This window comes from Salminus brasiliensis, chromosome 7, assembly GCF_030463535.1.
Source record: "Salminus brasiliensis chromosome 7, fSalBra1.hap2, whole genome shotgun sequence".
Lineage (NCBI taxonomy): Eukaryota > Metazoa > Chordata > Actinopteri > Characiformes > Bryconidae > Salminus > Salminus brasiliensis.
In genome coordinates, this window is record NC_132884.1 from 41,242,547 (window position 1) to 41,530,904 (window position 288,358).

General features: G+C 40.9%; 1 protein-coding gene across 2 annotated transcripts; it reads right to left on the minus strand.

The window, feature by feature from the left end:
• Positions 1–87,922: 87,922 nt before the first annotated feature.
• cntn3b (contactin 3b) lies at positions 87,923–211,962 on the minus strand. 2 transcript variants are annotated; one of them, XM_072684918.1, is made up of 23 exons: positions 211,476–211,962; positions 193,720–193,857; positions 183,072–183,207; positions 163,189–163,364; positions 156,631–156,726; positions 150,244–150,447; positions 149,679–149,781; positions 147,555–147,739; positions 143,218–143,354; positions 139,958–140,087; positions 138,470–138,620; positions 137,070–137,197; positions 133,241–133,416; positions 121,708–121,825; positions 115,315–115,473; positions 115,027–115,176; positions 113,861–113,931; positions 110,092–110,326; positions 109,466–109,575; positions 100,263–100,449; positions 98,452–98,558; positions 94,983–95,148; positions 87,923–94,297 (listed from the first exon to the last, which is right to left on the minus strand). In XM_072684918.1, the coding sequence occupies exons 1-23, from the start codon at positions 211,519–211,521 to the stop codon at positions 94,203–94,205; spliced, it is 3,204 nt and encodes a 1,067-aa protein (XP_072541019.1). In that variant the 5' UTR covers positions 211,522–211,962; the 3' UTR covers positions 87,923–94,202. The 2 variants fall into 2 exon arrangements, with proteins under 2 accessions (XP_072541019.1, XP_072541018.1); XM_072684917.1 differs by having other exon boundaries at positions 98,452–98,564.
• Positions 211,963–288,358: the final 76,396 nt, after the last annotated feature.

Genomic DNA, 288,358 nt, shown 5'->3' on the forward strand with positions numbered 1-288,358 from the left:
GTTAGAGCTGAGAAGTCAGTACCGTGCTCTGGTCTTCATTTCCCTACCCCTGGCTTAGTGGGTAATGTTTATACTGGAGGTACAAATTCAGGTCTCAGGTTTTGAGAAGCGATGTTGGTAATTGCTGCATATGCTTCATTTGCTTTCCTCTGAAACATGATTACACTCTTTCGTGATGAGAGTGATAATAATAAGCTGTCATTTTAATTTAACAAAGTTCATTCCCAGTCATATTCACTCTATAAGAAACTGAAATGCATCTAAATATACTACTTTACATCTAAAAAATACATATGCAATGGTAGTAACTTCAGGCTCCTGGATGATGGGGCTATAAATACCTGTGGGGTGTGTGACGGGACTCAGACTATGAGAATAGATGGTGCAGTGCAGTGAGTGTCTCGCTGGATGTGTGGTGAATGGGTCCCAATGCAGATACAGTTAATGATTGGCTAAAGGAGTGACTGCATTTGGGCGTGGCCAAAGAGCATGAAGGTAGAAAGCTGAATTAGCAGGTGTACTGAAGCGGATGGTCAAATGGGTCTACTGGTATAATGAATATGAAGGAATTAAAGCTCTTTAACAGTAACACAAACAATTAACAAGCCATCTATCAGAGAGTATACTAAGAGCTTCCTTTTTACCATGCCAGTTTCACTGCTGTGATGAAAAAGGTCCACCTCTCAAAAATGTCTGGGATTTGGGCAGTGGGATTTGTCTCAAGGTGTCTCGTTCCCCTTTATTATCTTTCCCAACTGTAGTCAGTTGAGTCAGCACATATGCACTTTAATTTGTAGCAAAATACATATTTTATGTTTACTTAAATGTTTATTTGTCATTTTCTCTGAAAGGTGTATTAGCATGCGAGGCTTAGCATTTCTTGATCCTGGATTCCCCCTACATTCCAAGTGTATTTTTTGCTTTCATCAGCCCTAAAGGACATGCTCTACACATGCATTCCTGGACAAGTTGAGAGATACTTTAGCAATGTTTGAAGGTAAAGAAGCATAGTGTATATAGTGAGTGTATTGTGAGTGTATAGTGTGTGTAGTGTGTGTATAGTGTATGTATAGTGTATGTATAGTGAGTATATAGTGTGTGTGTGGTGTGTATATTGAGTGTATAGTGTGTAGAGTATGTGTAAAGTGTGTATAGTGTGTGTTTGGTGTATGTATAGTGTGCATAGTGTGTGTATACTGCATGTATAGAGTGTGTATTGTGAGAGTATAATGTGTGTGTAGTATATGTATAGAGTGTGTATAGTGAGTGTATTGTGCATGTATAGAGTGTGTATAGTGTGTGTATAGAGAGTGTATAGTGCATGTATACTGAGTGTATAGTGTGTGTATAAAGAGTGTATAGAGTGTGTATAGTGCATGTATAGTGTGAGTATAGTGTATGTATATTGAGTGTATAGGGAGTGTATAGAGTGTGTATAGAGTATGTATAGTGCATGTATAAAGTGTGTAAATGGAGTGTATAGTGTGTGTATAGAGAGTGTATAGTGCATGTATACTGAGTGTATAGTGTGTGTATAAAGAGTGTATAGAGTGTGTATAGTGCATGTATAGTGTGAGTATAGTGTATGTATATTGAGTGTATAGGGAGTGTATAGAGTGTGTATAGAGTATGTATAGTGCATGTATAAAGTGTGTAAATGGAGTGTATAGTGTGTGTATAGAGTGTGTATAGTATATGTATAGTGAGTGTATAATGTGTATAGTGTATGTATATATTGAGTGTATAGTGCACATATAGAGTGTATGTAAAGTGAGTGTATAGTGTGTGTATAGAGTGTATAGCGCATGTATAGTGTGTATAGTGTATGCATAGTGAGTGTATAGTGTGTGTGTATAGAATGTGTATAGAGTGTATAGTGTATGTATTGTGTGTGCATAGAGTGTGTATAGAGTGTGTATAGAGTGAGTGTATAGAGTGTGTGTATAGAACGTGTATAGTTTATGTATTTAAAGGAGGGCCGATAACAGTCCAGTGGCAGAGAGGCTGCAGTCAGATACTGTAAACATAGGAGATGCTCTTTCTGCCCTGAACTGAATATTATGTAAAGATATGAGTATGTGTACATGTACAACACTAATACACACACATTTTTTGCTCTACTGGTTAAAAACACCAGTGATCGGAGAGTGTTTGACACTAGAGTGAACTCTGTCTGCACTGACCGCAGAGCGAGAGACCCATGGCCCTACCAGCTTCCCCTCTTCTCCGCTATAAACATCATAGCGTGATTTCCGACACTGACGGAGCTCGGCTCCGAATCAATTTGTATTTATCGGCTCCTGTCAAGCCGCTGGCAGAGCTCCGGAGACAGAGCTTGGATGTTGTAACTGGAATGTCGTTGCCAAAGACAGCTTCCTTCATGCTGCTCTCTCTCTCTCTCTCTCTCTCTCCCTCTCTCATATCATACTCGTAAGGTGTAGCTCTTACTAATGAATAGCTTATCTTAGCGTACCCCTAATTTAATTCATTTGATACTGTTAGATGTGTAGATTTAAGCAGGCGCTGCCTTGAGGTAATCAGAGATATACCAAAGAACATAATATTGACGGAGCACAAGAAGCTTAAGGGCGCACAGTCATTTCGGCACACTCATGCTATTATCTGGAGGAAGCTCATTGTAATACACAGCACACAGCACCAGACAGGAGCTGGGACTGAGCAGACAGCGCTTACTGCCTCAATCTTTGGCCTTATTTGAAGTTTTAAGTTTAAGACTTTTAATCAGTAACTAATGTAAATTGTTCAGTAATGACTATAAATGATTCAGTATCTGATGATTCAGTACCTTTTTTATAAACGATTCTTAATAAACTATAAATTATTCTGCATTTACTATAAGTGATTTAGTCACAGCTATATATGATTCAGAAGCTTCTATAAATTATTCATTAACTACTATAATGACTTAATATGATTCTGCATTTAAGTGAATTAGTATCGGATGATTTAATTCAGATCTGATCATCTGTTCAAAATGATTGTTCATTTACTGTAAGTCATTTAGTAACAGTTATATATGATTCAGCAACTTCTATAAATGATTCAGTAGCTACAATATATAATAAAGCTATATATAGCTATGCCTGCTATATATATATGATACCATAACACCCAACTGCTATAAGATTCTGTATATATTAGAAGTGTTTCAGTGACTACTAAAATTAATTGAGTAACATTGTAAATTACTCTGTATCTACTATAAATGATTCACTAACTACTATAAATGATTTAGTAATTAGTATAATTGATTCAGTATTTTAATATTTTAAATAATTCTGTATATGCTACAAATGATTCAGTAACAGCTATAAATGATTCTGCATCTACTATAAGTAATTTAGTAACAACTATATATGATTCAGTATATATTAGAAGTGGTTCAGTAACTACTATAATTGATTCAGTATCAATTGTAAATGATTCAGTAGCCATTATAGACAATTTACTACCAGTAACTACTATAGTATCTACTATAATTGCTTTAGTCTCAATTATAAATGATTTTAGGTGAGAAACTGACGTTTGGGTGACAGACAGGCCTTTAGGGTTTGAAGGCTTAAACGCTGCTAAGGGTCGAACAGAAGAGAAAAAATAAAAAGAGCACAGCAGCTTTCGTGAGCAGCGGAAAGCATCGACACTCCAGTCAACGTAGATATGGCCACGAGTGTGTGGCATGCTTTTGAAGAGGGGTGCACAGGGTTCAGTGTAATCTAGCCCATGTCACCACAGAGGCTATAAATTAGGAAGACGTGAGGGCTGCCTGGGGCAAGCAGCGAGCTCACATGTGAACAGCCTGAGTCTAAGTCCCAGCAGACCGGCCTGGAGCCCAGCACAAAGGACAGAGGACAAGAGAGTGAGAGGACAACATCCTATTCTAGGACACAGACTCTGTATCAGCTGACAGCGAGCTGAGGTCTGTGTATTAAGTCAGTATACACTGAAAGGAAGGAATGCTAGTGTTTTGCATCATCACAGAACCCAATTTCAGTGTTTCCAAAGCTTAAAGCTATTAACATGTTCTTGATATTAGTATATTATTATTATTATTATTATTATTACTATAGTATTATACTATTTCTTAAATAGTACCAGATTACTTTTGATTTAATTGTTTTCTATTGCTACAAGGCCATTTACACATATTGACCAACATAAAATATCAAATTTTGTTTAATTTGATTATTAAATTCAATTATTTTAATATATTTTTTAAAACAAACCTTTTTTATTGTCAGGATTTTGTGTCTTCCTGTTTACATAAGATATGTTTCACCAAAAAATGTTACATTTTGTAAAACTTTTACATTTATAATTGACTACAACCCCGTTACACTTGTTTGTTTTGTCTATAAATAATGCACTGTTGCATTAAATGACATTACAAAGAGAAAGTGGCATTTGAGCCATTAGATTCACCACTAACAAAAAGAAAAATTTCTGATGTTTTTCTTTTTTTACATTCTTTATTTGCTGATTTTCCCATATTGAGCAGATCCTTCAAGCTCAACCCAACCACCCCGTCACACAAAATGAAAGCTCCATTGAAAGTTCTACCTGGAGACTCTTTAGCCAATCAACAGTCTCCGCCTGTGTTACAACACCTCTACTTACATCCTTTTATTTTGCTGCTTTCAGAAGCGACGTCCCATCTCTCCCTCCTTCCTCCCCACCACCACCAGTTTGGTCCTGGTGGCTGCCTGGAGTATCCGCCGTCGCCCTACCTCTAAATTCAGCAGGATCTGCAGGAGTCCCAATGTTGCAAGACCTGGGCCTATGCCAAAGCCTTATGGTAGTAATATTTTCCATTAGTTATGCAAAAATCTTTACCACATGAAGAACTGTGGCCATTTTAGGATGTATTTCACCACCTTGTCCCATCTTACTGTGAATATTGCTCCCATATCTGAATAAAAAGAATAATATTAATAAGAATGTTTCTCCTGATGTGGGAAAAGGTCTAACTCTAATCCCTCTGGAGGTTTCCTCACTGTAAAACTGCTACATATCAACTCAAATATGTCAAATATCAGCCAAATCATTAAAACCACTGATGTGAATAGTGAATACCACTGATGAGCTGGTTACAACGGTACCTGTCAAGGGATGGGATATATCAGTTCTTGAAGGTGATGTGTTGAAAGCAATAAAAATGGATGAGCAAATTCAGATTCTGGTCCTAGACGACTGGGTCAGAACATCTCCAAAACACCAGGTATGTCTTGCGGGGTGTTCCTGATATGCAGTGGTCAGGACCAACTAAAAGTGCTCCAAGGGATGATAACCGGTGAGTCAGTCAGAGACAAGGTCATGGGCACCTTGAGGTTCATTGATGCAATCCATGGAGGCTCTTACAGGAGGAGCATCATGTGAGAATGGGGTATTTTTGCTCCTGGGCTCCCCATACAGGAAGGCTCGCAGCTCCATTAGGTCAGCCTACAGTCTATCGAGGTGATAAAACTGAAGGTATTGAAAAATAATAATAATAAAATAAAAAATAAACACCCATCTTAGCAACACCTGCCAACATGGTAGACCAACACCAGTCATTAGCCCCTTTTTTTGTTTTGTAAATCTGCCCTATATGTTAGCAGGTCTATGGACACCTCCTCTCCACCTCCTTATTTCTTCTGATATCAAGTAGCAATAGCAGAAGCAGTCGCTACTCTTCTGGGAAGGCTTAATACTAGAAGCTGGAACATTGCTGTAAGGAGGATTTGATTGCATTCAGCCCCATGGGATCATCAGTGAAGTCAGGAACTGATGTTGGATGATTAGTTCCAGTACTCCCAACTCATCCCAAAGGTACTGAGGGGAGCTCCATTACTGGATAGAAGGCAGTTCCACTGGTCCACAGCTCAATGCTGTGGCTAGATGAGCTTAATACTCATTTAGCCCACGCTTGGAGTTATGCACAGTGACCGTAAGTTAATGTGCTCAAGGCTGCTCCAGAGAGCCCGTTCTATTGGTCAGTGCTTTTCTATGGAGGCTACACAAGCTGGGTGCGCTACTGAAGGCCTGTGTCAGTGATGGGTGTGTATGTAATTCTGTGGTCGTTCTGGAAACAACCCGTATTGACCGCAAGTATCAAATGGAAGAAAATGTGCATGGTAACACTGTAAAGCATAGCAAGCGCTGGCTGTTCATTTCCAAGCCTAATGCAATCGATCAAGCCACTTCGCCCTGAGGCTTTCATTTGCTTCCCCTACATCTGCTTACAGCACGCCTGAAATTTATTTGTAATCTAGTAATGCACAGTGGAACATTAAGAAGCACCGCAGCTTCCTGAGCTGGTTTCTTCCTTATTAACTACAAGGCATTCGGATGCATTTAGAATGAAGCAATGCTGCTTAAAGGAATACTCCAGTCGTTTTTCACATGTGGAGTATTGGGGCGATTAGCAGAGATTTTTGGCATTTGCTTTTCTGAGGTTTAAAAAGAACAGAAAGCCTGTTTACGCCAAACACACTCACTTCAGGAACCGGCTCACTGGCATCTGTTATTACTGAATTACGAGCAGCAGACTTCTGTATTTTAGGAGTACTATATGAGGAGACGTGGAAATAATGGTGCATAGTAAATGACCATATGCTACACGTTTGGGTTGTAAAACTGTGGGAGTATTTCGTTAAAAGGTGCTGTCATTTTATTTTGATAACGCTTGGTGGACCAACCAGACGCTTGCGGATGTAAAACCAAAAAGTAGGTTTATTGTCATATATGATACCATAACACCCAACTGCTATATGATTCAGTATATATTAGAAGCGGTTCAGTGACTACTAAAATTAATTAAGTAAAATTGTAAATCATTCAGTATCTACTATAAATGATTCACTAACTACTATGAATGATTTAGTAATTAGTATAATTGATTCAGTATCAACTGTAAATCATTCAGTATCTACTATAAATGATTCAGTAACAGCTATAAATTATTCTGCATCTACTGTGAGTAATTTAGTAACACCTATATATAAATCAGTAACTTCTATAAATGATTCATTAACTACTATAAATAATTCAGTAATGACTTTAAATGATTCAGTAGCTGATGTGATTCTGCATTTAGGTGCTTGAGTATCTGATGATTCATTATCTGTTCAAAATGATTATTTATTTACTGTAAGTTATTTAGTAACAGTTATATATGATTCAGCAACTTCTATAAATGATTCAGTAGCTACAATTTATGATAAAGCTATATGTAGCTATACCTGATATATATGATTCAGTAGATATTAGAAGTGGTTCAGTACCTAGTATAATTGATTCAGTATTGTCTGATTCAATGTAAATGATTCAGTAGCCATCATAGACAATTTACTACCAGTAACTATCAAATCAAAATCAAATCTAATTTTATTTGTCACATACATAGTCATACACAGTATAACTTGCAGTGAAATGCTTTTTTGACAGTCTGCTCACATCAAGCTATACAATAAAAATCTACATTTAAACTTAACTAAACCTTAACTTAATGAAGTAAAGTGCAAAAGTGCAAAAGAAAAATAAAATAAAAATGAAGAAAATAAAAATAGAATAAGTTACATTTAAGTTAAAGAATAGAATATAAAAATGAAAATATAGAAATATAAGCAAAAAAAGTACAGAATACAAATATACAAATATATATACAGAGATGAAATAGTGCGTGTCTGTGTGTGTGTGTGTGTGTATATATACATACATATACATATGTACATATTTATCTGTATGTGAGTGTATGTGTGAGTTAAAAGAAATATTTCCATTGTTGTCCGTAGTGTGTTTTCCATGAGCCATGGTTGTGTATTGTAGTGAGTGAGGGTCCAGTTTGTGTATGTAGATACTTTGATTTAGTGTCCTAAGTCCCTGTCCCCATTCAAGGCACGGATGGCTTGTGGAAAGAAGCTCCTCCTCATTCTCTCTGTGTTAGCCTTCAGGGTTCTTAAGCGTTTCCCCGAGGGCAACAGAGAGAACAGTCCATTGTTGGGATGACTGGGGTCCTTCACAATCTTCTTGGCCTTGGTCCAACACCGCTTCTTGTAGATGGACTGCAGGTCAGGAAACTCCATCCTAGTGATTCGCTCTGCTGAACGTCTCACTCGTCGTAGCAACTACTATAACTACTATAGTAACTACTATAGTATCTTGTTTTTGTCTTGGTCTCAGTATTTCGTTGCCGTCATTTTATTTTGATAACACTTGGTGGACCAACCAGACGCTTGCGGATGTAAAACCAAAAAGTAGGTTTATTATGATATATGATACCATAACACCCAACTGCTATATGATTCAGTATATATTAGAAGTGGTTCAGTGGCTACGAAAATTCTGTAAAATTGTAAATAATTCAGTATCTAGTATAAATGATTCACTAACTACTACAAATGATGTAGTAACTAGTTTAATTGATTCAGTATCAATTGTAAATCATTCATTATCTACTATAAATGATTCAGTAACAGCTATAAATTATTCTGCATCTACTGTAAGTGATTTAGTAATGACTTTAAATGATTCAGTATGATTATTATGAATATTATGATTCTGCATTTAAGTGGTTGAGTATCCGATGATTCATTATCTGTTCAAAATGATTCTTCATTTACTGTAAGTGATTTAGTAACAGTTCTATATGATTCAGCAACTTCTATAAATGATTCAGTAGCTATGTATGATATATGATAAAGCTATATACTGTACAGCTATACCTGCTATATATGATATCATAACACCCAACTGCTATAAGATTCAGTATATATTAGAGGTGGTTCAGTAACTAGTATAATTGATTCAGTTTTGTCTGAATTATTGTAAATGATTCAGCAGCCATTATAGACAATTTACTACCACACTTTACTAAATCTTACATTACATGCTTACAATGCAGCCTGTGTGAATAGTTTATTTAGAAATGTATTGTATCCTATCTCTATATAATTTTTGTTTATCTTCTTACCTCTGTATATAACAAAATATTTGTCACCTTGCATGTGTAAGGTGGTAGTAACTTCAGGCTTCTGCAGATGGCGCTGCACGAGGATGACCTGTCTATAAATATCCAGATGGATGTGTGACTGTATTCATAGATTAAGAAGAGGTGGTACAGTGCAGTGAGGGTCTCGTTAGATGTGTGGGAAAAAGTGGTTGCAAAGCAGATATAGTAAACGATTGGATAAAAGGAGTGACTGCTTTTGGGCATGACCGAAGACCCCTGAAGAAAGTAGCAGGAGCCTAGGGATTTCTGCCACTGCTGGTAGACCCGTATGACTGTATGCTTCCATACACCTGCAGATTCAGCTACTTCTGAGCTTTTGATTGCTCAGCAGCTCTTACCACAGCCCTGCCCCTTACAGACCACAGCTCTGTCCCTTACACACCACAGCTCTGCCCCTTACACACCACAGCCCTGCCCCTTACACACCACAGCCCTGCCCCTTACACACCACAGCTCTGCCCCTTACACACCACAGCCCTGCCCCTTACACGCCACAGCTCTGTCCCTTACACACCACAGCCCTGCCCCTTACACACCACAACACTGCCCTTTACACACACATAGCCTTTTAAAAACACCCCTTAACCACAGTATAATGACTCAAACACATGCAACAAATTAAACACAGGTATCTGCAGGGCCTACTGCACAAAATATTGGTTCCACAATTTGTTGGAAACTGGGCTTTTGGGAGCAGTTTGTTAATAGAGCTGTTCCTTCTCGCTCTCTCTGCTGTAAAAGGATGTCTGCGCTGAAGGCAGAGCGTGCAGTAAATAAGCTAAGCTCTTTGGTCCAGTTTGTCGACTATACTTTAGCAAAAGCTAGCAGCGTTTACATGAGGGACCTGATTCTTACTTACTCTGGCCAGCAACACGTACCATTCTTCTCCTTAACCTGATTCTATGTCTATGTGCACAAACCTGGCTAATGTTAGTCCCTGATGCTGCTCGACTCCCACTGATCTAGCTCATATAGCTGAAATGTGGAGAATACTGTGGAGAAAGTGCAATACTTCTGTTAACTGGATTCAGCAAAAGCATCACTCCTAAAAGCTTGTCTACCTGATCCTTTGCCTGATCCCATTACTCGTGTTGTAAATAGTTCTCTTTCATCTGGTCTTGTTCCTGCTCACAATTGCCACCATTACTCTAGTCAAACATACCTTGACCCTACTGCCCTTAGTCGTTACAAGCCTATTTCTAATTTCCAACCTCTAGAGAAGCCCACATAGTAGTGCAGACACATACAGTATGCATAATAGTGAGTTGTATGAGCTCCTCATCCAGGTTTTCATTCCCACCATGGCACAGAAACTGCACTTCTTAGAGTTGTCAATGATCTTCATTCAGCAGATTCTGTTTTTTAATCAGTATCCTGCTCCTGTTGGATCTGACCACTGCTTCTGACACATTCCCTCTAATCTTTATTATTTAGTGGGAGTGTGTGACACTGCTTTAGCTTGCATTAGGTCCAATCTCATTTTAAGACAGCGGTGCGTTTCCATCGGCAAATATAAATCTCACAAGGAGTTCCACAGGGCTCAGTTGTAGGCCCTCTTCTATTTGTCATTTACATTCTCCCTTTGGGTACCATCATCCACCAGCATGGGCTACAGTTTAATTTCTATGCTGATGACGTGCAAATCCATCTCAACACCTAGCCTACAGCTCCTCTTCCACCTGCCTCTATAAAAAAAAGTGTGTCTACAGTATTAAACAGTGGATGGCGTTACATTTTCTCAGGGTAAATGTGGGGAAAACTGAGATCATGTTGGTAGGGTCTAAGACAGCCTTTTCTGATTTCTAGCTTTTTTTAATTTACTTTAGATGACAATGCAATTACCCTTTTAAATACAGTCGGTAATCTTTGATCCTACACTCTTTCAGGCGCAAATAATCTCTATAACTACAGTCACATTCTTCCACTTTCGCCAGAAATGCAAGCTTTTGTTCCTCTCTGGTGAAAACTCATTTAGATTATTGCACCTCTTTATTTACTGATCTGCCTGATAAATTCCTTAATAAACTACAAAGATCCAGAATTCCAGACTATTAAGTCACTGGCTTTGGCTGACTATGACTGTCTAAACTGTCTCCTTTGAGAACTCACTGGTCACTCCTTCTACAGAAGCTTGAAGCCTTGGTGTAGTGATGGATGATTAGTTATCGTTCTCAAGCCATGTTGCAACTGTAACTCGGTCCTGCAGATTTCTCCTGCACAACATTCTGAGAATTCGACCCTTCCTCTCTAGAGAGTCGCCCAGGTGTTTGTTCAGTCTCTCGTCACTTCCAGACTTGACTACTGCAGCTCTCTTCTGGCTGGTCTTCCTCTGCGCACCATCAGACCCCTGCAACTCCTCCAGAATGCAGCGACACGGGTTGTCTTCAACGTTCATAAATTCAGCCATGTTACTCCTCTGCTGCGTTCTCTCTTCACTGGCTTCCTGTAGCTGCTGCCCAGGTCATCAGATTCAAAACCCTGACGCTGGCCTACAAAGCCAAGAAAGGACCAGCCCCTCCGTACTTGATGGCAATGGTCAAAAGCCGATCTGCACTAAGAGCCCTTCCAGCTTCAAGTACGGCTCGGCTCGACCCGCCACCCCCTTAAAATCTGCGGAAGACGATCGATCAGGCTTTTTACTGTCCTGCACCAAAGTGGTGGAACGAACTACCCCTGGGTGTCCGAACAGCAGAGTCCGACGCTCGCTGTCCTCAAACCCAGACTGAAGACCCTCCTCTTCTGAGAGTACTTGGGTGAATAGCATCTATCTTTATGTCTCAAATAGCATCTAACAGTTCCTTTGAACTATTAGTCTATTCTAATTAGCTTGGGTAAATAGCAAAGCACTTTTGTAAGTCGCTCTGGATAATAGCGTCTGCTAAATGCTGTGAATGCAAATGTATACTCAGTTTGTCACTCATAACATTACGTACATCCTTACATTACAAAGTGCTGCACAGTCCCGATAAACCAAAAGAAGTGCAGCAACATCGACTTCCACTGAAAGAAGGTTTTCTCCTGTCCTGTAATTTCCATTTTCTGTAACACCTGATTGGAGAGACCAATCAATTACCAGAGCATTTTCACCTTAAAACCAGGCAAACATGATAAATATGCCTGGAATTTTTTGGATTTTGGGTCCTTTAATCATTATCAAGCCACATATCTGTAGGACAGCAGAGATTTTTAATATCTGCACTCGTCCCTGCAGATATGCTAGGCTCAGCAAACCGAGGCTGCTGCTTGGCTGCGTAAGTGGATGTTCCAGCCGAACTCTGTTTATGTGGAGTGGGCTGAGGTCAGGGCAATATTCATCTCCATCATGAAAATCATGCTTGACAAAGGGAGTTTGGAGAGGTGGTGCACTTTGCATGGCTTGCTTTTCTATGCCCACCTCCCACTCTGTGTTAGTGTGTGTGTGTGTGTGTGTGTGTGTGTTATGTGTGTGTGTGTATTTGAATGAGATGGAGGATGTGGGTTAGTTAGCGGAGCATACAAGCACAACACAGGCCACAACTGGAAACTATTACACTAATGCACTGATCTCTCCTTCACTTTCCACTTATCAGCTCAATTGAAAACCGTGGCTTGTGCAGCTGATTACTGATGCTTGTAATCTAGAGCGCACAGCAGACTGTACAGTCCTGCCTGATTATGGATTAGGGTCAATTACTGCACGTCAGCGAGCAACTATATGTCTCTGCCAGGCCGCTCGGGCTATGTGCACTGTTTTAAGATGAATTAGGCTAATTGGTGTGTCTGTCCGTCCTTGCACTGCCGAACTGCGATGGCCAGCGGATCTTTCCTGAGGATCACAATTGGCAATTGGGCAGCGCTGGTGGAGAAAGATGGGGAGGCAGATATAGACTGGTGTGGGAGAGTCTGCTGGTGTGTGTGTGGTGTCTCATTAGATGTGATGTGATTTGACGTGGCTTGTCAAAGCTCGGACCCTTAACACAAACAACATGTGAGTGTGTGTGTGTATGTGTGCTGACCAACTGCTCGAGCAAAACCACCACCACCACCAGCAGCAGCACCACCACCACCACCACTGCCAACAACCCTGCACAGATGCTGGGTTAATGGCATTACTGACCTGTGTACACTTTTGGTTATATAAGGAACAATGGGCCTCATTCAACACAGTTTTAACACCAAATTAAATTTTTTACATGAATTCAGGTCAGATTTATGGTGCGTCTTTAATTATAATGTATAATATATATTTTGTATACATATATAAATATATAAAGAATTTCATAATGATGGATCCCATTGTCCTAGTAAACTGAGCCCCTCCCATATAAGAAAACACTGGAGATTCAACCCCTTAATGCAGAATGGCTTATTATTACACACTACAGTGTATTATTCAGTAACTATAAGGACTTCTGTACAAGCTGGCGGGGCTATTCTTTGGTTATTTTATTTTATTTTATTTTATTTAACCTTTAATTAAACCAGTCATGTCATTAAGAACAAGCTCTTATTTACAATGGGAGTCTAGAATACACATACATGTGTATATATATATATATATATATATATATATATATATATATATATATATATATATATACACACACATATACACACACATACATACATATAGATAATATAAAATGACAATACAAGCTTTTAGTTAGTGTTAAAAACAGGTGCAAGAAAAAATAACAATGTCCTGAATGCAATTCTTAAAATTAGAAATTGAGATTCTGGTTTGTTCCAGTTCTGAGCTGCTGCAGACTGAAATGAAGAGGAGCTGTAGGAAGTGTGTGTTTTAAGGACTTATTTGATTTTCACAGTTGGTGATTAAGGCCCATTATTTATGCTAGAGAGTTATTTACACTCACACATCTTACTTACAAACATGGTTCCTCTATGGGAGGGTTCTCTGTAGCCCCTTTATTTTTTAGAGTGTAGTAATGTATGTAAACACATGGATGGAAATTAGAAATACTAATACCAGTAATCATTTACATTTATGGCATTTAGCTGATGCTCTTATCCAGAGTGACTTACAGGGTTACTGGTATTACAGAGGAGGGTCAATGTAGTGTTAGGAGTCTTGCCCAAGGACTCTTATTGGTGTAGCGCAGCATAGTGACCTAGACTGGGAACCCCAGTCTCCCACATGGTGTGGTAGTTTACTGACAGGTAGTAGAGTTATGTGTTGGGCCACACCAACCAACTAATCATACTTCATTACTGTACTAGGCATTAGTACTGCACTCAAGGATTGCTGAAATTGAACATCTGCAATCATACTCAGTGACACTGTTTATGTAGATGATCAAAGTACTCATTACTTTTCTCTTCTTTATTGCTGTTCATTTAATTCATTTATTGCTGTTCTGAAAATGTACAATCAAATTTATATACAGTACACAAGATTATATGATTACTAATGTAAGAATGGAGGGTCTTGTCATACTTTATTCATATTTTCATTAAATGGTGTTAAATGGTGTTAACCTCACTTTATCAATCAGTCAGTAATCAGTGTTAATCATTGGTTTGGTTGTTTTAACATTGATGCAATACAGTGTGTAACTGTTCAGTTCTCTGTGAATCTTCATGCTAAATCACATAGGTTGTTTAACTAAGGGTTGTCTGAACGTAGGTGATTAAAAGTGATGACTAATCGTCACCAAACTCCTCTATTAGTCGTAACTGATTTATAGCCATAACCTTATGTATACATGCATATGTTACTGTACATAAAAAGGTTAATGATCTCCTTGGAGGCCCAGAAGAACATGTCGGAGCAGCTTGGTACACTATGTAAATAATTCTGGATAAATAGACCAATAGAGATGCTCTACATTATTTGAAATAAACTCTTTAATTGACTGCCATTCAAAGTTAGGAGCATTTCTGCCTTCTCCTATGAAGTCACCATTTTGGATATACATGTTTGTCATTGGACAGCGTCAATCGGCACCTTCTTTCCAGGGAGAAATATGGGGAATGTCCTGATCTCTCTCTTCTTGGACATGCAACATGGGGCCTCAGGTTAGCATGATTCATTTCAGTCGTGTGTGACTTTGAGCAAAACCAACAACAACTGTTCATTGGTTAGTGAGAGGCGCTGGGATGCAGTCTCCAGAAGGCCAACGCATGGGTTAACCTGGGCCTCTAAACGTGGGAAGAGGTTAGGAGCTGCATGAGAAAAAGACAGAGACCAGTAAGTGCTCAGACTGGGAAGCTGAATGGTTCCATTTGAATTGATCTTGGACTTTGATTTATTGATCATCTATGATTTGAGCTTTATCCTTTTTCCCCCCTCGGGGCTGCATGCCGCAAGGCTGGAAAAAAAAATCACAGACGTTCTCAAGTTGGGAAGTCCTGGAATCGCTGGACAAACCATTCACTTTGCTCTAACAGGGAGGACTGACACTGAGCCCAAAAAAAGTTGCAGTTGCTGCAGCCGACAGCTGTCAGTTTTTATGCTGTGTCATCTCTGAAGGGAGGGTGCATGCCAGAGCCTTGTAAGGTGGATGCAGTAAGAAAGGTACCTTTCCTTATGTCTGTCCAAGCCCTGCGGTCATTGTAGGCCTAATTGGTATCTGAAACTTCATAGAGGGGTTTAGTGAACTGGCTAAGACAAGACAAGACAACCATATTTACCATTTGTGATGGACACTTTCATCCCATCCCATCCGTGCAGTGAACACACACAAACAGTGAGCACACATGCCCAGAGCGGTGGGCAGCCATTGCTGCAGTGCCCGGGGAGCAGAGAGGGCAAAGGGCCTTGCTCAAGGGCCCAACAGCGGCAGCCTGCCGAGCCCTGGTGGATATCGAACCCACAACCCTGTCATCAATATCCCGGAGCTCCCTGAGCCACCGCTGCCCCAAAGCGGCGGATGCAAGTGGCCAAAAAGGGGAAAGCTGTCGCTTCGCCATCGCACTCGGTGTTAAGCCTTAGAGTGCTCTGTTGCATTCTTGGAAGAATCTGACCAATCACAAGCCTCTGTACTCTCTGCTGAAGGGACATCCAGCCAACAAAGATAAGATCTATCAGATCTATCAAGTATCACTATCAGAGTTTGAGCGCCTCAAGGTCGTGCTCTGCCAGGCCCCTGCACTAAGAAACCGACAATGCACATACAAGGCACCTGCTCCCTGCACACTGGTTGTTGAAGATAACGTTCGCAGGCAAGCCTATTTGAGAGTGTTCTGCTGCGGCAGAGAAAGAAGCCTGCTGCTGTAGTGAAGGTCAAAGCGCATCAGAAGCCAGGTGTGTCAGAACCAGTGGATGGAAACCGAAGAGTGGATAAAAGGGCAAAGGCTGCTGCTGTGGAGGGTACTATATGGACACCCGAGTGGGAGAAGGCACATTCGCATGTGGTGCCGGACAAGGAAGGCTGCTTTGGTGGGGCAGGCCGCCCCGCAGCTGAGGCCAGCCATGGGTCTGACCTCACTTCCTCCTCCAGATGCAAAAGGAGCTTCAATGCTGCTACAACAACTCTACCTCAAACTCAGCAACGCTGCCTGTGACCTCAAGACTGCACAAGCCACTGATGTGGACCTGATGACCGTCATCAATGAGATCACCTCTGCTGCGGACCTACCCAAGAACCAGGCAAGTCATAAGGACAAGCTAATGCTTCATGATGGGGTACTGCTTAATGATGATCTTTTGTGGTACCCAAGTCATTGCTATATTTTACTCACAGCAAAGGCATACGGCTTTGAGACTAGAAGCTGGTGGGTACCAAATGACTCCAGTAGCAACAAAGTAGAAAGGCCGGTCAGGACCAGTACAGTTGACGGAGTGCCCTTGGACAAACCTCCAGATTGACTTTGTTGGACAACTTCTGGTCGCAAAGGGGCAATGCAGATATATTTTGGTGGTCATTGACACCATCGCCAAAATTCTGTGGGAGCAAGTTTCCTGCAGATGTCGGTTGCCATTATCCATTGAATCAGACAGCGGGACTCATTTTTACAGCACAAACAATGAAAGGCAAAGATGCTGATCATTAAGCAGAGATTGCATATTTCACTTCATTTTCTGTCGTTGTAGAGAGGCTGAACAGAACCATGAAGATCTGTCTGGAGAAGATGGTGCTGGGAAAGGGCTCAGATTGGGCCGAGCATCTTCCTGTGATTGGAAGGGCGCTGTGAGCTGTGGGATTCTCACCATACCAGCTTATGACGAGACGACCAATGAGACTGCCTGAGCATCTCCTGGCCCGGCTGGCTGTTTGCAACAATCTAACAAGATGTATTCTGACAGACAAGTCAGACCGGGGGGCTGGAATGCGAGCAACCAAGTGATGGTTAGGCGGACCATGGTCAGCAAATTGATCAGGACCTTTCCACATTATGGACTAATGTGGGGACAGCTTGTACAAAATTAAGCTTGAGAAGAACATAGGAAGGAGACCAAAGAGACGGTTTCATGTGGACCAACTTAAAGGTCACAGAGAGTTCCCCTCTCACTCCTCTGAGATGCAGAAAACTGAGTAAACAGTGAATAGATAAGACTGTGTGTGTGTTTATGTATCAGATTCTGAAAAATCTGCCAAGCACCTCAACTTCAGCAGACACTGCATGCTATTGACCCAATCCAAATAAAAGTGCCTGGGAGAGGAGCTTCTGTGCTTCTGAAACCTCCAGCAGGATGCCAGGGTAAATGCTGCAAGCTGACAGAGGAACCAATAGACTGGGCCTGTTACAGACCCAGGTTTGAAGACCCAGAGCTGAAGGCATTGATGCATCCCATAGCAAGAACAATAATAGTACATTACTTCTTACTGATCTCACTGATGCTGAAGGAGGGTAATGGGTTGGGAATTTATTGAATAAATAAATAAAATATAAAACAGAACATCCCTTTAGGTGCATCAGGCACAATGTCATGACTCCGCCGAAGACCTAGACTGTTCCGGACTCCATTTCCCAAAATCCTCTGGGAGATTCCATGAGTGATCATATGACTCCTACCAGCCACCTACGCTCTCAGTCACCTGAACACTAATCTGTGCCACCTGTTGTATCTCTGATTAGTTTAGTATTTAGGCCCGGGGCTTTAGATGTACACACTTGCGAAGTATTGTATCCATTTTTGGCGACTTACTGAGCATTATTCCTTGTTTATGTATTCTGTGTATGACCTCACCCTTTTGTATTAGAAGACCAAAGAGACGGTTACCTGTGGACCAACTTAAAGGTCAGTGTTTGTCCCATAATCACCATAGTCTAACTTAGTAGAGCACAGTCTACTGTCGTGTAAATTTAGCAATGAAATGATTCCAACTTGTAATTACTCATGGTGCCATGGAGTGCTAGGCCAGACCAAGATGGGAAGAACACTCGCAGAGATGGAGATCCAAGCAAGAGGGTTTATTAAAAATGAGACAAGGAGAGCTGGGGAACCAACAGCTAGACAAATCGGCAAGGCCGACCTAACCTGTTTGGTTAGATAACACCACCACCTGCCACTGAGTTACAACACCATGTAGGAAACTAGGGTTCGATTCCCGGTCTGGGTGACTATGCTGTGCTACACCAATAAGAGTCCTTGGGCAAGACTCCTAACACTACATTGGCCCACCTCTGCAATACGAGTAACCTTGTAAGTTGCTCTGGATAAGAGCATCAGCTAAATGCCATAAATGTAAATGAAATGGCAGCATGCTGTTGCGAGCGTGGGTCGCCTTGCTGGGACGTGGGTAGCCAGTGAATCCTGACAGTGAGCGAGCGAGCCTCACTGATAACGTGGTTAGCAGGGTGACCTGCTCCTGAACGTGGATACCAAGCTGAAGCTGACCTCAACACACCTCTAGTCATACGGGGACCCTCTCGAGCGATCTCAAGGTTCCAAAAGATATAATTCTCACCATTGAACCATGGAGTTGAGGCTCCTTAAGTACCCCCAGTCCCAGGTGAAACACATGAACCAAACGAACATGAATTGTTACACTGAACCAAACACATGAATGTAAACAAGGCGGAAGTCCTTTTTTGGGCCTGGGGTGGCATCTCGGAATCGCCCCAGGGGAGGGAGCGATACCAAGTGCCTGACAAATGGCTTTCAGATCAAACATTCACCACTTTACTAAGATTCAGAATAAAGACATAAAAATAAATTCCAGACATTGAAACTAAACTAAAAGTATTAATGTGCATTTAAGGCAGAAGCTTACCTAAAATTAAAATCCAGAATAAAACTAATGACGAGTTCAAAGCGAACATAACCCTGGTAGGATTTTGATTCAGTACTCATACTTTCACTTGGTGGTTTTTCCATTTATAAGTAAATATTCATGACTCTGACAAGTGTTTCTAATTTTTTCAAGTTAAAACTGCATTTATGGAAATGACCTAAACTGTTAGGACCTCCTGTCCACAGAAAGAGTATGCATTTATATCCCCCACCTACACACACAGTATGGTATTACTCTCTGTCTATTGACCTGTTTATCACAGCAGCCAAATATTCAATTTCCCAACACTGGTAATTCAAATGAACTCTTCAGCTTTTTTAGGTTTTTACATTAACACCACATTTTATGGAAATAGGCACAGGGTTAAATGTCATGAGGAGTTAAGCTAACACAACCACACAGTCATGTATTGGTATCTTTGTAGGGACTGCACACAGCCTTGTGTATTGAGGACATGAGTCAAATATCAGAACTCTTAATTTCAGATTAATTTTATGATAACTGGCTTTATGGTGAGGCAAAATGTCCCTGAACATCTGGTCATTCACATTTTTGGGCCCCACAATGTGAGTACACACTCAGTGTTGTTTTACAGTCTGTATGGGGGCTGTCAAATGGCCTGCATTGTAATGTAGTGAAATATTCAGCAAATGTTCTAAAAGTTAGTGCTGCATTTTATGCAAACAGACATGTTTCATGAGACTAAATGCCATACGGCCCATTTGGTTCCCACAAAGGTAGTAAACACACATACACACTATAAAAAAACTGTATTACTGATTTTATAGGGACTTTACAATTACTTTTGTCTAACTATATCATATTCTAATATTGAATTTTCTTGTGTTGTGCAGTGTTTTGTATGCGTGAGTTTAAGTTTTCACCGCTTACATTTGTAGGAGAATTGGTCCCCAAAAAGATAGTAAAACAAACACCCACTACGATGGACTGTTTCACTGTCTTTTATAGGGACATCATACTGCTGTCTTGGTTTAAATATGTAATTGTAGGATTAAAATCTCTCTCTTTTGGCTCAATATATAGAGAGTTAGTCCTCCCCCCCAAAAAAAAAAACAAGAAAACAAAAACACACACACACGCACACACAATGGACTATTTTACTGTTTTTATAGGGACATTTCACTACTATCTTTTCTTTAAATATGTAATTTCTTTAAATATGTAATCTCTCTCTTTTGGCTCAGTGTAAGAGAGCTGGTCCCCATAAAGACAATAAACACAAATACACACACTACAAACACTAGTATTACTGTTTAAAAGGTACTTCACACTTGCTGCTCTCTAACTATAGCTACATGTCATTCTTCATCACATCTCTAATGACACTTCACTCTTCTTGTGGCTCAGGTTTTCAACATTTCAATATATGCAGAGTTGGTCCCCACAAAGACAGTAAACATGCATATGCACACACACTCACACAGATGCAATCTCATCTCAAGAGGGCTTTAGCAGAGGGAGCAGATCCAGGATCCAGCAGTGTGTGTTAAAACACCGAGCACAGGGTTGTTATCACATAAAGATTTATTCACCCGCCTCTAACCAGAGACCCGAGGATTTATGCAGCCGTGTGTGTGTGCACTTGTGTGTGTGTGTGTGTGTGTGTGTGTGGAAGTGTGTGTATGGGAATAGCCAGGAGGACTCCCAGCCTTTCTGCAAAAATGTCAGGCTCACGCACACACACCTCTCAGTGAGTCACATCCAAATGCCAGCCAAAACGCGGCGAAATAAACACATATGCTTCACGGGAGCGTGGCGGAGAGGAAAAAAACAGAGGAGAAAAGATTAAAAGAGAGGCACGAAAAGTTCAGGTGGTGGCAAAGGTCAACCAGTGACATGTCTGCAGGCCAGCTGGATGTCAGCAGTAGCCGAGGGAGTGCTAATTACTCCTGCGACTGCTCGATCTCTGTCTGACCGACTCGTACCCGTGTGGTAGGGGTGCAACGGTTCACAAAGGCCTCGGTTCGGTTTGCACCATAGTTTGGACTTCACAGTTCGGTGCATGAACAGTACAATGAAAACACAGACAAATAAACAAACAAACAAACAAAGTAAAACCCCATAAGAATAACCCATTTGTTTTCATTTAATCTGAACAGAAATGTACAATCTGTTCCACCGAGTGCTGTACAGCGCCCCCTTGAGGTGAATAATACAGCCTAAAGTGTGTTAATTAAGCAGTACCATGTAAACATTAGCATGTTAGCTAGCACACCCACCCAAAAATGCAGACTCGTCATCCTTGTCCGATCCACGGTACATGATTTCCTGAGCTGTAATAAGGAGTTAAAGCTGGGGGGGGGGGGGGACTTGAGAGAGATAAAGAATAAAGAGATGAACACAAGAGAGGAGGAGAGAGAGACAAGAGAGAGAGAGGATGTGCAATTATTTCTGGAATGATGAGGAGCTGATCTTTAGATGTTCTTACTGAGAAAAGCAAACGGACAGAACCACCAATGAATCTGCTGCTATGCTCAGAGCAGTGGACTGAGCATCCTCGAGTCCAGACCTCAACATCCTTGAATGTGTTGGATGGTGATGCTTGGATGGTGAAAAGCAGAAAATGCTTCAACTTCTAAAAATGGAACTTTGGAGTTTAGCTTAAGAAGTCTGAACGTTTTCTGCATCTCACTATCGAAGTCTTTCCAAACACATTCAATGATGTTGAGGCCTGGACTCTGAGATAGTCAATCCACTGGTCTGAGAGCAGCAGCTCTGCATCCTTTTAGACCCACAGTGTTGGGCAAACTATCAGTAGAATGATGGGCGCAAACCCTTGTGGATTTAATGTGGGCAGTTTAGGTGGTCTACCAGGTCATGAAGGACTGTTTGGGGTCCCATTTCTTGTATCTCTGAATAATAATGGAAAGTTCTGTATTTTCTACTTTATATCTCAAACACATTTAATGGTGTTGAGGTCTGGACTCTGGGGTGGTCAATCCATTGTTCTGAGAGCAACAGCTCCAGATCCTTTCAGACCCACAGTGTTGAGTCATCTTCTCACAGTGGAAGAATGGACACCAACACTTGTGGATTTAATGAGGGGCAGTTTGGGTGGTCTGTCAGGTATTGCAGGGTTAATAGGGGTCCCATTTTTAGTATCTCTGAATAATAATCTTTTGAACTGGGCAACAAGACTGCAGTAGCCATAGCAATACTCCTAAACCACTACATTTCCCACAAAAGCCTTTCAAATTCCACAGCTCACAGCTTAAAGTTTCTGGGTGACACGAGTGCTTATGAAATTGTCGTATTTACCCTAATAGCGTGTACCGTGTATGTTTATACTCAGTGTGACCGTGCACCAAACCGTCGGCTAGTAATGCTTCTAACTCCAATTTATTCCCTCAGTTTTAGTAAATGAGCGCAAAGGCTGGCATGTGCTTCTTCCTAGGCACACGAATCGTCTGCATTTTCTCAAGCTGCCACTAACACAACATCTTTGGACAGCTGAACACGCTTGGAGTACATGAACTGCCAGTTCTGTTAGATCAGCTAACAGACGCTCACACTAGTTAAGATCATGCTGAGTGGGTGGGGGCAAGGCCAACTGTGCTCTCTGGGACCCCTGGTCATGTATGGTTGTGGCATTACCGGGGGTCAAACCAGCAATCTCCTGATGACCGGGACAATGCTTAGATGGCTGCCCCACTCGGGAGCCCCCAAGAGTTTAAAGCTGAAGTAAGTAAACGACCATTCATTCAATTTGGCCGTCCAGCGCATCAGCAGCAGCATCAGCAGCAGCATCAGCAGCAGCATCAGCATCCGCATCCTAATTGGAATACCTTTACGTCTACTCACCCACTCACTATGCTCATCACCTGCAATGACCCTGACACTAGAAAGGTGAGGACAAGCTCATGCCTCCTCTCATACATGTGAAGCCGGCCTCTGCCTCTGTTCAAACTACCACCAATCCAGCATCACTAGGCAGCCAACACTCTCAAAGGAAAGCGCCGGATCCTCAGCTCTGATACATCAGCACCACAATGGGAGTGATGAGTGCCATCTACCCACCCAGAGAGAGCATGGCCTATTGTGCAGTCCAGCTTGGACACCACCCACTGATGGCGAAGCAGCATGACCAGAGATTTGAACTCACAATCCATGGGCAATAGCATCAGCGTATCAGGCTGCTAAGTCACTTAGAGCCCAAATTTAATAATTTTTTTTAAATTGCATATGATCTCAGCATCTGAGCGATTATGAAAACAGCCGTCTCTTCTTTAAAAAAAATCATGAGCTCTGCTCTGATTGGTGGGTTACCAACAAGGCACTTCAATGTCTCACACAGAAGCCATGAGTGAAGCCCCAATGGTAGCATAGGTATAGCATTGTTTTTAGCACTGTAACAAAAACATTCTGATTAATTTTCTATTTAATTTTGATATTATTGGATATATATCCCAGGCTGGTGGTGATGTGCAGCTCACCAGTGTTAATGATGAACAGTTGTGTCTCATAAAACTGACCAGAAATATCAGAAACACCACATTACTGTATCCTTAGCTTTGACTAGGGACTAAACATAAGGAGGCAAGACTGTGATGTAACAGTTTGAAGGTTTTGGAATCGGCCTGTTTTACAGCTTTGTTTTGGTTCTGCTGGATGTTTGAGGTCCATGGTTTGGCTCAGCCTTATACCGTACTATCGTTATTCAACTATTTCTATTAAACTATTTCTAAATTTAAAAAAAACATTTTTATTCATTTCTAGGTTTAAAAATCCCAGACTCCTTTTTTCATATATCAAAATTTGATTCCCCAACTGAGATTTGTAATCTTTTAATTCCTCACTGAGATGCAACAGGAGACTTTTATTAAAAACAACTGCTCCAAGAAAAGGAGCATCACATGATTGAAGGAGCTGAATAGCACGTACACAAACACACATTATTATTTCTTATTGCACCAAGAGTGCCGTCATGCTGACCTCACAGAATTGCACCCACCTCAGAGTGGGAATTAGGGTCTGAATGGTCATGAAAGTGGACTTTTTCCTGCTCAGACTTTCTGAGTGAGTCATGAAGGCAGCATAAGACCGTGGCAATGAAGCCCTCAAACAAACAGGCATGGGTTAGATAAACAGTCTGCTGCACCCAATATAAGGAGGAGTGTGGAAGAGGTGGGACATGTGGAGTTAATGTTGTGTGAGCGAGAGCAGGTCTAACTCTATGTCTGTGTGTTTACGCTCTGGGCCTGCTGTCTTCTGAACGCGCCGCCCGTAAATGAGTCGGCTTGGCCCAAGCAACAGGCCTGAGGAGGAGGCGTAGGAGTACGATGGAGCACATTCATCTCCAGAGCTCTGAGAAATCTCTCCCTTCTTCTTTCTGCCTTTTAGGTTTAGTCTCATTAGTCTCTTGGAGCCACTTCTGAACAACTGCAAATTCAACAAATGATCAAAGATCATCAGTTTAAACAACTGGAGGAGGTGTAGGTCTGGAAGAAGACTCAAACTGTCACCCTCAGCTGAGAAGAAGCTGGTTTGGATGGTCAGGAACAACCCGAGAACCCACCTTCAACCTTGACTAAAGTTTGCAGCTGACCACACTCACAGCCAACATGCTTGTGTGGGGCTCACATGGGTGGAACGTAGGCTAGGTCGGTTCCAGGTGGGCATGAGCTCTGAGTGGGTTTGTACATACAGTTTTTCTGGGACCCAGTTGGGCTTCTCAAATGGGCCTTATCATTACAGCCCATCTTAAACTCACATGGGTCCCATCTAGGCCCATGTTTAACCTCTCCTGGTCCCATCACTGACCCAGGTGGTCATCTATATGTGGGGTCAACATGAAACCTGAGGACTTTCTGGTTCCCAGTTGGACTACCCATACAGGCCCCACATGGGCATGTTGGCTGGGTCTGGTGAAGTTTTATGGTCAGAGGGCCACAATGACCAGTGGTATATTTGGAGGAGTGAAGGTGAGGCATTCAACAACAAGAAAACAGCACTAGCTGTTAAACATGATGGTGGTAGCAACATGCTCTGTGGCTCCATCAGCCAACTATACAACATTCTGCTAACCATCCAGCAGTCGGGTGACCATCCAGCAGTCGAGTGGCCATCCAGGAGTCAGCTACTCATTCAGCAGTGCTAGCTTGTCTACATGTAAAACTGTAAAACTCCCGCCGGGGAGGTGTGGTCAGGGGCACACCGTTATGCTCAACTAGCTCAGCATGTTTGTCATTAAAAAGAGAAAGAAAAAGTCACAACGCATATCAACATCAGTAGCATCTCACAAACACTTGCTCTTTCACTTAATGCTTTAAAAACGAGGAAAGATGAATGATCCTGTTTAAGCGGTAATGTAATCCTAGCTGGTAATCACTCTATTTAAAACTGATTTTACCGTAAAATTAAGTTACGGTTACTCTTTTTTTTTTTTGGTGTAACACCTTTACACGTATCCAGTTACTTCCCAACCCTGACGATAGAGCATGAGCTCTGAGAAATCTCTCTCTTTTATTCCTTCTCTCCATCTCTCTTTCTCTGCCACTGTAGTCTGGTATCACGTCTCTCGGCCGTTACTTTGGGGGGACTAAAAATAGCAGGCCGTGAGTCTCACTGACCGTGAGACCACAGTTCAGGCCATTGTTCTCACCTTCCTTTATTTAATCCACTCTTTTCGTCTCACTCTCCCTCTGTGAGTCTCTCTGTTTTTTGCACCAGACATCTGTTCACTAATTTTTCATGAGAATTGAAGAAGAAAAAAAAAGAGTGCAGGACGAATGTCTGCAGGGGAGAAAGGGCAGAAACATGAGCGCTATTGTGAACACTTGGCACCAACTGTCTGATTGTACAGGCGGTATGCGAGGCTGTTTTCTGGACCCATGCTGACATAAAACACACGTCTGATTCTGAGCGGTCTCCACCGACACTGATCCACACTTTTAACAGAACATTGTATCCACCATAGCTGAAGTAAGAGTGTGAGGAAGTACGTAAACAGTCTTAAAGTTTCAAAAGACACCACTTACCCCGAGCAGAGAGCTTCACAACTCACAAAATACGAGTCCAAGTCAAGTCATGAGTTTTTAGGCTGGTGTCCAAGTCAGGGCTCAAGTCAATATAGCAAACACTATATATATATATATATATATATACACACACACACAACGTATATAATATTTAATATATACATACAGAGAACTTTAATGCTTTTACCATTTTAATGCAAATTCATCATCTTAACAAGTTTGGCCCCAACTTCCTCCCTCTTTTTACAGAGCCTAGTGATGTATTAGCGGTTATATTTAGTGATGTAAACACAGCATCACTACTGTGGTGCTCAGAGGGTAGATTACACTTTATTTATGCTGAATTATGGATTAAATCTCATAACTAACTCTCATTCTCTCTCTCTCTCACACACACACACACACACACACACACACACACAGCTGCTCCTCTCTTAGCTCTTAACCTAATCCAGCCCAATGACTGATGATGTGAAGCTGTTGAAGCATTTTCTCTATTAAAGCTTCTGTGTTGGAGCTCCGTCATGTTCGAGGCTAAAGAGATTAGAAGAAAAAAAACTGGATTCCTTGAGCCAGTTTATTAGGCACACCACACATTTACTTGTTCTCCCACCCAAAATTATTTTGTGATTAATTGGAATTAATCATAGAATAATGTTGTGATTAAGACATATATAGATTGACATATATACTATATAACTAATAACTATTTATAAATTATTGATAAAAATGACCAAACCAGATACAACAGATAGTTAATAGTGGTGATATTAATAGTGGCAGATAGTTACGAGTCCATTTAGGTTTTAACATGGTAATAAAAAACAGGTATCAGCGGTAGGAGGATGTGCCGCTGGTCTGGTATGGGTGATGGTGGGTGGGGGGGCCTGATGGTCGGACTGGTAGGTGGTAGGTGGCAAATACCTTACGTTCCACCCATGTGGGCCCCAGATTAACATATTGGCTGGGCTGGTGATTATAGTCAGAAACTTATGTATGGAGCCACACAGAGACCCTTGCAGTTAAAGGGATTAACACTCCCTTTCTGCACTTTCACATCTCCTTTGCACACACACACACACACACACACTATCGTAATACACTCTTTTTTAAATTTTGTCCAGGTGCTGGCAGTTAGTAAAGGATATTATATTTTCCTGATAAGGAGAAAAAAGGCTTTGTGGCTTCAGACGAGCTCCAGTTCCTTCTTCTGCTTGTTGCCTTTTAATGAGTATGAATGGAGGCAGTCAGGCTGAAAATACGCACCAACACTAATATTTAGAAAATGCCTTCTATTGTAATGCAGGAGCAGCAAGCAGAGATGAAATGCCGGAGATGTGTGGGGACTTAATGACTGCTCCCTTTTTTCTCAGTGTTTGTGCATATGAGACCTATCAGCGAATGCCATGCTGTACAAAACTAATAGCACACACAAAAAAAACAGCCATTAAGTGTAATTCAACTAAATAACTGACTGAATAACAAATAATAGGTGTGTCTACAACCCACCCCTGTACAAATATACCCGATATACTGTGTAAGGCTGTAGCGGTAGAGCGATTTTGGCTGTCGCACGGGAATTGATGGATACTGTGCGAGTTTGAATGTTAAAAAGAGTGCAAATAAGATCCAAAAATCAATTTGATAAAAAAAGGAACGCAACCCAAAAATTGGCAGGGGACAAGCAGAAAACGCCAGCGTTAACAGCCAGCACTGTCTCTTGGCAGGCATCCTCCTCAAAGATCCACCGCGGTGCCCATAAACATTCTCCAATTGTTGCTCGAGTCGACAACAATGTCATTGATTTTATCTGCATGTGAGGGAGCCCGGCTCAATTAATTAGCCGGCCCTGTCTCTCATTTCACTTCTTTAATTAGGCGTGAATTAACGAGCGCCACCGCTAACTAATCAAACCCAATGGCCTCCCGCAATTAAGGCCTCCTCCAATCACCAGGTCTGCAGCTTCAATCAGCTATAAATCCAAGTATTGATTTGAGGAGAAGATGGTGATGATTCAGCAGACGTTTATGTGCAGAGAGCTTCATTAGTGTGGTCTTAAGAAAGATGTCCATCACACAATATACAGTATAATAGAAGACATGGTGGTCAGTGTCCAGCATAGCCAGCATGTCCAGAGGCTAAAGCCCAACACAGTTAGTGTTACCCAACCTGTAGCCCTTCATCAATTTTCAGGTTCTAACCACGGAGCTGCTCTTGGCTAGATATTGTTGGATGGTGGATGGTTGGATGGTCAACCTAGCAGTGACAAAGATATAAAAACTGACTGATATGACTGTACCACTCGTACCCAAGATCAGCTTGCATCCAGACAAATAGAAATGATGACTGGTTAGAACTACACTAGCCTGCAGGTTTGTGACGAGACTCAGACGTTGAGAATAGATCACAAAGCAGGTACAGTATATGATTGGTTAAAATGAGTGATCGTATTCGGACGTGGCCAAAGACCATAGTGTGAAGGAAGTAGCTGGATCTACAGGATGTATGGAAGCATACGGTCATACTGGTCTACCAACAGTGGCAGAAATCCTGTAGACTACACTAGGTGCTACAAATGCCATAGAAGGACCACTTCTTGAAGAGGGTGTAAAGAACCCATTAAAGGGTTACAGAACCTTTTTTGGTGTTAAGGTTCTTCATGGGACCAAAGGTCTTCCTCTATGACATTTCTCAACAAACTTTTTGTAGGGCATTTATTTTTAAGAGCGCTGTCAAAGTCAATAACACTTCAGTGCCACTGTTGGCTTTTAAAGCGATACCATCAGCAGACTATTCTGGACAGTGCTTACTGGGAGACCTGTGGATAAATCAACCAACAAAGTGCAAAGTGGAGCCCCGGTTCCCCTCGAGAGCCTGTAAATGTCAATGTTTTCCTCCCTTCTCCCCTGAGAAAATTACAGATCATTGCCTTCTGTTTTTCACTGAGCTCACCGCTGCTCTGATCTTTTCAGTCTCGCCTGGTACACATCTGTCATTTCCCAGCCAGATGTTGCCTTTTTATTGGAAAATAAGCTTTTTGACCACTGCAGCTTGTTGGGTTTAGTCTACTAGAGTTGCATATCTATATTAAACACTATCCCAATCAAGGGAATGATGGATGCTTTGGGAATGTATCTTGTTTTCAGTCGACACACTGGTTAAAAATAAAGAAGCTACAACTGATACCATTAAAGAACCATCAAGCTGAAACTTGAACTAGAAACTAGAAATGCCTTCATTAAATGGTCATTTTATTGTTAACTGGATGTGAGAATTTTTCACTGAGGAGACGTGTAAGCATTTCATTACAGACGCCCTCCTGAGAAACTAATCCCATCCCAATAGGGTTCTCCACAAAGCCGTGAAAGACTTCTCTTTTGCCAAGTCTGTTTTGCCAAAGTGCTCATTATTTGTTTCTTCATTACTTGCTATACTTCTGCTGATTCCTAATTGCATGGTTGAATTTGTGTTTGAATGCTTGTAGCCTGTCCTTAGAGTAAAATGTAAGTTGGATGAATAAAGGCTTTGTTACTGACCTTCCCGGGCACAATGTTAGTCACCTTGCATGTTTAAGGTGAGAGTAACTTCAGGCTCCTGCAGATGGAGCTGCACAAGAATGATCAGGCTATGATGATCAGGCAGGTGTGTGACGAGACTTAGACTTTGAGAATAGGTGGTACAGTGCAGTAAAGCAGATACAGTTAATGATTGGCTAAAAGGAGTGACTGCATTTGGGCGTGGCCAAAGACCATAGTATAAAGGAAGTAGCTGAATCTGCAGGTGTTTGGAAGCATACAGTCATACTGGTTTACCAGCAGTGGCAGAAATCCCAGCCTACAGAAACTCTCCTCGGAATTCTGGTCGAAAGAGAAAACTGACAAACAAGGACTGCTGGTGTGTTTCAGTGTTAGTTAATAAAAACTGCTTCCAGGCAAGAATAGCTTCTAAAAGTCAAGGTAAAAGAAAAGGTTCTTCACCACCAATTTCTGAATGAACACTCCACAGGGAGCTGCAGACCATCAACATGGAGCAGAGTGGTATGCAAGAGGCCTTTGCTCATGTTTGCTCAAGAATGAAGAGAATTTCCTGTAGGCTGTAGTGGATTTCTGCCACTGCTGGTAGACCCGTATGACCGTACGCCTCCGTACACCTGCAGATTCAGCTACTTCCTTCATGCTATTGCATTTGTGTGTGCCAAAGGCCATCACTCTTTTTTGCCCATGCCGCCACACACCCCACAGGTATTCATAGTCCCATCATCCTTGTGCAGCGCCATCTGCAGGAGCCTGAAGTTACTACTGCCTTAACCAAGCAAGGACTAATTTACTAACTCACTTTGAGTCACTTTGAGAAGAACCAAACTGTGATGGCAAGACGATGACTTTGCGACACTGGTCTTGATGGGGTGTTTCCAGGATGCAGTGGTCAGTACCTACCACTAGTGCCACAAGATAAACCACTAGTGACACGGTCATGGGCGTCTAAGCCTCACTGATGCTCATGGAGGCCCGCCTTTCAACTTACAGGACTTAAAGGATCTGCAGCTAACATTCTAATGCCAGACATCACAGGACGGACACCTTCAGAAGTCCACGGCTCGAAGTTTTAGAGCAGTTTTGATGGCACAAGTGGGACATACTCAATATTAGGCAGGTGGTTTTAAAGATGGCTGATCTAGGCATGTTTGTGTCACTTCAGATTGCAAATACCAAGTAGATGATTGAGACTGCAGGGGGCTTTTAAATGATTCTTCGGAAAATGTTACAAGACAACAAATTAACAGTCCATCTTGTTTATCTGCTATTATTATGCTGGCAAAGGGTGACATATCTTCCTGATTGACGTTTTCTAATGGAGACTTTTCCACCCTGACAAATGCATGTTTTTTTTCTCCTCGCCAGGCTCGGACTCCTTGTCCATTCAGTGCATAATTTTCTGTCTAATTTGACTACCTGAGCGCCGGTGTGTCAGCCCCAGGGCAGACGGAGCAGGAATGAAGGCATTGCGTGCGTTTTTTTGTGCTTTTTTTTTTTGTATGTGCGTTTCTTGCTGATGGAGCGGAGCCCTAATTCAAAGCGCTGTTCTGAAAGCTGACGGAGCTCACCGCTTCCACAAGCATTATGCGTGCTCCGTCTGAGGAAAATCACTGCCGTCCCTGTGATTCCTTCCCTCCGCTTTGAAACTCGGGCAGCCGAGGCCACGTCGGCTTCCCTGCCACATACACACACACACACACACACCAAAAAAAGAAGTCTCTTTGCTGATGCGAGATGAATTAAATGATGACAATCCTGCTGTGAAAGCAGCCAGTGGTTAAAATAATGGTTGAAAAATGTAATGTACACAATTTGTCCCTCGCTAAATTGTAGTCGATCAGCTCCATTTGGGGAAGAGACAAAGGAACAGCCACTGCCGTGCTGTGAATGTGTTTAGGCTGGAAGCACCACAATTTTAAACAACATCAGTAATAACAGTACGGCTGATGCTGGAAAACTAACTAACTAACTCTATGCTAACTAATCTGGACTGTACATGTGGGATAACCAGCTTAACCAGCTTGCTGACCAGTGTAGAGTATGTTTTAGCCTGGATGACCAGTTTTCCAACCACTTTGGACATCAAGAACCAGCTTGGATAATCACGTAAAGTGCATCCATTGTATTATCTCCATTTAAAAGCATTGGCCAATTGAACAGGCTGCCGTGGAGAAGCCACACATGTGCCTGAGGCCACCATGCCCAATGCCAACTATGGGATAGAGGGGTATAAAGCCCCCCAGCATTGGGCTATGGAGCAGGGGTGCTGCGTTCTCTGAGGTGATGGAGCTTCAGCCAATTCCTTTGGAATTCTTACTGGATTTTTTAAAGATCTAATGGTTCATTAAGGCCATTCAGAATGCTGTATAGTCCTGGACTAGGCTTAATCTTTGCCCAGGAAAGCAACCCATAGTGTTTTACAGGTGAAAACACACCCAGACATATTGTTTTCAACAGTTTTCATAATGGCCCCAGATTTCAAGATCAAGCAATCTAACTTCTAGCAGTGGAGCCCTTTTTTTAAAAGAACTTCCAGATAAAGTGAGATGAGGACCAGGTCTCCTACACCATCAGAAGATTCCTGGAGACTGGAGGAAACTGATGAGATCTGGTACAGGAAGAGGCCTGACCCACTCAGCCAATCCACAACAGCATCAGAAGACCAGTTTCTTAGAGTCAACAGCTGCTTGTGTGATCGGCAGCTCACATAATACAACACCTTGTAGCTCAGCAGCTTAACACTGGGCCTGAGGTTGTGACTACTGAAATGGATCCCTACGTCTTCATTAGTATTGCACTATATAGGGAGGGACTATTTAGTTTACTAAGTAGTGGCATACTATTGAATTCGGACACTCCCTCGTCAACATGCGCAGTTCATGAAAAAAAGATTTGACCGAAACATCAGCCCCCCATTAACAAACTTCAGGGTGGTGAAATTCCCAGCAATCACAGCTCATCACTGGCAAATATATATGAGCAAAAGTCTTACAAGTAACAAGAGACGTGCAATGCATTATGGTCCGAATTCAGGTGATGTAGTGGGTTGCAATGTTTATTATAAATAATGGGGCCCATCAGGCCCCTGCAACTTACCCAAAAGTCCAACCATGTTCAGCTCCTCCTCTGTTGTGTTCTCTCTTCACTGGCTTCCTGTGCCCTCCAGAGCCCTGACCCTGGTCTACAAAGCCAAGACAGGACCAGCCAGCCCCGCCTTACTTGATTGCAATGGTCAAAAGCTGATCTGCACTAAGAGCCCTTCCAGCTTCAAGTACGGCTCGGCTCGACCCGCCATCCTTTAAGATCCACGGAAGACAAGCGTCCAGACTTTTTACTGTTCTGCACTGAAGTGGTGGAACGATCTTCCCCTGGGTGTCCGAACAGCAGAGTCCAACACTCGCTGTTCTCAAACCCAGTCTTATGGTCTCCATATTGACTTGTGTTTAGTAGATTCTTAAATTAGAGGAGCTTTGAATTTTTAGTCTTTTCAAACTAGTTGAGGTTTTTCTTGAGTAAATAGAAATGAGTGCATTGTGGGAGATTGAGTGCCCTCAAAATCATGTTGAATTCCACTTTACGATTTGGACACTCAATGGTCGACATACTCATTAATGCCCTAAAACAAAAATAGGGAGTCATACCGTTCACAGTCTCAGTGTCAGCTGAGGAGAGAAGACCTGGAGGTTTGACTGCAGGTGGGGTGGCAGTAGGAAAGCCATTGTTTAGAGGGTAAAATAAGAAAAGCAGGCTTGGCCAGACCATACGACACTGCCAGTGGGCTACTGACTACTACTGAACTACTACTGAACGTTAAGACGTTTGACCAGTCGTGTACATTTTGGCTGGTCAGATACATTTAAGGTGAGGTAGGACAGCTGGGTATAGAGCATTGAAATTTCCCTTTAAAGGATGTTCTGCCTCATGGTGATAAATTCAGATGGTTTGGGTGAAAATGGGTTTTCTGTTTATTTTTAACAGCATGTGTTCAGATCTATTAGAAGAATCCATGGCAGTTGGTCTTGTGAAGCTGTGCAAAATCATTCCCCCATCATTATCTGAGATACCATCCTAAAAAAAAGCCCATCCACGAGAGAACATTCAGCCTAAACTTTGTTTATTTTGCCTTCGAGCAGTGGGTCAATAGACTCTGATAGTCAGCACAACTTCAAACTGCTTTTTCAAGTCAGAAGGAATGCAGAAAGCGTGTGTGTACTCATGCATGTGTGTGTGTGTGTGTGTGTGTGTGTGTGTGTACAGCATACAGCTGCAGGAGTAACGCTGACCCACTCAGTGTGCTGGACAGGCCTCATCTTTGGCCAGGCCTCGGGGGAGTTTCGGGGGGACTTTGTATGAGAGTGCCTCTGCTTGCCAGGGGCGAAAGCAAACAGCCCCCGACACTACCGGCAACACACGAGAGCGGAAAAGCACGGAGCAGCGGCTGCTCCTAAATCAAAGCCACGACTGGATCTGGGACAAGGACAACAAACAAGAGAGGAAATTCGGCCTGTTAGATAAGGTCACTTGAGCAAATGCCCTCGCAGACTGGGCTATTTTTCTTAGCCGCTCCCACCCCCCTCTTTCAGTCACACTGCCTGTCCAGGGATAATCTAATTTAATAAGTCTTAGAGGCAAAAGGACATCAGATTTGAGCCATAATGTCTGGAAAAAAGGCAAAGGCTGAATCCTCATACGTCTCAAACATAGGTCAAGTTGCTCACAAAGCCGAGCTGTGTTTGACCTTGGGTAAAAAATGGTAGTTGGTAAATGTGACAAATGGCCACAAGACAGAAGTGACCTACTCTCCCTTTCTGTCCAACTGGACCCAAACGTCCGGAGATTAGCTGTAGTGGACTGGCCCTTCTTCCGTGTCTTTATAATGTGTAAATGGAGGTCCCTGTGAGAGTGAAAATGCATTAAAATTCCATTCACCGGCCTCCAAGCGCATTTGCACCTGATTAATTAACACGAGGCAATGGAGCAGGAACTTTCCTGACAAACAGTATTGGGTTTATATCCTGACTAGCCACTTTATTACCAGGACTTACCTTGCTGGTGTGCAGTTCGAGACTCAAGCCCATCTGTTAATGACCAGTTTGTGTTAGATATTCATCAGTGGCTGCATCAGTTTATGACCACAGAGATAGTCTCAATGGGATGCTTATGAGCAGTGCATACCTTGTGCATTACCTTGTGGCTGCAAAGGGTAGGGGTTTCTAATAAAGTGGCCAATGAATGGAATAACAAGATAGGTGTTTCTAATAAAGTGACCAGTGAGCAAATTGGGTCTTTCTAATAAAGTGGCCAGTGAGTGGAAGCATAAGATGGGTGTTTCTACCTAAATGGTCAGAGCCTGGATTCACAAAGTAGGTCTTTCTAAGAAAGTGACCAGTGGCTGCAATTCCAAGGTGTTTCTAATAAAGCGGCCAGTAAGTGTTTCTAATAAAGAAACACTTACTAGGTAGGTGTACTAGGTAGGTGTTTCTAATAAAGTGACCAGTGAATGGGTCTCTTTAATAAAGTGGCTAGTAATTGAAAGCACAAGGTAGGGGTTTCTAATAAAGTGGCCAGTGAGTGGCTGCACAAGGTAAGGGTTTCTAATAAAGCGGCTGCACGAGGTAGGGGCTTCTTATCAAGTGGCCAATAAGTGGAATGACAAGGTGGGTGTTTCTAATAAAGTGGCCAGTGAGCAGCTGCACAAGTTAGGGGTTTCTAATAAAGTGGCCAGTGAGTGGAAGCACAAGGCGAGTGTTTCTACTTAAATGGCCAGAGCCTGGAATCACAAAGTAGGTGGAAAAAGGAGGAAAATTGATGACAAATCAAATGGAGATGGATAATACGAATGGTAACTAAAGGGCCCAGAAAAACTTCTAAAGAGATTAAAGGTGAACTTCAAGCTCAAGGAACATCAGTGTGAGATCGCACCATCCGTCGTTGTTTGAGCCAAAGTGAACTTCATGGGAGACGACCAAGGAGGACACCATTGTAGAAAAATAATAAAAAAGCCAGACTGAAATTTGCCAAACTACATGTTGATAAGCCCAAAAGCTTCTGGGAGAATATTCTATGGACCTGACCTGAATCCTATTGAGCATCTTTGGAAGGAGCTGAATCATGCAGTCTGGAAAAGGCACCCTTCATACCTGAGACAACTGGAGCAGTTTGCTCATGAGGAGTGGAACAAAATACCTGCTGAGAGGTGCAGAAGTCTCATTGACAGTTACAGGAATTGTTTGATTGCGGTGATTGTCTCAAAAGGTTGTGCAACAAAATATTAAGTTAAGGGTACCATCATTTCTGTCCAGGCCTGTTTCATGAGTTTATTTTTTTTAATATTTCTGTTGAAGCATGGTTGAAAAGCAATGTTTGACTTTCATTGGTTAATTTTCATAGCATTTTTATTTATTATTACTTTTGTCAGATTCAAGTTATTTCTGTGACCATTGTGGGTTTTTCCTTCATTAACCGAGGGATACCAACAGTTTTGTCTACATGTATATGGGTAAGAAATTCATTTTCTCTGCAGGCTTGTGGGTCTTACTGTCCATGATAGAGTAAAGAGCTCACCAATCCGGGACAGTCCTGAAGCAGAGCTGTTGGTCCTCTGAATTGAGAGGAGCCAGTCGAGGTGGTTCTGGCACCTTACAAAGATGCCGCCTGGTCGGCTACAGCTGGCACTATTCCAGGCATGTCCCACTGGACAGAGACCCAGAGGCAGACCTAGGACCCGCTGGAGGGATTATATATCACACAGCCGACTTGGGAACGATTCACGATCACCTATGGGGAGCTTGGAGCTGTTGCCAGGAATAGAGTGGCTTGGACTGCTGCTTTTGCCTTCTGTCACCACGGCCCTCACCAGGAGGAGCGGGTGGAAGATGGTGATAAAGTCATTCAGAGTGGCTTTGGAGTGAAACACTCTATTCTAGAGAAACTCTCAGAGTCAGAATTGGTCACAGTAGTGGAGAATGGAACGAGACGTCTGAAGAGGAGTTTCATGTCACTAAAAGTTACAGTATATTACAGTTATTACAGTAAATGGTTATGAATACTCTGCCTAATGCCTGAGATACCGTTTTACCATAGTTTTGAGAAGATTTAGCCCTTAAAGGAGGGATACATGCAGTGAGATCAGGCATTTTGTCAGATTTTCCTTTGTTTAACCATCTTTAACATTACATATAAAAATCAGAAGCCACATGTAGGCTCACTGGTGGGTTTAATATTGTGTAAAATGTAATGTAATCAAATTTCTGTTAAATTCATGGCAACCCTTAGTTCCACTATTAAAAAAAATATATATATATATGAGTTTATAATGAACCATTTCACCATTTTCTGAATATTTACACCTTAACCACTGAACTATGCAGAAATTCTGAAAAGAAATGGTGCAATTGCCCTTTATTGCTATAACCTCATCAAACACCACCAAGTCCAAAAAACAGGTTTCCACAACTTCTAAGAAGCACATCTAAATCAGGGAACCAAACTGTGCCAACTCTTGCTTACGGATCTTTCTTCTCAGGGAACAATTCGGTTCTCTCATGTTCAAGTGAAGGAAGAAAAAAAAAATAGAGAGAGAGAGAGAGAGAGAGAGAAAGTGAGAGAGGCTCTGCCAGTGCTTCTGTATTAATTAAAGATGTGTGAGCAGAATGACAGTACTGTAGCCTCATTGTGTCAGATCTAGCTACACAGCTCTCTGAGGCAGCGGATACGAGCAGACAGACATTCCTCAGCCCCATTCAGAACTAAAATGTGTACATTGATACCTCCGTGCATGCAGGTGCCCTCCACACTATTGTGCTTCAGTCAGACTAGGGAAGAACTGACCCCCTTTTATGAAGGCAAAAGAGGATATGCCGGACTCTCTGTACTCGTTCCACACTTACTAATTTATTGCATTCATTGTCTCTTTTGTTACACATTTCATAAAGTCACTGGTTAAGTAATAAAAAGGGAAGCACAATGATACATTTATACACTGAGGAACGTTTTTCTGTCTGAACTTCCATTTCAGTACCAAATCAAACATACTGAGCAGCCTTAAAGACGCCCCAGAATGTCAAACTGTGTTGGAATAGTTGAATAATGAAAGTTCAGTAGATGGAAGTGACAAACCGTGAAGCTCAAACACTGCTGTTCCTCCTTCAAAAGAACATCCAGCAGAACCGAAACTGAGCTGGAAAACAGGCCGATTCCAAACCCCCCAAAACTGCTACATCATATGTTTCATATGCTGCAAAAAAGTATATAAACCCTACCAAACTAACCCCTACTAAAACGCAATGGCAACTTCAGGAGAATATGGTGGTGTTGTTGATGCTAGAGAGCTGCTCATCACCTCCAGGCCTCAACACACTATGAAGCAAAAGCCAGGCTTAAAAAGCTAATACTCTCCATATTTCTCTCCAAACTGGGCGACCTCAGCAGAACCAAACTGGAGCTAAACGCACATCAGGGGGGACCCGGGGAAGCGAGTGGGGGCAAGGCTAAAAGCTAACTAGCCATCCCCAATCGCATGTAAGGCTTCCGATACTGGGAGGGTGAGGCCTGACACATGCCTCCTGGCAGCCACCACCTCTTTTTCAGAGAAAGACATCTTCCCACCTGAAAAGAGCAAGGCCAGTTGTGCTCTCTCAGGCTCCGGCTGCTGATTAAACACATTTCTTAACAACCACTTTGGCGCGTCAATTAATCCACAGTAGTGCAGACTGAAGCCCAGCTGTTCAGGCACTGAATGCTACTCCAGTTCAAACACAGCTTTCAAACAACTTTCAAAGCGACACCTCCAGCACCTTCAGCAGACTCACAGGAGACCTGTGGATAAATCAACCAGCAGCAAATGAACAAACACTGCACCAGCAGAGTGGAGCTCCCATTCCCCTTCAGAGCCTCTACTTTAACAACAATCCACCTCTGAGCAGCTGAAACACTGACTGTATATATGATATCCACTCTCCAAGCACTTTGGAATCATTAGGAACACCTGTACACCTGCTCATTCATGTAAATAATCGCATGTAAGGCTCCCGATACTACCTCTTTTTCAAACTGCTGCCCATGCATCAGCTAGCAGACAGCTGTGTCAGCCAGAATCACGCTAAAGTGAGGTGGGGGGAGAGAGAGCACCCCACCATCTACCTGGACAGAGCAAGGCCAATTGTGCTCTCTCAGGCTCCGGTTGCTGATGGCAGGCAGCATGATCGCTAGTCGCAAAGGCAGCGCCCTAGTCCACTGGAACAGTGTTAAAACGATGTACATACCAATCCTTTTATACAGACTTTATAAGAACTTTGGCCTCTGCGTTTGGGATCCATGCAGCGAACACACACATACACACCAGTGAAACACACACAGCGGACAGTAAGCACACATGCCCAAAGCGGTGAGGGTGAAGTGCTTTGCTCAAGGGCCCAGCAATGGCAGCTTGCTGAGCCTAGGTATCAAACACACAACCCTGTCATCAATAGCATGGCGCTCTAACCGCTGCCCCAAGAAAAACTGGCCTCGTTGAGCTCTATTATATATATATAATAATATATAATATTATATAATATATATATATCTCACATAAGCCCACAATGCTGTTTGTTGTCTGTATCTCTTCCAAGCCTTCGGCGGGAGGCAGAGTTTGTAGCATGCATAATTTAAGATCGGGTCACGCCTCAACAAGCATTCCCCAGAAATCTGCTGCTTCCCCTTGCCCGTGTACAGTATCGCAGGATTTCTAAAGTTTTAGGGAATTCCTCTGAGCTGAACGCACATCTGCCGTGGCGTTTTGTTCAAAAGGATGCAAATCATCAGCTCACCCCTTTCTCCAGAAAACAACGTGCAATATTGATACCAGCAGCTCGTCTGAAGTCCAGAGCTTGGGTTGTCGGCTGTGGCGCATGGCTGGAACCTACATCCATGACCCACGGCTCGGCGGCCTATTGCTGCTAATAGCGAGGACACGTGTTAGCCACAGCTGCTGGCCGTGTGTGAAAGGCCAAGCCGGGCTGAGGGCGAGGCAGATGCATGGCTGCAGGTCCACTGAACTCACTGCGCACATGACTCAACTCTGGCTCCTGACCACATCACCCATGTGTCTGCGGGGCCTGAGCGACGAGATCAAGGGAGCAGTGTGTGTGGTGGACGTGGATGGTGGAACGTCCAGGGAATTTTAAAGTGAAGATGCCGTTTGTGGTGGAGATTTGACGGCCTTGGACTTTCAGGGAGAAGCTGAATGCAGTCTGAGTGGAGTCAAAACCAACCCTAACTAAATAAATCACTGCATTCTTAATGACAGGGCATGTTAAATGACCTCTCGGCACCAGAGACCCTCATTATAAACAGGCCATTAATAAATAACATTATTAATTAAAATTAATAATGTTGATAAATTGATAATTATCTGAAGCCCAAATTATATCTGCTGAAATCAGTGCTATTAAACAAAATGCTAAAATGTTTATACTAGGATTGTCACATTTGATGTCATAATGGGACAAATTTGATGAATTTGATTTTAATAACATGTTTAAAAACTGCTTTTAAAAATACATTCAAACCCACTTAGGCCCGTCAATCAATCCACAATAGTGCAGACTGACAGCTGTTCAGGCACTGAATGCTGCTCCAGTTCAAACACAGCTTTCAAACAACCTTCAAAGCGACACCTCCAGCACCTTCAGCAGACCTGTGGATAAATCAACCAGCAGCAAATGAACAAACGCTGCAGCAGAGTGGAGCTCCAGTTCCCCTTCAGAGCCTCCACTGTAACAAGAATCCACCACCTGTATGAATGGGACTGTATAGATGATGTCCACTGTGGGGCATTCAGGACCATTAGGACCATGAGGAACACCTGTACAACAACCCATTCATGCAATTATCTACTGCATCGGCAGTGCAACATCTAAAACCATGCAGATACAGATACAGATGATTTTTAGTGTGGCATGACTGCTGGTGCCAGAGAACCTAGTTTGGTTCTGCAGACGGACACACCTTGTTGATGAGATAGGTCAGCAGAGAATGACTGGTCAGACTGGAGCTGAAAGAAAGAGAACCCCTCTGTATGATAGCGGAGGGCAGAAAAGCATCTCAGAATGCACAACACCACCTCCAACCTTTAGGAGGACGGGCTCCAACAGCAGAAGACCACATGTGGTTCCACAGGGCAGTGGTGGCTCAGTGGTTAGAGCTGAGCCCTTAAACAAGGCCCTGGGCCCTTAAGCAAGGCCCTTCACCCTCTCTGCTCCCTGGGTGCTGGAGTTGGCTGCCCACTGCTCTGGGGGTGTGTGTGCTCACTGCCCCTAGTTCACTTGTGTGTGTGTTCACTACCACAGATGGGTCAAATGCAGAGGACACATTTTGCTGTACAAAGCACAGGGACAAACACATGCACCTTCCTACCTTATACTTCTGTCAGCCAAAAACAGACAGCTGAGGCTGTAGCGGGCATAGGCTTACCAAATCTGGACTGACCCGGTCTGACGAATCTCAATGTGGCACCAACAGCTTGAATCCATGGACCCAACATGCCTTGTGTGAACAGTCCAGGCTGATGGAAGACAATGAGTTCAGTGTTTTTCAGTGATCTTCACTGTCACTAGATCTGAATCCAATAGAACATTGTGGGGAAGTGGAGACGGGAGATTTCCAGCATGAAAGTTCTTCTGAAAAATCTGCAGGAATGGTGTGATGCAATCTTGTCAACATGGACCAAAATCTCAAAGAAATACTTCCAACATCTTGTGAAATCCATGCCACAAAGAATCACAGCTGTTTTGAGAGCAAAGGAAGGCCCTACCCAGTATTAGTATAGGTACTATGCTTTATATACTTATAGAAACATTCATGTAGCCCATACACACTATATAGACAAAAGTATTGGGACACCCGCTGATTTATTGTTTCTTCTGAAATCAAGGGCATTAAAAAAGAGTTTATCCTGCTTTTGTTGGAGTAACTATCTCTACAGTCCAGTAAAGAGGTCTTTTTACTAAATTTTCTGTGAGGATTTGATTGCATTCAGCAACAAGAGCGTTAGTAGGGTCAGGATTTTGGATGATTACCACCCCACCTCATTTTAAATGTGATGGATGGAGCGCCATCCATCATTCCAGAAAACAGTTCTTCCACTGCTCCACAGCTCAATGCTGGGGGGCTTTATACCCGTGTAGGCCAGACCTCGCATTAGGCAGCATGGTGCCAGTAGTTCATTTATCTGCTCCAGAGAGTCCTATTCTATTGGCTATATTTCTCAGTAGGGAGTAGACGGGCTGTGTGTGTGCATGCATTTGCAACACAAGTAGCTGTTGTGTAGTGTTAATCCTCAAGACTAAAATTATAAACTCAATAATAAATACTGGAACATTTATAAATGCTTTCATGTTTGACCAGTTTCAGAAAATTTAATATTGTGTATCCAAAATAGTCAATTAAAAGTTATTTTCAAGACTAGAAATACTGTGTCCTGAACTCTCCGTGTTTATTTAGACTCAACAAGCGTCTATGATGCAGAGCATGCCATTGCGAATCTCGACAGGGACCAAATTACTGCCTACTTTGTCAACACAGAAATTCATAAATATTTAATATGCTCACTCATAATCGCATAAAATCATCATTAATAAAGCGGACAAGTTAACTGACTGATCCAGTCGATACATTTCAAGAAAAAGACAAAGTAAAACATTTGCTCTGACCCACTGAGGAAGAAGCATGTTGACTACTTGGATGATACTAATCCACTGATGGTTTGGCACTGCTGTGAAGAGTAACCAGTCAGAGGGTGACTCTACTACGAGTAAATCTTGTAAAACTAAAATGTTAAAAATGTTAAATATGTTTTCTGTTTAAATGAACAAAAATGTGCCTTTATGAAAAGACAAATGGAAGCAACCAAAAACAACATATATATTTAAGTGAATCACTAATTATTAATATTATAATTACTGCTCAGGGCAAGAAAAATTAAATTTTGTACCGTTGCTGTCCAATAAATCTCCCAAATGGTGATTTTACAGAAGAAGGCAAAAATGCTCTTAATTGTGAATGGAAGTCAATGAAAAATAATATTAATCCACTAACTTTATAGCATTTCCATTGGCCCGTTCATCTACAACTATTTACACAGTGTACAGAAGCAACTACTGAGTTTAGAACATGGAGAAAACTAAAAATCAACAAAAATGGAGATACGTGGTTTGCATTGGACAGCAGTGATATGTAGTTGGGAAACTAACATTATTTTACTTGTATTTGACTCAAATGATTATAGTGGTATGTAGGTAAGGTAGGTAGCCAAGTGTGTCAAATTTGATGCAAATACATTACGATAACAGCTAACGATCAAATTGTGCTATTTAGTTCTAGCTGTCAAGTTTTTAACCAGGGGTCTGTCTCACAAAGCAGGATTTCTAGTTTAGCTAAAGCATATAGGCTAAATTCAGAATAATCCTGGATTCTATGTTACAAAGAACAGATAAGGAGGCCGTGCAAGGCTTTTTCCTGTATTATGATCTGCAAGAAAGCAAGGAGTGATCACAAGGGAAGCAAACAAAATACTAAACTAAAAGAAATAAACTAAGAATAGAGAACAAGGAACAGGAGATCCTACAGCGATACTAAAGAGTTAAACAGAACAAACCCAAAGAATCACTGCAAAATGTAACCACAACACAAAGCCAAGCAAGAACAACCCCAAACAAAGGGGTGTTTATACACTGAACACAGACAAAACACACCTGGGACCAATGATGAGAGGACGGGGCTTTAAATAACGCACTGGTAAAGGGAATGACAAGGATATGAAAAGGATCACATGGTAGACATGAGCGAGAAGATAAACCAGGGAACACAGACAAAGACAGGAAGCAGCCAGGGCTAGAGGCAGGGCTAGAGGCATGAGAGATTCTCTGTCTCATGATGGTGGATCTTTTTTTATTTATTTTTTACATTTCCAAATGTTAAGTTTGGGATTTCAGGTCTTAAACAGCTATTAGACACATCAGGGACAGCTTTCTGGCTGAGGTGGATAACTCTCTGGTGCTTTAGAGCTTAAAGCAATAGCACTAACCTGGGGACTAGTGGTGGGGACAACATTGCTTTATACTCCTTTACTTTATCATTTTATTCATTGATTTAAATTATTTTATTCATTGATTTAAATTATTTTTCCCCTTTATTTGAAGTTTCACAAAGCTGTTCATCATAATTGTGAACCATGCCTGTCATGTGCATGAGAGCTAATCACAGCCCCAGTATCTAAAGCAGTGGTCCTCAACCCTGAACCTGGAGGCCCACTGCACCTTATGCTAACCATATACTAGAAGACTTTTTTTTTTAAATAAATACTTTTAAAGGACTGAAGTTTGACTCTCCCACATCTGAAGACAGCTATCAAATCACAAAGCAGCTTTACACAATCAGTAATTAGTAAAAAGACATGAAAAATCGAAGACCCCCAGTGAGCAGCCAACAGCCACAGTGTCAAGGAAAACCTCCCTCAGAGCTGGAGGAAGAAACCTTAGGAGGAACCAAGACTCACAAGAGGGACCCAAGCCATCCTCCTCTGATCAGAAAACTATTGATAAATTATTAATAAAAGTCACCAAACCATCTAAACTGTTGTACTGCTTAGGTGTGCAACATAATTCATTATCATAATATAATAATCATGGTGTAGTAAAACTAAATATAGTCATGGCAGTGATGGTCAGAGTAATGAGAGTAATTATGGTTAATAGTGATGATATTAATAGGGGCAAATAGTTAAGAGTTTTAGCCTTTTAGGATTTCACATGTTAACATGGTCCTTAGGCAGTCATTACTCACAGATGATTTTGCTAAGACTAATTGATAGACTGCAACTAGATTCCTTAGTGAAAATCTACAAGAAGAGAAACTGTTGAGCAATGGAGGAGAAACAGAAGCAGCTTTTGGCCACAGCCGTCCTTGTGTATGCAATAGTTTGGTAAAAAAACAAAAAACAGCACCAGCCATCATTTTCCATTTCACAATTTGGATGAACCAAGACTGAGAACTTATAACTGAACTGATAATATTAAACACCTACTACTGATTTCATCGGAACGTCAAGACAAGAAAAAGACCACCTGATAATTGAGATGACGGGAACTTGATGCAACTCTAGCAAGACTCTTGCATGGCATTGGAAATTTGTCTGCGGCTGTGAAATCCCTTGAAAAGTCGTTTGCTGCCAGGCAGGCATTAGGTATATCAGGTGTGCTGGGAGCAAGGAAAACACTGCAAGGTTCAGGCAGTGGGCCTCCAGAGCCAGCCAGGGATGTGGACCTCAGATCTAAAGTAAGGAACCCATCTAACCACTTAAAAACTATACAAGGTGGAGCTATATATGCTATATATGTCTGACTGGCTTAGTAACTAATCAGTGATATGTAAAGTAAATCATATAATGTAAAATGCAACTTTACTGGAGAGGGAAAAATAATATTTTATATTTGTTTTGCATTGAGTCATTTGAAGTATTTCAATTGGTCCATTAATTAACATCATGTAAAAAAATTGGAAGAACGGCAAAAATGGAGCAGTAAATAGGAAGTTGATCGAACATAAGTTCAAGGTACTCATAATTTTATTGCAGCAAACACTACAAAAATGTAAGACAGTTATTAACAGTGTGTACAGATAAGCATGTGTATAATTATACTTGCATAACCCAGTTAGCCGGGTATTAGCTCAGTGTTGCTTGGCCTAGAGGATGCTAAGAGCTGCTTCAAACGTTTTACTTCTACTTGGCTGCTGAGTACGTACAAACACAGCACACGCAACTGACATTCTGCCAGTTCTTTTGCTTCACTGGCTTTCAACAACATGAAAGTGCCAACCGCATCATATCAATGTCTTCACATCTCGGTGATGTCGGAGCAATCAAAGCTAAAACAGCCCCTGCAGTTCCTGTGAACACACAAGCTGATGTGATACAGTCTACCACCCAAGCTTGCTAGCCTGAGATAAGTTTTGGCTATCTATTACTGGCTAGTCAATACAGCATTAGCTCTGCCTCATTAAGCTAGCCTACTGGCTATAGGGGCTGCAGCCACTGATAATGGACCAATATGTTCGAGAAATGGGAGGGTAGTGGAGTTACTGTGAAGGCTAGCAACACTATGATCATTGGAACTGATCACTGGATGGCCGGGGTGATAGGAATATTGCTTTTGGAAATATCAAGAAACCCAAATCCGTTTAAAAATCTACGCTTTTTACGTTTTTCAGGATCTGCATTCATGGAATGCATTTATTGAGTATTTATGTTGTTGTTGTTTGATGTAAAGTAAATAAAAAGTGTGTGACACTGGGTTGGGATAAACAAATGCTCAGATTTGGTTTTACAAGCCTATTTACCACCCTTTTATTTAACCTCAGAATGAAACACACTGATTTTCCTTTTATGGAAGACTTTTTTTATGGAAGACAAAAATAAAACAAAAAAACAATAAGCTCTAACCTGATTGGCTGATTTATGGCACAGCGGCTGCTCACAAAATCCTCATATTATAGGATAGTTTTAACACTGTCTGACCATATACTGCTGCTGTCCTCTAGTTGTGTCCTCTGAAGCTGAAGAGATTGTAGCTGGTTAGCTTTTAGCCTTGTTCACACTTGCTTCCCTTGGTTTGATTTTCTTAAGTCTTACCAGTAATAAATAAATAAATAAATAAGCCAGTGATGTCCCTTCTGATGTGAGTTTAGCTCCAGTTTGGTTCATCTGGGGTAGTCCAGGATGTTTTCGATATAGTGGACGATAGAGCTTATCTGTTTGCTTCCCTGGTGTTTGATTCTGCCTGTGCCGACACTGGCACAGGAAAAGCTGAGGTCAAAGGCCTGGTTCCTGTATCAACCTGTATTCCCATAACTAGAAGAGTCTGGAGATGATGAGCTGCCCTCCAGTATCAACAACACCACCTTATTCTCCTATGGTCGCTGTTGTTTTTTACCACATCTCCAGCTTCGACCTGAGCTTTCTCTAGTGAGTTTATTGACGGGACGTAAATATCGAGTCAAGACTGTTGGATAACAGTTTTGAGGTTTCTGAATCGGCCTGGTTCACAGCTCTGTTTTAGTTCTGCTGGATTTGACATTCTAGGGCCCCTTGAAAATACAGATCTTTAATACGTAAGTGCTGATGTTATTGAAACTGACAGTCTCTAATCTTGTCTATGCCCAAGAGAAGAAAAGACTAAAGAATAGAATAGTCCCAAGGCCCGAGATTGTTTCACAGTATGTTCCCACGGCCTGACAAGGCAATATCAAAAGTGCGCGTTAATCAAATGTCATGTAATCTGACACGACTAGCGGGTGCTCATGCTACGTGTTGCGTCGGCAAAGCGGTTCCATTCAGTTTCGTTGTTTTGCTGTGTAATGGGTTTAAATGGTTCATTGGCTAAATGACTCATGTTAATTATGAATTTTTAATAGCACTGAGGCAGGTTAAGCAACTACAAATGGCTCTGAATGAGAAACGGATGAGGAAATGATGAACTTGTTGCTGACATTAATTAACAGTTTGCAGTCTGACGAAGGCATGAGCGACCTCCTTTCTTTATCGCCACTGCAGTGGGTTAGGCCTGACAACATGCCAATAATGGAGGCTTTGTTTTTTTTTAGGTAATGAGATTAAGACATTGCAGACTGTAGCTGCTCAGATAGCTCTCATTCTCTATCTCTCGGCTTTATGTTCTGAAGAGCCAAAGGTCATTTCTGAGGTGGCTTCCCTGAATAACCACTGTGCATTAAGTGACTTTATAATTGACTTTTTTTTTCATTTAATACTCAGTTTGCTTTGATTTCATATTTAATTTTATTTAATATTTATCTGATAAAGAAATATTAAATATCTATCTATCTATCTATCTATCTATCTATCTATCTGTATATCTGTCTATCTATCTATCTATCTATCTATCAGGCTAGTTTATGTGCTTATATATATATATATATATATATATATATATATATATATATATATATATATATATATATATATATAAATATTTAATATAAAGCAGATATTTCCTTCATCCGTCCTCAGCACTTGTTTCCAGAACTCATTCAGCTTCTCTAGATGTTCTACACCATATTTCAAAGTTGAGTTTTGTTTGGCTGTTGGAAAATTGTTTCAGCTACCTACCTGTCTATCTATCTATCTATCTATCTATCTATCTATCTATCTATCTATCTATCAGGTTAGTTGTATGTGCTCAAAAAGATTTTTGGAAAATCATATATATATATATATATATATATATATATATATATATATATATATATATATATAAAAGCACTTGTTTTCAGAACTCATTCAGCTTCTCTAGATGTCACCAGCTGAGTTTGGCTTTTGGAAATCTGATTCAGCTGACAGTCCCTAATTACAGTCAGTGACCCCCCACCCCCCACCCCACCCCACACACACACACCTTAGGCCTGATTTGCTAATCGACGTCTGAGACCTTGTCAAAACAAATGATTTTTCATTATAATATTTTCTTTGAAACACAGAGTAAGGGTGACCCAGCAGATAGTGAGTGTGCCATGGAGGTTTTAAATTATGCCTGCATGGATATCCCAAGGATTGATCAACAGCTTAGCGGTTTGTTGCTATTAGTTTAGGGTGTAGAAAATGACTTAAGGCCATGTTGTCCTAAGATTTATCAACTCCTTGAGGTTTAAGAATTATGCTAGCATGGGTATCCCAAGGATTGATTAACAGCTTAGAGCCTCTAAGCTTTTAATCAATTCTAGGCATTCCCATGCTGGTACTTTTGATGTTTGAGGTCGTACTCTTGCTCATACTTTTGAAGTTAATTTTTGTTCAGTTATGGCTGCTATCCAGTAGAAAAGCAGTAACTACTTTATTTTATTGTATTTTATTACATTTCTCTGTTTATGTACTTGCCACTATGGTCATATGGTCACTTGGTCATACTTTTGAAGTTAATTTTTGTTTAGTTATGGCTGCTATTCAGTGGAAAAGCAGTAATTACTTAATTGTATTGTATTGTATTACATTTTTCTTTTTATGTACAGTACTTTGCCACTATGTATGAAAGGTGCTACAGAAATGAACTTGCCTTGCCTTATACAGCTCTGGAGGCCTGGGCCTGTGGGTTCAATTCTCTCTCAGGTCTGTAAGGGGCAATTTAGCATTCCCAATTCACTTTCCAACTCCCAGAAACACACGTATTAAGAGAATTGGGAATTCTAAATTGCATCTAGGTTTGAGTAAATAGGTGTGTGTTTTACCCTGCACCCTGTCCAAGGGGTATTTCTACCTTATGCCCAATGATTCTGGGGAGGCTCTGGACCCATTGCGAACTGGACCAGGAAGAAGCAAATATGCTTTAGAATTGGCTGAAAATACTGTGTTTTATGTTCGAATAGCTAGTGCTGACACGTCGATGTGGGCCACATATTGATTTTAGATGTAGTTGCCCTGTAGTTGCCCATTCATTTTAGGCTTGACCCACCATTCCTCAAGATGCATGGAAGACGAGCATCTAGACTCTTCTCTGTTGTAGAGCTGAGGTACTGGAACAAGCTTTCCCTGGGTGTTGATTACTGTCTCCAAACACTGACTGATGACCTTCCCTCTTAATTCAGCACTAATCCTGCAGTTCTTGTGGGCTTGTGGTTGCACTTAAATGTCTTGCTGTGATGTTTCTAGGTATCAGTACAGGCTTTTCTAGTGGGCAGTGTCTAGGATTGAGGTATCTCTGGATTCTAGGTTATTCACACTAGCTGGGAATATTTCTGAAGTCGTTAAATTGTTCTGGGTAAGATGGACCACCAATTAGGTCTCCTGTGGGTAGGCCAGTTGGGGCCCACAAAGATTTGTCCGATGTCCAAGGCGGCAAGAGGGCATTTCTACATTTACATTTACATTTAAGGCATTTAGCAGACGCTTATCTCCAGAGCAACTTACAAAAGTGCTTTGCTATTTACCCAAGAAAAACCTCAGCTAGTTTGAAAAGACTAAAAATTCAAAGCTCCTCTAATCTTAGACTCTACTAAACACAAGTCAATATGGAGACCATAATACTCTACTGTTCACCCAAGTATTCTCAGTAGAGGAGGGTCTTCAGTCTGGGTTTGAAGATAGTGAGCGTTGGACTCTGCTGTTCGGACTCCCAGGGGAAGTTCGTTCCACCACTTCAGTGCAGGACAGTAAAAAGTCTGGACGCTTGTCTTCCGTGAATCTTAAAGGATGGCAGGTCGAGCTGAGCCGTACTTGAAGCTCAAAATTTGTACCTAATGGGCAATGAATCTGGGGAGGCTATGGACCCACTGTGACCCGGACCGGGAAGAAGCAAATATACTTAAGAAAATTCAGTGTTATGTTTGGGTAGTTACAGAAGCCAGAGGCTGGGTTTTACTACTACTACTACTCTCTCTCTCTCTCTCTCTCTCTCTATATATATATATATATATATATATATATATTACACACACTGTATCTTTCCTTCTTTCCTCTTTCTGAAGAATCCCTCTTTTGCTGTTGTAAAATGCCTTACATTCTCTTTCTGTGTTGAATTTTTCTCGCGCAGGCCTCCAGCTTTTGGAACAGTTCAGGGATGTCATCCGCTCTTGTTTTTCCCCCTTTATCTCGGACAGCCAGAGTTGTCTCCTCCATGCTTGATGCAACTGCGGCCTTTCAGGTTGAGGAGGTTTATCAAGCCCCATAGCACTACAGTAAACAGCCTGTATATTGTGTCTGCTGGGTATGGATTTTTGCTTTTCTTGCCTCGTGTGGTCCTAAGTTGAAAGCTGCCTCCGGGCCTGCTTGTCAGGGGCGATTTCGGGCCTCCGCTGACACCGGGGTGTGTGTTGTTGTGTATGTTTGTGTTGGCATGCAAGGCTGGCAACACGGTAAGTGCGGGGATGCTTGTGCCGATATCATTCATCCGTGTTGTCTTTTTAGCCGAGGGAGCAGTGTGTGTGTGTGTGTGTGTGTGAAAGAGAAAGAAAGAGAGAGAGAGAGAGAGAGAGAGAGAGAGAGAGAGAGAGAGAGAGAGAGATAGCGTGAGGAAAAGAATGAAACTCAGCCTGGGTGGTAGACATTTCTAAGCTTTTCTAACAGCACGTCACACAAAAAGCTGGATTATATGGAAACCAGCAGGAGCATTCTTCCTGAAAGCGGCGCTCGCTTCGATCTGTTATAAGGGCTAATCAATCAAGTCTCATGCTGTAACGCTGGGTGATGGCTGCTGTTTGTTCGCAGCAAGATTTGCCTGTTTTGCCTTTAGGGCTGCTATCTCCTGCTACAGATAATAAAACAGCTGCAACAAATATACAGGTATTTTTGGGGGATTGCTCATAAAGGATAGATGTGAGTTTCTAATCAAACATTGCCTCATTTTTCCTTGTCACCTCTCTTATTACTCCCATACAATACAGGGTGAAAGATTTGGAATCAATGTGCTCAATAATGTAGAGCTAGAAATGCTGCAGAAAACAACATGTATACAGTGATTCTAATGTATGCTATAATTACTGTACCAAGAAATACACTGTATGGATATGTAGTCTCCCAGGGTTCACACTTCAGGGGATTGTGTATAATAATGGATGTGTTCAATATGTTGAGGCAACTAGGTCTGGTGGGCAAATTATATTAAGGATGTGTACAAGAATGATGCTCCACTATACTGTGAGACCCAGCTACCATGTCCATGTGGACCCCATATTGGTTAAAGATGTAGTTGCCCTGTAGTTGCCTACATTTAAAACCTTGATGATAGCCTACAAAGATGAAACTGGACCAGTCAAGTATGTTTGATCCACCATTTTTGAAGATTGGGCAGTGTCTAGGCTTGATGTATCTTTTTGACGTTTTTAATTATCCAGTTGGGGCCCACAAGAATTTGTCCTAAAGTGCGTCTGACCACATGGGTCACTAATGTGGCCTATCTATGTTGCAAGTGGGGACAATTTGGGCGAATACAAACTGGCCATACAATGGAAACATATAATGTCCCCTAGATATGTGCTACGAAGATGTATGACGACTGTGTCCATGGCAGAGACTCAAGAGAGCTGGAGTAAAACGTCCCGACTGAGCCCCACATTTACATTCCAATACAGCTTATTGATCACACGCCTCTGAAGTTTGACTTTCTGCAGCTTTACAAAACTTCTAGACAACGACTCCTCATATTTTCCTCCATGAAGCTCATGTTAATGCTCAGTAGAGCACAGAGACGCTCCTTTAATAGAGCTGATATTACTGAAATGCTTAATTTTCAGTGGGCAGATCTGCAGCTGAAACAGGAGCCTAGTGCAGCCCAACATTTTAACATCAACATTTTAATAGATCATTCTCCTCATTATGAGGGGGGTGGGGGGACTATAGACCCCTGTGGCACGGCCTAAGCTTTCAGTCTTTGTTTTCCTTCCATTACTTTTACTTTTCTACTTGAAGTCATTCTGAAACCAGTACTTTTACACTTTTACTGGAGTAAAAAGCTTCAGTTGATACTTCAGCTTCTATAGAAGTCTTTTAAACCCTTGTATCTCCACTCACTTCTACCTGAATAATGAATGTGAAGACTTTTTAAGATGTGTAATTATATGATAAGTGATTATAAACCTTTGAATTGTACAGTAAGAGTACAGAAGTGAATCAGAATGAATACAATTGGAACGGTGACCCCCAAAAAAAAATATCAAGGAAAGCAGCCAAAACTCAAACTGATATTAACTGAGTGTGACTGCCTTTAGGCTTAACATTGGGAAATATTGTTAGAACTAATTGTTCATTAATAGCAGAGTGATCAGAGCCACTCAAGTGACATTACTCTTATAATTAATGGCACACTTCTCCCAACCTCTCACATCAATGGAACAATTAACTTCTACGGCTCACCGAATAATGGAGCTCAGTGCTCTGCTGAAAGCTTTGGCAGCAGTGCTGTGAAGCTGTCAGGCTGTATTTGAAGTATAAGACACTGTTGCATGTATGAAGCAATAAAAAAGACATCAGGGAAAACATTAATTCATTCAAAATTAAGTACTTCTAAGGGGGTCTACCTGATATGTATATTTTATCTGACAGCACGTTCTGTAGTTTGACATTTAGTAATTCACTGTACTGTATGAAAATATATATATTTAATGCCAACTTTTAAAAATATGAAATATGAAGGTAACTTTTAGAATAATATTTTGACACCATAAATGAAATCTCGTTCACTGTCAAAAAAAAAACCCATCTCTTGAATTACTCACCCCAAAAGCCTCTCTCTGCCTAGAAAGCACTGTCTTGGGGCTTCACTGACTAAGAGGTTCGGTCAGCTAGTTTTTTTCCTGCAGCTTCATTTCACAAACACCAGCCCTTTAGTCAAAAGCAAAAAAGGTCACTCAAGAAAAAGGCCAGTGGAAGCTGATACAACTTACACAGGCTGCGTGTAACAGAACATAGACTTTCGGAGACATTCTAAGACACACTGTAAGCTGTTTAAAAGTGAAATAGTGGGCAAGAAGTTCTCATTTTAATGACTACAGGTGCCTAAGTCATTAGAAAGGAGGTCATAGTATAGCCTTCTACACTAGGGGAGGAGATATAGGAGCATACATGCCAGAACCAGCCGGCTCAGGAACAGCTTCTTCCCTACATCCATTACACTACTGAATTTCTCATTGCACTGACAGGTACAAACTATTACAATGCACTGAATCCCACACTAAATTATACTTATGATGCACTACTCTTATGCCAAAATGTGAATTGTTCCTTATTTATTATCATTTACTCTAGCGCTCTGTTCTACAAATACACAATACTGCCACTTTAGCTCTATTTGCACTATGCTACTATTTGCACATTTGCACATTACAATATATCACTGCAGTCCTGCAAAAATATTGCATCTCAAATGTTGCTGTTTAATTTTTTTTGACAGAATGTAAATCTGGTGTTTGTTATTTTTCATTTTGCCACAATTTCATGCTAAATGTACCAATAAATAAAACATACAAAATAAATAAATAAATAAAAAAGCTAAAGAAGCTCCATATTTAATCAGAACAGATGCAGGTGAACATAAATTTAACAAAAAAAAATTTGAAAAACCTGAAAGTACTGAAAAAGATAATGATAAAGGAAAGGTTTTTTAATTATAAAATATTTTTTGTTAAATAAAATACATAAAAATAAATAAATATAGTTGTTTTGAATTAGTTCCACAATTTGTTGTGTTCTGACTGTTAAAACTGTCTAGAATTAAACTTAAATGAAATAGAATTTCAGCCAGCCTAGGACTGAGAGTAAATGTGCAGTGAACTCTGCTAATGCATCTAAAACACTCCAGATTGGCGCTCGACACACCTTGGTAGCATATCAAGAGCACGCTGAGTGTAGCTGACGTTTCCATTCAAGCATCCAGGATGATGTTCAATTTTTGATAGAACAATGTCTCCCACTGGAGCACCGGCAGACGAGTTCAGAGGAAAGGGGGGAGGTGATGCAACGCTGTCTGGCGAAGGCAAAGTGCTGTCTACCTGAGACTGAATCACAAATAATGAAAAAAGGGAATGTCAAAACTCATCAGCGTGCTCCGGAAACAAATCGAGGACGCCTCGAGAGCTCTTGTGGAGGCCGACGCTGCATGTTTCTCTTTAACTTTGTCGTTTGTTGTGATGTTTTTTTAATAAATGCTGAACATTTTAACATTAATGTTAAAGCTGAGTTGTGCAGTGAACAGATTAGCATTTGAGAGTTAGCACTGTGGCTTTTGTAGTGAGATAAAGATGGCCTCATGAGCAATTTCACATATCACTGACATACAGTACCAGCCAGGAGTTTAGACAAAGAGGGGGTTTATTTATCTATTTATTTATTTATTTATTTTGACTATTTTCCAGGTTTATAATGACGGATAAATATTCCATGACTAAAGAAATAATTCATACCTAAACATCAACTTCACCTTCAACCACATTTATATTTTATTTAGAAGCACTTTTAAGCAGAAAAACATCAGTTCGAATGTCTTTAAAGGAACAGTTCAGCAAAACAAAATAATAATAATAATAATAATAATAATAATAATAAAAAAACTGATTTACACAATTTACATCAAAAATAGTCAACCAGCCAAAACCTGAATATTAGACATGTAATCGTGATCATCTGTCTTGGGATTTTAAATTGTATTCAGTTCAATTCAGATTCATTTCTATCGGCTTTTCACAACAAATGTTGTTACAAAGCAGCTTTACAGAGATTGGGGTCTGAGGAAGCTAAAGGCAACAGTGGCAAGGAAAACCTCCCTCAGAAACCTTGAGAGGAACCAAGAATCAAAGCTGAATTAAGAGAAAATGGAAGACGAGCGTCCAGACTTTTTTCTGTCCTGCACCGAAGTGGTGGAACGAACTTCCACTGGGTGTCCGAACAGCAGAGTCCAACGCTCGCTGTCCTCAGGACTTGGGTGAAGAGTAGAGTATTATGGTCTCCATACTGACTTGTGTTTAAACTTAGAGGGATCTTTTAGAATTTAGTCTGTTTAAACTAGCTGAGGTTATTCTTGAGTAAATAGCGAAGCACTTTTCTAGGTCGCTCTGGATAAGAAAGTCTGCTAAATGCCTTAAATGTAAATGTATAAGCGCAGCAACATTTTTGGGGTGGGGTTTACAGAGGAATCCAATTGTTATGCACAAGCAGCCAACCACAAATCAACTTGCGTTGACCCCAGTCTGATCTGTGGAGCCAGAAATCATAGCTGACTTCAAGGGTTAAAGGGAAGGTGACGGGGTGGTTGAGGGTTGTTCAGACTTGTCATAGACATGTAGACAAGGTTGAGATGGAACTTAATGGACATTCGATCAGGGAGGAGTGGCTATTGATAAGTTTCTCCTTCCAAAATTCAGTTATTTCATAACTCCACTTATAAACGTTCTGGGGTATTTAGAACAGGGGACTATGAGGGCTATCCCATGAACTGCTTTAGATCATTATCCTGTTGTAAAAGCCATTCTATTCTATTCAGCTTCAGCCTTGACAGGTGGTTTGACATTTACATCCAGGATTTGTTGGTAATTTGTGGAATCCATTCTTACCTCCACCAATACAATATTGCCAATGCCACAATATTTGCCAGCAGCAAAACCCCTAATCATGATAGATCCACCTCCATGCATCACAGTTGTCAAGGTGACCTTTTCATGACATGCATTTCCTTTTTTTTCAAAACTACCATGATTGCCTTCATTAGTCCAGAGCACTTCTTTCTAAACCCGTCTGCCTTGTCTAGATGTTCTGCAGCATACTTCGAACACTGGGTTTTGTAACAAGGTTGGAGGTAAGGTTTCCCTCTTCTTTAACTCTTCAATGAATTTTGCTTTTGGAGAGGAACATTGCACCATGCTCTTGATTGAGGCAGCATTATGTGAAAGTTGCCATTTCTTGCTCTTGGGTTTCACCCCTCAAGAACATGCATTTCTGGACAAACTGAGACAGAATCATCACTAAAAGGTAATGAAGTCTGTGGACTGAGGCGGTAGAGTCAAATTACAGAATTTTACAGTAATATGACTCATTACATACTGCAGTTAGCTGTAGGCTGAACCCAGAGTAGCAACGACAGAGACATGTTAAAGTTAATAGTAATAGTGAGCAATAGTTTGCATGATTTTGAAGCTGCCATATAATTTTGCTTAAAGCTAGGCAGTCAGGAGGGGGGTTATTTGCAGTCCAGCAGTTGCTTGGTGTTCCACACCTCATCTTGTCCTCCACAGTTCCCCTGAACTGCCATTTTATAATAACAGCAAAAATACATCTTCTTATAGCCGTCCTCTGACATGTGGACATTAACCCCTTTTTCCAGATCTGAGATTTGAGAGCTCATATTTGATGAATGTCGCTACAAGGTTTGAAAAGTCAGAGAGTTTAAAAAGGTGTACATTTGATCAGCTGACAGATCCTAATTAAAAAAGGTGACCTGCCTCTGACCTAATTACTTTTTCCAAAAGAAATCCGAGCTCCTGAATTGCTTAGGATGCTTTTACTTGGTTTTGAGGTTTTGTTTTTTTCTTTTATGATGGTCAGAGAAACTTTACAGTAGGAAATTCTGGAACAAAATGTATTTTAAGTAGCAAGCTGATGTAGATACCGCAACGTGCCAAATGAAATCAGACGCTCGCAGTGATAAAATATCAAAGAGGCTTTACTAAGTGAGACATAATTGTAAAGTACGTAGTCAAAACACAGACCACGGTCAGTTCCAAAGTGTAGATGAATGCAAACAACAAAAACATAACACTGGCAAACAGTCCGAGCGGGAAATGGCAAAAGTGTAGTCCAAAATACAGACAAAAGGGTCAAAGTCCAGATTCCAAAACACAGGCAGATAATCCAAAGGGTACGACAGAAGGCATAGGGAATATTAGTACAGACAGAATGCTCATTAGTTTCACCAAAATGAAAGACATTACCTCACGACAACCTAACCGAAAGCCCGGGCTTAAATACTAAAGTAGTGTGGAGAATGCGAAGGCGGATGCATACGTGAAGTCATGTGACTCGCCAGGTGATCTTCTAGAGAATTCTGGGAGATCGAGTCCAGAACCTGTGGACCACTCTGGGAATGCATGACAGAAACATGATTGATTTGTGACCAGAATCATCACAAGGTTGAAATTTTGATATCAGTAATATGTTGAATCAACAGTAAACAGATTCTTTAACAGTAAAGAATCTTACAGGTGAATGTTTTACTGTATAGACTAATCACAGCCTATTTATTTTCTACACTAAATCCATCCCAAACTTTCCATAAAATGCTAAGGAGTTATAATGCTGTGAGGATGCAATAAAACGAGGCTTAAGAAACTATGAAAGTTATCTCACTCTTCCATTACTGCAGCGCATGAGACAGTGGCAGCCTCGCCAAGCGATAAGGTCCCTGGCCCTCGTGTTGCATCAGCGTGTCTGGCGGCTGGTTGTGACGGGAGTTTGAGAGCTCAGGAAGTGACTCCAAAGTGTGTGTATATGTATGTGTATGTGTGTGTGTATGTACGTGCACGGCCCGGCACTCGCTCAGGGCTCGGAGGCACCGGACTCGCCTAATTCAGATTGTCAGCTCGGGGAGCGGTGCCACTGTCAAGCCAGAGCCGTCTCTCATCATAGCCCACAATCAAACACCTGTCAGCAGGGATGAATCCACCAGCGCAGGCCTGTCGAGGAACATCCAGGCCCAGACGTCGCTTCACCGAAACGACATGAAAGTCAAAGAACCGCAGCAGAATCCCTGAGCAGAGTAGCGCTCGCACAAAGTTCACGCCGAGATAACAAATATGTGATTAGGGCTCTGAAATGAAAAGGCCACGTTAAACTATCAGGACAATGTGAGACAAAAGACGATATGAGAAAATCTAAATTGTACCGTTTCCCCCAATTGGCTCCAAATGTAGTCAGTCAGCCAAGACAGACACTTTCTGGACAAAAGTATCGGGACACCTGCTCATACATTGTGTCTTCTAAAATCAAGAATATTTTAAAAAGTTTAACCGGCTTATGTTGGAGTGACTGTCTCTACTGTCCGGGGAAAAAGGCTGTCTACCAGATTCTGGAGGAGCATTGCTGTGGGGATTTGATTGCATATAGTGACAAGAGTGTTAGTGAAGTCAGGATGTTGGATGATCACCACCCCTACCTCATTCCCAGCAACCTGGAGCACCATCCATCATTCCAGAGAACACAGTGCCACTGCTCCACAGCTCAATGCTGGGGGCTTTATACCACGCTCAGCCCACGCCTGGCATTAGGCATGTTGCCAATTGGTTCATCACATTGATCTGCTCCAGAGAGACCTATTCTAGTGGCACTGCTCCTCTTCAGGGACTAGACAAGCTCTGCGTTGTGTATTTGTATCTCTGTGTAATTAGCTAAACACATTTATTAGTTATGCACTAGTAATTGACAGTAATGGCTAACATATGAGGACCAAGCATAGCCTACCTGCTTCAGCCTGTGTTGAGTTGTTGAGTAATCTCTAATAGACTTGCTACTGTTAAATATGCCCTAGCATGTAGGGCAACTGGTTACTGCTACTTAACAGTCTCCACTCACTAAGGTTGCACCCCTAAAACTGACATAAACCCCACCCAAATGAGGAGGCCTTTTCGAGGCTAGATGCAATGGCTACAACAGGAGAATATGGAAGCATGTCTTAAAAAATAAAAGGCTAAAAGACAATACTAGCCATTCATTTTAAGCACTCCTTGAGGAAGGGCTGACTGGAGGCAAGCACAATAAGGGTTTTCTGATTGAAACATATGAGGATGGGCAGAGCTACACATCATACTGCCTCCAGCCAGCAGAGGCCTTCCACAGAGGTTTTCTATGGCCATTGTATCATACAAGCATGTCATTCTACCAAGTACCTGTCAGCACCTCGGTATCGCGCCCTCCTCCAGGGCAATTCCGAGCCACCACCTGCAGGCTCAAATAAGGACTTCCCCCTTGTTTGTGTTCATGTGTTTGGTTCAGTTCATTTATGTTCGCATTCATTGTTTATGAGTTACACCTGGGACTGGGGGATATTTAAGGAGCCTCGACACCATCATTTGGTGCCGAGAATTGTACGCACTGGAGCCTCCAGGACGCCCTGAGGTTTCAGGTGTGCTTAAGACGGCTCAGGATTCACCCACGTTCAGGAGTTGGTCTTTAGTCGGCCTTGCCGTTTGGTCTAGTGGATGGTTGCCCAGCCCCCCCCCTCATTTTATTATCAAATGTAGCTGAAGGTTTTGTTTACATTTACCACCCCCACCCCCCCACCACCCCACCATCGCCTAGGGTTTAGTTCTAGCTCCCTTTTGGTTCCTGTCCTGTCATTCTCCCCTTTTAGTTCCTGCTTAGCTCCCAACTTCTCCCAGTCCCAGGTTCTGTTCTTTTCGCCATCTCGTTTGTCAAGTTTGAGTTTTGTTTATCACTGTTAGTCACTGTTTGCTGCATTTTGCTTGCCCCCATCATGTCATTTGTTTTTGTTAATAAATATGCTTGCTTTGAAGCCCAGCACGCCATGACAATTCCAGAGAACTTCTCAGAAACTTGATCCAAAAGGAAATCAAATTATGGTGATTGGAAAAAAACAGTGTATAAAAATCTATCAATGAAATACAAATAAATAAACTGTTAGAATGATTATTCTAATGGTTAAATGGGCATACTACAAATGCAGCAAATGAGATACATTGATGACAGATAAGTGGAGGAGAACATTGTGTTTCTCTGGAAGCATGAAAATTGCACTGCCCTGTTCATTGTTCAAAGCCTACAAAGTTATTCCGCTGGGTGATTTACTGGATAATCACACTGAACAAAACAATGGTTCACTAGATGCATTGATTTGAGTAGAAGAAACCGAGCTGGATCACTTCTTACCACATAAAGTCATTTGGATACTTTAAGACTGAACGGATGAATGTTTACAGTGTTAGTTAATTGTTCAGTGATTTGTGCTCCCAAACATACCATACTTTGCTGGAAACGTATATCTCACATCATTTTGTTATTAAATTGTACTTCTAACAGAATTGACCCTGCTTTTGTTGGAGTAACTGTCTCTACTGTCCAGGGAAAAAGGCTTTCTACTAGATTTTGGAGGAGCATTGCTGTGAGGATTTGATTGCATTCAGTGACAACAGCGTTAGCGAGTTCAGGATGTTGGAAAAGCCCCAACTCCTCAACTCATCCCAAACTATATTGGATGGAGCACCACCATCATTCCAGAGAACACGGTATACTTCTACTGCTCCACAGATCAGTGCTGACACCACTCAAGGCTTTACACAGAGTCCAAAGTTCGCTGTCTTCAAACCCAGACTGAAGACCCTCCTCTTCTGAGAGTACTCAGGCGAAGAGAAGAGTATTATGGTCTCCATATTGACTTGTGTTTAGTAGAGTCTAAGATTAGAGGATCTTAGAATTTTTAGTCTAGTTAACCAAGCTGAGGTTCTTCTTGAGTGGAACAGTGAAGCACTTTTGTAAGTCGCTCTGGAATAAAGTGTCTTTTAAATGCCGTACCTGTAATGTAATCGTGTCAGCAGCAATGGCTGCAACTGAAAGTAGCTGAATGCATTAATTAAAAGGGGTGTTTACATACATTTGGACATGTAGTGGATTAAGACAACTTCTGCTTCTACTTTTACTGGTTTAGCTGGTTTTGTAAAGAACACTTTAACCAAGCAAAGAGCAAGAAATGGAACCGTTGCCTTTTTTAAGAGCGTATGTTTCCAATTAAACTAGCCTAAATGAGTTCAGAACAGTTCGTTCAACCCAGCAACTTCATTGGCAGCATATGCATGCCCAACACTACTGTTTTAATAATTTTGCATTTTGATTTCGGCCGAGATGAGAGGTCCGAGCCCCCCAGCTCGCACTGCCTGGATGCTTTGCATGGTCATAAGTGGGAGCTGGCCTGCTCCGAGCTGCAATAATGAGGAGCGCTAGATTCCAAGCATGACTTAGCGCTCTCCATATAGATGGATCTGGCACTGAGGCCTGGTGCTGTAATTAACGCCGTTCAATATTTTAGTCACACCAATCACACGTCCAGATTAGACCTCAAGATATCGCGGCTCGCCGGCTTGTGTGCATATCTCACATCCAGGTCATTATGACCTTGGCTCGTGTGGCTGTGTAGATTGACTGTAATGATGCTTCGCCGGCTGCTGGAGTAATACGGCGGTGTGTTACCTCAAGCCATGCAGAACATAAGAGAGAGAGAGAGGAGTAAAAGCGTGTGAACGGCCGTGCATGATTCCTCGTTATCAGCATCCGCATACGCAGCAGCCTGGGGTGGATTAATTAGGCTGTAATGAACGGACTCCAGCTTAGGGCGCTCTCTCCGTTCTGACTCACTGTAAGGCAGTAGATCATGACAGCCACCTCTGCTCCCAGAACGCCTTCTGTGTTACACACGAGGCTGATAGCACTTAAGGCGGTGTGCTCGGGCGCATTCGTTTCGAGAAATATCTTTACACTGATGAAGTCACTGGACGTTATTCACTAACTGCTCTTAAGAGGAAAAAAGAGAAGATTAGTTTTCATTTTTATTTAGTTTTTAGAGTATTTCCATACATAATTTGTGTATCAATACATTCTTCAGCTATTTTTTTTATCTTTCCCACCCTCAATTTACATTAACAAATGGCAAAATGTGTTAATTATTGGCTTGCTTATCTCGCTGCTTACATGTGATCACTCAGGTTTGTTGACGGTGGAGCAGATAGATGCTGGCGTTTTCAGGGTGCTCCCGTGTCTGTGTTACCTTCTGGCTCTTTCCTTTTAATTAGGCTGTTAAAGTCAGACCTGCCGGAGTCGTCAGACACATTCTGATACTGCCCAACTAAACTCTCTCTTTTTACATTCTCTGAGTAAATGGCCACCCAGCCCGACCTGCTGGAAGATGCCTGCTGAGGTCCCCTCTACCTCCGTCAAACCAGCTACCACCTACCCACCACCACCCATAGCAGACCAGCGGCACACCCTCCTACCACTGCTACCTGTTTAATGACCATGTTAAAACCTAAATGGACTCGTAACTATCTGCCACTATTAATATCACCACTATTAACAATCTGTTGTATCTGGTTTGGTAATTTTTATCAATAATTTATAAATAGTTCTGATCAGAGGAGGACGGGTCGGGTACCCCTTATGAGTCTTGGTTCCTCCCAAGGGTTCTTCCTCCAGTTCTGAGGGAGGTTCTCCTTGCCACTGTTGCCGTTGGCTTGCTCACTGGGGGGTCTTTGATCCTTCATGTCTTACATTATTTCTTCTTTCTTCTTTGTCTCTATCTTTTACTAATTACTTTTTATGTGAAGCTGCTTTGTGATGACAACAGTTGTAAAAAGCTATACAAATAAATCTGACTTGACTTGACTTGACTAATAATAATAATAAAATAGAATAGTATATAATAATTTTTATATAATAATAATAATACATAATAGCCACATAAATAAAGGGTTTATTATGTGTATCAAAATAAGTATTATATAATAAAAACAACCAAACAAACAAACAAACAGAAATACACAAATGTATTAACAAAATAATGACTGGGCTCCAATGCTTAATAAATATTTATTGTTATATGTGTGTGGAGGGGGGGCACTTACGTGGTTTTTATGAAGATTCAGACATTCCCCAGTGTTTTTCTATTTGGGACTGGTTTAGTTTGTTAGGACAATGGGATCAAACATCAGCTGTGAAGAATTCCATCATGAAGATACTGGAAAATGATGCGCATTTCCTTTCTAAAAGTATCCAGACACCTCTTCTAATTAATGATCCTCAGCTATTTTTAAAGTGCACCCATTGCTGACACAGCACACAGTCAGAAAATCGCATTGCAATGGAATGGGAAGCTCTGCCACGGTCACAAGGTCACCATGCTCAATGCAAAGGCCATGGACCAATGGAGCTCCACCCAACAATTATTAACAGTTTCTTCTTGCACAACTCCCATTAAAATCAGACATGTTTAGTCTCTTTCTGATGGTAGATGCTGTACTTTGACATCAACTGTGGAGAGAAGTACCTGTAGGTGCCGTGGTGATGAGGTATTCTTGAAAGGACTTCTCTTGAAAGGAGACTCGTGACCACTGTCTTTTAATTGCAATCATTGAACATTTTATTCCAATCAAAAGTCTCCAACCACTGCTCTCTCTCCCTAAACAAAAAAGGAACAACTCACGTTTTATACCCAACTACACGTTATATGCTGTTGTACTGTTCCTATATGTAGACTGTCAATATCTAACCCATAAGGTGTGGAAAATCAGCCCCCACCGTTACTTAACGTACATAGTACACATAAAGACACAGCTGGATCGACTCAACATCTTTGTTACTTGTTACACTGTATGTCCAATCTGAACAATCTCCTATATCTGTAGAGCTCATATGCAGTTTTACCAAGTGAGGCCTGGGAATGGATCTCACTCTCCTTTCCCAAGTCTAGCCCATGGGCCTCACCAAGTCTATGAAGATCTGCATAGCTAATTAATATACTACAATGACATTTTAGGATTGTTGGACTTCTGCTCTTGTGCAGAACTTGCTAGGGCATCCTGACCCGGCCATGTTGGTCAGCTGTTCCTCTTGTTGATGATTTAGTGGACAGTGAAACAGTGGCTTGTGATTTCTAACTGTTCTGAAATCTGTTTAAACCCCTTGCCAGACTCCTTTGCATCTCCACCCTTCTTTCTGAAGGCCACAGAGAGCTCTCTGGATGTGGCCATGATGGTGATCTTCTTCACTCCTCACTTCAACCATCAATCAAGAGACCAGACTAAACGTCTGAGGTTTAAATAAGACTCCAGACTCCTCCAGAATAATCCTCTCCAACCATGTTCTGATCATCTGCAGCTGATGTTCTGCAGCTGACTCCAATTGAAAGAGTAATAAATGTGGGGGGTTAAACTTTTTCCTCACAAGAAAATGACAGTTCTATTAATTCCTAATTTATAACATATTAAAGACCTTTCTTTAGTTGTGTGTGTTTAGTTATATTGAATATCTGCGCATACTAAAGCATAGTTATTGTCAGAATTGTGTCCGAAGGCCGAAACTGAAGGAAAGGGTCCAGCTTGTGGATGAAAATTGCTTCATTTTCAGTGAAGAACTGCTTTGGTAGACCCTTATGACCATACACTTCCATACACCTTCAGATTCAGCCACCTCCTTCACACTATGGTCTTTGGCCACGCCCCAAATGATCACAATCACTCCTTTTAGCCAATCATCAGCTGTATCTGCTTTGCGGTCCATTTTCCACACATCCAACCAGACACTCACTGCACTGCACCACCTCTTCTCAATAACTTTACAAACTCAACATCCTCATCATATCAACAGAACACAATTCTGTTGACAATTATGGTTACTTTTTTTACTATAAACAATTTCTTAACAGAAAGTTACTAAAGTGTGAGCCGCTGTACAGACCCTTAGGGCTTAAGGCATTAATAATCTACACAGTATAATGTTTTTGTAAAGCGCAGTCATCTGTAGGCATACTGTTTAAGCCTGGAACCCCAGCCTATCATCATCTCACACTCAGAAAATGTCCTGCATTTGACCGTGACGAAATATATGCCGTTATGGTGGCGATGGTAATTCGTAATGGACTCGTATGACCTTTACAGATCACTCCGATAAAACTCGGACATTATTTCCGTGCTTTAAAAGCACTGGATGATTTCGCTGCAGTTCTGCGGCCACCTCTCGAATGCTAAGAACTTCACGATTCATTGCTTTATTTTGTTGCTAATGCACATGTATAATTAACGTACGAGTCTCAGCCACCCCGGGCGTGTGTGCGCGGACAGGAAAATTAGAGTGTAGCCAAAGAACATATTAACATATGTCAACCCCCTTGGCTCTGGGCTTGTACCATTCTTTTTTTTCCAGCCTGAGCTCTTTTTTTTCCAGTCCCTCTCCTGCACATTAAATGGCTTTTCAATTCACAGCTCCAGCAGTTTAATTCCAAAGGCCTGGGAACATAACCGCAGCAATGTGAGGCCGTGTTGAGGCCCTGTGTAATTCATATAATTGGAGTTTAGATATGCTCATTTATCAGTGTGTTTACGGACATGCCTGCTTGCGATTCATGTGACGTAAAAGGCTTATAAACAAACTCGACCACAAGGCAAAGAGGTTCCACAAAACCAGTGCAAATACTGTACGCTTCCACTGGCCACTTACTTCCATGCTGAAATATGTCACCAATCCCAGCTAAATATACCATAGATTCAGTAGGCATGGCAGGCATATGGAGCAGTGGGTAGAATGCTTGAAAGGTTCCAAGATTCTCATTTCGTAGGTCATAAAGATTTTATGGAGAAAATTAGCTTTTGTAGGGCACTGCCCCCTGTTAACTACTCTACACTATCAAAAATAAACACATGCTCAACAGAGCTCTTTGGAGCAATGCCATAGATGCCATGGTTGCCTAAGGATTAGATGGAACCAACACAAGCTGTACTAGCATAATTGAAGATATTTCTTAGTATCATGCACTACCGTTCAAAAGTTTGGAATTACTTACAATGTTAATGTCAAGTTTGTTTCTTTTATATGTAATTATTTATGTATTTAATATACTTTAAATACAAGGTATTTCAGACATCACATTCAGTGTTTCAAGAATTTCAAGAAAGGATTTTAATACTACACATACAGTATATGACCTTTATTTTTTATTGTATTTAATATAATAAGAATGCATTGCTCATAGCAGATTACAAGCAAAAACAAAATGTGATTTAACCCCTTACCTGCCTTTAAAGGGTTACTTAGATAACTTTTGAAATCTACATGTATTTTTCTGGTGCATGCAGTGCAGAAATAATCCACCAGGGAGTTACAACCCTGTATCTGATTTATGTAATGTATTATTGTTTCCATTAATATATATATATATATATATATATATATATATATATATATATATATATATATATATATAAATTTATATATATATATATATATATATATATATATATATATATATATAAAGATTAAACATTTGTAGTTTCAAAGGTTAGACAAGCAGTCCTTAAGAATTTTTCATTTAAATTAAAAGCAATATTATTGCTAAGAGGGGAGCAGCAAAAATATTGTAATACATGGTACTGGTGTGCTGTGCGACCGTCCCTGCCCAAGTCCAAATTATTCTAAAAACAGACAGTGGTCTGGTAGGTTGTTGGGGGAGTTTTTGCACACTGGAGATCCAACACTCTTTGCTGGCTACCCCAGCACTGCTAATATCGCTGATACAAACAGAACATCTACAGCGAGAGCTTTAGCAAACATGGGGATAACAAAACGCCAAAGTCAGTCTTCAACTGCTCATTCACCCACTGTCCAACCAAAGAACCTGAATAAATGTAGACTTGCAATGTTTAGACTCATAAATTCTGAAAGGAGACCACAATCTACATGTTCGATGCAGTTACACATTCTCACCAGAGAGGTCTCTAAATCTAAATCTAAATCCCCCAAACTTACTGACTATCGCTTTAATAAATGCAAGATTAGTGCTGAATTAAAAGTGATGTTCTTTAGTCATTTCTGTCTTCTTAAAGACAGAAATTGACTCAAGTTCGGGGTCAAGCTGAGCTGTACTTGAAGCTGGAAGGACTCTTCTCACAAATCAGGTTTTGACCATTGCCATCAGCTAAGGAACGGCTGGTCCTGGCTTTGTTGAGTAGCTACAGGAAGACAGTCAAGAGAATGTGGTAGAGGAGTCACAAGGCTGAACTTGGAAGATTGGAAATAACGGTGATCAGCTGTTGAGGATAGTGATAGTCTGAGGGTAAAAACTGTTCCTGTGTCTGACAGTGTTAGTGGACATAGTTCTGTAGCGTCTGCCAGATGGGAGCAGCTGAAAGAGGTTGTGACCAGGGTGCAAGGAGTCCATACTAAATTTCTCTGCCCATTTTCTGGTTCTTGAGCAGTACAAGTCCTGAATGGAGGACAGATAGTTATAGTCTGTGTAAATTTTAACACAGTTGTATTATAAAGTTTTTTAATATTATAAAGATATTTGGTTTCCTGTAGAGGATTTATTCATGTTTCTTCACTTAGAAAATATTACTGTAACTTTTGGTAGTTTTGAGCTGTATCTCCTGTACTGGATGCTAATCTCCAGCTTGTCTCAGTGTCATAATCTCACAAATAACAATGTCACAAATGAATTAGAACCTTAAACTAAGTTCTCACTAAAAGAACTCACTAAATCCATACACATTTTGCTCTTTATCATCAGATATTGAGGTTCAGCTCATCCGAAACTAATGATTAGTTTAAAACCCTGGCCTCCAATCAAGGACTTGGACACTTGTGTGATTCTCCATCTCTCTAATTAGCTTCTGTCAACGCCACAAGGGCTAACACAATAAAGGAGGGTGTGAAAATATTAATCAAAGAGATTTGCCGAAATGCCATCCAGTATTAAAATACATCCCTTGTTGCTCATTCTGAAAATAGTTTCTGTAGAAGGGCAGCTTCTTTTCCGAGCTTTCTGTCTCTATTAGTGGGATCACAGCTGCTGTTCGCTTGCACTTTGAAATCAGAACTGCTGAGACAGTCCCACTGGAACCGTGCCAATGGATGGATCCAATTAACTAAGGTGAAATAAGTTTGTTCTGATCTGGCTGGGCTTTTGGGAAGTAAGACACTTTCTAAAAAGTATTAGATTTGTGATAGTAAAGAAAGTAAAGCCACTTTCTTAATTGCATCATTCCACCACCATCATCTGCCTCATCATCATCCTCATCAGCAGCAGCAGCTGCATCAACATAGGCCTGTAAACTGGTTTATGCTGATTTAGGTTGGTCTGGTGAGGAAAAAATAAATAAAAAAGCACTTTAGGGCCTCCTGGAAGTTCTAGATACATCCCTTGCTGTGGATGTGAGTGGTAGTGTGAGCTTTTTTTAGTCAGTTGCTAGAAATAGAGAACCGTTGTACTGAAGGAGCCACTGTAAAACTGCTATCCCATTGCCCAGGGAGCATTTGGGGGTTAGGTTCCTTGTTTAAGGGCACATCAGCTGTAAATGTTGAGGGAGCAGAAAACACTGTTACCTCTCTACCCCCACCTGAACTCCGTGCTGATTGAACTGCCGACCTTCTGTACCTGAAGCCCAGAGTACGGAATGACAGAGAATCAACACGGTTCTGAAGATGATATTTTAGGGTAGAATTGCTACCGATGATGTTTATGTTGCTTGTGTCAGCCATAAAGGCCTAAAGCTTAGAAAAGCAGGCTTGGGACCAGGTCGCTAGTTTGCTTCCCAGGATGGGAATCCACCGCTGAGGTGTCCTTGAGCAAGACACCTAGACCCCAATTGCTCCCTGGGTGCTGAGGAGCCTGCCCACCTATCCTGTAATGGGGAGGCCGCTTCCCCAGTTGCAACTTGGGCTTTAGCTTGTCAGGTTTATGACTTGAGGAGAGGGTGGAGCCATGTTAGCCTTGTGATTGGTCAAGCGTATGCTGACATTAACCTGACCCACTTTTAGGACAGGAAAAGAGAGATGAAAGAGATACTGGTGAAATTCAGCAGACATTTATTAGACTTTGGGAAGATCCTCATAAGATATGCTTTGACATATCTTATGATATGCTACCAATTAACTTCATTAGAAAGAAAAGTCAGATTAATTAATGAGGCTTTAATCGTTAACTTTATCTTTTCAACCTCCATCATTGACATAACATGATTCTGGCAGTTGTTCTTTATATTGTATCCTTACATTCATGATAAATAGACCAATAGAAATGCTCCAAAAAGACTTGGAATAAACTCTTTTTACATCCCATCGAAAGTTAAGAGGAATATCAGATATTGTTCAAGCAACATTATGCAGCAACTTTTACCCTAAAATAGCAGCTTCAAAATCTCCACTGCAGATTCTCCACTGACTGTAATAAGGAGAATAGCATCCCTGACATGCTACTTCAGTCTCAACGAGATGCGAACTGCACTATGAAACTTCACTTTGGTGAATCGAGCAGAAAAACAGCAGCCCAGAACTGCATGACTAGAGTCATATTAGTGTAAAATCCTGTAGCATAGACAGCTAGCTAACTTTATTAATCCCAGAGGGAAAGTCAAGTCATTACAGCAGCCCAGAACTGCATGACTAGAGTCATATTAGTGTAAAATCCTGTAGCATAGACAGCTAGCTAAAGTCAGGTCATTACAGCAGCACAGAAGTACAAGTAGCCTCCCAAATATGTACAGATACATAAACAGAAGACGATTAATAAGAACATAACAAAGCAGTTAAAGTGAAACGTGCAGCAAGTACATGCATAAATAGTATGCATATGTGCAGTATGTATTGTCATACCAATAATCTGAATATCCGGTATACATTTGAATATTTAAAGTATAATATTTAAACTAACAACTGAGTGACTGTGTTCTGTAAACAGTTATTCAGTAATACAGTAATTGGTCTACCGCCTCAACCCACATGCTTCTCCACCTTCAGATGCTGCTTCTGGATCCCTAAGCCTTTCAACAAATACACATATCCAAATTCTGTGGTATTTCTTCTTGCTACAGTCATACAGTAAATCTTTAATCTGTTGGAAAAGCAGCACCTGCCTTCTCTGTGTGTTGGTTTAGTTGAGCAGAACATTGTGCTTTGATGTTAAAGTTACAACCCCCACCAGTTACATTTTGCATTTACATGTCGACGTAGCTTAGTAGATGTTGTCATTACTTTTGAATGAGTTCAGACATAACTAACCCCCGAGTGAAACTTCAGAAGTGCAGAGATGCACCGCCAACTGTGCGAAAGGTGGCACGGCGGCGTCTCTCCACTCAAAAACAACTAAATAATTGAGGTTATGTAAAGGAGGCAGAGAATGATGCGCGGAAACAAATGCATAAGCACCCTGCATTCCGTCCATTTGATAATGGCATAACTCTCATATTTATTGCAAGCGTAATGCAGAAAGCTATGGGCAATGATTTGCATAATCACATTTAAGCCCATTTCTGTTATGTACTGCTCCTTAAAGAGCTAACCGCCCTCACAACTCAATTTAAAATTCTCTACTTAAACCTCTCGTCTGCGTGGGTCAGTAGGAGAAGCTATCAGTCAGATTAAAAAGTTATTTTTGTAAATTGCTAAGTCACACTGCAAACACATTCGCTCTACATTGTAAACCTTTATGAGGGAGTCTGAATGGACGAGGCACCGCTCTACTACATGCAACCACAAGTACTACACTGTGTCACTGCTACACTGAGCCAGCAGTGGTTGTATCCTTTTGAGGGATCTCATGGGCTTTATGCTTATTGATCTCCCTAATGTCTCATGATTAACAGTGTACAGGCCCTGCAGATGGAGCAATCGCACTGGGGCCTTGGCGATGGGCGTCCGTAGAGACAAGGCCACCTACGGTCTTTATTAGACCACTTTATATCCCTGTTAACACAATTGGTACAAACATGACTCATGGACTCATTTAGCTATGCTAAATGAATAATCTACAATACTGCAACCATTAGCCTACATTTGCAGCAGCAGTAAGGTTATTATAATTCATTGAATATTATTTTTGAATATACGTACAGTTACAGTTGGGTGTTTATGCTTATAATGATTGTTTTGAGCTGTTCTTTGTGTGTGTGTGTGTGGGGGGGTTAATTAAGAGAGTTTTTGAAATCAACACAGGGTCACATATTATACATACAAGGTCATACAGGATCATAACTATCAATAGACCCCTTAGGCCCTGAAATAGACCCTGAAAGTTTCAAAATGTGTTTTAACTTACCAAAGCTCTCTTACCTTATTAATCATCATTATTTACTACAGTTGGTAGCGTCTCTGTGCAGCAAGAAAAGCCTTGTTCGGCAGCACTCATTAGATTGACATTTACTTTGATAGCATTTAGCTGACGCTCTTATCCAGAGCGACTTACAAGGTTACTCGTATTACAGAGGAGGGCCAATGTAGTGTTAGGAGTCTTGCCCAAGGACTCTAATTGGTGTAGTACAGCATAGTCACCGAACCCCAGTCTTCCAAGTGGTGTGGTAGCTCACTGGCAGGTAGTGGTGTTATCTGTTGCACCACACCAGCCACACAGATTGACCAACACACAACACATGGGGAAGTCTAAGGAGCTCACTGCAGATCTGAGAGAGATTATAAAGGATTTACAAAAGTCAGTAACGTCTAATGGAGCACTTTCTAAACATCTGCAGATTGCAAGATTATATGGTTTCTCAAAGACACTGTAAGTGCAATTAATTGGGAGGTGTAACCAAATTTTCACCCTCAGCTAAGAAAATAAATTGGTTCAGATGGTCCAGAACTAACCAAGACCCACCAGGGCACAGGCCTCCCATAAACTGGAAGATGCTGGAACACCAATGTTGCTGTCTATAGCCAGTTTACCATATACTGAAGACTACCATAGACTGAAGTTTGTTGTGACTATTTTTCAGACTCCATTTCCCAGAATCCTCTGGGAGACTCTGTGAGTGAGCATATGACTTCTACCAGCCACCCACGCTCTCAGTCACCTGAATACTAATCTGTACCACCTGTTGTACCTCTGATTAGTTTAGCATTTAAGCCCGGGGCTTTAGACGTAGACACTTCAGAAGTATTGTATCCCTTTTTGGCGACTTACTGAGCATTATTCCTTGTTTACACACATGGACAAAATTGTTGGTACCCCTTGGTTAATGAAAGAAAAACCCACAATGGTCACATAAATAACTTGAATCTGACAAAAGTAATAATAAATAAAAATTCTATCAAAATGAACAAATAAAAAAATCCAACATTGATTTTGAACCATGATTCAACAGAATTATTTTAAAAAGTAAACTCATTAAACAGACCTGGACAAAAATGATGGTACCCCTGAAAATAATGTGACCAAAGGGACATGTTACATCAAGGTGTGTCCACTTATTAGCATTACAGGTGTCTACAATCTTATAATCAGTCAGTGGGCCTATATGTAGGGCTACAGGTAGTCATTGTGCTGTTTGGTGACATGGTGTGTACCACACTCAACATGGACCAGAGGAAGCGAAGGGAAGAGTTGTCTCAGGAGATTAGAAAGAAAATTATAGACAAGCATGTTAAAGGTAAAGGTTATAAGACCATCTCCAAGCAGCTTGATGTTCCTGTGACTACAGTTGCACATATTATTCAGAAATTTAAGATCCATTGGACTGTAGCCAACCTCCCTGAATGTGGCCGCAGGAGGAAAATTGATGATAAATCAAAAAGATGGATAATACAAATGGTAACAAAAGAGCCCAGAAAAACTTCAAAAAAGATTAAAGGTGAAATTAAAGGGGAACATCAGTATCAGATCGCACCATCCTTCATTGCTTGAGCCAAAGTGGACTTCATGGGAGACAACCAAGGAGGACGCCATTGTTAAAAACAAATAAATAAAATGCCAGACTGAAATTTGCCAAACACATGTTGACAAGCCCCAAAGCTTCTGGGAGAATGTCTAATGGACAGATGAGACAAAAATGGAACTTTTTGCCAAGGCACACTGTCCCTACTGTGAAACATGGGGGAGGTTCTGTTATGTTCTGGGGCTGCTTTGCTGCATCTGGCATGGGGTATCTTGAATCTGTGCAGGGTACAATGAAATCTCAAGACCATCAAGAGATTCTAGAGAGAAATGTGCTGCCCAGTGTCAGAAAACTTGGTCTCAGTCACAGGTCATGGGTCTTGCAACAGGATAATGATCCAAAGCACAGCTAAAAACACCCAAGAATGGCTAAGAGAAAAACATTGGACTATTCTGTAGTGGCCTTCTACAAGCCCTGATCTAAATCCTATTGAGCATCTTTGGAAGGAGCTGAAACATGCTGTCTGGAAAAGGCACCCTTCAAACCTGAGACAACTGGAGCAGTTTGCTCATGAGGAGTGGGCCAAAATACCTGCTGAGAGGTGCAGAAGTCTCATTGACAGTTACAGGAATCGTTTGATTGCAGTGATTGCCTCAAAAGGTTGTGCAACAAAATATTAAGTTAAGTGTACCATCATTTCTGTCCAGGCCTGTTTCATGAGTTTATTTTTTTTTTATAATTCTGTTGAAGCATGGTTGAAAAGCAATGTTTGACTTTCATTGGTTAATTTTCATAGCATTTTTATTTATTATTACTTTTGTCAGATTCAAGTTATTTCTGTGACTATTGTGTTTTTTTCTTTCATTAACCGAGGGGTACCAACAATTTTGTCCACATGTGTATGTATTCCGTGTATGACCTTCCCCTTTTGTATTTTCAACCTTGCCTTTTGCCTAGCCCTTTGGACTTTCTGGCTGTGTTGTGATTCCCTGGATTTATACCTATTGCCTGTCCTTTGACTTTGTTTTTGCCTTCGCTTTTGGATTACGACCCTTATTTATTAGGGTCATAGGGTCTTATTCACCCTCATTCATTTCAACTCTGCAAGTGTCTTATTCACCCTCATTCATTTCAACTCTGCAAGTGCCTGACCTCGTGTGGTCAGGCACTTGCTACACTATTGATAGATTTAAGCTTCACTAAAGTTTGCAGCGGACCATATGGGCAAAGAATATCCCTTCTAGAGGAAAGTCAAATGTGACAAAAATGCCAGGTGTTTGAGGCACTCAACCCCAAGAACACTGTACCAACTGTTAAGCATGGTGGTGGTAGCATCATGCTCTTGGGCTGTTTTGAAACTGATACACTGCACAAGGTGGATGGAATAATATAGAAGGAAGAAAACCTCAGAATAATTTAGTGTGACCTTAAGCTATCATCTAGATGGTTGAAACCTATAATACATAATTGGATATTCCAACAGTACAATGACTGCTAACACACACCACAGGTGGTTGAAGAAGGAATAAAGCAGGATACTGTTCTGCTTTTGGAATGTCGTAACCTCAACCCTATCAGACATAAGTGGAATGTGGTCCATAGTCATGTCCATACCAGCTACACCAACATATTTAATTGAGCTCTACCAATTTTGTCAAAGCATGCACAAATATCTAACCAGAATTTTGCCAGAAGCTGGTTGATGGCTACCAAAAGCATGTAGTCAAGGTACAACTTGCTAAATAGCATTTAATTAATATTTTGTGTACTGTGTATATCATTTTGACTCAGAAGTGACTTTGGTAGAGTCAGGGCAGTACCAAATGACCATGGGAGTGGAGCCTGTACACATATAATTGACTAGTGTAACATAAAATACTAATGTTTCTCACAGTGAATACAAGCTAGTGGAGGATGGTTAGTATTTTGAAATTTAGGCCATGGTACCTTTGCAAAGGTAAGCCTTTCAGATCAATAGCAACTCTCCAGCAAGGTAGCCTTCACATCAGCATCATTAGTGGCACCACAGTGGAGGAGGAAAATATGCATTTGTCTCCCTGCAAATGAATAAATAAGAGGCGAGTATGAGATCGGTGCACTGGGAGCCTGAATTTATGAGGCAGATTCAATTTGTCTCTTATTGACACTTCCGTCCATCGCCAGCAGAAAGCCTTCCCTTGTATCGATCCAATATCTGAGGCATTTCCTCTGAGGTCACTGCCTCATAAAATATTGGTACGCCCTGACCCTTCACCAAAAATCCAATGTCTTTGGTCGTCTTATATCTTGTTTAACAGAAATGACCCAAGACAACAGTCGTCTGGGGAGCCCTGGTCTCGCAAATGATGAAAAATTCTGCGGCGCCAGAAACAGCGCACATCGCTTTTACCAGGATGGACGATGGACTTATTTCACCCCTGACTCTCAGCACACATTATTGTATTAAAGATGTCCCTGATGGCTCCTGGATCTGATAGTACAATATTATTAAAGCAGTAATATTTATATTTTAATTTACACTGTTGTTTAAAAGGTAGAATCATTATTTTCAATCATATTTAACCTGGTTTTATTTAAATGCATAAACATAGCATTACATGTCCAAATGTTTCTGGACACCCCTTCTAATGAATGCATGCAGCTACTTTAAGTTGCACCCATTGCTGACACAGATTTGCAAATGCTTGTGTAGTCCCTGTAGAGAACTACTGTCAAAAAAATAGGACTCTCTGGAGCAGATAAACATGAACCTATGCCAGGCGTGGGCTAGAGGGGTATTAAGACCCCCAGCGTTGAGCTGTGGAGCAGTGAAAGAACTGTGTTCTCTGGAATGATGGCGGTGCTCCATCCAGTACTTTTGGGATGAGTGGGGTGGTGATCATCCATCCATCTAATTGGATCATCATCTTATTGTTGAATACAATCAAATCCTCACACCACTGCTTCAAGCATCAGCCGTCTTCCCTGGACAGCAGAGATGGTTACTTTTTAAAAATAAACTCAATTCTGGAAGAAACAATGAATAAGCAGGCGTCTGAATACTTTTGTCTGTGTAGTGTATATATATAACCTGGTCCCTGATTAAGGCCGATTTACCTACTCTGAAGGAAGAAGAAAAAAATGACAGTGCCCGGAATGATCAGTAGAGCTCTAGAAGATTTAACATTGACCACCAAAATTACCCAAGAGCATTAGCGCTCCTTTCTTTGACAAACTACAGATGGTCCAGAACTCTGCTGCTTGTCTTCTCACATCACCACATTGCACCTGTTCTCCAACATCTCCTCTGCATTCTACTGACTTCCAAAATCTTCTACTTTCAAAGCTCTTCATAATCTTTGTCCTTCTTGCCCATCTGAAATTCTCCTGTCCACAAAGCCACATGTAGTGGCACCATTTCTCCTTTCAGCCTTCATGGCTTGTTTGATCAAGCATCTCTAGATTTGCTTCTCAACTCTGGCACTCTCGTCTCCTGTCTCAATATTCAAATCTTACCTTAAAATATATAAAAGCTCAAATTAGAACCGTGTGTTATTTATTTATTTATACATTTAATTAATTAATTGTATTATTAAAAACTCCAAGTGCTCCAAGAAAGGACAACCCATGAAGTGGCACCTAAGGCTCACTGATACTCATAAAGGCCCCACCTCACAACTCCCAGGACTTAAAGGATCTGCCGCTATAGTTAGTCTTGGTGCCAGATGCCACAGCAGGACACCTTCTTGGAGGTCTTGTGGAGTCCATGCCTCGAAATGATCTTCTCAGATCTGTTGTGGTGGGACAAGGGGGACCTACTTACTGTACCTACTGCTATGGCTGTTTGACAAATCATCAGTAGTTAGATTGTTATTACACAAATAATTTAATCTTAAGTTGGATCATTTTTGGAAAGTAAGAACATTTTTGTTGGTTTATTTAAATTTTCACACAGTGCTTTTTTTGGAAATGTTTATGTTCACGGCATTTAGCAGACGCTCTTCTCCAGAGCAACTTATGAAAGTGCTTCACTGTTTCACTCAAGAAGAACCTCAGCTAGTTTAAATAGACTAATAATTCAAAGCTCCTCTAATCTTAGACTCTACTAAACACAAGTCAATATGGAGACCATAATACTCTACTCTTCACCCAAGTCCTCTCAGAAGAGGAGGGTCTTCAGTCTGGGTTTGAAGACAGCGAGTGTTGGACTCTGCTGTTCGGACACCCAGGGGAAGTTCGTTCCACCACTTCGGTGCAGGACAAAAAAAAGTCTGGACGCTCGTCTTCCGTGGATCTTAAAGGAGCCGAGCCGTACTTGAAGCTGGAAGGGCTCTTGGTGCAGATCGGCTTTTGACCAATAAATACGCACCACGTCTTCATCTGACAGCTACGGTATGTTCAAACTACATCCCAGAGCTGCTCCTCGAACATGCACACAGACCTTCATCCTCTCAAAGTCAAAGGTGCCATGGAACTTTGTGAGACTTTGAATGCATTTTGGCGAGTCTTGCAGGCCTTGCTTTGAATACTAAAACCTGAAGTTAGCAGACAGGCTTGATCAGAGCGCCGCCTTAACTCAACCTTTCCACCAAGGACAAACACCTATAAAAAAGCCTGCTCTTTGCCAGCAGATTAACCGAGGCATTAAAATCCTGACACCTCACTTTGCCTTGCATACTGTTTCGCGTGGCACTCACGCAGCTAACTCGGCAAAACAAGGTGATCTGACCAAGAGCGGGATAAAGATATTCCAAATCATGTCCGGACGACAGTGTGAGATGCTGTGCAATACCTTGGGTTGGGCCACTTATTCAGCCTCGAAACGTCCTTGGACCGTTTTATTGAGTTACGGATTAGCACGTCATTGGTAAGGACGTGAAATTCAAGGCAATCCACTTTTTTCAGCCTCCAAACAGCTTCAGTTTTTGGCTTCTTCTTTTCTGTTTGGAAGGAAGTTGAACTGCTCTCTTGTCTGGGTTGATGCTGGTGTAAGATCAGGGATGACTAGGTGTCCCTAGTGCTGCCTGCGTTTGCTTGGGTAGAATTCATCAAATAAATTTTAGCTAAAATTGAGCAGCTAGTTGAATATTTCTCGATACATTGCACAACTAAATTACTTTAAAAGTAGGTCAAATATTATTATCATGATTGGCAGCAGGCAATTCCTCATCTGATTCCTGTTTATTATTATCATTATTAATGATTAATTTGACTAATTGACCATTACTTATACAGAGAACCTTAGCTTTACTTTAAAAATATTGTCAAACACAGAGTTTGCTTTTTTACTAAGAACATCAGTGGAACTCACCTCAAAACCAGTATTTGGAACTTACTATAGAACACAATGGCCCTGCTTTCCTTCTGCCAGCTAACTGCATTACATGGCCAATTATTCCTGCATAAAGTTATTCCGTTATTGTACAGCAGTACCCAGTCAGCATAGCGTCAGACTTAGCAGCAAAGAAAGCGGTAACTTGCTCTTACAGCCTACAACACTGAGACCAGGCAGTCAACCATCATAACCATCGTATCAAATGTAACTGAATATCTAAAAGGAAGTAGCCTGGACAGCAACAACACACTGATGGTGACTGAGGGGTGAGGACATGCCCAATATGCAAATAAATGATGATGTCAAGTCAGTCAAGTCAAGTAAAATTTATTGTATAAAAAATAAGATTTATTGTATTGCTTATTACAACTGTTGTTGTTGTTTAAGCAACTTTAAATGATTAGTAATTAGTAAAAGACATAAGAAGACATGAAGGATCCAATAACCCCAATGAGCCCCAACGGTGACAGTGGCAAGGAAAGAACTGGAGAACTGGAGGAAGAAACCTTGGGAGGAACCAAGACTCACAAGGAGGACCCGACCCATTCTCCTCTGATCAGAACTATTTATAAGTTATTGATTAAAGTCACCAAACCATCTATACTGTTAAACTGCTCTGATCATAATCATAATATATTAATCATGGTGTAGTAGAACTTAATATAGTCATGGCAGTGATGGTCAGAGTAATGATGGGTAATAGTGGTGGTATTAATAGTGGCAGATAGTTACGAGTCCATTTAGGTTTTAACATGGTCATTAAACAGGTAGCAGGGTAGGAGGGTGTGCAGCTGGTCTGGCATGGGTGGTGGTGGGCAAGGGGCCTGCTGTTTGTACTGGTAGGTGGCAGCTGGTCTGACGCAGGTAGAGGGGGACCTCAGCGGGCAATCTTTCAGCAGGTCGGGCTGGGTGACCATTTACTCGGAGAAGGTAACGAGGCAGAGTTAGTTCTGTCAGGAGCCAATTTTTTTTTTTTTCTCAAAGAGATAAAAATCGCTGTATTATTGAAAGGGCACTGCTGACCGCCAAAGCAGCAGTATGAGATAAATGATTAAATCCAACATCAGTTCAGTTTTTTATATGTGTTTTTCTAAGCTTAAATGGGTTAGAAAGCTTGAATCCTTCTCCTGTATGCTGCTGTGTTGGAGATATGAATCAGAACCAGAATCAGAATCAGATTTATTGGCCAAGTATGTTCACACACACAAGGAATTTGTTAGGAATTTTAGGAACACAAGGAATTTTAGCGTCTCTCTAGTATTAACAATATACAGCTACTCTACATATAATTTACAGACACTACACAATATATAGAGAACAATAGGATACACGGTATAGATAGACATCACAAGGACGGGAAAAAGATACCATTCTCCAACCTTTATCTCTTACAACTGAACATGAGAAAGGCTGAGAAAGGCCCGTCAAGCTGAGAAAGGCCCGTCTCCCTCCACCCATCCTCACCCTCTTCTATAGGGGAACCATAGAGAGCATCCTAAGCAGCTGCATCACTGCCTGGTTTGGGACCTGCACAGCCTCTGACCGCAAGTCCCTCCAACGCATTGTGAGGACAGCTGAGAGGATCATCGGAGTCTCTCTCCCCTCCGTCATGGACATTTACACCACCCGCTGCATCCGCAAAGCAACCAGCATTGTGGATGACTCCACCCACCCTTCACACAGACTGTTCTCCCTCCTGCCATCAGGAAGAAGGTACCGCAGCATCCGGTCCAACACGACCAGACTCTGCAACAGCTTCTTCCCCCAAGCCATCAGACTCCTCAACACAACTCAACTTCTGAACTGATATCTTTCTGGTACATGTACACTCTCCCTCTCTCTCTCTCTCTCTCTCTCTCTCTCTCTCTCCAACCATTTACCCCAGGAAAAAAGGGGAAGCATTTTTGCACAAAGCATTGCACTAATAACTTTACTTTACTGCCTCACTGGACTCTATTTATTACACATTGCACAATTTGCACACTACCGGCAATTATTTATTATTCTCTGGTCTGTACTGTGTTGTGTTGTCTGTCCGCACTTGTTTGTTTGTGTTGCACTTGTGTCTTGTATGCACTGTCTATGTTGCACCATGGTCCTGGAGGAACGTTGTTTCGTTTAACTGTGTACTCTGTATGTAGTTGAAATGACAATAAAACCCACTTGACTTGACTTGACTTGACATACTCTTAGAACCATGTTCCGTGCCACTTTTCGAGTTCTCCTGATAATTTCAGTTTAAATGGGTGGGGTTAAACTGCTGTAGACTGAATAAGCAACTGTTCATATGGTCTTTTTCTGACCTTTCTTCATCTCCTACAGTCAAGCGGTTTTGACTGATATAGTGGACTGCTGTAATACTCCCTATAACTTCATTGTGAATGGGTGGAGCTAAACCGCTGTAGGCAGCTGTGAGCAGCTGGGTTTTGTGAAATCACAAAAACAATTAATTCAAATGTCATTGTTTAAAAGGATGATATACTGTATGTGTGGGTTTATGCTAAACAAACCAAAAGCATAATTAAATCATTATGAAATATATGATAAGTGACAACCTCAGTCCCTTATAATCAAACAGGCTGTTTTTATTACTGTGCCTTTCAGACTGATATAAGTAAATACATAGACGTTTATGTATGAGGGAATTTATATACAGAGTGCTTTACATTGTTATTTACAAAATAGCAGCATGCAATACTATACTATGTCTTTGGTTTTACTATTTATAGGTAATATGTTTAAGGGAAATTAACATTAGTGTTGTATTTCATAAACCATGGACAACATTTCCACTAAATTCTAACAAAAAATATTTACTATTTAGAGTGTTTATTTATTTGCAGAAATGACAACTGCTCAAAAACAACTTCTCAAATAATGCCAAGAAATTATTATAATAATTATAATGTAAAGAAGTTATTAATCACTATGGTGAAATAACCTCGACTGCCAATCACAGCTCTCATGTCTCGGCCGGCTCTCCACTAGTCTTTCACATTGCTATTGGGACTGCCATTCATAGTCTGCAAATTCAGGTAACTCAGCTTTGATTGATGAAAGGCCTGGAATTAAACGGCTGCCGGACACGTAGAGTTGCAAATTTAATGGTTAATGGTTAAAGCTACCTTGTGCCAATGTCTGTAGGTTAAATATGCTATATAGATAAACCTAATCTTCATATCCTGTGGCACAACTCTGGCCTCTTGCTACATGAGAAAACGCAATGCCAGACCTTTCTCCCTGATCTTCCTCGAAGTGCATCCCGTGAATGCCCCAGCCAAAATGCCCCCATCTCAGCGAGGATTTGTGAGCTCTGCATTAACAGAGGAATATCGTTTATGTCTGCCGAGGATATTTGTCAGCTGTGTCAGTGGGAGTGTGGCGTGAGTGAACATTGCGCCGCATTGATTTAATGATGCCAGCCTGCTGACAGGGGAGGCGGTGAGGATGTGTTGTGGGAGGTAATCTCCAACATAATTACCTTGGTAGGGAGTCCCATCGCACTCAATATGGTACGTCGCCTCAGCGCATGTCCAGAAGAATCGCTATTATGCATATTGAGGGTTTACCAAATGCAAAATGCAGGAGGATATTACAAGACACGAGCCCAAAGCGAAGATTAACACCCGACCCGTCGGCATCGCGGCAGATTAGCTGCCAAGAAGCCAGAATCTAGGTTGGTCGGAATACAACGCAGACGAGAAGTCAATAACGCACAGTTGTGGGCTGTTCATAAGCCGCCTTGTGGGTCAAGTCACAATGCACAGTGCCCAAAGTGCAAGATTACAAGCCAAGGTTATGTCTTACAGGGCATCTCTAAAATAACCTAAGAGAGAAATGTAAATATGAGTTCATGTTCCTGACTTCCTTCACCTTTCGCTTTGCTTAAACCTTGAACTAAACAACATGGTATATTGTACATTCTTCGTCAGCTTCCAGCTTGGCTATAATAGAGACTTTTGAAAAAAAATAATATGCCTATGTGCCTAATATTCTTCATATATGTCTTGAAATCTGCCTATTCGCCTATTAATGGGTCCAGTTATTTTATATATCCAAAAACATACAAACAAAAAGATACTATTCTCCAACCTCTATCTCTTACAACTGTACATACTGTTAGAACCATGTTCCGTGCCACTTTTCGGGTTCTCTTAATAATTTCACCTTGAAAGGGTGGGGCTAAACTGCTGTAGACTGAATAAGCAACTGTTCATATGGCCTTTTTCTGACCTTTCTTCATCTCCTACAGTCAAGCGGTTTTGACTGATATAGTGGACTGCTGTAATACTCCCTATAACGTCATTGTGAATGGATGGAGCTAAACCGCTGTAGGCAGCTGTGAGCAGCTGGGTTTTGTGAAATCACAAAAACAATTAATTAATCGAGCAAAAGCATAAATAAATCATTATTAAATAAGTGAAAAGTGAAAATTTTCCAACCTCAGTCCCTTATAATCAAACAGGCTGTTTTTGTTACTGTGCCTTTCAGACTGATATAAATAAATTAGCTCTATTTTAAATTTGATTGTCATGTGTTGTGATGTGTCTCATTTTTTGCCAAAATACTCCTTACATCAGACCTTGTGTCAGCTGCCACCTACCAGTCTGACAAGCAGGCCCGGTCCCCCACCACCACCCATGCCAGACCAGCTGCACACCCTCCTACCACTGCTACCTCCCTAATGACCATGTTCAAACCTAAATGGACTCTTAACTATCTGCCACTATTAATATCACCACTATTACCCATCATTACTCTCAGTACTCTGACCATCACTGCCATGACTATATTAAGTTATACTACACCATGATTATTATATTATGATCATGAATATGTTGCACACCTGAGCAGTACAACAGTTTAGATGGTTTGGTCATTTTTATCAATAATTGATAAATAGTTCTGATCAGAGGAGGACGGGTCGGGTCCCCCTTGTGAGTCTTGGTTCCTCCCAAGGTTTCTTCCTCCAGCTCTGAGGGAGTTCTTTCTTGACACTGTTGCCGTTGGGGCTCACTGGGGGTCTTTGATTTTTCATGTCTTTTTGTGTTATTTTAACTGGCAGTCCTTTATTGTGCTTCTTTTAAAAAGCAGGCTGGGCTGAAACACTGCTTATAACATTGAAGTGAATGGGCGGGGCTAAACTCCTTTAGCCTGAATAAGCAGCTGGTTTAAAATACACCATTTTGAATTATGATGTTTGTGTGGATTTATGCACTGATGAATCATTTTTTTAAAAGGATCTTTATCCCTTACAATAATACAGGCTGTTCTGTTACTGTGCCTTTAAGACCTGTGTATGTAAATGAGCTCTGTGAGCTCTGTTTTAATTGGCTGCCTTTTATTGTGAAAGTATTCTTTTACAGCAGTATTTATCTTCTGAATCTTATTTATCCTACATAATATTTTATAAACACTCGTCTGGTATTACATGGGACTGGCCCTTTAAAACGAATAGCTGTATGTAATCCCTGAACAACAATATAACAGCATGTACAACAGTGTTCATATGATTTATTGGCCCCAGCTTTGTCTCAGTTGTCTGTACAGCGTGAAGTGAGTGTGTGTGCATGAGTGTGTGCTACAGTGTGTTACAGTGATTAGTAAGGAGAGAATGACTTCCTGGCACGTTGTTTACTAATAAAATCTCCGGATGGCATTCAGATGGAGCCCGGGCCTCTTCCTGACAAGTCTGGCATTTATTCTTAATTAGGAAAACACTTGGCTCTGCTGAACTTCTAATTACTCACTATTGGGCTTGCCAAAAAACTGTGACCCAGGCCTACCCTTTAACACTGATCTGATATCATTACTGTTGAAGGTGCAGTGTTTTAGAAAGAGTCACAAGTGGCTCTTCAGGAGTACAGTACCACTCTACTACACCACCTAGATCAGCTACGCTGCCCGGCAAAAGTTTAGGGACACATCTTTCCAAATGGTTTGAATATTGAGTTTGATTAGTTTATATATTTCCAACACAAATACACTGAACAATAATTAGCTCTTACTATTGCATTTCACTATAACCGTAAAAGTCAAACCTTTCAAGTGTTGTCAGGCTCAGTTTTTGTTTTATTCTGCCAGTTTAACAAATAATTTCTTATTATCCAGGCCAAACCAGGGCTGTTTTATGGAGTGACTGGCCACTTCTTATTTCTCCTGTTTTATTGACAAATGGCAGAGGAAGCCCACAAGCACAATCTCAATCAATAAAGGTCAATCAAATCAAATCAAATTTATTTGTATAGAACTTTTTACATTTGCCATTGTCACAAAACAGTACAAGGACAAGAGATCAACAAAACGTAAAACATAAAGACCCCCGGTGAGCAAAGCAAAGGTGACAGGGGCAAGGAGAAACTCCCTCAGAGCTGGAGGAAGAAACCTTGAGAGGAACCAAGACTCACAAGGGGGACCCGACCCATCCTCCTCTGATCAGAACTATTTATTAATTATTGATAAAAGTCACCAAACCATCTAAACTGTTGTACTGCTCAGGTGTGCTTAGCTTTCTTTACTGTTTTTCATTTACTAAGCTTTACTGTAGTGTACTTAGTACAATTATACTTAGTATAATTATATATATATATATATATATATATATATATATATATATATATATATATATATATATACATACATACACACTAGTATATATAAATATTGATATTTATACGATTATGTCGGTAAATGGTGTAACTGCATCATAGTAGAGATGGTCGGAATAATCAGAGTAATTAAGGTTAATGGTGGTAATTATAATAATAATATTAATAATAATGATATAATTTGCAAATAGTTCCATATTCAGTTCCAATAGAGTCCATCTAAACTTTAACATAGACAGTAGGCAAATGGCAGTAGCAGGAGGGGTGGGCAGCTGGTCTGATGCAGGTAGCAGAGGAGCTTAGCAGTCAGTCTTCTAGCAGTGTATTTAGCATTGCTATATAAGTGGGCGAGCAGGCAGTCATTAACTCAGAGACAGATGTTAGAGATAGGCAGAATCAGTTCTAACTGCATCCATAGAGTGCAGAGTATGTGAACATTGTCAGAGTGTGACGAATCAGGTGAATGGAGCTGCATATTTCCATTTTTCTACAGCAAACAGGTTTTAGGCAATTACTGCTACCGAGTTCTGACTGATGGCGAGCTGACACTGGAGTCATGGCAATGTCACAGTATGTGGGGCTTGGAGGCGGAGGTGGATGTAAATGCAGGTACTTTAATTAACACAAAACCAAACCAAGCAAAACAGATACAAAATAATCACAAACTGGAGAACAAAACAAACACTGGAAAACTAATTAAAGCTACAAAACAGACAAGGCCCGAAAAGGCCAAGCTAACGTGGCATGACCGGCATGACCTGGAACATGAGCAAGTACAAGACCAGGCAAAGAAACACTGGAACAAAGGGACTACTTATACACAGACCAACAAGGAACACCTGAGACTAACAAGAGGGCAGGACTACAAAAGAGGCACAGGTGGGAACACTAAGGACAAGGCGTGGCTAGGGCGGAGACAAGAAACAAACATAAACAGAGCCATGTGCAACAGAGACACAGACCAGGACAAGACAAGACAAAGCCTCCTGTTACAGGCCAGTAATGACACAACAGCTTTGCTTGGTGGTAACTATGGCCGGCAGTTAACGTCCTGGCCAGATAATGCTATAATAATGTTTAATGTGGCTACCTTAATGTCAGTGTTAAACCTTTTTGGTCTGAAAATATTTATATTCATATATATAGTATATAAATCATGTATGATGATGGGGTAGAATGAGTGACAACATACATCTTTAATAGAAAACAATCTAAAATCTTCTGAAATGAACACATAAAGTATACATACAGGGTCAAAAGTTAAACCTTCCTTAGTGTGTTCCACCATCTCTAGATGCTTTTGATAGCCATCATCAAGCTTCTGGCAGAATTCTGGTTGGATATTTGACCCATTCTTTTTGGCAGAATTGGTTGACTTCATTTAAGTTTGGTGTTTTTCTGGCACAGACCTGACTTTTAAACACATTTGTCACATTTTGGATAGTTTTGAGGTCAGGACTCTGGGAAGGCCTTTCTATAAGCTTAATGTTTTCAATGTTTTTCATTCCACACCTACCTTTGATGTGTGTTTGGGGTCATTGTCCAACATCCAATTGTGTCCAGGCTTCAGCCATCTAGCTGATGGTTTGAGGTAATGCTGAGGAAATTCTGAGCTAGTCTTCCTTCTACATTATTCCATCCACTTTGTGCTGTGTACTAATGTTCCAAACAGTCCCATGTTTGCTACCACCACAAATATCATCTTTAGAATTATCACAATAACCAATAATACTGTGATACCAGATTTAGTTACAAAGAACATGTGAGCGTTACAGAGCCTTTCTCAATAGCTCACATTTCCCCTGGGGTAATATAATTTAATATAATATCTGAACAAATAATGAACATATTTTCATTAAAAAAGGCTTTTCCACAAAATATTATATTATTAAATATTTTACAATGATAACTATATTCTACATAGATGGAATGATGGTTGTTCATTTGATTTTAATCCAAAACATTACCAAACTGGTGCATTTATTACTCCTTCAAATGTGTAGAATCAGACACAGGAGCAGAAGATCAGTTGCAGATGATCAGAACATGGTTGGAGAGGATTATTCTGGAGGAGTCTGGAGTCTTATTTAAACCTCAGACGTTTAGTCTGGTCTGATCTTGATGGTTGAAGTGAGGGGTGAAGAAGATCACCATCATGGCCAGATCCAGAGAGCTCTCTGAGGCCTTCAGAAAGAAGGTTGTAGATGCAGAGGAGTCTGGGAAGAGATTTAGGAAGATCTCAGAACAATTCAAATATCAAGTCAATTATTATTCTTATTTTTATATGACTGTGCGTTTTATATCTGTGAGCAGATTTACTGTATTATATATATATTTGAAAGTCGTTTTTGCTCCTGTTTCCTTTAAGCGCTGGTCTAAACCAGTGTCTCAGGGACACTAAAAGCCAGCGATCCTCTGTTGGATGTCTTTGGGAACACGCTCCACTGCCAACGTAATGTGGCCTTCCAGCACTTCCTTGAGCTCTGCTTTTGCATCACTAAGTACTCGTGCTGAGCTTCAGAACTGCATATTCATATTTCCTCGAAAACACCATCACAGTATGTGAGCTTTACAGGCACAAACGGCAGAACATGAAAGAAGAAAAATAGAACTGCTATTCTATGACGAGCTGTCTAATTTTAAGCATGAAATCGGAGGCCATGTGCCTGTGGTAATTTGCGAGCTGCATGGAGCCCTGAAGATTTTCAACATTCTAGATGTCTAATTAACATTTTTCAGATTTACCAAACTGAACGCCACAACATAGCTAAATGTATACATGTGCGGAGGTGTGTCAAACCCCTGACAGAAGCGTCTACCAGAGCTTTAAAGTGGAATATATTTCAAACTTCAGCTCGTGCCTCAAAATAAGGGCAAAGTATGAGCTTTATGAGCACATTGACTAAAAATATTAAGCGCCCCACTAATTAAATAACCACCACGGCTATTATCATGCTAATATCACTTCAGATAGTAAGTATTAGAGTGTCTTAATGCTCTCAACATCCTCAGGAGAAAAAAGAAAGACTATATCCGGCTGCAGCACTTTGTTCTACAAGCGGCCATGGCAAACTGTAATCCTCTTAGATCTCTTGGACTAAAAAGGCTGTGCGTATCGTTCATGTGTGAATCCCTGGAGCTGGGCCTTCTAAAGTCTTATTGAACTTCACAAGCTCACATTAGATTACAGCTAGGAAACTGGCCTAGCCCCAATTAGCCATTTCAGCAGCCTATCTCTTCTACTGATGCCCAGAACATGCTACTGATTCTCGGAGGGTCAAAGGGTCAAGCTGTGAACTAAAACCAATTTCCACTGATGAATACAGCCTCGCAAGCCTTCTCTCCCTCCCCCCCAAAGACCAAAGCATAATGAGATACGACTCGGACAAATCAGCCTTTTAATATTTTTATTAAGTTACAAGTTTATAAAATTCAACACATATGCACCAAACAGTTTGTATTTTTCCACATGCACAGTTTGAAGTATACAAGACGGAACAGCTGCTTTTCAATATGAAAATGGCAATGCTATAGGCAAGTCATCTCACAGAGATTGTGCATCAATACATCAGTATTAAAACCCATGGCCGAGCATTGTAGAAAACATTATTAGGTTATCTATACTGGCCAAATTTAAAAATATATACTCACTATTTACATTTGAAAAAGCAAAAAAAAAAAATTATCATAATAATATCACTGGTCAAGATTACTCATAAACATACTGCAGCTGTGTTGAAAAAAACACTGGTTAACTGGTTGTTAAAGGTTGAAACTTTAAAACAGAACATCCATTTTTGCCAAGAAACTCAGAAGGGACAGAAGTAAGATTATCATATACCATTTACACTAAAATAATAAGTGTTTTCAATAGATCGCACAGTTCTAAAAGAAAACAGCAACCATTTTCTGAATTGACGTATTCAGACGCAGACTCTGTCTAAAGGATGTTAGTTTACAGTGACTGTGCCGAGAAAACCAGGGAAAGTGTCTTCAATGCAAGGGCACAAATTCTCAGCAAAGAACAAAAACACAAGGGAGTTATTTATCAAATAACTGTGCTTACGGCTTGAGAGATTTAAGTGAAAGACGACTGGGGGAAAAAAGGGCAAGTAAATAAATAGCAACAAAGCAGGTGTAATGATTGAGGCGACGGTTTTCTGATGGTTTCAGAACAGCAGATCGATAACTTCGTCCTGGAATTATAAATAAACCTCAAATGTAAACCCAAACACAAGGAAAGAAAGTTATGTCTACCTCTATTACTACTGTTGAGAAACATAAATCATATAATACTCATATTCATACTTCACTGTCACACTCATAATGTGTCCAGACAGCCTTTTATACTGCAAATGGGGGCCATCATTCACTTAAATGAACGCATTAGCATTGAGGCCAGTGCTGCAGAGGAATAAACCCTTGCTCTTTTTTTTTCTTCAAGAGCCTTCGTTTTTCTTTTCTTTCCACCACCTGAAATTTGTTTACTTGCTAAGCACTCGCAGGGCAGGATGGGCGCAAGGACATCTCCAAGTCTCCAACTGTCTTAGTATTAGAGCTGAAGCAAGATGTGGCAGCAGGAGCGCTGGCATCAGTCAATCACAAGTCTGCATTGTGACAGCCTCAATAATAGAGCGCAGAAATCAATATCTCATTGACTGGGCCGGTGCAGCCTAATCAAGGAGCCCCAGACGTTCATGAAAGCATGCGAGAGAACAGATAGGCTGGCCAGATTGGAGCTCTTTTTTTTGACAGGCCACTCCGGGACACTCCGCAACTGCTCTCGTTGAGTAAGCTGAGGTCTGGGTGACCTTGGTTCATTTCTTTGTGCTTGCTCGGGACTTTTAAAAAAGAATGTGGGCGAACACTGAGGGGCCAAGCAGATGAGAGCCAGCAGAGCACAACCAGACGCAGACCTTGTCCAGTGAAAGCATGGTTCCTTCACCTTGTCCTTCACATATATAAACTCACTGAGCAATCTATTAGGAAGACCTGTACACCTACGTTTTGTCTGGAATTCAATCATGTGGCAGCAGTGCAATGCAATAAATCATGCAGATTGTTCACATCAACCATCAGAATTTGATTTTGAGCTTGGGCATGATTGTTGGGGTCAGAAGTGCTGGTTTGAGCTTTTCTAGATATCTAGAGTTACTAGTTTGAATGGTGGAATAACAAAAACACACCCAGTGAGCGGCAGTTCTGCAGGTCTGCAGACTGACCCACCTTGTTGATGAGAGAGGTCAGCAGAGAAGGGCTGCTCAGACTGGTTGGAGCTAACAGAAAGGCTACGGTAGCTCAGATAATCAGAGCTACTATCTGAGCTACTGTAGAAGCTACTGATTCTGATTCAGAAAGGATACCGTAGCTCAGATAACCACTCTGTACAGCACTGGTGAGCAGAAAAGCATCCCCGAATGCAGAACAACACCTGCAAACTTTAGGAGGATGAGCTACAACAGCAGAAGACCGAGTCGGGTTCAACTTGTGTCAGCCAAGAACAGAAAGCTGAGGCTGCAGTGGGAGAATTTGAGAATTTGAGGAATTGTGTGATGCTGTCATGTCCACAGCAATGTTGACAGCAAAGGGAGACCCTCCACAGTAGTAGTACAGCGTTCCTAACAAAGTGCTCTGTGAGTGAATATCTCTGCTGTTCAATGAAAATCATGAATCTCCATTTTTGTCCATTGTAGGTTTTCTTTATCAGCTAATGCAAAAGGATAACAAAAATCACACCTACATTATGCAGATATGATTTCTTTATCACGGGGGTGGGTTTTTGGGGGGTTACCAGTGGTTGTATGACCCTGGGTATTATGGCGAGAGAATTTGATAGATGAAAACACGAAAAGGATTCTGTCAAATAAATGAAGCTGGGGGATACATAAGCTTACACAGGAAATGCTAGTTTCAACCGTGGATGCTCCATAACTAAAGGGCACTGATCTCCAGGAATATGCCTGCCCTACCTACATCTAACCAATTTCATAGCATGTTGATATATTAGAATATGAATTTTTCATTTAACATTCCAAACAAGCATCTTCTTAAAATTACGAATGGAATCTGCTTATGGTTTCCTATTATGGCCCAGGCTATACACTTCTATACACGTACCACATCCTGAATTGCAATGACCTCTGGAGCCCAGGCCTGTTCTTGAACCCCCAGGCAACCTCCTAATGTGCCGTAACTCAAGGTGTAAGCTTTTTGCTCCATCTCAGCCTTTTGTGAGGCTTTCTGCTCCCTGGCGTTTGTCAAAAATGGCTCAAAAAGTGCTATACATTTTTTAACATGAAGCCAGTTGACTTGGTAAGTGCTCCACATCTTACGCCACTTCAGTCAGTTCCAATCTTTGCACGCTCATTGACCAGTTTACCAAATCTGCTGAGGCTTTCCCTCCTGCAAACAATTCAGTATGCAGGTAGTTGGCTCTCATCAAGGCACTAGTTTTATTCAAAGCTTTCGTACAGAATGGAGTCTAACAGGTGCATGCTTGCCAACTTAACCCATATCTGGATTAGCGGTTCTAAGGGCCTGCCAGCATAAGTGGAACTCTGCTGGGGAAATTGTATGCGTAGCCTGTTCTGCCATTTAACAAGTATAGCACATATTCTTTTGAAATGCTGGCCTTAATTGTGCAGAATGCCTAATGCACAAGTCATCCATTATTTAACAGGTGTGAGGAAATAACAAAACGCTGTATCCCATCAAAGGGACAGAGAAGTGGTTTCTCCTGCCCAAGAACTGACAGTTCTGTTAGAGACCTAATAGCGATCCACTCTGGAGTAATGGGAATGTGGGGGAAGGCAGATAAAAAAAAAGAGAGACAGAGCAACATTAATAGGCCTGGTTTCTGAGCTACTGGTAGGGGCTGCCTGCCCACTTACCAATATCTAGAACCTTCCACTCAAATCCTAACCTCAAAGAAAGAGAATTGGAAACTGCTTTAAGGGGAAAATGTCTATCAGCACTGCTTCCGAAGGGTTGCTTTTGAGTACATCACTTAACTTTAACAGGCATGCCTTATAGTGCAGACAGGCTCTTGCAAGCTCAAGATAAGAGCTTACCTGGAGTTTCCACATAGAGCTCAGTGTCACTTAAATGTAGATCTTTGTTGTTTTGCTCTTTGATTTCCATTTTTACACAGAAAAGCCCAAGAAATGTCACCTTTCAAGATAAACGGAAACCTTTCTGAACAAAACCACCAACATGAACATCTCATATGTATTCAAGCTTCACATTTTAGAAGAAATCATTGAGGAGAGCGGAAAACTGACTGGAAATCTGAAGCAAACTGATAACTACAGGCGACCCCAAGGTCTTGAAATGAACTGTATTGGATTAGACATTAAAGCGAATATGCTTTTATCATTTTTCAATTATGCTGTCCACTTTGGTATGTAAATGGATTTAAGGCATTGATTGTTTCGGAGAACCAGATGCAAACCATGAATATAAGCTGATTTATAAGAATGTGTACTTCACAAGAAGCAAAAAAAAAAATAAGAGAAAAAAGAGAGAAATTCCGCCATACTTGGTAGTGCATGGTAGTGGCACACTCAAACCTCAAGGCCTTGATGACTAGGAATGAGATCGGAGCGTGGATTGTGTGTTTTAACACTGCCTGTCAAAAGTTTGGGGACACACAGCTTTTTGAATTTTTTATTTTTTTTACTTCTCGGTTTGAAGCAATTTACCATATTAAAGACTAAGCAGGTTTATTGAGAGAAGCCACTATAAATATTTGTACCAAGATTAGTGCTACTAAGTCAAAGGATTTGCAGTGTATCCACATGCTGTGGTGTTCAGTTTTCTAGTCTTTTTTTATTCTTTATCTCTCTGTTCTGTATTCTGCAAAACATTTGAAAATAATCAAGTGTTTCCAATATTCTGGCCTTTTCTCAACTTATTTCAGCTCATAAATTATGGTAGATTGGACTAGGCTGACGTGTCGGTGTTGCTGGACAGTTGTAGGGTGAATTCTCATTGAACATGCTAACATTAAACACTCTACAGGCTGCACTGACTACCTCAGGGTGGCGCTGTATGACACTAGATAAACAAACTGCAATTTGCATGACTGTCTGTTCAGCTCACCCTGGACCATGAGGTCCAAACCAATGTCCGGGGGGCGTTACACACCTAATTATCACTTTGTGTGTGTGATGCTTTTCTACATATGTGGTTGTAGAGTTTTTGAGTCCACCAGAATTTCCCTATAGGGAAGGGAGCTGGCTACAGGTTAAGGAGGCCAGCTAGGAAGCATTGAGTTTCAGAGACATCACTATAGCAAGGTTGACAGCTAGCCTACTTCACTGCAGCTTCTACATCCAGAGAGCAGTTGTAAACAAACCACTGACCTCACATTTAACCGCCAGGGCTGCACCACAGTTACAAAAGGCTAATTAGTACAGCGCTAGGAGTTGACGGAAAGGGCAAATGGATGAAGATTGACAGTTTCTTTTACCTTTTTACAGAATTAGAGCCTGTTCACACCAAGTACAAAGTTCTCCTCATGGAGTCTAGTATTATTTAGAGTTCTCCTCAGATCCACACCTGGTTTGATGGTAAATCAGGGCACTGCTGCTGCTGTTGATGATGATGATGATGGAGTTCAACGCATCCTCCACGCTGTGCTGGCTGGACTGGGGGGCGTCCAGGAGAACCGTGGAGGAACCGAGCTCTGTTCTTCAGACTAGCTCACCGACAAGATCTCACTACTTTCTTTCTTCAGAATGAGAAGCTCTTGATTCTCCTTTTTACTGGATTTAAAAATGAAAATAAAAGCACAAGCTTGAAAGATCTCAAAGCACTGTTGGGGTTGGATTTATCCAGTATTATAAGAGGACAAGTCTGAATTTCGAACATTTGCAGCGGCACTGGAGGAATTTAATCTGTTGAGGAGTCAGATATTCAGCATCTATGCTCCTAGTCTGAGCAGGATCGCCTCATTTTAGATGCTGATCTTAAGTGACTTTGGGAAAAAGGGCTGTGAAAGCAATATTTAGGCAAATCTATATATATAGGTTTAGCACTCAGCTGTTTTATATAAACCAGAGGTTTGTTCTTACTTAAAGCAGCATTATGTGAGAATTGTTATTCCCTGCTCATGTGCTCCCCTACAGTTGAAAAGTGTAATTTGCACTTAAGAAGGAAACTCTTACATGCAAGTTTTTCGACTTTTGCAGACTTTTACAGAACCGGCATCTGAATGTAAAGAAGCATGTGGGCTGAGGTGGTAGACTTAAAAACTACAGGATTTTACCCTAACATGACCGAGGTTGCCCAGTGTTACACAGTTCTTGCAACCATCATCCTTCCTGCTTTTCTAAACCTACATTGCGCAGTTAGCAGTTCCCAGCGTTCCCAGCAACGGAATAGCAACAACAGAGATGCTATTCAACCTTTAACGGTCAGTGGAGCATCCCCAGGATTTTAAAGCCACTATTTTAAGGGGGAAATGCTACATAATGTTGCTTTAACTGAAAAAGGAGCAATGAAATTGAAGTGTAAAAAAAAAAATAGTAGAAAAAAAAAGTAGGCAAAGTGTCCCCAGGCTTTTGACTGGCAGCGTGTAGAATTCCGAGTGCTTACATTAAGTGTGTGTATAAAAGAAAGAGATGGGAGGGAAGAGGCCGGTGGTGTGGAGGCAGCCAGCACTCACAGGAGAAAGCCCTCAGGAGGCACTGAGAGCCACCAATGCAGTAAAGAGGACAGGAGAGAGAGCGAGACAGCCTGGCCTAGCTACTCCAGAGCCTCGTGCACCCATGCCTGGAAAAAATAAAAAAACCACAAACAGACAAAAACAAACATGTTTCAGAACAAAGCCTGGAGGAAGGAAAAATAAAAACACCACAGCAAATACGGACCGTTTACGAGCTTCGCTTTCTGACAACTCATTAAGAAAAAGCACCCTGACGAACGTGCTCCCCAGATCTGCATCATTAATAGCTTTCAACAGGAACGAGCATTTGAAGAAGAAGCCAGTCATGATAAGAGTGGGAGTAGGGTGGAGTGGGGGGGGGGGGGTGCACGTCAGCAAGCCAATCGCTTCGAGGAGAGGAGAAAGAGCGTTTCAATTTCTGCCTGGTTGGGAGGAAGGGGAGGGTGGTGGTTGTGGTGGAGGTGGAGTGAGTGCCGGTTCCGCTGTTTTATATGCCGCTTTGCTCGGCAGTCAACAAGGAATAATAAGCGGCTGACAGAGATGGATAGAGGCGAAAACGTGAATTTCTAAAAAGGTCGGATGCTCCGGCGCGGCTCGAGAAAGGGGAAAAAAAAGAAGTCTATTATACACGGATGGAGGGGAACGTGGCCAGGCCAAAATAAACGCGCTTGCCGGATGATTGAATCGCCATCAGAAGCCTGTGAATGGTGGCAGAAGGGAGGGGGGAATAAAAAGGAGGGGATGTGTGGGGGTGTAAGCTGGGGGGGAGGGGGATATTAAGGAAGAGCTCACTGAGTTGGTGGATGTGGATGGGTTCGCTTCCTTCTCCCAGTCCCCCTTCACTCAGGCTCTTGATCTGAATGACGTAGTTGTCGTTAGGAGAAAGAGTCAGCTCCACTGTGGTTTTGTTGGTGGTGATGGTGTACATGTCATTGTTCCGGTGCCGCCTGTATAGAACCTGTAGTGTAAAAACACGGCTACTTTTGGTGCATTGTACCTCGCCGTAGTTAATACACAATACACACAATAAAAGTACAGAATAATCAAATGACATCATTACAAACTGACCATTCTTCTAGAGAAACTTGCCTAGCCTTGCCTTGCTAATTGTCCACGGTGGTGGTGAATGAATAGCTCTGGCTATTGATGACAGGGTTGTGGGTTCGATACCCGAGCTCGGCAAACTGCCACTGTTGGGCCCTTGAGACAAGGCCCTTCACCCTCTCTGCTCCCGGGTGCTGGAGTAGGCTGCCCACCACTCTAGGTGTGTGTGCTTACAGTGCTGGACAGTCTGGGACTAATCAAGCATTTGTGATTATGTCTTTTACACCACTTTTAGCCCACTTTTCTTTGATGAATTGTTGGGATTTAGTTACATTGGAGGGTTTTTAAGCATGAACTGCCTGTTTAAGGTCTTGCTACTGCATCTCAATAGGCCTTTGTGCTACAAAAAACAAATCCTTGCTTTTTCAGGACCTGGATGACTCAATTAGAAAATTTAAGGAGAATTCTTGACCATCACTTTTTTGTGACCAAAAGCTCAGGTGCAGTTGGGTTATGCAGCATGACAATGAAGGATTTGATTTGATTTGGTTTTTGTAGCATGAAGGCCTGACTTTTTTATTGAGTTGCAGTAGTAAGGACTGAATTTTATTGAGTTGCAGTAGTAAGACCTTCAACAGGCAGTTCATGCTTGAACATGTTTGAGCTATATTACAACAATCCATCAAAGAAAAGTGGGCTAAAAGTGGTGTAAAAGTGCTTGATTGCAGTTCTTTCTGCCAAGAGTTGCACAACAAGTTTCAGGAGCTTTTTCCCATAAGTTATATAGGTTTTGAATATTTGTTTATCTTCAATAAATGGAATGATCATTTAAAAGTTGTATTGTGTGTTTACTTGTGTTTTTTTTATATTTCAATTTTATATTAATATTTTAACATTTGGTCTGAAACATTTAAATAGGACAGATATAAAAAATAGAAGAAAGTATTAAATTAGAAAGGGGCAAATACTTTTTCACAGCACTGTGTCTATAAATAAAGTGGCTACATTTGTGTTGTAGTCATGGTGGGCCCTGGTTCCTATCACCACCCTTGTACAAAATTTAAATTGGTATGTTTTTTACAATAAACCACAATTACACCAATAACCTCTGAAAAAAATGAGTTTGCTTATTTCTGAATTAGCTGAAGTATTTAGAAATGTGTACAAATTGTTGACTATCCCTTAAATACCAAATAGGCTGCCCTTTAAAAATTATGCAGACACTGCATGCCTAATTCAGCGAATGGCATCTAATGCTAGTCCTGTACTGAGGTCTATGTGTTTAATTGGCCTGTTGATTGCATTAGCTGTAAGACAGCTGCTAACTGCAGGGCTACATATGTCACTGAGGGATGAGTGCAGACAAATGTAATTAATGTAGCTGATCAGCCAAGACATGTTTGCTTCTTGAGTTTGGAGGCTATGAGGTTAATGTAGCTTATAAGTAATGGAAGTTTAATACCCCACCAATTAGCATTGTGAAATGCTACTGTGTAGTGTTTTATCTATACTGGTATCTGTGGAAATGGAGCTGATTAGTGGAGCTTCTGTGAATTCTTTGGTACATTAGCCACATTGCAAACGTCTTTTACACATGCCCTTTTACGTTTGCTGAATTTAAACCCCTCGTGAACAAAAAAAGAAAGTTCTACCTGCTTGCAGCTTGTTGTCCAGCTTAGTTTTTGACCAGTATAGGGTGTTTTTGTTTGGGTAGTGGGTCTACAAGCATGATTAACCTGACCAAGCTAGACAACCAGTATGGCCAAGCTTGACAGTGCTGGTAGACCAGCTTTACCACTGTGGTTGACCAGCATGACCAGCAAGACCAATCTTTTCAGCCTGCATAGTCAGCATTATCCAACTGGTTGATGTCAACCTGACCAAACTGACCAAGCTGGTTGACCAACACAACCAGCATTACCAAGAAGGTCGACCAGCATAACCAAAATCATATGCTACATAGACTAAGCTGGTTAACCATCTAGCTTATCAACATAGGCTATGTTTTCACCAGTATGATCAGTTTAGTTATTGTCCAGAATGGGATATGTCTTTCTTTGTGTTTGATGGTTTAGCTGGTCTACAAGCATGATCAACCTGACCAGGCTAGGCAACCAGTATGGCCAAGCTTGACAGTGCTGGTTGACCAGCATTACCACTGTGGTTGACCAGCATGACCAGCAAGAACAAGCTTTTTTAGCCAGCATAATCAGCATTACCAAACTGATTGACCAGCATGACCAGCACGATCAATCTGAAAACTAGTATAATCTAGACAACCATGTTCACAAAAAAGCTAGACAGCCAGTATAATCAAGCTTGACCATGCTGGTTGACCAGCAAGACCAATCTGATCAACCAGCTGGTCAACCAACACAACCAGCATTACCAAGCAGGTTGACCAGCATGACCATAATCAAATACTACATACTGTACACTATGCTGGTTAGCCATCTAGCTTATCAGCATAGGCTGTGTGTTTGATGGTTTAGCTGGTCTACAAGCATGATCGACCTGACCAAGCTAGACAACCAGCATGACCAACATTACCAAGCAGGTCGACCAGCATGACTGGTATGACCAAGCAGGTTGACCAGCACGACCAAGCAGATTGACCGGCATGACCAAAATCAAATACTAGATACACTATGCTGGTCAAGAGCTGGTCAAGACCATCTAACTTATCAGCATAGGGTATGTTTTCACCAGTATGAGCAGCTTTTCATCCACCTTGACAGATAAAGCATATTGTGTTACTTTCTCATGATATGATAAAAATTATCATATTGCCCATCTCCATACTACACACACACACACACACACACACACACACCATTACATGACCACAGGCACCAACAATCCTTGGATGAAAACCCTATATTGTACTATTGCATATTTATTTAAGGGGGCAGATTGTTTGGAAGTTGAAGGTTATAAGAATTAAAAACATGTGGATTAATTTGAGCAAACTAAGATTAAAAACTAAAATGTAAGTATGTTAGTGAAGTTTTCTTTACATATCACATTTCTAAGCAAAGTTATGATATGGTATTTATATATATATATATATATATATATATATATATATAGCATATCGTAACTTTGCTTAGAGATGTGATATATAAGCCACACAAAGACCCATTAGCTTAAACAACATGTATAATGTAAAGTGTATTGTACTTAAACCAAGCTTAATGTGAAACCTAATGCCACTTACTACATATCCAGTGACCTCAGACTCAGTATCTAGAGCTATGACTGGATCCCACTGCAGTGTGAGCTGGGAGCCAATCAGGCTCCACTCCACATTCTGAGGAGGCTGCCCTGGAGCTGAATGAAGGCATAAGGGAAGGAAAGCAGGAAGGAAAAAAAGGAAGAAAGGGAGAGAGAAAGGAAAAAAGGAAGAAGTGAACAAATTTATGAATAAATGGAAGAAAGGTGAGCAGAAAAGCACACAGTACGGTTATGGCCTCATCTTTCTTTCTTCTGCCTTAAAAATGACAATTTTACAGTAGAAGACAAAGAGGTTCTTAACCTTTACTGTAAATTCATGCAAAAAAAAGATTTTATGTACAAAATATATCAAAATAATATCACAATATGAAGAGCAACAGCTTTGATTAGGTACTAAACATCACAAAACACCAAGATGCAAGTTTTTCCTGGACAGAGCTGATAATAGTTTAATAGTAGTTGCCAAAGCATTTCTAGTAGTCATTCAATACTAAACCCAGGGTTCAATTTTAATCATCTGGAAATTAGATTTATAATAGCTTATAGTCTTATGTCAATAATTAAGTCTGTCTGCTGTTAAACTGAACTCTTGAGAAAGAGAGTAAAACAGCTTGGCTTGCTAGCCCAAGCCAGTGAGTTTCTTGCTAGGCCAATCCAGTGCTTTTCTTGCTAGGCCAATCCAGTGCTTTTCTTGCTAGGCCAATCCAGTGCTTTTCTTGCTAGGCCAATCCAGTGAGTTTCTTGCTAGGCCAATCCAGTGATTTTTTTTCACTAGGCCAAGCCAGTGAGTTTCTTGCTAGCCCAATCCAGTGATGTTTTAGCTAGCCCAAGCCAGTGCTTTTCTTGCTAGCTCAAGCCAGTGCTTTTCTTGCTAGCTCAAGCCAGTGCTTTTCTTGCTAGCTCAAGCCAGTGCTTTTCTTGCTAGGCCAAGCCAGTGCTTTTCTTGCTACCCCAATCCAGTGATTTTTTTTCGCTAGGCCAAGCCAGTGAGTTTCTTGCTAGCCAAATCCAGTGATGTTTTAGCTAGCCCAAGCCAGTGGACTTCTTGCTAGGCCAAGCCAGTGAGTTTCTTAATAGCCCAAGCCAATAGGTTTCTTGCTAGCCCAAGCCAGTAAGTTCCTTGTTAGGCCAAGCCAGTAAGTTCCTTGTTAGGCCAAGCCAGTGAGTTTCTTGTTAGGCCAGACCAGTGATGCTCAATTTCAGAAGGAAAACACAAGCTAGCAAAAAGCAGCCACTACTGAGCCAATACTAAGTCCAACAGCTTTCTAAACGTACTGCTTTATTATATGAAATCTGCATAAAACAAACTGCAAAAGAACAAAAATGTTTTTTTTTTCTAATTTAATGGGGTGTAGGAATATAATATTGAGATCATGAAATTATGATACATTGTAAAAAACAACTGCCATTTTTACATTATATTAAAATTTCAAAAACAATAAAATGGATGATAAATGTATTAATATTATTATTATTTTAAAATAGGTCACACAATTACTCTAATTAGATTTTAATGTACATGCTTGCTTTACTACCTACAAAATATTTCTACTTGTGTCCATGAGCTGCTGTTAGCTGCATGAATTTTTGTAAATACATTTTGAAGCACTAACATTATCTCCTGTGCTTTTATGCATGATATTATCAATGATTAGTCAACATTACCTCAATGTTCAGCACATACTGTAACTCGTGCAAACCTTATACATTTCAGAGCCCTGCTTTTAACTATAAATCACTTCTTGGAAACATCCAGAACTAACCCTAACCAACCCTACAACCCAAGACACTCACGTGGTTTCTTAGTGGTCGCATTAACAGGAGGAGATTGAGGTCCCGTCCCAGCCGTGTTGAAGGCACACACGGCCAGGAAGTACAGAGTGTTTCCCTCTAGACCACTGACATTGGCAGCTGTGGAGTTCCCACTGATTCTCACTCTTCCTACAGTATCCGGCTTGGTGTCGTCTTCCCAATACACCACCTGGACACAGACAAGGACAGAGAAATGGACGAAAGCATGTGTTTGTAATTGGCCGCAACTTAGAGACAAGTGGTTCTCCGTCAATATTAAACATGTTAATGCCTTCGGAGACAAAGCGCTGGCGAGTGGTCCATTGAGCCTGAGAGCACTCTCCAGCACTTTGCGAATCCAGCTTTGGGAAGGTTTGCAGTGAGTTACAAGAAATGTCAAAGGAAAGGTCACAAGTAAACCTGTGTAATTAATACGCTGTCGGCGACAGTATTGATGGAGGACTTCCTTCTGTCTTGTTTTACGCCGCACTGTTGAGATCCATCATTGGTTTCTGGCAGTAATGGATGTTAAAGGGTTTCTGCTTATTGTTTCGCACCGCAGTGAATCAATAGTGGATTGCTCAGTTCACATGGCACCATTCTAATCACATTAAATCACCTCACCACAATCGATAATCAATTGAATTATCATTGACATCGTTTCCTACAGCACGCGGCTGGGAGAACACATTACAGTATATCAATAGCTGCAGGGGACGTGGGTTCCTGGTGAAATGCTGTCTAATTGATTTTCTGGAGGATATGAAACTTCGCTTAACACTTAGCTGTGCTCAGGTGAGAAATCTTTTTTCAGGAGGAAATGAAATAATCAATTATTAACCTCAGGTCATACATAATATCAGTGTTTGGATATTAAGTGTCACAAGAGTTAAGTCAATGAATAATTAGATAATAATGAGGTTTGCCCAGGAGACTGCACTCAGCTTCTCTCCTCACTGAGGACGATAAATGCTACACTCCTGTGACGCTTGTATATATGATTCTATTTAATCATGGTCAAATGTTTTTTCTACTTTCTCCCTGGACAGCTATGATCAATATGTTGCAGATCCAAGTGTTCCTTAGCGGTACATTAGGTGTTTGCTGCTGCAGGAAAACATGAAGAATGAAAGAAAGCTGTGAGTCAGAATCATTACTCAAGACAGAGGGCCCCATTTTAGCGATCTTTTGGCGAGCCGTCAGCCGCGTACCGTGCAGCTTGATTTAGGGGGTGTGTCGGTGTGTCTTTGCTATGGTAATGACAGGAAAAGTTTGCCTTGCTCAGCTCGAAACGCTCAAAAGTCATGCACTAACGCACTTAATTAATCATGGGTGTGTTTGTTTTGGCCCTAACGAGCAGTAAGAAAGCAATCAGCGTGTCGCTCACCATCCCTTTAAGAGCCAGGTGCAGTCTGTCTGACCTTGGCGGGTTGCTATTTCAGTGATGTAAAGCGTCTGGGGGGGTACGAGCATTGAGCTGCATGCGCCTGTGTTGACAATTTACTGCCAAGATAGCAACGACGTCTGACTGTTGACGAACGTCTGTCTAGGCTGTTGTCAGTCAGTGGAGCTCCTGCTGTGTTTCCTGCTGCCGAGATACACAGAAATACTCCAGAAACTGACCTGAACACCCCTCATTTCGAGACCACCGTGCCCATCGGGCTAGATATATTCACAAGACGCTCCCTGAACAGAAAATAAGTCACCATGCATGTTTAAGGTGGTAGTAACTTCAGGCTCCTGCACATGGCGCTGCATGAGGATGATTAGGCTATAAATACCTGTTGGGTGTGTGATGGAATTTATTGATTGAGAAGAGGTGGTACAGTGCAGTGAGCTTCTCATTGGATGTGTGGGAAATGGGTTGCAAAAGCAGATTTATGATAATGGTTGGCAAAAAGTAAGGACATATTAAAAAAGGCTCATCAATGTTTGAGGGCAACGATGGATATCCCATCTGAGCAGAAACTACTAAATATCTACTGAGGCACAAGGCATACGTTACAGCACATAGTGCATCATACACATGACCGTCTGCATATTAGTAAAGTGGTCCTCGTGGCATAGTTCAGTAGTGTATACTGCTTGACTTGAGCTCACTTTACACTTTATAAGAAACTAAAATAAATGTTTAGTTTTTTAGTTTTTTCACTTTCTGTTCTCAGCTCAGGGAAAGGCCTGGATCAGATAAGGACACCACTGAAAAAATGGGATATACTGGGTGTGTACAATCTGCAATCTGTGAGAAATACTTTTGTACCCAAGAAACCATTGTTCTAGAAGTATAAGATATGACATATGCTAATATAAAAGCTTTTTGTAAGCATACATCATTATCATGTTTATGGAGGTCATCCAGAGCACATATAGGGTTTAGCCTTGTCATATGATGGGGTGACCTTCTCAGAGCAAATAACATAACCTCTGCCCTGTAGAAGGCTGATGTCCTAATAAAAGATGCTTTGTTTATTAGTAGGGGACTCATTTTAGTCACTTCCCAAACCCTAAAGTTTTCAAAGACCCCTCTAATGGAATATACGAAAAATCCTGAAGATCACTTTTCTGATTTTAGATAATAGGTCATCTCCCTTCATCTAGTCAGCATTTCCAGTCTAGTTAGCTGGCTTGCTAACTTCTGCTTTATATATTCTAAGATAAGATAGTCCTTAAGATAAGATAGTCCTTTATTAGTCCCGCAGTGGGGAAATTCCCAACTATGAGAAAGTTCCTGCATAAAATTTCTGCAAATTGCAGTATAAAGTATAAATTGCAGTATAAAAAAGTAAATCTGAGTGGTTTGGTGTGAAACAAACTGTTCACAGTGGTGGTGAATGGAACTGTCAGAAGAGTTAAATGCCTCACATTAAATGAAACTGTGATGAATACGCAGCTTAATTAGTCTTTTTTTAATCAATTTTATTTTTAAAATCAATTCATGATGGAGGCGGCATGTAGTCAAAATAGTCAAAGAAACCATGTTTTTTTTTTTTTTTTTTTTTTACCAACATAGACATTCTTTATAAATTTCACATGCACATATTTGTATTTATAATTATTTTGTATTTATAGTACTTATTGTCTATGCGGCCTGACTGGTGTTTTGGCTACTGTCCTTGCACTATTGTATGTCCTACCTGTTCTGCACTGGAGACTTAGCCTAACAATGATTGGTTGTACTGTAGAAGCCTGTATTAGTATAATAGCAATAAAGATGAATTGAAATGAATAAATCTTGCAGGTTCACTGGTGGGTTTGGATAGTGAAAATAATTGCTATATTGGTGTTGGAGTCATGGCAACATCTGGTTTCATTCACCACCACTGAAAATGAATCAGCCAGTAACTTTCTTTACAATGAACTATACTTTCACGCACATTATTTAGATCAGAATGACTGAAATATGTACAAAGTTAGTCAAATATTGTAGAGTTTCCCTGTAAGAAGGCCTGTCCCTGTCTGTTCTAGTGGTAGTATATTGAGATATATAAGGTGCGAGAACTTTTGGGACATTCCGTACAAAAATCTGCAGGTTATCTACCTTTAGTCTCGATGTTTCGTGAAAGCATGCCATTTGTGTTGAAGGTCTACCAAGCTGATTCTTTTTGCTCAGCTCATTAAAATTCTTATTGATTTCACTGTGCAGAAATTTACATCACCTGCTTTAGTATTTCTGCATCACCCCTCATCATTCATTCTTCTGTGGCTGCACGGAATGTTGTGAATCCATACTGAAAAGTTGCGGCATTGGAGAAAAGCTCTGGAAACATGTAACTTTTGCTTCTGCCAGAGAGTTGCTGCCTTTGATGCCGGGAGAGATGTCTTTCATGGCTTAGCACTTTGGTCTTTACAAGCTCTTCATATAAAAACACACTTCTTCAGGCTCAGATAGGACCAGCTTTAGCCTGACTTGGTTCTTCACTCTCTTCAGCCTGAACTCTTTCATAGAGCTTTGTCTCAAGACAGTTCTATCCTGGGCTACACTGTTTGAAAATGTCTGGTACATTTTGAAGGAGTGTGACAAATCAGGAGTGACCGGACAGGAGTGACTGGACAGTTCTGCAGTGGCAAAACTGACCACCATCTTGAAATTCAAAGTGAAGTGGGGAAATTTAGAAATCAAATTGTTGAAAAGGGAATAAAAAAAAAAAAAAACAGAGACAGATATTTTTATTTAATCATAAATCTATAAATATGAGAGATGTCCCCAGGTACCGCTTGTTCTTCCAGTATTCAAACATTAAAATCAATATTTGCATTTCACTGGAAGCCTGGCCGACAGTCCAGTAAAACTCCTGTATTATGTTCTTAACCGGACTGTAAAATATGGCTGCTGTCCTTGTATTTGTCAGTTAATATTTGTATTATATTGTATTTTACATAATTGCATTGCCAAGGAGATGCTGTTATCCCCTTTCTACAGGCCTACAAGGAGCTACGAGTGGCCACCATTTCTAAACATAAGAGAATGCCTCACTGATGTGGCTGCATTTACTTTATCTGTTATGAAGATGATTTATTAGTCCAACATTCATATATGTTTATTCTGTTAATATCAGAAACTTTTTTAGATTTTAAGATTAAAGTTTATAATTAATCTTTAAATCTAAGATTAGATTTAAGAGTCTCTTTTTGATAGTATATGCTGTCTGGACTTTGACATCAGTGGTGGTGAGAGCTACCTGCTACCGTAACAATATTTTAGGATTGTTGGAGACTTCTGCTATTGGGCTGAACTTGCTTGGATGGTCTGATCCGGTCATGTTGGTCAATTATTTAGAGGACAGTGGAAGGACAGTAGTCTAATTTCTAACTATTCTGAGATCTTTTTAAACTTCTTCCCAGACTCTTCTGCATCTACAACCTTCTTACTGACCTCAGAGAGCTCTCTGGATCAGGCCATGATGGTGATCTTCTTCACCCCTCACTTCAACCATCAAGATCAGACCAGACTAAACGTCTGAGGCTTAAATAAGACTCCAGACTCCTCCAGAATAATCCTCTCCAACCATGTTCTGATTATCTGATGCTGATGTTCTGCAGCTGATTCTAATTCCTCACATTTGAAGGAGTAGTAAAGTCAAAAATCATCTTGTATGACTTGACGCCACATTTACCATCTTAATTCAGTTTTGTTTTATTGTTGTTTTTATTCCTGTTTTGCTTTTTATTAAGATCTGGTGTCGACCTGAGGAGGACGGGTTCCCCCTTTGAGTCTTGGTTCCTTTAAGGATTTCTTCCTTTCGACCCGTGGGAGTTTTTTCTGGCTTCCTCCGACCCGGATCTCTGTAAAGCTGCTTTGTGACAACATTCATTGTGAAAAGCCTATAGAAATGAATTTGAATTTAACTGAATTGCATTGAAAAAATTAACAAATCCAAGACAGATGATCAGGATTACATGTCTAATATTCAGATTTTGGCTGGTTGACTATTTTTTATGTAAATTGTATAAATCAGGTTTTATCATTTTTTGCTTAAATGTTCCCTTAAAGATATTCGCTAGCTTGCTCAAAAGAGGCTCAGACCCGGATAACGGTGACGCTGCTTTGTGACAACATTCAGTGAAAAATAAATTAAAAAAACAACATTCGCTATATAAATAAAAATGAATTGATTTAGAGTAAAAAGTGGGGGGTTTAAACGTTTTCTTCACAGAAAAAAAAAAAATTAGACATGATAATTAAAGGTTTAGTTAGATTACCTCCATCTCTCAGTGTTGACCACATGAAGATCAAACATCCAGATGTTTAAATATATTCAGAAAGACAGTTTTCATGGGTGTCCATTGTTTTACACCACTGGATCGTCTGAATTGAAAGTTTAGAAACTGCACTTTTCACTGTATACTATATCTCCACTTGTTTCAATATACTCCACACCTCTAAAATATGCTTTGTGAATAGAAGGGTATTTACTTCATGAAGGGTTATGTGCACAGTTTCGTTAATGATAAAGCGTGTCCCGTGTTTGACCTAGCAACATTCACCAAATAACAGCACATCCATAAAGTTCTACATTCAACTTATCACCTCAAAGCACCTTCCATGGTAGTTGTATTCTCCGCAGTCAAATGGCTGTTGCCATGGCAATGTGGACAATTTTTTTTGTGTTTTTGCCATGGGGCAGGGGTGACAGAGAAGAAAAGAGCGACCGGGCAAGAAAACACTCTCTTTTGCCTTCTTAAAAGCCTAGCCTACAGCGCTTTCATCTCTCTCCTAAAAGCCCTGGACGTTTAAAAACCAGTGCAAGAAGACAAGCGTCTGCTTTTCGCCGAATTCTTCAAGGTCATGCGAGAGAGCTCGGGCCACATGAATAAAAAGAACTGGTTAAAACTGGAAAGACAGAGCAGGAGAAGAAGCTGGTTCAGATCTGGATGGTACCACAGCCATCAATGGTCAGGATACCAAGAGCATAACATAATGGTTCTGCTCCCCATCTCCTTTATCCTTCAGCGTGCTTCTTGTTTGGATGGCCTAGTCAGCCGTGGGTCTCTGTTAGCTCAAGTCTTGCTTGTATAGCCCTCTTCAGGTCATTCCACATCATCTTGATATGGTTAGGGTCAGGCCTTTGACTTGGCCATTCCAAAACACAAGTCGTGTAATTGCATCCATTCTTTAGCTGGTTTGCTTGAGTGCCTTGGGTCATTCTGTGTGATTTGTTGTTGTATCATTCAACAGCTCTTCAGTTCGAGATAAACGGCCGCTGCCCTTATATTCTCAAAAAATCCAGGCCTCTGCTTTGCAGGTCTTGGCGTTGATATGCAGTGTTTTCATAGCATGGTGCATTTGTGCTAATAGGTTCCATGTTTGTCTCACTGGTCCATAGAACATTTTCCCAGAAGCACTGTGGAATATCCAGGAGGTATTGAGCACAAAAGAGATGGGCCACAATTATTATTGTTATTTTTTATGGACAGCAGCAAATTCATTTGTGGTGTCCTTCAATTAAATCTTTTTTGTTCAGTATTTTTCAATAGTGGACACATGAACACCATTTTCTTTGCAGTATTTTTCAATAGTGGACACATGAACACTATTTTTGTTCAGTATTTTTCAATAGTGGACACATTAACATTTTTTGCAGTGTTTTTCAATAGTGGACAGATGAACACCATTTTTTTGCAGTATTTTTCAGTAGTGGACACATGAACACCATTTTGTGCAGTATTTTTCAATAGTGGACACATGAACACCAATTGCAGTCTGTAAAAACTTCTATAGGTTTTTTCGCAGTTACTCTATTCTCACCTCTCCCAGGATTGCCCATTATGCTCTTGGACTGATTTTGCCAGGATACTCACTTCTAGTGTGAGTAGCAACAGGCCTGAATCTTGTCCATTTGTCTTAATGTGGACTGATGTATGGTCTTTTAGTAATGTTTTTGCAGCCTTTCAACACATCTTCTGAGATCTTCCAAATGTAGTTTGCATAGAGGCAATGTTCACACTAACCAAACATCCTAGATCCAAGAACAGATTTGACAGTACCCAGGCTTTGTATGCCTTTATTTAATGAACAAAGCATTTGTGAAACCAACACTTTCAATCCTGTGTGCTTATTAAACACCTTTTGACAATTAGTTATCCAGGTTTAAAATCACCCTATTTTAAACCCTTCTTGTAGCTGGGTAATTCATTTCAGATTAAACTTTAAAATGTATCTTTTACAAGTGAATTCTGGCCAGGAAACAAAAGAGGCTTGAATCGGAGTGGAATCTAGCTCAAATGAAAAATGCAGAAAAATCTGATTGAGCTGCTGAACAAAGCCCCATTGTATCCTATGACATTGCATGAGTGGAAGCTTGAAAAAGATGACTGACTTTATGTGTGTCAGATAAAGGACAATAATTTTATAGTCAAAAATGATGCCGACTCCAATAGTTTGAGCTAAACTTTCCACTTCTGACTGATAGGATTGTCAGTTGTTAGCTTAAATTCAGCTTGCACTGTACAAACACAAATGCTTAGCTAAAAGTACAGAGCGTCTCAGAATTCTTTAATGTTAAAAAGCTGTCATTTTTGTTTTTTTTGTTGATTTGCATCAGTTCTCACAGATGGACATGCACCATATGTCCAAATGATTGGGGATATCTCTTCTAATGAATTATTTACCTGCACCCATTGCTTACACAGCTTCTCTAGTCCCTGCTCTGTTGCCAATAGAACAGATAAACATGAACCTACTGGCACCATGCTGCCTAATGCCAGGTATGGGTTAGAGGGGTATCAAGCCCCCCTGAGCACTGAGCAGTGGAGCAGTGGAAGAGCTGTGTTCTCTGAAATGATGGTGGGGCTCCATCAAATATTTTGGGATGGGTTGTGGAGTTGGGGATGATGAGGTCGGGTGGTGATCATCCAAAATCCTTCTACAGTCTAGTAGAAAGCCCTCTCTCTGGACTTATTAAACTTTTTAATATCCTTGATTTTGGACCAAACAATGAACGAGTAAGTGTACCAACATTTTTGTCTACATAGTGTATAACTCAGGAACGTCACAAACCCAGAGCAAACATGTTGCTGGTGCTTGCCTACCCACTGGTTCAGGCTCTCCTGCTGTGTGAACTCACAACTTTTTTGCCATAATCCTCCTAACCCCTTTGTTTTTCCCATGTCTTGCCCATGTATCAAGATGCCTTGTTCCTACTGTTCTTCCTGGGTCTCTGCTTCCCAGCTGCCCACTGTCCTGCTCTGGATCTTTGCATTGTCCATCATTCATGCCTCACTGCATAGCTGTGCATATGACTGTCAAACCTGCATGGACTTTCATAGCAACACTGAGCATGTGTCCTTCACTCACTCACATTATTAGTGACACTCTCTGACTATTTTCGTCCTGTAATTCTTGTTGTTCTGTTATTTGATCTGCTGTCTGGTGCCAACCAGAGGAGGATGGGTTCTTGGTGAGTATTAGCTTCAGTTTGTAGCAGAGCGGAAAAAAAGTGATTCCCTTCAAAAATAGGCAATGCTTCTTATAAACAGCAGTGCGTTATCAGCAGGATTTTTGCTAATGCCAATTAATCTTCAGAACCTTAATATCCCCTAGCTGGTAGTTATCATTTGATAGGTGGGGACCTTGCTAGCAGGTGGTAGGCCTAATAGACGCTGATTAAACTGAGAGAAAAATGAGTAAGAACTGGGTATGGGGAAAAACACAGGCAGAAAAGCAAGACTTTAATCACTCTAAGCAGCTGAGGACAGGAACATCATACCTCATAGCCGAGCACTCTCTCAGGACTCGACTGCACGGCTTCCCAGTTCACTTCGATGTCAGAGGCCGACAGGCTCCTAGCCACGACTCTCTCGGGCGCTACGCTCGGCACTGCAGATGAAGGAGAAGAAGCGGTGAGGCTTTCGCTCTTTTCATTCAGAAACTTCACATGCATGAATTGGATTAAGGCCTGAGAATAAGACCCCTATCCTCACCTGAGAGAACCCCCCCACTTCATTTTAATAGGATCTGTGACTGACAGGGAGGAGGACAATCTGCTGGGCAAATTCAATTAACACTGTAGCTCTCAGATAGGCCTGTAAGTGTCTAGCAGGATTTGCAGTAATCTAGTGCCGTAATAACTAATATCAGGTTGACATTCGCAGTTCAGGAGAGTGTGTGTGAGTGTGTGAGTGTGTGTGGGTTGTGAGTGTGTGTGTTAGAAAGGTTGGGGGGGGGGCTGTGGCTGTCCGAATCAACTTAGTTCATCATTATTATTCAAGGTCATGTCTGAGTGTGAGTGAAAAGAGAGGGCATGCGTGTGTAGGGGTGTGTGTGTGTGGGTGTGTGTGTGTGTGTGTGTGTGTGTGTGTGTTTGTGTGTGCACACAAACAGGCTGATGCTAACCTTCTTCTGCTGAGAACACAGTGGCGATAGAGCTGAAGGGTCCTTCTCCACGCTTGTTAAAAGCGCCCACTTTGACGTCAAAAGGAGAGAAGGGCGGCAGGGTGTCGTTGCGGAACACGTATCTGGCCACGCTGGGGGCAGAAATCACCGCCCGAGTCCAAGTGACCGTGCCCATGGGTCGGAAAGCGATGATGTAACCGAAGCCCTCTCCGTTCTGCAGCTCCTCTGGAACGGGCTGAGAGTGGAACACAAAACTATAGTGATATTAAAACACATCAAGACCAGTGTGTCAAGCGCCCCACACTGAACACCGCTACTCTACACTCTTAGACATGAAGGTGCTGCAAAGGGTTCTTAAGGCAATCAGATGGGGCTCCTCTGTGGCAATGCTTAAGGTGGTGGTCCAGCAGACTAAGAAATGGAACCTGAGGATTGCTGGGTTGAATCCCAGGTCATTCTGCTTGTCATCAGCAGCCAGAGCCTGAGAGAGCACAATTTGCCTTGCTCTTTCTGGGAGGGTAGATGGCGCTCTCTTGCCTAACATCACTCCAGTGTGATGCTGGCCAGCACTTGTCCTCCAAACAAGCTGGTTGCCTGGTTATGTTGCATCAATGACAGTTCGAAAAGAGGCGATGGCTGGTTGCCCATATGTGAGACGAGGCACATGTTAGTCCTCACCCTCGCAGTGTCGGGTGCATTCATGTGATAGGAGGACAGTATTGGCGAGTGGGTTGGGTTATTCGCTAATAAGTAAAATAAAAAAAAGTAAATAAATAACTAAACAAAGAGAGGTGCTACAAAGGGTTCTTTGAGTGACTCACATGCTGTCTCTCTTACAAAAATGGTTCTTCTATGGCAAGGCTAAACTTAGATTTTTTAGAGTGTAGTTAATCTGGGACATTGTGCAATGCTCCAAGTTGTACACTGTTCAAAATAAAGATACTGAACTAAGGCATTGCCACTATGACCCGAGGATTGCTGGCCTGAATCCCAGGTCATTCCGCCTGCCATCAGCAATTGGAGCCTGAGAGAGCACAATTTGCCTTGCTCTTTCTGGGTGGGTAGGTGGTGCTGTCTCTTTTCTAACATCACTCCAGTGTGATGTTGGCCGGCACGTGAATCTGATAGCCGATACATGCATTACATGTGATAGGAGGAGAGTACTAAGGAGTGGGTTGAGTGATTGGGTATCTAAAATTTATGCAATGTCATACAGAGAACTATTAAAAAAAAGAAATCTATGTGTGAAGAACTGTTTAAAGGTTTATAAATTAAAAGGTTCTTCACAGTTTCTTTACAAAAAATTCTTTTATGGAACCAAAAGTGACTTCTATCACTTAAAGAACCCTTTATAGCACATTTATTATTTAATCTAGAACATTGTACAATGCGCCGAGTTGTACCCTGTTAAAAATAAAGGACTAAGAATTTGGACCTGAGGATTGCTGCCTTGAATTCCAGGTCATTCAGCCTGACCTCAGTAGCCGGAGCCTGAGAGAGCACAATTTGCCTTGCTCTCTCTGGGTGTGGGTTGAAAAAAATTGGGGAGAACAATTGGGTAAAAAGTAAATAAATAAATAAACAAATGAAGGTGCTAAAGCGTGCTTTATGCGATGTCATACAATGACATTTGGTTCCAACTTTTGGTTCCATAGAAAATCATTTTTTAAAAAGAGAGTATGTGTGAAGAAACATTTAGAGTTTTAAATGTTTAAAGAAGTCAGCGTAAAGGTCTTTCATAAATTAAAAGGCTCTTCACACTCACAGTTCCTTTCCAAAAATGGTCCTTTCTCCTAAAGAACCCTTTGAACCCTACGAGTGTACACCCTGAAACATTGCAATGTACTCAAGGTGCTTATCTACACTTTATTAAACATAAAGATGCTACAAATGGTTCTTTAAGTGATGCCATTTTTGATTCTTAACCGTTGTATCATATTCAATATCAATTGTCAATTGATGTAGAGGTACTTTACCAATTTAACCCCTTAAACAGCCTACGTCCCTGTGTGTGTGTAATAAGCCTTTCTGTGTTATGGGGGTTAAAGAACCCTTTGTAGCACATTTATTTTTAAGAGTGTACAGCACAGAACATCACACTGCAGCCAATGTGCTTATCTACACCTTGTTAAAAATAAAAGGTGCTACAAATGGTTCTGTAATCTGTAAGAGATGTAGATGAGTGTGCAGAAGAAAGGCTTATTATACACTAAGATGAATTACTTAATAACTACAGGGACTTCTGTACTAGGGACGTAGGCTGTTTAAGGAGTTACGCTGGTTTTACTGGTGCGATGTTGTAAATAGAGAGTGTGTATGGTGTGTGTGTGTATGTACAGTATAAGTTAATGTGTAAATATTCAGTTTTTCTATTTGTAAATTTGTGTTCTGTTGTACTACTGTGATTTCTGGTCAAGTACCTCCACAGGTACCTCTACAAGATATGGTCCTGTCATGGCTGGTTAGGCCAGACACCGAGGGATGAACACTCACAGAGATGGATCCAATGCAAGTATTTATAATAACAAAAAGGGTACAATACAAAGAGTAAACGAAAACAAGTAATGCAGCAATAAAAGGGCTTAAAGCAACGTAAACCTGACGACCAAACGGGCGAACACACAAGCACACCTGAGACCGGGGGCTCTGGGAGCTGAGCTAGGTGAGCGGGGTAGGGGAAACAGGGAAAACACAAAACAACCTACCAGGCCGGCCTGGAGAGACTAAGGACACGTGTAAGCCAGAACTGGTGGGGGGGGCAAACTGACCTAAACAAACCGTGATCCGTGTATAGAACCTCTCGGGCTACCTCAAGGCTCTGAACTTACAATCCAATTCTCGGCGAGGAGCTCAGTATCCGAGCTCCTTAAGTATCCCCAGTCTCAGGTGCAACACATTAACTAAACCAGACATGATGAACCTGAATCAAACACATATGAACGTAACTGAACTAGAACCGAATCATTGAATCAAAACAAGAAGGGAAACACAACAAAAGTCCTTATGTAAGCCTGTGGGCGGTGGCTCGGAATCGCCCCAGGGGAGGGCGCGATACCGTGGGGCTGACAGGTTCATCAAACCTGTAAATAAAGGGCTATGCATTTTTGGCAAGAACCTGGTGATACAATACTTATCATGATAAAAGTTGTTCACTCAAAGACCTTTATTTTTTAAATTCTATTTTTCTGGTTGTTTAGATTGGTAGTAAACAGAATATCGAGATCTCACAGAAAGGCCTGAACTGATTATCCACTGGTGCCTATAGCTTTACTTCACTGAATTACAGTAAACGAGCCAGCAGCCCATGTCAGTCCGCACTTTCTATGTCAGCATGATTTTAATCGTGCTTTAATTGTGTTATCCATAAAAGTTTAATATTTTCAATTAAGCCAAGGATTCTTTAGGAGCTGCCCTTAGGCACAAGCATTATTGCAGCCCCCCTACCCCACCCCACCCCACCTCCCAGCGCCCTGCGGTAATGAAATAGAGGACTCCCGAAACCCCTTCCTGTTCCCACTGCAGTGGTGTGTACTGGCAACCATTTACGGGTAAACCAGACTTCAAAGGAACCTTCTGGTTCCCGAGCTGAATCACATTTCAAGTGGAAGAAATGGAGCTGAAAGTGCTGCCCGGAAAAGGCGGATCCAGTGAGCAGCAGAGCTCGTAAAAACGGCTTCATGTAATTCCGCACAATTAAGCATGGAGTGTGTGTGAGTGTGTGTGCGGAGAGGAGGGTGGAGAGGACAGTAAAATCTGACAAATGACTTACCTCCCATGTTATCACTAATTCCGACTTGGTGCCGCCCCCTCCTCCCACGTCGGTGGGGGCCGTATCGGGAACTGCGGTGGAGAGAGATCAGTGAGTGCTTTAAGGAAGTCCAACCTGCCTCCGCCTGCCTCAGTCTGACGACACTCAGAACAATGGTAGCGTGATTGAATTGTCAAACGCTCCCGGTGTGAGAATAAAGGTGTGTCTGGGGAAATGTGTGAGTGTAAAGTGGAACAGTGTTATCCGTCGGCGGATGCAGGCAGAGCTGTGGATCCAACAGCATTATATGTTTGCAACTCTGGGGGAAATGATCCGTCATGTTTAATCTGTTACATCAGCTTCTGTTTGTGTGTTTTGTGTGTGTGTGTGTGTGTGTGTGTGTATGTGTGGGTGTGTGTGTAAGCGTGTGTGGTGAGATTAGTGGGAGAGTGGTTGAGTACTGTACACTGTATAAAAAAACAGCTGTAGTCTACAAATAAAATTGGTTTCTAAATTGTGAAAAATCTTTACAACAAAAGTATTGGGACAGGTGTTAATTCATTGTTTCTTTTAAAACCAAGGGTATATAAAATAATTTGTCCTGCTTTTGCTGTCACTACTGTGCAGGAAAGTAGGCTCTCTACTAATGTTTTGAGGAGCACTGCTGTGAGGATTTGATTGCATTCAGCAACAAGAGTGAGGTCAGGATGTCCACAACTCCACAACTCATCCCAAACGTATTGGATGGAGCCCAATAGAATAGTCTGGACTGTCTGGAGCAGATACACATGAACCTGTTGGCACCATGCTGCCTAATTCCAGGTGTGGGCTAGAAGCCCCCCCCCCCCCCACCCCCAGCATTGAGCTGTGGAGGAGTGGAAGTACTGTGTTCTCTGGAATGATGGATGATGCTCTATTCAAAACTTTTGGGATGAATGCAATCAAATCCCCACAGCAATGCTCCTCTAAAATCTAGTACAAAGCCTTGTTCCCTGGACATTAGAGACAGTTACTCCAACAAAAGCAGGATCAGCTCTTTTAATACCCTTGATTTCAGAAGAAACAATTAAAGAACAGGTGTCCCAAAACTTTTGTCCATTTAGTGTAGCTTTATTATCTTTATCTAAAGCCGCCTAATACGGTCATTCGTTCAATAGTGTGTGTGTGTGTGTGTGTGTAATACTCACTAGCATCCTCTGTCCGGGTCTTTGTGGATGGTGGGCTTGGTTCCCCCATGCCCACGCTGTTGCTGGCCACCACTCTGAATTCGTACTCCACCCAGGCATTCAGATCCACCACTGTAGCAGTGAGAGTGTTGCCATTGATCACCTCTGGAACTACACACACAGAGCGACGCAGCACATTATAGAAGGTTTAGTGTGATTACAGCGACTCCTACATCGCATAAAACATCCCCCTCTGCTGTCTGCTGACAACACAGCGTCATTGGCTCTCATTGAGGCTTCATAAATTACCCGTGTCGACAGCCTGCCAGCCCACAGTGAAGGGCGTCCTGGCTTGAATGATGTAGCCGGTGATGGGGCTACCATTGTCCCTGCCGGGGCTCCAGGACAGCTGGGCCGTGCTGTCTGTGATTTCCTCCACCAGCACTGTGTCTGGGGGGCCAGGAGGACCTGAAGTACACACACACACACACACACACACACCAGTGAAAATAAATGCAATGCAAAACGGTGGCTTTAAATGTTGTTAACTTTAATGCATGTATTTCTATTCATCCATTCCTCCTGAATGGGTCTCCTAAGACAGTGATACTCTGTTATTACCTGCAGGACTGTGCACACACCTTAGAAAGCCACGGAACGGGGTTAAAGCTATGTAACCCAGACTAAATTAGTTTCTACCTGTGAAATAACATTAGAATAAACCCAATGTAAAATGAAACTAGGGGTCAGTGAGAATGTCTACCTGTAATTAACTCTATATAACATTAGAATAAACCCAAATATCCATAAAGTCAGTTTTCAGTGAGAGTGTCTACCTGTAAAACTCTATATAACATTACAATAAACCCAAATAAATATAAAGTCAGTGGTCAGTCAGAGTGTCTACCTGTAATTAACTCTATGTAACATTAGAATAAACCCAAATAAACATAAAGTCAGTGGTCAGTGAGTGTATTTACTTGTAAATAACTCTATATAACATTACAATAAACGCAAATAAATATAAAGTCAGTGGTTAATGAGAGTGTCTACCTGTAATTAACTCTATATAACATTAAAATCTATCCAAATAAACATAAAGCCAGTGGTCAGTGGGTCGGACTGTGCTGTTGGTCAGTAAAGTTATTGATATGCTGGTCAGAAGAGCACAGGTTTGGGTGCTGATCATCTCTGTGAACTCCAGACACTGTATGGATGTGTTCAGGTTGTAAGAACTCTTTGTGCTAGGATGATTTTGGGAAACCCAGACCAGATTAAATTATAGTACAGTTTTTATATAATGTAATCATTTAATTACATATAATTTATCAAGGTATTACGATCCTGCAGATTTCTCCTGTACAACATTCTGAGAATTCGACCCTTCCTCTCTAGAGAGTCGCCCAGGTGCTTGTTCAGTTTCTCGTCATTTCAAGACTTGATTACTGCAACTCTCTTCTGGCTGGTCTCCCTCTGCACACCATCAGGCCCCTGCAACTCCTCCATGTTACTCCACTGCTGCATTCTCTCTTCACTGGCTTCCTGTAGCTGCTGCCCAGGTCATCAGATTCAAAACCCTGACTCTGGTCTACAAAGCCAAGACTGGACTAGCCCCTCCATACTTGATGGCAATGGTCAAAAGCCGATCTGCACCAAGAGCCCTTCCAGCTTCAAGTACGGCTCGGCTCGACCCGCCTTCCCTCAAAATCCACGGAAGACAAGCATCCAGGCTTTTTTCTGTCCTGGCACCAAAGTGGTGGAACGAGCTGCCCCTGGGTGTCCGAGTCGCTCGCTGTCTTCAAACCCAGACTGAAGACCCTCCTCTTCCGAGAATACTTGGACGAATAGAGTACTATGGTCATCTCATTGTCTTGTGTTTAGTAATGTCTAAAGCTTAGAGGTATCCTTTGAATTATTGGTCTATTCTAACTAGCTAAAATATTTCTTGGGTAAATAGCAAAGCACTTTGTAAGTCGCTCTGGATAAGAGCGTCTGCTAAATGCCTTAAATGTAAATGTAAATGTATTTGGATGGCACAGTGTAGGTTCATCATAGATACTCACCTGACATTCAACTAACTTTTGAACTGAATATGTATTAATTGCAACTGAACTCTAAGTTAAATGTAAATCACTGCCTATTAAATGTGACCCTAACCTTAACCTTATCCCTAACTTTAACCTTAACCATAACCCTAAACCTAACCTTAAACCTAACCCTAACTCTAAACATAACCTTAACCCTAACCCTAACCCTAAACCTAACCTTAACCCTAACCCTAACCCTAACCCTAACCCTAACTCTAACTCTAACCCTAACCCTAACCTTAACCCTAACCCTAACCCTAACCCTAAATCTAACCTTAACCCTAAACCTAACCCTAACCATAACCATAAACCTAACCCCTAACCCAAACTTTAAACCTAACCTTAACCATAACCCTAAACCTAACCTTACCCCTAACCCTAACTCTAAACATAACCTTAACCCTAACCCTAACCCTAACCCTAAACCTAACCTTAACCCTAACCCTAACCCTAACCCTAACCATAACCATAAACCTAACCCCTAACCCAAACTTTAAACCTAACCTTAACCATAACCCTAAACCTAACCTTAAACCTAACCCTAACTCTAAACATAACCTTAACCCTAACCCTAACCCTAAACCTAACCTTAACCCTAACCCTAACCCTAACCCTAACTCTAACTCTAACCCTAACCTTAACCCTAACCCTAACCCTAACCCTAACCCTAAATCTAACCTTAACCCTAAACCTAACCCTAACCATAACCATAAACCTAATCCCTAACCCAAACTTTAAACCTAACCTTAACCATAACCCTAAACCTAACCTTACCCCAACCCTAATCCTAACCCTAACCCTAACCCTAAACCTAACCTTAACCTTACCCTTACCCCTAACCCTAACTTTAATCCTAACCTTAACCATACATCCATAAATCTTATTATTAAATCTAACCCTAAAAGGGTAAAGGGAAGGTTAAGGCTAGGGTTAGGGTTAAGGTCAGGATTAGGGTTAAGGTTAAGGTTAGAGTTAGGGTTAGGGTTAAGGTCAGGATTAGGGTTAAGGTTAAGGTTAGGGTTAGGGTTAAGTTTTTTATAGTTAGGGTTAGGGTTAGAGTTAAGATTAAGGTTAGGGTTAAGGTTAAGGTTAAGGTTAGTATTAGGGTTAGGGTTAAGGTTAAGGTTAGTATTAGGTTTAAGTTTAGGGTTACGGTTAAGGTTAGTATTAGGGTTAAGTTTAGGGTTAAGGTTAGGGTTAAGGTTAGGGTTAGGGTTAAGGTTATGGTTAAGTTTTTTATAGTTAGGGTTAGGGTTAGAGTTATGGTTAAGGTTAAGTTTTTTATAGTTAGGGTTAGGGTTAGAGTTATGGTTAAGGTTAAGGTTAAGTTTAGGGTTAAGTTTAGGGTTAAGGTTAGGGTTAGGGTTAAGGTTTGGGTTAAGTTTAGGGTTAAGGTTAAGGTTAGTATTAGGGTTAAGTTTAGGGTTACGGTTAAGGTTAGTATTAGGGTTAAGTTTAGGGTTAAGGTTAGTGTTAGTGTTAGGGTTAAGGTTAGTGTTAGTGTTAGTGTTAGGGTTAGGGTTAAGGTTATGGTTACAGTTACGGTTAGTGTTAAGGTTAAAGTGCAGGGTTACATTTAACAGCCAGTCATTTACATTCAGCTTCAGTTGCGTTTACTCGGCTTTCATTGGAGTGTTATTTGAATGTCAGGTGAGTATCTAAATGAACCATCCAAGTAAAGTAATGCACTGTTAACACTATAATACTCAGTACTCACAGTATAACACTACTCTCATTTACTGTCATTTTACACGTCATTTTCTAATCCTAACCTGGTACTTAATGTAGTTTTTGACCAGATCACTTTACAAAGTCATGTGCTGGTCGGTTAGGGCTTTTTATCCGTGTTTCTTTTGCAAAGTCAGGACACAAACAAACAGAACACCAGCTCAGTGTGAGGGTGACGCCTGATCAGAGTCTATAAATATTCCAATCAATCAGATATTGTCTCAGCGTGGCCAAACCCAGCCTGAAGCCTATCCTCATGATTGGGGCAAGAATGAGAATCGCTCTCCCTGTGAATGTAAATGTGCTCCTCTACACACGCTATTAAACGAGGGGCATTTCTGCTCCAGACAGCCTAGCTCTGTGCCAGTTAAATAGTTTTTCCCTCCCCATTTTGCACAGCATTCTGGGACTGCCAAGCTGCTCAGCTGATGTGCAAATGAGCCAATTAAAGACATTCTCCATGACAAACAGCTCCACTCTTAAACACCTGGGACAACTATCATAATGCGTAATGGGCATGAATACCAATGTGAGCCGCTCGGAAAAAACCTGCACTGGTAATGTGCACTATAAACCCGTTCCACTGACACAGTTATTCCAGTCTACATGACAGAATAGGCCTTTATTAAACCATTCAGATCCACTGACACTTCCTTCGGTGTCCAATATCTTACACACGTACAAGCCGCAAATGTTCAGACGGTGACTTTGACCTTGTCTAGGAGTTATACGGCATTGTCGCATTCACTTAACATGAGAAACAGCAGATACACACAGTTCGGCATTTCTCAGCCTACATCATACACCCTGCTGCTTCATTCTTAACAGGGAATTCCCCCCATTTATTTCATTGCTTCATAATTAAATGAATTATTATGCAAACAAAGTCATTAGAAGTGGGTTTGGTGTGAAATACTCCATTCTAGAGAATTCAGGAATTCAGAACAATTTAAAAGCTTCCACACAGAAGTTTATTACACCAAATATTTATGAATGCACTGCCTGAAAGACTATTTGACAATAGTTTAGAGACGGGTTAGCCCTAAAACAGATCATTTGTGGTTTAGAAAGTGCATGCAAGGTGTTGTATGCCAAATTAATACCTGAAATAAAGGCAGAAAGATGTTACATATTGAACTCTTTGACTAAGAGATATTAAAACAAATGGCTGTGAATGTATTGCCTAAAACATGTTTTTTAGCCCCGTAAAACAGAAAGGCTTACTTAGTAACTACAGGGACTTCTGTACAAACTGTTGGGGCTATTCACTGGTAATAGAGGTTTGTAATAACACTTTTGGAACACCAGTAGACCATAGGCTGTTTAAGAGTTAAAAGGCTTCCTTACAGAAGTTTATTACACCAAATATTTATGAATGCACTGCCTGGAAAAGGTTATTTGACAATAATTTAGAGAAGGTTTGGTCATAAAATAGACTTTTTTAAACCATTTGTGGTTTAGAAAGTGCATGCAAGGTGTTGTATGCCAAATTAATACCCGAAATAAAAGCAGATTGTAGATTTCCTACTCTTTTACCATTCAAAATGTTACATATTGAACTCAGAAGAGTTAAAAAGCTTCCTTACAAATGTTTATTACACCAAATATCTGTAATTGCACTGCCTGAAAGACTATTTGAGACTATTTAATAGTTTAGAGAAGGGTTAGTCCTAAAACAGATCATGTGTGGTTTAGAAAGTGCATGCAAGGTGTTATATAGAAAATCAGTCTCTGAAATAAAAGCAGATTTTAGATTTTCCATTTTTTTATCATCAAAAATGTTACATATCAAACTCAGAAGACTCACTAAGAGATATCAAAACCAATAGCTGTGAATGCATTACCTAAAACATGTTTTTAGCCCTGTAATGTAGAAAGTCTTATCCCAAACTAAACTGTATTACTCAGTAACTACAGGGACTTCTGTACAAACTGGTGGGACTGTTCTCTGTTGATCGAGATTTGTAATAACACTTTCGGCCCACCAGCAGACCATAAGCTGTTTAAGGGGTTAAAGTCAATCAATGGCACAGCAAGGCATGTCAGGCTTTGTGCAGAAAAACTACTAGAATAAAATATAGACTAATATGGTCAGAGAATTAATACATTTTCTGACCATCACTGCTATGACTGCTATGACTATATTAAGTTATGCTACACCATAATTATGAAATTATGATTATGAATATGTTGCACACCTGAGCAGTACAACAGTTTAGGTGGTTTAGTGACTTTTATCAATAATTTCTGATCAGAGGAGGATGGGTCGGGTCCCCCCAGTCTTGGTTTCTCCCAAAGTTTCTTCCTCCCTTCCTTCCTTAAAAATGGCCGGTATTCTCATGCCAATTTTCTAAAATGAATATGATGAACATGAGGCTGGAAGAATGCTTTTAGCTTATGTAGATTCCCAGTTAACTTTAACTTTACAGCCTTATTCACCCACCATTCTTAAGAAGGAATTTCTACTTGTACCTCATAAGTTCACAAAGAGATATTATAAGAAAAGCAGCTAAAATACCAAAAAACATGCATTCAAAGCCATTTCTTTTAATATCTCGTAGTGAACTATGCGAGGTTTAAGCAGAAATTTCTTCTTTAGAACGGTGGGTGAATGTCAGCCTGACATTGCCATTCTGACATTCCCCAGTGTTTTCTTATTTAGGATGTGTTCAGTTTAGGAGGACAATGTGATCCATCATTAGAAGAGCAGAGCTGTGAGCAATCCTGCACTTTACAAGCAGATCACCAGTTTCTGATCAGGACTTTACTTAAAAAAAACAAATGGACGAATATTATTAGGAGGATATTGATGAATGAGGCCCAATGTCTTTTGTTATTATTCAGAGATGAAACAAAAGGATAAAAGACAAACAGCTGATTTCCGTACCTTTCACAACCAGCACTGCATCCACAGACAGGCCCTCCACATCTGTGTCAATAATGCACACGTACTTCCCACCATGGTGAAGCTGGATGTTTCTGATCATCAGGTCCCCAGCATTCCTCTGTTGGAAAAACAGCATAAAATCATAAGCCAGTTTATAAAACTCAGCCACTAAAATCAAAACATATTAATCGCTACTGTTCCTTATAAGGTGCACTTGTAATGATTCCTTCTCTATTTGAGAACAAGTCAGAGGTCTGCATGGCGTTTAGCATTTGGCATCTTAACCATTTAATTCTGCAGAAACTTTTACTCTGTAATGGATTTAATTATGTGGTTTCTGAAACTTTAGAACATGCTGTTATCTATTAATATGGACTAGAGTACATTACATACAGCAGCTACAGGTATAGATAACAGTGTGGCTTCACCTCACAGCACCAGTGCAAAAATAATGAAGCAAGCATGTCTAGGCTGTAGGTTATTTTATTTTATTGTATTTATTATATATATATATATATCCCTTTATTAATTGCCATTTAATGTAACTTATAAATTTTAATTTACCCTCTTGCACAAGCCAGTTTACCTCTTTACTGAGAGCAGGAGATGTCTCTTGACAGGAGATCTCTCCACTGAATGCCTACCTTTGTATTGCAAATAATAAAATACATTTATAATTAATAAATACATTTTCTGCCCCTCCTCCTAGATCAGGGCTGCTCAATCCTGGTCCTGAAGATCTACCACCCTGAAAAGTTCAGATCCAGATCTGGACCAGGTGTGCTAGATTCGGGGTGGAGGTAAACTCTGCAGAGAGGTAGATCTCCAGGACCAGGATTGAGCAGCCCTGTCCTAGATGTTAACAAAAGCATGTGTAAATAGCCTTCAATCTAAAGCACTTACAAAATCGCTTAGTCATTCCCTTAAAATATCCAAAGCAAAGGTCGCTTCACCCCAAATTCAAGGTATGGTGGTGCAGCTCAACCAAAGCTCCACAGTGCAGAAGCAGTGCTCCAGCCCCATTCTCCCCATAACAGTCAGTAGAACATCAACATGATTTCGAATCTCAGAATATTGCTTTAAGTGCGCTCGGAAGAGGTCACTTAAAGGACTTAAAGGATCTTTAGCTGAGTAAGTGATTCTGCTGGTCAGTTTTGGTGCCAGGATGCAGAAAGGTCTGGATGCTTTTCTTCCAAACATCCTGAGAGAGAGTGAGCCAAGCCAAGCCGTGCTCTGCGACAGCACTACATTTAGGGTAAGGTATAAATTGTCTGTATTTTTGAAAGTTTTCCTTCTTTTGGTCCAACTATTCCCTTAATTATTGTTGCTTTAAGTGCTGAAACAGCTCACAATAACAAAGGTTGAACATCCAGAGTGTCGGGAGTTGTGCGTTTGACCCTGTAAACAGTGCTTCAACACTGAGGAACGAGGAATCGTGACATGTGGCTGCGGCCAAAGCCAAAACTGTCTGCATCTCTCATGGAAGCCCTAAGGTCTCTGCGTCCTCTGGGACACCCACCCTCCCCATTTAAAATGTCTGCTGTCCCTGGTGAGACAGAACAGGCCGCGCCAGCGACTAGCCTCCAGGCTGTGCTCCTATCCAGCTCTCCCAGACGCACACAAGAGCTCGCTAAAACAAACACGCTCCAGCTAATTGGCAAGATACTAATTATTCCGTAATTACATAAGCAGGGGGGAGGGGAGGAAAGCAGCAAGACACGCATAACGAGAGCTAATATTGTTCTAGATAAAATATAATGCACGTCAACACCATGGGGGACAAATAACTGTTGGTACTGGGGAGGCTGACGTTATTGGATGTCGGTGTCTGAAAGCATCTTTCATCAAAAGTCTTCATGAAATGTAAAACCAGGGCTGTGGAATTCACGGGAATGTAGAGCAAATCCACTCGGCTGAGCTTCCACACTGACTAACTGACATTGACTGCATTGAGTGGCTGCGGCCGATTGTGTTTCACGCCCACGTCTGCGGCGATGCGGCACCTCAGAGGCAGACAACTGTGAATAAACATATCAATTAATGAGGAGCATCAAACAGGGACAGCACGGGCTGAAATGACCGAAACGATTCATATGCAACTAATTCTATTTGACGGAAGGACCGGTGTCTTTACTCTTATGTTTCTGGCAACTGAAGAATGGTATAAAGCGTACTGATTAGGTTCTATCAGATAAAGCTCAAAATAATTTACTCAAGTCAAGTGGGTTTTTATTGTCATTTCAACTACATACAGAGTACACAGTGAAACGAAACAATGTTCCTCCAGGACTATGGTGCAACATAGACACAGTGCATACAGACCACAAGTGCAACACAGAGTGTGTGCATGGAACAGAAAAAAACATTAGTTCAGTCTCTGGAGTTGAGAAGTCTGATGGCTTGGGGGAAGAAGCTATTGCAGAGTCTGGTTGTGTTGGACCGGATGCTGCGGTAACTTCTTCCTGATGGCAGGAGGGAGAACAGTCTGTGTGAAGGGTAAGGGGTTCAAATCTGTTTGTTAGATGCTTTAAGTTATTTCAAATTAGAGCATTTTCTCCTCTTCTAAAAGAAAAGAGGTTCTCCAAGGGTTCCCACTGGCAATAATTTTATACAAAACCACGAAATCTCAAACTATCTGAAGGCTCAAATTGAAATTTAAGGCCATATCCAGAGTTACTTACAAAAGTGCTTCACTGTCACTCAGAAAATACACTTATCTAGTTTGTAGAGACTAGAATCCAGAAGATCCTCTAATCTACGACTCTACTAAATACAGAAGTCAGTCTGGAGACACAATCTTCTACATACTCTACTCTCTGCACACTAAGTACTCTCAGAAGAGGAGGGTCTTCAGTCTGGGTTTGAGGACAGCGAGTGTTGGACTCTGTTGTTCGGACACCCAGAGGAAGTTCGTTCCACCACTTCGGTGCAGGACAGAAAAAAGTCTGGACGCTCGTCTTCCGTGGATCTTAAAGGATGGCAGGTCGAGCCGAGCCGTACTTGAAGCTGGAAGGGCTCTTGGTGCAGATCGGGTTTTGAACCCCAGTCTTGGCTTTGTAGGCCAGCGTCAGGGGTACAGGGGTACAGCTACAGGAAGCCAGTGATGATGAGAACACAGCAGATGAGTTAATGGCTCTGGTCCCATTTTATATTAAGTGTTTCTAAGAACTGTGTAATTAAAAATCTATGTAATTACACTGTAACTACATGTTATGGTCATGCGCTCGCTGTAAAATATGGATTACAGTAGTGTAGCTTGTGTAATTACTCATGTGTATCGACTTCAGCTTTAACTCTTTAACCTTTAAGTGCTCTATCTAAATAGTTATAAGTAGAAGGAAAAGAAGAAATTTCTATAAATATAATTACCCCACCCCCACACATACTCTATTAGGCATTATAACTGCTATGCACATTCTATTGCTATTAAGATACACTTGTGTAAATATGCATTTTGTATTATACTGTAATCCATCTGTAACAGTTAATACATAACCAGTAGTTACATTGTTATTACAATTAATATTAATGTGTAACTATTATTATTATTAATGTGTAACAGTTATTAGAGACACAGTTATTATATACATGGTTCTTTACCTGGTAAAATAGCTCAGCTTCTTCTAGATGTCTTTTTTTATAGAATATTTTAAAATAGTCTACTTAGAACCAGGGGTTCCATTCTATTGTTATGAGGAACAAGGAACCCTTGTACAGGGAACCCCTTTACAGTACTAACCAGTACAATTTCACTTATACCGGCCTTACAATAAATGACTTTTTAAGAAATTTCACACATTTCCAATGTTGAAATTAAATTGATTCAGCGCTCGCGTCATCTCCATCGTGTGGTCTTGAAAGCTGTCCTAATTCAGTGTTTTCTTGTCTTGACATTCCAATACAATCAACCGTGTTTTAATATTATCAGAACGTTTTTAGTCTTGCTTTTCGCAAATTGTGACATTGTGAATAACCAATAGCTGAGCTCTCTCCAGTACCATGCAGGAAGCAGCAAAGAGGCTACAGGAACATCTCTGGTGGTTAGGAGAGACATGAAGGAGACCCTCCATGCAGGAGAGGCATTGTAAAATAAATGATTAAAATAATAGGGAGGTAATAAAAAATACTAATAATAAATAAAACAATAAATAGAATAAAATAGAAAAACCTAGAAAGCCTTCTGCCCCAGTAACTGTCTCTACTGTCAAACTCTTTTTAATACCCTTGATTCCAGAAGAAACAATGAATATGATGTCCCAATACTTTTGTCCATATAGTGTATAATGAGACGAATAATATGAACTAATGTAAAACCATAAGCCTGACTTTCCACTCCTCTTGCAGAATGCTTCTATAGGGCTTGCAGAAAGAGGCTACTGTGATGTGCTCACTGACAGCATTATTTAGTGCTTTTGCGACCAAAGGCGACCTACATCAAAGTTCTGACCATGAAGTGTTCCCGCTGTTACAACACATGGTCCACACAAGCCCACTAACAGATTTATGGCATGGGATGATGCACAATTCCAGGCAATCAGAAGTGCATAATGCTGAAGGATGTCCCAAGCAAGGCATGGCATCACTTTCCTGCATCGTCAGAGAGCGTTCAGTGTATATTCTGGCATGCACAGCATGTGAGCATTACCGCTATTGCACAGTTTGCCAAGTTTTCACTGGCATCATCTCATATAGGGCTGCCAATCAGGATGACTTTAAGAATCATTACAACTATCAGCTATTTTTTTTAATTAATCAAATATCCTATTACATTTTGGTTTCAGTTAAAAATAGATTTTAATAATTTCACAAGAAGTCAAAATGAGAAAACTGATTATGCAAAACATTGATTTTGTACTGCCTTACATGTAACTGCATTAAATTCATTTCTCAGAATAAAACTTTTTTAAAAACTTAATTTAAAAAATAAAAATACGACTAAATTTACAATTGTCTCTTGATATTACTTGAATACTTGATTTTTAGCTTCTCATCGTTCTTATGTTTATGATTCTAACATTAATTGTTTGATGTAATTTACATATTTCGATTTAAATTAACCTTCTGTGAAGCTTTTTAAAGGATCTACAACAATTTCCAATTCATCCAAGCCTGGAATCATTTAGGAACCTTTAGAATCTAAGTGTGTATGACCGCTGTTAGTTTGCAGAAGGCTTTAAAAAAAAGAAAGAGCAAAGAAGAATGTAGGAGAACACCACAGACAATCTATTACCTTCCCCTAAAGTCCCTGTCAACACACAGCTTTGCGCTTTCAGCTTCTAAGATGAAGTGTGTGGAGAGATGATTCACTCAAGGGTAATCTAGGTTACCAACACACAAGTCACAGAACATTTCCTAGAGTTTCTTCCGGAGAGCCCCTCTGTCCCAGCCCACGCATCAACTCAGTGCTAGCGGTGGCTCACAGGTCGCAAAGTGGGCTGGAACCACTGCTTGCATAGGGAATCTTTACTGTCTCCGACAAGTCACTGTCCCAGACGAAAGGCCTCCGTCTCAGAGGATGTCAACCAGCTGGCAGCGAGAAACGACAGTGGTAGAAACTCCAGCTCTGACAGTCGGGTAGGGAGGCCGGGGAAGGTTGGGTGCTGTTTAATTATGCTAATATATTCATCCCATGCTGCCGAGATGGGTAGTGGTAATTTCCACAAATGGGAGGCCGCCGAAGCCGCAAGAAACTGGCATCTAATTACATCCCTTGTCAGCATATGTCGATGTCTTCTGTAAGCACCACTGAGAGGAGAGCCCAAGGTGTGAACTTCGTTGTGACCACTTCCATGTGACCAAAAAAAAACCCCCAAAGAAAACCTCAGACGTACTGCCTCAAATGTAATGCATTCTGTTAGCACTCTGGGAAATCTGTAACTTTGCACAGACCTTGGATAAATAACCACGTTCTTTGTTCCCTCTTTCAAATGACTTGCCAGAGACAAGCTGAGAACAAATGGCTGAGTCCTGCATTTAAAAAAGGAACACAGTCAACAAAAGCCCAGTGTCTTATCTGGCAATTCAAGGCAGGGTTTCAAATCATCATCATTTGACTTGTGCCAGCCTTGCCCTTGGTTCATGCCAGCAAACTCATTATGAAATTATTTCAAGGCTCTAGCTACATAAATAGGTATGCAAATTCAATTACAGCAAAGACTGGCGATAAGGAATGTTCTCCCTCGAGGTGCAAAAATTTGATGTTGAGGGGAGGAAAAATAGGGGTGAAAAAACATGGTTTTAATTGATGTGGCCCATTTCTCTTTTGCAAACTGTAACACAGACTGTTCTCCAATCATGGAAAGTCATTGACTGTCAATGTAGGTCAGCAACTGAGTGACCCAGAACAAGGTAATGGAATTTGTCCGGAACATTCTCTTTCAAATATGGGGAGCGATGAGGACCAGAAGCAGAGATTCAGTATGACACACTGTTATTCGTGTAATTTTGCCATGCCAAAATCAGTGGCTGTTTAGGTTTTAACCTTTTTAGGCTTAATCTAGAAGCGCTTGTCTGGACATTTAGTCCTAAGGAAAAGTTCCATTGTCTGAAATTTCAAGTGACATAGCTGAGGGGGAGCTCCCTAGGGCAGCAGTGGGTCCCAAAACGCAGTCAGGTCCATGACTTACAGGTATTCTACCTTGCCCGAGGCTCCACCCAGTGCTATTGGGAGTGCTGGTGTACCGAGAAATGCCTTTAAGGTTGTGCCACTTACTCCAGAGTCTCTCGTCACTTCAAGACTTGACTACTGCAACTATCTTCTGGCTACCATCAGGCCCCTGCAACTTATCCAGAGTGCAGCGGCACGGGTCGGGTCGTCTTCAACGTTCCTAAATTCAGCCATGTTACTCCACTGCTGCGTTCTTTCTTCACTGGCTTCCTGTAGCTGCTGCCCGCATCAGAATCAAAATCAAAATCTTGACGCTGGCCTACAAATCCAAGAACGGACCAGCCAGCCCCTCCGTACTTGATGGCGATGGTCAAAAGCCGATCTGCACCAAGAGCCCTTCCAGCTTCAAGTACGGCTCGGCTCGATCCGCCATCCTTTAAGATTCACGGAAGACGAGCGTCCAGACTTTTTACTGTCCTGCACCGAAGTGGTGGAACGAACTTCCCCTGGGTGTCCGAACAGCAGAGTCCAACGCTCGCTGTCCTCAAACCCAGACTGAAGACCCTCCTCTTCTGAGAGTACTTGGGTGAAGAGTGGAGTGGTCACCTTATTGACTTGTGTTTAGTAGAGTCTAAGAGTCTAAACTTAGAGGATCTTTGAATTTCTTGGGTAAATAGCAAAGCACTTTTGTAAGTTGCTCTGGGAAAGAGCATCTGCTAAATGCCTTAAATGTAAATGTAATGTAAATGGTGCTTTGATGCCCACACTCATCAGAATCACCACCCCTGGTGTACCTACTACAACTGGTGCTGACCCTCTTATCCGTCTTTTCAAGCCATTTGCAATTCAATAGACTACTGCAGTTCCAGCTCTCTGGTCGCTCTGGTTCCTGTACCTCCAGTTTCAGCTCCCCGGACCACTCTTCTTCCAGTTCCTGCTCTCAAGACGACTACCAGTTCCTGCTACCTAGTTCATCACAGCTCCTCAGATCAGGCTCAGGCCAGTTTCCCAGGTCACTTGAGTTCTGGCTCCATTGGTCATTCCATTTCAGACTCCCTGGGTCTCCTTAGTACTTAGAAACACTCTGGTCTCAGCATCCAGGGTCCCTCCAGTCCCTGCTTCCCAAACCACTCCAAAAAGGCTCCAGCTCCTGATTAGGGGGCTGTTTTTAGTTCCTAATCCTTGTCCTGATTAGGACTCCACCCTTGTTCACTGGGCATTATAGGGACTGCTCTCCTACATGGACCTTCTGCCTTTTCTAGCTCTGCACCTCAAATGTCATTCCTCTGGGGATACTCAGGTTGGACCCAGTTCTGGCTCCTCCTTGGCTCCACACACTCACACCACTCTTACACAACCTGCAGTTTTTCATGGACTTTTCATTTCCTCTGCCATGTGCACCTCTTTGTTTGACTAAGCTGAGTTCTGAGTCATAGTCCTGTTTAGTTGGAATTTCTGTGGTTTACCCTTTGGATTTGTTCATTTGGTTTGAGAAATGAAATTGCTTATGGTGTACCTGCTTGCCTGTGTTTCGGCCCTGCCTGCTTTACAGATGGTGTTTATTGGTTTGGCCAGAATAAGGTCTTTCAGCAGATACAGCCTGCCTCAACACCCATTATTATACAGTAGTTTATATCATTAACTCAGATTCAGTACACCAGTAATACCAGTTATTAAACATTAATTTTTAAATGTTAAAGATGAACATAAAACCAAAAAGGAAAACAAAACATAGGTAAGAAAACAGGGTAGCTGAATGCTGATCTATTTACACTATAAGCTATGGGTTTGGTAATACAGATTACTACAGATGTACTAAAGACAGCACTGGGATTTTATAATACTGTGTTCTGTATGTGGCTATACAGAAGAAAATATAGGGATTTCACAAGGACAGTACTGCATATGGCATATTTTGTATAGGTTCATTTTTTAGCTAAACACGGAATTGGAATGTTTGGATAAGTTTAATATCTACTATTATTGTGCTATGAACATTTGTACAATTGTGGAAAGATGCACTTATGGTGCAGAGGCATAGAGTGGGATTCCAGGCCGAAGTCAGGGAGGGGGGTGGAAAGTTATGTGAAAAAGTAAGAAAGATTTGTAATGTTCTAGGCCACAGTAAAGAGGTGTGTAAAGTTCTAGGACACAGTAAGAGGGTTTGTAATGTTCAGGGTCACAGTAAGGGGGTTTGTAAAGTTTGGTGCACAGTAAGAGGGTTTTTAAAGTTCTGGACTACAGTAAGGGTTGGTTTGTAAAGTTCTGGATCATAGTGTGTGTGTGGGGGGTATAAAGTTGTGGGTCATAGTAAGGGGGTTTGTAAATCTCTGAGTCACAATAGGAGGGTTTGTAAAGTTCTGGACCACAGTAGGATGGCATGTAAAGTTTTGTGGCCGACCACTTGGTGGCTGAGTTGCTGTTGCTCCCAATCACTTCCACTTTGTTATAATACCACTGACAGTAAACTGTGGAACATTTAGTAGTGAGACGACTGGACTACTTGCACAGGTGTTCTGGGTTACAGTAAGGGGGTTTGTAAAGTTATGGATCACAGTAGGAGGGTTTGTGCAGTTCTGGACAACAGTAAGGGGCTTTGTGAAGTTTTACGCCACAGTAATGGGTGATTGAAAAGTTCTAGGTCATAGAAGGAGGTTTTATAAAATTGTCACAATAAGGGGGGGGGTGTTAAAATTCTGTAAAGTTCTGGGCCACAGTAGGGGGAATTTGTTGCAGCCGGTCGTAAAACTGACTACTTGAGGACCAGACCACGAGGGGAACTGCAAAAAGCCTGGAACACGATGTTTGTTTTGATCTCCAATTTGCAGTTTTTAAGCAATTACAGTCCTAATAACCTAATATTGACAGAATAAATAGGTTGAGAAACCAACCGTAAAAAAAATAAACTGGGAGATAAGCAAGTCACATTAAGACACAAATGGTTCACTCTTAAATGTGGCTAATCACGGATGCAGGAGGCATAACTCAATCAGGCTTTCTTCCAGGAAAACAAAATCAGTGAAAGAAAGTAAAGGAAAGAAATGAGAATAAGGGCAATCAACAAGTCAACACCACTTCACAACAAAGTTTCTGCCAACAGAACCTAACCACAACCACACAGTACTGATGATTACCATGATAATCACTACAGATTTACACCTACTGTACCTTCTGGAGGTGTGATGAATCATAATTTGTAAGTGTAACTTGACAAAGTTGTACAGTGGAAATGCCTCAGTTTGATACATTTTCAGTACATCAAAAACAAATATCTGCAATTCTATACTATTTCTATAATAATAAAATAATAATAGTACTTTCAAATATATATATATAAATATATATATATATATATATATATATATATATATATATATATATATATATATATATACTTACTGAAGTAAGTAGTCATACACACACACACATATATATATGTGTATGACTACTTACTTCAGTTTATACTTACATTTGTTGCTGAAGTCTTTACTAAGGCCTATATTTCAAACCATAGCTTTACTAAATTCAGTTGCACCACCGATCCTTAAGGTAGTAACAACTAATTAATGTGTACTCTCACTTTAACTTTACAATAACAAGTTTCATAGCCATTTCAAACATATATAAATAAATTATGAATTGATAAACATATTGCTATGGAAAACTGTACTTTTTAAATTCACTGGAAATACCATGTCATCACTGTCACACAAAAAAACATTTACTTCTATTTTTGCCATTTTCACTTTTTGCCATAATATGACTCTAATAGTTGATTGTTTCCTTGTTACCTGTTTATTTATGTACATATGTAACATATACACTATATTGCCAAAAGTATTCACTCAGCCATTCAAATTGAATGAATTGAATTCGGGTGTTTCAATCACTTCCATGCCCACAGGTGTATAAAACCAAGTACCTAGGCTTGCAGACTACTTCTACAGACATTTGTGAAAGAATGGGTCACTCTCAGGAGCTCGGTGAATTCTAGCGTGGTACCGTGATAGAATGCCACCTGTGCAACAAGTCTAGTCATGAAATTTCCTCACTACTAAATATTCCACAGTTGACTGTCAGTGGTATTATAACAAAGTGGAAGCGATCGGGAGCGACAGCAAATCAGCCACGTAAAATGACAGAGGGTGGTCAGAGGTCGGCCACTTTCTGAAGAGTCAATCGCTACAGACCTCCAAACTTCATGTGGTCTTCAGATTAGCTCAAGAACAGGGAGTGTAGAGAGCTTGGTGGAATGGGTTTCCATGGCCAAGCAGCAACATCGAAGCTTTACATCACTAAGCGCAATGCAAAGCGTCGGATGCAGTGGTGTAAAGCACTTCACCAGTGGACTCTAGAGCAGAGGAGACGTGTTCTCTGGAGTGACAAATCACGCTTCTCCGTCTGACAAGCCGATAGACGAGTCTGGGTTTGGCAGTTGCCAGGAGGACGATACTTGTCTAACTGCATTGTTCCAAGTGTAAAGTTCTTAAAAACCAGTACTAAAACCAGCCCTTCTGACACCAACAATCATACTGTACTCATACTGCACTGAGATCACACTTGTTTCTCAATTCTGATGGTTGATGTGAACATTTTCTGAAGCTGCTTGGCTGGCATTTATATGCCTTTATGCACTGCACTGCTGCCACGCGATTGGCCAATTAGATACTTGCATGAAGGAGGAGATGTACAGGTCTTCTAAATAAAGTGCTCAGTGAGTGTAGCTATATCTTGAGCCATGCTAAAAGATCCCCACCTTTGTTCATTGTAAGACATGCTACAATAACAGGGTGGTTTAGCGGTAAAAGTAAAAGTTGAGTCCGTGCTCCGTTGACATTTCAAACAAGGCATCGCTTTTGGCTCCCATAACACAGGGCAAAAGTGCACGGCACATTCTGGCAGGCAGCAGCCTTGCGTTTTACTCACCCCGCCGACTCTCTCAAAGTGGTCCGAGTCCTGGTGGAAGTCAATGAGCTGGCCGTTGAAGGCCCAGGAGAAGGTCACATCTAGGGCTGGATCCAAGGCCACCTGGCAGGGCAGCACGATGCTCTCGCCCACTATGATCTCCAGACTGCTGGGGCCCTGCGTGATCCTGGTTGGCTCTGAACACAGTGCCAGCACAGATCCGTCAGCTTAATTCCGCTCGGAACAGCACACTTTAACAAATCTACTGGAGCACTGTGAGGCACACTTTTGAAATGTAAATGAGCTGTTCATCAGAAGTTTACTTGGTCATTCTGAAGACGCCATTGTACCGCTGAGTTACAGCTTCATGGGTGGCTTGTAAATGTTTTAATCATTTCATTATTGGAAGTATTTTCAAGTGTGACACCAAAAGAGGCTCACACACTCCAACAAGGTCAATCGAGAAGAACAACAACCAATAAAGTGAAGCAATCATTTGCAATGGGACGGAGCAGCAAACACTACTAGCAGTATTAGGGATCATTATTTAAAGAACCCATAGAATGGAACATGGGAATTTAATGGGAATTACAAATAAAAAATTAAAAATCACACTGCCTCAGCAGACAGTCCACATGATATGCAAATGAATTTGCAAAAACAACCCAATTTCAATCTATTATTCTTTTGAAGTGATCTTGAACCTGAGTCTTTACCCTCAACCACTCCTGAAAAAGGTATAAGGTGTTTTAGCCTGAAATTCTTTTATAATAACACATAAAACAGGCCAGCAAATCAGAACAGAGACCGTTTACATGCAGTATATCAGTCTTAAAGGCACAGGCACTGAAAAAACAAACAAACAAACTATTAATTCTAAGAAATAAAAATAAACGAGGACTTCTTTGTAAACAATCTTAACCTGATAACTAATAATGTGCTAATACAGTGTATACAACATACTGTATACCGACCAACTGACTAGGTTCCCATGGCCCCATCACTGGTTCACTGGTTTCTTGGAGCACTTTTGGTAGGTACTAACCACTGCATCCTAGGAACACCCCACAAGACGAGATGTTCTGACCGAGTCGTCTAGAACATCCCGGTTCTTGTCAAAGTGTCTCAGATTCCCATGCTTGCCCATTTTTCCTGCTTCAACTTCTTCTTCATCACCTTCAAGAACTGACTGTTTACTCACTGCCTAATATATCCAAACCCTGACAGGAGCCACTGTAGATGAGGATAATCAACGTTTTTCACTTTACCTGTCTTTACCGTGGTACTAATGTTATGGCTGATCGGTGTTTATCTTGTCATATTTACCATATTTATCATAAATATTCAAGTTCCTTCTCTTATTTATTGCACATACATTTTTGTTTTTGCACAATGTAACTATTTAAACTTCTGGTAGATGCTAACTGCATTTCATTGCCTTGTACCTGTGCTGAGCAATACCAATACTCAGTAATGAGCTCTCTACACTTGAGCTCATTTAAATAAATGTATGTAAAGTTTTACAAATTAGAGTACTGAATTGTTTGCAGTAGTGAAAGAGTAGAGCTCTAATCAGTATTCAGTGTTAAGAGAAACAGTGGAAAATGCATATATTACATCAGTAGCAATACTAAAGACCGCTGGGAGCAGGGTGGTGTACACAGTGGCATTAGAATATTATGAAAATGAAGGAAACTGTAAAACCCAATGAAGTGTTTTATCCTTGGTGCTAATGCACTACAACAAGGCAAATTTTTGCTTCAACAGAAGCATGAAGATAACGCTCGCTGCCAGGTAGATAAACCTACTGAGATCACCGCCAGCAGCAATCTACTTCATATGCATCTAATCTCCTAGTGTATCAGTGGCGGGTGCTTTTAATTTTTTTTTTCATAAATCGGTGTGTACTTGTGAAAAGGTTAAGAGGCAGTGTTCTGCACTATGGTGACTGTCAGTATGAGGGAAAGTTAAGTGGGATTTAATAGGGGGGAATGCATTGAGAGGGGTGTCTAGATTGAACGGGGTGCACTGGTGTGTGGACGTCTTCTGAGGGAAAGGTCGAGCTAATTAAATTACACTAGATTAAAGGGGTCAGCCTCTGGCGCATAACAACGAAGCCGATGACAAAAAGAACTGCTGACAGTATGCTCATATGAGGGCTGTTATTACAAACTCATAAGAGAGCAGCAAAAACGGGCAAGCGTAAGAATCTGAGACACTTGATGATGGCTAAATGACTGGGTCAGAACATCTCCAAACATCAGACAGGTCTTGTGAGGTGTTGCTAGATTTCTTAAAGAAGTCCATAAAACTACTGTCAAAAGTATAAGATGATGTTTTTCAGGACTAATCATACTTGTAAAACTCTATATAACATTAGAATAAACCCAAACAAACATATATTCAGTGATCAGTGAGAGTGTCTACCTGTAATTAACTCTATATAACATTAGAATAAACCCCAATAAACATAAAGTCAGTGGTCAGTGAGTGTGTCTACCTGTAATTAACTCTATATAACATTAGAATAAACCCAAATACACATAAAGTCAGTAGTCAGTGAGAGTGTCTACCTGTAATTAACTCTATATAACATTAGAATAAACCCCAATAAACATAAAGTCAGTGGTCAGTGAGTGTGTCTACCTGTAATTAACTCTATATAACATTAGAATAAACCCAAATAAACATAAAGTCAGTGGTCAGTGAGAGTGTCTACCTTTAAATAACTCTATATAACATTAGAATAAACCCAAATAAACATAAAGTCAGTGGTCAGTGAGAGTGTCTACCTGTAATTAACTCTATATAACATCAGAATAAACCCAAACAAACATGAAGTCAGTGGTCAGTGAGAGTGTCTACCTTTAAATAACTTTATATAACATTAGAATAAACCCAAACAAACATGAAGTCAGTGGTCAGTGAGAGTGTCTACCTTTAAATAACTCTATATAACATCAGAATAAACCCAAATAAACAAAGTCAGTGTTCAGTGGGAGTATCTACCTGTAATTAACTCTATATAACATTACAATAAACCCAAACAAACATAAAGTCAGTAGTCAGGGAGGGTCTCTACCTGTAATTAACTCTATATAACAAAAAAAATCCTAACACACACACAAACAATCATATACTGTATAGTATTTATTGTTATGAAAGTGTTTTGACACCCCAGTAAAATTGAACACAGTGTGACTGAGCACATCATTTAAGTGCACTATTACTGTTTGCTTGTATAATTTCACATATTGAAAAAGTACACTGTCAGAAACATAGACAAACAAGAGCTTGCCTGACATCACTGTCCCAACTGGTTTTTGTTGCCCCAGGAAACCTTTAATTTTGAGTCCTGAAAATCTTCTATATGCAGATTTTTAGTTTTATTGTTTTGAAAACACCAGCTGTCTTTTACATGCTGTGAACTTTTAATGACAAATGAACCGAAATGATTCAGAAATGGTTCTTTAACTTGCAACAATTTAACTGAAGCAATGCAGGGAGTGCAAATTTAGAAGTGCATATGTGGATGAAAGCTCCTGCATTCAAAGCATCTGTAATATAGGCCATCCCTTATCATGAACGCTCCTGCTTTCTACCAAGCACACATTCTCTGTAAGTGTATTATAATGCAAAATAAATAGACAGTCTCAGACCACTTCAAAAGCGAGAGCCGGCACTGTCCATGCATGCATTAAAATGGATAATGGAGCTGTTTGGCGCCCTGAGATTAACAAAACAACAACAACAACAGCAGCAGCAGCAGCAGCAACAATATATAACTTTAAAACTCCACGCTCAAACTTTGGCGGCATAATAAAAAGTGTGACAATTGTGAGCGACTAACCTGTGATCAACAGCCGGCCTGTCGTGCTCGCACTGCCAAACTGGTTTTTGGCAATGCACGTGTAAATGCCTCCATCTCGCTTAGTCACATTGGCAATCTTCAGCGTTCCATTGGGGAAAAAAGAGAACCTGGAGGAGAAACCAGTAAAACATACTTCTAAGCACCCCATCAATGTTCTGCTTTTAATAAATAATAAAAGTCATATTAATTAATGGTTTAGACCTGCATTTTGTAAATAACATACCTGTAATTAACTCTATATAACATTAGAATAAACCCAAATAAACATAAAGCCAGTGGTCAGTAAGAGTGTCTACCTGTAATTAATTCTATATAACAATGGTATAAACCCAAATACAAAAAGTCAGTGGTTAGAGTGTCTACCTGTAATTAACTCTATATAACATTAGAATAAACCCAAATAAACATAAAGTCAGTGGTCAGTGAGAGAGTCTACCTGTAATTAACTATATGACATTAGAATAAACTTAAATAAACAAAGTCAGTGGTCAGTGAGAGTGTCTACCTGTAATTAACTCTATATAACTTTAGAATCTACCCTAATAAATATAAAGTCAGTGGTCAGTGTCTACCTGTAATTGGAAAAAAAGCTCAAAGGTAAAATGTGGCATCTGTCAAAGTTGTGTCACGCGTCTGTCCTGTCCGTGTCCCTCTGCTCTGTGTCTTTGGGTTTTCCGTCTGTCAGTTTGAGTTGGTTGCTCTGTAGCACATGGCTCTGTTTGTGTCTCCTCTCTTGTCTCCGCCCTAGCCCCGCCTTTTCATTAATGTTCCCCTCTGTGCCTCCTTTGTAGCCTTGCCTCCTGCAGTAGCTCCTTAGTTCTGGTGTTTGTTTGCCTGGTCTTGTGTGTGTTTCATGGCAGTTCATGGTGTGTAAGCGTAGCCTGTGTGGTTCCTATCTGTTTCTTTTTTTATCAGTTTCGTGATTTTCACCCATCTCCACCTCCAAGACACACAACTGTGACATTATTGCACATTTGATATGTTAGGTTTATAGTTTTATTCAGCAAATAAACAAATATTGTGCACTTAATGTAAATACATGTTTCCCAAAACATGAAAAATATTAATAATGAACAAGAACGTCAATTTTTTACTGATATCTTAAATGCTTTGACACATATTGTCACAGTCATGCAAAAACATTGTATCTCTATGGAGCCGTTTTTGGATGTTTTGACATGATGGGAATCTTGGATGATAAATGGACCAATAGAAATGTTCCAAAATGACTTGAAATTAAGTATTCCATTGAAGAGGATTAATAAGATTGTTTTTGTTTTGGAGATACCAGGTCTTAACCGGACACTGCAACGTATGTCTAACAGCATATATGTATACATCAGACAGTCTTGTTTCACCTCTCATCCTTCTGGATTTACCTTTCATTCTTCTGGAGCATCTCACTGCCTCGCTTCCACAGGCTCATGGCTCTGGGCGAGGCTTGTGGCCTGCATTCCAGCGTCACCTCGCTGCCGGCGCGGGCTTTCAGTACGCTCCTCAAAGGGCTCTGAGAGAAACTGGGTGGTGAAGCTGTGAAAGACAGAGAGATTTTAATGGCGCCTCGACAGAAATACCACAATCGACTTCCTAACAGCCTCCGGCAAAAAAAAGACATGTCCTGCCTTTAAGGGAAATCTCCCCGATTTAAGGCTTTAACAAGTGGACCTGCGGACCGCGCCGGCTGGCGCCGAGGTGGATCTTTTAGGTCTCGGGCTGTGACCTCACTGTCTGGTATCAGTCAGCTTCTCAGCATGGCACATGTAGGAGGAATTCAGTTACACGGGCAGCCCCAAGGGAGAGCGCCTTGATCGATATGCTGGGATTTACATGCATGAACTCCAGAAGGACCACAGTTATAGTGTCTTCTATCTCCGGCAGAAAATGCTGCTTATTTACATAATTTCATCTGTTCATGTTGAAGTTAATGCTGGACGTTCGGTCCAGAGTAAAAGTGTATTCAGGAGTTTCGGGCTAGGTTTCAGCACAAAGAAGTCTAATGATGTATTCAAACTTATTGTTGCTGTCATACAAAAACCTTATATCTCCAAAATAGCAGCTTTACTGGAGAAGGAAAAAGCCTTCTTAACTTTTGAAGGAAGTCAATGTACACAAATATGTTTTTCAGGTCATTTTGGAGTATTTCTATTGATTCTATTGGTCTATTGACATGATATAAAGAACAACTGCCAGATTCACATTGTGTGTCAAAAGTGGTGAAAAATGAGAAGGTTTAAATAGAAGAGACAGAAGTTTGTTGTGTGATAGGGTTGTAATCTAATGTAATAATATGTAATATCCCATTATAATATCCAATTATATTTTTCAGACAATTATAGTGATATCAGCATTTAAGTACATCTGCAATCAAGAGTGAAATCTGACTCTGATTGGTTGCCACACAATTTATTGAAATAGTTGTTCCAGAAGGAGAGAGAGAGATGAGTGAGCAGGGTGTGTATGTATATTTATATATATATAAATATATGTATCTATGTATATATATATTATCACTGTCCAATGAAAAACATGTAATTTAGGGCAATTCTATTGGCCCATTCCTCCAAAATTATTTACACAGTGTATAGAACATCTACAGGGGTCTAACATATTGGGGAAACTAAAAACGGACAAAAATGGAGATCACCAGTATCACCAACATCTGTAACCGTGGATACATCACCAGTAGTTACATTGTTTTAATTAATGTTTAATTACACAGTTATTAGCAATAATAAAAATAAAAATAAAAAGTGGGACTGCTCGCTCTCCAGCCAATGTGAGACTGAATCCTCAAAGACAAAGGAGGAAATTTGTGAGCTTCAGGATGGCAGAGAGCAGCCAGACATCGCGAAGGAAAGGACTCTTACCCAGAACCATCAGTTCAGCGCTGGCATAAACGATGCCGTGCTTGTTCTCGGCCACACACTGATACATCCCTCCATCAGATAGGATCAGTGAGGAGATGGTGAGGGCGCCATTCTCTATCAGCACTCGGCCCTGTGAGGAACACACAGGCTCGCATTAAGAGTGAGGTTGGTAATCTGATGATATGTTAACGTTATCACAAATAACTGATGTGCTTTTCTCAGAATCAGACTGCAGACTGATATCTTACTGGGTGTAATCCTCTTAAATGTGGAGTAAAAATCTATTATATCTACATGTAAGAATATTATAGAAATATTATAAGATCAATTAACTTATTTCTGAATATTTTTACTTGATTTTGGGTCTTATTTCTTTGGCAGAGCATGTTTCTTAAAGACATAATAGACAATTCAGCATTTGCAAAGAAATACAACTAGAAACCAGCAAAATTACCTGTAAGAATAATCAAATAAATAAAAATGATAGTAAAAATAAGTAAGGGGTCATATTGTAAATTGTGAGCATGAGAGACTCTTTAGCTTGCTGACTTTTGCTGTCTGGAAGAACATGCTACACATTTGGATCAAGGATGCTGTTTGATCTTATAAATCATGGCATAATCTTATTATGGAATTTATCCACAATGAAGACCTTTCATGTATGCTCCACTCTTCCGTAGACAGCTTTCATAAAGTCTGGGACCCTTACTTACACCAAATAGGCTCTACACTGTCCTCCTCCCTAATACAGCAGACTCCCAAACTGGTCTAGCTAGTCTTTGCTCTCTTGTTTTCTGTAATATTTTATGTATAAATGTGTTTGTTTCTTTGCTTTATTCTTACTGCTTTTGTGTCATCACATAATTATCTTATCATGCCATGTCCTAAGATGTTTTGTTTTGTTTTCATTAAAACAAACATATAAAAATATATAAAATTATATAAAAATAAAAAATAAAAAAAATAATAGAATATTTTTTCAACAATTTAAAGACAGATTTAAAGACAGATTAAAGGGGATTTTACTAGCTAAGATATATATTTTTTGCATTGTAGAACAGGGTTCTTCAGTTCTGGTATTGGAGGGCTAGCGGTCTACTAGATATACTGGATACAGCACTCCAGGGCTGGAGAAAAAGAACCCTGCCATATAAGAACCACTGCTGGCTCCCTAAAGAACCTTTTAGTGTATGGTTCTTTAGAGAACCAAATTTGTAGATGAGATGCTTAAGTGTGGAGAAGATAAAAATCTCATCTACAAATTTGGTTCTCTAAAGAACCATACACTAAAAGTCTAAATAACTATTTAAAGAACCGTCATGTTCTGTAAAGGATATGTGCCAGTTAAACAGGTCTTCCTAAAATCTTTATATCATGAGATTTAGGAATATTCCTCACAAAATGTTCCTAAAACTGGTTCTGTAAAGAACCATCCACTGACATGGATCCATTGAAACATGGATGCTGTTATTTACAGGCTTCTATAATTGATTTAAATCTAATTTGAGAACAAAAAATCTTTATATGATACATATTTGTTCAGTGTTCTAGATACCCACTTCTTTCATCTTTTTACGACAATACCTGTCACCTGTGTAGAAAACCCCTTTGTGGTACCTCTTTCTTAGAGTGTGGCCCTGGTGGGTAGTACACACAAAGTCTACATACATGTTAAGAAGATTAGACTATAACCTTTATATTCATGTTCACAGATGCAGTCATTGGGACGAGCCCCAATAGGAGAACAGCAATAGAGAAGCCTTTCAATTACGACTGCACTGTAACGTATCTTCAGACAATAGCCTGAGGGGGGAGACTGGGGGGAGGGGGCCACTCTGGATTTAAGGGGTGGATGGAAGGGGCAGGAGGACAGAAAATGCTGACCCCTCAGCTTCGGTGGACAGAAAAGCAGTGTTGACAATAGATGCGGAGCACTGGTACACAATTCATTTGCCGCGAGCGACCGCTTGGAAAAGCGAGAGAGACAGGTCGAAAAGTGTCGAGCTGAAGGCTGGGCTAATGGCACGGCTGAGCTTTAAGCCCATCAGCTGTTCTTAAAGCCAAAGCTCAGCACAATGCACTCGATGCAGGAGGATGCTGAAGTGTGTGAGAGAAGAACACAGAGAGGGAGAAAAAAGAGAGCGAGAGGTCATTCGCTTCCGATTGGTCAGAATCCCGGCGTCCAGTGCTCTGTTGATTCGGCGAGGCTCACTGAATCAGCTTTTTGACCAGTGTGGAAACGTTTGCATTGCTCTGTAGTACAGCAGGGCTATAACAGTACTCAATAAGGCATCACAATAAGACATAGACAGCTGGAAGTCACTGCTGTTAATAATAATAATAATAATAATAATAATAATACTTTGTATAACAATGCTTTTGTTGGAGTAACTGTCTCTACTGTCCAGGGAGGATTTGATTGCATTCTGCAACAACAGCGTTAGTAAAGTCAGGATGTTGGATTATGATCGCCACCCCACCTCATCACCCCCAACTCCCCGACTCCTCATCCCAAAAGTACTGGATGGAGCTCCACCACCATCATTCTAGAGAACACAGTTCTTCCACTGCTCTACAACTCAATGCTGGGGGGCTTTTAACCCCTCTACTAGCCCACGCCTGGCATTATTAGGCAGCATGGAGCCACTAGGTTCATGTTTATCTGCTCTGGAGAGTCCTATTTGATTGACATTCTAATTTTGAGATTGATATAAGAATATTATAAGATTATTTCCCATATTTCTGGATTTTGGATCCAGTGTAACACACATTTTAACCCTGTTACTTTTTCCAAAATTAAAAAAATAGCACATCATGTGTATGTATTACAATATCCCTCATGTGAGTTTTTCATAATTGACTGTAGGGAGGGCTTCTCATTCCAGTCTGAAACAATATCACTATCTATCATTAAAAAAAATTCTATCATTACCATTTGTGTTGCACTGGATCTAAGAGATGTACAAATGTCCAAAAATTTTTTAGCATGGCAATATAATATTTTTGTCTGATGGGTAAGCATGCAAAATTATGACAGCATTAAATGAGCCTAAAAGCCAGATTGCTCTTTAAACACATGTTTCTGACTGTATTTCCCACCGTCTTACTGTTAGTACAGCTCATTTCGGTTCATTGCTTTCTCTAAACAATTGCTATTGATCTTTTTTAGTCATGAGAACTCCTCTATTCTCCAGCCAGCTGCTCCCACTGACCTTGAATTTGTGTTTAAAAAATAGCCCCTGTTTTTTGTTCTACTGTACCTCAGACAAGAGCAGTTCTCCATTCTTCAGCCAACTGTACGAGGGCTTGGGTTTCCCACTGGCTTTGCACTCCCAATACAGGTTCTCCTCAATGGACAAAGCTGTGTCTGCCGTTGTCTGCAGCCAATGAGGTTTTGCTAGAAGAAGAGAGAAAACCGCCGGTCAGTGAAGAGTCCTGAGAGAACTTCATGAAAAAGAAGACTGTATGTGGAGGGTTAAAAAAAAATGATGTCCAAAATAATGAACAGAGCTGTTTGCATTTATAAAATATGGTTCATTACAGGTTAATAGGTTATATTGTGTCTTATAGAATTTTTATGCTTAAATGGTAAATTGCTTGATTATTCTCTTAAAATTCAGTTTTAAAACTCAGGATAGAAACCCACAGCCATAGAGCATCAGAAATAAACTTATAATTAAAAAGTCAAATGCCTCATGTTTCAAAAGTGGTGCTCAAATTTCAAGTAAGAAAAGTAGACAGGAAATTATTACAAACATATAATAACTTCAATTAAATTATTTTTTCTATTTTTTTCGAAAATACTTAAAAAATAAAACATCTCTCTCTCTCTCTCTCTCTCTCTCTATATATATATATATATATATGCAGTATACAATATCTACATTTCTAAAGTTATTATTAAATATAAAATAGCAACATTGACTTAATATAATCAGTTATTCCAAACTTTACAGCAGCAGAGCAGCTGCTTATTTCCATGAGCCACTAGTGAGAAACCGTATCTGAGTATGGAATGCTTTTGTTAGAACTCTGAATAACACCAGGCTTGTGCAGCAGGTCTTTGCACCAGAGACTGCAAATTAATTTTGACCCTGCAATGAAATGCATGAATTCATTTTCATATTCTGACCCCCAATCATAAGCCTTTTCCACTCTTCATGTCATTAATTTCAATGAAATCCTGAAAACTATTAATAACTAGCAATTGAGTGTCTTGCTCTTGCTGTGAGAAACACATCATCTACATAAAAGCCTCTTCACAAGTAACAAGGACTTCACCCAGGTGGTTTCTTTCTTCCCCCCGCAAAGCTTTGCCGTTCTCTCTTCCGTGTGGATAATACGCAGTAGGGTGGGATTGGAATAAAAAAAACAACAAAGAATGTTCCTTTCACAGAAGCACATACAGGCATGAATCGGACTACTGAAAAGAGACCCCCCCCCAGAGAAACTGACAATTCTATCACACTGAAGGCATGCTCTCTCCGCTGAGCACAAATAAATCCTCTGACCTCGTTCCACAGCCTTATTATCCGGTTGCCTGGCAGACACCCCCTGATGCCTGTGTACCAAGTGTGAGTTCAATTAATGCTGTGGTATAATTGCATTTCAAAAATAATCTCCTATTATGAAGAACCCAAATAAGACAAGAGAGATTCCCTTATGAAACCAAGCTGCTATTTGAACATCCCGAGTTTGGGAGGAAAGTGAACTAGTTGAGAAAAGACAAATCGGGATGCTGGAGTATCTGCAAGCATACAGTTACAGCAAGGTTGAGGCTACTGAGCCAGTGGCACAGTACTGTTCCCATACAGACATCTGATATTTGTCCATTTATGCACACATAATATATAAGAATTCATATATGTACATATACCCTCACATATATCATCGCTAGTCAATGAAAAAAAAATCTCCAAAATAGTGACTTTACAGGAGAATGCTACACTGTTCTCAACTTTGAATGGAAGTCAATTCAAATAATAGTTTATACCAAGTCAATTAGAGCATTTCTATTGGACACCCCTTCTAATGAATGCATTCAGCTATTTTAAGTTGTACCTATTGCTGACACTGATTTGCACGGATGTGCAAATGCACACAGACAGCTTGTCTAGTCCCTGTAAAGAAGTACTGCCAAAAGAATTGGACTAAACAAATAAACTCTTTTTAAAATACCATTAATTGAGGAAGAAACTAAATAAGCAGGTGTCCCAATACTTTTGTCCATACAGTATTTGTATTGTACATATCATCACTGTATCTCTATTGTTGCCATGTTTCACTTTTTGTCATAATGTGAATCCAGAATGAGTTGAATTTCATGATGAATGGACCAATAGAAATGTGCCACAATTACATGGAATCAAATATTTAAACATTAATTTCTATTAAAAGTTAAGAAGGTTGTTTCTTTCTCATGTAAAGTTGCTATTTTGGAGACATAAGGTGACTGTTTTCTATCATATATTGTTCAATATATATTATGTGTTACACATATATGTCTGTTTGCGTTGATATATGGCTGAAATGTATGATCCATTTCTAATAAATTGGCATATAGTTCACATTTATGTCAATATCTGATAAATACATGTTGGCTATTTCATGAATTTCATATATTTAAGTAATATAAATTATATTGCTAAAGATTTCAGATTTCTAAATGAGGTATACTTCAAATACGAGGAGAATCATGGATCATGGCTAATGCTATGTCTGAATCAGCAGAAGTGATGTGGGCGTGACGTTGCCTGTGTCAGGTGATATTGCAGGACCTTTTGACCACAAAGCCAGCCACTGACACACTTGTTATGACGTGAGCTCACTTTGAGTTAACTCAAACGACACAGCCAGGTTAACACTCATGGCATTCAGGTCTGTGCATCACAATGAAAACGGAAGTGTGTCATAACAAGCATGGCACAGTATGAGTGAAACGCTTTCTAACAGGCGGGTGAAAGTTTTGGCCTTCTAGTCTTCAGTTATACATGAAACCTCAACAAACATGTAGAAAGAAAAAAGTGAAGTCTCAGAACAATGAGGTTATTAGAACCAAATTGCAGTAAGGAGGAGGTCTTACCAATGAACACAATAGCTAGAACCAATCATACCCAGTGGTGGGTCTCAGAACATACAACCACAGTAATTAGGACATAAGGGAAAGTTTCAGAACAAGCAGTGCAAGGATTAGGACCAGTTGCAATAAATGGAAGGTGTCATAACAAACAACACAGTGATTAGGACCGATCCCAGTCCAGTGAGAGGTCTCAGAACAAACAATGCAAGTGATTTGGACCAATCCCAGTCCAGTGGGAGGTCTCAAAACAAACTATGCAAGTGATTAGGACCAATTACAGTTAGGGGGAGGTCTCAGAACTAACAATTCCAGTGATTAGGACCAATTACAGTTAGGGGGAGGTCTCAGAACAAACGATGCCAGTGATTAGGACTAATTACAGTTAGGGGGAGGTCTCAGAACAAACAATGCCAGTGATTAGGACCAATTACAGTTAGGGGGAGGTCTCAGAACAAACTACACAGTGATTAGGACCAATTACAGCCAGGGGGAGGTCTCAGAACAAACTATGCAGTGACTAGGACCAATCCCAGTACAATGGGATGTCTCAAAACATTTGGACTAATTGCAGTCAGGGGGAAGTCTCAAAAAGGTCTCAGAACAAACAATGCAAGTGATTTGGACCAATCCCAGTCCAGTGGGAGGTCTCAAAACAAACTATGCCAGTGATTAGGACCAACTACAGTTAGGGGGAGGTCTCAGAACAAACAATGCCAGTGATTAGGACCAATTACAGAACAAACGACGCAGTGATTAAGACCAGTCACAGTCAGAGGGGGGTCTCAAAACAAACTATGCAGTGACTAGGACCAATCCCAGTCCAATATGATGTCTCAGAACAAACAATGGCAGTGATTTGGACTAATTGCAGTCAGAGGGAGGTCTCCGAACAAACAATCACAGTCAGGGTGAGGTCTCAAAAAAACAACACAGTGATAAGAACCAATCCCAGTCCAGTGGGAGGTCTCAAAACAAACAAGACAGTAATTTGGACCAATTACAGTCAGTAGAATGTCTCAGAACAAATGATGCAGTGATTAGGACCAATCACAGTCAAGGTGAGGTCCCAGAACAAACAATCCCAGTGATTTGGACCAATCACAGTCAGGTGAAGGTCTCAGAACAAATTATGCAATGATTAGGACAAATCATTGGGGGAGGTCTCAGAACAAATGATATGATTATAATTAGAAGTTCTGACTAGGAACCTCAAAGTACCTCCACATTTTGGCCAGTAATTAACCTAGTTGAAAGGATACAGCCAGCTTAAATACCACTAATCTCACTAAATTCTTCTAATGTAGAGGAATTCTCGCTCCATGTCTTCAAGCTCTGGATCTGACAGGTGCTTCAGACCAGCTATGAATTCACCAGCAGAGAACAAGAGACAAATATTTTCTACATACCTACATTTTGAATCATTCATGATATTAGACTCTGAATTAATATTGACAGGGCTATAAAAAAGCTTGCATTCCAGACACAGAGACGCCCTCGCCATTTAGTAGAATACTTTACCATGGAATGAAAGACGGCCTCGCGCTGCATTTTTCCCTCGACTGTTCTCCGCCACACACTCATACGTCCCTGTGTCCTCCTGCTGGAAGCGGGGGATCTCCAGGATGGCATTGGAGTTTCTCAGCTTGACCTTACTGGGAAATGGCACATCGCTGGTTCTCCTCCAGCTGATCTTGGGAACTGGACTGTAGGGGGTAAGGAAGAGCATGACGAGTGATTAACAACCTGCTTCCTGAAATGCCTGTGCTTCCTACAGTACAGGATGCACTTTTAGAACACACAAGCTTCCTAGAACCAACGTGCTTCCTGAAATGCCTGTGCTTCCTACTGTACAGGATGCACTTTTAGAACCCACATGCTTCCTAGAACCAATATGCTTCCTGAAATGATTGTGGTTACTACAGTACAGGATGCACTTTTAAAACCCACATGCTTCCTAGAACCAATGTGCTTCCTGAAATGATTGTGGTTACTACAGTCCATGTGCTTCTAGAACCCTCATGCTTTATAGAGATTGTCTAATTCCTGGAACCCTGGTGCTTCTTGAACCAATGTGCCTTCTGAAATTCTTGCACTTCCAACAGTGCTTCTAAACCCCACATGCTTCATTGACCATGTAATGATTGAAATCGTGTCCTTCTAGAACCCATACACTTATACAACTCATACAGCATTGTAAGTAATTCCTAGAACTCATGCATTTCCTAGAGCACACATGCTTTCTAAAGCCCATGTGGTTTTAGATCTCTTGTGTTTTCTGAAATCCATTTGTCCTGCAGTCCATGTCCTGTTCGTTTATAGAGCATGTGCTTCTAGACCCCACATGCTTCCTAGAACTGCACGGTAAAATCCCATGTGCTTCCAGAATCCAAATTCTTCCTAAAAATCCATGCTTTTAAGAACCCATGTGCTACAGGAACCTGTGCATCCTGGAATGTGTATGTTTCTATAATTCATGCATTGTCTTGATTCCATGGAACATGTGCTTCTAGACCCCACATGCTTCTCAGAAGAACCCACATATTTTAAACAACATATGTTCTTCAAGAACCCATGCACTTATAGATCCCTCATATTTAAAACAACCTCTGTGCTTCTAGAACCCACATTCTTCAAACAATGTAAGTGCTTCTAGAACCCATGCACTTTCGAAGCCAATTTACTTCCAGAATCCACATTTGTACTAAAAGCCTTGCTTTAGAACCCATGTGCTTCCCAGAACCTGTATGTTTCTAGAACTCATGCACTGTCCAAATCCTACTTATGGAACACAGGCTCCTAGACCCCAAATGTGTCTCAGAAGAACCCACATTCGTTAAACAATCCAAGTGCTTCTAGAACCCATGCATTTTCAAAGCCAATTTACTTCCAGGATCCACCTTCTTACTAAAATCCATGTTTTAGAACCTATGTGCTTCCTGGAACCTGTATGTTTTTCTAGAACTCATGCACTGTCTAGATCCCATGGGTCTAGTCAGAAGCCCAAAAACATCCTAAAACCCACACATGAACATACGAGCTTCTGTGCACCTCCTTGTGGTTCATTTCAGAGAAAGGTCTGCAGATATCTCGGAGAAAGGGTGAAATTCTCACAATATGGCACAGGGAGCCGTGCAGCAGTCACAGATCTATTACCTCGCCGATTCCTTTGATGGATGTGCCTGCATTAGGAGGTTCTAGTGTGAACGTATCTGATTCACACTTGAGTCTGGTGTGATATTGCTACTTGGTGTCTGGAAGACGGTAATCTCCGCTTCTTTGAAAACGGGCCTTTTACCGTATTAAATGAGGCCTTTCCTTCTTAGAAGATGCATTCACTGCATTTTCCACACTGTTTAAGAGGTAAATCTTTTTGGGTTATTGCCCGGTGAAAAAAGCAGACCATTACGGTAAAGAGCCTGCAAAAAAAAAATAAAAAAATCACCATTGCAGATGGCTAATCGCATTTAAGAGGGTACCTTAAGGAATCATCTCCACTTTCATGTCTCCCACAACAGTGTATCAAAAAGGAATAAAACTGCATGATGTCTAGGCCAGTGTGTGAACTCCAGATCAGCGTTACTGGAAGATGATACACCACTCAAACACACACATTATATATATTCAAGCACATGCACGACTCACTTCCCCAAGGCGAAGCATTCCAGTTTCACAGAGGATCCTTTAGCAGCAGGCACAGTGTCTGGGAAATGAACTTCTATTTTGGGCTCGTACTCTCCCATCGCCCCTGTGATGGACAGACAATGCAGCACACATTCACACGTACTCACACTATGTCCCTCATCAATGATTTACACCTTACGCACTTTATACTCCTGTACACAGGCAAAACAACAACAAGAGGACAATCACAAAGAAGCGCCCGAGTGTGGAACGCTGAGGGGGTCGCTATGAAAAATACAGAAAAGTTCCATGAAATATTTAAAGCCTTCGCTCGGTAAAACCAGGATCCATCTCAAATGGAAATGTGGCCTCTTTGTGGCATTGTCGGGGCTACAGGTTAGCTTTCTTAAAAGGCAACAGTTCAGCCGTCAAAGGACTGGCATTTAGCGAAAGCATCTCTCAAACAGCCTTTGAAAAAACGGGACCTTTCTTAAAAAGGCATCTGCCTTCGAATCTCAGATGCTATCCCATTTAGAGTAGGTCACCGTGGATAAAGGACTGCGTGGTTTAAAGACAGGCTCCTTACCATCGTTCCTCAGCACTAGAGGGGTGGGGGAACTGAGCACTTTGTCCTTGGTGATGCTGTTGTTCACGACACACGTGTAATTGCCCACGTCTGACGGCTCCACTTTAGCGATGTACAGGTTCCCCGTCTCCTGGGAGACGAAGCGTCTGCTGTCCTGCTGGACGAAGTAAGGGTACTCGTTGAAGACCCAGGCGAACGTGAGCTCTGGAATAAGAGACAGACGAGAACAAGTAGTTCCTAACTTTCGGACAGTGGTTCATACGCTATATGGGCAAAAGTATTGGGACACCTGCTTATATATTGTTTCTTCTGAAATCAAGGTTATTAAAATGAGCTGATCCTGCTTTTGTTGGGTCTCTACTGTCCAGGAAAGATGGCGGAGGAGCATTGCTGTGAGGATTTGACTGCATTCAGCATTAGACAAGAGCATTAGTGAGGTCAGGATGTTGGATAATAAACACCGCCCCACCTCTTCATCCCCAATTCATCCTAAAAGTACTAGATGGAGCTCCACCACCATCATTCCAGAGAACACAGTTCTTCCACTGCTCCACAGCTCAATGCTGGGGGGCTTTGTACCCCTCTAGGCATTAGGCATCATGGTGCCAACATATTCATCTCTGCTCCAGAGAGTCCTATTCTATTGGAAATACTTCTCTGTGTATGTCCATGTGTGTCCAACTGCACATCTGTGTCAGCAATAGGTGCAACGTAAAGTAGCTGAGTGCTGTCCACAAAGATTTGGACATGTAGGGTACCTATTACCGATGTGCAAACCCATGAGGACACCAACACACACACACACACACACACACACACACACACACACACAAACACAGTGGCCATATCATTCCACTCTCACTTTCGCCGTGGGCTCCTGTCCCCCTCAAAGGTGGGCAAGGGGGGGCTGGTAAACAGAGCAGCTCGTGCTTCACAAGGCACCGGGAAAGGGAGCGAAACAAACTAGATTAAAAGCGCCTCACTGCCACTCTCATGACACATGCCCTGTCCGGCTCTGCACTGGGGACGAGGGCTCCTCGGCTGGCCTTGTTCATGCCTGGCTAAACCCCCCTCACCCTGCCTCCCCCCTGGAAAAGGCAGAGGCGGGAAGAACGGAGAGGCCTGCCATGCTGCATTAGCGTGTCATCCACAGGAGAAGTGTGGATGGAGGGGGTGAGGAGAAAAAAAAACAGAGAGCAGGAGAGCGAGGTCTTTCAGAGTTGAACGCGAGTGTTAGGAGCGACAGCACTGTGAAGACATCTTAGGTCTGGCTAGAACATTGTTTAGAACTCAGCTCAGTGGAGGTACGCTCCAGGGATGGGTTCTTTAGGGACTGTTTAAGAACTGCTTTGGGTTCCTCAAGTGGAAAAAGTCTGAAATACTCTTACTGTAAAGGTTCTATGACAATTACAGGTTTCTCCTAGAACTGCACATCTAAGGAGTGTAAGTGTGTTTAATACATTTATAACATTAAAAATACTAATTAAGCAAAAAGCAACAGGTCTTCGATTATGTGTTGTGTTTTGATTGGTAGAAGATTGGTGGAAGAAACCATGGAAGGCTGGAAGGCTCCTCTGCTTCTCAGCGATTGCAGCGAACCTAGTAGTCCACCGCCAACTAACCTAGTGGTCTCCAACCCTGCTCCTGGGAAGCTACCTTCAGACTGACAGACTTTGGAGCCAACTCTATCCACCACACCTGATCCATCTAATAACTGCCCTCAAAAGTCCTTGATTGGTTGAATGGGGTGTAATAGATTTGGCTCCAAAGTCTGTCAGTCTGAAGGTAGCTCCCCAGCAGCAGGGTTGGAGACCACTATGTTAGCTGATGGTAGACTGGTAGATTTACTAATTTGCAACACAGTCTACACAGTGCTACACAGCACACACAGTCTACAGTATACAGTCTACGCAGCCTATTCAGTCTACACATCTACACAGTCTATACGGCCCATACAGTCTACACATTTCACACAGTCTACACAACTCACACAGCCCATACAGTCTACACAGCCCATACAGTCTACACAGCTCACACAGTCTACACAGCCCATACCGTCTACACATTTCACACAGTCTACACAGCCCATACAGTCTACACAGCTCACACAGTCTACACAGTCTACACAGCCCATACAGTCTACACAGCTCAGACAGTCTACACAGTCTACACAGCCCATACAGTCTACACAGCTCAGACAGTCTACACAGTCAATACAGTCTACACAGCCCATACAGTCTACACAGAAAATTTTGTCTGCAGTTTTGACATAGTGTGAATCTGGCAGTTGTTCTTTACATTGTGTCCAGATTTGGACCAATAGCTCTCTTTACATCAATTTCCATTAAAAGTTCAGAAGGTTTTCCTTTTTCTGTAAAGCTGCTGATTTAGAGATACAAGATTTGTGATTAACAGTGATGATATACTAATAGCAAAAAGGCACATCAACATCACAATATGATGTTTGGTCGCAGTATTCTAGTCATGACCATTAAATCCGCTGTCAGACCGAAAGTGTTATTACAAACTTCTATTACCAGAAAATAGCCTCACCAGTTTGTACAGAAGTCCCTGTGTGTGTTCGTCCCTCAGTGTGTAATAAGCTTTTCCGTGGGGGTTAAGGGGTTAAAAACTCTCTTAAATAATAAGATAAATATCTGTATAAGAAACCAGCAGTTTAAACAGGTCAAACATCATTTTCTCAAGTGGTCTGAGACTGTTGCTCAATGCTGTAGAGGTGTGTGGCAGTCCTGTCACTCATCCCACATCCTCGGGGAACCTGAGCTTCGGATGCGCTGCAGCCAAAAGCGATTCATTCTGATTTAGCCAGCCGCCAAAACCGACCGGCCATCTCTGAGTCAGAGCTAAGCTAGCCTAATGAACGGCAACAGCATTCATCAACTGCATAAAAAAGCAGAGACCGAGAGAACGAAGGTGGGAGAAAAAAAACAGAAAATGCCCCTGCTGAGACCACCTTCACTGATAAAGACTTCTGGAACCAGCTCTCATAAAGTCTTCTCTCAGCACTTGAAATGACGACTGTGTTGCAAGCCTCTGTTTTAAGGAAGTGAGGCGCCGGTGGAGGCTGAGCATGGCTTGAAGACTGTGCCAAGGTCATGGTTATTCATGGCCTTCTTGTTTCAGACGCTGCACAGAATGTAGATGCATGCTGTCTAATGAATGCATTCAGCTAGTTTATGTTGCAGCACCCACTGCCATTGACACAGATGTGCAAATGCACACACACTTACACACACACACACACACACACACACACAGCTTGTTTGCACAGTCCAGAGAAGTCTTATGTCTGCCTGAGAAGTCTTAAGTCTGCCTGGCATTAGTCATGGTGTCAATAGGTTCATGCCATGGACACCATGACTAATGCCAGGCATGGGCTAGAGGTGTATGAAGCCCTCCGGCATTGAGCCATGGAGTCTGTTCACACTAGCTGGTGCGCAGTGAAGCAGTTCTGTAAGTCACTCTGGATTGGTAGTATGAAAGGATTCTTAGTAAATAATAATAATAACAATAATTATAGTATATATGATATGAAATATTCTCATGGACTTGCTTGTCAAAGTGTTGTAAGTTCCAGCTAACCATACAGCTTTCAAGGTCTGTAAAGTCCTTCAAGCACTCCACACCACTCATTTCTCTCATTTCCAGACTTCACAGCAATGTGCTGTAAACTGGAAAGTTTTCTTCTGGCAAAGTAAGAATGCAAAGTAGCTGATGACAATGCATCCAACTAAGCGTCCTCCATTGCATTTTAAACATGATAAACGTACTATTGATTGCTTGCTCGGAGCAGGGAATGCATTCTGCTGAGAAATATATTGCTTTCCAATTGGGTTGAGCCTTCAATTCGGGGAGTACATTTCCATTTGCCAGCAGATTTGAGTCTAATTGAAAACAAAATGATTCAAATGAAACAATAAATGGAGGCCAGGCAGGTGAGAAGGGGGCAAGGGGGCTTGGTTTGCAAAAATCCATTCCAATGAGTTTCTTTTAGAGCTCCACAGTTTGCCAGCGCAATCGCTCCACGAATGTAATTAGACTGGCTCTCCAATACTTACAGAAACGTCTAAGAACCGACAGCCCATGCAGTACAGTATAGTTTCCGTCCTGACGCTGCGATGAGTTCACCGCAAGCTCTCCAACGAGTGAAAATGTGAAACCCTTTCTCCAGTACAGACTGGGATTCATGTCTTCTAACTAGACAAATGATTAATCACAGATTAATTATCTCCACAAATCCTGATTGCCGGCCTATGAAATAAATCCCACGTCTTCTAATTTCTGGCGTCTCATCTGTTGGGGTAATTGCCGCGATCTCAAAATGAAATGAATGTCTCACACTGTCGGTCCTTCATTTCCATTCGGCCTACTGTGACTCCTCTCTAATTACCTATGCCTGAATAACAGTGCCAGTTTTTGAGTTGTGTCAGCTGGCCAGGGAGACACTGAACATGCCTGAGTAGAACAGATGTGTTACGAAGTGGGTAACGCACCAAGATGTACAGTTTTTAATTCCTTAAACGTCTTCGGCATTCGCCGTATCTAGGCATCTCTAGAAGTCATAAAAGAGGTTGCAGCTTTTTCAGATGAGAACAAAACCATGGTTTGATTTGCTATTAATTATATTTCACCTGTCACTCCCTGAAACATGAGGACTGTGTGAAAACAGCAGCATTTGAGCCTGTGAGTAGAGGAGGAGAAATTTGATTAGGGTTTTCAGTCTGATTCGTTTTGTGGAAAGAAAAAGTATCTTTCATATTATTGCAATGTTTTTGGACGTGTCAACAAACAGTGGGGGAAAAAATTAATGCAAATCTAATGTAAATGTAATTCACTAAGCAGCTTACAGTGTAATTATGTTTCAACAGTAAGGCTAAACTAAAAAAAATTACTCGTAACTTCCAAAGCAGCTTTAATGCCGATTGTGCTATGTGCAATGCTTGCAAGGTGGGGGGGGGGGGGGGGGGCGGAGCTCTCTGTGAAATGACAGATAGATGGAAATACCAAAAATCACACTGATATTTGCCTGGAGGGCATCAAGTTGAAAACATCCGAACTTTAGATGACCCCAGGTGTGGACCTTGATTAAAGGTCACTCAGAGCTCAGAGTCGTGAAATATCACATCTGTGCTGCTCGGCTCATTGAAATCAATGTGATTGAAGGTGTAGCAAATTAACGAGGCTAATACAACAGACACTCATTACAGGTATTGTCAATAAAACAAAACAAAAAAAAAATCCCTGGATTGAAGGGAATGGAGTTCTTCCACCCTATGAATTTATAGAAGATCTACTCTTCAATCAATACTAATTATTCAAGAACATGAATATGTTCAAATATTTGTGGATGATGAATGAATTCATTCAGCTACTTTAAGTAGCACCCATTGCTGACACTGATGTGCAAATGCCCTATAGAGGTCCTGCCAATAGACTAGAACTCTCTGCCAGGCATGGGCTAGTAGAGGGGTATAAAGACCCCCAGCATTGAGTTCTGGAAGAACTGTGTTCTCTAGAATGATGGTGGTGCTCTGTCCAATACTCTTGGAATGATTGAGGGAAAATGTGAGGTAGTGATCATCCAACACCCTGACCTTGCTAACACTCTTTTCACTGAATGCAATCAAATCCTCACAGCAATGCTCCTCCAAAATCTAGTAGAGAGTCTTCTTCGCTGTAGAGACAGTTACTCCAACAAAAGCAGGATAAACTCTTTTTATTATCCTTGATTTTAGAAAAAAAATATGAATTTGCAGGTGTCCCAATACTTTTCGCCAGATACGGTATGTAAGGTGTTAAGGACCAGTTGACCAGTAAGCTCAACTCAATATGAATTGTTGACCAAACTGAGATTCAGAAGTAAAACATTTGGGGACTAAATGAACTCACCTCAAGGTTGAGTTAACTCAAAAACACTTTTTACAATGTAGAAATCTGATGTTGTTTTGTATCCTAGAAGAAATTACAATTCTGAAAAGATTCACATCTATTTCCCTGAGACAGTCCCCATCTGTACTGATCTTCAGTAATAAATACATCTATTATTATTTATTCCTGTGCAGTTCAATGAAATTCTTCTATTTGCATATTCCAGAAAACTGAGAGTGCCAGAGCGCAGCTATGCTATGGCACGCCTGGAGCAGAAAGGGGTTAAGGGCCTTGCTCTAGAACTCAACAGTGGCAGTTTAGTGAACCCATGCCTCAAACCCACAACCCCATGACCAATAACCCAGTACTCCAACCATCAAGCCACCAGTGCCTCATTACCATTGTACCACCACTTGCCCAATGCAGGAGTCTAAGCATAATGTAAGAGCTCGACAGCAGTGGTTTCTAACACTAGATCTGCAACTAACCCCATCTTACCTCCAGAATGCATAGGAGTCCCACACAACAGCACGACACCTTGGCCTTCCCTCACATTCACGGCACTTCTGGGCTGAGTTTTGAAGTTTTCCAGATCTGCAAAACAGTAAGCACACACCTAGACATCAGATACTGCAATGCTAGTCTGATTCTAACACTCAGATGTGATGCAGGTAACGGCTGGAAGGCAGCGTCTGTGACAGCAATAATATCAGACTGCGGGAGCCAGGTTGTGTTCCAGTGAGTCAGCCACTATCTGACGGCTGATTGCTGCTTTTGTAATGTGAAATGGACTTCGGCATATGGTGGGTGTGTCAGAATGCAGCCCGCCGTGCCGACTGCGGGATTAGCTCTGGAGGGAAAGAGCGAGCGAGGGAAGGATAAAGCAGAGGGCGGGATGGAGGGAGCAGATGCAAAGAACACCGACCGCTTTCCCTCGACGCCAGAGTGATACACCAGCGTTATTACCAAATAATCCCTAATCTTTACACTCTGGCATTATCCTCCTTGTCAAAGAGGCTCTGCACTGTTCACTACCTTCAAATTAACAAGAGGGAAGAGAGAGAGAGAGCTGGCAGCGGGGATGAGTGATATGATTAAAATCCCACTGCAATATATTTTCATTGGTTTGCAAAACAATCTGGATCAAGACAGCTAACAGGACGTTTCTGGAAGTTTAGACTGAGTGGGCCTCATTTACCTTCATCTTAAATGTGTTATTGAGAAAAGTCCTAACAGGAAGTCTAGGTTGGGAATGCTCAGAATTGTTATAATGCTATACTGACGGATGCCATTGTCCTACCTAAATTGAACACATCCCGAATAAGAAAACCCTGGGCAATGCCAGAATCTTGAAAACTGCATTATTGACATTTAAGAAGAAAAGTGTTTTTAAGAACAGTTGGTGAATGAGACCCAGTGTCCACATTTCAGGTTGTAGCTACATTTAGTTACATGCAGCTGCTCATGTATCCATATTGATGTTCCTTTAGTACAGTGCAGATGTTTTAGCCACTACAATGTGAATAGGACATTAGGTTGACCTGGCTAACAGGCTCTTCCAGTGATATTCCAAGATCAGATCGGTCACTCCAAACTACAACACACACAGTCAACATACAGCATCACCACTATCACACACAAACCTTGTACCTCTCAAACAGCAACTATACAGGACTATACAACCTGATCCCTAAGCTTCGGGTCCACATCTTGTAAGTTTAGTTGCACCTGATGAGCGCTGTTTTTGTTACTACCTTGCTTTATTACTGGCACTGCCAGCATTCTTAGTTTCTAGTGTTATCTCCCTGTTTAGTTATCTCGTCCACGCCTAGCTCCCTGGCTATCCACCAGCCTCAGGTGGCTTTCATGTTTTGCCCCGTTTACTTTGTCACGTTTGTTTTCTGTTCCTAGTTTACCCTGTACTTTGCTGCCACTTCATGTTTCTGTTTATTCCCCTGTTTTGTTTATTAAAGTCTTGCATTGCACCGTCCCTGCGAGTGTTCACCAGTCATTGTCAGACCTTACCAGTCATGACAATATGTAACTTATGTAAACATATAACTATTAAACAATTCTAGTATGGGCCCGCATTCAGTCCAGGTTTAAAAGGGTAACAAAATTGCTAAAGAATTTACCAATAATCTGCAAAGAAACTAACAACAACTAGTTACAACCAGTGTAAAATTAGATGGCATATTGGGCTAACCATAAGTAAGATGCAGTTACTATAAACTGGGTGTTGTTCACAGGTTCTCTATAATTTCTCTAAATCTATTTCTATGATCCATGCATGATCCATATCAAAATAATACCAATGATACCTACAATATGCTTAGAAAAGCATACTGAGGCATAATTTATCACAATAACGATAAGATATTGTCACATGGCCCACCCCCTCCTAGCAGGCCTGATTAAAGCATGCTCTCTGTTTCATGGTTGTGAGGCTGGTAGAGCCGGCTTCCCGCACTTGCCAGCTCTTGAATCCTTGAGCAAACAGCTGGGGCTGGAGCTCCCGAAGCCAAACAAGAGAAAGTCAATGTGACCGATAAGACAAATTGGACGGGAGGTGGGGTGATGAAGGAGTAAAAAAAACAAGGAAAAAAAACAAAGAAAACAGCAGGATTAGGTCGGTGGTGGTGGAGGGACTCAGCCTGGCTCGGGCTAATGAGAGATTCCCCGCTGAAGGAAAGAGACGTCCTGGACCGTAACAGAGGAGGAAGAGGGAGCGGAGTCAGAGAGGCTGAGGCTCTGAGGCTGATTAATGAGCTCTCGGCCTGGAATCTATACGGCTCGGACTGTGCTGCTGAAAGTTTGCGGAGAGGCCAGGCACCTCTACAGTGGCGGCACACGTCTGCGTGCTTTGTAATGAAGAACATTAATATCAGTCCAGATTCCGGGGTCAAGCAGGTAAGGCCAGGAGCTGGAAGCTGGTGCTGAGGGAGTCTGTCTCTGTTGCTATTGATTTCGTATGAAGTAGGCCCTGAAACTAGCACATTCAGCTTTTCTATTCAGGTTTACAACTTACTGGCCATCTGCAGACCATAATGATGTATGATACAGCTTATAAGCTTAAAATAAGACATCCGGTATATCTATTCAGTGAATGCCTCATTAACAAAGCACAATCCAAACTGCTAACTAAGCAATATGGCTGCAGAGCTTTGGCAAAACAACTAAAATAGATCAGACGCTTTGACGAGACTGCCGATTAACTCAAAGTCGTCCAAACTAACAAGGTCTCACCTTAATGGCAGGCAATGAAAGCTGGCAGCGGCGGCGCCCTATTAAAGCCGCCACTCCCCTTCAACAACCCAGTGATCAATAAGGGAAATAAATGTCAAGCAGCTCCTTTTAACCAATCCCCTGAAGTGAGATTCATTATCCTACCCATGAGGATAGTGGCAGCCTGTCTCCTGAGGGGAAAGTGGGATCCTCTCTTTGGCCAGAGAGCTGATCAATAGCGAGGCGGCATGACGTGGAAGTAGGGATAGGGCGGAGAAACCTACAGGGCCCGTGCTCCCAGACAAGAAACAGCCCTCAAAAAGGATGGTGCTTATCTGTTCTAGTCTCTAGAGCTGAGGCGTTAGCCATAGTGCCGGCTTATGAAGTGAGATCTGAGCTAAGCTACGAGTGAAACCTGCTCCGACGAGTCAAGCAGGAAAATTGTTGCGACTCATTGGATTTGTCACTGAGCGTTTGAGGTAAGGAGTTCTGCTCCCGGAGAGCTTCCATGTCTGGAAACTGGCTTTCTGAGAAAAAACAGAGCTAGCTTTGACAGCCCTATTAAGAAAATATATATATATAAATTTCCTTTGAATACCGCTGAGCTTCACTGGCTTCCTGTGGCAGTCCCGTGGGTGGTTGGCCCCGCAGTTTGGGAAACACCGTCTTAGGAGCATGGAGGCATGAGTCAATTGATTGTTCAAAGATTCTGTTGAAGCTGGCAATGCAGTGACTAATGGGAATCGATGATGGAGTCTGAGGCCAATCAAAAGCTGCTCCGCCCTTCTGAGCTTGTTGCATCTGACATCCGACTCGATTTCACTTTCTTTTGCTGAGAATTCTCATTTGCTGCCTTATAATCCCAACAGTCATGAGAGACGTGAAAGGCAAGAGTACAAAAGCTCCTCGTACACACACACTTACACACACCCCCACACACACACTGTATATCTAGCATGCATTATACTACACAAACACATCCTCTGTAGAGCATAGTTTAGTAGTTTCCCAGCCCTGGTTCTGAAGCCCTGCTCTTGCAAATCAGATCCAACTATATATACACCAATCTGCCACAACATTAACATCACCTTATTGTCTCTAAACTTACTGTCCACACTCGGTAGTTCTATTATTCCAGACTGTATCCATCTGCTTCTCTGCATTCTTTGTTATTAGCAGGACAGTCCTGACCACAGGACTGACCACCACAGAGCAGACTGTAGTATTCTTTGGGTGGTGGGTCATTCTCAACACTGCAGTAACACTGACTGACATGGTTGTGGTGGTGTGTTAGAAGAGTGTGTTGTGCTGATGGTACGAGTGGATCAGAAGCAGCAGTGCTGCTGGAGTGCTTAAACCCTTCTGGTTTAAGCACTCTGAGAATGGGGTGAGATCAGCCTGACCTAAAAGAGTTCAGCCACCTGCAAGACATCTCATGCTGAGATTGACCTTATTTCTATTAGACAAAGAACACCATGCAATCAGTATATGCTAATATGGAAGGAGAGTACAGTCCACCAATCAGAAATAGATGAGCTTCAGTCAAAAAAAAAATTCTATCTGGATTCAGACCTCATCATAGCACAGAGACAGCTCTAGTGAAGATAAGAAATGATCTTCTTCTTGCCCCTGATTAAGAATGTGTATCCCTATTAGTACTTCTCAACCTCAGTGCAGTTTTTGCTATAACAGACCACACCATCATCCTAGAAAGATTAGAAAACATTGGAATAGCAGGAACTGTTCTATCATGGTTCAAATCTTAACTTAAAGGTTATCAGTTCGTAAAGGAAATCTTCAGATTATCCTAAAGTGACATATGGAATTCCACAAGGCTCTATTTTAGGACCATTGTTATTAACATTATACATGTTGTTGTTTACATATACAAGTAGTTATGACCAAAGGAGGATGGGAGGTGAGTCTTGGTTCCTCTTAAGGTTTCTTCCTCCAGCTCTGAGGGAGTTTGTCCTTGCCACTGTCGCACCCAATACTTATTATACCCGATACCAAAACATTTTAGGAACTGATATGCAATAATAAAAAAAAAGTGTTTATAGTTATACCATAATAACACTGGGGCAAAGATACTCATAATTCATGCTTTTGGGTTTTGTTAATTAAGTCTAATCACTGGCAATCACTGTGTTGCATAATTCCATTTTTCATTTTTATATATATTTTTTATTGTTTTCTGTCTTTTACTAATTACTGATTGTGTTTTTATACAAATACATTTAATTTGATTTGCTAATCTCATTCTCATATAAGACTTATTTCTAGGGGACTCCGAATGCTTCAGTGGTCTAACGTGCTACCACTATGGCCCAGGTGTCACGAGTTCGAAACCTGAGCCATGCCGTTTGCCATCAGTAACCGGTGTCTGAGAGAGCCCAATTGGCCATGCTCTCTCTGGTTGGGTGGGTAGATGGCACTCTCTCCCCTTATCACTGTTAATGTGGTGTTGGTCTGACATAGGCATTAGCTTTCCTCTGTGTCACCAGCCTGGCGATTTCACACTGGCGGTAGTTGGAAAAGAGGCAGGGACTGGCTAGCATTACTAGTGCAAGGGGGAGCTACAAATGGGTGGATTCATTGGCAAAACCAAACTGGGACAAATAAGGAAAAAAATCTGATTTAAATAATTGAAAAGGGGCATTTTTATCATAGAAATTCTTTTTTCTGTTCAAATTTCCTGATATTGACAAAACTATTGGTCATAAATATTGCCCCACAGCTGATCACAGAAGAAAGACATATATTAATTAATTAATTAAAAAAAGATTTGAATTAGAATCTCCTCTTAATCACAGTTCTTCTTAACACAGTAAAGTTTAGTTTGAAATCAGAGTGAAGCTTAAGCAATGTTCTCCTGTTTCAGGATTTCATCTCCTGACAAACAACCACCTGATCTTCTCACATTGATTAAACTAATGTCTCGCAGGTGGCTGAACTCTTTTAGGTCAGGCTGATCTCACCCCAGTCTCAGCTCAATAATATTCCCATCAGAAAAAGTGGAAGAACTCATTATTTCTTTTATAGCTCTCTTCTATGGCTTAGAAATCACCCTACCTCATGCTTTTCTCATTTGTCACCAGAACTTCTGGCAGTTAAGTGCTGATGTTGATCTTCTCTTTTCTTCTAAAGAAAGTTTAGGAGCACATATTTAGAGATCTGTGATTTTTCATTAATCTCATGCTGAGATTGACCTTATTTCTATTAGACAAAGAACACCATGCAATCAGTATATGCTAATATGGAAGGAGACTGTAAGAGAGGGGAGTGTGGGACTCAAGAGAACTTTGGGCTGGTGGGCTGGTGTTCGGTTGGCTTCTGCTTTGTAGTAGAAAGCCGACCCCCCTCCATTAAGTTAAATTAAAAGTGAGAAGTGGCAGAATTAAAGGTAGTTGATGGGGTCGTAGTGAGTTGGGATAATTCATAATGAGCATGTGATGGTAGGTAGAGATGGAATTTACAGGGGATTACATTGGGAGGAGGAGGAGCTTCAGGCATGTATCTCCTCCCAAAATGTTGCTAATTTCATAACTCTACTTTTCCTTTGGGATGGGCTTCAAGCTTCAGATCCAAACATGTAGGCAGAACTCCAGACACCAAGCAGGTCAACCAACTTGGCTGGTCAACTACATTTAAGGTGAGAAGAAAACTATGACCTTTTTTTTGTTGTTTGATAAACCATCACTTTAGCAAGACCGTCCTCGGTTGAAGGTGGCGTGTGGTGCATGGTTACCCCATAGCCTGAGTTTGGAACCACTGTGCTCCACTATCTAGAGCTTGATATAAAGATATAAACAATAGACCCGTTCAACTCACATGCAAACTGCAGACTGGCTCTCTGGCTCAGGATGGTTCCACGGGTGTTGAAAGCAGAGCACTGGTACACCCCGGTGTCTTGGTCCCGGTCCAGCCCTTTAATGATCAGGTTCCCTCCAGACACGCGACGCCTCTCGTCACCTCGGAGATCAATGAGCGTCCCGTTTAGAGACCATCTGCAGAGACGCAAACACAATCAGTTCCACCGTCTCACTCGCTGGCATTCATCACCTGCATCGATCCCATCAAACCACCTTCGTTATGCTGGCAGAACAAAGAAGGAATCTAAGCTCACGCATTACATCTGAGTCTGTTCTTTAACGTTCCATGACAGGATTTACATAAAAGAAGGACCTGATGAGGGAAGCATACGAATTACCATCTTTAATGAAGGGTAATGAATTTAGTAACACAACTGTAAAGACGAGCTCAGTGGTTCATGTAGATTTTTTTCTATTTCAATGGGATTCCAATATTCATATTCATACATAGCCTGAGGGGGGTTTCAAAGGCAACCCAGTCTCGTCCAGGCACTCCAGCATCACAATGGGCCTCATTCACTAATATCTTCTGTTAAACAGTCCTAACAAAAAGCCTACACCATATTCACTATGTGTTTTTTAAAGTGCAGGACTGTCCACATATTTGTGGACATGCCTTCTAATGAATGCATTTAGCAACATTAAGTTGCACCCATTGCTGAGACAGATGTGCAATTACAATCGCACACACACATACAGCTTGTCTAGTCCCTGTAGAGAAGCACTGCCAAAATAGAATAGGACTCTCTGGAGCAGATAAACATGAACAGGATGGCACTATGACTAATGCCAGGCCAGGCGTGGGCGAGAGGGGTATAAAGCCCCCCATCATTGAGCTGTGGAGTAGTGGAACTGCATCCAATACTTCTGGGATTTGAGTTGGAGAGCTGGGGATAAGGTGGGGTGATGCAATCAAATTGTTATTATTACTATTTTAAAGTAAATTCCCTTTTCTCCTCTCTGGAATGATGGCTGGTGCATCATCCAATACTTTTCTGATGAGCTAGGGAGTTGAGGATGAGGTGGGGTGATGCAACCAAATCCTCACAGCAGTGCTCCTCCAAAATCTAGTGGAAAGCCTTCTTCCCTGGACAGTAGAGACCAGGGAAGAGACATTCTCTCTGGAATGATGGCTGGTGCATCATCCAATATTTTTCTGATGAGCTAGGGAGTTGAGTATGAGGTGGGGTGATGCAACCAAATCCTCACAGCAGTGCTCCTCCAAAATCTAGTAGAAAGCCTTCTTCCCTGGACAGTAGAGACAGTTACTCCAACAAAAGCAGGGCAAGCTCTCTGAATGAGCAGATGTCCCAATACTTTTGTCCAAACAGTGTATGCTCTTATAATACTGGATCTCGTCGTCTTCATACACTGAACAACTCCCAAATAAGAAAAGCTGGGAAACCACTGCAACTACCTTTAATAGCAGTAAATGTATTCACAGAACCGACTCCACAGCTGCTTGTTATTAGCAGAGTGTACTCACTCGTGGGTGCTCACCACTGTTTGTGCTGCAAAACAATGCGTTAGGTTTTTAATTGTAGCATCTGGTTAACATCTGGGACTTTATTTTTTACATCTCTTTTACAGCTTTCTTCTTTGACAGCATCAGGGCAAAAGAAGTGTGAATTCGAGTAAATCAGATGAGAGACTGAGATTAAGGCAGATCAGAGAAATCAGTCAAAACATTGATGCCAGATGAACTAACTTATCCATAGTTAATAACATGTACTCGATTTTTGGCAAACCAGCACAAGATCGTCTCCAACCGTTATAACCTAAAATGAAACAATTCCAATATTCATCATTATGATTTTTCAACTGTTGGTATTTGGTTCAATTAAACTACCAATTATCTATTTTCCCATTAAAAATACAGATTTCATAGTTCTGCACAAAGATAATCAGTGGGAATGTTGGGGAATTTTAACATCAGAGAATAGGCTTAAATCTATCATGGTCCAATTTATTAAAATATGCTAATTTGGGCATAATGATATGGTAAACTGGACACTTTTGGCTACAGAATACAGTCATGTGAAAGTACACCATTTTTCAAATTCTGTTTTTTATATATCAGGGCATAAACATCTGGTCCTAGGCCTTAAAAGTAGGTGAATATAACCTCCAATAAGCAGCAACACACAACAGATCTCACCGTGTCATTATTTATTCAATGCAAATGAAGCCAAAATGGAAAAGCCATGTGTGAAATACTAAGACCACCCCATGAATCAATAGCTTTGTAGAATCACCTTTAGAAGCAATTACGTAAAGCAATGGTTTTCTGCATGACTATTAGTCTCTCGCATCTTTCTGGAGGAATTCTGGCCCAAAAATCTTTACAGCATTACTCCAAATCATAGAGGAATGTGGACACTCTCTTTTATGGTCCCACCACAGTATTTCAGTTGGGTTGAGGTCTGGACTTTGACTGGGCCATTGCAAGACCTTGATTTCTTTTTTCAGCCATTCTGATGTAGATTTGCTGTTGTGCTTGGGATCATTGTCATGTTGCATAACCTAACTTTGGCCAAGCTTTTAGAAAGCTGGACTAACATTTGACTCTAGATATGTAACACTTTGGTATACAGAGGAGTTCATGGTCGACTTAATGACTGCCAGTTGCCCAGGTCCAGTGGCTGCAAAATAAGCCCAAAATTAATTTTCACCAATCGTGGCACTGTGCACTATGGTTAAACATCTATGGTCTTGTCTCTCTAAAGGACATTGTTCCAAATAAGAAGCTTTCCAAACAAACCATACTTGTTCAGTCTTTTTCTAATTGTACTGTCAGGAACCAGAACTTTTAACATGTTAACTGAGGCCTGTAGAGTCCGAGAAGTATCTTCTGAGGTTTTTTGCAATTACTCAGAGCCTTGCACGGTCTGACTTTGGGCAAATTTGCTGGGATGTCTACTCCTGGGAAGACTGGCAAGTGTCTTGAATGTTTTCCACTTGTGAATAATCTTACTCACTGTAGCATGATGGGCAGCAACAATTGCTTCTTTACGATTACTGCTGATGTTTATTCTCCTTGGCATGGTGTTAACACACAACTGAACTCTTAAGTCCAGCTAACTGCCATCTGCTTTTATAGAGGTGGTCACACTTGCTCATTGTCAATTAATTAAGGGAATTTGATTAGCAGCACCTGTCTGCTACTTAATTCTAATGGAAGCTGTAAGGGTGTGTTTAATTTTTTATACACTGCATCTGCATTTTGCCCTAGTTTTTGTTAACTAAATAATTTAACAAAAATCTGTTAGAATCTGTTGTGTGTTTTTGTTCATCTGATGTTGTATTTGCCTATTTTTTTAAAGTCCTGATGTGTAGAAATCAAAGTGTTAACTTAGCTAATGCTAAGTTATTTTTATTTGTATAGCAATTTCTATCTGATGCTGTCACAAAGTAGCTTTACAGAAATCCGGAAATATGACAAAAAGAAATGAAAATTAATTAACATTTTTTTATTATAAAAATGTATTTTAGCAACCAAATACTAAAATAGCAAAGAAAACTTCTTCAAAGCTGAAGGTTCATACAGGGGGTCCTTTCCTCCTCTGATCAAAAACACTTGGTATAAATGGTATTAATTCACCTTAACACCACATAAGTCCATTGTTTTGTATGATTATGTTAATATAATCACTGATCTGCTGAGCGGTAGTGCTGATAGCAATTCTGAAGGGACTGTAAAATGTTTGGAAAAACAATGTTTGGATGGTGGTGCAATTAACAGTTATCTGAATATGGCTAAATGCCAAATGCAATCGATGCAGAAAACTCAAATCCCACTTGTGACAAATGTAAGCTAGTTTACTAGCAGTTAGTTAATTCTATGTTAACCTCAAGCACAGCCAAACTACAAGCAGAGTCACTAGTTTTGTAGGTTACAAGGTCTACAAGTAGAGCTTGAAATTTGTCCGGTTAACATTTCTGAAATATTTATTGCTCAGGTCACATTCATGCTGGGTTTCCCATTGACTGTTGACAACACTTTGTTTTATAGTCCCTTGCATTCTTGATATAATCTGGGTAATTATGAGATACACACTCTGAGTTATCCACTGTGCAATTATTTTGGGTAAAATTGACCAAAGCCCAAGAGGCTCCAGCTATTACACTGATAAAGGACTTACTAAAACAGCTCATAAATAGATAATTATTCAGAGTAACAAGGTGTTCCGTACAAACTTCACACTAATTTTGACTGTAATTTCATAGCAGGAAAATAAATTAGAGACACCTCTAAAAAAACAAATAGTTCTACAGAATACAAAGATGTTAATTAATAATAGCTTTTATTGCTTAGAAACAATCTATCTATCTGGTGTTAAAAAAACATGTTATATTCACTTTTCGGCTTCAATGTGTGATATTACAGTGTAATATGGCATATCATTGCTGTCACACAAAAACCTTAAGTCCATTTAAATTTCATTCATATTTCATTTTCATTTTGCAGCATTTCTATTCAATTCTAAACATAATATAAAGATTCACATTATGCCAAAAACTAAAAAATGCACATACAAGTTTTTTTGATAGTCATGAGTCACTGCCCATGTATGAGACATTTTACTAGGTTCTTCATCTGCTTAATATTTAAATATGATGGTAATATCATTATCATTTTGTTTAGGTATTTACTATCATGATACTAAACTATTAAAGTTTGGTCCTCACACTTACTCACACATTGGTCCTAACTAACTAATTAACACCTAGAACCTAAAGAACTACAGCAGAAAGCGTTGACTTCCGGTTTTAAATAGGTGTTGTCCTGCTCTGCTCTGAGCCCTGCTTCAGTGTTTGTCTGTATTCTTGGTCCCCGGTTCTGTTATTTGGCATGCTGGATTCACTTGTGTTGTTGGTAATGAGGCCTTGAGACCCTCACAATCGTTCAAAGGAACAAAAACTGTGAGCATCCTTTCAGTCGATTCCCAGCACCTTTTCTAATTAACCCGTGAGTGTGTTGGAGAATGAAATCGGGTGAAATAGTCAGTTCCGTTCAGGCTTGGACATAATTTGTGAGAGCGTTCTCAAGCTATATTTGGATTTGGAACAAAATGTTAGGTTTGATTAAAGCAGTAGGCAGGAGCAGCCTTTATGTCAACATCCGTGACACCTTTCTCCTACGTGTTATCATGCCAGAGATAATAGCACAGTGTTACCACGTTAGTGGGGGGAAAAGGGTCTGTGATGGCAGGAGGACACTTTTTTTTCTCCTTTTTATTAGCATATTCATGCATATTCATGGACCTCTGCAACCTTTATGAGGGTAAAGGTGCAGAAATGCTCTAAAGCCATTTTTGTGGTTTCTTCAGCATAAAAATAATATGTGAAAATGTTTAACAATTTATTAGTCAATGTTAATTTTGAATTATTTAAATGTACACCTTTAGGGGTGAAGGTTGGGTTATCATGCTGAAAATTTTAAATGGTACTTTAAATAAGTTAAGTTTTTTGTTTTAAAGTTTCACTGTCTGTAATGTCAAAATCGAAACTTGCAGCCTGAGAGAAAAACCTTTAAAACTGATCCACCAGATAAGGAATACTCTCTTGAGTACAGGCTGAGTAAAAGACACTAACCTTAAATTGCTGCAATTAGCAAAAAACCCATTCAGCGATTTCTGAACTACTGCTCTTCAATTACAGAATCTAAAAGGGTACACTAGAGGAAGATAAAGAGCACTGGAAGGCCTCGAGAACAGAACAGTCTGGTTTGCTGTTCTAAAGAAAGAACCACACGACCCTGCTCAGTTCCTTATGTCTTGTCAGTGGATGAAACCAAGGCTGAATTGTAGAAGTGCGATGGATAATGCAGTAATGCAGTGCTGAGGGAAAAAGATCACTAAGTAATGTCTAATAGTGTTGGGTTAGTGCTGGGCAGTATGCCAGTTCATTCAGCCAACTGTTTAAACATTTGTCCTGCGGAAATTCGGTGCTGCGTAATTTAGACACATCACAAACAACACAAATGCTTATCACATTGTATTTGCCTCAGTAAACTCAAGATTACGGTCATTAGATGCAAGCTCTAATCTTGTAGCTCTGGGAGACATTTCAACCACAGCCTCATTGAACATCGCTATTAGTGGATGGGCAAAAAAACCAAATACGTTGTATTTCTGGACAGAAACAATCAGCCTTATTAGTGACTGACCAAATTTGCATCCCTGTGATCAAGCAGGAAGTACCGTAAGGACATATTCCAGAGTAAAATAGTAAAATAGTACCACCTCAGTAGCATTGACAGAGGTCACTTTTCATTTATTATGGACTACTTTTTTAAATAGCTACCCCAACACTGCTAGCTAAGCACATGGATCATAAGCAACCACTTCATCCGACAAATATAAAGATAGCATAATGGTTATCCATCAGGCTGAGTCTCTGCTTTATTTCAGAAAACCTTAACAATTCAAATATGTCCACAAAGCCATCAAGAGGACTGACAAAAAGACTGAAAGACATCCAGTGTCTTGAGAAAGATAATTTGTTATAAAGTGACATTGATTGATTTTGACAGGCGTCAGGCTGCGTTTATAACAAAACAGGATTTCTGATTGAAGGTGTGAATGTATTTTCTCTGTACAGCGCACCGGGCTGTCACAGAGGCTCTAATGGCTGATGAGGAGGATACCAATCCATCATTTGTCTTGCTGTCTGGCAATTCTGACCATTTCAATCACTGCCATCAGAAGCTTCACCAGTAAACATCCACTTTCATTTGACTTTTCAGTGACACTTTATTATACTGTAGTAATGCCTCTAATAACTATGTAGTTACTATTAATAATCCAGACTAAAACAGTGCCACTACAGGTGATGTATTCACTGTTACAGATGGATTACTGTAGTACATCTTATGTACGAACACATGTATCAGCTTCTGACTCACATAAGTGCATTTAAATATAGTCCTCGTCCATAACTTAATAGTATATACCAGCATATATGTGGTTATATATGTAATCAGATGAGGGTAATTTTATTTTTATTTACTCTGCAAAGGTTCCAGGCACCAAATCACATTATTGTAAACCATCTCTCTCAGCAGTAAGAGGGATTTTACTGTAGAAGCTCCAGATCTCATCAGAACAGTTGCAGGTAAATATAAATCCAGTAAAAAGAAGAAACAAGAGCTTCTCATTCTGAAGAAAGAAAGTAGTGAGATCTTGTCGGTGAGCTAGTCTGAAGAACAGAGCTCGGTTCCTCCAGGTTTCTCCTGGACGCCCCACAGTCCAGCCAGCACAGCATGGAGGATGTGTTCAACTCCATCATCATCAGCAGCAGCAGCAGCTCACCTGATTTACCATCATTAAGCCCTGATTTACCACCAAACCAGGTGTTGATCTGAGGAGAACTCTAAATAATACTAGACTCCATAAAGAGAACTTTGGAGATGTTCTAATGATGAACACAGTGATGGAGAACCACCACCACGTTCTGCAAGAATGTTATTATTAGTGTTTAATCTAATATTAGTGTTTTACAGTGCAAATAAACATTTACTGCCCAGATAAGCAGCTTTAATTATAGTTTTTACAGAAGACTAAAACTGTACAGTGGTGTATATGAACCACTGGTGCTGTAACGATTCTTCACCAGTAGTTGCATATTGCTTTACACGGACAGTTCATGTGTAATTATACATTCATTAGGAATACTATATAAAGTGGCACTGACTTTTTAGATTAGGCACTGATTTAAAGAAAAATGTAAACCAACGATGCAAACATGTAAGTTGGATAACTCTGCTGGACATTAACTCTGCAGCTCTAGAGGGCCTCATATTGAATCTCCAGAAAAGTACTTTCATAAACAATCCTTCAGAAGAGAGGTGGATGCTAATAATTCCTCTCTTTATGATTCAAGAAAAGACAAGATTGGTCATTAGTATGAGGCTGCTAGTGTTACAGCTCGGAAATGTGTGAAATGCTGATTTTAGCAGAGAAAAAAAAAGAAAAAGAAAAAAAATCAATATTATTCCTCTGCTATGAAACTAATGAGTGGGGAAGACAGTGCTTGCTTCTTTCTTATAAAAAGCAGCCCTGACTGTCCCCAAACTCAGAGCCGACAGACTACAAAAGCCACGCTGGAGCTGTCTCTCATGCTGATTCTCACCCCTCATTATTATTTTATAATGCTTTGAGCTAATCTGACTTCTTTAATCAGCGTTTGAGACACAAATGTTACATTCGCTTTAATCGACACTGAGAAATGTGCCCTAAAACGTACCTCTGAACACACAAGTGTGTTCAGGCCATCTGTCTTTCACCCCTCTTTTATACAGACTGCAGACTGCACTGGCTTTGGCTTCATTTGTCAAGTCTTTGATTCTAATTGTACGTAATTATGCATATAAAGTTTGAAATATCAAAGAGTCTATCAGACTTAAAGTGAAAGTTGTGCAAAGAGTCAAACTTCCACACTTACCACAAATGCAGTCAATCAGCCAAGACATGCTTGGTGTCTGAAGTTTAGTGTACTGGAGATACGAGGCTAGAGTAGCTAACAAGTAAAGGAAGGTTATGTACACCAATTAACATTTACAACCAATTAACTGTGAACCAACATTAAAAATACCAGATGGAATTAAGCAGATAATCTTACTGTGTTGAGCTATTTGTAGAATATAGTATTAACATACACTCCTTGATTAAACTTGAAAGGTTTATAATAAAACAACTGACTTAAATGTACAAATTGTAACTTAAATGTAACCTAATAAAAAACTTTACAGGAGAAGGAGAAAACTACCTTTAATGTAAGTAAATGTACACTTTTTTATGGCATTTCTATTGGTCCATTCATCATGTTCATCACATTATACATTCTTTACATTAAATCAAAGAATGTAAAGAAAAATGCCAAGAATTATACAAAGTTCTTGTATAATTGAACTATGATCGTATTTTTTTTTTTTTTTTTTTTTTTTGCCACAAATGGCTTCCAGTTAGGTGTTTTGTAATTTTTTAAAAAGTATGTAGGGCTTATTACTGTTCACAGATATTCATTTTTCCGTATTAAAAAAAGGTTAAATTTTTTATCCCATCAATCATTATTAGATCAATTGCATTTTTAATAAACTGAACTTATCATGTCTTAAACTAATCTAACCTCAATTTAATGACTTTAATGAAGCCCAAGCCCAAACTCCCTTCTCCCACCACAACATCACATGAAAAACTACAATATTAAACTGTATTCATTTGTAATGACAACAGCAAACTTTTCTAAGATCTCGCTGGGTGTTTAGTTCTGAGGCTGAGCTTTGTTCACTTTCTAGAAAACCTACAATTATACATTTTTAATGTTTGTTCCTAATTTAAGAATTCTGAAGAATATTACAGGATTTACAGGAAGAGCAAAATGTATTGTTTATATCTTTTGTTTTCTTTGTTCTTTTTTTTACAAATGTTAAAGATGAAAAATATTAAGATGATCAGGAATCAAATGGCAATGGTTCACTGTGATATCTACAAAAAAAAAAAAAAAAAAATATATATATATATATATATATATATATATATATATATACTCATCTGTACTGTCACCATGAAAATTCCTACATTATACAAGCTTAATTATCAAATAAAAAAAAAACAATTATTAAATATTTAATTTATCATTTAGTATTGTTATATAGCGCAGAACTAAAGACACCACATTCCAGTCGCGTCTTGCCTAACCGACTGCACTGAAAGGAAGGTAAATGGACCTCTGGTTTCAGAAAAAAAGTGTGTATTTTCCATTTCTATGCGGCAGCTATTTTCTACCCCCTAGCTCTTCCTCCGGCCTAACTGTGGCCATGCTTAACTGTGTGACCGCTGTAATACATTCACACATATTGCTGTCTGTCGTGCCTGTTAGTTTGGAAATAGAGGAGCCTATTTCTTGTAGGATCTGTATGGATGCGAGTGGAGAGAAGAGGACCACTGGAGCTTTACTGAAAGTAATGGACGAGGACAGAAAGCAGACTGAGCTGATAGGGTGGCTGAGTCCTCTCTGCAGGCTGAGAAAAGCTTTACCAACCGTTCAGCAGGAGGAATGTGCTCACACACACATACACACACACTGAGACCCAGTGCCATAGCTGCACCACTCAGTAGCTAAATGAGTAAACAACAAACAATGGCTGTTCATTCATTCCTCCATTCGTTTCAACAGTGAGGCTGAAAGAGCTTCACTCTACCGAGGTGACGTAGAGCTGGTGAAGGAGCTTCTACTTAATGAAGCTGTTTTGAATGAAGTCTGTAATGAGCAGTGTGCCAAGAGCTGCTCGATGTAGCCTGCATGCGTATGCAGATTTCATGGCATTGAGCTTCAGATCATCAGTGGTGCATCATCAGTACTGTCGTTTATATTCTGTGAAAATAGTGGTCCAGCAGACTGAGGCGCTGTCACTATGATCAGAGGATCGCCGAGGTTCGAATCCCGGTCATGCTGCTAGCCATCGGCAACCGAGGCCCAGAGAGAGTCCAATTGGCCTTGCTCTCTTTAGAGTGGGTAGATGGCGCTCTCTCTCGACATCGCTGGTGTCTGCGGGCTGGTGTGTCACAGCCGGGTATGATTGCCTAATGATGTTCCATCGGCGGCAGTTAAAAAAATGAGAGGCTTGACTTTGCACGTGTCGGGTGGGGCGTGTGTTGTTCCGCCTTCACTAGTGTCAAAGGCATTGTGGGCAATCGGGGAGGGGGTATGATGTACAGGTTGGGTAATTGATGGTCCAAATTGGGGAGAAAATGGGTGAAAAATCGGATAAAAAAAAGAAGTGCTCTAAATTACTTGGAATAAATGATTACGTATTGATTCTTATTCTTCTATACTTTCATTCAAAGTAAAGAACATTGTTGCCTTCTCCTGTAAAAGAACCATTTGTGAGATACATGTTTTTCATTGGCCAAGGACAATAAAAAAACAAAACAGCGGGGTGAAAAAGTCTGAATGCCTGGCTTCACCACTAATCACCACAAAAAAGCATAATTTCTACATGAAAACACTTCATTTTGACACACATGGACAAAATTGTTGGTACCCCAGGCCTGTTTAATGAGTTTATTTTAAAATAATTCAGTTGAATCATGGTTCAAAATCAATGTTGGATTTTCATTTGTTCATTTTCATAGCATTTTTATTTATTATTGCTTTTGTCAGATTCAAGTTATTTCTGTGACCATTGTGTGTTTTTCTTTCATTAACCGAGGGGTACCAACAATTTTGTCCATGTGTGTACATGTGGAAATGAAGTCAATTCAGTGCAGCACTGTTTCTAGAGTCTCATCAGCATCAGCAGCATCAGCATCATCATGGTCACTGTATGCATTTGTGTATTTCCATCCTGTTCCCCAGTATAACCCTAAGCAGCAAAAAAGATATGGACACACTCAAAACATGTAACTTTTGGCCACAAACAAAAAAATAATGTGTTGTACAAAGCAGCTCCAATTATCTCTCAAAAAAGCCTGGTTTAGGGCTCAGCGAGGAGGGCAACCTCTGCTCACAAAGATCAGAGCAGAGCAGGGCTAATGAGGAGCAGCGCAAACACACCTCCGACTCTGTGTGTGTATGTGTGTGTGTGTGTGAGTGTGTGTGTGAGTGTGTGTGTGTCATCTCTGCATTTTAAACAGCCCTGCTCTCAGTCCTCTCTCTGATGATTTACTGTTCTGCAGACCTGCGCTCCACTCCAACTCCGCTCAAACAGTCCAGACACTGCTCCTCCGGTTCTGAGGTTAAAAGCGGGAGCCTGATTTGCATTAAAGACACAGTACAAAGAAATATCAACCTTACTATGTTTTGCTTTCTGTAATAAATGCTAGTCAGGCAGTCAAGACACTGTAGTCTGGAGTTTGCTTTTTTTAGCTTATGCAATGTGGAGCTATGAGGCTAATGTTAGCTAACCAGAAATGGAAGCCTAAACTTGGGCGCACATCTCTGTTTTTCCCCAGATATTTGTTTCTATGAAATCGCAACTTAGTAAAGTGTATTTTAGAAACGAACACATTATTATATGTCACTAAAAATAGAGGCTTTTGAAACTGTTCTCCAGCAGTCATATCTATATGCATTCGATTATAAATATGCTATATCATCGCATCCGATAAATCCCATCACTTGAATTCTACTAAAAAACGCTGGACACTCTCAAACACACACAGAATACTTACAAGATAAACACAGCCAGCTAGCATGCATCTGCAGCATGCATCTGCAGTTGAGCTAACATTAGTGTTGGTCTAATACATAATGTAGCATAATATATAGCATAAATAGAGGCTTTTGAAATGTTCAAGATAAAGGTTTTTAAGAATTTGGAATCATAATTTGCAGTGTCACCATCAGTAACTTTACATTTTAATTTCATGCTTTTTCTCCTGGTGTAAAACAGGTTGTAGGTCTATGTGTGAGAACCTGAGGAGTTTTAGAGACCTGCTGTTGAAACACAGTGAGAAAGTGCCTGCGCTGTATTTAGGTCTATTTTGGCTGTTACTCTGCTTCTTTTATTCATGACATCCAACTTTGTAATGTTTTATTGCTTCTGCTGGGTTGGCATGCTTACTCCTGTGTTATAGGGCTGCATTAGATAAGCCTGCATCAGATAAAACCTTTTCAGTGGGATGACCTTTCTTTACAAATCGTTAGGTTTGATGTCCAACTTGTCCATCTAAACACTAAACGAATCAGAACCAAAATGCAGCAGTGTTTTAAAAGCTGCTTTGGTACCAAATGACAAATGACAAATGATGTCTAAATGCACTCTTAAACTAGAGGAGGAAACACCACCGCACCGCTTCCAGTGCACACCTGTGCCAATCCATATGCCGCTTTATACCATATAATACCCAGCTCCTCATGCCCTTGCCTTAATAATAGCATCAGTTTTGTCAGGTAAGGATTACACTGTCCATGTTAGTCAACTCTTCCTCTGTCTCGCAACTCTTCCTCTGTTTCAGCTAGAGTTCATGCAGGATTTTGCTGTCTTGGTGTTCCATTATATCTGGAGAACCAGTGTGGACCTGCACACCTAACAGTGCTCATACTGGAAAGTGGAAGGGGCGATGATGTGCTCTGCATAGACATGAAGAACAAAGTCAATTTAAAAGAATAAACCAAACTGGACATAAAGTCCAGTCCATAAAGGCAAAGGGTTGCAGATCCTAATATTAGACAAGAAGCTATGAAGCAATTCTTTTCACCAAAACATTTATATTAGAATACAGTTATATGCAAAATGTAAAAAAAAAAACTACAATTAAAATAAGTAAAAAAAAATCCTCTGCTGAAAATAAATTGTAGCGGTCCAACGTAAAAAACATGTATGTCCAGAATGGTGACTTTACAGGAGAAGGCAAAACTGTTTTTTACTCTGAATGGAAGTCAATGTAAAATTCCAAGCCCTTTGAGCATTTCTATTCATCCAGAATTATTAACACAGAAGTACAGAATCAGCTACAGGGTTCAAACCATGGAGAAAACTAAAAACGGACACAAATGGAGATGCATGGTTTTCATTGGACAGCAGCGAAATGTATATGACTTTTTTTTTTTACACAATTCATATTTATTTACTGAAACATGATATAAAATGTGCCATGATCATATTATTATTATTATTATTATTATTATTATTTTAATTATTAATAATAATAATAATAATAATATTTTTTATTATCACTGTCACACAAAAACCTTGTATCTCCAAAACCACCTTTTTTACAAGAGAAGGCAAAAAACATCATACCTTTCAATAAAGGTGAATGTAAAAATAGAAATAGAATAACCCCATATTATATAATATATTCCCAGTCATGTTGGAGAAATTTTATTGGTCCATATTTGTCCATATTTGGACACAATAAAAACAACAACTGCCACACTATGTGTTTCATTAAGTGAAAATGGTAAAAATTAAGATGAATGATAAAACACTATGTTTTATTTTTTTTATTAAAATGTGCATCCATAAACATAGACTACATTTGTGTTAGCAACATTAACCTCCTACTGTAGCTCCAGTGCAAAACAAAGGATCTCAGACAAACCTCAGACACCCATCATGTCTTGCTGGGATAATGGTGAAAAATTGTGCAAATGAGATTTTTCACCAGACTGTGGCTTTACCGGGAGGACATAATGTGTTTTAACTGACGCTGGGGATCATTTGTGGATGAAACTCCTGCATCAGAGCACAGAAGGTAAAGCACATAATGACAGTTCTGGGTCTGAAGTTCTGCTGCCTGGTATTGCTTCTCAATTTTCCCCGATACTTCACTCATATTATGTCCATGCCTTTATTGCCATGAAGCCACACAAAGGCCACAGCACTTTTGGGCCAGGGATGATGGCTGTGGTGCTTTAAACTGCTAAGCCCCGGGCGGACTGTGTGGCTAGGAATGCTGTGGATCCTGGCCTAGTCTGTATGAACTCTGGCTGACCTTCAGGGCTGCATCAATTTTGCAAGAGACTCGTCCTCAACCTTCCCCTCTGCTTCCCAGACACTCCTGGAGTGACCTCTGCCAAACTGCAGACCTGTTTCTCCCTGAGGATTCAGTCTGTGGCTCATTAATTAGTGCTGACTGAAGTATTGTCTATGTTGGTTCACTGGTACCAAGCGTTACACAGCGGCATTCATGTTAGGTTTCAGCGATACCGATGGATTATGAAAACTGCAGTGTGTGTTATCTGCTGGGTGTTTCAGATTGATTTTAAAGGACAGTCTAAACCCCAGACTTCCAGACTAAACCCAATTGAAGCTGGAGTCCAGGACGTTCAATCCAAATGTAATTTGTAAGGCTTCAGGATAATGTATCGTTATCATTTTCCCACATTATCCCACACTGTAAAAAATGGTTTGTCCGTATAACATAAAACAGTATATATACTTTGTTATAAAAGCACCTCAGGGTCAAAGAACAAAGGCCACACCCTTTCTAATCAATACTTTCAGCTACTTTAAGTTGTAGCACCCATTGCTGACTAAGTACTGCTGATAGAATAGGACTCTCTGGAGCAGATAGTAAACATGAACCTATTGGCACCATGCTGCCTAATGCCAGGCGTGGGGCTAGAGGGGTATAAAGCCCCCCAGCATTGAGCTGTATAGCAGTGGAAGAACTGTGTTCTCTGGAATGATGGCTGGTGGAGCTCCATCCAGTACTTTTGGGATGATGAGTTGACTTGGGGATGATGTGGGGTGAGGTGTTGATCATCCAACATCCTGAGCTCACTAATTTAGTCGATTGGATGCCCTGGATTTTTTTTCTAAGTAAGTAAAGTGTGGCTAATTCAGAGCACAGTTCGGATCGGTAAAAGCTTTGTTTGTCATCTGTATGCGACTTATCTTCCTATGCATGTGTTTGTTGAGCAGAAGACTCAGTCTCAGTTTCTGAGACTGAACAAGCGTCTATGAATGTCAGCTTTGTTAGATCACATGTGGATCATGTTTTTGACAGAGAAAAGGAGATTAAACAGAATAAATAGAGACATTTAGGATTCCATAGACAAAGAGGTAACATTGCCCTACCCCCTTAAAAAGCCTACTGACCACCGGCGGGCCGAAAGCGATATTACAAACCTTAATTGCCAGAGAATAGCCCCACCACTGGGGCTCGGAAAGCTGCCACTGTTGGGACCTTAAGCAAGGCCCTTCACCCTCCCTGCTCCCCGGGCACTGCAGCAATGGCTGCCCAAGGCTTCGGGCATGTGTGATTACTAGTGTGTGTTTGATTACTAGTGTGTGTGTTCTTTACACGGATGGGTTAAACGCAGAGACCAACACTAATGGTGATTATGGTTGTCTTGTTCTGTGTAGAAGTCCCTGTAATTACTGAGTAATACGCCTTAGTGTGTAATAGGTCTTCTGTGTTAAGGCTCCAATAGATTTAAATAAATAAAAGAATAAATGAATAAATGAAAGTTTATTCTTATCTGGTTAACTTTTATAATGCTGGTTCTTTCTTGTATTTGGTGATTTTAAGGAAAGAAAACAAGAACTGAGATTGAGGTCAATAACTGCACTGTTGCTCAGTAAGACACAGTTATCTAAATCCACTATCATTTATAAGCATTGCTGCTTATACTGATCATTTTTAATGACAATCCCATGCAACAGTGTTACGTCACCTAAAACAACAACATGAACATCTTTTTGGCTGACAGGAGCTGCACTAATCAGTCACAAAGGCCCATTTTATCCTATTAAAAGCAGCTCTGTCGCTACAAAAGAGCACAAATATTCCAAGTTTCTTGAAGCAGCCTTTGTGGGAAAGATGTGAAGCACGCCAAAAACACTCCTCTTTGACTCAACGTTGCGCTCGCAGCTCAGTGGGAATCTGAGACGGAGAGACAAAAAAACTCCTGGTGCTGGGTAATTCTTCAAGCTTCACGCCGGCCTCGCTGGAATAGGACCAGACTCCGAAAAACAACTCTGAAGCGAGAAAGTAACAGAATCTTCTTCGGGGACTGGGCTGCTTTTTCGCTAGCTGCAGTTGGACCGGAGACGGTGTCCTTGAGTCAACATTTAGCTGCCTCCCCTGCTCCGTGGGAAGCGCTGTGTGCATTAGGGAGCCGGATGTAGGAGGCTTCACCTGTCGGGGCGTGTGCTGCTCTGGTTTGCCAGAGACGGACGCCGCGTGGAGATTTCGCTGCCATGCGCGAATTTCTCAAATGGCAGATCGGGTAGAACATTATCAGATGATCCTTTTCTCCTGACACCGTTGAAATCATTGTTTGAGAAGCGCAGATTTTATATTGGAGCTTCCGGCAACTCCCTGAACGCCATGTCAATGTTACGGCGGAGACGGTGCTGTAGGTGTAAGGCTTTTCATTCAAATCAAAAAGATTAAGAATCTTCAAAAACGGATCTTTTCAAATATTTGCTGACTTCAAAGTAAGCCATGCCATGACATATTTCCCCTGATTTCCTCCTCTTTTTTATCTGTCTTTTAACCTTCAAGTCAATCTTAACTGTAGCGGCAAACAGCGATCAGTGTTGACACTGCAGTTCCTAATTTCTCAACAGAGAAAAGTTAACATATTAAAAGTGTTCTATGGACCAGACTAGTGAAGACGGATGGGGTAGATACTGCGAGTGTACTGCAAGTCATCACTTTCCTATCAAAACCTTCGAAATGACAGCTAGCCTCCTACATTTATTCCTGAATTCGCACATCATGGAAAACTGAGTATTTCTTTGCATTAAAATAAATAAAAAAAAATAAGTAGTTTTTAAATAATTCCTGACTCACACTCAATAATTCTGCAACTGCATGGATGGATGGATGGATGAATGGATGGATAGAGGGATGGGTGGAGGGATGGATGGATGGATGGATGAATAAATGGAGGGATGCATAGATGGGTGGATAGAGGGATGGATGGAGGGATGGATGGATAAATGGAGGGATGGATAGATGGATAAATGGAGGGATGGATGGATGGATGAATGGATAGATGGTAGTATGTAAACACTAGTAAAGTTCCCAAACATACCATTGGCACCCTGTCCAGACAGGTTTGGTCAGTATATTACTGGGAGGTCATGTTACAACCTGGACTATCAGACAATCAGAACAGATCAGAACAAAAACATTGGTATATTCTGAGAATGTTCCACTGCTGTCATGCAAACTTTTATGTCTTAAATTTTTTTTTTCACTTTTAGACATAATGTGAATCTGGCAGTTGTTTACATAGTGTCTATGTTTTCATGATTGGACCAATAGAAATGCTCCAAAAAGATTTTTTTAGAAAAAGATTTTTTTTCTATCTTTGGAAAAAATATTTTTATATTGACTTCCATTGAAAGTTATAAAGGTTTTTCCTTCTCCTGTAAAGCTGCAGTTTTGGAGAGCGGTTGCTGGATAGCTGGCTGCTATGGTAGTGCTAGGTGGTTGCTAAAGTATTACAGGTGGCTTTGCACAACATCATCACAAAACATGTTAACTTTCACTGGTTAAGTTAGATTATCCAGCACAAATTACCACTAATAACCAGCAAGAACCCGGCTGCTAGGATGTTTCGTGTGGTTTCTACAGTGTTATTAGGTGGTCAATATGGTATCCTAGGTTTTTGCTATGCCGTTGCTAAGTAGTTGCTGGAAGGCTGCTATGGTATTGCTAGATGGTTGCTATGCCATTTTTAGATGGGTTGCTATGGAATTTTAGAAGTGGCTAGGGTGTTTCGAGTGGTTTCTACAGTGTTGCTAGGTGGTCAATATGGTATCCTAGGTTTTGCTATGGCTTTGCTAAGTGGTTGCTTGAATGGTTGCTATGCCATTTCTAGATGGGTTGCTAAGGAATTTTAGAAGTGGCTAGGGTGTTTCGAGTGGTTTCTACAGTGTTGCTAGGTGGTCAATATGGTATCCTAGGTTTTGCTATGGCTTTGCTAAGTGGTTGCTTGAATGGTTGCTATGCCATTTCAAGATGGGTTGCTAAGGAATTTTAGAAGTGGCTAGGGTGTTTCGAGTGGTTTCTATAGTGTTGTTAGGTGGTCAATATGGTATCCTAGGTTTTTGCTATGCCATTGCTAAGTAGTTGCTGGAAGGCTGCTATGGTATTGCTAGGTGGTTGCTATGCCATTTTTAGATGGGTTGCTATGGAATTTTAGAAGTGGCTAGGGTGTTTCGAGTGGTTTCTACAGTGATGCTAGGGGGTCAATATGGTATCCTAGGTTTTGCTATGGCTTTGCTAAGTGGTTGCTTGAATGGTTGCTATGCCATTTCTGATGGGTTAAGGAATTTTAGAAGTGGCTAGGGTGTTTCAAGTGGTTTCTATGGTGTTGCTCTGTGGTTGCCATACATAAAAAAGTCAGGTGTGATCCTGTGACGGCAGCATGCCGCCTCTGTGTTTACCAAAGTCTTCATAAATAAGGCAGGAGCTGAGCGGTCTAATTAGAGAGCGAAATCCCAATCTGTTTGAAGAGCAGTGGTGAGCGGCGCACTCGTTCCCTTTGTTTCGCACAGTGCCTGTTAGTGTAATGGTTTAGCTCCTCTCCTGAACCCCCTCATCTTGCACAGTGAGTATAATCACACACCCCACTGTTGAGCTAGGCCTGTGTTCCCCGCTAAAGAAAGGGAAATGCATACATTTAATGGAATGTCACTCGCAAGGTTGTCTCGCCCTCCCCTCCCCTCCCCTCCCCTCCCCTGCCGCCCCCAAAGCACTTGCTTGAGGATTTGCATGATGCTGACCCAAGCTCTGAAACACAATCTACCACAGAGGCAGTGCCGGCTGCTATTTTCAGGCCAGACGTCCCCCCGGGGACCAAGCAGGGGACTTGGTATCTTGGAAATCTTGAGCACAAATTAGTCATTTAGATCTTTCCTATATTCAAAGCCATTTTTCCTCCCCACTGCAATGAAAGTGTACATTACTCTCCAGGTGGGACTAATACATCAAGCTTGAGAAAACCCAAAGCTCACACTGAGATCTGCACACACCAGGAAAATAATAAGTCTATACCTGTACAGCTGTGTTGCTCCAGCACTGAACTCGCCTTTACTTTCATAATATTCAGATTAAGCCATTTAGCGTATCAGGTCGATGTAACATAGGGGGAAAAAAAGCTCAAGTAGAAGCTCATGGAAAATCAGGTCATGCTGAGATGCTGTGGAGCAGAGGCACTTGACAATACAGTAGGTTACCGTATTTCTACAGAGGTAAACTGATGGGACAAACAAATCACCACTCCCCCGGAAAATCAATAGCAATCAGTACTATTAGTCTCCCATTCGATCCCCCGGGGGGAGGCACTGCCAAAACCAAACCACTGAAGTGTAGCACAGAAGCACTGAACACTTACAAATAGTCTTGAATAGTAAAGGGGAACGCTCACCTGTATTGTGGGGAAGGGACGCCAGACGCCTCGCATGTTAGAACAGCCTCTTGATTTGGGGAGTGGATGGGTAGAATCAGGTCAGTGGGTTCAGTTCTCCAGCTCGGGCCATGGAAGAGTGTATCCTGTGCACAAGCTGGTGAGAAATGGGGAAAACGAAATGAGGGTGACCAATAGCTTAAACTGCTAACACAAGCCAAAAATGAACTGAATGTTAATGGTTAATGGGGGCTTAATGGGGGTCCAGATCCAGTTGATTTGGTCCCTGATCCAATCACAGTACCTTAATGCTCAGTTTCGGTAAAATGTGCTGCTAATTAACACTGAGGTAAATCCCTTTGTTTCTAAAACACCACATTTTGGTCCATTCTTGGTACACCTTCACAAAGACGGCTCTACAGCATCCAACAAATTTGGCATTTTTCAAGATGCCACCACCCTACCAACAGTGGTGCCCCACAGGCCATTGATGCCAGAGGTGAATGAAGACTCAACGCACCACTCTGGACCAGTTAACCTCTATAATGAATACCCTGAATCACCTAACACAGCCAATGCCACGACACCTTGCTAGTGGCATTTGAGCCATGAATGATTAGATACTAGATAAGTTGTTAATACAGGTAGGCTCACCAGCTAAGCACACGGTCCAAACTTCCATTATCAAGAAAAAACAAACAAGCCTAGCTTTACCGGACCGCCACTGGCTGCATTGAATGGTCAATAGCATTTTAGCAATGGGGAGTTTGGGTCCTGTAGCATTTCCCGTCACCCTGCCTGGTAAAGGACTTAAGCCTTGCCCTAAGAGCCTTAAGATGTAGACCATATATTTACTAGTTTTTAGATGTAAACGACCCATGGTGGGTAATAAACACCATGCTAGTGATGCTGGCTAGGCCAGCAGTCTGCACATTATCGATGCTAACGCAGCAATGCTCAGTGGGGCTGGTGGTCACTGCAGTAGTGATGCTAATGCTGCAGAAGTGTTGCTAATGACATAAAAGCGATGCTGGGTGAGGCTGGCAATCGTCGCGGCCTTGCTCATAAAATAAAGAAATCAATGCAATGCTAATTGCGCAATAGCGATGCTGGCCAGTCCGGCGACCTGCGTGGTAGCAATGCTAACGCAGAAAATCCAATGTTCCCACAGCGGTGGCAAAGCTCGGTGGGGCTGGCAGTCACTGCAGTAGCGATGCTAATGCTGCAGAAGTGTTGCTAATGATGTAAAAGCGATGCTGATGGTGAGGCCGGCAGTCGCTGTGGCCTCTTCACTGGCTTCCTGGATTTAAATCTCTGATGCTGGCCTACAAAGCCAAGAACGGACCAGCCTCTCCGTATTGGAGCGATGGTCAAAAGCCGATCTGCACCAAGAGCCCTTCCAGCTTCAAGTGCGGCTCGGCTCAACCTGCCATCCTTTAAGATCCACGGAAGACGAGCGTCCAGACTTTTTACTGTCCTGCACCGAAGTGGTGGAACGAACTTCCCCTGGGTGTCCAACGCTCGCTGTCCTCAAACCCAGACTGAAGACCCTCCTCTTCTGAGAGGACTTGGGTGAAGAGTAGAGTATTGTGATCTCTATATTGACTTGTGTTTAGTAGAGTCTAAGATTAGAGGTATCTTGGAATTTTTTGTCTATTTAAACTAGCTGAGGTTATTCTTGAGTAAACAGTGAAGCTCTTCTGATCAAGAACGAGGATGCTGGGTTTCCTAAAAGCACATCAGCACTAAGATGATTCTTAAATGATAAAGCAAGCAAGTGGCTCATAAAGCTAATAAGCTTTTGGAAAACTCGGGGCGCTGTGTAACTGTAAGACTGTACTCTATTTTTAATGTGTGAAACATGGAAATGAAAAGCTACTGGATAGCAGGTCAGTGGCTATGTAAGGGAAAGTAGGTCCCTTTGCTTTTTATCCCCTGTGTAAACACAGTCACTAAAGCTGTTTTTTTCCTTCATTTGAGAAATGAATATTACAGGCTTTTCTATCCCAGAGCGGTGCAAGAAACTTTTTCATGCGTTTCTTACAAGTAGAGTTATTATTCAGATAGATTACTGGACTGCTCTTTTAACTGGGTTTCTTAAGAAAACAATCAATCCTCTACAAACTCTACCAAATCCAACAGTACAGAACCCAACCAAAGCTGAAAACAGACGTCAACTACTTTCTAAAAATATCCTGTCTTTTGTTGGAGTAACTGCTTCTACTGTCCAGGGAGGAAGGCTTTTTACTAGATTTTGGAGGAGCATTGCTGTGAGGATTTGAGTGCGGATTCAGTAACAAGAGCGTTAGTGAGGTCAGGATGTTGGATGATGATCATCACCCCACCTTATCATCCCCAACTACCCAACTCATCCCAAAAGTATTGGATGAAGCTCCACCATCCATCATTCCAGAGAACACAGTTCTTCCACTGCTCCACAGCTCCTCAATGCTGTGGGGCTTTATACCCCTCTAGCCAACCCTACTATTAGGCAGCAAGGTGCCAATAGGTTTATCTGCTCCGAAGAGTCCTATTCTATTAGCAGTACTTCTCTACATATTCTAGTAAAGCTGTTTATGGGGACAGAGTTTGGTAAATCAGGGCTTAATGATGGTAAATCAGGTAAGCTGTTGCTGCTGCTGCTGGAGTTGAACACATCCTCCACGCTGTGCTGGCTGGACTGAGTGGCGTCCAGGAGAAACCAGACTAGCTCACCGACAAGATCTCACTACTTTCTTCAGAATGACAAGCTCTTGCTCCTTATAATGTGTTTTTATTAAGCTTATAAATAAAGTTAATTTTGATATTTTTATCTACACCTTTAAAGATGTTCTTCAGGGGTACTTAAAAGTGTACTATGGTTCTACACAGCAATTAAAGAACCTTCTGAATACATAAATGGTTCCCTGCCTCGTTAAAGGATTCTTCAGTTATGAGGCAAGCCTCTTGTAGATGTTTTGTCACGAAATCTTCCAAAATTAGCACCAACAAGAAAATGTTCCACCACTGTTAGGAGTCAAAGAATCAGTTCTCAGTATATCATCAATACAGCACTTGGTCAATTCTATCTTCTTTATTTGTGGCCTACTTTCAGACACTCTTCGCAATTCAATCTGCACAATTGACCTAACAGACACCCTCAACTGGCTAACACTGCTCTAGATCAACAGGGAAAAAGGACCTGAGCCATCTTTCCTATCCGATGAGAACACGTCCAATTCAGCTCCCATGGACGCCATGGTCAGCTCAACTGGGACCCCATTGCGGCACTTGAGCGCTGTATTTACTCTGCAAAAGGGCCACGTTGTACAGTGGAGAATCTATCTCAGCTTTTTTTCACCTTCTTAGTGTCGCTAAAGGGTTCTGTAACCCTTCGCCTGCTACTGGGCTCAATCTTGAGCACAGCAGCAATACAGAGGAAGAGAGCACTGAACCTACTCATGGGTCATCAAAAGTCATCAATTATTCCTGAGTTAAAAAATTAACGATCTGTAGTGTGACATTTATACTGTGCTTAATTTACATTACCACTGTCAGGATTAATGTCTGGATTAATATCAGTTATTCGAAAAATGGATTAAAAAGGATTATTTCATAATAGTACGAATCGTCTTCACAAAGGGGAGTGACACTATGTCCAAATGTTTTTGGACAACCCTTCTAATGAATACATTCGGCTACTTTAGGTTGTACCCATTGCTGATACAGATTGTCAATAGAACAGGCCCTCTACAGCAGATAAACATGAACCTATTGGTACTAGACATGGGTTAGAGGGGTATAAAGCCCCCCAGCATTGAGCTGAGAAGCAGTGGAAGAACTGTGTTCTCTGGAATGATGGTTTTTATAATAGTTTTGTATAATGTTGAATAATCTGATGTAAATACAGTCGTACACTAATCAGCCATGACATTTAAACCACCTGCCTAATGGTCCATGTAACCCGCCGGTGGTCCATGTCACCAGTTCACTGGTTGTCCTTCCTTATAGCACTTTTGGTAGGTACTGACCACTGCATACCGGGAACACCCTACGACCCTAAGCCTGATGTTTTGCCTGCTTCAACACATCACCTACAACTTGACAGCTATCATTGGAACCTAATAATCAAAGTAATCCAAGTCATCTGTCAGTGGTTTTAATGTTATGGCTGATCTGTGTCTAGAGCCAGCTTAAATTGAAAACAGCTTCAAAAGTAGAAAAAGAGTCTCTACAGTCTTTTTTCTCTACTAATAATTATACTGTCAGCTTTCAAAAGTATCCAGGCATGGACATCCCTGTCATTGATTGGTTCTCTGACCTGTAATCTCGTGTAACGTCCTCATACAATCATCTGATTTCACTGACGCTTGAATGATGTCTATAGAGAGTGAAAACTGATCCACTGCCAGAGTATAATCTCTCCTGGATGTTGTTAAATGTTATTGGGCGTACTGCTATGTTGACATACTTAAGATCCTTCTCATGAATCAAAAAATCATTGTTGTATTAAGCTTGTAAATAAAGTTAATTTTAATATTTTTATCCACCTTAATTATCTTAAAAACGGGTTCTTCAAGGGTACTTCAAAGCCTACTATGCAACTTTACAGTAATTAAAGAACCTTTTGAATGTGTAAATGGTTCTCTGCCTAGTTAAATGGTTCTTCAATTACAAGGCAAGCCCCTTGCAATTATATATTTTTTAAATTATCACCAACCAGAAAAGGTTCCACTATTTAATGAATCAATTATCAGTACATAATCAATACAGCACCAAAAAATAATTGAATGCAAATACCTACAAATGTGTTTTGGCCTTATTCCGGTAAACACCACCACCACTATACCTTGTGTAGTAATTCATTTACTATCTGAACGACCATCTGTAGGGTCAGATTTATCAAATTTATAAACTTTGAGGGTGAAAGATTGTCATATTAAGGTTCTATATAAGGTGTAAAATGTTGCTAGTTTTAGTATATATAGATATATAAATATATAAAAAAGATATCCAGTCAAACCAGCTTTTATCATCCCCTGAAAGAGCCGACAGTGCAGAGCAGGGACATATGTCTAAAGGCCGGATATCACCGCCTTCGCAGAAGATAGATGTATTCCATTACTTGTATGGGTAGAGGAAATTTCTGACCATTTTATTGATTTCACATCAATATTTATATAAAACTGTCAGAATATAAGGCTTATGTAACTTACAACAAATGTGTTTCCTGTCTTTTTGTGCATGTGTGGGTTGCTCTGCTGGTGGGTGTTCATTCACATGTTTGAGCTCTCAAGGACAGTGTTAGCGTAGGGGTCGGATTCTAAGACATTTAATGAAATCTGAAGACAGTAAAAGTCAAATAAAGAACAGACACAGCTGAAATTAAACTAATTAAATAATACAAATCATGAGGCAGGCACTGCAGTTTGGTAACAGTAGTGTGTAAGTGATACAAGCAATATGATGGTCTAAAGTTATTTTATGAAGATCACAGTAGTTTTCAGTAAGTTTCCACATTAATCGAATTCGGTCAATCTGCCAATCACATTTCTGAGCTTTTTAAAATTAATGTATAAAAATGAGAGTGGTCCAGCTGCTTAAGTGTTCACCATGTTATTGGGAGATTGCTTGCTTAAAATCATAAAAAAATCCTAAAATTCAGGATTGAACAGGGTGTTCTTGTAAAACCTTGCTCTTATACTAGAGCAGATCACTGCCAGATTGCATTATACCAGGGCAGCCATGGTTCTACTGTGGTACGAGTCTATTGACTTTACTGATTTGTCTAATCAGACATGAAGCTGTGTGTGGTGTAAAATTATATATATAAAATGTATAAGCAATAAAAAAATATTCACAAAAAACTCCCAATCATTGGGAGTTTGCAGGTCTGTGGTGATGCCACAGCCATCCGTGAGTTCCAGAGTGTATTACCAGCCTCATTGTCTATAGATACAATAGATCTAGGCAGGATGGCCCTTTCTCTGCCCCATCACTCAGCGAGATGCGAGTCAGTATATGTTTCTATTAAGTTTTTTATGTTTTTTTTTAGAGGGTTTAGCATCAGTTAGTGTTTGAACATTACTATTTTCATTGATATTTAATTTGATGATCTAATGATAGACTTTTTGCAGGATGTCACATCACAGTTCTTCTTCATTCCTTTTAGCAATGCTAAATTAGTGGACTAAGCTAGGCCAAGCTGGAGTTTGCCTTCCCCATAATGAAGAAATCTGATATACGGCCAAATAAATACCAGTTATAGTACTTGTATGTAATTTATGTACTATGACACATATGGTCCTTGCATTTCCTTGTATTTGTATTTTTTATGTTTTTAACTTTTGGACATAATTTGGACAATTAGACAATTTATATTTCTTTTTTTTACATTGTATCTAAATTTCATGATGAATGGACCAATAGAAATACTCCAAAATGGCTTGGATAAATTATTTTGTATTGATTCCATTGGAAGTTTAGAAGGTGAACTGGCGGTGTAGTGTGTTACTGGCGGTAGCCTTTGTAACATTGGTCCCAGTTTTCTGCAGGTCATTCACTAGGTCCCCCCGTGTGGTTCTGGGATTTTTGCTCACCGTTCTTGTGATCATTTTGACCCCACGGGCTGAGATCTTGCGTGGAGCCCCTGATGGAGGGAGATTAGCAGTGGTCTTGTAGGTCTCCCATTTTCTGATTATTGCTCCACAGTAGATTTCTCCACACCAAGCTGCTGCCTATTGCAGATTCAGTCTTCCCAGCCTGGTGCAGGTCTACAGTTTTGTTTCTGGTGTCCTTCGACAGCTCTTTGGTCTTCACCATAGTGGAGTTTGGAGTGTGACTGTTTGAGGTTGTGGGCAGGTGTCTTTTATACTGTTAACCAATTCAAACAGGTGCCATTAATACAGGTAATGAGTGGAGGACAGAGAAGCCTCTTAAAGAAGAAGTTACAGGTCTGTGACAGCCAGAAATCCTGCTTGTTTGTAGGTGACCAAATACTTATTTTCCATCATTATTTGCAAATAAATTCTTTAAAAATCAGACAATGTGATTTTCAGAATTTTTTTTTCTCATTTTGTCTCTCATAGTTGAGTCTACCTATGATGTCAATTACAGGCCTCTCTAATTTTTTTTAAGTGGGAGAACTTGCACAATTGGTGACTGACTAAACCCCCCCCCACTGTATATATATATATATATATATATATATATATATATATATATATATATTTATATAAGTAACAATTTGACTGAGATGTTAAGTCCAGATAACACCTTTCCAAACTCTCCCATCTGACCAATCAAGCTTGAGGATTTTCTCTAGCCTCTCAACCAATAGGAGGAAAGCTAGCTCCTTAGCTATTTTCAAACACAGTAAATTGATTGGTGTTTCATTACAGAAATATTATCTATATTTTCTTCATTCGTCATTTTGGGTTTATTAATTCCATTCTCTTAAATCACCTTTCCTGTTTACCTACTTGTCAATCAAACACATGAAGCCCTGAGCAGCATATCCTGCTTCTTCTTAAAGTGCGAGACATGACGCGACGTGCCTCGCATTAAAAAACCTGTCGTCTGAACGCTCCTTCAGATTGGAGTGCTGTAGTTCCCCTGGAGTAGTTCCCCTGGAGCAACTCGGCCTTAAGTGCCCTGCTCTAAGGCATGATGGAGGCAGTCAGAAGATACTTGAGCTGGAGGCACAAAGCAAACTGGCGGCTTGAAAGGATGAGTGAATTACCACATTTTATAGATAAGTAAATAAACAGAAGTGACCTCCTGCATGTTATAGATAACTGCACATCCTCCCAGCATAACACTGTGTTACGTAAGGGCATGCAAACTCAAGTATTTGCTCAGCAGATTTTTTTATTGACGAGCAGAGGGAATAACTGGGGACAGCCGAGTCTTTAGCAGCACAGTGTGAGCTGGGAGAGTATCATTTAAGAGCTTTTTGGTGAAAATCAAGGGATCTTGCTCATGCCGAAACTGTTTGATACAGCACTGCGCAGATCAGCCACAGCGCAGTTCTGAGGCATGACATCCACTGACGGGACTTTGTTTCTGAAACCTTATCTTCCAACTCAGTTGTCAAGGCCCATCTGTGAGCTGTGTCTGACTCTGCACTGCCTTGCTGATTTTTTTGTCTTGTAGATTTCGCAAAGCCATCGAAAACGCCCTCAGATTTGAACAACCTTAAGCATAGGTGGTCCAATTGGGCCTCATAGCACATTATAGCCCCCTTTGACATTCTTACTGGACTCCTACTATAGCTACTTCTACATCCGTGACTCATGAGAAGCTACAATAGAATAAGCCTGCATTAATAACCATTAAAGCAACATGATGTATCAATTGTATACAAAAATAGCAGCTTTAGGATCACACTGATGCTCCACTGACTGGAAAAGGGAGAACATCGTCTCCGTCATTCCCACTCTGGGCCGGACGGAGCGCTGCTGCTACTGCACTATGGAGGTTTGGTGGTGGAGCTGCAAGAGGAGAACCTCTCTCCAGAACTGCTGCTGTGTCACGCTGCATAACCCATAGAGTCATATTAGTGTAGAATCCTGTAGTATTACTCTACAATTCAACACTTGAATAATAAATAATTAAAAAAACAAAACACTATTTGGAAAAAAGTATTGGGACACCTGCTCATCCATGGTTTCTTCCAAAATCAAGGGTATTAAAAGAGCTGATTCTGCTTTTGTTGGAGTGACTGTCTCTACTGTCCAGATAAGAAGACTTCTACTAGATTTTGGAGGAGCATTGCTGTGAGTATTTGATTGCATTCAGGGACAAGAGCATTAGTGAGGTCAGGATGTTGGATGATGATCACCACCAGCATGTATTGATATTCAGAAATATACTGAAATATATAAGTTGATTTAAATTTCCCATATACTCCAATATTTGAAGGGGATTTATATATATATATATATATATATATATATATATATATATATATATATAGAGAGAGAGAGAGAGAGAGAGAGAGAGAGAGAGAGTATAAAGTAAAACGCTGGCTCAGATGTCTTTCCAAACATCTGACCATTCAAGATTGAGGATTTTCTCTAGCCTCTCAACCAATAGGAGGAAAGCTAGCTCCTTAGCTATTTTTGTTGTCCCAAAAGTATTGGGACACCTGCTCATTCATGTTTTTTTTTTCCAAAATCAAGGATGTTAAAAAAGAGCTGATCCTGCTTTTGTTGGAGTAACTGTCTCTACTGTCCAGATAAGAAGACTTCTACTAGATTTTGGAGGAGCATTGCTGTGAGTATTTGATTGCATTCAGGGACAAGAGCATTAGTGAGGTCAGGATGTTAGATGATGATCACCACCCCACCTCATCATCCCCAACTCCCCAACGCATTGGATGGAGCTTCACCATCCATCATTCCAGAGAACACAGTTCTTCCACTGCTCCACAGCTCAATGCTGGGGGGCTTTACACCCCTCTACTAGCCCACGTCTGGCATTAGGCAGCATGGTGCCAGAGAGTACCTCTCTACAAGGACTAGGGACTAGACAAGCTGTGCATATGCATTTGCACATATGTGTCATTAGAAGGGGTGTCCACAAACATTTGTCCATATGGTGTACTTACAGTATATGTTAAGCTACTTGCTATTTGATATGTATTGTTTATGTAGTTAATTTACAGTACCCCATTTTTCTTGGTACACAGGGGCCCATAAGATCTTAGCAGTGCCAATAGCACTGTGTGTGTGTGTGTGTGTGTGAGGTATGGGGAGGGGGGGTTGTCACCTAGGAACAATGAATGGCCCATTTGACTCACATTGGGCTCAACCTTCACTTTCAAGCAGGGAGCTCAGCTGGCACAAAAATAAAGAGCGAATGAAATTCACTGTTAATCCCATGAGTGCAGAAGGGCGTACAGAGGCAGCGATTTCTGGGGAGATGCAGACACAGTTCCATCCCAAAGTTCTAGATAATCATCTCTGACATGTCCATAGCCACGGATAGGATTCAAGTCCCAGCGGAGCTCCGGGAGCTCGAATGTAAAAGGCCCCAGAACGAATGGGTGAAGGGCAGCAGCGCTTGAACAAAAAAAAAAGAAAAAGAAGAAGAAGAAGTGCTTTTCTAATCAGTTTCAAAGCCCATGTTCAAAGCCCCAGTCAGAGCCGAGGATCTAAATCTCACAAGCCAGAAGGCCTGCGAACACGGCGACTATCAAAAGGGATTCAGCACTGTAACAACCTTCATATCATCATATGGCACTCGCTGTATTTGCTTTGTTCTCTGAGAAAATACACATGAGTACAGCAGCTAATTATAGCTAAAGCAGATCATGTCAGACGTAATTTTGAAAAAAAAAGCCTTAAAAAAACATGGTGATAGTGATAACGACTGGCGTTCGCCGCCTCTGCCTGGCCTCTATCCCACACTTGATAAAATATTCCCGATAGCATCAGATCAGCAGTATCTGAAAGTCATGTACTGTATTTACAGACATTCAGACCGCCTTTTTACCTCAAACCCTCCCCTAAGCATCATGAACATGATGTTAAAAGTCTGCAGGTGTAGCTTCCAGCCCAATCAATAAAATAATAAATATTAACATGGCATCACATGACGACGAGTGCAGCTGAAATGTAGATTAAAAACAGGGAAAAATAAGAAAAGCATTTTTTTTTGGAATGAAATGACGAGTAAGACGTTTTACCTGCGAGGCAGCCCATGATTGATAGCAGCGCTAGCCGTTTCCATAGTAACGTCATCTTCAGTTGCCAAGGGCGAATATGACTCTCATCCAATTGCTTGTGAATGGAATGATTTTTCCCTTGAATGCGAGATGGATAATCTGTGGGAAAAGTAATTACAGAAATAATTAAAATGAGACATTTTGGGCCAAATGTGACAGCCTTTTTTTTTGATTTCCTATTCGCTTTACAGACACATCAATGATTACACTTTTGTTGAAGTGATCACCTCCACTCCACTGGAGAGAGTGGAGCTGTTAAAAATGGTAGGGATCAAAAATTATTTATATATATAGCAAAAAGCGGAAACATCAGCATCTCCCTATCGCTAAAGCTAAAGAGAGGTCTCCGGCATTCAAGAGACCTTAAGCACATTCCGCTCGGGTTTAAAAGACTCCACGTAGACGGAGCCAGAAAGCGCCAGCTGTAATAGCAAGATGACATTTTGATTATGAACCGTAGACAAGAGCCGGAGCCGTGTTCTTTAAAGTGCTCTGTAATTGGAACTCCTTAACCTCAGCCTCTTAGAAAATATACGCCATGCAGTTCGGAAGGTTAAGAAGCTCGCCGTCGTCTGAATTATGCGCTGCTTGTCAAGCTCGGATAGGAAAAAAAGAAAAAAAAAAACACACAACAACAATAAAAAAAAACAAACAGAAGCTTGATTCCTCACAAAAATGGGGAGATTTGCATCTGCCGACCTCAAAAGCTACTTCCCTTCACCTATTAATAGGCCCTGTCAGCCCAAATATTGCACTCGGAAGCATGCAGCGCTAGGCTAAGCAGAATGCTGGGCGCTTTCTCACTGTTTTCCGCAGAGGTTCCAGCCTGTTATGATTCGGCTGTAGCCTGGATTTGTTCCAAGCTGGTACAGAGCTGGATCCGCCTTCAACAAAGCTCAACATCATGGTCACTGACTGCTGGACTCAAGGCCTGGGATTTAGCCCTTTGATGGAATACTGCAGCAAGCTTTTTCAGAGCATGTTTAGCAGTTGTATGGGTTGTGGTGGGATCAAGGGGTTGCTGCACCTAGAGTAGGTGCCGGTAGAGATGGAATTAGCAAGGATTGCTCTGCATACCTTTATCTTAACACTGGTACACTGGTGTACATAAAGGTGCTACAAGGGGTTCTATAAGCCATGGCATAGAGGAACCACTTGGCTTCATAAAGAGCCATGTTTGTAAAGAGATGTAGAGCTATGCTATAGAACACCTATTGGCAAAAAATGCCACCTTTGCTTCTCTGTTAATCTGCTGTACCACTGTAGAGAAGTAGTGTCAAAAGAATAGGTTTAGAGGGATATATAACTCCCTCTGGCACTGAGCCATGGAGCAGTGGAAGAACTGTGTTCTCTGGAATGATCTTGGAGCTCCATCCAGTACTTTTGTTTGCGATGATGAGGTGGGGTGGTAATAATCCAACACCCTGACCTTACTAAAGCTCTTGTTGCTGAATTCAATCTAATCTTCATAGCAATGCTCCTCCAAAATCTAGTAGAAAGTCTTTTTCCCTGGACAGTAGAGACATTTACTCCAACAAAAGCAGGAGAAACTATTTTTATAAAGAATTTTTATAAAGAATCTGTATTTTAAAGAATTGATTTCAGAAGAAACACTGAATCAGCAGGTGTCCCAATACTTTTATCCATATATCATCTATGGACATGTATCATCTAGTCAATTCTAATCTATAAACAGTCATAAAATGTGAAAGTTGGGACTAAATTCACCTTATCGATGCAGTAAAATGCATAAAAGGCAGGTTTTTTACTGCAGTGGTCCAACATCACCTGAAAACAAGGGCTTCAACTATCCGTCAAATCTAACATCTGTCCAATTTTTGCAGATACAGATATGAAACCACTCAATTGAGAGAATCCGGGAACTCGGCTGGTTCTTCTACAGCTACACAGCAAACAAACCAAGACTGTTTAAATTGTTTTTCAGACAAACACACCAAGCCCGACTAGCCAAGATTGCCAAAACTGCCATTTGGGAAACATTTGAAAGCATTTCTTAGAATAACAAATGCTGTTTCTCTCCTCTTAGCTCCCAGTTTGTGTCTTAGGATGCCAGTAACTGTCATTTCTCCAGCGGTCTCAAAGAAAATGTGAAATCTTTTCATTGCATTCAAACTTGCAGACAAGCCCAATCTTCTCTAAACATGAGATAAATAGTCCCAGAGCGTTTAAAGATGTCACCCCTAAGGTTCAGTATTATTTGTACACACAGTCTGTTCTCGGGCTTTGGCTCGAGCCGAGATTTCTCTTGCCTTTCGCTAGCTGTGCCTCCTAACCCCATAAATAGAGATTTGGAGCGCGGATGAGCCGCTATCGTTTGGTTAGGGTTGCATAATCTTCGGTGAAGGCCTTGGCTCAGCATGGCAGCGCTGGTGTGAATAATCGGTGGGCGTCTGTTGCGATCCTGAGGACGGAGGGGGGTCCCCGGGTGGATTTGCCCGGCGACTTAAGTTTGGGAGATGCGGCCTTTCACTGGGTTTTCTCTGTCAGATTAGATTACACGGCTCCACATTCACCCGGACACAGAAACGAGAGAATTAACGGGCACAATCCTCCGATCGCCAGTGGCGATATCATCCTATGGCACCTTTTAATTTGAACTCACATCTCCACTCCAGCAGGAAACCAGGCAAGTCTGTGTTCCGGGGGTACATTTTTCGACTGGGATCGAAATGATAATGAGCTGACAGAACAGCAAACCACGGCCTCCTGCTTCCTAACTGTTTGTGGCAGTTTCTAAAAGGCCTGGCCAGTGCGAAAGACATCGGCATGCATCGTAATTACAACCAATCTCTCATCTGTCCCCATAAGGACAGTGTGCTATTATTATCCATAGAGTGTGAGAAGCAAAACGATAAGCTCAAGATTGCACTGCCAAACTAAATGAGGCGATGCAACCTCACCTTCACAATAGCGCTACGTATGTAATGAAACCCACTGACCGGTCCTGTTTCCTTGGCAAATGAGGAGACCTCCGGTGCATACTTTAACAGTTATAGATGCTCAACAGACAAACATCTGATGAACAACAGGGAAAAGGAACCCTCCCCAAGACAGAGTGCAAGATGCGTTGCTACTAATACGTCTGACTAACTGGACACAATTATTCAGACACAGTCACGTGTACATTACAAGAATTGCTCAGTATCCACTATGAATTATTCAGTATCTACTTTGAACTAACTATTTAGGATCCACTATGAATCATTTAGTATCTACAATGATTTATTCAGGATCCACTATAAATAAATCGATAACTACTAAGAGTTATTTAGTATCTACTATGAATTATTCAGGACCCACTTAGAATTATTCAGGGTCCACTGTGAATTTGTCAGTGAATATTAGGAATGATTTAGTATCCACCATGAATTATTATATAACTACTATTAATTATTCAGTGTCTACTTTGAACTAATTATTTAGGATCCACTATGAATTCTTTAGTATCTACAATGATTTATTCAGGATCCACTATGAATAAATCGATACCTACTAAGAGTTATTTAGTAGCTACTATGAGTTATTTAGTAACAACTATGTGTTCTTCAGGATCCACTGTAAATAATTCAGGATCTACTATAAATTTGGCAGTAACTACTATGGATTATTCAGAATCAACTATGAATATTGCAGTACCTACTAAGAATTATTTAGTATCTACTATGAATTATTCAGGACCCATTTAGAATTATTTAGGGTCAGTAAAATATTAGGAATTATTTAGTATCGACCATGAATTATTCTATAACTACTATGAATTATTCAGTTACTACTATCTGTTAGTCAGTATCCTTTGGGAATAATTCAGGACCCACCATGAATTTGTCAGTAACTGCAATAGATTATTCAGGAGCCGCTATAAACAATTTAGTATCTACAATGACTTATTCAGGATCCACTATGAATAAATCAATACCTACTAAGAGTTATTTAGTAGCTCTTATGAATTATTTAATAACCACTATGTGTTCTTCAGGATCCACTGTAAATAATTCAGGATCTACTATAAATTTGTCAGTAACTACTACGGATTATTCAGAATCAACTATGAATATTGCAGTACCTACTAAGAATTATTTAGTATCCATTGTGAATAATTCAGGACCCACTATGAATTTATCAGTAAATATTAGGAATTATTTAGTATCCACCATGAACTTTTTCTATACTATGAATTATCCAGTAACTATTATGTGTTAGTCAGTATCCATTGTGAATAATTCAGGACCCACCATGAATTTGTCAGTAACTGCAATAGATTATTCAGGAGCCGCTATAAACAATTTAGTATCTACAATGACTTATTCAGGATCCACTATGAATAAATCAATACCTACTAAGAATTAATTTAGTGTCTACTATGAATTATTCAGGACCCAATTAGAATTATTCAGGGTTCACTATGAATTTGTCAGTAAATATTAGGAATTATTTAGTATCCGCTATGAATTATTCAGGATCTACTATAAACTAACTATTCAAGCTTCATTGTGAATTATTCACTAATTACTATTAAGTATTCAGGATCCTCTATATATTGTCCAGTATCTACTATGATTCATTCAGCATCCACTATGAACTATTCAGGATCCACTATAAAATAGTCAATAACTATTATGAATTTGTCAGTTACTACCATATGTTATTCAGTGCCCACTGTGAATAATTCAGGATCCACTATGAATTATTTAGCAACTACCATGCATTATTCAGTATCTACTATAAATTATGTGTGCACTATGAATTATTCAGGGTCCACTATGGATAACTCTACTATGAATTATACATGTCATTATAAAAACATGCAGTTAAACCACATGTACACACCTTCCTAAGAGTGCTTTAACTGGCGTAGAACCTTAATATTACATAATGGTTCTTTTTTGTTAAATCTCATTCGCAAAATAGTTCTTTTGAGACCAAAAATCGTATGGATCAAAGGACCCGTTGTGGTTCCTTTTTAAAAGTGTTAAAAAAATCTATTTTAATCATGGAAACTAGGAATGCACTGATTCTCTGGCAAACAAGGGGACCTCTGATACATACTTAGGACAGTTAAAGAAATCCAATCAATAAATATCTGATAAACAAAAGACTAAAAAAAAACAAGACTGGTTGCATGATGCATTGCGGCAAATCTAACTAGCTAACCGGATACAATTACACACACAGTCATGTGCATATTGCTGGAATCATCTCTACTATGAAACGGGTGCACAACGTGCTACACGCTATTAATGCAACTTAATCACAAAATGTGTTCGAAAGCCAGGCAACATATGAAGGGAGGGTTTGTACGGTTGTCACTTGCTGTCACAGTGAATGGACCAGATGCTCGAGTATTAGTGGGGGGATACAGATAGAGCCAAGCTTTTAAAAGTCTATGAAAACCCAGCTTTCTAAGCTATGATATACAGAGAGAATAATTTCATTGTACCTTAAATAATTTGACAACACTGGCACATTCTTAAACTATGCATTCTAATACTATATATTACTATATATTAAATCCATGCATATGCCATATCCATATATCCATATGTATACCCATGCATAGGAAACATGCACATGTCTCATCTCAATCTCTTTATCTATTGTGTCTCCTGTCAAGATAGTGGATCTATTAGGCAGTGAGTGAACAGCCAGTTCTTGAGGGTGAACCAGGTAAATGGCCAGGTAAAAGAATCTGAGACACTTTGACAAGAACCTAACTGTGATGTTCTCGACGACTGGGTCAGAACATCTCCAAAACATCAGGCAGGTCTTGTTGTATCGGGACTGTTCCAGATGTGCAGTGCTCAGTACCTACTAAAAGTGCTCCAAGGAAGGACAACCGGTGGAACGGCGATAGGGTCATGGGTACTCAAGGCTCACTAATGCTCATAGAGGTCCCACAACACAACTTACAGGACTTAAAGGATCTGCTGCTAATGTCTTGGTGCCAGATACCCCAGGATATCTTCAGGGGTCTTTTGGAGTCCATGACACAACAGGCCAGAACTGTTTTGGCGGACCTACCCAATAATAGGGCAGTAATGGGATGGCTGATTGGCATATGTACGCTACTTTTATGTTTGGAACAGTGCCATAGAGTGTTTATAGTGCATGTTAATATATATATATATATATATATATATATATATACTGGCTATATATGTGCAACCTTAAATTTTCAGAGAGTAATGCAATCTTCTAATTTACGCTTGTGCCTCCCACCAGAAATGACTTGACAGATTCCCTGTGTTTGTGTGTAAATGACACTTTACGCTCTAATACTCTGGATGATACATGCATGAACATATGGGATGAAAATGGTGGAGATAAATTGCTGTGTAGTAATGGTTAGCGGTTGACACTAAAAGCCCACTACAATGATTGCAATAGATTTCATGCTCTCAAAATATATTCCATGTTCTTGTCAGCTGTGTTGTTTACCCATGCAGTCATGCGGCCTTGTAATCATTGTTTAAGTAATTGATTGTCTATCATGCTCTGTGGATGACCGATTGATCATGGTATCTGGAGACAATAGGGTACCTCAAGGGAGCATGATCATATGCATACACTCATACATGCCAAAAGATGACAGGATGTTTAAACTCTAAGAAGTCTAAAAACACTGAAAATGGGAATGCAGTCTAATCTCGGTGTATAGAAACCATATAAAGTTCTGGGATGACAACCCTGTTAACAAACAATGCATGTCGCACAGCCTTCCTCGAATAACAAGGAAATCAGATGTTAATAATTAATTTCCCTGCAGGATTAATAACAGCAATACTATTTTTTAAAGCAGCTTTAATATGCAGTTATATGTACAGTAAATGCATCAGGTTCTGTTTTGCTTATAATAAACCTTATGTTATGCTTATTCTCTTGTATTCAAATAAACATTCATGAACCTGCAGTGTTCTTAAGTCTGTTGTATAAAACAAATTTCAATGTCCCTCTGAATATTATTATAATAGAATATTAAAATATGATGTTATCATCATTATTATTATATTATACCATAGAAAGGTTCTATTGGGTTTCAGTGGTTGCTGGATGGTACTGCTAAAATTTAAAATCATGACATTTCCCTAAATGTTTGGGTCTCACTTTATGTACGTAAGTATCTCTAATAACTGTGTAATTACACATTAATAATCACTGCAACAATGGTGTAACTACTTGTCATCTGTTCACTGTAACAGATGGACTACAGTAGCACAGCAGACCTAGGGATGGGGCTATAGACTAGACACTGGTGGACAGGATGATGAAGGGGCTGGACGTGGGAGGAGCTAAATTAAAACTGCAAGAACAAATAGTGTTTATAAACACTGAACATTGATAAGAAACACCTGGCAGTGATGATGGGGCTATAGACTACTTATTGGTGGTGGACAGGATGATGAAGGGGCTGGATGTGGGAGGAGCTAATTAAAACAGTAGGAACAAGTGGAATTTTGCTATTAGCCCTATTTTGGACAAGACAAGACAACCATCTTCACCATTTGCATTAGACACAGACATGATTGTCAGGAATGACATTGAATATATGTAAAATATTAATCTCAATTAAAACATTGGATTATCGCTATCCAATGAAAAACATATATCTCCTAAATGGTGATTTTACAGGAGAAGGCGAAACTGTACTTTGAATGGAAGTCAATGTAAAATAAGAGTTTATTCCAAATAATTTGGAGCATTTTTATTGGTCCACCACATCCAGTTATTCACACAGTGTACAGAACAACTACTGGGGTTATGTGTATTTATGTACAGCTTTCAAACATGGTGGAGGTAGTTTCACAAACTGTTCCAGCTGACAGTGAGAGCTTGCCAGGTTAAAGTACAGCTTCCAAACATGGTGGAGGTAGTTTCACACACTGTTACAGCTCACAGTGAGAGGTAGCCGGGCTAAAGTACAGCTTCCAAACATGATGGAGGTAGTTTCACACACTGTTACAGCTCACAGTGAGAAGTAGCCAGGCTAAAGTACAGCTTCCAAACATGGTGGAGGTAGTTTCACACACTGTTACAGCTCACAGTGAGAGCTAGCCAGGCAAGTATCTTTTATTAAAATTATGTCCACTATATGTGTTGCACCCATTGCTGACATAGATGTGCAATTGCACACATACATACACAACCTGTCTAGTTTCTGTAGAGAAGTATGGGCATGGGCTAGAGGGGTATTGAGCTGTGGAGCAGTGGATGAACTTTGTTCTCTGGAATGATGATGGTGCTGCACCCAGTACTTTTGGGATGAGTTGCAGAGTTTCATCCAATTTCCTGAGCTTGCTAACATTCTTGTTGTTGCTGAATGCAATCAAACACTCACTGCAATGCTCCAAAATCTAGTAGAAAGCCTTCACTAAAGACAGTCACCCCAACAAAAGCTGGATAAATTATTATTTTTAATGCCTTTGATTTCAGAAGAAACAATGAATAAATAGGTGTCCCAATACTTTTGTCCATTTTGTATGTGTTGTGTATTTTGAGATGTAACAATATTATCCCCCTGTATTTCCTATAAATAATATCTCTTGTAATATTTAGTTTCACTACAGATTCACTCACTATGTGTCCTTATATGTAAATATTAAATACGTATATTTAATAGCTTACATATTGGTAGCTTGTATATATTAGAACTGTCAGTGTATTTTAATGTGTTTATTATGTGTATATTCTTACTGTGAGGGACTACTCACCATCATGATCTTTACTCACCTTCACACCCATGTCAATTTGACATTACAATAAATGTGAATAATATTTTCAGTTATTTCACACACGTTTCTGTATACTGTGTAGTACTGGGCACACAGCTGCACCTCCAACCCAGGAAGGTGTACAGAGTTGTCACTGTCACTGATAGGCCATTCTGCCTTTGCACTCTGGCACAGTCAAACTCTCTAGTGGGAGAATATTTGCATTCCCTCGACTGCCATATGGAACATGTGCATGCGAAGGCACCCGTCGTCACAGTGAATCTAATTTGCATGCTTTTGACACTTGACCATGTTAATGAGTCCATATTCCTCAACAGGAAAAAAAGCAACCAATAGCACGTCGCAGTAAAGGCCATGAAGTTCATCAGGCCACTGAGAAAATGACAGCGGCCCTGTGTGTCATCTTTATTCCCAACCATTCCTGATACACCGAAGCTTTGTCCTAGATGAACTTCAAAAATAGCAGAGCTGAATGTCATCAGCCTGCCATTGCTTGCTTTTGCCCCCTCAGATTAAAGTGGCATTATGGGAGAATTGGTATTTCTTGCTTCTGGGCTCCTTCCAGAGTCAGGAAGTGGAATTCGCACTTTGTGCCACCCCCAGAAAGAGGCTCACATGCATTTCTGGACAAGCTGTGAGATCCAGAAGCAGCATTTGTAGGCAAAGTAGCATGTGGACTGAGGCTGTAGAGTAATACTACAGTTTGCAGTGGCAGAGATACCATGAGTGGATCATAACAATGATTTTGAAGTTGTTATTTTAGGGTAGAAATGCTACACAATGCTGCTTTTAAGGTGTATTAGACAAGATTTGACCTCTAGTGGTTAGGAGGAAAACAAGGCACACCTCAATTCTTTTTCTGCGAGACTTCAGTAAGGCATTTAGCCAGAGCATGTCCCATGTCATAATGCCATAATAAACACTCATTTAGATGTTTCCACTGGCTGATAGTTCTTTATGATAGGATCTCAGGGGTTTATCAGTCACTACCTTAGTTAGTTAGTTAGCATTGCTTGCTGGGGCTGACCAGTATTACATATATACTGTATTTCCCAGATGGAGGTTCACCCAAAGCTTTAATAGCCCTCTAAATGATATAGATTCATCTACTCCATTTATTATGTACAGTCTGTCACTAACAGTTCAGAGCATTATTCAGATTTACAGCATACCTATAGCATCCAACCCCTTCACATGTAACAATTCTCTCCACTGTAGAAAAGCAGAGATGGGGGGTAATGGAGCAATGAGGAGATGAGAAGATGGGGTGGAGTAATAGGGTGATACGGGGATGGGGTAGAGTAATGGGGTCATGAGGAGATGGAGTGGAGTAATAAGGAGATAAGGGGATGGGGTGGAGTAATAGGGTGATGAGGAGATGGTGGCAGAGTAATGAAGCAATAAGAAGATGAGGAGATGGGGTGGAGTAATAGGGTGATCAGACGATGGGGGAGTACTGGAGTGATGAGGAGATAAGGAGATGGGATGGAGTAATAGGGTGAGTAGGAGATGGAGTGGAGTAATAGGGTGATGAGGAGATGGAGTGGAGTAATAGGGTGATGTGGAGAGGGGTAGTAATAGGGTGATAAGGGGATGGGGTGGAGTAATAGGGGGATGAGGAGATGGGGTGGAGTAATAGGGTGAGGAGGAGATGTGGTGGATTAATAGGGTGATGAGGAGATGTGGTGGATTAATAGGGTGATGAGGAGATGGGCTGGAGTAATAGGGTGATGAGGAGATGGGCTGGAGTAATAGGGTAATGAGGAGATGGGATGGGAGCTAAAATAGTCATTATGTTCTACATATTTCAGTTTTAAATTAGTAAGAAAAAGGAAAATCGACTGAAGCTCCTTTAATGGATTGAACGTTCCATAATTACCTCTATTACACCTCTGTACCTGCTCCATACTCTAGACTGCACTCCACAACTCTCTGTAAAAGGCACAAGCAGTAAGCAGAGTGCATCCAGGATTGGAAAACTGCTTCAGATGGTCAGACACTGAATACAGTTAACTGGCAGGCGGATTACCAGCTATTTTTGTCCCTAACTGAGAGAAAAAGCCGAATCTAAAGCAAGCAGCAACAGATTGCGCAGTGTTTGCCAAGAGCTTGGGACAAAAGGCTGTATACAATCGCTGTAACGGTATCACTTTTATCACGCTTGATTTTTCCTTCTCCTACATTATGTTCAAGAAAAGCTTGAAAATAGCCCAAATCTAAAGCAAACAGCAGCGTATTACTTAGTTCATCCCAAGAGCCTTGGACACTTTGAGCAAAACGCATGCACAGCCACTGCTTAACGGTTTAGCTCTGTTTTTTCCCTCCCCGCCTTTTTCTTTTCTACAACAAAACCTCAGAGGAGGCACAGCAGACTGCAGAGAGACAGAGAAATTCCTGGAGGCTTGCTCCTGTTTTTAGTGCACGTAACATGTGAGGGAGAATCCCGGGGATAAGTGGCAGGGCCAGGGGAGTAAGTGCACTTAACAGAGGGGAGAGGCGGCGGCCAGTGATCCGTTCCACAACCCCATCATCACACTGCCCCATACCCCATAGTCCATCCAAACCAGACTCCTCACTTCAGCACCAGACAGAGAGAGAGAGTGAAAAAGAGAGAGAGTGTGAGATGGGGGATGGATACATCATTTTGGAGTAAGGGTGTAATGCTACAGTGATTTGGTTTGATATTCTTATGATATTTTCAGCAAAATTGGAATGAATAGTTAACCCCTTAACACTCCAAGACTTATTAGACACTAAGCTGTATTGGTCAGTAACTACGAGGACTTCTGTAAAACTGGTGGGACTGTTCTCTGGTAATAGATGTTTGTAATGACACTCGTCTGGCTGCATAGTATTCTCATATGCTGAGCTCAGGTACAGTAATATTTCTAGCTAGTTTGATAATCTAGACTTTGGTCTTTAGAACATGCTCACAGTGTACAGTCCTCTGGTTGTGCATAAAGGCTGGTGTAGAGGTCAGTTCCCAGGTCATATTCTGTGTTCACTGGGGGAGGAAGTTAAACAGCGTTTTCTTATAATCCAGGCTTTTAACGGTCTGTTATTTTGAGAATCATAATCTGGCGTGAGATCTGATCGCCCGGGTCCAGCAAACATGCTTTACATGCCGTCACTTTCATTTCTGCACGTCTTGATTTTGCAAATCCTATAGCAGCTGGGTTTGGTTTTGCAGCTGCATATTGTCATTAATATTTGCTGGGCTGTTCTTATGATGCTAAATGAGGGTCTGTTGTTTGCTTTGGCGACCTTTACTGTATGTTCATCTGGGCCGTATGTTTAATATAGTATAGATTAATTCAGGGTATTGCAGTCTGTTATTTAACTGGCTGCTGTTGTTTTTCAGGCCTCTTGGCTGGTCTTTGAAATGCATCAGAATATCGCTATGGTAACTGTACTTTTGCCCCTACCCCCCAACCCAGTGTAAGATCAAAAATATATATATATCACAGATACGCCCCTCAGTGTCTTCAAAAGGTCTCTCATTTATCATCTTTTGTCAAAACTACCATCAACAAGACATCTGGGTGCAGCCTTTCAGAAAAGAGATGGTGGGGTTTGGTGGGGGGGCTTATGTTATGCATACACTCATAAATCAATAATACACTTTAAAGATTAGATCCCCCCTCAGTGACCGTGGGTCTCCCGCCCTCTCAGCACATTTGAAAAATGTGGGTTAGGGGGTCGACGAGCGTGAAGAGGAGGCAGGGCTTAGTGAGGAGTGGGCGGGATAGAACAGAGCCATTTAGGGACTTTTCTGCTTAATACATAGCTGTGGCAACCAGTAGGAGCATCGACATTCAGTAGGTCGCCGCCCACCGCTATGTGATTGAGGGAAAAATACCCTGTATTTCATCATAAATCGAAGTGGAGTTGCAGACAGAGCAGAACTACCTTTCCAACCACATGGATGCACACTAGCCAGGTTTTAAACAACAAAAGCATAATTTTTAGGCATAGAATTGTTATTATTGGACAAATTACTAAAAAGAATGTAAGGCCATAAAAATATCTCTATGCATCGACAAATCGACATGTATCATTGATTTGACGGATGTCACCGTTCTGTGTATGTGTATGTGTGTATGTCCATGTGCTGGATGAAGAATGATGAACGTTATGCGGAGCTAAATTTCACAAGCACTTTACAAACCACTAGCAAGTAAAGTTTGGGATTTTCGTTGTATTTTGGAAGCTGTAGTGGATTTCGGAATATCACTCGGGTAACTGTAGTTTTGCTTGCCACCCCCCAAACCTAGTTTTCAAACAAAAAAAATACCCTGTATCACAGATATGTCCCTCAGTGTCTTTAGAAGGTCTCTCATTTATCGTCTTTTGTGGAAACTACCATCAACAAGATATCTAAGTGCAGCCTATCACAATAAAGTAGGTGTGGGAGGGGCTAAGGTTATGCACACACACGCTTTTTATAAATCGCTGGCCTACAAAAGCTCCTCCGTACTTGATGGCAATGGTCTAAAGTCGATCTGCACAAAGTGCCCTTTCAGCTTCAAGTATGGCTCGGCTCGACCCGCCATCCTTTAAAATCCATAGACAAGCATCCAGACTTTTTTCTGTCCTGTAACGAAGTGGTGGAAAGAGCATCTTAAATGGCTCGAAATGGCATTATAGTCTCAAAATAAGTTCTGTATCGGTGTATCCTTCATCTTGAACATTGCATTTGGCTTGGCTCAGAGTTTTAGTTCAGGACAAAAGAACAGCAAAGCAGCATGTCCTTGTGCAAAACAGGGAGTTTATAAAATACTGCAATTGAGCCGTAAACAATACAACAACAGACAGGATGTGCCCAGATGCAGGACAGTGGTTTATATGAAAGACAATCTCCATATGAGATTTGGTTTATCGATATGGATGGCTATCGGGCCGATATCAGCGGAAAATGCTGCATGGGATATCAGAGGAGTAAAGCAAATGAATCTAATCCGATCCTGTAACGGATCTATCCTGAAACAGCACACACTCGCACTGTGTGACGTGATGTTAGCTGTGGGTTTCTTCCTGTAGGGCAGTCTAAATATGATAGCCTACTTTTAGATGCTGATTTTCATTTAAATGCAGCTCATTTCAAAAAGTAGTAGATTTGAAGTTGCCCGAGAATGAAAAACTTTGTTTATCTTGGATGAATCTAAAAGAAAATGCGTTGGCTTATAGACGTGGTTCTTGCCTGGAACTATTCAACCACAATTCTGAGGAGAACTGTGGTCTCCCGTAGACTGTAGGGATTTCTGCCACTGCTGGTAGACCCGTATGACCGTAAGCTTCCATACACCTGCAGATTCAGCTACTTCCTTCATACTAAGGTCTTTGGCACACCCCTATACTCAAACTTACTAATTTTATCCAATCATTAACTGCATCTGCTTTGCAACCCATTTCCCAGACATCCAACAGGACACTCACAGCACTGCAAAACTCTTCTCAAAGTCTGAGTCGAGTCACATACCCCTTATGGATTTATAGCCCCATCATTTTCCCCAGCGGCATCTGCAGGAGCCTGAAGTTACTACCATCTTAAACACACAAGGTGACTCATTTTTGGTGTAGGGAGCTTATATCTACACATAAAGCTAATTTAAACGTTCAATACGTTAATTCTATATCAGAAGTGCAAAGGCAGTATTGTGTTATCTGTAATTTTGACCAGTCTAGGGCTGTCTGGATAAATCAACAATCCAAAACAGGTAAATTTTCTTGATCTAAATTATTATTTATTTTTTTAAATCTAGGATATATATCTTGATACATAGATAAATAAGACAAGTCGAAATCCAGGCAAGTGAACAGGATCCTAAAGCAGATCGAATGGAAATAGAAACTATTGAGAGAACAGTGACAGTGACAGATTAGTGCTCTTAATCAGATAATCAAGCATACTATTCACTCCACCCTTGTGTTGGCAGAGCTTACAAAAGATGCAGCCCTGAAGAGTCGTAGAAGATGAGGGTTCAGCACTTCTAGGGGCGCGTTTTAACAGAATTCTGCACGCTGCTGTTTCCCAACGTTCTCACCTCGACTTCGGCTGTGCTTGTTAGCTACAAAATGAGATGAGCCAAGCATCCCAGATGCACCTATAAATAAACATGAACACAAGAGAGACGAACCCATTCCCTTCTGAATAGCGCATGATGGGAGATGTGCTGTGCATAGAACTAAGCATTCCAGCGGCATCTAACCCCCCCCATTCTTATTCTCTCTCTTTCTCTTTGTCTCTCCCTTGCTTCCCTTGTCTCTCTCTATTTCACTCACTTTCTCTCTCTTCTTACTCTTTGAGCGTGTCTGCCTGACACTCCCCTTTCTCTTCTCTCTCTCTCTCTCACTCCACATAACTCTACAAGCTGGACTTCACAGATACCAGGAGACTGACAGCATATTGATCCAGCCCGTTCGCCTGTATGAAGGTCTAAATCAGATTAAACAAACCCAGGTCGGACATATCTTAGCCAAGGGTCATACCACATAGCTCAGCGAGTCTAAAAAACAGAGCCAACACGGGGTATAATATGATGGCTATCTCATATTACACTGGGCTTCCCATCTTCCTTTCTTTCTTCCAAGACTTTTTCCTCTCTCACCACTCTTCTTATTCTTCCTCCTCCTCCTCCTCCTCCTCCTCCTATCTTGGTCTCTCGGTTCTTCTGCTTCTGCCCTTGGGGTGAGCTAAAACAGGAGCATTAGAACACGGTCACGTTTTACGGATGTCCAGGGAGACCTATGGAGGAACGGAAGGGCTAATGAACTACCGGAAGAACACCTAGAATCCAGCAGCAAGTGAGAGGAAGCAAGGGGTGTGAAGAGTGAACGGCGACCAGCGACGGTCAGACTGTGAACTTCAGCCTTGAGATTCCAGCCATGGATGAACAAAATGCTCAAGGATGCCCCTGGATGGCTCAAACGAGCATGCCCTCACCCCGGCAGGACTGACATAAGCCTGGACGGAATCCAGATAACTGAAACAAGCCAGTATTCAGCACTGGATGTCCGTGAAAAAAGCCCGATTTCATGACTTAAACAAGCCTGACTTCAGCCCTCTGTGACCTGATCAAGTCTGACTTTAGCCCTGGACAACCCACAGAAACTCCAACTTCGACCTAGATGACTAAAACGAGTCTGACCCCAGCCCTGGATGACCAAAATGAATCCCTGGATGGCTGGAATGAGCCCAGCCATTGTCAAGATGACTGAAATCAGCCTGATTTCAGCAACAGTTGAGCCCAAACGTCATTGAGATGACTGAAACAAGCATGATCTCAGCCCTCAGTGACCTGGTTAAGTCTGACTTTAGCCCTGGACAACGCAAATAAGATCCAACGTCATCCTGAATGACTAAAATGAGTCTGACCTTAGCCCAACTAAACCAAAAATGCACCTGCCTTAGTCCCTGGATGGCTGAAATGAGCCTAACAATCGTCAAGATGACTGAAATCAGCCTGACTGAAGCCTAGACGTCTTCCTTGAATGACTGAAGCGAGCTTAAATTTAGTTGTGAATGACAGAAAGAAGCCCAGAATTCATTCCTAGATGACAGAAACAAGCCCAAATGTTATTGAGACGACTAAAATGAGCCTGATTTCAGCCCAAGTTGACCAAAATAAGCTTGGAGATCATCCAGATAACTAAACCAAGCCCGTATTCAGCACTGGATGTCCAAAATAAGCTTCACTTTGTCTCTATGTGACTGACACCAGCCTGACTACAGCCCTGGACAACCCAATATAAGCCCCAACTTCATTCCTGGCTGTCTGAAACATGCTTGTCCCCAGTCCTAAATGACCAAAAAGCCCATAATTCATCCTAGATGACCAGACATAGTATGACGTTAGCCCTGGGTGACTAAAATGAGCCTGACTTTAGTTTTGAGTGACAGAAAAAATCACAGACTTCGTCTCTGGATGAAACCAGTCTGACCTCAGCCTGAAATAAGCCCAGACTTCATCCTAGATGACTGAAGCAAACCCCACTGTAGTCCTGGATAGTCTTTGCCGTGGATCACGAAAATAAGACCTTAGCCCTGGACGACCAGTAATCCACAACCTCGGCTCTGAATGACTGAAATAGCCACCAAACATCATGAAGATGACTGAAATTAGCCTGGGTATCATACAAGCCTCTATTCAGCATCGAATCCCTGCAGTTAACACTGACTGCATCACTCCATGACTGACAGGAGCCTGACCCCAGCCCCAGATTACCTAAATCAACCCTGACCATGTTTTTTTTGGAAGAAACAAGCCTGATCTCAGCCCTGGATGACCAAAACGAGCCTGGCTTGATCCCTGGAAGACTCAAATAAGCCTGGACTTCAATACTGGATCAATAAATTTAGCTTGACCTCAGTCTTGAGCGACAGAAACGAGCCTGACCTCAGCTCTGAATGACTGAAATAAGCTCAAGCATCATCAAGACGACCGAATTGACCCTGTCTTCAATCCTGAATGACTGAAAAAGCCCCAACTTAATTCCTGGATGACCAAAACAAGCCAGAATAAGCTCAACCATCACAGAGATGACTGAAATGAGCCTGATGTCAGCCCTAGTTGCCCGAAATAAGCCTGTGCTTTGTCCCTGGATGACTGAAACGAGCCGGCATGTCAACTAAACGGTGGCCTGCCTCAGGGCCCCTCATTCAACCCTTCTACTGGAGCATTAAAGGGAGCACTGATGCATGAGAGGTGCTGCCTGGTGCCCTCACTTTTCAAAAAGCCATGCTGAAAAGCATTCAAGCCCAGTGGAAGTGGGTGTCTTTAACTGAACCCTGCAGATTAGATAGGCAGGACAGTCCTAAATACCCCCCCCCCCCCTTCCCAGATCAAGGACATGGACAATCATCCCATGTGTGTTAGAACTTCATCAGCAGCCCAACCAACTAACATAAGACTCCTGAGAGGCAGCTGTGCCCTGCTGCAACTTCGCGTAAAGCCAGCCTCAGATACGTACCCTGGGGTCTCAGCGACGTCTGCGTCTGCGTCTTCCTCCTCTTCATCAATTCAGGGTGAGGACGCGCGCCTGCTTCGGTCTGGTTAATTCCACTTTACGTGTGGGACGGAGCCCTCCCGCTCACCCCCTCTAGCATCCCTCCGATTTCTCCGAGGCTGGACACACACTTGGAGCTCCGAACGCGCGATTCCGCTCCCCACACGCACAGCACACACACTCTCCCACACACGCACTCACACGCATCCACACACTACACGAGCGTAAAAGGACGCGTATCCCTTCTGCCTACGTGGAGATGCTGCTCCTTGTCTTGCTCTGAAGATGAAGTCCACGAATCACCGCCCTCTCTCTCTCTCTCCCCCTTCTCTCTCTCTCCTTACACACACACACAGCTCAGGGGAGTGTGTGTGTGTGTGTGTGTATCTGACGCACGAGCAAGAGCCGGAGCGCAGGGGCACCTCAGAGAGCAGATTGTAGATTTTGCGCCTCCTTCGACTTCTCCTTTCCTTACACACTGATGACTTGACACACACACGCACACACACACGCACAAACACACACACACACACTTTAACACGAGAGCGAGCGAGCGCGCGCGCGCTCTGCCTATGCGCCACTGATCAATGCGCTGAGGATCTGATCTCCAATCATCTCCAATGCGCGCCCCAGTTTCCAAGAAGTGGTACAGGTACTTAGAGTCGAGCAGGGCATTAATATAGGCATTATCAGTCATATTTGTCTTCCAGAAAGTCGTGTGATTAGTGGCATGATGGAAAACAGAAGCTGAAGACCACTGTAGTGGACCACCTGCATGTCCTTCAGGTGTATCTGCGGTGCCAGAGTGAGCTGGGACGTGTTAGGAAATGTTGGCTATCATTCAAGTAATGGGTTATAAACTCTGAAGTTGAATTTGGACTCTTATTCGTCAGCTTGGTGTTTGAATTTTCCATTCCACCTTAAATGGGGCACAGTTACATTGAGGCGCCTCAGGCGCCTCAATGTAACTGTGCCCCATTTAAGGTGGAATGAAAAAATTCAAAGCTCAAGCTGCAGAATTAGAGCCCTAACTACAGTCTCGTTTATAAACTAGACACTAACAGGGCAGAGAAAGATGAATTGATAACACTGCTTCATTTCAGGGTCCAACCTAACCCTGCAAGTTGCGAAACAGTGCCCCCATCTGTCCATTCTTATAACTACCACTATTGAAACACACTGGTTATATGCTAATCCTTATTTACAGTGGATACTTAGTGCAAAAATGCTGTTTCAGATACTTTCATAGCCATATGGCTTAAATAAAGACACTTTATTAGAAGGAAATAGTGCATATTAATTTTCTAAGAATGGAGTATTATCTGTAGCAATTGTCCAAATTTGCTAAAATCATTTGTCATGGTTTGCAAGTGAATATGCCTTAAATCTAAATTTCTCACATTGTAAAACACTATTTTAGTTTTTTTTATTTCACGTTTTCCGTTTTGAAGTGATTTTGTCCAAATAATTTGTCATATAATGCTCTTAAAGTGATACAGTTTAAAATGATCTACAAATAAAATTTGATAATTTTAGCAGATAAAAGGACTAATGTCTAACAATTGGTGATTTTATCCAAACAAATTGTCATATATTGGCAGATAACTGTGCTTACTTGAAGTAATAATGTTTAAAAAGATTATTTTACAGTTTCTACAAATAACATAATGATAATTTCGATAAAAATGTCTACAAATTGGTCAAATATTGAATAATATTCTTGCAGCAGCCTCAAAAAAGAGAAATATTAGGCATATCAATGCTGTAGTAAGTTTACATTTTTTGGTTTGATGTATTGGGACATACTAAACATCTGGTTCATCGCCGAGCTTAAAATTAGGTAAATACAACCTCAGATAACCAACATACAAAGGATTCCATGGTCATTACTTATTTAACAGAAATGAAGCCATATTGAAAAAGCTGTGTGTAAAAACCTAAGCACTCCCACAAATCAATAGCTTGTGGAATCTCCTTTAGCAGCTATAACTCGAAGTAGTGTTTTTCTGTATGACTTCTATAAGTCTTTCATATCGCTCTGGAGGAATTATGTCCCAGTCTTTTCTTTCCCAGCTGTGGCTGGTGTGCTTGGGATCATTGTCCTGTTGCATGACCCAATTTCATCTAAGCTTTAGCTGTTAGATAGATTGCCTCATGTTTGACTCTACATTACTTTGGTATACAAAGGAGTTTAAGGTTGTCTCAATGAATGCCAGATGTCTAGGTATGTGCTGTTTGGGCTGATATGCTGTGTTTGGTTTAAGCATTATAGTGGAGTATAATCAAACATCTCCACTTTGGTATCGACCACATTGATTTCTTCTGTTCTTCTCCTCTGACTTATCCTTCTACTATATCCTACACTGCCTGTGTAATTACTAACCCCCACAGTTTGTGCTATGTACAATATGTTCCAAATATGACAATGTGGGACTGCTACTAAATATAAATATAAATGTACTTTTAAGTCTCCAGTTTGCATTTATTTCCATAGTCCTTGCAGTCATGTGTGCTCCAGTTTCACCAGTTTCTACACTAAGACAAATGAAGATTGCCTAAAGAAAGGTCCCCTGACCCATCCTTCTATCTTCCAAACTGCCTGCGTAATTACTAACCACTCACACCATGTGCTGTGTACGATATGTTCCCCAAATAGCCTAAACTGAGACCAGCCATTTCTTTACAAGAGTGAACAGCAACCACGCAAGCTTATAAACTCACAAGAAATATCTTTACAGGCAAGATCCACCAAGGAGCTCTGAGGCCTCTGGGTGCAGGCCTCTCTTTGACCTTGTGTCAAAACATGGTGTACTGTCTAAAAACTGGGCGTGAGATGGTGCACACACTGGAAAAAGAGCAAGAAAAGGGTGCCTGAGAAGTGTGCGGTGAATAATTCCTTAAATTTGGCTGCCCTAGCGCAGTGGACGCAGTGTCCTGAGGTAGTCTTCCTTAATCCGAGGAAGAAATCATTTTCCAGGTCAACGGCATGTCCGGGCTCCCTGCAAAACACAGAGAGCACTGAAATGGTTCACTTCAATGGTCAAGGTTATCAACCGTTTTGTTTAGCTGGAGGCTAACTGTTCGCTTCCTTATACAAGAGCTACAATAGCCAGACCTAAAAAAAACAAACACACACACACACACAAAGACAACAGGATTATAACAGGGTGGACACAATGAAGCAGTAAAAAAGCTTCCAAGCAGGTTTAGAAGATGGGTGCATGAGAAGAAATGAGCACAGGCTTCATAATAAAACAGTAATTAAAGTAAATACAGCCTATTTTCAGTCTTTCAAACTAAATAGGAATGTGGGGATTGAAAGGGAAAACTCACATTTTGCAGATTCCCTATTCTCTCTTTTCTTGTTGACCTCACATCTCCACATCAGATCAGGCAGAGTATTTAAGCTAGCTCTCAGAACACTGTGAGCTAGCGGGAGAGAAAATGGCATCAAACAGAATGTGATGCCCTTATTTGGAAGGCATCCTGCTGGTTTTGAAACTTCAAAGAGTAGGCAGGTGAAGAAGAGCCGTTGGTTTATCTGCATCTTCAGGTGGCCAAGACGGAAGGAAGCCATCTCGTGATGTTGAGCTTGGACTTTGTTGAGCTTTACTTCTTGCACATGCTGAGGCTACGCATCTCCTGACAGGCCTCAGGATTGGATTAAAAATCCGCTGAGCAATGCTTACACTCTATCAAACAATCAGCCATAACAATAAAACCACTAACAAGTGAAAGGAACAACACTGATTATCTGGATCCAACGGCAACACAAATGGATCAAGAGGTGGGAGCTACATATTCGGCAGCCAGTGAACAGTCAGTTCTTGAAGGTGATGTGCTGGAGCTGAAGCAAGAAAAATGGGCAAGCGTCAGAATCTGAGACACTTTGGCAAGAACCAAACTGTGATGTTCTAGACAACGACTGGGTTGGAACATCTCCAAAACATCAGAAAGATCTTGTTTGTGGGGTGTTCCTGGTATGCAGTGGTCAGTACCTACCAAAAGTGCTCCAAAGAAAGGACAACCAGTAATCTGGGACTGTATCATGGGTGGGATGTGAAACGTATGTGTTGTATACACCGATGCTCAAAAGTTTTAGAACCCCCTAATTTTGTTCAGTGGTCTTGTCAAGCAGGTCTTGTTCCTGGCTTGCAGTGGTCAGCCCCTGCCAAAAGTGATCCAAGGAAAGAGAACTGGTGAAGTGGTGACAGCGTCATGGATACCCAAGGCTCACTGATGCTAATGGAGGTCCCACCTCACAACCTACAAGACTTAAAGGATCTGCTGCTACACCTTAAGAAGTCTGGTGAAATCCATGCCTTGCCAGGTCACAACTGCTTGAGTGGCACAAGGGGGATCGACACAGTATTAGGCAGGTGGTTTTATTGTTATGGCTAATTGATGTATGTCTTTTTCGTTCCTGGGAAAATTCTGTTAGCTATGGTTTTCGTTTTGTATTCCTCGAAAAGGTTAAGTGTGGCAATCAGTTTCGAGGCGTTTCTTTCCATTGTGTCTTTCTGACTCTCTTGAGATGTGGCTGCTTACCTCCTGAGAAATATCAGCCTCTCTTGAGGCTGAATGACGTCTTTATGGTGATACAGCTGTCTGTTTCAAAGCTGTTCATTTTCCAGCAGCGCAATGCATTCGTTACACAAGTGGTAATTCCAACGCCCTCGATCTTGTCAAAGTGTCTCCATTTGTGCATTGTGTAGGTTAGGTTTGAGTGACGTTTAGTCTAAAGCGCTTCAATACATGCTTAGCTGAAGCCCAAAATAGTTCCTTTGTGCAGATCCTGGGCCATATTCTTCAGTCTGATCTAGGATTAGTCTTTCTCTGGTCATTAAACTGTATTTATTTTGATATGGAAGCAAAACCTGAACCTAGACCTAGAGCTTCTACTATGAGATGCCTGATAACAGTGCATAGACAAAACCATTGCTTTTTGGAATGGTCAGTCCTGGCATTCTGAGCCACTGTGTAATCCTTTACGGCATTTAGCTGATGCTCTTATCTAGAGCTACTTACAAAGTTGCTTGCATTGCAGATGTGGGACAATGTAGTGTTAGGAGTCTTGCCTAAAGGCTCTTTTTTTGGAGTTATGCAGACTATTGCACCACTCCAACCCCCATCAGCCAACCTCTAAGAAAGTCCAAGCTGGTAACAAGATGTTTGGTAATGCTGGTGGACCTTACCTTGGACCTCACCTGGACCCATAACACCACCTGCTTAGTTTTCAGTAGCTTGCAAAGGATGCAGAGGGCCAGCCTCCTCCCATCCATTCTCACTAGTTCCTACTCTAGTGGGACATTAGAGTGTACTGATTAGCTGTCCCACTGTCTACCATAGAAAACGAAACCTCCTCAGTCTGTAAGAACTGGAGCTCATTGTGGACATGTTTGAGAGGCATTGAAGAAGAACCTCTCACACTCTTCACATGTATGCTTTACTACTACACTATAAAGAACCATGTGAAGCACCTTTATTTTTAAAAGTGTGCCATCTGGTACCAGAGTACCATTCCACCACAATCAGACTCCACAACGGCTTCTTCCCTGAGGCAGTCAGATCACTGAACATACTACTGTCTTCAACATCTGCCTGGACTCTATCCAACATTTATTCGACTGGTGGTAGGAGGTTGTCCATGTGAAGGGTGCTTTGTAACCAAGCGTAGCTCGTCTGTCTCAGGGTTCAAGCAAACAAGGCCTCGAAGCTTGCCAAGCTATGTCTGGTTACAAAGCACTGTGTTTACACCAGCAACTGAGGAGAACAGGAGAACATTCTGCAGAAAATTACATCTCACATAGAGCTCATGTAGGTGTAACCACTTGCCCTATGATTCAGAGATTGCCAATTTGATTCCTGATAATGCCACAGCCATCTGTAGCCAGCAGTTCCAGAAAGTATAACTGGCCTCTTCTCTCTGGGTGGGTAAGTTGGTCGTGTCCCAACCTGGTCTCAAGAGGAATTCGTACATATTCACTCACCCATCCAAATCATTGAATTTGGGTGTTCCAATCAGTTCCATGGCCACATGTGTATAAAACCAAACACCTAGGCATGCAGACTTCTTCTACAAACATTTGTGAAAGAATGGGTCGCACTCAGGAGCTCAGTGAATTCCAGCATGGTACCATGATAGGATGTCACCCATGCAAGAAGTCCAGTCGTGAAATGTCCTCGCTACTAAATGTTCCACAGTCAGCGGTCAGTGGTATCATAACACAGTGAAAGCAATTGGGAATGACAGCAACTCAGCCCCGAAGTAGTCTGCCACGTAAAATGACAGAGCAGGGTCAACGGATGCATTGTCTGCAGAGGTCGGATTGGCGCATTGTCGGGCGCATTGTCTGCAGAGGTCGGAAACTTTCTGCAGAGTCCATCGCTACAGACCTCCAAACTTCATGTGGCCTTCAGATTAGCTCAAGAACAGTGCATAGAGGGCTTCATGGAATGGGTTTCCATGGCTGAGCAGCTGAATCCAAGCCTTACATCACTAAGCGCAACTCTATGAACTCTTAATGCATCAGCAAACCAAGAGATTTTGGTCAATTTCCTGCTTCCAACTTTGTGGGAACAGTTTGGGGATGGCCCCTTTCCTGTTACAACATGACTGTGCACCAGTGCACAAAACAAGGTCCATAAAGACATGGTGTAGAAGTTTGGTGTTTGGTGTCGAAGGCCTGCACTGCTCAACCCGACAGATAATAACCTTTGGGTTCAATTAGAGCAGAGACTGCGAGCCAGGCCTTCTCGTCCAACATCAGTGTCTATCCTCACAAATGCGCTTCTGGAAGAAAAAATCACAAAATCCCATAAACACACTCCTTATCCTTGTAAAAAGCCTTCCCAGAAGAGTTGAAGCTGTATATAGCTGCAAAGGGTGGCCTGACATCATATTAAGCCCTAAGGATTAAGAATGAGATGTCACTCAAGTTCATATGCGTGTGAAGGCAGGCGAGCAAATACTTTTGGCAATATAGTTTGTGACTAAATATATAGTGACTAAATATAGTATGTGACTATTTCAGGATTCGTACAATGTGTGATAAATATAGTTTTCCCATGGTACATCAGCAGGATTTACTAACACAAACCAAACATACAGAAATCAAACCATCTGAACAGAGAATGTTCTAAAGCAACCAGTGAAATTTTATTACCTAAACCTAAACTTAACCTAACCTGCACTCAACCTAACCCTAACCTTAAACTACTACACCTCAACCTAATTCTAACCTTAACATTACCTAAACCTAACATAGTCCTAAACCTAACCCTAAATTAACCATCGTAGAATGTCAGATTCTTACTGCAGGAGTTTCTGTCCATTAATTCCTTTTTTTCGAAGCTTCATAACAGAAGAAAAACAGAAAGAATGTAGAAGGAATGTAGCTGTTGCAACACTGTTGTCTTAATTATTCTTCGAGTACATGGCAGACAGGTTGTGTGTCAAAACAGTGCCACCAGAGGACAGGAGCTGCAGTGTCTTAAAAACATAGGGTCATAAAATGTATGAAATATCTTGCTAAATGTTACAAATATCTTCGGGTAAGGCAGTTTACAAATAGATGTTTTGGAGCTTCTTGTGGCTCCAAGGAAGCACATGCTAGCTTTCTTCCTCTTAGCAGTGGTGGCATCATGTGATAGTGGTGGTCCTGGCTACTGGGTGTGAAATGGAAATGACTAATTATAAGGGTGAAAACTGGGTTAAGATTTATATATAAAATTCTAAATAAAATAGAGCTCACACTGCAGCCATAGAGAAGTCAGAAGCCAGTGTGCTGCTAAGGCATCTCTTCTTCATCCTGTTATCTACAGCTCTGAAGAATTTTGATCCATCTAATACACCTGACCCTGTTATGACCCTCTTATGGCTTCTGACTACCAGAGCTAGGTGTGTTGGAAGTGAGCTCAACTGAGCAGTAGATCTCCAGAAAATGGTTTTGCTACAGTGCATCATTACTGCAATCAATAAAAGCAGATTTCACAAAAAATGCCTTATGATAAAAATTACAGATCTCTGATGATGGATTGAGACAGAGGTTTGTTCTTCTTCTTTGGCTAAATTACATCCTTATGACAGTGAAAGTGAAGTCACTGTGGAGTGATGAGTGCACTCACAACAAAGTTCAGCAGCTTGTGTTTTTTAATGCTGCAATTAAGCGTCTTCCTAATTAATGAATGCAGAAAGACAAGCATTAAGAGACAAAATACCACACGCACTGAAACAGATAGGGCCGTCTTACTGACTAATTACATCATTTTTAGAGGTTCAGTAATATGTGCTTTCATTACGTCTGCTAAAATCTTTTAACAATGCAAATGACATCTCAGGCCCTATCTTAAACCCTGCGCATGGCGCGTCGCGATGCTTATTGCTATCTTACACCCCGCCAACAGTCTATTTTCACACCTTCCGCCTGCATTGTTTAAACAGCAGCACTGCTTGCAAATATATATTCACACCAGTGGGTGTGGTGGTCTCGAAATAAGGGGGTATTCAGGTCAGTTTCTGGAGTATTGCTGTGTATATTGGCAGTGGAAACACAGGAGCTCCACTGACTGAAAACAGCCTAGGCAGATGTCAACAGTGGCGGTGAATTGTCAACACAGACGCGTGCCCGACGCTCGTACACCCCCCATGCTTTACACCACTGACATAGCAATCCACCAAAGTCAGTCTGACCGCACCTGGCTCTTAAAGGGATCGTCGAGAGACATGCTGATTGGTTTATTACTGCACGTTACGCCCAAAACAAACACACCCATGATTAATTAAGAGATTACTTTTGTACGTTCCGAGCCGCACAATGCCAACTTTCGTTATCGTTACAATAGCAAAGACACGCCAACATGCCCTAAATCAAGCTCATCCTTATTTCAAATTCTATTTTCCATATGATTTTTACATTAGTACCATCCTTTGATCACAGCAATGGTATAGTGTACAGTGAGTCTTACAAAAAAGTAACCTTTAAAGGGTTCTTCACACTCATGCGTGCCTTTAGATATCAAAGCCAACCAACTCTGAAATATACTTCCAGATAATCTTCTGAAGTCTGAAATCTGAAAACACATTTGTTTAGTTTAGCTTTTGTTAATTAATGTTTCCCTTTAGATAAAGGTTGTAGATCCAGGGGTTCACTCAAACAGGGAATTGTGGTAAACTGAGATCCCACTGCAGGTTTGTTGACAGTGGATGGATGGATGGATGAATGGATGTATGGCTGCCAGTGTTTTAGGGTGCTCAGTGTCTGTGTTACCTTCTGGCTTCTTCCTTTTAATTAGGCTGTTATAGTCAGATCTGCTGGCGTCGTCAGCCACACTCTAATACTGCTTACAGTCTCTGTCCTCCATAATTCCAATCAGAACTAATTCTATCTCTTTACCTTCTCCGAGTTAATGACTGGCCACTTCTCTAGCCTGACACAGATGGAAGACTGACCGCTGGGCTTCACTGCAGATGCGTCAGACCAGCTGCCTATTTCTCTTGCCACTGCTATCTGCTTAATGACTATGTTATGGTTAATGGATTCTTAACTATCTGCAGCTAATATTATTAGTAGTAGTGGTAGTAGTAGAACACAGCATAATGTGTATTTACTGCAGTGGAGTAAAAGTGAAATACACTACAGGAGCAATGCCAAATTCCAATTTACTTGCTGCTTTAGGCTGCTGTGTTTTTCGAGCCTGTTATTGTAGTGCTACCAAAAACTAAGTATGTGGACACAAGAAATTTGATTCTGGGTGTTGGTGTCTCTCTAGTTCAGTAATTTTTTTTTTTATATATAGCATAGCCATGATAAAGACACGGCATTATGCTCACATTAAAGTGCCCGGCTGGAAGTCCAAGAACATAGAGCACTCCTGGAATGCTGGTGATACTGAGATGTGACACACATTTCCATAGCTCGTCTGGCTGAACTGAACTCTGTAGGAATTAATTGAACGCTGAAGATTTTACTACACTGCACGCTTTGACCTACACAAGCGTAACAGAGTGATACACACACACACACATTCACACTGCCAGAAATCGACATAAACACAGCGAGGGATGCAAATGCCCTCTCTCTCCGCTGGCCAGCGGTATGGTTGACTGAACGCCTCATCTTTTAGGGCTACTTGTTCACAGGCTTCGCTCGGCCCACTGGTACTAATTAAAAAGAGAAAGATCTTCCTGGCACAGCCCTGACCAGCTACACGCGTCCTCGCCAATTAGCTGCTCTCCCGGAGTCACTTTCTCCGAGGTTTTTCCAGGCAGCGCAGTTTTCTGGGGAGATGATGTGAGGCCCGCTGCTGATGCTGGCGAGGCGAATGCGAGGCTGCATGTCTCCCCCTGTGACAACCAGAGTGAAGATCAAGTGCTTCCTAACTTACTCTCTGCCATTTAGTCTGCTGCTGCCACTTTTTAGAGGAATGTGCAAGCTGTCAGAGAAGTAATAACTTTTTTAGCTGCAATGAAATGTCTTTATCACTGTGACTTGCTGTGCTAAACGAAGTCTTCATGTTGCTCTGGGGTGGGTTAATAAACCCAGGACCCCCTACTTACACTGCATACCTACAAAATGTGGTTCCCATCCCTGGTCTTGGATACTGAAGTGGTTTCCTTCACTAACACACTACCTTCAACTCAAGGGCTTGTTAATCAGATGTGTTGGGAGCAGAGTAAACACTAAACAGTGCAGGGGCAAGGGGGCTCCTCCAGTACCAGGGTTGGGAATCACGGGAACTACTGTTGTGTCTCTAAAAAGGCATGTTTTAAAGGCCGTGGGTAAGTAGGTAACAATCACCTTTCCAGTGGCAGACTATGGTTCAACTCCCCAGACAGGAACACCACTTTACACCAGTAAGAGTCTTTGGGTAAGACCCTGGAGTCTACATTCTCCTACCTGTGTAACTTGATTCACATGTAAGAGCTCTGGATAAGAGTATCAGCTGAGGCAAGGACTGGAGCCTGTGGAGCAGCTAAAAATGCTAACACTAGGCCAACCTCGTATCTCATCTTTACATGAGGAGTAAAAACCTTCTTAATGTTCAATTAAATCAATGTAAAACGATTTGATTTCAAGTCGTTTTGTATTGGTCTGACCGTCACAAAATCTTGCCACAGTGTAAAGAACTACCAGGTTGACATTATGTCAAGAGGCAGCAAAAATGAAGACAAAGACATAACATTAAAGTGCACTGCTGGAAGCCTAATGTAAGTCATTCTGTGAGTCAGCTGAAGCAAGGATAGATGTGGTCATCAGGCGTGCTGGAGCCTGAGGAGCAGCTAACAGCTAATGCTAGGCTCATTGAAGCAAAGATTTATGGGGTTATCCAGCACAATAGAGTCTTTGGAGTGGCTAAAAGCTAAAGCTAGTCTGACTGAAGCAATGACTGATGCTGTTATCTGGTGTGAGGAATCCACGGGTACAACTAAAATTTAAAGCTAGGCCAATTGAAGCAAGGACCAATGCAGTCATAGGGTATCAGGTGCATGGTAACTAAAAGCTAATGCTAAGCTAACAGCACGCCATGCCAGCTGGACACCATGAGAACCCAGAGAGGACAGCAACTATCTGGTGAGACTTTTTTTTTGTTCTTGTTACTAGACTGAGCTATGCAGCTACCATAGTCAAGCAACAACGAATAAAAGCAATATAAGGATTCTGAGGGGGGTAAAATAACAGGGTGGTAAATAGGTTTGCTCAAACACACTTCTTGAACATTTTTCAGTATATCCTTACTATTTATTGGTGTTGTAGGCAAATCCACTAGAGCTGTGTCCAAGCCAAGACCAAGGTCAGGACACAGTAAAGTCTGAGTCAAGACCAAGACTTTTAGTTGTCCAGTGAAAGTCAAGTCCGAGACCGGGAGTGGCTGAGAACGAGACAACAGTACTATTAACATCACCTTAAATACTCAATAAATGCATTCTAGCACATCTTTACACAGTTCGTTATACTGTACTTCTAAAGGTCCAAAAAATTATCTTCTAAACAACCATCCACTGAAGCTTCCAAAGAAATAAAATATGGTTCTTTTACTGTATTATTCAAAGATCTGCCTTTTCTGGTACCTCTATTTTCAAGAGAGCAGTACCAGGGGTCTTTAGGCACATGTCCTGGTTGCCAATTCCTACCTTAGCTATCAGAATGTAAAGATCAGGTTACAAAATAAATAAATAAATAAAAAAATCAAAGACTCAAACCTTCACTGATCTCCAGCTCTTGTGTCTGGTATAGATATGAGATCCATCATGATTCTCTTTGTAAATTGTGTCAAAGCTGTCCGTAGCGCCTGGCTGTGGTGGTAAGTTATTGGGATTTTCTATTGTGCTCGTGGACGGGCTACTCTCTGGCAGAAAGAAGACACTCAGACTTCTCCTCTCAGTTGAGCACAAATAACTCACCACTACAGTTACTTAAAGTGCAGAGCCACTCTTTCAACCCAGTGCTTCCCTCCATGTCAGCAGATAAGACGGCTTTTGAATTGCACATGAAAAGAGAGTGTAGAAAAAAAAAAAAAAAAAAAAAAAAAAAAAAAAAAAAAAAAAATATATATATATATATATATATATATATATATATATATATATATGTGTGTGTGTGTGTGTGTGTGTGTGTATTTAAGTTCTTCGGCACTGATCTGTTCAGTATGCTCTACTTACAGCATGGTAGCCTACACACCAGCGTATCTGAAGGGACAATATTGTCCATAAAGCACAGTCACTGTGAAGAGCCCACTTAACATCTATTCATGTCAGATATTCTCCTTTAATGGCGTGTTCAGACTTTGTTACAGTGACAGACAGACAGACAGACAGCTTCAGTGCGCTTCCAAAATAGAAAGGATTGTCATAGAGATGTAAAAGCCATGTCTGAAGTGTTCCCGCACAGGTCACCCACCAGATCAGCTTTGATTTCATGACACTTGCTTATTTATAGTGAGCATAATGTAGTCCAGGACGCGCCAGTCCTCAAGGGGATCCTTTAAATCTAGTTCATATCCCCAGAGAGCCCTGCTAGCCTGTGTCTGACAGCCAAAGGGTCACTATTTATACCCTCAGTGATGAACAGCATGTGTACGACAACACTGGAAGCAACTTAAAAAAACGAAAAAGTAGAGCTTGTATTATTTGAACTTGGTTTCCTTGTTAGGAACTAGGAGCCATGCTAGGTTCGTGTTAGCATCATTTGGCCAGATAGCAGGGGGTTACTAACCCACTGGACTCCTACTGCTTTTTCTCAGTTTTGCTAAACAGGCATCGGCAGCACAGGACTGCTGTTAGTTTGGATAGACACAACAAATTAGTGGGGGTTGGACTTGTATTTCACTCCCATTGGTGGGGGGTATAGACTAGGTTGATCTTTGATCTTTGGTTTGTGATCCCACCTATGGTTCTTTCCAAGATCAACTTCCTGGCAGATATTTCTCCTGAAATTGCTTAGGAGAAATAGCATTACAGAGAAATGAGCCATGGTTTAGAGATTTAAGGACTAAAGCTTCATAACCTTTTAAACATTTAGTTCATTTAACACAAACAATTGTCCAGTTAGTTTAGTCTTTTTATGCCATCAGCCTTTCATTTGTAAAAACATATGTAAAAAAAGAAAACTTGAGCAGTGTTTCTCCAGAACATCTTCTCCTTGATTTGTATCTTCAGGTTCATTAGTAGCTCAATCTTGATTCCTCTGCAGATATCCTTCCATCTTGTTGCTGGACGTCTTCTTCCTCTTTTATCTTAAACTGTTCCAAGCAGATTCTCTTTCCAGTGAACTGGTTCTTCTCATAATGTGTCCAAAATAAGAGAGCTTCAATTTGATACCTATGCTTCAAATGAGAGATCATGATTTATTTGACCAAGTATCCAGGATGCTGCAGGACTGCTGGTTTATTTAATCAAAAAGTGAATTCATGTATTGGTCAGATACTATAGTGAATAAAATGGCCCAAATAAAACAGTAATTTACAGCATCAGAACTGAAAAGACTCCCAAATGAGGAATGGTTTGGTTCACTTTGAGACTCATGTCTTTAGTTATCGATGGTTTTTATTGGCAGATCTGAACACAATGGGAGTCTTAAAGCCAGGCATACACTGTGCAGTTTTAGCCCATTTATTTTAGTCTGAATTGGTCATAGCAGACTGCATTTGGTTCAAATTTTAGCCTGATGTTTGATGTGCAGTGCAAAAGGGAAGGCGATGTCCGATCAACTGCCCAAACGAGCTCAAACTAGATTTCTGACATAACAGAAATTTTGGAGCAGGTTTTTGAGAAGTCTTATGATCTGATTTCTTGATGCCACAACCTGTTGTCCTAAAATTCACAGCCAAAATACATCACAAAACAATGTTTCGTAAATGTTTAGGACACCCCTTCTATACACAGAATGATCATCCATTGTGCACATTTCGAGCGAAAATTGGCATTTTTAGCATGGAATTAATCAATTGAGTTAGGTAAGAGTTTTTTTTTGTTATAAAATATGATGACATTTATGGTGTTCCTTATGCTTTATGATCAACCTTTATTTCCCATTGGCTCCTGGCACCATCTATTTGCAAATTTGGCATGTCTTTCTCACCTTACTCACAAGCAGTATGTAGTCATTCCCCTCAGGCTACCTTCTCTTGAGTGTACATTTGTGTTTTATGTATTAATTAACTGGCCTCAATGTTAATTACATTAATTTATAGCCAGTGTTTAAGCAAATTATTAATAAAGTCATTAATTTAGATTAAGTTAATCTGAATTGGTTAAATGATTTAGTTCATTGCCTTAAATACATTTTTGAGGTAGGCATTTTTTTCAGGTTAACAGTGTAGTCTAGAAAGTACTGAAAGCCCAACCAAGCTAATACACACACAACAGAGTTCTCGGAATAAGAAGACTCTTCATAAAAAGACTAAACCTTCAACTGAGTACGCCAGCATATGGGCAGGCTCTTCTTTATCCTCTTCTCTCTATTGATGCTGGAAAAGTGACTTTACCAGCTTCGAAAATGGGGATCATAGGACATTTGATCTCTCTATCCATTACACCTTCCCCCATGCTGACACTTCTAATTACAGCTACGTCTGGCTTCTTTTCGATACATCTTCCACAGCAGGTAGCATCATTCGCTTTTCCACACACAGGGCCTGTATATGAGCTCATACAGCCTAACTAACGCTAGCTTTCAGCTCTAAAGCTGTATCTAACAGCCTAAACCCTTAATCCATGTCATACTGATCTCCCTCAATGGCACTTCCCATACTTAATGTTCTGCAGAAGAGGTTCTCAACCCTGGTCCTAGAGTACCTCTAAAAAGGTTTGAAATATTTAGCAAAATCCAACAAGACTTATTCCAGGTCTGGTCATGTTTGGACATCACTGCATGTCAGGTTAAAATTTATATTAATTTTCCTTACAGTTGATTTTCCTTGCTTCAGTTTTCTTCCTACTTCATCTTCATACATTTACAGCATTTGGTTGACGCTGTTATCCAGAGAGAAAAAAAAAAACATGTTATATAGGTATAGAATAGAGTTAAGATGCCTGTTGTACCATCATGCGAGTGGCTGTCTGGACACTCTGTCCACAGTCTCGTTAACCTCACATGGGCAGAAACTCAAAATCAACAAGATTGCTGTCAATACAGTGAAGAGGTGGACCAGGGCTGATTGGAATCCATAGATTGACAATTTGTGAAGAGACAACTATGTCAATACACCAACACAGTAAAGTCATACATTCGCTTCTGCATTGAAAACTGCATTTCAACTAAAGCATGGGTGAAATACAGTAATAGCAAGCTATGTTTTTCAGTTGACAGCTTCAGTGAGAAGGCACGATTCAGGAATGGGGAAATAATTATTTACAGACTGGAGAAATTTATTAAAGGAAAATACCTGTTGCTCCTAATGACTTTATCTTGGAAAGGCTTCCAGGAGCTGGTAAACTCAAAGTACAAGGTGAGGAAAACCTTCCTTATTCTAGATGACCACCAGCTTACCAATTAATTAACTCTACTGCAGGTCTGAAAGTGCAAAGCACAATCTCCTTCTACCCCACCCTGGACCTTTGCCTTCTTACTCATCTCACCAAATTCTTTAGGAGATAGTGGGAGAAGATCTGGGCCCAGATTTATTCCCACAACTGTAATCAACAATTAATTGGAACTTTGCGCTTGTTCCAAGTTCTGTATGGTCCCAGTTCCCTAAAAAACTAACATAATTGGACTAAATGTTAACAAGAGGGTTGTCCTGACCTCTGTAGTCATTAACACCTGGTTCTAGACTACTTGAAGCTATTACAGACCCTCTACTTCAGAGTACCACAAAGCTGTGGCCCTTATGAGCCACAGTGGACTCCTCACATTTTATCCAGTACTTTATAACCTTATACTGTGTCCCAGGAATAAACTCTACACTGTGTGCAGAATTATTAGGCAAATGAGTATTTTGATCACATCATCCTTTTTATACATGTTGTCCTACTCCAAGCTCTATAGGCTTGAAAGCCAACTACCAATCAAGTAAATCAGGTGATGTGCATCTCTGTAATGAGAAGGGGTGTGGTCTAATGACATCAACACCCTATATAAGGTGTGCTTAATTATTAGGCAACTTCCTATACTTTGGCAAAATGGGTCAAAAGAGAGATTTGACAGACTCTGAAAAGTCAGAAATTGTGAGATGTCTTGCAGAGGGATGCAGCAGTCTTGAAATTGCCAAACTTTTGAAGCGTGATCAATGAACAATCAAGCGTTTCATGGCAAATAGCCAACAGGGTCGCAAGAAACGTGTTGGGAAAAAAAAGCCGCAAAATAACTGCCCATGAATTGAGGAAAATCAAGCGTGAAGCTGCCAAGATGCCATTTGCCACCAGTTTTGCCATATTTCAGAGCTGCACTGTTACTGGAGTATCAAAAAGCACAAGGTGTGCGATACTCAAGGACATGGCCAAGGTAAGGAAGGCTGAAAAACGACCACCTTTGAAAAAGAAACATAAGATAAAACGTCCAGACTGGACCAAGAAATATCTTAAGACTGATTTCTCTAAGGTTTTATGGACTGATGAAATGCCAGTGACTCTTGATGGCCTGATAGATGGGCCCGAGGCTGGATCAGTAAAGGGCAGAGAGCTCCACTCCGACTCAGACGCCAGCAAGGTGGAGGTGGGGTACTGGTATGGGCAGGTATCATCAAAGATTAACTTGTGGGATTTCCCACAACTCCAGACCTACTGCCAGTTTCTGGGAGACACCTTCTTCAAGCAGTGGTACAGAAAGAAGTCGGTATCGTTCGGGAAAAACATGATTTTCATGCAGGACAATGCTCAATCACATGTATCCAAATACTCCACAGCGTGGCTGGCCAGTAAGGGTCTTAATAAAGAAAAAATGATGACCTGGCCCCCTTGGAACCTGTGGTCCCTCATGAAATGTGAGATCTACAGGGAGGGAAAACAGTACACCTCTCTGAACAGTGTCTGGGAGGCTGTGGTGTCTGCTGCACGCAATGTTGATCGTAAACACATCAAGCAATTGACAGAATCTATGGATGGAAGGCTTTTGAGTGTCACCGTAAAGAAAGGTGGCTGTATTGGTCACTGTTTTGTTTTTGAATGTCAGAAATGTTTATTTCTAAATGTTGTTATATCGGTTTACCTGGTGAAAATGAACAAGCGAGATGGGTATATATTTGTTTTTTATTAAGTTGCCTAATAATTCTGCACAGTAATGGTTACCTGCACAAACAGATATCCTCCTAAGATAGCCAAATCTAAAAAAAACCCACAAATATTAAGCTTTGATATTTATGAGTCTTTTGGGTTGATTGAGAACGTAGTTGTTCAATAATAAAAAGAATCCTCTCAAATACAACTTTCCTAATAATTCTGCACACACTGTATGCCATAAATGTCACTGTTAAAACAAAGGTCTTCTTCTTTGGACAGTAGAGACAGTTACTCCAACAAAAGCAGGACATCTCTTTTTACATACCCTTGATTTCAGAAGAAACCATAAAGGGTGTCCCATTACTTATTTTTTGTGGACCACCTCTATGGATTTGAAATCAATGGTGCAATCAACATGTGACTGATGTGTAGCCTCTCAGGTAAAGTTCAAGGAGTGTTTAGAAAATTAGAGATTTTTTTCCTCAAGAAGTAGTTGGACACTTCACATGATCAGTTTTATGGCAAAGCATGATCATTTTCTAGTACTTTCTGGTGTCAGGCCCTCATTGCCACACTCTCCCCCAAGGCAATCTCAGGACTCATAGTTCCAAATAAGGACTTCCTCCTTGTTGCTCACGATTCACGCCACCTGGGACTGGGGTTTCTTAAGCCCAATCCACAGACTGGTAGGTGCCGTGAATTAGCTCTGTTGCAATCTCTGTACCACTGCAGTCCATGGTCAGCTCAAGGGGAAAGTATTCTGGTCCTGGCGTTACCTGTCCGGTTTTGTTCTGGTAACCTTGTTCTCTTGTTTGCCCTAATAACATGGTTCTGTTTCTGTCTTTGCCAAAGCCCTGCTTTGTGTTTTGTTTACTGCCATGTCCAAGCCCCCACCTAGTGTTTTCTTTTCCTGTATGTTTTAAATTTTTTTCCCCAGTATCCCGCTCAGCTTCCTCTCAGTCCCAGGTGTGTTGTTTTGCCCTGTTTGTGCTCTAGGTTTGGTTATTGCTTGTTAGGTTGCCCTGTTTGTCATTAAGTCTTGCATCGTCCATCCCTGCAAGTGTTTCCTTGTTTTTCCTGCCACGCCAGACCCAGCGTGACCAATAGAAATGGGGCCTGGAATACCATGGTAGACAATTAAAGTAGATGGCGAGAGAGCTCCACTCCGACTCAGACACCAGCAAGGTGGAGGTGGGGTACTGGTATGGGCTGGTATCATCAAAGATGAACTTGTGGGACTTCCCACAACTCCAGACCTACTGCCAGTTTCTGGGAGACACCTTCTTCAAGCAGTGGTACAGAAAGAAGTCAGTATCGTTCAGGAAAAACATGATTTTCATGCAGGACAATGTTCAATCACATGTATCCAAATACTCCACAGCGTGGCTGGCCAGTAAGGGTCTAAATAAAGAAAAAATGATGACCTGGCCCCCTTGGAACCTGTGGTCCCTCATGAAATGTGAGATCTACAGGGAGGGAAAACAGTACACCTCTCTGAACAGTGTCTGGGAGGCTGTGGTGTCTGCTGCATGCGATGTTGATCGTAAACACATCAAGCAATTGACAGAATCTATGGATGGAAGGCTTTTGAGTGTCACCGTAAAGAAAGGTGGCTGTATTGGTCACTTTTGTTTTTGAATGTCAGAAATGTTTATTTCTAAATGTTGTTATCGGTTTACCTGGTGAAAATGAACAAGTGAGATGGGTATATATTATGAGTTATTAGATAACTCATAATATATAGAAATGGGGCCTGGAATACCATGGTAGACAATTAAAGTAGATGGATTCAGAATTCTTTCCTTGTAAGGGGGGGAAAAAGAATCTTCAACAGCATCTAGTCAAATCATAAATAATGCATAGGGGGTCCATGTATCACTGATGGTAAAGAAAATGAGAGTAGAGGAAGAAGCTAGACTAACTTCAATATGGAGAAAGAAGTTCATGGTCCGAAGCATATCTCATGGGCACGTGTGGCTGCCAGTGGGCCCGGCTCACTGGTGTTTACAGTGTGTGCAGAATTATTAGGCAAGTTGTATTTGAGTTGTTCAATAATAAAAAGAATCCTCTATGTTCTCAATCAACCTAAAAGACTCAAATATCAAAGCTTAATATTTTTGGAAGTTGGAGTGTTTTTTTTTTTTTTGTTTTTTTGTTTTTTTTTAAGATTTGGTTATTTTAGGAGGATATCTGTTTGTGCAGGTAACTATTACTGTGCAGAATTATTAGGCAACTTAATAAAAAACAAATATATACCCATTTCACTTGTTTATTTTCACCAGGTAAACCAATATAACATTTAAAAATAAACATTTGACATTCAAAAACAAAACCCAAAAACAAAACAGACCAATACAGCCACCTTTCTTTACGGTGACACTCAAAAGCCTTCCATCCATAGATTCTGTCAGTTGCTTGATGTGTTTACGATCAACATTGCGTGCAGCAGACCCCACCGCCTCCCAGACACTGTTCAGAGAGGTGTACTGTTTTCCCTCCCTGTAGATCTCACATTTCATGAGGGACCACAGGTTCTCTATGGGGTTCAGATCAGGTGAACAAGGGGGCCAGGTCATCACCTGTTCTTCTTTTAGACCCTTACTGGCCAGCCACGCTGTGGAGTATTTGGAAACATCTAATTGAGCATTGTCCTGCATGAAAATCATGTTTTTCTTGAATGATACCGACTTCTTTCTGTACCACTGCTTGAAGGTGTCTTCCAGGAACTGGCAGTAGGTCTGGGAGTTGAGCTTCACTCCATCCTCAACCCGAAAAGGTCCCACAAGTTCATCTTTGATGATACCAGCCCATACCAGTACCCCACCTCCACCTTGCTGGCGTCTGAGTTGGCGTGGAGCTCTCTGCCCTTTACTGATCCAGCCTCGGGCCCATCCATCTGGCCCATCAAGAGCTACTCGCATTTCATCAGTGCATAAAGCCTTAGAAAAATCAGTCTGAAGATATTTCTTGGTCCAGTCTTGATGTTTTCTTATGTTTCTTGTTCAAAGGTGGTCGTTTTTCAGCCTTCCTTACCTTGGCCATGTCCCTGAGTACCGCACACCCTGCTTTTTGATACTCCAGTAACGTTGCAGCTCTGAAATAAGGCAAACCTGGTGGCAAATGGCATCTTGGCAGCTTCACGCTTGATTTTCCTCAATTCATGGGCAGTTATTTTGCGCCTGAAATGCACATCACCTGATTTACTTGATTGGTAGTTGGCTTTCAGGCCTATAGAGCTTGGAGTAGGACAACATGTATAAAAAGGATGATGTGATCAAAATACTCATTTGCCTAATAATTCTGCACACAGTGTATTGATGATGGAGCTGCATTACAAGAACTTCTGTTCATTTTAGACCAGTGGTGCTCTCCTCATTTATAATGTTTCTCTGCTTTCATATGTGGAAGTAGGGGAGATGAAGGTCGCTCCTGATTCAGTGTGGTTGCTGTTTATGGTAAGAGCGTTGAGTGGCCATAGCGCTTTATGAACAGTCTGAACATAGCCTTCAGCAAGTTAATGACTGCCCACTTATCTGGCCTGGCCTGTTGGAAGATTGACTGCTGGGCTCCCCTGCACCTACATCAGACCAGCTGCCCACCCACCAGACTGATCACCAGGTTCCCCTGCCACCCGTGTCAGACCAGCTGCCCACCATTCTGCCAATAACTATGTTAAAAATGTACATCGACTCCTAATCAATCTGCCACTATCATTATTATCTCTACTATGATTATATTAGTTATATGATATTATGATTATATCAGCACACCTGAGCAGAAGAACAGTCTTATGTGGTGGTACAGTGCCTTTCCATCAATAATTTATAAATAGTTCTGACCAGGGAGGATGGTCAGGAGGACTCCCTCCAGCTCTGAGGGAGTTTTTTCCTTGCCACTGTCGCCTTTAGCTTGGGGGTTTATGGTTTATGGGTTGTTCATCTCTTGTTATCTTACTGATTCCTGTAAAGCTGGAAACCTTGGTGAAATAAAAACCTGGTTTAAATGTATAAATCGATTCGTCCTCTAACACCTAAACCAACTAATTAGCTAATTAATGAGCCCTTCCTGGGTTGTGTGACGGGAAAAAAAATGGGAACCAAGGCCTACACTACAAGCATGACGACATGTGGACCATCCCAGCTTCCTCTGGAGCTGCATCTAACCAGGGATCCTCCCTCAATCAGCTTGTGTGAACATGGCTGGGCGGCACAAACACCAGGCAAAGGGAATACAGGAGCGTCCCTGCTGTCAGCTGAGGCACCATCGCATCTCCGGAGCCAGTCAGCGGCGTTACGGCTCTTCTCCGGTGCAGGGGCTTTTTGCCTTTTTCCTTTTTTTTTCCTCTGGAGCTGGGGCGCAATAGCTCGCCTATTTATTTGAACGGCATCAATATTTTATTTGCGAACGTGTTGCTGGAGATCACACAAGCACTCACAAAGGGACCCTCGGCTGAATATGCAAGGCTCTGATAAATATTTCAAGTGCTCCATTGCGCCAGCATCCCCACCGGCTCGCTGTGTGCCTTCGAGCTGATCTGTGCAAGAATTAAACATGTTTGCTTGCAGTATTTATTCTGTTTTCAAAAAAATAAAAAAAGCAGACGGGACATTGCAGGGGCAGTTACTAGAGACAGCAGCGTGCCACAGGGTTTATTTACGTAATCTGTGATAATGGTGATATTATTAACAAACACACACACACACAAGCGCACACAAGCGCGCACACACATGCTGATATCCAGTGTTCTTAACTTACTTAATAACTTGTAATCCTCCCATTCACACACATAAGCTCTTCTCTCCAGCTCAACACCTCACTTCCCCTCATCTCACATTCAGTGCAATTACCCCATTAACCCTCCGCTATTCTGAGCACTTCACAATAAAACCTGAGGCCATTATTCAGCAGTACTCCCATCTCCCATGCGCTCAGTACTCTTGGCCACATGTGTATAAATTTAATGATAATGGAACATTTCTAAGGTAACTGGAAAATGCTTTAGTGCATACACAATTAGCAGTAAAACATAGTGTAGTCAAATAAGGGCTTTGGTAAATAGCAGTGCCTGATTTAATGTACAGTCATTTAAAAAATGAGGGCATGGGAATTAGGACACAACACCCATGTCTTTTTGAACATATTTAAAAAAACATCTGGACGCTTGATGGATCTTCATGTGATCAACGCTGAGAGACGGAGGTAATTAACTAAACTCACATGACTGAAGAAATGTCTTTAATCATCATTGATAAAATGGAATTAATAGAAATGTTTTCCTGTGATCGTGAACCCCCGACATTTATTATTGCTTCAAATGTATAGAATCAGACTCAGGAGCAGAACATCAGCTGCAGATGATCAGAACAAGGTTGGAGAGGATTATTCTGGAGGAGTCTGGAGTCTTATTTAAACCTCAGACGTTTAGTCTGGTCTGATCTTGATGGTTGAAGTGAGGGGTGAAGAAGATCACCATCATGGCCAGATCCAGAGAGCTCTCTGAGGCCTTCAGAAAGAAGGTTGGAGATGTAGATGAGTCTGGGAAAGGACTTAAGAAGATCTCAGGACTCTAAGAAATCAGGCGTTGCACCGTCCACTAAAGTATTTATCAGTGGAGAACAATTACAACGACTGCAAACATGGCCAGGTCAGGCTGTCCTAGCAAGTTCAGTCCAAGAGCAAAGCAGGCCAGAGGATGAGTAAAGACCAACAATGTTAAAACGCCTCACGGGACCTACAGATTAGATCTACCAAGAGAGTTTGACTTTCATGGAAGATGTTCTTTGTCTGTGTTTTATCTTTCCTGATGTTTTTATGGACAGCAAGGCCTTCCTCCCTACACATCTCAGATGAAGATCAGGTGTGTGTGTGTGTGTGTGTGTGTGTGTTTTAGTTGTTGCCTTCATCTCTCAATATTGTTCAAATGTAGATCAAATGTTTAGATGTTTCAAGAAGTTAAAAAAACTGATACAATAAGATCCTCATAGCTCTAAATGGTTTAGCAGACTAAGATGTTGACACTATGGCCTGAGGATGGTGAGCTCGACAGCCATCTGTTGGTTAGGGATCCGGTGCTTTCCGCATTGGCTGCCTAGTGATGCTGCATGGGTGGCAGTTTGAACAGAGGAGGTGGCAGCTGTGTGTGTGTATATATATATATATATATATATATATATATATATATATATATATATATATATGTGTGTGTGTGTGTGTGTAAAACCATATTTTTTTTCTTATTTCTTATTGTTTATTTAACTTTCTCCCCAATTTAGCTGAACCAATTGCCCCACTATCACTTGCAATGCTCCAGAAACTAGTGATGGACAAGCACATGCCTCCTCCGATACATGTGCTTGTCCATCAGTAGTTTCTGGAGCATTGCAAGTGATAGTGGGGCAATTGGCTCAACTAAATTGGGGAGAAAATTAGGTAAAAATAACTAACTAACTAAATAAATAAATAAATAAAAACAATTTACAAAATATAATAACATAAAATACATATATATATGTGTATATATATATATATATATATATGTATTTTTATATATATGTGATCTGGACGTGGATCTGGATATATTATTATTTTTTTTTTATTTATTTATTTTTATATTAGAGAGAGACAGCGCAGAAACTTTTGAAGGCCCTCCACACATCGACTATGCATTGCTGAGTTTGAAAACCCACTGCAGTTCCTGGCACACTCCATACAGCACAGCTGGCACCCCATCAAAACAAATTTACAGTAAATCCATTCTGTTGCCCAGCTCCCTCACACCAGCATCTCGACAGTGTCAAGCTGAAAATTCTCTCACCAAAATACTCTTATCAAAGTACACTTACAGCATTTCGTTGATGCTCTCATCAGGAGTGACTTACATTATGTTGACAAAAGTATTGGGACACCTGCTCCTTTATTGTTTCTTCTGAAATCAAGGGTATTAAAAATAGTTTGTACTGTCTCTACTGTCCAAGGAAGAAATGTTTTTGTTTTTTTTTTTGTTTTTTTTGCGCAGGATTGTGCAGGAGCATTGCTGTGAGGATTTGATTGATAGTGTACCTGTGAATTATGTCACACAGGGAGGAGAATGTCTACTTAGGTGTCTTGCCCAACAAATGTCATGTGTTTAGTCTGTTTAGTTTGAGTATTGCCTGGTGTTTTTCTTCTATCCATAGCCTCTGTGCGGTGCATCCTAGTTTTCCTCTTTATTCTCCTGCATGAGGAGATTTCTGCTGTTGACCTGTTCTGGCCTGTTTTGGGTTCTCGCCGTGGAAAAGCTTGTTATCTTCTTGTCTTGTCATTTTTTTTCACCCTAGCTGTGGATTTGCACACTGTTTCTGTTAATGACCTTGATTTTTAGAGAAAGAAAATAAAGAGGATTTCTTACAAATATTCAACCTCCTCAACCTCTCATTCTCTACACCCTCAGAATACAAATTTTACATTATATATACTGTATATCTCAAATAATATACAATATCTATGCATTACAGTAACATTTATTTCATACCAATAATAGTAGTTTTTGTGTATTTAGTATTCTGGTGAATTAAAATACAGCTTTTTCTTCAATGAAGGTCTCATGTAAATAAATATTTTTATTGGCTTGTTTGTGGCACAGTAAGCGCTATCATATTATAGCAGAACAATGTTTTTGTACTGGTACAAGAACATTGTTTCATACCAGCTAGTGTTGACGTCCTCTCGGTGTGGAGAAGAGAAATGAAGAGAGGTTAAACTTGGCCGGTAGTGTTTGCCTGCATCCCATTCCCATGGCAATTCTCAGAGCATTGCTTTCCTGAATGGTGCTTCTCTAGTGACGCTTGACTGAACCTGGATCGTAGCAACCTGTTATCTGACAAGTCTGGTGGTGACGTGCATCCTGGGGAAAGATTGTCTCAGAGAGTGTCTGCAAGTATCAGCGACACCAAATTCTCCCAAAGTGGCTGTTGCGTTTTACCGTGGCACAGCTGTAGTTGTCAAAAGACATTTGCTAGTGGGTGGGGTTATGTCAATTTTGGTGGTGTAAATGTAACGGCATAGAGTTGAATCTGTTGGGAGTTTTGGAATTGGCCTATTTTATACAGCCCTGTTGGATTTTCTTTTGAAGAAGGAAGAACAGTGTTTACGGTTCACGGTTTTTAACTTCCACGTACTAAACTCTCATTATTTATCTCAATACGCCCTCAAAAACTAGGGGTCAGTTTCTCAGAAACGGATTAAGCCTAGGCTACATTTTCATTTCAGTGGAGAATGCTGTGTAGTCTGGGACTAAGTTTAATTTAAAAAAAAACAAGTAGACTTTTTCACCTTCAGATACTCTGTGCAGTTGTTTAATGTGTTGACTAAAGTAGTTTTAATCATTGAATTATGAATGTTAAGGGTATTAGTGGGCAGACTGTATAGCCTGCAGTGCACATACCCCATCAGACAAGCACACAACTGAACCCTTAAGCATTTCTAAGACCAGACCGGACCAGTATTCAGACAGTTATTTGACATTGAAACTATAAACAAAAGATCTGATGCTTTTATTTCATCTTCATGTTCATGCTGTGAAGAAAGCGAATAAATGGGCAGACTGTCTTCATGTGCAGAAATATATTTTTGCTCTTCAAAACATGGGCACACGGTGACATTGGTTAGGCTACCTTCCAATTTGGAGAAGCGAATGCTGATGACTGTGTCTGTCTGCTTTCCTGCATTTTGCCTGATCTAGTAGCCAAGTGGATGCTAATGCTACTCAGCTCTGCCAGTATCTTGAATAAGGCCATGGGCTACATATTAGACTAAGACAAGGACAACAGACAGGAATTGTGTTTGGAAAAAAGTGTTTGGATCACTTTTTTGCTTTTCAGCTCACGTGACAAAGACAAACCAATCCCTTTGACATTTCTGAAAGATCTACGATTTGGCAGATTTTCTAAAAAATCAGTCCAAAGTTATTTATGCCAGATTTATTCAAAGAGCAGTCAGATAAAAACTGTTATTTTGATGCAAAATGAAGGAAAATATCTTGATTGAAAACTGAAATTAAAGAATAACTGAAAGAAGTCTCTTAGTCTAGCATCATAACCATGGGAAGCAGAGTGTGATCTGTCCCCTCAGTATCTGTTAAAGGTTTGATGTTGATTCTTCAACCAACAATCTAGTTTTTCTATTTTTATCTTTCTGGTACAGGGTCACCAGGAAATCCTCTAATCACAGACTCTAATTTCTTGTCTTTCTTTAAAAAAAAAACAATATTTTTTTGTAATTTCTGCCAGCATCGCCAATTTTCAAAAAACCTTGGGACATTTGGACCCCTAATTTATTGCCTACTGAGACCCTCACCTGTGACCTGCATGTACTCAAAATAAAAATGCTTTAAATAGATCTTAGGACAATGAATAGACTTAAAGGCCACATAAAAAACCTTGTTTGTAATAGAGAGTGTGAGTGTGAAGAACCTTTACATCAACTGAAGATTTGTTAGAGCTTTTAAAAGGTTCTACATAATCACACTATTCTCAATTACAAACATGGTTCTTTATGGAACCAAAATTGGTTCCTCTATGACATTGCCACGAAAGCACCATTGGAATCACCTTTATTTTAAAAAGTCTACAGCTTGTTTTTCTCCAGTGTATTTATAACCTGCTTAATAATAGTTTTGAGAAGACACTGGCAAATTAGCTGATTATGCCCTTAATTATGCCATTAATTCCTGTGTATATTCCTTAATCACTGCAAATCGATGCTCACTCATAAATGAAGAAATACAGTCTCTATATCAATAAAAGCAAATTAAGCCTTAATTACTGAAAAGCAAGAACACTAAAAGAAAACTTAAAGGCAGACACATATCTTCAACTCCTTATAGATCCATCTTATGTGAAATATGTGGCATCTCTCAGGAAGATCCACCACATCTTGAGATATACCATCCAAGTGTGTAATAATTGCTTCAGTAGCACATCAAACACTGGCTCGAGTCTATTGGGCCATTTCGTTGAGTTACTTTCCAGCTGCTGGGTTCATTGATGGATCGCTCTCAGTGACTTTACAGATGAACACAGATAAACCCACACGTCAAACAGAGTATCTGAATCACTATCACACATTTGAAGAAAAACAAGCATTGGTTTTTGGCAAAGGCCTGCAGATGTTGACAGGCCTTCTGGGATACCTGTGGGGGGAGAAGGAAGCTAAGTTATTAACTGTAAAGTGATGATACTTACCTGTAATGTGATAATAAGAAAATTACATGTCTGTATATAATCTATATATGCTATATATATATATATGTATATTTTCTGGTTATCCCCTGTCTGTAGTAATGGTAAAGCCCAGGTAGATTAGGGGCGGGGTTACAGATTCAAAAGTGGGAAGTAGGAGACTTCGGGACCACTTTTAGAGGGAAAGTGTTATGTCTAGACATCAATAGACATCACATCTCTGGCTGATGTTAAGTCAATAAAGCTTACCTTATGTACTGTGGAAAGTCTTGTGAAACTAGAGTACTTTTAAGGCATTTATTTTTCTTTTTGTTCAGTTTTTCTTTTCTATCTTTTTGTATGGAGTGAACGTTAATAAAAAGCATTTGGGATTTACGACATTTACATTTACATTCATGGCATTTAGCAGACGCACTCATCCAAAACGACTTACAAGGTTACTCGTACAGAGGAGGGCCAATGGAGTGTTAGGAGTCTTGCCCAAGGACTCTTATTGGTGTTGCACAGCATAGACCCAGACCAGGAATCAACCCACAGTCTCCCACATGGTGTGGTAGCTCACTGGCAGGTAGTGGTGCTACCTGTTGCGCCACACCAACCACCTACAACACCTACGACCACATGTAAATCCATCTTCACAAGTCTCAAGGCAGGTTCTAATAGCTTAATTTAGTGATCCACAGTTCCGATGCTGCAGCCTCTAGGTCAATGCTACTATTGTTGTCGATTAACCAGAAACCATTATTTTACACTTTTACCACCATTTTTAAATGAAAATGAGTATTTAGTGTTGAGTACTGAGCATGTAAGTTGTTGTTTGATTTTATAATTAGTATGGGGTTGTGGTAGGGGTGAAAAATTTTACCACCCTGTTATTTTACCTCAGAATAAAAACACACTAATTGTCCTTTTATTAAAAGCTTGTGAAAGAAAGAATACACTCTGCTTTTATTGCATGGTTTCACACTAGATTAGCCTAGAAAATGACTTCTAGAACAATGCAATAGATAAGAACCATTATAAGAACATAAGAACTGAAGATTTGTTAGACCTTTTCACATTGTGTGCAGTAGGCTTTTCACAACAAATAGCCGAGGGCAAGCAAAACCTCTCTCAGATGGAGAGGAGCTATGACCGAGAGTCCTTTGGTCATAGCTTAGCTTTTAGCATTTTCAGGCTCGCCTTATACATAGTGTGCTTTATATACATCCTAACCTGGGATTCTTTATAGTGTAGAGACCTCATGTCTTGGTTAGATACCTATGAGATACCTCATACTCTGTCTTTCAAGACTGCATGATGGACACTCAACATGTCATAATTGTTCTATTCTTTTCTCCAGGTTTAATCTCAGGAAACTACACAGTTATGTTCTATACACTTGGTTCTCAACAAAACCTGAGAGAATGTGGACATCAAGACATGGCATCAAAGCTTACATCAATATCAATCGCATCTCCCTCTTGGACATGGACTTTAATTTTCCAATTTCCCACTGAGAGCAGGAGGCTATGAGTAATCCATGCATCTAGAAGAGGCAGGAAGCTCCTCGATGTTCGTGAGTGGTGCTCTCTTCCCTTACACATGAGCATACATCAATAAAACAGTTAAGCTCCCAGCAGAGCCCGGCTCTTGCCTGCTAAGTTTATATGAGATGGAACGAGTAGACGAGTGGATGGCTGAATAAAGGGGAGGGGAGGGGGCTCCCTCAGGCACAAAGAGTAAGATACCCCAGCAATAACAACACAATCAATCAGGTCTCGCGCCTATCAGGCTCAGCTTCAGCGTGGCTCCCCAGTGCTACTCTACCTCCTCCACAATCTTCTTGCTGTGGTATTGAATATGAGGGATACGACACAAGCGCTTAATATTATACAGAATGTAAATCTATATGCTATTAAGGCCTGGGGAAAGCACTTAAAGACTGCATCAGCGTTTTGGAAGGCGGCTTTGTTGACTTGCAAAATCAAACAGCACCTTCTTATCTGATGTCAGTTTATGTGAATGAATGGAGACGTCCTGAAGAACAGTACAGTAGCTTCTGAAGTTTAGCTAGGTTGGGCTGGGACAATTTAACATACACTCTTAAAAATCTAAGCACAGAAATGGGTTCTTTGAGCTATGCCATATAGAACAACCAGATTTGGTTCCAAATAGGCCTGTTTTTGTTGAGGCATGTGTGAAGAACTGTTCTTAGAGCTTCAAGGTTAAAATTTATTGGGATTTTACCATGTCATTATTACTTTATTTAGTTTCTAAGGTCCATCTAGACCATTTCCCTGCTCTAACAGACCTAAACCTGGCAATTAACCGATGAGTTGAATCAGGTGTGCTTGATAATGAAAATGAAAATTGGTCTTGGGTTGGCCTGGGACAGCTTAACATACACTCTTGAAAATAAAAGCTCTACAGTGGGTTCTTTAAGCTATGCTGTAAAGAAGAACCAGTTTTGGTTCCAAAAAGACCTATTTTTGTTGTTGTATGTGTAAAAAAACTTTTAATTCTTAGAACTTTAAGGGTAAAATGTGGATTTTTTTCATTTTATATAGTTTCTATATAAAGAAACCTAGACAATTCCCCTTCTCAAACAGAACCTGGTAATTCATGAGTTGAGTCAGGTGTGCTTAAGCAGGAAAAATGAAAAAATGTGCAGAATCAGAATATCTCGTGGATCAGCCTGGAACAGCTTAGCATAAACTCTTGAAAATAAAACAGTTTTGGTTCCAAAAATACCTATTTTTGCTTATTTATGTGTGAAAAACCTTTGATACGTAAATCTTTGAGCTTCAAGGGTAAAATTGGGATTCTACCATGTCATTATTTTTATTTAGCATTTTTATACCATTTCCCTGCTCTGAGAGACCTAGTAAACCTGGCAATTAACATGTAGAATTGGGTGGACTTAAGCAAAAAAATTACAATCTGTGCTGAAATACGGACGACCAGGACCAGAATTGCCAATCCCTGACTTAGACTCTTGGGTTGGTCTGGGACAATTTAACATACACTCTTACAAAATAAAAGGGATTGCCATAGAAGAACCACTTTCGGTCCCATAAAGAACAAAAGAACAGTGTAAGGAACCGTTTCCAGGTATATCAAGGTACACTCACAGCGTCTCTAAAAAATGGTCCTTTATGGATTAAAAGTGGCTGTTATGTGGCATTGCTAAAAAAAACAACAACTTTGAACCACCTTTATTTTTAAGTCTGTAGCTCGATGGACCCCTGAAATATGAATGACAAGCATGAATATTTAGTCTGGATCATCATTAATAGTTCATGGTGTAGTATGAAGTCATTAGTTTCAAGACTTGTCTCAGAAAGAATGTCCATGCTATGATCTGAAGTGACACTTGAACACAGCTGTCCATTCTGGAAGCCAATCCCAGGTGTTCACTTTATCTTAATGATTATGGGAAAATTGCATCATCCGGCTAAAAGCAACCAGTGCTCCAACCAGCATCATGCCTGTCATTTTGGACTTAATTAAGCTCGCTTACAGACTTGGTCCCTCTGTGCTAGTCAACAGGGTGTGAAGGATGCCCCTTGCCACAATGTTCACACATGGGAGAACTTGCAGAGAGCTACGTAGCCTCTGGCATGCTCACGGCAAGCGACTGGCATCTCTCACACAACCGGGCTCAAGATGAGCTTCACCCCAGCTCATGCTCGTCAAGTGCTGAGGCAAAGGAAGGTTCACATGGATCCACAGAGAACAGAGATGACTCTGTCATGGCTAGCAAGAGGAAAAAAAGAAGCAGAGACCGAGGACGCAATGGTGTAAATATAATGCTGTAACCTTGTTTTCTCTCTGCAGACACAAATTGGGCTTAATTTGTGAATAACTGTCAATAGGGTTGATTCATTATGAAATACTGTGTATTACAAGCCTGAACTAATGTGCCAGAGAATATGATGCAACATATTAAAATTGCACAGGTTCAAATTACACTGGAATTTCACTATACAGAATCGCACCCTGTAGAAATAATGATGCAATTTCAGATTGACTTTTTTAAGAGTAGGAATAGAGTTAATTCATTTATTAGTTTGGCCTGTTAATGTACATCTTCTTTGGTTTCCAGAATGTTTGTTTCATTTGGTGCATGCATTCTTTGAGCTTTAAGGGTGTTTAATATTACATATTATAGTTCATGACACATTTAAGTCAGTCTTTTCAAAACTTTTCTGTCCACTGGTGGTGCAATTTTGCCAAATACACACAACCCAGCATGTTATGTACTCGATGAAGAATCGAAAAAACAGTGATACCACAGCATTCAGCTTTTCTCTGTTATAGAGCTCCCAAAAAGGCATTAATAAACAGAAACTCTTGCAGAAACTAAAAATTTCACATTCTAGTATGGTTAAGTTAGGGTTAAGATAAGGATTAGGATTAGGGATCGGTTATTGCTATGTTTAGGGAAAGGGTTAGGTAAAGTCTAGGTTTAGGTTGTGGTTAGAGCTTAGTTTAGATGTGGTAAGTTAATCTTAGGTTAAATTTAGGATTTAGGTGTAGGTAATAAAATCATACTGATTGCTTTGTAACCCTCTCTGTTTAAATAATTTGGGCTGGACCATATTTAATACACATTGCACACATTCTGAAATTGTGTTTTACTCACATATGTATGCATTCCTCTTAAGACCAGACTGCCAGATCTTGAAGAAGCTGACCCCAGAACACACACCTGCTTTATTCACATATTTACTGACTGAGAGACCATTTCACTTCAACATTTACTGTTTAAACCCTCCCCCTGTCACTTCACCACAGATCTATCACTCCATGTAGCCCATGCAGACCACTGGCTGCATTCAGGGCAGCAGATTAGGATTTGATCTCTGCTGTGGAGCTTCAGTACATAGGTAAATAAACACATAAAAATGTTAACTTTAATGTTCCTCACATTCTTGTCCCTCTCCCTTATTATTGAATCATACCGGAATAATGCATTTCAGCTCTTTATGGACTCAATAAAGTTAATATGGTTAGTAATAGTAACAAATACAGGTAGTGGAATTGTCTTCACACACACACACATGCAAACTGCTTGTTCTGCAAGCTTTGGAAGTCTTGATTACTTGTGTAGGATCATGCAGGCCTGCTTACGTATTCTGCTCACCCCACGCAAAGCCAATCTGTGAAGAGGCATCAGCTGGAGTCCCTCACCTGCTCTGTAAGCATGATAGAGCAGCAGATTTGGAGGGAGCAGAAAGCTGAGACAGACCTGAGCTCCAATCAGCCGAACAGCAGAACAGCCAGAGCAGGGGGACCTAATTATTATCCTGACCAGAAACGTCTGGATCAACACTGTGAACCTGTTTAGCCATTTACTTTGGTTTCATCTGTGCCTCGCTCTCGGCCTCTGGAGTTTAACTTTTCTTTTTTTCATCTCATGCAGACCCTCTCTTCACCCTCTCATGTTGAGTCTTCTTTCTGTGTCTTTCTCTGTGGTGACAAGAACATGGAGAACCTTCAAAAATCAGAACCTTTACTCTCAGGATTTGAGAACAGACGAAGGATACAAGCAAGCACCGTCACGCAACAGAGGCATGTAGTCGACGTGTAGTCAGGGTCGGCTAGTCGCATTACACCACGAGGTTCACTCGACGCATGAAAAATCTAAATGTGTGATCCTTTCACCTGCAGGCAGAAATCTCTTATAGACAGAGAACATGGTGCGGCAGACTCTTCACCTCTCCTTCTCCATGTGGGAAGATGTAGCTACAGTTCCATGAGAGCCGAGTGTTGCCCAAGGGTGAGATGCAATAGTATGCTTCTCTCGTCTGAACACTTACGCTTTTAAACGATATCCACCTACACTGCGCTCTCACTGCAGCGCCATCACTCCAGATGGACTAAACCTATGCTGCAAATTAGCTTTAAATGCGAGAGGCATGGGATGCGGTGTATATGGATCTGTCGTGATGCAACTTGGAAGGTCTGATCTTTATATATGCTCTTTACAATAAAGGTCTTACAAATGGGTCTTTGAGCAAAGCCATAGGAGAACCACTTTTGATTCCATATAGAGCCATTTCTGTAAAGAGACATACACTAAAGGTCCAAAAGAATGCACTTAGCTACTTTATGTTGCATCAGTTGCTGACACAGATGTGCAAATGCACACACAGCTTGCCTAGTCCATGTAGAGAAGTACTGCCAATATAATAGGACTCTCTGAGCAGATCAACTAAAATGAAACACTATTGGCTCCATGCTGCCTAATGCCAGGCGTGGGCTAGAGGGGTATAAAGCCCCCCAGCAATGAGCTGTGTAGCAGTGGAAGAAATGTGTTCTCTGGAGTGATGGATGGTGCTCTATTCAATACTTTGGGGATGAGTTTGGGAGTTTGGGATGAGGTGGTGATCATCCAACAGGCTAACCTTACTAATGCTCTTGTTGCTAAAAGCAATCAAATCCTCACAACAATCATTCTCCGAAATCTAGTAGAAAGCCTTCTTCCCTGGACAGTAATCAGGAGAAAACTAAATCTGGAAAATGTTTTTTTTTTTTGTTAATACCCTGGATTCAAGAAGAAACAATGAATGAGCAGGCGTCCCAATACTTTTTCCCCTCCATTTATTGTGTGTAAATAACTTTTTAAAGGTTTAATAAAGTTATTGCAAATATTCTCAATTAACTTCATTTCCAAAACTGGTTCTTTCATGCTCTCTGCCTCAGGCTTCTTTATGCTTTTTGTTTGCCATCTCTCTGCCATCCAACATTTAGTACTTTTAAAGGCTGATGTTGATGGTGATAGTGCTACTCCTCTCTAATACAAAAGTTTTGGGCTAGTTTAAAGAGGCTACAAGAACATTATTATGCCACTATTTTGTTGGTAGCAGCTCTGAAAGGAAAGGTCAGATTAACTTTACTTCATATGAACACTCACTGAGCACTTTATTAGGAACACTATGTGGAAACAGATGTCTGGTCTTCTGCTGCCGGAGCCTGTCCTCCTTAAGGTTGGAGGTGGTGTTGTGCATTCTGAGAGTGGTTGAGTTCATATAGCCTTTCTGTCAGCTTCAACCAGTCTGACCATTCTATGTTGACCCTCTCTCATCAACAAGATGTTTCCGTCTGCAGAACTGGATGCATTTCCTTTATTTCACCATTCTGAGAGACTCTAGAGTCTGCTGTGCTGAATCCCTGGAGATCAGCACTTCTAGAAATACTCAATCCATCCTGATGGTTAATGTGAATATCATCGGAGGCTGCTGATTCCTGATGCCCGTGTCTGTATGGTTTTATACACTGTCCTGCTGAGATAGTAAGATGTAAGATAGTAAGATAATGGCATGAATAGGTTGTGTTTGGTTCAGATATCTACCATGGTTGCACAGTGCTAAAAGATTTGGCAACACTACCCACACAGGGACTTTATAACACATGCAGAAACATGAAATAGCATATTAATAAAGCAAAACAGAAGGCCTCATAACTTGTGAATATTGCATCATTACAGTAATATAAAAGGAACAGTCCCTTTGTAGTGATCCATATGGGGATACAGCTGCCCATGCTCCTGCTACTGCTATTAGCCTACCAACTATGTGGAGGTGCATGGACTTTAACTATTTGCTACAATTTATTATTATTATTACCCGACAATACTTTCATTATTCCTAACATCTCTATTATGATTATATTAGTTATTTTATATTGTGGTTATTTTAGTACACCTGAGCACTGTATTGTGCTGCTGGATGCTAACTTTCCTTCAGGATCAATAGTAGATCAAAAGTATCTACCTGTCCTTCCATCTATCTCTCCATCGATCCATCTATCCATGCATATATTCATCTATCCATCCATGTATCCATCTAGCTATCTACTCATCCATCCATCCATCCATCTAGCTATGTAGCTACCCATCCATCCATCTATCCATCGATCTACCCATCCATCTATATCTCTGAGTCTCTGAGCAGATCAACCAAATGAAACCTATTGGCACAATGCTGCCTAATGCCTGTACAGGTTGTCATAACATTTACTGGGGTGAAATAAAACAGCATGTTATGTCAACTGACTTTGCAGTCCTGTTTTATGTCAGGGTGACATAATGATAATGATGTGACAAGACTTGCCAAAGGAGACGAAGTCTGTAAATCTGAACAAAAGGGAGACCTTCAAGATGATGTTCTGCATGTCCAGTGCTTTGAAGAAACACTGATGAAAACTGAAATACGACCTTTTACATGCCAGTATAAAACCTCCTAACATGACTGCAGAGGACTTAGCAGACGGTGTTTCTATATGTGGGATAATATGTTCTAATCTATAATCTGTGACCTTTTTGCAGCTCAGTGTGATTATAAAGGACATGTGGAACCTAAATACACACACCAAGTCAGAGTCAAGTAAAGCTCACAGCTCATGTATTTTTTAGCAGTGAGGGGGAAATGGTGAACTGGTCTTTGATGACTTGCAGAAGTGCCTCGCCTTCTGCAAGGGTGTTCATGGTATTCAACGGGTTGAAAGTTTTCTTCAGAAACACTTAACACAACCTGCAAATGCCCACCCGGACGCTTAAAGAGAAACCCCTCTCACAGAGCATGGCTTCAGTTCCGGAAAAACCTGCAACCAAAGCAAATTAGGAGGGTGAAGTCATTTGCCGTTCGAACTTCTGTGACTCGCTTTTAAACACAGAAGCATTTCCCAAAGCAGCCATACAATATTGATCACCCGTGGGACGTGCAGAAGACTTTAACAGCGAGAGGAAGAAAGCCTATGTGTGAATAGTTGCTGATAAACGCATAAATGAAATCCGAGTAATGCGCTCAACATCGAAATGTTATGTTTTATGTTTTATGAATGAATAAATGCCCCGTACAGTAATGCAGTGCTTTGTTTAATGTGTTGTTTTGTAGCTGCATTCTCCAACCACTTTACCAGAAAGCCTTGCCTCATTTCTGCTCACTGGTCATTTTAGTCCTGTTATACTGTAGAGCATAGGACAGTTATAGACCCTCTACCACATTCCTTATTGGTCAAAACACTGTTTAGCACAAATTACTTAGATGGAGAACAACTATTATGCTCTTAAAAGGGTTCTTCATGGATAATCTGTAACCCTTTTGGAAATCAGTGTGGTCGTGTAAGATGTACACATTCTGTACGCATTAGAGTCAAGTAAATCTCACAGCTCATAAAGAAGGACTGTACTGGAGAGCTCAGCAACACCAAAAGACCTGGAAGAGCATGTAGGATGTTAAAAATCTTTGAATGAGTTTTCCTGAGGGAAAAAATAACATTCCCAACATTTCATCAAGTCAAAAACACTATCCTTTAGAGATGAAACCAAGATTAACTTATATAAAAAAGAAAAGTAAGAAGGAAGGTAAGAGCTCATAATCTGAAACATACCAAATCATCTGTCAAACATGGTGGAGTCACTGTTATGGCATTGGCCTTTATTTATGCCAACAATCTCTGGCAATCAGCAGTCCTATGCTCAGATTTAGGTCCTATAATATTGGGACATTCCTAATCAGTTGCTTGTTACCACATGAAATAATAAGTATAGGAAGGAATGGGTTCTTTGACTTCTTATAGTATTGGGTTTCTTTTTAGTGCCATATAGAGCCATTTTATGAGTTTCTGTAAACAACCACATTTAAAAGGTTTTCTGCGTAGTTAAATAAACATTTACTTAGAAAAAGAACCATGTAGTCAAGTCAAATTTATATTTACTGTTGTTGTCAGGCATCTTTACACAATCAGTAATTATGCAAGTATGCATTCAAATAGTTCTTTGATTCGTCAAGGTTCTGTATAGGACCATTTCCTTGAACCCTTGAAGGAAAAAGTAAAGTGAATTTTGCTATAGCAGTGTGTTAAAATGGCACGGTAGGTTCACTGAAGAGCTGAATGTGTCTCATATTCAATGTATTTGAATTTAAATATGTAATTAGTTTGAAGAATTTTATGCAAAGCTGAGGATGACTTATATGATGCCTAGAATTGAGCTGAATTCTTCTGTTCATTATACGTTTGTGGAAAACTCTGCAGGCCAAGTCAGTACAGAAGAGCAGAACCTTCTCGTTTGTGCTCGAGTGAATGATAATGGAGTCCCTGGCACATCTTCCTTTCTTTACCCTGGACATCAGAGTAAACTCCCATGCCATCAGTGTAAATAATGAGGAAGGGGACCTTCATCCCTCCGTTGCAATTAGTCTAGTCGTCTCGCACTCTAATTCGCCTCAGCTCGGGCGGAGAGGGAGAGGTTCTTTAATAAAGGTCAGGCTAGTTTTGTCTCCAGATGCAGCAGACACTTAATCCCTCTGATGACAAAGACTGAGTAACGCTCGCTGCAATGCTCACCACTGCTCTTTCTGAGGGTTTCACCTGAACAACAGCTCTATCGCAACAAAATAGTTGGAAAGACTTTGCTAAAAATGCTGTAAACTGTGGGATACTTTCATGGCACGCCTGCAGGGATGGCTTGAAGTATTCATAAAATTAGCAGTGATCAAAAGTGATTCATGCGTAGGGGCTCCCGGAGTGTGTCACTGGATGATGTACGTCAATCCTGGTGAGCGTCAATCAAACCTCCAGAAACCTGTGAAGAGAATTCAGACTTTAGATCACGATTCCAGTGCAGGGGGGGGGGGGGGAGAAAAGCCCAAATGAAAAACGGGGACGTATACTGTGCAAAAAATAGCTGCTTCGTTTAAAAGGCTCAGGAAATGGCAGCCATTGGTTCCGGCAGGGAATGAAGCTCTTTCCAAGTGTTTGGAGGAACATTCTGGGCTGAGATCACTGGCTTGTGTAATCCTGTATAGAGACAAAGGGGCTGTCTTCAGCGCTTCACTGATGCCTGGCTTGCCGTAAGCCTCTTGTAAGTACAATTTCAGGACAAAACCGGGGGATTTCACCGAGCACTTGGAACGAGGGGCTTTCACTGTCATTATGGGGCCTGTGCAAGCGGGGGCCGGGGATTACTTCGCACCGCTGACTAAATAACACCACTGTGAAATATCCCTGATTGGGCCCCCGTAATGGCAGGTTCATACACTCTTAAAAAATAAAGGTGTGCAAGAGAGAAGTGCAGAAGAAGAACCAACTTCAGATTCCTGAAGAACAACACTTCATAATCTACATAATCTACATCTTCACCCCTCTACAGTTGAGGAGTGTAATTAACACTTTTATTCTATATGACAAAAGTTTTGGGACACCATTGAGCCACCTGCTCATTCATCGTTTCTTCTAATAAAAGGATGTCCACAAACATTTAGACTTGTAGTGTACTTCACTCTTGTATAAACAAACTGCTTTTTGAGCGCCCCCTCATGGACATCAACAGTAAGTAAATAAGCATGTGGGCTGAAGCGGTAAAGTGATACTACATGATTTTACACTAATATGACTGTAACTGCGTTACATAGCAGTTCTGGGGGGAGGTTCTCCTCCTGCAGCTCCACCACCAAAGCTCCATAGTGCAGTAGCAGCAGCGCTCCGGCCCGGAGTGGGAATGACTGAGACGCCGTTCTCCCTGTTTCAGTCAGTGGAGCATCAGCATGATCCTGAAGCTGCTGGTTTACGGTACAGTTGATATGTATATGATTGCTTTAAACTGTGTGAAAATGTCCTGCCATTTCTGTTGATCCACTATAGAAAGTCTTGCTAAATAGGACGCAGACATCTGAAAGAACCACAGCTGTGTTTGACTGTCAATCATCCCAGGCCTCACGGTTGAAGAAAATAAAGCCACGCTCAATTTCAGTGTTCTTCCATCAGAATCAATATCGCACGTTCCTCGTTAATGTGAAAGCAGGATGCTCTATAGCTCTCATTACGCTAGCTGTGGGGTGACCAGCACATATATAATTACCCACTGCTGACAGAATAGCACTCCCTCTCTCTTTCTCTCAACCTGGCAACACAGGGCTTTTGATAAGATCTTTTGAATTGCTTCCTCGCCTTGTTTGTTCCACTGCTGCTGCTGGCAGCCGCTGAGTCCCTTGCTAGAGCTGAACTCAGCATGGGGAAAGAAAAAAAAAAATGAACACCTGCTTCTCTTACATAATCACAAGGCATGGCAATTTGGCGTAGATTCATTGGACGCATTTAAAGGTCCATTACGCATCTGAGGTGTACATTGCGCTCTGTCTTTTGAAAATCGTTATAATTTATTCTCGAGTTCCCTTTGATTTATTTTTGATCGCTCTCAGCGGGATAAGAGTGGAAGGTGGATTCGCTCTGACAGTTATGGTCTTCGAAAACTGCAGCGAAAGTGTCCGCTTTATTAGAAACACCTACCTTTTAGGTCCACTTTGTAGAAGTATGGGTAGAAATGACAGCCCATCTGTTACCATCGGCAATTTGTGTTGACCATCCTCTTTCTTTTCATCGGTGGTCAGCTTTTGACAAGGCATGTAATGGATGCTGAACCCTCTACCAAGCTAGCAGTGATACTGTGTCAAAAAAGGTGCAGGTTTCCAGTAAAGTGGCCAAAGAGTGGAAGCACAAGGTGGGGGTTTCTAGTAAAGTGACCAGTGTGTGGAAGCGTGTTGTAGGTGTTTCTGAAAAGGTGGCCAGTGAGTGGAAGAACAGGGTAGGTGTTGCTAATAAAGTGAGTGTGTGTTGTGTATGACAGTTAAATGAGGCTTTATTGGAGGTGATGCGTAATCAGACATTAAAATGCTGTTAGAAGCAATAGGAGATTAGCCTGCACAATCAGCCGGCTAAGTGTTTGCATCATGGGTATTGTTCCTGGCCTTGTGTGAGAAGAGGACTAGGGCTTTTGATTGATTAATAGTTAAGAGCTCATTGATCGACTTTCCTGAAAGTGCTGGGTCAGAAGTATTCCAGTCTAATCGGCAGAGCTCAGATATGCTTGGCCAGGCTGGACTGTTGTTGGACCTGAATAGCTTAATGAGAAATAATTCATTAATTTGTAATATAATGTATTCAAGTTTTGTGTGTGTGTTGTGTAAGTGTGTGTGTTGTGTAAGTGTGTGGGAAAAAAAAAGGAAAAGTCCTTGTTCTTATGACGCATCCTCTCAGGCTATCCTCACATCATTAAGTCCCACACAATGGATCAAATCCTCCATTTCCATAAGCTTTTTTTTTCCCACTGTTGAAAGACTCACCCTGGTCTGGTCAGATAACCGTGCCTCTATGTGGTCTCAGTGTGAACGACCTCAAGGCCGTCTATGATAGAAATTAAAAACAAGATTATAGCAGCAATGCGCATGAAAGGAACCATGTTTTCCTATTTTCCATATTTTTCCATCACAGCAGTAGAGAAGCTTGAAGGCCTCGGCCAGCTGAGGCCTTATTTGAGGTAAAGCCTTCACATGGACTTACTGCATCTGCATTTTCTGAATCTGCAGGAATATCAAAGTGCTCCTGGGTTTGGAACATTTGCTTATTTGTGCAGTTATGGGGAGTTTTTACTTATAGGGATGGACAGATGACCACAGGCTGAACCAATGACTCTGTAGACTCATTAGACTTTTGAATGGATTTTGGACTTCTGGTTGAAAATCCTTTGATTCCTTCGATCTGAAGAAACACTTACTAGACATTTCCTTTCAGAACATCGGCTGCGGAAATTGGGTAATGCTTGATTTTAAGGAACACAAATTGGGGGTTATTAAGGTCTTGTTTTTTGCTTAATAAAGTCTGAATAATAATTTTACATCATTTATTCACTCTGCATTAAGCTTTATTATTCTGACTTTTATTAGTACATAGTTGGACATTTATGTGAAAATTATGGGTGGCATAACACCACTTTTTCATGTCCAATACGATACGGCTACAATACCATATTTTTTGCTCTACTAACCTCTAGACCTCAATTTTGTGTGTTTTTTTGGCAATTGACCAAACTTTATTTACCCCAAAATCCAAAGAATTTATTAGAAACATTCACACTTAATTTGTTATTTTAGGAAATTCTAGGCCACTTAAATATGCCTGAATTTGAGAATTTAGAGATTTGTACACATTTGCAGTTAAAGTTGTTGCTTGTTAAGAATATAAAATCATATTTAGATTGAGAGTTATGAAGCCTAGAATACCAGCATGGAGGCTTAAACCATACATTTATACATCAATATCTGATCCAGTGAGTTTGGCCAATTTTGGACCAATACCGAAACTGAGTATCGGATCGCACACCTCTAGTGTGAAAATCACTAGTAATTGCATCGATAACTTTAATAATACACAAGGGAGACTTAATTACCACCCTGTTTTACAAGTTATGGAGCATGATTGGAAACATTTAGATAAGATAGCACTTTATTGATTCCGAAGGAAACTGCAGAAATTATTTTTATTTCTTAACACTTAGTAGATACATTCCATTCCAAAATTGTTTTAAGGCTTAAAAATTATGGATTTTCTTTTCTTTTATCAGGAAAATCAAGACATTTAGTGTCATGTGACAGATTTGTGGACATAGATGACGAAGGAGAAATAGGAAATGATACTACTTTTTTATTTCTTCCATCAAATGGGGGTCATAAAGTCATAATGCAATTACAGGGGGGAGTGGGTCAAACAACCCAAACTTTCAGAAAATTATACCATTACAAACCCATTTCTACTGTTAAGGTCGTTCAATTGATAGCAGGATGTTCTTCATGCATCAAATGTAGGATATCAGAGAGCTTGTTTTCCAGAAACACCAAAAAGAAATTAATCCTTTGAAAAAGTTCAACTGCTGTGTTTCCCAATCCTGGACACAGAGTAACTCTGGGCTGTGCAGTTCTGTCTTTCTTCTGCTCTGAAAGCCCTCATTCATTCATGAAGAGCTGGATAATTAGATGATGAGTTGAGTCAGGTGTGTTGGAGTGGGGGAAACATGGAAGTGCTTATTCAAGTGTTTTTCCACTCCCCTGGTCAAGGATTAGAAAACACTGACCTAAAAACAACCCAAAGTTGTAAATTGATTCCAACCTGAGCTTTATTCATGGTCCAGTGGTGATATTTGCAGTACTACTACAGTTTCTTATCTGCACTCTGTGTCTTGTCTGCACTCTGTGTATTGCATGGTCCTGGAGGAATGATGTTTGGTTTCACTGTGTACTCTGTATATAGCTGAAATGACAATAAAGCTTCTTGACCTGACTTGAACTACTACTAGTACTACTACTATGAGTAACATTTCCACTACTAGTACGTTTATTGTTAGTAATACTACTACTACTAATAATAAAGAAGAATATTTCTATGACTACTTTAACTGCTACTGCTGCTATTGTTTCTTCTACTACCAATAGTACTGCAGCCACTAGTACTACTACTATTTTTACTACCACTACTACTACTACTACCACGACAACTGATATTATTACTAATAATGATATTGCTGCTACTACTTCTATTACTACTTATGCTGCTATTTATATTTGCTGCTATGTATTATTTATTTTTAATTTATTTAAAAGATTTCTATGACTACTTTTACTACTACTACTACTACTACTATTGTTACTTTTACTACCTTTAGTACTACAGCTTCTATTACTACTACTAATATTGCTACTACTGCTACTTCTATTACTACTTCTGCTGCTATTTTACTATTGCTGCTCTGTATTATTTATTAGTACTAATAATTATTAATAATTGCTACTATGTCTACTACTAATATTATGGATAATAATAATAATAATAATAATAATAATAATAATAATAATAGTAGTAAGTTTCTATGACTACTATTACTACTGTTATTGTTACTTCTACTACCATTAGTGCTACAGCTGCTATTACTACTACTAATATTGCTACTACTGCAGCTACTAGTACTACTATTATTGCTGCTGCTGATGATATTACTAATAATGATATTGCTGCTACTACTTCTATTACTACTTCTGCTGCTATGTACTATTGCTGCTATGTATTATATATTCCTACTTCTACTACTAATATTGCTACTATAACTACTACAACTACTAATAATAGTAATAATTATAATATTTTGTCAGAAAAATCACAGTATTATTCTATATCAAAAATTGTAAATTGTATGCAAATGTATCATCCACTTAACATATCATCGCTAGCCAATAAAAAAACATGTATCTCCAAAATGGTAATGTCACAGGAGAAAGCAAACATGTTCTTAACTTGGAATGGAAGTCAATGTAAAATAAGAGTGTATTCCAAGTAATTTAGAGCATTTTTATTGGTCCATTCATCCAGAATTATTAACACTGTGTACAGAAGCAGCTACAGGGGTCGAACACTGGGGGAAACTAAAAATGGACAAAAATGGAGATGCATGCTTATTTCTAAATTCTTGCTTTGTGTTGTCACAAAACCAACTCATTTGCATATATTCATCTATTTAGTCCATAGCAGGCTTTCCTGGACTGCCTTTGGAATGCAGCACAACACAGGCTGGTGATCTCATTTACACATTTCAGTCTTAAAGACACAGTACTAAAAAAGGCTAGAAAATTGGCATGTAAAAAAATTAGATGATTTGGGTACATAAAACACATCATAGAGGGCATCAGAACTACAACAATTACTATTACCACTACTTCTGCTAATACTCTGACTATTACCATTACTATATACTGTATATACTATTATACTTATAATGGTCATGATTATTATTAATATTTTATTTTCAGAAGGTCAAGTCAGGCAATGTTTATATCCTACTGCCTGACCAAAGCAGGGGTGTTACTGGTGGTGTTGGTGAGGGTGGTGGAGGGGGTGGGGATTAGACAGGCTTTAATAGGCTGGGAGTATTAACAATAAAGACCTTATCTGTGGGTTGAAATGAAAGTGAAGGGCCATGCATAATGCAGCGCTGAGAGGAGTCCTGCAGCTGTTCAACATCACCCAGGACACAGAGAAGTGCCACCAAATTAATATGAAATATGCCTTCCATTATGAATGAGGGCCAGGTGTGCCTCGTTAAAACTGGGCCCGCTGTCAGGAACATGGCAAGCGCGCGCGCACACACACACACACACCACATAAATAGCTCTTTTTCAGAAGTGTACCATCACACATCGTATATGATTTGGTGGTGACAGACACTGCAGCTGGCTAGGAGATGGTGAACAGTGTGAATCTCTGCACTCGTGTGTTTGTCAGCAAATAATTCACCTCGGTGTGAGCTGTTCAAAGGTCCTCGGACCACATGCTGTCCCAGGGGCGGGTTGTTTGGTGCAGAGTAAACTTTTTCCCCTGCACTTCTCAAACATCTCTCAAGCTTTCTGATCTTTTTGTCTCCACCAACGACATTTGATCTGTCCACCCAGCCAGTCAATCAGCCTGAGGACAAGAAGCTCTGTGGCTCTTCATCAGCTCTCCTGGAGAGGCCTGTAGTCTGAGCCCAGGTGACCTGGCCTTGTCCAGAATCTGAATTAGCAACACACACACACACACACACACACACACACACACTAACAAATAAAGCTGTTGAAAATGTTTCTGAGGAGTGATGGTGTAGAAGAATCACTTCTTATTAAGAACCTTAAAAGAATTGATTGGGGTTTTTAACCCTTTAAAGCCTGAACCATCCAATAATTGCCAGAAAATTGCTTATTTGACAATAAATCGTTAAAAAATAAATTAAATATCACTTTTATTTTGTATTATATTTGATACATCTACAGCTGAAAGCCATGTCAGACATATAGAACACAAAACTGTTGCTTTAAAAAATTAAAACTAAGAAAATATAACAGGGGTTCAGGAAATACGACAAATCTGATTTATTTTTGTAATTAATTATTATATATTTAATTGTGTATTATATGTATTTAATTATATAATTGCTATTTGTTTAGATATTATTTAATAAATATTTAAAATGATCAATTATTTAACTAAAGTTTATATTATAATAGAAAAGCGAAGACTGTGGTTGTAGTTTGTCTCCCATCATTTAAACATGACTGCACAAACAAGGACACTTTATTTTAAGTGTCCTTAAATTTAATAGATTAAATACATAACTTGAAGTTGATATAACAATTATAAAAATTATATCAAATATTTATTTATAGTAAAATATATAACATGGTAATTATTTTAAATGTACAGTAAAAGTATAATACAGTAAATACATTGTGATTGATTCATAGATTGACTATTTTTTATTATTACTATTTATTATTATTATTATCTTACTGGAGCCTATTTGAGTTTAGTTATTGAGTTAAACATTGTCAATTATACACTGATTTGTGAACCTTAGGTAATAATGAATGCCTAATAATTTGTAAGATGTTTTTTTCCTGCTTGTAACCAATAACACAACAGATTTTCTATTATGGACTAACACAGGCCATAATAAACAGTGAATAACTAATACATAATTAATAATTTAATAATAAAGTATCCAATTTGGGTTTTATTTAACATCTAACAAACCTTTAAGCCCCAGTAAGTGTTCCTTAACATTAAGAATTACTCAGAGTGACCAGTGAACAAAAATAATAAGGGACTGAATTAGCACTTAAAGCGAGTTCTCTGAGTAATTATGCTGTAAAAATGGTCACCTACACTGGTTCTTTCAAAGCATTCGTTTGGGTTGAATAAACTTGCTAAATGTTAAATTGGTTTTTCCACATCTTGTTTTTTTTTTTTTTTTGCTTTACTTCAGGTTTAACTGATGGACCATGTTGTTAGAGTGTATAATAGAGAAAACTAAGCACAAAGGAATCCTTCTGGTGCTTTATGGAGATATGTTAAAAGTGTATATATACATAAAGAAGGATACAGCCTACAATGCTATATGTTTTCTGTCACTGAGAATCTTTTAATTCTTTCTCTTATTATTATTATCTCATTTTATTTAATTTCATAAAGTGTTTATTCTTAGACAAACTGTTGCAACTATACAAACTGCAATTTTCCTCCTGGGATCAATAAAGTATTTCTGTAAAGTATATCTTTTATGTATTACAAAAAAGAATGGTTCTATTTACAGTTTCCCTCAGAGATCAAATTTAGAAAAATTACCTTTATTAAACAGCCATGTTTACAAGCCATATTGATGAGGTTCTGGGCCCTTCACACCTGAAAATTAGTAAACATATGGTCTACATCTTAAGGCTCTGAGTAAAAGGCTTGAGTCCTTAACCAGTCAGGGTCAACACTGCTGGTAGACCTGTACTGTATGACTGTACGATACACCTGCAGTTTTAGTTACGTCCTTCACACTATGGCCTTTGGCACGCCCAAATGCAAATCACTCACCTGCCAATCATTATCATCTGCTTTGCAACCCATTTTCCACTGCACCACCTTCTTAACCTTTGAATTCCGTCACAAACCCCATCATCCTAATGTAAAACCATCTGCAGGAGGCTGAAGTTACGACCACCTTGAACATGCAAGGTAATATATATCTCGTTATATACTAACTTGTTAATCATACTGGCTATTTCCAACCATACAGATCAGCTCTGATGTGTGCCAGATGCACAAAATCCACAAGCCTCTGAGTAAACAGTCCTGCAATGTGTGAAATTTACAGGTCTGAAAGATGAGTCCTGGTCCTGGTAACAGAGCTGCAGGCGCGTGGGAGGAAGCTTCCTGAGCAGCATCCAGGCATTTCGGCCTTGTCCAGGCAATCCGGCTTTGTCCAGGCCTCACGATCCCCGGCCTTATCTGAAGGTGCCAATTTGACCCGCTGCTGGCCCCAAGCCAGGTGCTTCTGCTGGGAGCCGAGGCCGAAAATATCCCTCCAATTCATCATGGAGAACGCCAGCTGGGCACAAATGTGTTGTGTGTGTGTGTGCGTGCAGTGCCATGTTGCTGGTTATTTCTCACGGACGGAGGGTGGGCCTTTCACAAGTGAAGGTGGAGATGCATTATTTACCTCTTCCTCCTAATTGTGACACGTTCAGTCACAACTAGATCACACCGTGGAGCCGAAAGGCCTCTACTACGTATATTCAGTACATGCATATAGTTAAAGCACAAAAAGTTCCCTTGTAAATAGAGTGGTTGAGGTTGATTAATACAGGACGTCTGCAAAGATGCACATGCATGCAATGGGGAACTGACAAGGTCAGTAGAGTTGTGTTGAAGCTTTTACTTTTAATATTTTGTTGGAAATTCAATGCTTAAAATCTTGAAATGCCCCCAAAAACTGCCCTGTTAGAATTGATGTCTCCTTGCTATGTAGGTAGACACAGCCAAGAGCTTTCCCACTGGTTAGAACCAATGACTGTAGATCATATGGACACCATGGTTCCATTCCCCTATGTTCCATACAACTGAAGCCTGAAACTGTCTGTCATGTTGTCAAATGCACATCCAGAGTCTACACAGTAGAGACCAGAGGCGGAGCCAGACTCACCTACTCATTTGGTAGACCCGCCCCCATCTCCCAGACCAAGAATAAGTGTCTCAGACCGCCTTCACTGAGCTTCCCCCTGGATTCCCAGTTTGTCCGGCAAGTGGACGCTCCAACAGTAAAAGTGTAGCTCACGTAAGTTCCTCTACGACTCCGCTCCTCCATGTAATGAGCAGAAAGGGCGCCATGCAGGTCCTGCAGAAGACAGCCGCTCTCTTCTCCAGCCAAGGCTGTGAATTACTTAATTCCTGTGTAGCCCCGCCTTCTTACGATAGAGCAGAGTAAAGGGTTAAAAACTGGGCCAATATTAGCACAGGGAGAACTAACTGCTGGAATTTGGAGACATTGGAGATGGAAAGACCATTTAGAGGAGGATAATTAGATGGAAATGGGCTGTTTTGTCATTGGAAATTTGGGCAAGGGTGGTCCTACGTCATACTGCCACCAGCCAGCAGAGGCACTAGACCAGTGATTGCTTCACTTTTAAGAGATGATGCACTGTCCATATGTTTTACAGTCTGTTGGTAAGGACTGCAGAAGCTGGATGATCACGCTCTGACTTCCAGTGGGTGAGACAAGAGCCATGGGTCACTTAAGACCTCCTTGAAGGTCTAGATACTCACAGGCTGTGAGGCCTGTAACCGGTTGTGTGAGCATGATTTGATTTGTTGCTAGAAATGCAGAACACCAATGACTTTTGCTACATTGATTGCAGAAATTTTAGAGCCTTTAAAACTGAGACTTTTAGCAATGCTAAAAGTTTTTTCTAGAAGTTGAGAATCTAGCATGAATAACATATTACAAACAGTAATATTAAATAATGAAGTGAAAGATCTTGTCGTCACACTTTACCAAAAAACATGGTACGCCACAATGCTTGGGAGCAACTTACTTCATACAAACATTACAATAAAACAACCCCTAGCCAACCTAGTGGTGAATGATTTGACTGACAGCACTCACAGGCCTCACCAACACACAGTACAAAGGGGAAATCTGAGGAGCTCAGTGCTAATCTGAGAAGGATGATCCTAGATTAGTTAGGAACGTCTCTTGGAGCCATTTCTAAACAACTGCAGATTCTAAGATCATCAGATCAAGGAATTGATCTTCAAGTCATTGGAAGGTGTAGCCACTTTGCCATGGTCTGGAGGAAGACCCAAACGGTCACCCTCAGCTGAACGGAAATTGGTTTGGAAGGTCAGAAACAACCCAAGAACCATGGAGGCAAACAGGAAGCTGCCAGAAAAGGTTAACATGACCAATGACTTTTAGGCTGCTATCTCAGAGAGAAGCCCCTGCTCCAAAATCAACACCTTCAACCTGCAGTTGAAAACACAGGGACAAAAAGCCTTCTGGAGGAACATTTTATGGTCAGATGAGATAAAGATTGAATTGTTTGGCCATGATGACCTGAGGTATTGAGGAGTATTCAATTGAGGAGTAAGGTAAGGCATTCAGTCCTAAGAACACTGTACCAACTGTTAAGCATGGTGGTGGTAGCAGTATGCTCTGGGGCTGTTTTGTTGCCAGTGGAATATTGGTACATTACTCAATAGAGCAATGAAAAATAAAGCCCACCTAAGGATCCCCATGACCTCAAACCAATCCAATTAGACGTCTGAAACTTGAACACAACAGGACAATCACCCCGAACACACATAAAAAATTTGGACCGCAACTTTCTACTACTCTTTAGTGTCATAAGGGTCATTTTAACCCCTAAGATCCTGTGAGCCCCATTTCATCACTTTCATAACTACATTATCATAAATAACATCAGCTTCATAGACCAAAAAACAAAAAATAGAACCATGTGTGAAATGCTGTTACCAAAAAAATTCACCATGAAAAATAATTATTGAATAATAAACCTTGGGTTCAAGGGGTTAATATCTGAAATTATGATGGCAACCACTTAAAGATGTTTCGAGTGTAGGCACTCATTTAAAAGGTGACTCAGTAGTCTCTTCCTTGCCTCGGTTTTGAAAGCAATGAGAAAATTCTTTGGCTCGTGATCCATCTTACTTGGCGACTTCAGCCCATCTCTTTAAATCATGAGAAACGTCTCGCCCCTCAAACACAGCTCAGCTTGTTTAGGTGTAATCATTCTTCGGCGGCTGGAAGTAAGCCGTTATTATTCTCCACTCAGGTGGGGAAAGGCTAAACAGCTGCCAGATCATTTCACCATGAATAGAGGAAGGTGAACTAGATAGATGAGGGAAGAGCTCTCTCCAAACACAATAACAGACCAAGTCTGTGAGGTATGACCACAATAACACAATAAGGCAATCAGATTATGTGGTTGTTGGTGGAGAATTCGAAGTGACGTGATTGTTGTATTACATTTTAAGCAGGGGGTCTCCGCGTCAGGTCCAGGCCTCTCACTCGCCCTGCGCCGTTTCATATCTTCTGCTGCTCCAACACCCCTGATTGAGGCAATGAAGGATTGTGATAATTAGCTTCTGAGCCACGTCTAACATCAGGTGTGTTATCGAGGGGGGAAATATGAAGCTGTGTGGCGCGGTGGGTCCCCAGGGCTGCAGCTGAGAACCCCCTGCACAAGACAGATAAAGCTAGTGGACCCAGGAGTGGTTTCATCCTCGGTGGATTCGAGCTGTTATAGCACAGAAGGGACTGATGAAGGGAATTGTGTGTTCACTCTTTTCCGTCCATCAGGACAGCTGGGAACAACCTTAAATGGACTTTTCCTGATAGAAAAACAGACTCAGGAGTATTTTACCCCATCAGACCTCTCATAGGTGTTCTCAAACATGAACATAGAGCCTCAATCACCAACCATTCCTGAGAACGTTTGCAGTTTTCATGAAAATTCGGACATTCATCAAAGTTTCCTTGTTTGGGATTTGTTCATTTTTAGACGACAATGGGATCCATCATTGTAAGAGCAGAGCTGTGAACAATTCTGTGGTTTATAAACCACTTTCCGGTAGGACAGTTTTTCTCACATTTAGGAAAACTTTTAGGAGGATGTTGGTAAATTAGGCCCATAGTTTATTTTGTCTGATTTTCCAAGTGCACTTAAAAAAAGGATTTGCCAGCCAATTTAGCCCATAAGAACACATTGTGTTACAGACCCTTTAAAACATCTGAAAAGTTCCTTTTTTATTGCACTCTATCCTTTGCTTAATACTGAACATCCTGGATGCCTCACAGGGCAGACTATGAATGTGTGGACATGGACATGTGACCTCATTTACAGAATGCCAGTTAGCTTAGTTAGTGCTTTAGAGAAAATCAGCTAATTTTAAGTGTTTTTTTGCTTCTTAAAGGTCTGCTATATCTATATATATATATCTATATATATATATATATATATATATATATATATATATATATATATATATATATATATATATATATATATATATATATATATATATATATATATATATCTATCCCATTTCCAGGATATTGTCTGTGAGCAGCCAGTATGTACCGTCAGCCACCAGCAGGGGGCCCAGCCAGCAAAGTATGAAAGCTGGTGGGGTTGGAGCAAAGAACTCCAAGCTCCAGAATCCCCTGCGGTAATCAACGCTGACCAGACCCACCTGTGTGGCACGGTATAAATACACCCAGCCAAACACACTTCCCTGTTGCACCTTTGTAGAGGAGTGAACGGTGACAGCGGGTTTAAGTCGTGAACAGTGAAGAAAGGCTGAAGTTAAAAGAGAAAAGCGTTTGAGTTGTTGATTTTGTTTGAGTAAGCATCACTCCTGGTTTTTCCTTTGTTTGTTGTCCCGCTGTTTTTCTATATTGCTCATAAACAGTGTTTATACTGCCACCACAGCTGTGGTGATGCAGTGGACGTACACTGGGCTCCCATTACCAGGGCTGGGAGTTCAAGCCATAAAAGGGGAAATTTCATTTAATAATAATAAAGCAAAGGTTTAACTGCACTTGAGTCCAAACCCCACACCATAACATTGTCAGCCCCTTGGTATCATGCCCTCCCCCGGGGCAATTCAGAGCTGCCACCCACAGGCCCAAATAAGGACTTCCCCCTCGTTTGTGTTCATGTGTTTCACCTGGGACTGGGGGTACTTAAGGAGCCTCAACTCCACAGTTCAACGCCGAGGAATTGTATGGTTTGGAACCTTGAGGTTGCTCGCGAGGGTCCCCATATGGCTAGAGGTGCGTTAAGGTCAGCTTCGACTTGGTATCCTCAATTCAGGAGCGGATCACCCTGCTAACCATGTTATCAGCGTGATGAGGCTCGCTGTCAGGATTCACTTGCCCACGTCCAGCAAGGTGACCCACGCTCGCAGCAGCATGCTGCCGTTTCAGGTTGGGTTGGCCTTGCCGCTTTGTCTAGCTGCTGGTTCCCCAGCTCTCCTTGTCTTGTTATTGAGCGCTGCTCATGTTTTTTGTACTCTTGGTGTTTGTGTTAGTTTTTTTTTTTTTTTAATAAACCCTCTTGCATTGGATTCCATCTCTGCGAATGTTCATCCCTTCACATCTGGCCCAGCACGCCATGACCGATATAATAATGAAACAAGTCATGAAATTGTTGTGAAATGTTTCAGCAGGATTTTAACCTATTGACAGAAGTTATGTCACCTGTTTATTAAGAAAAAATGCTAATGAGCTGATCTACTAATTTAAATAATTGATTTATTTTGATCAATAGTCACAACTAGGCTCAGACTACATAAATTTTTGTGTTGCATAATTGGTTAATTTTCTTCCATCGTCTCAAATAGTATTTCTAAAACTCACATTATTTTCAGTCATGACAGATTTTATTTTACGTTAATCAGATGATTAAATGATTAGGATTCATTAGGATATTTCTGCCACAGTATAGCAGTTTTATTGCAATATAAGGCTTAGCAACTAACACTAGCACACATACCGAGCATTAGTCCTTTATTATAAAGGCAGAAAAGCTGCTATTTCTGTCTTAATCTGCTTACTGAGTGTTTAAGTTGTTGTCTGATGTATAAATAGCAGGTATGTGATTTTGGTTGGTGTAAAAACTGCTCAGATGTGGTTTTACATGCCTATTTACCACCCTGTTATTTTGTTTAATAATAAAACAGACTGATTTCCTTTTATGGTGGCCTTTTGGAGAAACAAATAAGCTCTGTTCTGATTGGCTGGTTTACATCACCATGATAGGTCACGGGACCTACATAGCATAGCATAGCATGACATTGCTGTGTTTTAACACTATAACAAGAACACTAAGTATTTATGGTAATATTTCCGGAGTCATACTGGATAGTGCTGCCGTGTGCATTTAGCTGGCTGAAGAGTAGAGTCTGCTAGGGTTGTTTTTTAGGGCTGGTTAGCCCTTCTCCAAACTGTGCTTCATATGATTAGCTAGCTTTTTTGTTAGCATAGCTGCCATATTCTCCTAAAGTAGTTGCTTTTAGTCTTAAAAGGCTTTCTCTAGTGGGCAGGGTGTATGTTAAATTTTAGAGCATACATAAAATGAGCCAAGATTGTGTTGTAACAAGCACAGGTGAAATTGCCTTTGGTTCTGTTGGATTTGGTTGGATGACTATGGTCATGCTTAATAAGACCAACTGTGGCTGTGGCCTTGTCCACCCATTAATTTCTGGTCCAAGTGCCCTGTGTACCTTGTCCCCAAAAGCACTAGTACTCAGAGCTGATGAAATGTGTGAATGAGCTTTGAGCTGGTCTATGTCACCCTGTGGAGCCCATTTCCACCTACTGTAATGTCCCGGGGCGAGGCACTGGGAGAGCAGGGAATATGGCCAGTACTGTATGGCCAGTTGTCTTCTGTGAGGTCTGCAGCAATGCCAACCTCCAGTGTATAGTGTGGTCACCTAAGTACAACATTTCTCAAGACTGATCTGACCAAAGGCGAGCCTTGAAGAAGAAAAAAATGGTGACAATTTGAAACCTGCAAATGCTGTATGAAGGAGATGGACAAAATAACAGAAATACATACACTGTAAAAACTCATTTTAGTAATTTATTTTGTTTTAAATATTTTTTTGTGTAATGATTGAATTATGTAGAATTCTAAACTGATAACATAAAATAAAATGAAAAATATACACGCAAGCTGCACATCTTATCTACAAATAAAACCACAAGCTTTATTGTCAGCATCAACCATTAATGCACAATTTAGCAGTTAATAAAGGCAGGACTACTTGCTAAATATGTTGGAGGAAATAGTTGTAGCAGTCACTGAAGTGTTAAACTGACTCAAGCAAAAGTAATTCAGTGATGTTTGAATCAGAAGAACTTTCCTTCATAAACATATAAAATATCTGAATAAATGTGGTCAGTAACAAGAGGCTGCAGTGTCCATTGCACTGACCATTTATTTTACAGTGGAACAGCAAACATCAGCCCCATCAAACCCAACTAGATTTCATTACCATCACATCTACAGTACGCTCATGACCCACCCGTCCTCACATTTACAGTACCCCCCAGACCCCCCCCCCCATCATCACATCTACACTATACTCCTGACCCGCCATCACATCTACCGTACAATCCTGTTGGGGGGAAAAGGAGAACCAAGTGTCATCTACTTTGCATAGACCACGCTGTCTAGAAAAATAAGTAAAGACACCTGCACAACCGGTCGGTTGCTGGTACAAGACCTTTGTCTCACGCACTCAGACCTAACATATTTAAATGTGAGGCCGGCATTGAAACCATTCTCCTGTTGAAAGCTAATGGCCTTGATTCACTGGTGAATCGACATCAAGCAATACAATGATGAGCAGAGGATCATTCATCAAAGCTGTGCAATGAATAAATCATATTACACCATTCAAAGGAGGCTTCCGTTAACCCAGACCCCAGCCATTTCAACACCCAGAGAACATCCATACAGGGCTTTTAGTTGGACTGCCTATTTTTTTTGTTGTGTGTTAGTACATGGTGGCGGCTCAACAGCAGTGAAAAGAGTTTTCAAAAAAATTGTATGGTGACATTAAAGGCTATTCAGTCCCATGCAGGCATTAGTGTGTGGATGTGTCATACTGGAATATTTCAGAATCACCTACATGAGGAAGCAGCAACTATACAAAAAAATCTATAAAGCAGACTTGTTTTTGATATTTTAAAAGAAAAAGAACAGAAATCATGTTGAAGCATTGGAACTTGTCCTGAGGCAGTGCACACCGATAATTAGGTCTCTGTACAGTCACTCAGCACCTGGTCTCATCACACTGGGAACATGTTTTTCTTTTTTTGCTTTTTTTTAGGTGCTTCACTGAATGAGAAAGAGAGCCTAAAATAGTCTCTCCTCCAGGTGGACAGAAGATCGGCTCTGAGCCAGCAAACAGAAGTGCTCTGTCATGCCCCCTTGAAAAAGAGAAAATCCACAGAAGCGTTGCTTAACTCAGGAGGGGTTGTGTCCTCATACAGGTGCTGTGGTTTCGTGAGACAATGCAAATGTGGTGAATTTTATGAGAGTTAAATTCTACACACTGTGCCTAAAGGGACACTCTGGAAGACTTCCCAATCCGACTAATCAGTTAATGAACCAGTGGGCTACAAAAAATACAAGTCCCTATTTTTTTTTACCCTGTATGCCATGGACGGGGGGGGGGGTCCTTCATGACCAGGGCTAGAAACCACTTATTTAGAGACATTTATAGCATTTGGATGATGCTCTAATCTAGAGAGAGTTGCATTAGAATCAAATTACACAGTAGAGTTAAGAGCCCAAGAACTGGGATAGCGTTGCCTGGCCAGGGAATCAAACCCTAGTCTGCATTTGGGACGGAAATCTGCCTTGTATGTAGGATTCCTGGTCTGGGTGCTGCGCTACACCAATAAGAGTCCTTGGGCAAGACTCCTAACACTATATTGGCCCGACTCTGTAATACAAATAACCTTGTAAATTGCTCTGGATAATAGTGTCAGCTACATGCCATAAATGTAAATGTTGTACAGACACTGCCTTCCCAGCTATGACCCCACCCATGTTTCTTTTGTTAAAGGTCAGCAAATGTGGTGGTTGGTGTGGCGCAACAGATAACACCACTCCCTGGCACGGAGCTACCTCACCATGTGGGAGACTGGAGTTCGATTCCCGGTCTGGGTGACTATGCTGTGCTACACCAATAAGAGTCCTTGGGCAAGACTCCTAACACTACATTGACGTAATCCTGGAGGTCGCTCTGGATAAGAGCATCAGCTAAATGCCATAAATGTAAATGGTGTGCGTCTACTAGGTAACACGAGGTAGGTATGCTTTGAGGCATGATCAGTTCGGCCCAGCAACAAGCTAAAGTGTTGTAGTGTAGTGATTCTGAGTTGTTCAGTGTGTGATGGACATTTTTTTCCATTTGCCATAAAAACAGTGAAACTGAAGAGTGAGATAGCCAATCTTTTATAATCTGCCAGTTTACTCTTATGTCCATCCACCTTCTTTTCCACTTCTTCCTATTCAGTGTTGTGGAGTGCAGGGCCACCCCCTGGACAGGACACCTGCTAATCACAGGTTTTCCCACACACCCAGAGCACCTGGAGGAAATCCTCACAAACAGTGACCACAACCTGTGGTGCCACCATTCTGCCCATATTCACTTATCTCAAGCACAGTACCACAGCCATAAATAAGCATATTAGTATTACCTGCATGGACTTTTCATCTTGTTTGGCTTGATGCCACATTTACTATTTTTTTCTTCATTCAGTTTTGTTTTATTGTTATTATGATCCGGTGTCGACCTGAGAAGGATGGGTTCCCCTTTTGAGTCTCGGTTCCTCTTCCTCTCGACCCGAAGAAGTTTTTTTCTTGCGACTGTTGCCACTAACTTGCTCCAAAGAGGCTCGGACCCGGGGCTCTGTCAAAAAGGGATCATGATAAAATGCTTTTTTGAATAGAAATTGATGCTAGACATTAACAATATTCTTCCAAAGCTATTTAGGGTGTGTTAATAGTTCAGTTCCTAAGAAAAGTCGACACTGTTAGACTTCAGTTTTGTTTTGTTTTTTATTCATACTGACATATTTTACATCGAAAGGGAAAAAGGAGACGTATGACGCACTGATGACTTCAAGTCGTGGTCTGCATAAGGCGGCTGTGCCCATGAGGAAGCCATGCAATAACTTGTCAGGATAATCTAACCACTGGAACCTTAAACCTGTCTTATTAAATCACGTCATATTGATCTCAGTATTAAATCACGATTTATTGGAACACTGTTAATGTTAAAGCTGTAAAATTTACTGTTACTGTGGCTGCATCTTAACTCAGTCTTGACTTTTCTGAGGGAGCTGCACTAGTGAATGCAGTTTTAATGGTGACTGGTTCTGAAACACTGTAGTAGTAGTGTGGTAGTGTGTGGTTTGGGACACAACCCCAAGTCTGCAGGGAGACTCACCCATGATGAAGCTACAGATGCGGGCAGCATGACGTTGGTGGAGTGAGCAGGCAGGGTGGGTACCAGATTCTGTGGGCAGAAGTGACCCTGTGTCCGTGCACAATTCAGCACTTGGTTTCGTTTTGATCCCTTAGGTTCATATTGTGTTCATACTTCAAACAAACCACAAAAGACTTTGTTTAGATACAGGCCCAGATGCACCTGCTCAGGTGGTCTCGGTCCTCTTGTTTGGTCACTCTTACTCTAACGAAACGCACTAACAGAGCAATCAGACCAGGGTTCCTTTTAATCTAACCAAAGCTGACAAGTATAAACACACCCTTAAAAATACAATGCTGCAAATGAAGTGTGGTAGGGGTCCCGGTGTTATGGTGTATTTGCAGAATGTATAGGCCTCTGGTTATTGTAGAGATAATAATACTGGACAATATCTGCCTAAGTCGTCTTAAATGTGTTCTTGAGAAAATCCTAACAGGAAGTCTAGGTCAGACTCATGGTGTGTTTTAAAGAGCAGAATTGTTGACAGCTCTGCTCTTATGATGATGCATCCCACTGTCCTCATAAACTGAATGAACACATCTCACATAAGAAAACACTGATGGATGTCGGTATCTTCTTAAGGCCCAATGATGCAAAGTTCTGGCAAGTGAATTCTGTCAAAACACTGCAAGTAAGAGCTACAACAGTCATTCCCCTGTGCCCACCATCAAATCACAACAGGTTTACAAGTCTTTACTTGTTAATAGATCAAGACACAGGGGATGGTATAAGAAGCCAACATCTGCCTTTTATGTAGGATATCCTCCAGGATGTGCTGTATGTGCTACTCACCTTCAACTCCCTTTACAGTCTGTACAGACCATGGTGGCTCCACCATTTCCCCCCACGACCCCACCTAAAAGCGTTTTTTTTTATGTTTCTTTTATTTAAGGTCAGCAAATGACCGATAACGTAACAGATAATGTAACATAACACCACTACCTGCCACTGAGCTACCACACCATGTGGGAGACTGGGGTTCGATTCCCAGTCTAGATGACTATGCTGCGCTACACCAATAAGAGTCCTTGGGCAAGACTCCTAACACTACATTGACGTAACCCTGGAAGTCGCTCTGGATAAGAGCGTCAGCTAAATGCCATAAATGTAAGTGGTTGGGCAATTGTGCGTCTACTAGGTCACACAAGGTACGTATGTTGTTTTGGGGCGTGTTCAGTTCGGCCCAGCAACAGGCTAAAGTGTCGTTGTGTAGTGATCTCGAGTTGTTTAGTGTGTGATGGACATTTTTTCGTTTGCCATTAAAAAAAAAAAAAAAAAAAAAATCAGCAAAACTCAGTAGGGAAGGAGATACCCAATCTTTTATACTCTGCCACCACTTGGCCACAAGGCATGACCAACATCGCCATTAAACGTTGCTTTGCTCAAAGATATTAGCAAAATCCTATCAAGGCTACCTCAGTGCCCCAAAATGACCATTCAAACATGTCAGAATTAAAAGTTAAGAGCTGCTTCATGCTCTGATCGGGTAATTGTGACCCAGTTCCCCCTGACAGTAGCTGAAATCTCTGCTGAAAGATTGGGGGCACTGGCTTCTCCTTCCTCTCCCATCTGTTCTACAGGATGCGCCTCGTTCCTCCCCTGTCTCAGCACCTGTGCTAAAATGTTATTGTTGTGACAATTTGCTCTTTGATTACCTGGGCTATGGGACGGCAATCGTGGCGCACTCCTCCCCGCCTCTGGTGCCAGTGTGGGTAGAAAGACTGACGCGGGCGGCCAGCAGCATCTGCTCGGGCACCTCAGTGCTGCTGATCACCCAGCCAGCCTCCATCCATCTGCTCCTCTTTCTATCTCTCGCTCTATCTCTCTGCCCTCTCAAACACTCACACCCACACTTCCCTCCCCTCTCAACCCTCCACACATACATATTCAGATCAAACACATCTCTCGCTCTCTCTCTCTCTCTCTCTCTCTTTTCTATTTCTCTTCACGTCTGTGCCTTATGCATCTTTCCACTCAGCCAGTGCCACAGTTTTCATTAAACAGTCATTCCCCTCTGCCCACCATCAAATCACTACAGGTTAATGAGTCTTTACTCGCTAATAGATCAAGACACAGTGGATGGAATTGGGTTTCATGAGGCATGAGTGCCTTTTCATGTTGCAGTTTTCCAAACTTGCCTCAAAAACAACCACTCTTTTAAAAATCCACAACATGAACGATATATTCATATCAAAAAAGCCTAAATTTCCCACCTCAGGCATGAAATCCTTACATTTATTATTAATATTATACTTTTATTTAGCCATATTCACAATACAAATGTGATGGGGCGGTGTATTCCATTCTAAAATGGCCACAGTGTAACACTTCCTGCCCCTACAAACAGTTTTCCCTCTCTATTTCATGTGATGGGGTTTTGGGCTAGGCTTGAAAGACCCTCTCTAAAAAAAAAAAAACAAAAACAAAAAAAAAAACCAATAAACAGCAAAAAAAAAAAAAAAAAAAATTTTGTTCCTGGCTGCTCAAAAGGATCAAATAATCAGGGTCACTACCTTTTAGTGCTATCATTTAAAGCAACAGCACATGAATTATTAGTGTGATGGGGTGGTAAGGCAAACCTAAGGATGCACCCAATTATAATAAAAATGCATGTTATGTAAACAAGGACACATAATGAAAAATGAAATAATGTAAAAAATGGGAATATTTTAGATGCAAATGTCATTACCTTAAACCAGTCTTATTAAATCACGTCATATTGATCTCAGTAGTAAATCACGATTTATTGGAACACTGTTAATGTTAAAGCTGTAAAATTTACTGTTACTGTGGCTGCATCCCAACTCACACACACACCTTTACTCTTCTAAAGGGGGCTCCACTAGTGAATGCAGGTTTAATGGTGGCTGGTTCTGAAACACTGTAGTAGTAGTGCGGTAGTGTGTGGTTTGGGACACATCCCCGCTAATCTAAAGCATAGAAATTTGGGCAGGTCTGCACGGAGACTCACCCGTGATGACTGGTGCGGGCAGCATGACGTTGGTGGAGTGAGCAGGCAGGGTGGGTACTAGATTCTGTGGGCAGGAGTGACCCTGTGTCCGTGCACAATTCAGCACTTGGTTTCGTTTTGATGCCTTTGGTTCATATTGTGTTCATACTTCAAACAAACCGCAAAAGACTTTGTTTAGATACAGGCCGAGATGCACCTGCTCAGGTGGTCTCGGTCCACTTGTTTGGTCACACTTACTCTAACGAAACGCATTAACAGAGCAATCAGACCAGGGTTCCTTTTAATCTAACCAAAGCTGACAAGTATAAACACACCCTTAAAAATGCAATGCTGCAAATGAAGTATGGTAGGGGTCCCAGTGTTATGGTGTATTTGCAGAATGTATAGGCGTCTGGTTATTGTAGTAAGAGAATAATACTTTATATGCAAATAATTATAAATATTAGTATGATAATAAAGTATTCTTATTAATAACACATAATATTTTAGATGCAAATGTCATGTTGCAAATGTTATTCCATATGAATGTGAAAATGATCATCTACTGCTACAAAATGATCAAAAACCATATGTTATGTTTTATAAAATAGTATTTGCATACATCATGTTGACAAGAACACTCAAATTAATAGCTTAACATTTCAAAAATCATTTTTTTTCAGATGCAAATAGAGCCTATTTCATAGGCGAATGACTCATTTTTTTATGTAGATGTCATAAGCATGTTCTTCAACGTATGCAATGTTGGTCCTCTACCTTTTCTGCCTGTGTACAGCTGATAAACAAAGAAACAACCTCAAGGTAGGGAAGGAGGGGGAGGTAATAAAAAACAAGCATGGCAAAGTTGCAGTGGGAAGTTTTGGCAGCACTGGACTGTGCAGATAATTAATGTCAAAACAGTGCAGCAGAACGGCAGGACTGTGGCTGTGACATAGCTGCTGAGCGCCAGGAGGCTTCAGAGGGCTTCAAGTGCTGCAGGAGAGACACATTCCAGCAGAATGCACCAGCAAGCCCCTGCCACTGCCCTCTAATGAGGAGAGGGACTGTCAATGGCCACCTCCCTTGCTCTGTGGCTGAGCCCTGCTTGCCCCATCCCTCTATTTCTTTCGCTTTCGCTCTCTCCCTCTGCCTCTTTCTCACCCTCTCCACAGTCCCTCCCAGCTCCCCCAGGGGCCTGCCTGGGTCTTTCACACCGACTGACCGCGCAGATTAATCAAACAGGCCCTTCTGCGGCTCGCGCATTCGCTCAGCTTAAAACAAGCCCTGTCCCGGACGAGCCCCCCAAATCATGTCGTCTGTAATTGGAGGGTTCTGCTGTTCTCGCGAGGAATGGCTGGAGTATGGTGGGGGTGGTGCTGCTGCTCAGATGTTGTGTTAGAAGCTGGGTGGATGCAGCGGGTTTATGTTTGGTTATGGGTTGGGAAGGCCTTGTGGGACAACACAGAGCAATGGGAATAGTAAAGAGGATGATGTCAAAAAGGAATCAGGCATAGAAATGGTTGCTAGAGACTGAAAGAATATGCTTCTAAAGCTATTTGGACATTTCTCTTACAAAACAACTCTAAAACGTAAAGGTGCTACACATGTTTGAGAGATGCCATAGAAGAAACATTTCAAGTGAAGATCCTTCAAAAAGTGTTTTCCCATAAGGCATTTACAACTCATGGCCAAAACATAAAACCACTGCATCCACCAGACCGAACACAACATCTGAGCAGCACCAACACCCACAAAGCCCCTTTCCTGCATCCCTCAGAAGAACAGCAGAACCCTGCAACCCTCAAATGTGCAGAACCTTTACATCAACTGATGGTTCTTCAGACCTTTAAATGTTTCCCAGTGTGTTCCTCGCCATAAGGCCTTCACAACCCATTAACAAAACATAAAACCACTGCATCCACCAGACTTTGAACACAACATCTGGGCAGCACCATCCCATCTGCCTTTCCAGCAATTCCTTATGTAGGAGATGCGCTTTATATCAAGCGAAAGTTCTTTAGACCTTCTTGAGACCTTCTGTCTCCTGCAAGACCTTCACAACTCAGCATCCACCCAGCTTCTTTAACAACATCTAAGTGGCACTACCTCCACCCAACCCACTTTTCCAGCCATCTCTCCCAAGAGCAGCAGAACCTTCCAATTACAGAGCCTAATTTGGAGGGCTCGTCCAGGACAGGGCTTATTCCAAGCTGTGGGAATGTGTCTGTGGCAGAAGGGCCTGTTTGATTAAGTAGTAAGTACAGCAGAAACACTCCAAAGGAGTGAACCATTCTTCATGGAATCAAAAAAGTGCTTCTTCTAGGACATCACTCAAAAAAACATTTGTAGCGTATGTATTTTTTCAAGAGTTTATCATGAGACCATAGACCATACAATATATTGGGGGGTTGCCAAACAGTGGTAATTTGAACTAAACCAGAAACATGATTATTGATCTATATAAAACCTGTTTACCACAAAGCAACTTCAAAGAAACCTCAGCCTGATCTCCTCCTGAAAATGCCCACATTGGTCTATTTTTTTTTATTGGCCTTGCAAAGTGACCCATTGCTCCATTCAGAGGAAACATGACCTCTAGCTGTGGAAAAAAAGACTACAGACACCTTACCCTAGATCTTAATCTACCACTAAACCTAATCTAAACCTAACATTAATCTACACCTGAACCTAATTTTAACCAAACCTTTGCCTACTTTTTAAACCTAGACCTTAATCTATTACTAAACCTAATCTTAACTTAGATCTTAGTTTACTCCTAAATCTAGTCCTTGCCTAACCAAACCAAAATTCATCTACACCCAAGTCTAATCTTAATCAAACCTTAATCTACTACTAAACCTAATCTTAACCCAGCCTAACCCTACACCTTAATCTACTCCTAAATATAATCCTAACCTAACCTTAACGTACACCTGAAACCAATTTTTAACCCAGCCTAAACCTACACCTTAACCTAGACCTTAATCTACTACTAAACCTGATTTCAACCTAGCCTAAATCACATCTTAACCTAGACCTTAATCTACACTTAAACTTAAATTCAGCCTACACTTTAACCGAGACCATAAGATACTCCTTAACCTACAACTAAACCTAATCCTAACCATACCATAACCTACATGTGAACCTAGTCTAAACCCAACACCTAAACCTAACTTTAATCTACACCTTCATCTACAGCTACACCTAATTTTAACCCAACCTTTACTTGCACCTTAATCTACATCTAAACCTAATCTTAATCTTTATTCTAAACATAACTGTGGTAAAATTAAGAATCCTCATGCTTCTCCTTGATGTCGGTCCATCCATTTATTTTTTAAAAGCTCCCAAAAAGTTTATAAACAGCAGATTTTCTTCAACATGATCTTCTTGAGCTGTTTTTTCAGTTCTGCTTCAAGTACATGACACATTTTCCTCAACAGTGCTACCAGTGGACGGAAAAACAACAAAATAGGTAGTATTTTTGGAATGGAACAATCAGCCTATATGAACATTCCCATGTGAGGTCATGTTGGAAACTTGATCTGCTGAAGCTGAAGGAAGAAACTTTGGGGGGGACCTATCCTCCTCTGGTCAAAACAACTTGTTAATGCCCCCTAAATGGACTTCAGGGTTGCAGAAGATTTAGTTGGAATCCGAGTTGTAAGAGCTTCAGACTACATCGGTAGAAGTGGTCTTCTTCAGCTTTACACTAAAATAAGTGACCAGGCCTTTGCTTTATTACCTGAAATCACACTGTACAGCTTCAACTACTCCACCAACTGCATCACGCCACATTTTCTTATTATTGCTTAATGCATGACTTCCTTGGCCACCTCTACCTGACGTGCTTTAGAAAAAGCAATCATATCATTATAATTGCATCATGTCCCGACTCTATGGATATTACACGAGTGATGGATTTCCTGTTTGTTTTATTTTGTAAACACTTTTCACCTCTTAGGCCAAAGACACATATTTCATTACTGAACCTCTTTTGTGCTTCTCTAGCCTCATGAATAAATTGAATCTCTCATCTTGGGATTTGGTTTACACATATTAATAATAAAAGGAGGGGGGTTGCGGAGTGTAACAGGAGGGTGAACGGGAGCGTGCCAGCCAGAGTTGCTAACGTAGCCTAGCAGAAGTGCACATTGGGATCATCTCCCGTGTGTGGGGTTGCAGCCAAATTTTGTGCATTGTTAGCAGATGGCGGCGGGCATGAGATGGAAGTGGCGCTGGCGTGTGGCATCGCATTGCACTTGTGTGAGTCACCATGGGATCAAACGCTGCTAGCCACCTCCTCTTTATTCAGAACCAGCAGCAGTTGTGACACATTTGTGAAAGTAGTGTCGCCTGATGCATATCGAAAGCTGAGCTGGCCAGGGTTGTTTAGACGCGGTGGGTTAGAACGGTTCTAGGGGTAGAGCTTAGTAAATATGCTCAAGCTGGGCTGATTGCTTTCTGCAGTGAACCTGCGGCCCGGTCAGTGTGCCAAATGGTCAATTATGACCTGTTTAGTTCATTCTGGATCACATGTGAATAGATAAAACAATAGATTTTCAGTTACCAAGGCAACAACACTATAAAGACAAAAGTAATATGACACCTGCTTGTCCATTGTTTCTTCTGAAATCAAGTGTATTAAAATGAGTTTATCCAGCTTTAGTTTAGCAACTATCTCTACGGTCTAGAGAAGATGACTTTCTACTAGATTTGATGGAGCGCCATCCTTCATCATTAATTATGGTGCCAAAAGGTTGATGTTTATATACTTCAGAGAGTCCTATTCTATTGGCAATACTTCTCTACAAGGACTAGACAAGCTGTGGTGTGCATTTTCACATCTGTATTAGCAATTGTTGCAACTTTAAGTTTATGCATTCATTAGAAAGGGTGTCCACAAACATTTGGACATGTGTAATTTTAATCATGTTTGAAATGTAGTAAGCAATATATCAGCAGTGTCATGCAGAAACCTTGTATGTTGACATAAGTGGTATATGAGGTCGAAAGTGATGGATGGACCAAAAGAAATGCTCCAAAATTACTTGGAATAAAATATTGTACATTGTCTTCTGTTGAAAGTTGCTGTTTTAGAGGGAAGAAAATTATTAATTACTGAGATATTATTTCATAATAGCATATATACACTTTTTTATTACTTTAGACAATTAAGACAATTTGAACAATGTGAACTAAATAGACTTCGCCCATCATACATCTGCAGGAATTATTTACACAACCCAGAAATCAAACAGTCTGAACAGAGAATGTTACAACCAGTGAAATTTTATCACCTTAACTTAACCTTAAACACCTAAACCTAGTTCTAACCTCAACCTAAAATTAACCTAAAAAAATTTAACCATCATAGAAAGTAAAGTTCTTACAGTTTCTGCAGAAGTTTCCATCCATTAATATAAATGTGTTGGGGTTCACTTCAGTGGTAGATAGTCTTTATATTTTATACATACTCCAACACTGAAGGACTCCCAGATCTCAGAGTTTATACTGATGTAACAATCTGTCCAACGTTGCTTTATTCTTAACACTAAAGAGAAAAGCACACTCCTTCCATACCTTAGAGCACAGAGGGGGAAATCAGATAAAGAAATAAAAATCAATTAATCAATCAATCAATCTACATACAGCTTTAAATTTGGTCAAACCTGTCTTTAACAAAAACAATGGCTTCAGATTACTGTTCAAAAGTGGCTGTCCTTATATGACACAGTCTGGAAGTTGAAGACATTGTCTTCTATTGAAAGTTGCTGTTTTGGAGATATGTTGAAGATACAACACTGAAATCACATGACTGCAGTTGAATATGTGCATTAAGATGTCTGAAGATGCAAGTTACAAAAAGACGACCAAACAACCAACCAAAAACAATCTGACCGGGATTACTTGGACTCGTGATCCTGAATATGCTGTTGGTCCATCTCCATGCTTGTCCATTTTCACGTTGATGTAATGGGAGTTGTTATTCATTAAATGTTGTTAAATGGACCAATGGAAATGCTCCAAAATGACTTGAAATAAAAATTGCTACATTGACTTCCATTGAAAGTTACAGGTTTTTTTTTTCTTATGTAAAGTTGGAGATGTGAGGTTGTTTTCATGACATGATATAAGACATGATATAATATTACCATAAAGGATATGCAGAGGTGACCTGTAGGTAATTCTAGCTTGGTTTATTAGCCTGCAGCTCAGTAGCTAGACTCACAATCAAAACTGGTGGAGCACTGCAGGGGTTCCCAAAGATCCCAAATTGGTGGAATGTACATAATGCATGCTCTTTTCATTATATTAATAATAATAATAATGAACATCATCATCATCATCATCATCAGTGGTAGTTTTATTTATAATAAAGAAGTAATACATTATAAATTATGCAAGTGATTTTTTAAACATCAAGCACAATCTGCTGTATTCCTCTACACACCTAAAATAAAAAAAAGCAATTATATTTTCATTTATGATATAGTGGATAAACATCACTATACAGAGGCCGGTGTCTCATAAGCCAGACACTGCACTCTGCCTCACATTTGTTCAACAGAGCCCTAACCAACATAATTAAGGATGGGATCCTCGCTCAAGGGCACAAAAACCATTCCCTCTTGGGGCCAAACGCTCGACAATTAAAGCAGCGGACCGATGTTTTCACCCCACCCCATGCTGACACAGTCAGAAATGGCCCTTAATCATATTCGTAGGACAAAAATTTGTGGTGACTTGTATGGCGAGGAACCCCACAGACAAGGAGACTTGAAAGTCAAGAGGGACCTAATTTGCTGTCTTTAAAAGAGGTTACTGTAATAGCTTGACTTGCATGTATAGGCTGGAAATGCCATCTAGCAGTATTCTGTATCAGCAGGGCAGGCACTCCGCACCCTGACACAATAAAGCACATACTCGGACAGTGCGAATACTCTTCATTAAGGTTCTCTTAACCTTCAGTATTTACTGTAGTGGTGTTATGGAGGCACATTGCCACCATGCAAAATGGATAAAATTGTATTTTTAGCTATTTCTAGCTATAAACATTGTTATTTTTTCAGAAAACATTTTATGATGTAAAAAAAGACCATATTTCTGACATAGCACCTCAAATAAGAAAATGATTAATTACAGAGATATTATTTCATACAAAGTTGCATATTTGCAGCCTAGACAATTTGGACATATGTAACAATTTGAACAATGTGTACTAAATAGACTTCGCCCATCGTAAATCTGCAGGAATTACTTTCAAAACCCAGAAGTTAAAAACAGTCTGAACAGAGAATGTTACAACCAGTGAAATATTATTAACTTAACTTAACCTTAAACACCTAAACCTAGTTCCAACCTCAACCTAAAATTAACCTAAAAATGTAAACATAGTACAAAGTGAAGTTCTGCAGAAGTTTCCATCCATTAATATAAATGTGTTGGGGTTCACTTCAGTGGTAGATAGTCTTTATATTTTCTATGTATTCCAACACTGAAGGACTCCCAGATCTCAGAGTTTATACTGACGTAACAATCTGTCCAACGTTGCTTTATTCTTAACACAAGAGAAAAGCACACTCCTTCCATACCTTAGAGCACAGAGGGGGAAATCAGATAAAGAAAGAAAGAAACATACATGCAACTTTACATTTGGTCGAACGCGGCTTTAAGAAAAACAGTTACTGTTCAAAAGTGGCCGTCCTTATATATGATGCAGTCTAGCAGTGGTTTGGTCCAGCATAAGACTGTAAGAATCTGTGACAAAGGAAATTTTAGGACAGTTTTCTAGACTAACTAACTAAGTATCTTTAGCAACACAGAACGTTTCTGTGCAAATAAACTTTGATAAAATCTCATAACAAGATACTTTCTCAGTTACAAGATTACAGTTTTTATAACATCTCATAAGATTTTAACAAGTTTATTTAATAATTACAGCAATAAATTATGACATGCTGGTTTGGTTTGGAAATACCTTCAAAAGAAAAATCATGAATCATATTAACACAGTAAATAATTATTTCCTTACATTTAAAGCATTTAGCAGACGTTCTTCTCCAGAGCGACTTACAAAAGTGCTTTGATATTTACCCAAGAAGAACCTCAGCTAGTTTGAATAGACTAATAATTCAAATATCCTCTAATCTTAGACTTTACTAAACACAAGTCAGTAAGGAGACCATAATACTCTACTCTTCACCCAAGTCCTCTCAGAAGAGGAGGGTCTTCAGTCTGGGTTTGAGGACAGCGAGTGTTGGACTCTGCTGTTCGGACACCCAGGGGAAGTTTGCTCCACCACTTCAGTGTAGGACAGAAAAAAAGTCTGGATGCTCATCTTCCGCAGATTTTGAAGGATGGCGGGTCGAGCCGAGCCGTACTTGAAGCTGGAAGGGCTCTCGGTGCAGATCGGCTTTTGACCATCGCCATCAAGTACGGAGGGGCTGGCTGGTCCAGTCTTGGCTTTGTAGGCCAGAGTCAGGGTTCTGAATCTGATGACCTGGGCAGCAGCTACAGGAAGCCAGTGAAGAGAGAACGCAGCAGTGAAGAGACATGGCTGAACTTAGAAATGTTGAAGACGACCTGTGTCGCTGCATTCTTGATGAGGTGTAGGGGCCTGATGGTGCGCAGAGGAAGACCAGTCAGAAGAGAGTTGCAGTGGTCAAGTCTGGAAGTGACGAGAGACTGAACAAGCACCTGGGCGACTCTCTAGAGAGGAAGGGTCGAATTCTCCGGATGTTGTACAGGAGAAATCTGCATGACAGTTACGTTTGCGACATGACTTAAGAACAATAACTGATCATCCATGACTACACCAAGACTTCCAGCTTCTGTAGAAGCGTTACGTACTAAAATGTATAGCATATGAAGTGAGTAAATATGTAATACCTATAAAAACTTTTAATTTGTTGAATCAATTCCAATACTGTTTGTCCCACTTGGCTTTCAAATGTTTTTTGTATGATTATGTAAAACTGAAAACATGACATTATTTTTTTGTGGAATACTGAAAAATGTTGAAAAGAAAAAACATATCCCAAATGTGGATAGTCTACTGAACTCTCCGTCACTGCATGGAAACCTTAGATACTTATAGACTCTTAATATAAAATTGTTCATTTGTAAATGTTTCATTTACTTACAATTTAAATACATATCCATTAATACAGTCGTTAATGGAGATCACAATGTCACAATGGTACCCCCTCCTGGGACTATTGGGTACTGCACACAGCCAAGGCCATGTGCTCCTACGCTTTTGTTTGGACTTGCCTAGTCATTGCCAATCTTCTATTAGCAACCTGGCAGTTGTTTTGAGCTTCACCTGCAGCTCATCTCCAGACTCTTGGATGCCTCTTCATGTACACAAATGTGCCTAATATAGTAAAGGTCCCCCTAATGGCACAAAGACAGTGACAAGGCCTCTGAAGGTGTCCTGTGGTACCTGACAACAAGACGTTAGCAGCAGATCCATCACAGTTTGGTCCATGTCACAGTGTCTCAGATTCTTACGCTTGTCCATTTTCCCTGCTCCTACACCTTAATCGCCTTCAAGAAGGGACTGTTCACTGGCTGCCTGATATAGCCAGCCCTTGACCGTTGATATTGGAACCAGTTCATTAATTGTATTTACTTCACCAGTCAGTGGTTTTAATGTTATGGATGAACATGTATATTAAGTCTTTTTGGTGTGCTCCAAAGTTCTGAGAGTGTTGAATGGACTTGTGGTTTGACCCTGGTTTACTTTCTGGATTTTGAGGATCTGTCTGTGATTTGAATATTGGATTTCCACCAAATAAAGCCATTCTATGAAAAGCAGTGTCTCAATCGGTCAGTTACTTTTACTGTGAACATTACTGGTTTATTAATGGAACCAGTATGGATTACTTTCTTTACATTAGTGTTTTTTTCTTTATTTTTTTAATGGGAGCTTAAATGTAGCTTTACTCTGAGATTCTTCTCTACCTTTTTCTTTGTAATTCTAACCCTCAGGAGAAAAGGGACAGACGGATGGACAGACAGACAGACAAAGTTGGGCATAGTAGTCCACACAATCACTAAAAGGTGTCAAATAGAACCAAAATGCCAGATCATGCTGCCGGTTGGTAGATGTCTCGGTCACTCTCCCCACATCACTTCAGTGTGATGCTGGTTGGCATGGGTGTCTACCAAGTACCTGGCACTTTCCTCAGAACGAGTTGGTTGCCCAGACACGTTGCATGAGCAGCAGTTCGGAAACAAGTTCGGAAATGTGTTGGAGCAGGCATGTGACAGTCCTCCCAGTGTCTGGAGCATTACAGGTGATGGGTAACACGTGGGATGGGTGACTGGCTAGCTAACGTTTGTTGGGGACAACATATCCTTTAGAGGGATGCTGCAGAAGAACTACATTCGGTTCCTTAAGAAAATATTTCAAATTCAAATAAAATTTGTGCAATGGGTGCAACCTAAAGAAGCTGAATACCTTCATTTAAAGAAGTGTCCACAAACATATATTAGGACGTAAGGCCCAATCTTGATGCTTGTGTGGCGTTTAAACAGCAGCGCTGCTTGTGAACATATCTAGGCCGACGGGTGTGGTGGTCTCGAAATCAGGTGTGTTCAGGTCAATTTCTGGTGTATATTGGTGACAGAAAACACAGGAGCTCTACTGACTGAAAACAGCCTAGACAGATGTCAACAGTCAGACGTTCGTCGCCATCTTGGCAGTGAATTGTCAACACAGATGCTCGCCCAACAATGCGTACACACCGCTTGTTACACTTGTTTCTTTTACAATCCTTTAATCAACAACTCTGTTTGACTAATTTCTCAATCACTGAAATAAATGAAACACTTTCCAAAAAATAAATAAATAAATAAATAAATAAATTATATATATATATATATATATATATATATATATATATATATATATATATATATATATATCAAAAAATATGGAAACAGCAGGATTCAGATTAGTGTTATTTTCAAATTGGTGGCCATTAAAACAGTAAATCACCAAAGTCAGACCACACCTGGCTCTTAAAGGGAACGGCGAGCGAGATGCTGATTGGTTTATTACTGCACGTTAGGTTCAAAAACACACCTGTGAGACTTAGTACATGACTTTTGTGCATTTAGAGCCGTGCAAGGTGAACTTTTCCCATAGCTACGACAGCAAAAAAAAAAAAAAAAAAAAAAAAAAAAAAAAAAAAAAAAAAAACACACACACGTCCTAAATCAGGCTGCAAGGTTAGCGGCTTAAAATAGGGCCAATAGTGGGTAGGGAAAAAAAATTTCAGTGGACCTGCATTTAGCAGATGCAAAATATGTCAAAATGATGCAGCACAATTTAAGCAGTGGTGATGCATGTCTAATAGATCATATCAATATACAAGATGAATTTATATATATATTTATAGGCGTTAGGCTTACATCGATGGTTCTTTGAGGAAGTATTTTTGTATGAATATGGTGTAGAGTTTTTTGTTTTCTTACATAACAGCAATTAAATGTGTCCTCATTGTTCTCATGGTTACTTGGATACATTATTTAATGCCCAGCATACATGAAAACACTGCAGTGAACTGCATCTTTTATTAGTATCTGACGTGGTCTCCACACAGTCCTTAAATGCTTTGACAGGAAAAGTATAGTTTGCATTTTGTGGGTATGGACCACACCTGGAGCTGATATGGGGGTGGGTGGGTGAACTCAGGAGAACTTTGGCAGGAGTTCTGGATGGTTTGGTGGTGGATGCATGAAGCCAGCCCCCCTTATAGGTATAGATACATAGGTATAGGTAAGGTGGAGTTAGGGTGTGGTCCTACAATTACTACAATACCTGGCCAAGCTGATGGACAATTGTAGGATCAGTACTAGTAGTAGTTACATCCACTTCCAAGTAACTGTTTAACAGTAGTAGTAGTAGTAGTGTATATAAACGCCACCTCTGAGGAGAGTGATTTACTGTACTCACAATCAGACATCATGACATTAAGATCATGACATTAAGGCCCACTGGATCTTTTCACCAACAGAGGGCGCACAAGACCAGACAAAGCATTCCCATTTAAAATTGTGTATTTTACTGCAACAAAATACAATGTTTAATGTACTGCTGTGAGTTTCTTCCTTATTTTAAACCATCTTACACCGAAATATAGCTATACATTTAAAATAACAATAATAAAAATAAAAAAAGTATATTAAAGTATATTAAAATGCTAAAGACAAACAAGACAACCACAATCACCATCAATATTGGACACAATGAAATTTGACTACCACCTTTAACCCATGCATGCAATAAAAACACATACACACTAGTTAGCAAACACACACAGTGATACAGTGAACACACATTCCCAGAGTGCTGAGCAGCCTTCGTTGCAGCACCCCTCTGCCTTGCTCAAAGGCCCAACAGTGGCATCTTAGCAAAGCCAGCTATTGAGCCCACAACCCAATCATCAATAACCCAGCACTTCAACCATTGAGCCACCACAGCTCATGCATACATGCATGAGGTCCGAGCAGCAGAGGGCAGCACAACCTCACTTTTAAAGGCCAGCAAAATTTAGACTTGCTTGGTGCAAGGTGGACAGCACAAAAGTCTCAGCCACCCCTGGATCTCCATTGTGGGCAGTGTACTCTGATATCGTAGCTTACATGTTAACCAGAGGTGCTTATACAGCATTATTGGCCTTGATGGCTCATTCTTGCAGCTAGTCAGTGGTCTGTCCTGTCATTTTAACACCTAGACTAGATCTACTGATTGCTTTAGAAACACTGCAATAATAAATTAATTAACGGTCATTAACACTCGAACTTTCCATCCTAATTCCACACAGACAGCCACTCGTTTAATGAGGCCAGCATGCCACAGACATGGAAACGGTGCTCTGGAGCACGCTCCAAGATATTCATTATACAGTCTAGACGCCCCTCTCCCCCGTCTCACACACATAAACAAACAGACATACAGACACACACCCGCTAAGCAGACAGAGGCCTGATTAGTTAGAAATGGGACTTTGCCTGGTGAGTGACGGTGTCAGGGAGCGGGGGTCTTGTCTCCCAGATGACATCATCAAAGCAGTGCTTTATTTGTGTTGATGAGGAGGAAACACAGAGTCTCCAGCTCCAGGGGAGCCACACTGATGTCAGAAGCGTAGCTTCCCTCCTGTGTCTCAACAGCCGCCAGAAGCCACACAGCAGTGTATTAGCTCTAGTGACTGGCTTATACACAGTGAAGAAACAAATCCATGCACCTTTTCAAACCCTTTAACAGGCATTGTAATGTAGACCTGTTTATGCATTCAAATTGCTGTGAAAAAAAAACAAAAAACACTTGGCAAAACCAATCTTCAGCCGTTTGCAGTAAACCAACCAAAGAACAAGAGCTTCTCAAATTCAGCATAAAATATCCTTTTTAATGATGACTGCAGTCTCAGAATTATTCAACCCCTTCATCACAATTGTCTTTAGTACTTAGTAGAGCATGCAAACATGATGTACAGCCAGACACCAGCTTATTGGCAGCACTCCTGAGGAATCTTAGCCCAGTCCTTATGGGCAGTGGCCTCCAGTTCACGGATATTCTTGGGTTTGCTGTGGGATTTTCTACGGTGTTTAAGTCAGGTGACTATGATGGCCATTCCAGAATCTTCCAGGACTTCTTCTGAAACCAAGCTTTGGTGGACTATATAATCCAATAAAGTCAAAGCTCCAGCATCCTCCTCAATTTTAGGAGATTTCTGGCATGGGAAACCTATAGCATTGAGAAAGAGAGGGCAAAGCAGCCCCAGAGCATCACTGAGCCACCACCATGCTTCATTTTCTTTTCAAAGTATGCTCCAAATCTGGAGGAGGAAGAAGGATGCATATGCGGAAAAGGACACCCTGCCAGCAGTGAAGCATGGTGGTGGCTCTGTAATGCTCTAGGGCTGCTTTGCTTCTTATGGCACTGGAAACCATTGGAGTGTTTCGGTGCATCTGTAAAATACAGCTAGTAGTAATCATTATTTCTGCCAAATCCATCATAGCTGAGCCTCACTGAAGAACACTGAATCAAATAGCTAAAGCTTCAGCTATCTAGAAAGGCAAGTAGCTATAATTTTTATTCAGAATAAATCAAAAACATATGTAATAAATATATTCATTAAGAATTGAAAGTGACAGGCATATTTGTCCATGTTTTATATAGCACAGTAAACTTTATTATAACCTCAATAATGTTGTATTACATTGACTGTACTGCAACACATGTTAATTCATGCCTTGAAGTACCTTTACTGGGCAAGTCAACCGGCTGGTTGCAAATGTATTTCATAGTGAGACTAACAGCCACACGTGAGCCTAAGGTCACCATGCCAAAAGCTGAGCATGGGCTAGAGGGGTGTAAAGCATTAGACTGTGGGGTTCTCTGGCATGATGGATAGAGCTTCATTTAAATCTATTCAACTCTATGCTCCTATTGCAATGGTCCACCATCTAGTCTTAAGCTCTTCTAGAATAGTATAGTAATAGCTGATACTGCAGTAAAGGGGGCACAGTCCCAATTAATACCCTTGATTAGGAAAGAATGTTGTTGTCTGAGGGCCTCCTCCATGGACAGGAATGATGTCATTTTATAGCTATTTATTATATACGCCTATTATACAGTTCGAAAGAGCTAAAGGGTGCAGAGTATTATGGCTTCTACACCCAGAAGGCGGCCCTATTCTTAACATTTAGAGCGATTTATGTTTCAGGGGTACACCGAGTCCTGTAGGCATGTAATGCTTTAAATCTGGGTGGAAGTCATAATGTCATGACCTAATTAGTTCCCTAAATAGGAAGCATCCCAATGATGACTCGTATGATGACTCTTATGATGACTTTGCCTCAGGAAAATGTAAGAAACTACATTTTAAAAAAGGTATGTTTTTTTCCTTAGTGACTTATTCAAGTAAGCAGGCATAACAGAAGGATCGCAAGGTGGACTTAAGTAGGGTTGTAGATCGGGTTTAGGGCTAATATTAAAGCTGTAAAATTTGGCTTTACTGTGGCTGTGTCCCAATTCTTACACACTGAGGCAGCTACAGTAATGAGTGTAGTTCTAATGGGGGCTAGATCGGAAACATTGTGTAGTAGTGTGTGGTTTGGGACACAGCCCGCTTATCTAAAGCACCAGACAGAAGAAGCTAAAGCACAGAAACGAAGGCAGGTCTGCAAGGAGACTCACCCATGAATAAACGTGCAGATCCAGATGCCAAGACGTTGGTGGAGTGAGCGAGCAGGGTTCATACAAGATTTCTAGGTAGGAGTGACCCAAGTGCCTGGGTACAACTCTGCATTTGGTTTGTTTAGATATCTTTGGTTCATCTTGTGTTCATACTTTAAACAAACCGCACCAGAGTTTAGAAACAAGCCCAGATATCTGCCTGATCATTTGATTGGTGCACGACAAGGTAGCGTTCCAACTTAGTCTAATGAGCTGCACTAACAGAGCAAATCACACCAGGGTTCGTTTTAGTTGAACCAGAGCTGGTGAGTATAAACTGTTACGGGACAGTCAGGGAGTGGACCCAAGGGCAGAGAGGTAAGTGGTAATGTGTGATGTATGGTTAATGTGACTGTGGGTGCTTTTGTGTACTTGTGGGTTTAAACCAGCAACCCTGGCAATGGAGGTCCAACACCTTCCCAACCTTACCACTACACCATCCGCAAGCTCAGGCAATTGGTGGAGTTGCACTCCTTAAAACAATGAAATAAAAAAGGCGGGAAAACCAAACAAAGGAGATGCTGAGATGGCGTAGCTCAGACTAAGGACAGTTGGAACTAAAACAACTAATGAAAACCAAATGCACCTCCCTCTCTGGAGAGGAAACTAACTGAAGTAGCTCTTAAAACAAAGGAACTGAGGTTCAATGCTTCACTCAAACACAGTGCTCTCTTCAGCTTCTTTCTTTTGCAACCCTGTTATCTTGTTTTGCAACTTTTCTTGTTTCTGCTTTTAAACTCCTTTCACTTCTCTGTACCGTACCGGTCACCCCTCTACAAAGGTGTGACAGAGAAGGGCTGTTTGTCACAGCCTTAAATGCTGTGACCACCAGGTGTGTCTGGTTGGCACTGATTACCCATCTCTGGATCTCTGGGGATTGGAGTTCCCTTGGGTAACCGTGCCTCGCCGTCATCGCCCTCTACTGGTAGGTGGCGGCAGACACTAACCCCTTACAATAAACACACTATTAGGTATATGTAAATGTTTTCTTTAGATAACTACAGATCTAGGGATGCTGACACAAATACATGTTTGGGAATTAACAGATACAAATACAGATATGTCCCAGTC

Coding starts and splice junctions, on each gene's coding strand:
- cntn3b (XM_072684917.1), bottom strand. CDS start 211,521: ATGAAGAGGAGGAAGACGCAGACGCAGACGTCGCTGAGACCCCAGG. Junction 193,858..211,475: donor GACGTCGCTGAGACCCCAGG/GTACGTATCTGA, acceptor CTTTTCCCACAG/ATTATCCATCTCGCATTCAA. Junction 113,932..115,026: donor GACCCGGACAGAGGATGCTA/GTGAGTATTACA, acceptor TCTCCACCGCAG/TTCCCGATACGGCCCCCACC.